At 41.8% G+C, this 288,358-nt stretch overlaps 4 long non-coding RNA genes across 4 annotated transcripts; 3 read left to right on the forward strand and 1 right to left on the reverse strand.

The window, feature by feature from the left end:
• Positions 1 to 24,086: 24,086 nt before the first annotated feature.
• Positions 24,087 to 86,636, forward strand: LOC130592755 (uncharacterized). The gene is made up of 3 exons (XR_008970646.1): positions 24,087 to 24,185; positions 81,309 to 81,469; positions 86,504 to 86,636. It is a non-coding gene; the product is annotated as an uncharacterized LOC130592755 (long non-coding RNA).
• A 9,384-nt stretch (positions 86,637 to 96,020) lies between these two features.
• Positions 96,021 to 160,045, forward strand: LOC130592756 (uncharacterized). The gene is made up of 4 exons (XR_008970647.1): positions 96,021 to 96,285; positions 158,415 to 158,516; positions 159,517 to 159,592; positions 159,997 to 160,045. It is a non-coding gene; the product is annotated as an uncharacterized LOC130592756 (long non-coding RNA).
• LOC130592754 (uncharacterized) lies at positions 155,573 to 163,341 on the reverse strand. Its single transcript, XR_008970645.1, has 3 exons — positions 163,157 to 163,341; positions 161,952 to 162,170; positions 155,573 to 157,572 (listed from the first exon to the last, which is right to left on the reverse strand). It is a non-coding gene; the product is annotated as an uncharacterized LOC130592754 (long non-coding RNA).
• A 321-nt stretch (positions 163,342 to 163,662) lies between these two features.
• LOC130592757 (uncharacterized) lies at positions 163,663 to 200,851 on the forward strand. Its single transcript, XR_008970648.1, has 3 exons — positions 163,663 to 163,853; positions 199,966 to 200,128; positions 200,685 to 200,851. It is a non-coding gene; the product is annotated as an uncharacterized LOC130592757 (long non-coding RNA).
• The last annotated feature ends 87,507 nt before the right edge of the window (positions 200,852 to 288,358 follow it).

Here is a 288,358-nt window from a genome sequence, read left to right on the forward strand (position 1 = left end):
GTATGATGTATTGAAAATAAAAAACAGTTACATAGATGATGTGTGCAATTTTCAGCGTTGACTGACAGTAAAGGTAGCCATGAAGCAAAACTCTGATTGCTCTGGACCCCTTGTTGTCAGAGGAAGGGAGAGAAAGTCTGAAGCTTCAGTACAGTATGGAATATCTCTGTCTGTGTTAAGGCAATGGTTTTAATTCTTACAATGCTTTAGATTTTTTCAGTACATAAGAGGAGAGAGGAGAAGAAATAAATACTTGGAAGCTTTTCTAAAGCATGGGTTCAGTTAGGCTGCAGCAAAGTAATAATAACTGTAGTGATATTGTATGCATCGTTAAAAATACAGTAATCAACACTTGCTGCACTGGACTTGTAAGACTCTTTTCTGTAAAATACAGTGGCAAATTTAACTACTGTAGGGGTGAACATTGATTTAGTGGTCAGGGTATTTTCAGTAAAGGTGCTTGGCTTTACAGGATTTTGCATATCTCGTATCAGTCTTACACAGTTAAAGTGCTATGTGTAATAAGAGCAAATACAGAATTCCCCCTCAAAGAACAGAAGAATATCCCTCTGAGTCAGACCAAAGCTCAGTCCAGCCCAGGATCCTGTCGCTGGCAGTGATCAACTGGATACCTAGGGAAAAAATCGAAGATTGAGGCAAATATGTTGTAGTGGCTCCCTGGTATCCATTCCCAGTTTGCAGCTATCTCTAGGTCAGACATGCTTGTGCACAGGTATTGATTTCTGTATTGGGCAGCACTTGTACAATTTTCATTCCAGGGATTTGTCCAACTGCTTTTTTGAAATCACGTGAACTTTTTAGGAAGCACGATATCCTGGGACAGTGGTGTGCATTCTCCATGGATAAACAGTGCTGTTCATGCACTGCTTGTGGTTTGCTTCTCTGAATGAAATAATGGTTAGCGACTCTGGATTTCACAGACACTTCCACTGAAAAAATCAGTCAGTATTTTTGATGTTATACCACAGCAATTATTTCTGTGCAAGTTCCAGTTAGCCTTCAGTTACCTCTCTAAGGTGGCTGAGAAGTTGGATGCAGGGTCTCCCAGAACAGATATACACAAGCATTACCAGTGCTTTAAGAGGCAGACAGAGCAAAGGGTAATGTGGATAATTGCATTCACTTGTTTAGAGTTCCTTTGCAATTTCACATGCTCCCTTCTTTAAATTTGTCTAAATCCAGAATAACTACTGTGCTGTTTCATAGGTGTAAGAGAGACCCAGTCTGACCCAGTGTAATTTTAGTTCCCTGACCTTGTCTGTAGCTGTCATTTGTTGAGCATTTGCCATGTTTAGTCACAATAATGGGTGATGGTACTCCTGCACAGCACGAAAGATACACTGAGAAGAGTACCTTAGTACGCTTCTCAGGAGCCGAGTGCTCAGGCAGCATTGGTTTCTCAACATGGATGCAGGTGTGCTGTGAAACAGGGATTGCAAACTTCTGTGGGGTTACCAGACCTTTCCTCTTGTATAACTCACATTTTGTTTCATGTGGAGATACTTAGTGGTGGCTTTACCAAATCACTAAAGGCCCTGAAGCATCCCTGGGTAGCAGCTAGTCCCCAGGTCCAGTCACAAGATAAGAGAAACTGTGTAGCAACCTTGTCATCTTCCTTCTCCTTTTGCCTTCATGTTGGGAAGGAAATGCATCTCCTTTTGCGGTTTTCCTCCAGTGTGGTGATGTTTTACTGAGAGGACACCAGAATATTTTGGGGGTGCCATGTTGGCATTCCCGGTGCATAACAGCAAGAATGAAGTGAAAACTTCGGATATTTCCAAGAGAAGCTGAAGGCTAGTTCAGTTAACTCATGGATGACTTTAATTTATGTGCCCAGCGTTAACTGTGAGTGACAGGTTAAAAAGCCCGTGCAGGTACTGATGTTTGGAACATTTCAGCAATAAAACTTTTCCATGAATTACTTGTTCCTGAGCAATTTCTCCAGGGTATTATTTTAGACAAAAAAACCACACCAAACAACGTGTTCTCACGGTTGTTGCCAGATACATCATCCACCTTAAGTTCCTTGGTTATGCCTATGTCTGCTGATCAATGTAGAAAACTAGTCCTATTGACAGGTGAGTCTCTTCTCATGGGCATTATTCTAGGCTGATAGAAACCCCACAGAAACTTCTCCCCTGCAGAGCCCCTCTTGTGTGCCGTCAGTCAGCTCCTGTTCTAAATCTGCTCCTTCTTCATGCATTTTTATTCTTTTCCGTTCTATAGTAACCAGCAAGTTCAGATGTTTTACGTTTCAGAACTGGTGCTAAAGTCTCTACGCTGCATAGCCATAGGTGTACATATCAGTGTACAACAACTGGAGTAGCCTCAGGGACATTGTTACTTTCTGCCAGCTGAAGGGGAAGCGTGGATAAGTATGGCTCTGATTCTTGGCTGGTCTGGATATGTTGCATTACTCCCCTTGACCGTTCTGTCTTTCCTTCATTTCTTTGCCTATCTGTCAGGCTTCATGGGCTGGGAGATTGCTGGAGCAGTATGCTGAGGACGGTCTCCCCAGAATGCAAACAATTACGCTCTTAAGTTTCCCTCCCTACTGGCTGAAATCCACCTGTGCTGTTGAAAAAGTCTGGAGAGCAACTTGATCTCCTGTGGTTACAGCTATTTGGTGCTGTCAGAGTAACGCAGCGTGCAGGAACACGTCCTCCGCTCTTCTGTCCCCTGTGGGGTTACAATTCAGCAGTACTAATTGTTCATTTAACAATGAGCTGAAGGCCTTTATTACTGTTATTACAACAGTAGTCAGAGTTCATATATTCTTTATGTGTTTTCATCTCTTAATTAACTAAGGATTTAATTTTATTCCAGTATGGAAGAATTGCTTGCTGACCATTTGCACTACTAATTACTACTTGCAGAAAAAAATCTTTGGTCCTCCTATAAATGTAAAAAGTATGTCTTTTCCCCACAGGTATTTGTCTAAGACAGCCTAAGATCACTGTACAGGAAAGGAGTAAGCTTTCATTGCTTTAGCACAGATGTGACCGCTGACCTTAAGTGAAAAATACTAGGAGAATAAGCAGGCAACACACAAGAAGAAGGGACACTCTGGCTTTTGTCACTCCCACAGAGTCAAATTCCTTTGTCCTTCAGAAGCTATCATACGTTGTTTGCCATGAGACTTGCAGTGAATCAAAGGAGGTCTCCTATGTATATGGTGACTCTTAGAAATGCTTTATCTATAAACAGATGGACTTCTGTGTGGGAAGTTACCTGCCACACATGCTTATTGGTTCACATTAAGAGCAAGAAAGAGGCAAATGTAAAGAAAGAAAGATGGGAATGTGTAAAGGATACACCTTGAGGACAGAAAGGAACTACCTGAATCCCTTGACCCTTGTCTGTCCGTTGCCTGCACAGAAGGGAGTGTGAGAGGGGGTGAAAAGCTATGTAGAAAATGTCTATAAGCAAATCCTCTGAGTCTGTTCTCCAAGGTTCTGTCATGTCAGCCACAGTGGGAATAATCTACACCATCAGAACAGCCTAGTTGTAGTACTGGGGTTTTCCGTTGTTTTTCTTATATCAGGAGTGATAACCATGATAGCATCAGTGTGGTCAGGCTATAATGAGGGAGGATGTCTCTTCCTCTGTGCTACAAATTATTAATGTCTTTGAACTCCATGTTAATAAATGCAGATTAGTAATACTATAGAAACCAACTGTCAGTCTGGCTTGTGTGCTGGTAGGATAATGGGACTTTAAATGCCGTTTCTGTCCCATCTGAGAATGGGTGAGCTCTTTACATGCAAATACTCAGGATACTCTGGGCTTTTTGAGTTCTGTAAAAACATATATTTTGAAAGTTTAAATTCCTGAGCAATGGATTTTAAAAGCCATGTTTGGACTTCTGAATGCAGTTCCTGGGAAGCAGTGGAAGTAATGAGAATGAAAAATTGCCTAGATTCTGATGGAAATGACAGTGCTTATGCTGCTTGGGACTTTGCATAATATTTGGCTAAAGTGGCCTTGCAAGGGTTAATCTTCTTTGAACAAAAGGAAGAAAAAAGTTGTCCTCAAGCCCTTTAACCTGATCTTTATCTTAAAGAGGGGTGGTTTTCTGCTGACTGCTTACATTTAATGAAAATGGTTTACAGTAGTGCTTCTGCAGTGCAAGCAGTGCATGCTGCCATTTATACTCTCGTGTTATGCCTGCCACCTTACCATCATCATCTGGCTAGAAGCCTGTGACCTTTCCTTTTGGATTTGGCCTTGATGCAGTTGTCCCTGCTTCTGTCATTGTGAGATTAAATGTTTGCACCACCCTTTACAAAAGGTCTGTAACTTTAAATCATTTGGAAATCACAGCTACTGAGGAATGAAGCTGTTTATTATAGGAAGTATTCTGATGGGCAAATGTGATTCCAACGCTCTAGAAACTGTGGACACTTTGAGCTGAAATTGAAGTTGCTGGCTCTGACATGGGCCTTGATACATGGGGAGATTTCTCCTCTGGGCCATGCTGTAGAAGCTGTAAGCCTTAAACTAGAGCTTTCTCATTATGGAAGAGGGGAGCAGCTCTGATGGCTCTGAGCAGACTGAAATTGCTGCCTCTCCTGGGGCCAAAAATTGCCTTTCTCAGGTGCCTTTTCAGGCTACTATAAAAGCCAGCTGTTTGAAGAGCATTTGGAGAAAGCAGAGAGCAAACTTCTGACGGAGACCGAGGGAAAGGAATTAATTTCTGTGCATTGTTGCATTCACACTGAACTGGTTAGATTAATGCTGCTGGATTTCACTGTGTCATATAAAATCATAGAATTGGTTAGGTTGGAGAACATCTTTAAGATCGGAGTCCAGCCATTAACCTAGCACTGCCACGTCCACCACTAAACCACGTCCCAGAGTGCCACATTTACACATCTTTTAAACATCTCCAGGGAAGGTGACTCAGCCACTTCCCTGGGCAGCCTGTTCCAATGCTTGACCATTGTTTGAGTGAAGAAATTTTTCCTAATCTCCAATCTAAACATCCCCCAGCACAACTTGAGGCTGTTTCCTCTTGTCCTACTGCTTTTACTTGGGAGAAAAGACTAACACCCACCTTACTACAACCTCCTTATGGGTAGTTGCAGAGCAATAAGGTTTCCCCTCATCTTCCTTTTCTTCAGGCTAAACAACCCCAGTTTCTCAGCTGTTCCTCGTTAGAATTGACTGTTCACTAGCTTTGCTGCCCTTATCCTGACCTCAGTGTCTATCTTGCAGTAAGAAGCCCAAAACTGAACACAGTATTCTAAAGTGCTATAAAAGCCTAGAATTGCAGATATGTGTTTTTAGTTATTTTAATTCTAAATAAATTATGTAGGAGCTGCAGTACTCTATATAAATGGCAGAGGAAGTGGTGAACCTTAACAAGGCTTCCTCCTAGCTACGAAATGATAGATAGGTACAGGTGAGTACAGCTTAGTACTCAGCTGAGTACAGGTACAGCTGAGTTAGCAACAGATTTCCAAGCACTGTTTTTCTATGATCTGAGCCTCAAGACAAATACTTCTTTGTCAGATACGCATTTTGATTTCTATAGAGTGATAAACTGATATCACCCCCACAAAAGGTCACATCAGCCATCACCGCAGAGATGGGTCTCCCATGTTATGAAGAAAGCCCTGTAATGCACAGTGTCTCCCAGCAGACTGTTTCCACTGGGAGGTGAGCTGAGAGGACCATGTTCAGAACAAGGTAGCCCTGTATGGATCTAAAAGAAAGTATAGCATGATACAGAGAGGGCAGCATGTTAAGACAGTTGATTTCTTGGGTAGTGTTTGTCTGAGCTGGGTTCCTTTCCTCTGCAAACAGGGAGCAGGTTCTCATAGGAGTAGCACAGGGAGATATTTTGGCAGAGCTTGTTGGATTTCCATTAATCAAAAGTTGTGGCTACAAGGCTGGATTTCTGTGACCCAACTGGTGGCTTTAACTCACCTCTGCAGCCCTACCCTGAGGGAAGCTTGTGAAAACCAAACCATATGAGAAGGAAGGCATACTTCCTGAAGCCAGATGCGGTGACATCCCTGTTGCAGTCATGCTATTTTATTTTGCATGGTAGATTATTTTCCCTTTAAATAAAAATGTTAGATTTTGTTTACTACAAACGTTACTTCAATTCTGTACTAGTCCAACTCCCTTGTGCTGCCCACTGTCTGTATTCACATAGATACATCAAGTCAAGCTGACAGAAGACAGTGTTGAATTGGTGATTAAGACAAGTGATAAAAACCAGAAGCTACTGACTTTGGTGCAGGTCACCACTCTGGAAACACTTGGTACTTCCCGCAGTTTATTGCGTTGTCAGATGGTCAGAAAGTTCTTGTTACCGCTTGTGTGACAAGTATGTACAGGGATCCTTGTAATTTCCAAAATATGCTAATGCATTATTAACAAACTGGGTTTAAGGTGGAAAAGAGTGCAGTCACTCTGTGATTTCAGCTATCCAGTCGAGCATATGTTAGATACAGTTAATAGTGATTAGTCTATAGTTCTTGTTGCTGATAATTTATAGTTTTATAGCAAACAAACAATTCTTTTTTACTCCAAGTGGAAAACAAAGAATAACCTAATCAAAATATTTCCACTGAGCACTGGAGCCAGTGCCCAGAGAGGTTGTGAGCATCCTTGGAGATGTTCAAAACCCAGCCCTGAGCAACCAGCTCTGGCTGACCTTGCTCGAGCAGGGGAAGCTGGATGGGATGATCTCCAAACACATCGTCCAACATCAACTATTCTGTGATTCTGTAATCAAGTAAACATAGCATCCCATAGTATAAAGGAATACAGGCTTTTGCATTGCATATTAATTGTTATTTGCAGGCTTAAATGCTAAGGGCTAGAATTTTTAATTCTATGTTAATTTAAATTTAGAATATTGAATTTGAGTAAAATGAATATACAAGTATAAAGAACTGTAGACTTCACTTGGGAGAAGGGCTTGCAGTCATTTGAATGAGGAGCTGAATCATTTCTCACTCATCAGTGAAAAACTGAAATGTAAAGGGTGGATTTTGCTCTTCTGTGTCTTACAATAAGCAAGTAAATTATTTGTCACTTTTGGGGGGAAGAAATATTCAATACCAAGAATATCAGTGGGGAAAAAAAAAAAAAGAAGAAGAAAGTGTTCTCAGCCTCCATGCAGGGATGTTAGCTCTTCTGACTTCCACGTTTCACTTCATGATTGCACGGACACGGAAGAGTTAAGAGGTTTGCCGTGCGTGCTACTCTGAGAAGAACAGATTGGCACAACATATCTATTTTCTCAGCAGATAAACATGATTTTTTTCCTGGCGGGTGGTTTTGCAGTTGTATTTGGGCAGTCAGCTTTGCATATGGATGCCAGAACACCTGCCACTCAGGAATATATTTATAGAAATTGTAAACTAATTAATTCCCTTAAACGTCCCAGTGGTTTTTAATGACATATTATGATAGTCTGCCCAGTGGGGATTACATCACTGCTTTTCTACTAATTTGCTTACCTTCTCTCTTTCCTTTTGCCTTTGCATTATTGCTACCTGTCTCTAAAGCAAAAGTAATAACGTGCTGAAAGCTGTGTGTCAAACCCAGCTCTTCTCCGAGACCGAGGGGCCTTGCTCTGCCTGCGGGCAGGTGCCTGCCTCCATCACGAGCTCCCAGCTCTGAGACCAAGATGCTCTTTGAGAGCATCAAAGACTTTCATGAAACATACAGTTTCAGAAGGCACAGTGCCAGCAGCTCGCTTCCCGCTAGCTCGGGGTCTCCTGGCCAGAAAATCTGATATTAACTAATAAGCAAGCTCCTTTGCTGCTTTTCTTACACTGGGGTCTTTGGTAGCCTCCCTCCCTTTGCATGGGCAATCTGGTGTACAAGAGCAAGCTGAAGCTGCTGTCCCTCGCTCAGTGAGAAGGGTAAATGTGCTGCTGCTGTTTATCTACATGAAACCTGTAGGAACTCAATGTCTCTGAGACCACTGCCGCAGTTTTGGCAGAAATTGGCCATGTTCAAACCTCATGTAAAGAGGTAAATGAGCAAGCAAGGACACCATGTGGCTGCACAAGATCATTTCCACAGGCATAACATATGCCAGGCTGAAATCTGAGGAGGACTTAGACTTTTTTCCCAAAGATGGGAAAGAATTGTGTTCTTCCTCTGCAATTGCTTCACTCATCCAATAGCTCTGTGGCTCCATGCCTGTATTGTTCCTTTGTTTCCTCACCCAGTGTTCAAGAGCATATTTCATTGCCAGTTGGAGACCACCCTAACTCATCTTACAAATGTGTTGTGAAGGGGCCCTCAAACTTTCTTTCTGGAGCTTGATATAGCTTGATCTAACTTGATATAACTGTGAGTTTGCTGGACTAACATGAGAATCTGCATCAACTCTCCTTGCCTAATGATTACGAAATTTCCCTGGGAATGAGAATATTTTGTATCTAATCCCATTTCTAGTTTATATTAATACAGAAGTGGACTTGTGAGAAGGAGAAGGAGAAAGTGGGGAAGGGAGCTCTTGAGCAGTACATGTGCTTTAGGTTATCGTACAAATGCAACTGTTTTGTCTAGCTATTTTAAAGTTTGCATCCAGTCTTCCAACACCTACATACAATGAGACATTAGCTGCATCTTTAAGTAGATGTTTGTCCTGGATGAGAGCTTAAACCTGGCATAAGTACAATGTCAGTTTAGGTCTTAAGGGCTTGGATTCAATGCCTGCCTCTGCTGCAGACTTTCTATGTATTTTTGCCATGCTACTGCTTGGGAGAAGTCTTCAGTTTTCTACATTGACTGTAAAGAGGGAAGGTAAGGAATCTAAATTAGCCAGCCAGCCAATACCAAGATACCTTGAAGCTAGTTGCTGTATGAGCTTTCTTCATGTTCTCTTTCCTCATGTTCTCTGTGGCTTTAGTTTCCTGTCTATAATATGGGGGTAATGATCCCCTGATGAATACATTACAGGCTGTGCGTTATTCATATAGTACAACTATGACAGGCTTCTGCCTTGCCTACACATCGTGCTTGGGCACTGTATGTGCAGCTTCTGTGAGTTTTCTAGAATAATCTCTGTTGTGAGCTGTTTGGATGGTCGTAAAATGCAATGAATAAATGAGGAAGATGTGCTGACTGTGCAGGTAGTAATAACATCAAGCCCTTGACTCACATAATAGTGCTAAAACGTCTTAGACTTTAATCAGACATTATCCTATTACGTATGGCTTTGGTTTAATTACATAATTATTTATTTCATGAATATGTTTACTTTTATTCAGGAGATACACTCTTCAAGCTATAGGATTTAACAAGCCTTAGTGAATGTGGTCCCATTAGATACATCATCTAATGGGAATGTGCCAGTTTCACCTCATCTTCATGAACTAGCAAAGGCAATTCATCGTCTTAATAACAAAACTGGCGTTAGTCAGTTTGGCACCAAAATGCATGCAGAGTATATCTGGGTGAAACAGAAACTATTTAGGTAGATGGCTAACACAGGGTGTAATATTTTCTGAAGTAAAGATGTATTAGTGAGTAAGCTAGGATCAATAGGCTTGCTTTTATTTCTCAGCTGTGCCTCAGATTTTCTGTGTGACTTTAAAGATTTTGTGCTGCTTGTATTGCTTACACATTTACTGGCACCCTAACACGATGTGTTATGCACGCTCCTTGACTGCAGGAAGCCCCTTCTTCACAACCAGAAATAAAAATCAGCAGAACGCTGATTTTTACCCTCACACCAAAAAGACTCAGTTCACGAGACTGTGAGAAACTCAGTTTGCCCAACCATGGTAACCCCATCAACCTAAACCCAGTGCACCTTTAAAGGAGAAAGAGAATATTTTTTGGTTTAGACATCCTTCTTTCCTCAGGAGCTTCTATGAGCGCTGCTACTGATTGAGAAGTAACACAGGTCTGCAGCATTCATCTTCACGCTGTGTCTGCATGTCTTGACTACCAAGAAAATGAAATTAAAGGCGTTTATTGATTGATTTACTTTCTGGTGTCACTCCTCACTGTTTGGAGGAGGGCACATGCTCGGCATGTATTTGGTCTGCAACATGGACAGCAAGGTGTTTTCTCCTAATTTTTCTGTACCCAGCCCTCAGTGTTTGACTGTTCTATATACACCCTGGCTCAGATGAGATGCAATTCCTTTTCTTGGCCACACATGCAAGAGGGTAAAATAAGAGGTTTTATGTAGGATACTTATTTGTGAGCTGCATTGTCATGTGTAAGCGTATTGAAAGGCATTGTCATGTGAAGTGATCATAAATCCTCCTCTGTCCTCCTAGATATGAAGATTTTAATTTTGATTTTTTTTGTGTGTGTGCCAGAGTAGTTAAGAGAATTCCTTGATATTGATATTTACACATACATATGCATAACTGTAATATAACTTAGTCCTTTCTTGCTTTATTACAAAAGCCTCTTTTGCTGCTGTCTGTATAGTAAAAGTCTTCTCGTGTAAGGCAATATATTGACTGAGTAGCTGCATCTGACTGGGTAGCTGGACCATTCCCCTGAATAACCCAGCTAAATCAGCAGAAGCTCACTTCTGTCAGCAAGCTGCGCCCAAACCATACAACATGGATAGGACAGAACCAGGAAGAGCAGGTTAAAATTTTCAGAGACTGAGCCAACATCCCTAAGTGGAGTTTTGAATGGCAGACGTTAGCCAAAGAACTGGATTTTGAGCGCTCATGAAAGGGCAAGTGTCACTTCTGCAGTTGCACAAAACAACCTTAGCATTTGTGGGTGCTTAGGCTAAGCATCAAGTTTGGAGAGTTTTCAAGCTTAGAAATTAATTTCCTTATCTGACGTCTTCCTTCCTGCTATACATTGTACATAGTAGCTCTTAATATTAATGTGGTTCTTCCAGATATCGTTTTATACTCGTGTTATTTGTTGTAAAGCATGGGAAGTAAAGATGCTGACTAAAATCTAAAATGCCACAGAGAAAATTAAAACCATCAAAGTATTCATTACAGTGCCCTTTCAACTTGATGCGTTGCCAAATGCAGCTAGCTGGCAAAATTACGACTAAACAACTTATGTCTAGGTTTTCTCACTCTCTGAAGCTAAAATCTATCACAGATAAGGTTTCCTTGCAGCAAAGAGTAGTTACTTGTCAGTTTCTCTGTCTTCCTCCTCAGCAGTCTGCTAAAAAAATTGCTGTTGCATAGGCAACCTCAGGGCTGTCGAAAAAACGATAGGTTATTTCACTTGCTGGTTCGGGGTCAGGGCCCCATCTCTTTTTGCAGATGGGGCTTGCTTCTGAGCGGAACCAGATTCCAACATATGAAAATTTTCTGAAGGAGAGGATTTCCTTTTCCCATTTATCTCTATTGCCAAGGCAACCCATCCACAAAGAGTACTTCAAAGAGATTGGATGGTGCTGTTTATTTGAAACCAAGGCACAATCAATAAGAATATCTAACAATGAAGTGGTGAGAATGTATTGCTTTGTGATAAAGCAATTTTTAGTTTGATACATTGAGTAATGAATGTGAAATGAAAACCTTCAGGCTTAACCTAATAAAATCTCTTAGAGCCTGTGAGATCATTAGGCTCAATCAACGGTTTGACTGGCAGTTACTCGTAACACTTAAGAGGTGAACAGATCGTGTTAACATACTGGACTACAAATAGGGGTGAAATGACCTCATATTGCTTCATGATGAACAGCTAAGCTACTGCAGAGCTATCAGACAACAGCAAGGGATTTAAATAAAGACTCCTTTTACTTTGAGGCTTCGGGGAGAACTTATAGCAGCCTTTCCAGTAACTAAATGACCCTACAAGAAAGCTGAAGAAGGACTTCTTACAAGTGCATGTAGTGACAGGACAAGGGGGAATGGCTTTAAACTGAAAGAGGGGAAACTTAGGTTAGGTTTTAGAAAGAAATTCTTTACTATGAGGGTGGTGAGGCATTGAAACAGGTTGCCCAGAGAGAAGCTGTGGGTCCCTGGAAGTGTTCAAGGATAGGTTAGGTGCGGCTTTGAGCAACTTGGTGTAGTGGAAGGTGTCCCTGCCCATGGCAGCGGTGTTGGAACTAAATGGTCTTAAGGTCCTTTCAAATCCAAACCATTCTATGATTCTACAATTCAAAATGTGTGTTTCAGCAACCAGCAGATAAACACGCTGGAAGAAAAACTGTGACTTGTGGAAAAGACATGGAATTAGGCAAAGTTTCCTACATGGAAAGGGGCCCAAGAGAATCAGTTTACTTGGGCAGCTTGTTCATTCTAGGCAGATCTGCATATGTATGGCCCATGATGCTCAGCATGAAAACTGCAACAATTCTTTTTAAAGGCAAAATTGTAAAACTTCAAAGAGTATTTTTCTGTGCGATGAGATGAAACATCCAGTTTCTCTTTCAAAATGTCATGTTTTGACCTGAAACTTTATGTAATTATGTTTGTTCAGGAAGACGGCTGTCCCACCAGCTAAGAAGTGTATGAAATGTTCCTCTCTATGCAATGGGTCATTCCCTGACTTGATGACATTTTACTGAGAAACTGTCTCAGCCTGTTCCCATTTGGACACTTAGGGTATCTCCTGACTGGTAGCAAATCAAACCTTGTCAGTGACAAGCAGCCTATTCCATTTCTTTAAAGTCTTTCTCAGAGAAAGCACTATGAAATCCAGAAAGAAAACAGCAGTACAGCTGTCAGCATCTTGAATGAAAACTGTGTGAATGAACCTTTCCTGTATTTCAAGGAACCAGCCACTGAAACTGCTAAATTCACTTTGAGACAAAATGTTTGTGCCAGAAGTCTAAGACTTACTTTTTGTAAGTGAACCTTTTGCTGTCTGTCTCAGAAACTGCATACCTGTGTTAAAAGCTTTTAAATAACTGTTGAATGCTTTTGTTCCACCAGCGAAGTCATGTTTAGCCTCTGATTGTCAAAAGCACTTAGATAATGAGCACCAATTGATTCCCCCATAAAGGAATAGAGAGGAAGAGAGATCCTCAGTCCTCGTTTTGAAATCCTTCCACTTAAATCACAGCAATAAGAAAAGCATTTGCAAGCTGCACATTGGAGATGGCTTAGTTTATACATTTTGTATTGCTTTTATTTTGACTTAATGGGCATGCTGTAAAGGCCAGAGTCTCAATGGGATACAAGCTATCTGAATGGATGCAGAGAATCTCTTAGGTGAGAGCTGGAGAGAAACCAAGTAGAAGATAGGCAGGTGAGCAGGCAGTATCCTGGCTGGTACCCTGCTCTCTCAAAAGAGCATGTATGCTTCGCTATAGATGAAACTCCTTGCATCCAAGTGGCAGTTTTCCATTAACCTCCAGGGGCACTGTAGCAGGCCTTGTGTTCAAAATCATGACCAAATTATGGAGCCAGTGCATTCCCTCTGTTAACAGCAATATGCTCTCATCAAAGGATAGCCACAAGAATGACCAAAGTGCTCAAAACCAAGAGTTATGGTCAAAGACTCCAGTGGGCACAATCTGTTTATCCTAACAAAGACAAGGCTAAGGGGGAGCTTAATCACAGTTTACAAGTAACTACATGGGGAATGGCAATGGCATAATAAACAGCTCATCATTCTAGCACATGAATGTATGAGAAGAGCTGATATCTGAAAATGGAAACAGGATAAATTTAGACTAGAAATCAGGTACAAATCTTTAGCAGTGGGGTTATTCAACCTTTGGAAGAACTTAAACTTGCCAAGATGTGGGTGGATTTTTCATCCCTGCAAGATTTTTTTTATTTAGTTCCAACGTAATTCAGGGAATTGCTATTGACTGTGCTATACAGGACGTCAGGCTAATGAATAGGAATGTCCCTTTTGGCTGTATTATGTACAAATCCGTTCTGGTGGAAGCACAGAGCATTCTGCCTCTGCAAAATCAGGAAACGTATTTGAATACTTGAGCATGGATTTTGGCTAGAGGTAGTTAGGAATTTTTCACTGAAATGCTGTTCCACTGTGAAGAGTAATTTCCAAGGGGGAAAAAAGCATGATGGCATTTTTTTAAGTGTCGTATCTTTTCTGATGAAGAATTAAAATCAAAAATTGCTATTTTAGTTCATGTTAGTTGACCTGAATAAGAGCATTGTGTTTGTTTTGACACTGATCTAAATTATTTTGCTTCAGATCAATATTAAATAAATATAATATTAAATAGCATTTCGCCATAGGTAAATGTTACCTTTATAGAGCTTACTTTCTTTCATAAGCTGGGTGTTTGGTCGAACATGTTTCTCTAATGTGTTTTCAGGAGTCATATGACACACCTGAGCTAATTAAGTCGTATGACTCACCTGAGCTTAATAAAGACAGCTTTATTTTGGTCCTGCCTGTCTGCCTGCTATGGAGATGGGAGGCACACTGGATTGAGAGAATAAGAAGATAAAGTTTAATGTTGAAGTACAGCTGAGTAACCAAACCACTTTTTTTCTGAGAAAGTCAGTTGTTTTAACTGAATATGCCAAAATGGGACATTTTGACATTTCTGACTGCACTTTGCTCTTTGGAATTTGTTCTGTTCTGCTTCCGGGTGAAGCCAAGAAGTGCAGAAGATTTGACTGTGAATTTTACTCAGTTCCTGTTTTCAGATTCAGATTTCAGGTTTTTAAACTTGTTCATAAAAGACTCAAGGTCTTCTATGCTTATGCAATACCAGGTCTACTATGCTTACGCTTTTGCTTTATTATAAAACAACTTTTATGGAAGGAAAGGATACAGATGCTATATCAAGACATGTAAAAGCTGAAGAAACAGGTGAAACATGGAAGGTCAAGTTATCACAAGCAGTTCACATAAAAATCAAAATTTGGGCACTCCTTGTCTCATCTGTCCTCCAATATTTGCCCTGGAAGGGAGCACCCAACTTTCAGTGTTAACTGTTTTCAAAATAAGATTTCAAACTATTCCCAACCCTCCTTTAAAATGCTGCCTTCTCTCTGCCCTCAAAAATATTGCTGTAGGCCCAGGCAAGTTTGGCAGTCTCTCCAGGAATTAATGTAGAGTTTATTGAGTTTTGAGTTGTTTGCCTTTCACAAGGCACTTGTGGAAGTAGAGACTGGTACTAAATATTTGGAGCGTAGAGACTGAGGTGGTGGATACTGGAAGGAAGCAGACAGGAATCAAAATGTAGGATAACCATGGTATCAGATGACACCAGAGTGTGACCATGGCAGTAGACATGGCATAAGAAAGAGTCGTACTGGAATTAGTTAAGAAAGAACTGTGAGTTTTGAACTTCCTCTTAAAATAAATGAACATCTTCACTGTTTGTTACCTGGAGGAAAACGTTCCATCTTCTCATTTTATTTATCCCTCCTTTTTCGGCTAAACATAAAGAGATAAATTTAGTGAAGTACGAATCTGGGTGGTTTTTATTGTCGAGAAAACACGGCAGGATAATTTATGATGCTAACCTTTTTTTTAATTGTTCAAATATTCATTAGAATGGGGATGCTGTAGGGGGTTTCTTTTCTGTTGTGAAACATTTTGTGAAAGCAATGCCTGGCTGTTTCTTTTCAGTTGACCATCTCAACGGAATTAAAAACGGAAAAAGAATTTCAAAATTCCAGTTTTATCTGTAAGACGAATTTTGTGACATTGTCATTGACTGATTTGTACTTAGAAGTGGATTTGCTAAGAACAGTTCTAATGTAAATGAAATTGTAAGCTTTCAGGTCTTTTTTTAAACCTGATCAAAGTGCCAGGGTGTTGGAATGTTTTATGAAGGAAAATGTTCTGACGATTTTTTGGACTTAAAATTATCTTCCTTATCATGAATAATTTAAATGTAAAATTAATGTAACCCCCGCAGGTTTTCAATTTTAGGAAAAATCAGTGGTATGTTACATTCTGAAACATTATTCAAAAGGAGTTCCTTTATCTTCCCAGTAATCTAGACAGTCTTACCTAATTTCTTTCCACATCTTCTTTAAGAAAGGATGTTTCTGAGGTTTCATCAGCAAACAGTGCACAGAAAGCAAATGTAGAACAATTTTGTATGGTGAAACAGCGTATCAATCAACTTACTCAGTAGACAGATTACTATTCACAGTATGTCTGGTCAAATAGTCTTATTTTTCCAGATACTGTGGCCTATTACGCAGTGTCCTGTGGTTACTTGGTAAGCAACTCAGGTCACTCCTTTTCATTCAAATAGGGTTATTTTTTGTGGTTGAACTACTGAAGTAAAGAAGATTAATTATGAATTCAGCTGTTTCTTCTGTTTGTGAATCATTCATGAATTAGTCCTGATCTCTATGAATGCCATTTTTATTTGTCAGTAGTCTCTGAATATTTCCAATGAATAACTTAAAGCTTAAGGGGGTTTTGAGCACTGTTTGCCTTGAGATTATTCATTATTTATGTTGAACTATTAGACACATGACATAATTTAAGCAACTTGTCTGGATGCCCAGCATATTTTAATTATGGGAAGTTAAAAAAAAACAAAACAAAACTACACCAAAAAAAGCAAACCATAAACAGCAAAACAAAATGAATCTGGTAAAATGCTGCAGTCCAATAGAATTGGAATTTATTTGCAGAATGGGTAGCAGAGCATGTATCTGACCTTAGAACATTTTCCTTGAGGATTTGGTAACTTTCTCACAAACAAAATCTCATCTTATTTGTCAAATAAATTGTTATAAATCAGGTATTAGAGTAGATTTTCTGTAATGGAAGCGTGTAAAATATGTAAATATACATTTATAATTGTATTTATGCACCCTCTTTTATATGATAATGTTGATTTAGTACTCCACTGAGGTCCCCTTTGGTGTTTACATTTGCTTTCTCCTGTTGTTTGGTACCTAATTACTCATTCAAGATGTGCATTATTCAAATGATAGCCTATTGCTTTCATTTGTGCTTTCTTCCTTTACAGTTAATAGCACTATGACAGTTTTGCCAATGAAGAAGTTAGGCATGTTTAATTCTCCTACATCAGAACTCCACTCCCCTGTCCTCATCCCACCCCTTCAAATGCAAAACAAAATCAGCAGCTGCTTAGACCCAAAGTTTTATTTCTAAAATGCAAGTAATGTGACTTTGAAATCCGTCTGCCCAGCAGAGAAAAGGTTGGGATTATTTCACGTTAGCTCATTTCCGATGCTGAAACTATTGAAAAAAAGCCTTATAACTTCATAAGTAGTCCTAGTGTCCAAACATCTTACACATGGTGCCTGCTTCAGAGTACTGCACAGCCTGCTGAGCTGTGACCCAGTGATTGTTATACATTCCAGGTGCTATAGCAGGTTCAGACTGCATGCTGTTATTTCCCAAGCTTCGCCAAGACACATACACAGAGAGATCTTGTGTCCAAGAACAAAATTTTGACTTGTTGGCACTAAAAACCAACTCTCCAAAATATTAAAAAGCCTCTGGCTCTTTCTAGACATGCAAAGCATTTGCTAGGTGTCAGATATTTTGAGGGATGTTCTTTGTGGGATTTATTATTTATTGGAGAATTGTATCAGAAATACCTACTGAGGGAAATAAACAAGTTTCAAGCAATATGAAAAAGGGTAGATCACAGTGGATATGGATTTTTCAGAGGTCCTGATCATTTACAGTTCCACCAGAAATGAATGGAAACAGCAGCTGCTCAGCACCTCTGTAACATCAGACCCTCTAGGAATTAGAATAGCCATGGCAATTGCAATTACACCATCAGGACTAAATTGCTGGACCTATACATTTTTTTTACTTCACTGCTATTTTCTGAAAAGTGCTTTACAAAAAACGGTGTCTTGGGGATTTCCATTTTAATGCACCTCAGTGACTTTGTGGCTCACTTGTTCCCTCTCAGGGCAAGAGCACATTGTGCTCTTATATCAGAGACATTGAAATTAATCCTTTCTTTTCACCTTTTTATTCCTCAGAGGTGCTATCAGTAAATGTTTTGGAGGGTCAAATTCTGTTTTGTAATGGCACCTGCTATTCCTGTCCTGTTATGAGGGAAAAGAAATACAGGGCTGTAGTTAATGGAAGGATGCATGCAATGACAACTATCACATGATTTTGGGAAGGAGGGTTGTGAAGAAATGAACGCTGTATTGGGGATATAAGAAAGAGCTGTATTTATAAGGCACCTGGTGCATTTCTCTCATTCTCGTCAGAAGTAGTGAAGCAATGGCTAAAATGTTCAGTCTAAGTCTGGGTACTGTGATTCAGCAGGAATTTGGATCAGGAGAAGAGCATCTGAAGGAAAGTTAAGGAAAACATTGACTGGGACGTACCGAAGGAAACAGGGTGTTTAGTTTCTGCGGGTCGGGAGCAGCTGGCAGCAGGACTGTGCAGGTAGAGTTAGCCTTTTTCGGTGCTTCCCAGCCCTGTGTTCACTGTTTGCATGGTGACTCTAGAAAAGCCTTCCACACATTTTGTTGGCCAGAGCCTGAATATTCACACAGCAAAGAAGAGCAAGAGCATTTTCTCTGCTTCATTTTCTCACGAGATATTTTGAAAGGCCCTGGCTCTATCCTTATTCTGCTTAAACTTGGCTTTCTACTGAAAAAAATACCAAAAAAAAAAAAAAAAGAGAGAACCTCTAAATCTGGATGAGAAAACAAATTTCTCTACTGCTCTGAAATGATAGCAGCATCTCTGTTCAGATGGTCCTGTTTCAAAACAAGTTCTGACAGAGCTGCCTCCTGTCGCTGTTCAGTATGAGCAAACTTCTCACTTGCAGACAGTGAAGGAAAACAACCGTGTGTAACAACAGACTCTCTGGCAACAGCGGAAGATCCTTTGTAAAACAAAAGTTGGGCTTCCTGTCTCGAACGGTTTCAGACTTGGTGCTATTCTAAATGGGGACGTAGTGCTGAAGCGCTCAAAAATGTTTCTAAATTAATAACCTAGGCTGGAAAGGGAAGGATTGGGTCAGCAGAATCTTGTCATTAATTTCCTAGCAACTCAGAGTGCGGCGTCCTTTTCTGACCGCATTTCCCAGTGTTTCAGTGTGTCAGAGCAGGCCTCTTGAACCAGAATACCTGAACGGTAAAAATAATAATAATGGACAAGAAAACCACAAGCTTTTTTAAGTGTGGATCCGTGCAGAAACTGAATCCTTTGCCTGCAGAGCGTTTCATTCCTGGTGAGCCAACGGAAGAGTTTCATTGTTGAACTCTCTGACTTTCTTCCTAGCCCTGCAATCTTGTTTGAGTAAAATAGTAGACTGTAACACTAGCTGATGCATTGGCGCCCTCTTGACAGGACGTGTATGTGTCACCTCATTCCCTTCAGTGGATGCCTTGCCAGCAGGCTTTTGATTTCCAGGGTTTTTTGTTGCAAATTACAGCTCCCCAGTGTCAGCTTTAACCCTGCCTCTGTCTTTTAGTGTTATCTGTACTCTTTTTAATTAGGTGGTGCAATTTATTCCCCTTAAATCAGTGTGACGTGGTAAAAGGACCATACTCGGTGCCAAAATTTTGTTAGTAAAACGGCATTTGATTCCCAATAAATTGTGCTGTCCCTTCTTTGTCGTGGTGTAGCCCATGATAGTTTAGACATCTTTGCTGACTTCATGCTTTGTTATGACAGCTTGCTTGTCCCTCCCAGAGACGGGTAGCAATCTTTTCCTCATCCATAGTTATTCTATGGCATTTCAGAATGTACTCTGCAGCTGTGTTAAATAGATGCAGAACCTCTCCATTCCATTACCAGTGAGACCTCTCCCTCTTTTTAATAGTACTTGTTAAATCAGGATCATTTAGCTGTCTCTGGGTTTGGCCTGCAGTTCTCTGCGTATTTAGTTAATTTCAGGGAGAGTGCAGATGTTAGAGGAAATCTCATTCCTGAGTAGCATTAGTACAGAACATAGTTTTACTGCCCTTTTTACAGGACTCTCATATTTCTTACTGAATGAACTGATAAGAAGGAAGGGAATGGAAGAAAGACAACTTAATGCATGCACATTCTTTCAGCAGAAAGAATGCGTTAAGCAAAAAATCCTAGCAACAGATGGCTCAGATATAGTATGTGGATATGACAGTGAGCTATCTATTTTGGGAAGGGCAATCCCAATGAAGCCAGACTTATATCTGTGTGCTGCCCAAATTTAACTTGGAATTAAAATCCAACTCAATAGCAGCAAGTACCCAACCTGAAAGAAAACAAGTTTATGAAAATGCTTTCCAGTATTTTCTCTCCCAGTGTATTAGACGATGACAGGTTATGTGGTGGTTCATTGAGTTAGGTAGTACCACGTTGAATATAAAGCCAATATTATTTAATGCAGAGTGACTTGGGAGGAGTAGAGGAAATGAAGAACCATGTTGCGAGTCCTAAACAAAACCTCTTTTGTTATTCAGAAGTGGGGAAGACTTCGTTTTGGTGCATGTTAAATAGATACCATGAATACATTTGAGCACTTGTTGGATCTGGGCTTCACAGGTTGCTAACTTGGGAATGAACTTAAAATGATTTACATGCAACCAGTATACTGGTTGCAAATCTGCCAGTTTGATTAGAAGACTGGATATGATACTCCTAATTATAAAGTGAGATTTTCTCTTAGTAGAGAAAATCCTGCTGAGATCCCATTATGATGGATATTGAGATAGTGAAACAATTACAGTGGTCGCCCATATGAATGTTAAAATGAATGAATAAACTCTTGCCAGTGCAAGTTATAATGCTGCTAAACAAACGGGATTAAATCCTGAGGGCAACCAACACATAAAAATGTGTCAATTCTTCAGTCCAAATCAAAGTAAGTAAACTGGACTGAAACTATTGGAACAGTCTGCAAATGCATTTAGTGGGTATCAGAGCCACAGCTTATTCTAGACCTGCATGTGAATTGTTCTAAAATGGACCATCTGGTACAATAATATGCCTCGTTTCATTGTTCTGCACCTTTTATTTCTGTAATTGTTAGAATAGAACCAATCTAGACTGATGAAGCATAAGACAATCTATTATCTCTGCTCCTAGCAGCCCGGCAGAGAACTTGGGTGGGGATATCTTTAATAACTTCAAATCATTAGCTTATCTATATCAATATAGACTTCCAGAAAAGTAAATAACTATGAGCTAGATCACCGATGCCTTCATTTAGCAGAAGAAAACCATCTGTATATATGCTATGATGAGAAGATTCCTGGTTAACATGGTGTGTTGAATAAGATTGTATCCATGTTTTTGAAACCTTGTTCCCTTAGGTTGTAGCCAAGTGTTTATGGAAGGCACATTGCTTTCTAAGATGTTTTCATTTTTTCTCAACCCATTAATCTGTTATCATGCAATGGGGTGTGTTTGAATCCAGTGTTAATAAATATTTGGGAAGAGGCCAAACGCACCATTCTTACATTGATGTAACTCTTATCTAGAAAAACATTTCCAGATTTACTTGGTAAGTGAGTGAGAATCAGGAAGCCAGAAAGGCTGAGTTTTGAACAAGCCACTAATTGGTGTAACTGGAATGTGGTCGTTAACTTTTAGAAATCCGAGGACAAATGAGCCACGAAACATCCTCTTCCATTCCACACTTGCTTTCTCTGTAATTTACTCAAATATAAGTAGTCTTAATGTGGTGGGGCGTATGCCAGGTTTTCATTAGAATTCTAGCATCTGTTCAAGACCAAATGCTGGCATTTTCAGGCGTGTTGGATTTGAAGCCACTCCTTGAAAAACCTGGCTGGGTAACCACAGTTACCTAGATTCCAACGAGGTGCTCAAGCACGTGCCTAACTGGGAAGATGCAAATGGTGACACTGGTGGTGTTGGGAGTTGGCCTGTGTTGTAGCAATGTTTTGCCACCCTTGCAGACTTCACCCAGCACCTAGGCTGCTTTGGCAGCGCAGCTTTGCAAACTCTGTTTAGACGATCCTCCAGAAATTATCAGTTCAAAGAAGATGCACATGGTTTTTGGCAAGGAGCCCTTTAGCACTGATGTATTCAGTAAAAGAAAACTGGATGTTTCTGAAGTTTTCGTGTAAAAAAAAATGTGGGCATCTGAGATTTTAGGAGGCAAACAGGTGCTTTGAGAATACCTTTCGTACTTGAGTTGCAGTGTAGGTACCTGAGTTATATTTCTGGCAATGGCTCATATTCAAATACTTAACTGAATCAGACCATAATTGAAAAAGTAAGAAGTATAAATGCATTAAGGCTTAATGTTACAGCAACTTCAATTAATGATCCAATTCTGCTTAGTTACAAACCGTAATCAAGAAGATGCAAAATAGCTGTTATATGCAGTCACATGTAATAGTGTTATTTAACATGTGACCCAGCAGCTTATACTATCTAGTGCAGATGTTTTCAATTGAAATAAGCACATAAAACTTGCCATCTCCTGGCACAACTGGTGAAATGTTATTTCTGCAAGAAAAATAAATTCAGTGCTGCACAGGCATTTCATCTGTTACAGCCATGATCCATAAAACCGGAAAACTTCTCTATACTGAAAACCTACCTGACTGAAAAGGAATGAGAACAAAGGGCATTATTCACCTTTATCTTTTATTTCTAAGTGTCTCTGACATCTTAACATATACAGGGGTTGGATTTCTTTATGTAGTAAGAGATCAAATACTGTGAATTTTGTTGTAATTGGTTTTAAATAAAATTTCCTCTGAAAAATTGCATTAATATTAATAGAGCTCTGTTCCCCACCTGTCTGAGCCAACTTGATGTGTGATTTGTGCAATGCTATAAAAAAGGCAAACGATTAATTACTTGGCTATTAGCAAAGTGAAACATTACAGGTATTCACTTGCTTTAGGGTTTTAAGTCCAGTGTCTTGGAGACTCCAGCTTAGAGAATGAGGTTTTGCCCCAGCAAAACTCCTCTTGTCGTTTCAAAGCAATACAGTTCTTCTGCTGTTTCTCTGGCTGCCTGTTCCATAGGCTGAGCCACTATGGAGTGAATCTGTTGTAGAAGTGGCTGCACTTCTGAGTGGGTGAAGTTAAATGGAAGTGTTCTACAATGAAGTAATTTTCATAGCACTTTGAGATCTTTCTGAAATGCTTAAATGTCGAGGAGTAATTTTTAATTATAGGTAGGAATAATTCTATTTATGTGAAATGACTGCTTATATTTTAGTAGACAATTGTCTTACTATAAAATAGCAATAGTGAGTTATTTAAATACAGCACTAGTTAAATATCAGATATCTTTGCTCTTAATTATTTTGTTTTATCCCACTGGAGCGGTAAGCAGCTGCGTTACAATACAGCCAGCTCCTCTGCAATTATGAAGATGCTTCAGTGTGCTAACTGTTAAATTCCTTGATTTGTGGGGACTTAAGTCAGGCTGTCTGAGGAAACAGGAGACAGTCATGTACGCGTGATATTGGAACCAATTAACTTCTTACAGAAGCACAAGCTAGTTGGACATCAAGCCAAATTTTTTTAGCCTTTGCTGCATCTTGCAAAGTCCACCTGCATAAGAAATGATGGCACGCCGTCTCCCAGTGGGATTTAGTGGTGAATCCTGCCTTAGGAGAGCAAAAGACAAGCTGTGATTTATGTGTATGGAGGGAGGTTACTACCCACTTCTGCCTACACTTAATTTGTGGAATCTCCCTTTCAGTACATTGAAGATGACATTTGCCAATGAGAGTACAGGGAAGGTTTTTCCTCTCCAACTTTTCCTTAAGTCACAAAATAAAAACAGAGCCAGATGCTAACTAGAGAGTATAATACTTTGAAGCAGAAGTAATTTTTCTCTTTCTGTTTCTGTGTAGTACCTAGTCAATCCGATCATGACAGACACATAGTAAAATCGCAGTAATAATAATCTAGAGTCCACATCGGCTTTATAAGACTGTAATATGATGACAGTATACAGGTGACCCAATGTAGATTGGGTTAGGCCGAAGGTCTGAATAGCCCAATATCCTGTGCCTGACAGAGGTCATTAAAAAATACTTGTAGTACAAGAAGACAGAGCTCATAAGAAGTTATATTGGTGCCTTTGACTACAGGTTGGTGCCCCCTTGCTTATCCTTGATTTTCTTGTTGTCTGCTCCATAACACAGCTGGAAGAAAGAAATAGAAACCGGTGAAAGGATTAAGTGGTTGATTTTAACCACCTGCTTGATATTGTCTCCTTACCCTCCTGTTGCCCTCTTCCTCCAGAGCTACAAATCAGGTGTGGAGTATTAGTACTCTAGCCATTTTCTTGTGACTTTAGCCTAACTGCTGCATGACCTGGTGTTCTACTGAAAGCTCTGGTTTCTGGACTCAAATGACTAGGTAAGGAAATCTATTTTTTGGTAAAAACTACTTTTTAGTAATTTTCTTTGTCCAGGGATTGTAGGGGAAAAAAAATCTCTGAATTCTAACCTAAGTGTGTTTTTAAGGTGCAAAGCCCCAAAGGCAAATAAAAAGGCAAGATTTGTCAGTTTTTTTACTCACCTTATAAACTTGGGAGCAGACTGATTATATTTATTTTTTATTATTATTATTTTATTTTTAGAGCAGTGTATTTTCCTTTTTGGAATCTGCCTCTCCTCTCCCACATGTATAAGTCAGAAGAGAATAACTAGGAAAAAAATGGCAAAAGGTAGTGGGAACAACTTTTAGAGCATCCAAAATGAAGAGTGAAAGGTAAAAAGCAAAAGTAAAATATTTAGAGCAGTGATTTTAATTGCTAAATAGATACTTGCACGTGTGCAAGGTAAGACAAGGGATGTCTGTATATCACAATGTAATCCAGTGCAGGAAGATGGGAAAGCACTTTAAAGAATTTAGTTCAGGTTACAGTAACACTCCGCAGCATGGAGTTCAGCATTGATAATTTACCCTCCCCAAAAGTTAAATGCGTCAGCTAAGGCTGAATGGTGCATTTCTGCACTGCTCTGCAGCACAGGCATCTGCACGCTATAATGTTGTGATTGGTTATGAGGCTTTTATTTGTACAAATTACAGCTCATTTCATGCATGTGTTCTCTTGCTGGCTGCGGTGGCCCCAGCCTGAATTGCCACAGTGCAAGGGTTGCATGGAAATGTCCCTGCTCAGCCCACTCCCTCCCACCTCTTTTGTCCGAGCAGTTGTTCAGCCTGCTGTCACTGCGGGGTACGCAGCGTCAGACCTTAATCAGAATTTACAGACCTCAAATTGCACTGTGGTTTGCCTGCCTTGGGAAGTTATCAGCTAGGTCTTGGTCCAGCCTGGCATGGAACTGAATGTTATTGTTTGGGTGGCTTTGGAAGAATTGAGACAACTTCTGTTGAAGTTCTTTGAGAGGTTTGCAAGTGTAAAACACTTGGGGGCTTGCAGGGGAAAGCTACTTGAATGGTTACTTGCATTTCAGGTACAGCCTGGCACATCTGTCTAAGCTTGTGATACAGCTCTGCGCTTCAGGTCAGGGATAGGTACTAAAGAAAGCAGTGTTAGAAGCCCTTATGCACATCAATTTTACATAAATATGTGTGAGCAAAGACTGCAGATCAGGTTGAAAATTCCCACGGATCTGTACCTGCCATTGTTTTCACCTCAACATCTGTGACCAGAATTTAGATTTGACACGTCCTTGGCTTACAGAAAAAAGTTATGAGTGAAGCAAGGCAAATCTAGAGGCAGCTACAGAAATAGAAATCTTATCTGGTTGTTTACTTGAGGCTGGGAGTTAAATCCAAAGATCCCTAGTTCTGGAGTTTTCCTATTTGGCATTTATTTTGTTGGGCAATGTGTTATCAATGAATATAGATCCGCATTCAAACTGTCCTAAATTATAAAGAAAGCATATATGAAGAAGACCCTTTTGGGATAAGCTCGAGGGTGATGAATGTTCACCATCCCTCCATTATGCTAAAAAGGGGAGGTTTGTGATGAAAGCACTGCAATATGTAAGCAAAACTCAAGCCTCTATTCCCAGCAGTATAAGTGACCTTTGTATATGTTGGGTTTGAAGGAGAAATCTGTAGTGTGCAATTCACTTTCTTTGCGGTGGGAATAATGCAGCTTTTCCTATCTAAGAGGTATGTTTGGATAATTGCACTGAATACTGAGATGACAATGATGTGGCACCCCGGAGAAATCATTACAAATAATTTGAAAAGCCTGAAGATACATTATTTCTACCTGAGAAGTAGCAATTATTTTAAAAATATTAGGCCTTATCAGTTCAATGCCATGTAAAAATTCTGTGCCTTTCCCTGCTGTAGGCACACACAGAAGATATTTTTCATAAGGTATTCACAATAATATCCATTAAAGAGCAAAGCTGCTCTTCCCTGGCAGGCATGAGTAGCCAAGATTGTCACACAAATTTCTTCCCTCTCCTCACCACCTTCTCTGGGATGCAACATTTTGCCAAGGGTACATCAAGAACATTTGATAATTTACAGTTTCCCGTGTCAAATGGGCTACCAGTGACACAGGAGCTGTTGACTTCTAGCATAAAGATTCAAAAATGATTTCCATTCCCACTGAGTTAATGTGAACAGATAAACCATTGTTTAATGAAATGTTGTTATATAGATGCAGTTTTCCATCTCAGCATAAGGGGAAAGTGTAAGTTAAGTTAAATCACTGGCTACCTTGATAGCTTCCATGTCCGTATCTAGATTGATGGGTAGATAGCTGACCTGGACCTGGATGTTCTGATAATATGTCCTGTCCCTCATGTATGTTTGCTGTTTGGGTTTTTTTTTTTTTTTTTTTTTTTTTTTTCTCAGTGTTTTTGGGTTTGTTTTGTTTATTTTGTTTTTTCTTTTGAGGAGTTTTTTTAATTTTACATCTGGGGCATTGCTACCAGCAGGAGCAGCATGTGCTGTCAATCTTGAGGGCTTATGCTGGAGATGAGGTCCAGCACTGTGGCTTTCTGCTGTAGCTGCCTGCCTGCTGCAGCACTGCCAGTGCACTGTGCCTGTCTAGTTGCATACAACCCCCTTTGATGCCCCCACTTCCATGTCTCATGCATCCTGTAGCTCTACTGCAGTCACAGATTTAGTGTGGACAAAGACGTAACTGCCACGGTATTCAGAGCTGAACATGACTTCATCTTCTGTGGATGTCAGGAGCAAGAACATGCTGCAAGAAATGTTTATATCTGTCTGGTAGGAGAGTTTCCACCCTGATGGAAAATTGCCTCTAATGGTGTTATTCTCCCAGGGGAGGGAATGCATCCTGATCCAGGCTAACAGCTGCTCAACAACACTCCTGTTATCATCAGGGGAGCATAAGCCCTGCTGCTGAAAGGTGACAGGGACTTCTGCTTCAGGGCAGCATCCCAGTAGATTACATTCAGCATTTCAGAGATTTCCCATTGAAATACCTTGTAGGCCCAGACCTCCTTTTTTGGCAAGAAGGAAGAAATAAGACAAACGCTAGGATGTGGCTTTTATTGGTTAGGAGCATCCTTCACTCTTTGCTCATTTTCAGGGCTCTTAGCACAGATCTTCTGGATTTCTCTCTGGATTTTTTCAGTCACTCAAAGGACAGCATGCAGGTTTCTCTTGGGGAAAAGGCACCATGGTGTCTGAAGGAGCATAATGAGAGGATCAAACCTACTCCCAGTGTGGACACAGGGATCCTGCAAGCCATTTGGCCATTTGTCTTTACTTCTGCTCCCTGTGGTGTGTTTTTTTTTGGAGGGAGGAATTGTTTGGGGGTTTGTGTAGGTTTGGTTTTTTGGATTTTGGTTTGTTGCTTTTCTTACTTATACCAGTTTATTTTCTTCTTGGTGTTTTCCACTAATCCACTCTCCCATTCCCAATCTCTTTTGTTGTTAAATGATTAAATGATTATCAAATGGGCAGAGGATTTTTCAGCACTTTTGTTGCCATGGCAACTGGATGCGAGGACCAGAGAAAGCATAGAATTTGAGCATCAGAAATAAAATTGAATAAACTGCTTTTGCTATTAGAGAACTTTGCCCACAATTCACTTTTCTCCAACGAGGATAGTGTTATGTAAAGGAAAACAAACTTTGGAGGGAGGGAAGGGGAGCAGAAGAAAACTTTTATCTTCTTTACTGCATCTTTTTACTGAAGATCTTTTAAAGTTTTCCTAAGGTACCACTTGGGACTATGTTTATACTCAGCCTCTATTTGATCAGACTCCTGTTTCCCTTTTAGTCTGGTATTTGAGGCAGCTTTATTTTGGCACGCTGACTTGTATATTGTACTGGGAAATTCAAAATTAGGGTCCTGGGCTGTAACTTTTTCTGCAAGCTAAACCCATGGCTACATAACCATCGCTGTTTGCACTCATAAAAGAAGGGGCCTGGGGGAGAAGTCAGAAGAGAATCACTGTGAAAGGTTGCTCACTGCCTTGTATTACTTTTTTTGAGTGCTACTTTTTCCCCTTCCTTGTTTCCAGTTATGTCTAGTTTGGTAACGGAGAAAGGAACCATGGAATGGTTTTCTTACTTCATCTTCTATTCAGCAATGATGGGCAGAATCTCCTCGGTGAGCTATTGTTCCACCTCTGCAGAAAAGGTAGTGACTCAGGCCACAGAAAGATTCAGAGCCATCTACAGAGGACTCATCTCTTGGCCTCACCAACCCTGAAATACCTTTATTCCATTGTAGAGGTGTACTTACTGTTGTAGTCCTCAAAGACAGTTCAGAACCAAATCTCTCGCCCATCTTTCTCCGCAGCCTCTCCCCAGGCAAGACTTCTGTAACTAGAGAAGAACCAAGCCTTCAGCATGGGTAGGTTGTAGGGCTCTGAGAAGGTCTTAAAGGTACAATGCCTTCATTGGTAGGCATACTACTCTCTGTCAGGTGGCTGGGAGGGAGATGACTGCATTGTAGAGCAACTTGCTTATTCTCCCTAATAATCCTTCCTTTTTTTTTTTTTTTAATGAGCTGAACTACTATAAAAGGTTAAACTGTTTAATGATGGTAGGTAATGTAAGCACCCATTAGCTTTTATATTCTCAAATCATGTTTCTAAGTAGTTCAGAAATTGTAAGCTTTAATTCCATAATAATAGTTTGGGGTTTTATTTTTGTAATCAAAAGTAAGGACTTCTTAGGTAATTTTAGCAGGGGAAAGCATCTGGAAGTTGTTTGCTTGATTTGCCTTTTTTTAATATTGGAAAGTGATTATCTGTACCATTCTTCCCCTTATTTTTCAATGCTAATTATTATTCTTACGCATTCTAAGTAGAAATGAATGCATGGACAAAGGTTTTGGTGGAAGGCATTAAAAGACTCTGTCTTGGAGATTAAATGGGAATACAAATGGGAAGTCAGGACTGAACAATTATTTCCCTATTCACTTAGTCCGGGTGATATCTTTGTCAGGCATGCAGTTTTGGAATAGTCATGAACAGAACTAAATTAGCTGCATACTCTTTCCAGTATGAGGAATTGACATGTTGAATATCACCCAAGGGAATGGGATGGTTTTTAAGACTTAGGACCTGGCAGTTATTGTGATTTTGGGAGTATTTAATTGACAGGAGTGAGGGATCATAATATTTCTCTTCCCATGGAAACCTTACTTTTCTTTCTGCAACCCTGATTCTATAACTGACTAAATACTGCAAGAAAATCTGCAGTTAAGGCAAGGGTAATTCAGACCCCTTATTGCTGCTTATCGTTAAGTCACTCAAGCTCGCTTGAAAATTACTGGACTCTGCCCTGCTGCAATGTTGACCTCCAGGCAATCTGCATTACTCACCTGCATCAGGAAAGCATTCTCAAATTGCTGTTCCTGGGCAGATATTTCATTCTGGGAGACATTGATGCTCCTTTTTGGATAACACTATGAGAGCAAATCCTGTCTGAGTAGGTCCGCTAACCTCAGCCTTTCTTGACCAATTTTTCATTTCCTGGGCTGAACTTATTAGTTCTTCAGTGCAACATCCAGGACAGAAGGATTACACCACAGCAGGAGACTTTATTTTAGCTCTTGCTTCTTTACTTTGTGTCTTCCAACAGCGAATTATTTTGCTTTTCTCTGTGTGTCATATTACTGGCTTGCTGGGACACTTATAACCATGGTCATCAGATATTTAGGTTTGGGGGTTTGGTTTGGTTTTGTTTCTTTTTTTTACTTTTAGGTGGTTTTGTTTGGTTTGGTTTTTTTTAATAGGTGAGGTCAAAGGCAAAAAGGTTTATACCTAAAAACCTTAATGGCCATTGTTTTGGTTAATGTGGTTTGCCTAAATGTGGGTGAGTTTATGTTAGGCTCTGTTATGTCTGTGCTTTTTCCACATCTCTGGTCCTCATTGCTTCAATATTAATAGCAACTGTCATGCAAAAGACCAGAAAGCATCTGTAATGTATTCTGGTGAGCTCTCTTCGTGGCTGAGTTGAGGTTTGAGATAGTTACGTTCTTATTTCTGACAGAAATGAGCAGTCTCGTAAAAGAGCGAAGTAATAAGGAAATAGGCCTAGGTACTAGAGCCATCTCTGTCACATACTCGAGAATCCACTTTATGCTGGGTATTGCTGTTTAAAGCACAATGGTATTTTCTTGCCTACAGTGTCTTTCTCCCGTTTTCTTTTCATGAGTATACACTGATCCATGCAAAGTCTGACTGACTTCATATAGGTGTAGAAAGAAAACATTGCTGCATGACACTGAACTGCTGTGGTGACTGTGTTGATGTTACAATGGTTTGGATCCCAGTGGCTGCTCTTGAAAATGTGGCTGCCTTGCAGTCTGTCAGACCCTGAGCATTCAGTCTTGTCTCGTTTCAGTTTTCATAGACAAATACGTGCCTCCATTAAACCAGACGCTGCTTGGTGGATGCACGTCACATGTCTCTGTTCTATGCAGGATTTCTTAAAATCCTTCAAAACTATGGACCCTCTGCATAGGAATTTCCTCCCATCTGTGCACCAGTCCCTAGCAGACTGGTGATTTTAATAGTTGGCAACTATTCTGCCTTTCATTGAAGGATTGTCTTGAGCTGGATGGAGTTTGCTGAAGAAATTCAGCACTGAAAGCATCTTGCCACAGGACTCGACACACTAGATTTCAGAGCCACACTGCTCTACATCTTTATTGCCTCTATTTTTACAGGTCAAGGCAGCTACAGAACACTGCCTGAAGTGACAGTGATGAACTCTGTAGTATTGATGATAGTGTGAAATAGACTGGCTATAATGTAATATGTGAGCATCTTGAAAACATGAACGAATTGACCAATGACAGATGTGGTGATGCACAGGTGGAGTTAAATAACATCATGTGTAAGCAATCAGTGATTTGTAACAATAAACCTTTGTGATGTGACTCTATTCTCTATTGATCCCCCTCCCCCCATAATTACCTCTCACTCAAAATCTTTGGGCCTGTTGATCTCTCTCCTGCTGCTGTAGGCCAAGCCCTGCGCTTACCAGGCTATTTATAGTTGGCACTTGGTCTTACTCAGCTGTCCTAAGCATCTCATACTTTGGAAAAGCAATAGTTCTATGTCTCACCTATACAGACCAAATGTCCTTCTTCCTCTCTAAGTACAAGTTAGCAGGAAGAGTTTCCATGTTTCCAAAAGAACAGTTTTCCAGATTTTCAGGAACTTGCTAAATATTGCATAGAGCAGCATCATTCTTGTATTTGAAAGGGCTGATGACAGGGTGGATGGTAAACTGCAAGAAATGCTGATGGCTGAGAACAGTCTCTGGCTTGAGAACAGTTTGGGAGCCTTGATCTTGATTTTTCCAGCCAGCAGTTCTCAGTCTGTGTCTTTAGAGTTGTTTATTGTTAAAACCCCAAACAGTACAAACCAAACAGTCTAAGGCCTGTGACTCACCTTATCTATTATCTTTCCTCTGACAGTGTCCAGCGTCTCATAGGGAGGATACAAATATCTCTGTTTAATTGTTTGTACATATTACTTATATTTGCTTTCATAGTCTTCCCCCCCTTCTCCAGATGTCAGTTAGTGTCTTCTTCCTTTATAAAGTTTCAGAAATCTTTGCATTAAGAATTAGAAACCTTATTACGTTGTTTTCTGATGTAACTGGTTTGGAAGCAAGGATCACTGGTAGTGGAGTTGAAGGAAGGGAGCTTTTAATAAATGAAGAGTGAAGATTGAAATATTTCTGCAAGAGCATTTTGAAGCAACACTCATTTCCTCCCCTCCTTTGAGTTTCCCAGCTGCCTCTCCTGCCATCCTCTTCTCTTCTGCTTCAGATGCCATCCTCTTTTCCTTTATTCTATTATTTCGTTGTCTTAACTTTCCTGATTTTTTTTGTCTCAGCTATTTATCAAATGATTTTGTAGTTACGTGCTTTACAACACCTGCACTGTGCAGACTGGAGCCCAGCAGTACTACATACAAGGCAGGTGCTCAGCAGAGTTGTAGTGATGGATAAAAAGTAGGAGGAGTAGGAGTATTTTCTGCAAGCCCAGAGGCAGAACATCATCTCTTACATGTCACTGTCGCCTAGCCCAGACCGCTGTATTTTGTGTTGTTATTGCTCAATTATTCTCTGTTTTAGGCAGAGCAGTCATAGGCATAACAAACTTCACAACAGCTGAGTATCGTGTCAGTTGAAAAATACTTTTATGTGTGAGCGAACACAGCGCTTTGAAGCAACTGCCTGAGCAGTAGTTGTTCACCAAGGGTTAGCTTGAGCCATATGGATGCTTGCCACAGGCTGAAACTGCAGTCTGTTACAGCCCTGCTGTATAAATTATGCATGACAGCTAAAGAGAAGGGTTTGGGAACCAAACTGGGGAGAGGCCTGGGACAAACCCAACCCGAACCAAACTGCTTCAGCCTCCTGACAGTGTTCCCCATTGGAATGGGGAGTGTACAGCTGAAAATGGATACCAGAGAAAAACTGGAAATGGAGGAGGCTTTACAGCAGAGGGTAGGGAAGGATGGTGGAAATGAAAGGTCACTCAGACTTATGCAGGGTAATGAAAGCTGGCACTTTCCAGTCACAGTCCATTCTCTCCTGGTCACTCAGTGACCTGAAAATAATACAGATTCATAGTCCTCTGTCTCCTGTCACTGTGGTCAGTGACCTTACAACAACATCCTATAGTCCATTAAAAGAAAGCTATAAAGAAATATATTACTGGCCCCACCCCCTTGAATCAAAGCACAGTGGGAAAGAGTCATAAATAAAGGCTCTTCTAAAGTGAATTAGCCATCTTGGTATTTGAGAAGACAGGAAACAATGAGTGACGTCTGTCTATTAGTTGTATAAGCTAAGTGAGGTGCTGAAAGTGACAAAATGAATGTAGCTGGTTACGTTTGGGATTAGCTTCCTTCCCCCCCCTCCCCGCCAAAATGTTTTATTATTTTATTTCATTCCAGGGCCCTCAGAATAAAACCCAAACAATTCTCTATTGTTCATTATAGTTCCTTTCTCTGCCAACATTTACAATCTCACGGACAGTCTGGAGTTATTTATAGCTGACTGATTAAACTCTTGATGCTAACACTAAGGTCATTAAGTAAACATTCCAGGGAGATGCTTAGGTTTGATACGAAAGCAGTATCCAAGTATGTGCCTGGAGGCGAATTCAGATATATATTGTTAAAGTTTGAATTAACTTCAGCTTATATCTTCTGAAATCCTAACTGTGTCAAATGTTGCTTTAGTACCAGAAAGCTGGACACAGCAGATGTGTGGGGGTAGGGTGTTCAGATATATTTCTGGGGCTTGACTAAAACTGTTTCTGTTCCAAAGCTTGTCTGAATCTATGGCTGAATGTGATCTTAGGTGTGTGCAGGGTAATTTCAGGTAAAAGGAAGAATTGATAAGCAACTAATTAATAGTGATGTATGACACGAGGTTTTAAGGATAGCTTTATTGCGCTTGACCAATGAACAGGATGGGATGTCCCGCTAAAATTCAGGCAAGCTGGTTTTGATTTCCGTTTTTCCTGTAAGGAGCTTTTTTTCTCCTGTGCCTGCTTACAGCATACATGGTTATTCATTATATCCTTTACTTCTCAGGCTATCCTTGCTCAGCAATATTGCCAAAATATCATGATGGCCTCGGGGAAAGAGGAGAATGCCTCTTATTGTGAAATTATGTTTTTAATTGTGACTGGATTGGGAAGAGGTAGTTGTACTAAATCAGGTGCTTCCATTTTCCTCACAGGATTGTTAGAATAGTTTGAAATTCTCAAAGACCTTGTGGTTTACCCAATTAGAAGTATTGCAGCTCCGGTACACAGTCACCTTTTTTACTGGAGTGTCTTCATGCATTAAGTTTCATTCTGGCTTTTGTATGTATTTGAGCTTGCTAAAGCTTTTCTCTATCTGCACTCTCACACGGCGTACTGAACTGTGTTGCTGTGCCTTAACAGTGGGAGAACATTTCTAGCATTGTTTCAGAAATGTAAAAGAGAAAGTTCATGGGTTTTGGGCAAAGCAGTCTCTCAGTTCAGACTGCACTTGCTCTGCTTCAGGATCAAACACCAAAGCGAACATATCTGTGTGCATGCCTGGTATGTGGTTTTGAGATTACTTCAGTTATGGGTCAAGAAGCACGGTTTGCTCCTATCGGAAGTGTGCACACAGCAGGCGTGAAATAGTAACGGTTGCTTTGCCCTCAGTGCAGGGAACATCAGAGAAGGCTGCAGTGGTAGAGATGACTTTTTGAACCTCTCAGTCTGAGCTTGCCCACCTCAGCGGTGAGGAGTTCTGTATCTCGCAGCACAGAAGGTACTGAAATAATTTGTGCTGCCAAATGGGCAGTGCAGGGATAATGATAACAAAAAAAGAGAAGCAGTTGATCTGGCTTCTCACTAACAGTTGCAAGTGCTAATAAATCTAATTATAATTCTGAAATATACACAGAAGGGGAAAAATATGCCTGCTTTGTTTATTTTGGGAGAAGAGTTAAACTCTGAAATCCTGTGCTGTAGTTGCAGAGAGGTGTTCTGTTCTAAAGGACCACAAAATCAAGGGCATTTTATAACCTCGCTGCACACCAGTATCAGTAAAGTACTCAAAAAAGAAGGGTTGAGGGGACAGGAGGGTTTGCTTTACAATGGAAAATGAAGGTAAGTTGCTGCAGCTTGCTTAATCAATGGCAGGTTTGCAGATGGGGATGTCTACAGACACTAGAAGAGTGTACCCATGGAGCAGAGGATTCATTTGGCATAGTAAGGGGAGGGATGGAGTGAACTCAAATGTTGAGTTTAGGTGGTATATATTGGAAAAACTTCCTGACATTGAGATTTATGAGTCTGATAATGTCCCGAGGGATGTGGTGTGAACTTCGTCGCTTGAAATATTTGAAGCAAGACTTGAAGATAAGTATTAAACATACAGCATGCTTCTGCAGTAAAAGAAAATGTACAAGGTCTTTCACAGACTCACACAGTCTATATGTGGATGTCTCGGGATGTATTCCTGTCAGGTACTGGAGGTGCATTTGGACCTTGCCAGAACTTGGACTCAGATGGGAGAGCTTTAACAGAATTTGGTGTCCTGTGGGAGGTGGAGCTTCTTCCTCAGAAGCAGTAGGTAGAAGCAGCTTCCAAAAGTACTGTTTAATAGTAGTGGACAGAAGCATCATCACAGTTCTAGCCACATGTAAGATAACAGTGTCATATTACTTGGCGTGTTGGGTTTGGATGTTTTTTCCCTCCCAGAGATCCCTTCCTGAATGTAGGGGTAAAAGTAAGCACTTTTTCTCTCTTCAACTTTCTTTCCCTTAATCTTTAAATTTCATTTGGAGCAGAAGGGAAACAAAAAAACTTTGTAAAAGCCTGTTGTTCCTTGCAATATACCTGGGTAAAATAGAGGTAGAGGTAAAATTCTAGTTTTATTTCTCTTTTCCTTGCAAAGGTTGTGTCTCACATTTGTAGGTCCAAGAAGGACAAATTTTATTTTTTTTTTTTTTTTTTTTTGAAAGGACACATTTTAACTTCAGGAATTTCTTTGAGAAACAAGAAACCACTTAAAACTCTCCCACTGCCGAGGATTCAGCTTTATCCTGAAAGCAAGAAGAGATTTACTGAGGCATTCATTGGCAGCAGCAGTGGAAGCCTAATTATTTTGGGCAGGCAAAATGTGCTCGGGGTATTTCAGCCAGGACAGAGCTGGATCAGGTCTCGTCACTTGCTGAGGCTGTGGCATTACTGTTTACCACGGGGCTCGCTATGCCTTCGCTTGACTTCAGCAAGGCCACCAGTGGGAGTGGTGCTGATCCTCACAGACACATTGGTTTGGCCACTGTGATGGATATGCTTGCTGAGCAGCGTGAGTCCAGTTTAGAGGAGTCAATGCAGAATGAGTAACCTGTACAAAAAAAATACCGGTGGGTATCCTGTAATACGCAGCCATATTTCCAAACTAAATGTTCTGGCTGCAAGTTTTCTGAGCAGAGGTAGGGATGAAGGCTACACTGGACATACCTCAGCCTGTGGTTTACTTATGCTGTTAACTACAGCTTTTACTGCAAGAGCTCAGCCCAGTGGAGACACTGAGAGCACAGCCTTAAATAATCCTGTTTTAATAATGTTCCCATTTCCAGGCTGTCTGGGCAAGGTGTAATCGGCAGTCACAATATGAAGTCGCTTGCCCCTTTAGGAACTCCTGCTACGCTTTGATCCTGGCAGCTGGTAAGGTACTGCTCAGTATGTGAGAGCAGCTAAAAGACCAGGAGTGTTTCTTCTTTTCACTGATTTGGAAGTAATTTTGTCCCTTTCTTTGAAATCATACTGAACATGGGTACCCCAAAACATTTGAAGAACTTCCTGTGAACCGCTACTACTGAGGTCTGGTTGTGATGAAGGAAAATTGCTGGGCAAAAATGTGTCTTTTCTTTCATAGCTTTTGATGATTGTGAGCAGTTTATTTGTTAGAGGGGAAATTCTGGCAAGGTTGGATGGAGTTTTGAAATCGCACCAGAGATACGGTGTCACTGCTTAATCAGTTTTTCCTAAAATGGAATTAGAAAGTTATACCTCTGTGTATGAATAGTTCTGTAAGGGAAGAGGTCAGCAACTAGCAATTTCCTAATCACCCTACTGCCCTGCTCTGCCTGCATATTTCTGTGACAGCTAGGTTGTAACAAAACTGTGCCCACTGAAACACGTCTTAGTTCTCAACTACTCCCTGGAAGTCAGTGAGATACCTTTTGGACTAAGGTACTCATTGTGAAAATAGGTTCCGCACGGAAAGCATTGTATTACAGGCATCTTTTCCTTAAATGTCTTTTTATTGCTTTTTATACCGGTGACCATTATCTACTGAAGAATGTAATTCCTCCCATGGCAGAAACAGCCTGGAGTTTTACCTTACCTTTAGAAACGCCTTAAGCCCCCAAAAGAAGTGTGCAAAACCTGTTGTGTGGCTGTGTAGTCACAGTGGCTTTTTTGTTGCTGTATAAAATCTGGTCATCGATCAGGATGTGCCCAAATTCTTTTTTGCTCCCTCAGCTTTCAAACATATTGCATTGACAGGTTTGTTTTTTGACTAAGTCACCCAGCTCGGACGTGTGTGCGTGGGTGCGGGTGTGAGAGAGAAAATGCAAACCACGCGGCAGACATTAGTCACTTTTTGTTGTAGTGCATTGGAAGGTACTCAAGTTCTAGGATGCAGAGATGTTGTGCTGAGCCCCATGGCTGGGGTCCTGTGTGGTTCAGTACTGCAACTGCTGTTTTGATAGCTGAGGCACTATTGCAGGTCTGTTTGTCTCTTCTCCTTTTTGCTCTGAGTATACTCGTGTGTGACAGGAGAGACCACCTTCATTGCAATAGGCAAGCTACAAGCCTTCAAGGCAGCAGATAGGAATCCTGGTCAATAGTTGCCATTTTAGCCATCGGGCTCTTTAATTCACTGGGCACAGGGAGCAAAGAAGAGAGGAATTCAGTAAAATTGAGTAGAATTAAGGTCAGACAGGCTGGTTACACACGTAAACACTGCCATGCAGGGAGTGCAAGGGGATAAAACATAAAGAGATCAGGATCCTAGTTCCTCTGTCATAAGCAGAATTGCTTCTGAATGTGAACACCAAAGAAAAGTAAACCTCTGCAGAGGATGTTTCCTCTCAGTGCTCTTACTGATTATGCAGGTTTTAAGTGTTGTTAATTCGGATGGAATACGTCATGCAGTTCTGCAGCTGGATGGCTGACCCACTTAAAGCCCTTCCATGCAACTCGACTGCCCTTGTAACTCTCTCTGTTAGCTGGCCCTTTAGGTATACTGTAGATGCCTCCCTGCCTTGAAAGTCGATATTACAAAACCCCTGTAGCTAGCATCTGCAGCAGATGGAATGCCTATCCTGAGATGAATGTACAGATGGATACAGATCAGTCAGTCATCCCTACAAATTACATTTTACCCCTCTGTGTGGTGTGTACATCTGTGAATTGTTGGTAAGATTCCTGTATGCCATGTAGGAATGTCAGTAAGCTGATAAAATTCTATTTCCTCTCTATATCTCTTCTACAAATATACAATTTAGCAGAGAAAAAGAGCAAGGCTACATACGAGAGGGAGGGATGGAACAAATTCTGTTGGATTGCATTTGGGATGTTCTTGTTAAATGAAATAATGAATGATGTCACCTGTGTCATCAACATCTTTGTCCTTCATGCTGAATTGGTATGAGTAGAATGCTACACTGACAATGTTTTACCAAATTTTGTATCGCTTATGTCTCTACATTTGCTTCCATACTCACCTTTCACTGAAGCATTATGATTATGTATTTCATTAATAATGTCTGACTGAGATTCTCAGCATTTAGGATAATTCCTCACATTGAAACAGCACACACTATGATACATACTGTTTGAACACAACAGAAAGATTGGCTCCTATGCAAATAATGTTATGTGTATGCACAGCACTTCACAAAAACATCATCCCTAAACTGGCGGTGGGTAGCAAAGGTTAGAAGTACATGGATTTAAATCACAATGTATTTATCTGTGGGTGACTCAGGGATCAGAAAAAATCGTGGGATATTGTTTGTGATGATAAAAAACTTCAGAGGACTTATTTCAGCCAGTGTTGTTCTACATGTTTCAGATTCTAGCCTGGTGATGTTAACTCAAGAGCATTGCCAGGGTGGAGTTGGGAGTCTGCCATTAAACATTGATTTTCCCAGTATCTCACAATTACAGCAACATCTGTGCTAAATAACTTTTACTGATTGTGTCTGAAGGGTTCCTGTGCAGTGCGTCTCACTCAAAGGTCTCTTTTCTTACCTGTGCAGGAGGGAGCTGTAAAGATTGAGCAGTAGGCTATTCTGTGAGAGTGATGGAGATTGAAGGGGTTTGAAGCTTTCTATTTTAATGCCATCTTTGTAGGTACACCTGAATTTCCTTAGCTGTACCAGTGTAGTTTGCCTGGGTCACTTAAAGTGCTTTCTTGACTGTAAGGTTTATAAATATTTGATAGTCAACTTTCTTTTTCCACCTTCATGAAGCCTCAGTATATTAAACAAAACCCAACCAACCAACAACAACAAAAGCATGAGTGTGCAATATACTAAGCATAAGCTGTACAATATACTTCTTGAGCAAAAAGAAGTCATGTCACATGAATTCTATAGAAAAGGCTGCTAAACTGACTCTCCACTATCTCAGTGCCTGTATTTTCGGTATGGCTCCATGTAATGGTGAAGGGAAATGAAATGGAAACTGAAATAGTCTGGAAAGCAAAATAAACCCTCCCAAGTCACCTTTACAGAGCAGGTTATATTCAAGCTTCCCAAAATGCTTTACAAGTGCTTGTTGATTATTTGGCCTTTGCAGCAGCTCTGTGAGATGATATGTATTACCATCTGCATCATTTTATACATGCAGAGAGCTGAGCTGCCTTGCCCCAGGTGATACAACAACCCAGCGGTACAGGTGAGATGAGAACACCTAAGTTTCCATTTCCATGCTGACCAGCTGTGTACCAGACTTCTTGATGCAGCCTGAGAGCTGTGCCATGCATGAGTAATGAAAAACAGGGGTGGAGAGAAAAACATTTTTTTCCATCTTAATGCAATGCTGGCTGCTCTGCACTGTCAAGGATCCCCTGGATGAGGGGAGGAGGAGGAGTAGGAAACTGCTGCTGTTTGTCTGCTCTGTGACTGTATGCCAGTCCCAGGATTCAGCCAAAGTATTTTCATACAAGTTACCTGAAGAGACCCAACAGGAATGGGAAGCTATCGGTGTGAATGCCTGAAGAAACAGTTCTGAAAACTGCACAAGATAAATGGACATGTCCACTAAGAAGAAACATCCTGGGCCTTCTTTCCCTTTAAATAATGGTTTCAGAGAAGGATATCAGGGCTGTGTTCTTGTAAGATGTCTGCGACGCTTATTTTGCTTACTACTCTTTTAAAACTTGCCTGCAAGTTGCGTTTCTAAATCCAAAAGAATAAGCTCCCCAAAGAGCATTCTGCCTTGTCTGCATGATCTGTAATTCCAGAATCATCCGGAACTTTCTGTACTACTTTGTTCTCTAGTTATTAAGCTATGCTGCGGAAACTTCCTTTCTGAAGTATTTCAGAAATAGCATGAGAGAAAAAACAGGGTTTTAGCATATCCCTTTCATGGGTGCCCTGACAATTTCCTGAATTTTCATAGAAGAGGGAGGCTGATAAAGCCCTGATATTTTTAAAGGCATCATCTCCCTTTTCTGTGTCTTCTGTTTTAGGTCCATTGTTACCTTAAACAGAGACGGGTTTGTACTTAATCTTGAAACACCTGGAATTTGGGAGTTTCAGTAAATTCCTTTAAAGTGTCTGTTTACAAGGTTCCCACCCTGTTAACTTCTGCTGTCAGGCAGGTTTATTTTGAAAGGGAACATCACATGAATTTCTGCCTCTTGTAAGCAATGAAGTTTGCTTGTGAGAAACTGGCGGTACAATGCTGTAAATCACGGACCAGCTGTTTTTCAAACCCCCAACCGAGAACCACGGGGTATTTATAGTGCTCAAAAAAGAGCTAGTAAATGGATTTTCAAGTATGTTACCATTCATTGGCTTATAATATATTTATACTCGGTATTTTAGTTAGTACGTGGGCTTCCAAACAACTTTCTTGATTGAAAATTTCCAGATGCTCTTATAACATTGAATATTATAAGCTAAATGGAATATTACAGGATGATTCAATCAGGCTGACTAGCATGCAGGAGTTCAATTCTCTTGAAATCCACTGTTCAATCACTGTACTTGAAATGGTGTCTCCCTTCAAAACAAATACGATTATTTCAGCTTTTCCTTCTCAGTTCAATACTTTGCATATGTATTGCATCTCGCCCTGCAAATCTCTCTTAAGCCCTTTATGATCATTAGGTGATTTACTGTCACAGTCTTTGTGGAGGGATGCCTAATAACAGTTTTGATTAGTAATAACTGGCTCTTAGAGGTCATTCTGCCTACCAATGAAAGCATATTAGCATAGAGCATAGCAACTACATGCAGGTGGCATGCAGCTGGAAATTTAGAGTTGCAGCATATACCTGCATCTGCAGGGCGAATTTATAGGGTTGAAAAGTACTTCACTTTTCAAAAGTGAAAGTGGGATTTATCCAACATGCTAGTTAACAACTGACAAAGTATTATGAGAACTTTCTTAGCCAAATTAAGTTAGTACGTTAATGAGGCAATTCCTTCAACTGTGACAGACATTTACATCTGGAGGATGCTGCTTACTCAAACCAAAGCTAAAGAGAAGCAGCAAGGTTGCACAGTCTTGTGGACCACCCGTGTCCCATATTACACAGTGAGGCCCCCTTTTCTTCCTCAGCGTGTAATTTACTAGGGTGGTACATCGCCTGGTGTAGCCTGAACAAAGGGACTGAGGGTGAATGGGATCAGCTCTCCCTGGTTACTGCTGGATGAGCACTGTCCTTCAGTGCTCATACTCCAGTCAAAACCTGTGACTCTAGGTTGTGGAGGCGCACCAAAGGTAGGTCAGTGTAGCTGATTCACATCCGCTTGTGGCTCTGTGCCTCAGCCTCCAACCTTCTGCCCCTAATCAGCAGGAGCTGATCTTGCCATCATCGTTTGGGTCTTAGCTCCATTGCACTTGACACAGCTGGAATTTGCTCAACCTCTTTAGTTGACTGCGCTAATAACACAGCTCTTTGTAACTTCTAGTAGATGTTTCTTTCCTAGGCTGCTTCTCTTATATTCAGCCAATCTCATCTGAGTCATGCTGCAGGTTAATTTCTTTCCTAAGTCATTCTCTGTACCTTGGCATATTTACAGGCAGTTGTCTCTTCCCATATTCCCTCCTGCTGGTGCGTTGTTGTTAGCCCTTTGTTTGAGCTATGCTGTTTGTACATTTATTCCACAGATCTCTGGTAATATGTATTTAGAAAATCTGCCTCGCTGTTAATCAGAAAATTTTATGAACAGTAACCATACCTCCCACTGTCATGGTTGGCTTTGTGTGTAGGATGTACCCATGGACTTTCTTTACCAGTAATAATTACAATGATTGTTATAGCCCTTTGTCTTTTTAGCTCATCTAAACAATCATAGCACAAGAAGGACAAAAACCAAACAAGTTTCAGTTAAAAAATTTTGTTTGAAAAGGCTCTTTTTATTTGACAAATCTTCCTTCTTTGAGCCTGCACTTCAAATTTTGCATATTATGTATGCTTGCTGGAAAGGCAAAACAAGCTGTACACTGCTGTTTCATGTACAGGCAACAAAACTGTGACATAAATTCTGAATGCAGTATTTATATTATTGATGACAGTCTAATTGAAAGAGCACAGCTGGATTTTCAGATCATTCTGCATGGATCTAAATTACTATATAGATTTTGAAACAGTGGAGAGTCAGCTGCTCTCTCTTTTTGCATTTCCTGTTGTATTTATGTGTTGATCTAGGTTTCTCATTCTTTTCCACCATTCTTTCAATTTTATTTTGGGGATTGGATATGGGAGGGTAAGGAATGAGAACGGGTATCAATGACAGCATCCATGTACACAGCCTTCAGGAGGAATCTGGAGGCATCGTCACTGTAAACAGCATTTACAAAGGTTTTTAGCAGTGTCGCAGACTACTCCAAGATTGGCTACAGAGGATATTGAAGGGAGGAAGAGAATAACTTGTAGAAGAGTAGTTCTGTATGTGACTTTTGCAGTTTCAACTTACTACAGACTTAGTTTTAGGTGCCTACCCAACTTTCATTAGATTGAACTTGATATTCTTTTCTCTGTAGAGGCTAATATGTAGGCTTTTGATTTCGAGTTTAATTCTTGTTGAGGGTTTTTAGAACACATGCCCTTTTCTCTCACACCCACATTCATGTGACTCAATGACGGCTAAGCACATTTTGAAGTATCTAAGAGTTTACTCATATATTATGGGTGTTTATGTGCTTTGAAAGTCTAGCCTGCAATGGAGAGAAGAACACTGTTTAACTAACACTTTTGTTTCTTGCTGAAATATAAGTAGGCCATAACGTGCATATGCATCTGCAGGGTAAAATCTGTCTTATCCCACCTGCAAACCTACTTCTGGAATGTTTTGTTGATCTGAGTTCGTAGAATGCTTTGCTAATTCGCCTGTTTCTTATGGTGTTTATGTGTCAATAGCAGTAGAGAAAACCCCACTGTTATGCTTTGGTTTGGGTTTTGGGTTTTGCTTTGGTGGTGTTTGTTATTTTTACTGAGGAGCTCCAAGCTCTTTTCTCCTCTGTGTTAGGCTGTTTGTCTCCTTAGCCTTGATGCCTACTTTTTTGTTGTTTTTTTTTAATTACTGTTTAGATTTAATTTCAGCATCAGATTGTTTCTAAATGGTTTCTTTAGAACTGTGTCCCTGGGGCCGTTTTTTAAGGCTGTTATTACAAAGAAGTGGCTTTTCTGGACTGTAGGTTTACTTTATTGTTTTGCTCTTTGACCACACACCAGTTTCTGGGATAAGGCTCTGGTCCAGCAGTGTAAAGTGGGGAGAAGAAAACCATGTAACTCCAGAGGCTGCAGCCGTGTTCACTGGCTCTTCCGAAATACTTTTGTTCCTACAAAGTGTTTAAAAAGAGAGGAATCTTCAGAATGATTTTTGTGGACAGACAGCATGTTATGAGTAGGACTAAGACTCTCCTTGAGTTTAGGCTTGCCTGCTCCTCATGGCTACTAGAGCTTTTACATCTTGGCTGCCCAGAGCCGCTGTGTGTGAGCTAAGTTGGAAAGCCTTCTGGTGGCAGGGACCCCTTCCAGCAGGTGACCGTGCAGTATCCATTATAAGACAAGACAAACAAATAGGAAGGAAATTATCTGGATGCTCCCCGTGAGGGAGGAGGTGATGCTTTAGGTTAACAATGCAGCAAAAACTGTTCTGGAAAAAGAAGTGCTGGCTTGGAAATCTCCATTGTTACATGGGCAATTGTATGCTACTTCAACTGTCACTATCAGTTATCAGTGCAGCAAACACCCACTGATTTTGTGTTGACTTCGTATGGCACACTGTAAGCTACTGCAATGCAGGAGCTATAACGTAACCAGTTCTGGCATCTGTGCAGGAAAGGTTGGGCTGTTATATGACATGCCAACCTGTGTACCTGTTCCTGCTTATTGACCAGAGCCCAGAATTTACCTTGAACTATCAGCCATGTCAATGTAAATTTTGGCTTTTTACAGACAAGGAAATAAAACCAGTGGGATGCAGAAAAAAGAGCAAATCATCTGGCTAAAATCTTATTTGCAGTACCTACTGTTGTGCTTTGTGGTCAGTCATTCCTTCCTGGTTTTCTACTGGAGTCAGTGGGATAGTACAGTGAAGAAATGTATCCCGTAGAATAGATACGATGCACTTGAGAGGCTGAAGACAGTAATGTCACCAACCTGTTAATAAATCGCAATGCTTCCTAGCAGGCCATACGCCAAGTACTGTTGGCCAAATGTATTCCCTGTGCCACCCTATTGACTTCAGTGGACTTGCTCCAGAGAGAGATTTGGCTCCTCTTCCTTGGAAAGCTGGTGGAAGGGAATGTTTTTATCTAACTTTTGGCAAAGCTTGTGACTTAGCTGTGGTGCAGTTTACACCTTTCCCTTCTGACATACACTTTAAATTATTCTTAATAAATTCAAATTGGAGCAAGTATCTTGGAGTGCAGATAAGTAAAATGTAAGTTATAGCTTTGCTCTATACCGACCTTGCATTGGAAGCAGGGGATGAAGACCTCCAAAATTAAATTAACAGATACTTAACAAAAGTAAATAAATTACGCCTAAGCATTTTGATATCTTTAGTGTGTGACATAAAGCATTCACCACAGTTTCCTGTACAATAGATATTTTTAAATGGCTTTTCCACAGAGATACCCTGTTATTTGTTTCCAGTGAATATAGGTATAGATGACAGTATATTACTCTGAAGTAACTCATTGAAACTCTCTTCTCAGCAACTAATTGTCACTAGTAGTAATATTAATAGTAGCACTATTTACTGCATACTGCAGAACAGTTAAATTCTGGATTTCTTTTAGTGCTTGTGTCACTAATGAATCAGTGAATATAATAATGGAAGTGTCTATTTCTTTTGGAATAATGACTTGCCAGGGTAACTCTCTTCTCAGATGGAAGGACCATCTCCAGATCCTCAGTTCCCAAGAGCAATTAGTAGGGTTTTTTGGTAGGGTCAATGGGAATAGCTTTTCATGAAACCTGTCTGTGAGAACATTTTCAGCATATCATGGTAAATTCTTGGTTGCTGCTAACTTGGAGTGCCTCTGAACTGCTCTAATTCTGATCAGAATCCCAGATTCATCAGGAACGATTCATAAATGCAAGGTCAATGCAGACAGCAGCCTGTGCGTTGAACACATCTCAGTGCTTCAGGGTGGGTTTTAAAACTCCACTAGGGCCATGGATGAAAGTCCTTTTACTCAAGGTCTGTAATCAACTTTGTGCCTCTCCTGTAGCCGGGAGAGCTCCTCACTGCTCAGCAGTAACCTGAAGTGTGCTAGAAAGGAGCAAAGTAGCTCCCTGAGTCTGGCAGTGAGCAGACTGTTCTTGGATAGAGCAACCCTGAGGTTTAGGGGTGGGAGGGAAGGGGGCAGTGGGAGCAGAACAGCACGGTGGGTGTTTGCACTCTCTTGTTATTCTCACCTGTCTTGGTTGGCTCAGCTCTGGCAGAACTGTAAAGGCATTCTCCATCTCTAAGTGCATTCTCCAAGCAGACGTGAATAATTTTGCCTGAACCAAGGCTGGCCACATTTCTTTCTGCAGCACCTAGCCCAGCTTGTCAGCAGTACAGCTGAAAGATTACTGCAATGTAATTAAGTCCTTTAAAACTTCTGATCTATAAGACTGTCGCTTCTTTTACCTTGTGCACCTTCGGTGTGAAAGTAAGATGTGCCTGCAAGTATAACATGACTTCAGAAATGCTGAAGCTAATAACGTCCACCCTCCAGCATCACTCCTGTTAAATTATGCTGTCATTCTAGTGTATTCACACAGATATCATTCTGCTCCATCGCTAGGAGATCCATTTATTATAAGCAAATCCGTCTCCTGTACACACCAATTATTTTACATAGGATGGATTGGAAGCAGGTCCCATAATTATACCCTAGTCAACCAGTCAAGTCTATAAACAAAATCTTTCACTCTCTTATTACCTATTTTCCTTCCATCTATTATTCTTCGAATGTTTATGGGAGGGAGTGTGTGTGTGTTTTAATCCATCAACAGCTGTACTTTCTTCAAGCCCAAATGCCCTAAAACTGTGGTTATTTTTCATAATGTTTCCGAATGCCCTTCCTGTTTTCTTCTCCTGACAGCCAGAGCAGAATAAGCCATCATTAGAGGCAGCACAAATTATATTGCTAATTAGCAACGTGGTTGGTGCTCTGGAAACATGCATTTATTTTTTTCTGCTGTTGTTATTGGGAAAGAAGTTCAGTGGTGAAATTCCCAGCTCAGCCACTCCTTTTTTATTCCCATTACAGTCTGTCTGTCTTTGTTAGTATTCAGTTTTCCTCTGTCCTAATAGTGGCTTAATTTTACAGAATCAATGCCATCACTGTCAATATAAAGTCTTATATTTTTTCCCCTGTTGCTGAATTTTTGGGGTTCTTTGTGTTTTTTTTTTTCAATAAAGTTCCTGGTATTAATGCCAATATTTACACAAAGTTATGCTGTCTTTCTCACCAGATTTCGACCTCCCTCACATGTTTCATGCAGACCTATGCATTTTGCCCCTTGCTATTGGGGAGCATTAGATCCTGAGGCTCTCAGCCAAATGACACATTACTTTATAGCTCTTGGTTTGGGGGAAAAAAATCAAAGTCCATCAGAGACCGTGGTAAAGAACTATATTGACCTGCACATCTGCGAAGGGCATTGCTAGTAGAAGTCTTCCAGTTTCTTATGTCCCCCTGCAAATAGATGTTCTAAGCCCATAAGCTGTGTCAGCTTTTAGCTAGTGTGGACAAGAAACTGCCTTCCTCTTCCTAAAACTTTCAGGTGCCTGAAAAGAAAATAATTCAAATTAGAGCTGGGATCTGCAGAGTGGGGAACTCTGTTTCAAAGGCTTGTTCTGTATTATTCTTCTATCCTTACTGCTTCCCTAGCGTAACGACTGCTTTGAGGTGAGTAGACATGTTTTCAGTCATGCTTGTACACAACAACTCAGTAGATTAAGGATTTGAAACTGAGTCTCCTACAGAGCCTTTTGAGTGCTATGAATGATGGTATTAACTATTTGTATTCCCTAAAAAGAGAAAAGGGAAGAAAAATGAGGTGAAATCTTAGTTTCATCACTACCTCCTTTTATAGCATGGTTTGTACTTACATCAGTTCTTGCCCTGAAATGAGTAAGAACATCAACAACGTTTAGAATCTGGAATACTCTTAGAAGGTTATTGCCAGAACTGTTCCTTGTTGGTGTTCAGGCCACTCTGCCCCTTACATTTCTGTCTTCCAGTCTCAGCTTCCTTGCCTTTATCTTAAGCCAAGATACACATTGGCACAAAAGCTGCACAAAGCAAGTGAAAGGTTTTTTTTTCTTCCAGCACCACCACTGTGGAGACCAATCCATGGGTGCAGTTGCAAGCAGTGGTGTAGGAAGCATCTGGATCAGTGGGGACCCAACTTAAGTAGGGTAAATTCAGGGCATGGCTTGATGCTAGTACTGAGACCTATAAACCTGGAAGGCTATAGATATGACTCTAAATAGATGTCCCCAAGGTAAGAGGTTTGAGCTCCTGGGCTGCCTGTGATAGAAGTGGAAAGATAAGTTTCTCCAAAAGGCAATGCACCACTTTGTACGGCCTGAAAACAGGAGTTACGCGAGTCCAGTATACAGAAATGAGCAAGTGTGGCTTCTCACAGCCCACCAGCTGTTCTCACCCACTCTTGCTTTTCTGCCTTTAAACACTGAGCTATGACACTAACCTGTCACTGGGGTGGGTGATATTGTAGCTTTTCATTTCATACATTTATTTCAATAAAGCTTTCATTTAATATATTTGCCACACTTGCATGGTTCTGTGAACACCTCCTCAGAATAATTCCCACTCTGCATTTATCAAGGTAACTTGTGCTAAAGCCATGCTAGGAGCAACCAGGCTTATAAATAGCAGAAACCAGAACATTTGCTCAGATAGTGAAGATAGAGTCCGTAACATGGTTGGAGCAAAACTCTCTATTTCCATGGCCTCAGGAAGCTTTCTAATGTGTGTCTTTCCCAAGAGAAAGAATCCCATTGTGCACCCAGAATTTCTGAATAGCAAGCTGTCACACACACTTTAGAAGATATCCAAGCATATAAAATAGCAACCAGAAACTGCCACATTCTGGTAATTAGTGCTGTGCCCTTTCTGGACTGGTTACGGAAAATTCCTCTTTTCTTTTGTCTTTCATTAACCTGAATATATTAATTGGAATGGCCGTGCTTTCCGGCAGAACATGCATCTGGTCAAGAGAGCCACCGGTGGGCATTGAGAACCAGAATGCCAATCTTCCTTGGCCTTTTGTGTTGCCCTTGTTTCTAACAAGATCTTTGCTTTGTCTCTTTTTTGGCATTTGTATAATAACGCTGAGATAGATAAAAATGAAAGCCGTGAGTGTGACTGTTGAAGTTTTGGCCTTAGGTCCTGTTTCTCACCCAGATCTCAACTTTGGTCTAAGTTGCCTGCACTTCTGATTACCTTTTTTTTCTTCCCAAAAGGGGGAAGTGTTCTTGTGAACAGTTTGCAAGACGATAACAGTTGGATCAAAGCTGTGGTCTTGGATCTCAAAAAGTAGTACTAAGGTCACTGTACATACACCACTGAGAGAATGCAGTGGCCATGATACTGTGAATTAAAATTAAAATGCTTTCCTAAAGGTGCCAAGTGCCTCCTGCTGACAAAAGTTCAGTTTTTCCTTCCCTGATATATAACAGGGTACATTATTTCAGGTTCTTAATGGCTGGGTGGATTTAGGAGACTGCCTTAAACAGCTCAGGTTGGACTGTATCACTTACTTTCTTTTCCAGGCCACCTGCATCATACATGACATTGAACTGATCCAACAACTGTGTAGTCTACAGGATCGATTCTCCCCTACTGTAACTGATTGCTGCTTATTGCCTGGGCCTTAAGCGTGTTTCTTTGAAGGCTAGTTCGGGTTAAAGCCTGAGCTAGTTGAAAACCTTTGTTGAAGTTCAGACAGGCAAGGATATGAAATTACATTTTGAAAAATCATCTTTCAGCTTGAATTCAATAAAAAGCAGTGTTTGGCACTTTTCATACTTACGGGTTAAATTAATGCTTTCAAAAAAAGCATTTTCCCACTAAGCCTTTCAGAATTAGGGGTCTGCCACTTTTTCAGGAGGGAAAAAAAAGAGCTGCGTTGCTTTGTGATTACGGAAAGGAGAACATTTTGTAAATGCAGGGTTCCATTTTATGCATTGATTTGTAAGTGTTGTCCCTTTTCGTTGTTCTTAAAGTCTTTCATAGATCTGATTGTCATTTAATTAGCTGTTCTCTCCCTCTCTTGTATTTATAATTAGGAAATATATAAGTATTACTTCATTAGTTCATGCTAGTTACTTGCCAGTTGGTTCAGCATATATGAGGCAGCTGGGCAAAGAGGTGAGCAAGTTTTAAATACCTGAAAGAACAATTAAAAGTGGATAAAGTGAGTTTGAAATTGTTTCTTTTTCACCAAGTAATCTGCAGAATGGTGATCCTCTGGGTTTGTGTTATTTGTTATTATTGTGATGTTTACTGTTCCTTAGAACAAGATTTATTGGGATGAATGGTGACCCACGGTGTATGCAGAATAGCATCTTCACAATTTAGTGGATTGCAACATTAAAGACAACTAAAATAAGACTATATTTTTTCAGCAACGGTAGCTGGTAAGCTTAAAACGAAGGAACAATATCTGGTCCAGTGCTACTTAGACTGCAGAGATTAATTATACAGAAAATAAGCATTAATGTAGGAAAGAATCAGTTTTCTTTTGGCTCTTAATAGTTTGTCTGTGTGATGTAATCTGTGTCAATGTCATGTCTGTTGCCACGGGGGGCATCTAGCAAGGCATCTAGCAAGAGACTCTGTAAGCAGGAAACAAAGATAACCTGGCATTCACCCTTTACCAAGGAGTACTGGGTCTCATTTTTACATAGCAACAGAAACCAAGCTGAAGAACGATCCAGCAAATCACAGGTTATGCAGTATAGAAAGTAAAGCTCTCTCCTTTTACCCCTCTAGATCTTTGGGATGGCCTGTTGCGCACACCCCACTCAGCCTCCCTGGTCAACAGCTCTAATGAGTGCATTCATCCATGCAGAGCACTTGACAGAAAGGAATTCCAGGATCATTTTCCCTGCCATTCCCCTTGTAAACAAAAAAAATCCTCTGTCAGTGTGATTCCCCAGGGCTGTGCAGAAAAGTACAGCAATTAATCCCAGGGGAATTTTGATAGACTGCATAGATTGATAGGCAGTCCCTGGAGAATACTGAGCCCACGTGGTCACATCAGTGACCTTCACGAGAGGATGGCAGTGCCAGCATTGCCCACATCCAAGTCCTCAGCCTTATTCTACAGTATGATGTTAGGATCTTTCTCTCAAAACCCATCAGCAGGTGAACCTTCATGCTTACTCCTGCTTGAGGGTGAACAGAATACACACTGCTACCACATCATTGAGTTCCTCTTTCTAAAGACACAGTCAGTGAGGGATTTTCAGGCCATCATATCCAACCTTATGAAAGTCAGAGGGCTAGGAGCCAAACGATAACAAATCCCTGGCACAGGCTGTTGTTCTGACAGTCAACATTTTCATTTTTGAGGAAGTTTTGATCTAGTTTTATAGAGTTGCTTCATTGCTGGAGTAATCCTTAATAAAAAAGTTTCATCCTCCTTCACAAATTCTGAGTTTTCAGGGATATTGTTCCAGCTGACTGCGAAGGTACATATAGCAAGGATGAGAGGGTTTATAAAAGGTGGCAAAGGCAGCCGTATATTCATACTCAACGTGCTACCTGGATTCTCTGAGCAATTTGTGGCTAATATCTGCAGTGCTATATCCTGCCAGTTTGTGTTAAATTTGGTTATCTCAAAAGCTTGCATCACATGGCAAAACCTTCATCTTTTTGTGTCTGTAGTCTTAGCATTAGAAAACATATCAGTCTCTTTGCTGCAGCTGGCTGCCTGTCCATGACTGCCCCGTGTGAGATCAGTTACACGCTGAGGGGGAGATACACAGATACGAAGAGAACTCAGAAGACCACACAGAGAACAGCCATGTAACATTTAACAGCTCATTTAAAAACCAAATAAAAATGCCATGGAAATGGTAAATGCAGGTTGACATTTCAATGAGTATTTTTCAAATCAATTCAATGAAAGAGTCGAGAAGGGAGGTTTGGAAGAGAGGCTGTCAAACCACAGCTTTTCCACTGGCTTTTTCATAGCACATTATGTAAGATGTATTTGTGTGTGTTTTCCAAAGAAATGGTTAGTGTTCATTTTTGGAACAGGGAGAGTATGAAGTAGTTTCAGGGGAAGGCAGCAGATACTGAGCCTTTAGCTCTCTTTCTCATTCTTTGTGTATTTGATCGTTGTTTTTCTGAATACTGGGTACCACGCATTTCATTGGTCAGCATCTGTTCACAGGCATAAACACATGCAATTCCTCCTCCATTTCTGGTTTGGTTCTGAGGCACAAGGGTCTGTGGTCAGCCAGACATCAGTGGTTGATTCGATCTTAGATAGTCACCCTCCTACTTTATTTTGCACTTCACAGAGAACAAGTGGCTGGCCCAGTAGTTTGCCTCAACCTAAGCAGAGACCTGAAGTAGGTGGAACTGTGGTAAGAGCACTGTTATAAAAGCAGCCATGGAGGTCAGACTCTGACAGATACCTATATTGTAGACATATAAAATCAGATTAAATTATTCCACCCTAGAGTTCATTAGTTCAACTTTTGAAGGACTTGAATTTAATTAAAAAAGCTAAGGTCTTTACTGAACCCTTCCTGTTGTACTGTCTGTCCATGAAGCAGCTCAAGTCTCTGTGCCTGTGAGTGGCTTGTGAAGCCTCAGGTGTTCTTTTCTTTTACTGACTTTACTTTGATTTACCCAAGTCAGATGTGCAGCATGTGTCCTTCCAAATCATCACAGGAGCACGAGAATTTGCTATAGAATAAGCTGTATTTTGCATACTTTAAAGTTGGAGGTCTCTCCGTTACTGGGTTCAGATATCTATTTTGCTGTTTCATAACCAGAGATAAGCAACAACTTTGAACTCTGGAAGGTTTATTCTGAATACCTATACCGAAGTTTGGGCTCTTGCTGAAAGGAATTCAAATTGCTGACTGAAAGATCAAGCTGCAAAGCTCAGACAACTTTTCTGTTTGCCATTATTTTTTTATACTTCCAGTATTTTCTGATTTCGTTTGAAATGAAAGAATCTGTGTCCTTTTAGTACATCAGCTTTATGGTACCAGACAAAGCCAGGAAATGCAGAGACAAGTAAAGCCGAAGTAAACCCACCAGTACCATTGTTACTAATTGGTATCCTTGTTAGCAAGCTCAGCAGAGACGCCAGAAAAGGGATGTATATGTACAAAGACACAGTAGCAGACTTGAGCCCATAATTTACAATGAATAATTTATTCAATTAATTTAGCCTGCTTTTCTTCTCAGCAAACCAGATTACAATTTCCTTAAATTTATACATTATTCAAAAGTGTTCAATAAAAAATACGTTTTGTTTTCACTGTATGGCCTGATTACAAACATTGTAGCGTTGAGCTGGGCTGTTAAGCTGCAATTCTTTGGAGAACTCAAGTAGCACACTTTCTTTCACTTTTATTTTCTTTTCTCCTCCCACTAATTGGATGGACAAGCAAGCAGTTATGGCTCACACAGTTGCCCGTGGGAATTTAATATATCCTGTCAGCAGGTATTCAACATTCACAACTTTAAAGTTGCTTTCTAAGAGCATTATTTTGGCCAGGAAAGGTCAGAAGCAGTAGAGACCTGGCCCACTGCTTTTGAGCGTAGCTCTGGCTGAGCGTTACAAGTGTAGCAGATGCTAATTCTTTAAATGACTACAAAATCAGTAGATTTTTTGTTTAGAGCTGTAAGAGTGTAAGTGACTGGCATGGAAGTGCAGTTGCCTATGTCGCCCTTACTTGTGGAGTATTTTCACCGTGGCATTTTTGTTCACTCTCCTTTCCCAGGCTGTCTTTTCCCCCTTCCCTTTAAGTTTACAAATGTTTTCTTTCTGAATGTCCATGAAGATTGCAGTTGTTTTAAGATTTGTTGAAAATATAAGGCTGACACTAACAAAATAGCATCTGCCACACCCTAGTTACAAGTTTCAGTTGCATTAAAAGCTAAATGCTTTGAATGGCATTTACCTTTTAATTCTCCTATTGAATGAGGAAAAAAAAAAGAAAGAGGAAAGGAGAAGATGAAGAAGTTAGTGTTGTTTATCCCGAAATCCTTAGGCACAGCTGTATTCATACTGCAGCACAGGCTGCACTAGAGTTGCAGTTGCAAACCTCTAAAACTCCCATGCAGGCTGCTGATACCCTTGAGGAATGAGACCTGTGAGCAGTGGCCCTGGGCCCTCTGCTTCCCCTTCCCACAGTTGCTCACACAGCGTGTTCAGCTGTGGATTTGCACTGAACGGGAAGGTCTCTATGGCAGGACCCTCACAATGTATGTGCCTTCATGAAGAAAGATGCCTCTCCTCCTTCTGCTGTGTTTGCAGCTCTGCCCTGGGACCAGTTAGCGCCCAGCTGGGTGAGGGAGCCACACTCTGCTGCACGCAGCACACTGCCAGCTATGCCAATTAGCAGCAGTATCAGGCTCTTGATGTCCAACTGGTACAGCATCCTTCTGCAGCCCAGCAGGCAAGCAGCATTTGCAGCCATGGCGATAATAACAGCTGGGCCATTACACACAAAACCGACAAGTCTGTTACTGTTTACTGTGATTTTTAAGCAAATTCTTTTTTGCTGTATTGAGGGCTGTTTTTTTTGGTGTGTGGTATGCATTCTATCTTCCAGAAGGGGTATATTCTTCACAATAGTGAATATCAAATCTGTATTGCAGAATGATAACTGGAAGGTGCGTCTTTTTGTTTACGCTCAGTCATTAGGGTTTGCTCAAAGTGATGCTTTCACAGGCTATTCTTGGCCAGCCAAGGCACTGAAATAGATGCTATGAGTTGTGCTTAGTAAAAGCAATTGGGAATTCAGATCTTAGCTCTGCACAGTGAACTGTGTGCAGGCAATGCAGCAGACAGGTGATAAATCTCAGTGAATACTTGTGAATAATGAATACTTTTTTAGGAGACTTGTGGCCTCTTCATGGACGTCCTACAAGAATCATCAGACATGTTTTTGAGAACATTTTGCGTGCATGTGCCTAGAACTAAAAGTAGATCTTGACTTAAATAATGAGATCTTCAAAGTAGATTAATGCCTCTTTGCCGGGAGCTCTGCAGAAAAGATCACCTCTGTGTCTTCCACCCTGTAGTTTTTCAAGTGAATGTCAGGCACAAATGTGTAAGATAATGAATAGTTGTCCTACTCAAACATTTGATTATCAAATGGAACAGCGTTTGATAAATGAAAAGACCAAATGTAGAAACAAAGGGAAGGGGCCATGAGCTGAAGGCCACCAGTAGTCATATCAAAGTCTTGATTGACCTCTGAATTTTATTCAAGAGAACAAAAATACATAAATAAGGCTGTACAAATGAACTTGTAAGACTTACCTGGAAGAGCTAAATAGAGTTCTTAAGTAGTCTCTGTTGGGCAGAGGACTATTTAAAGATACTCTGCCCAAGGATAGCTTGTGGGTTTTTGTTTGGGTTTTTTTTTTTTCTTCCTTCCTTTCTCCCCTTAGTTTTTAAGAATGTTGTGAGCACTTGAAAACATGCCTATAATGGAAGTATTTCCTAAACAATAATTGATGGGGCTTGTCTTGCGGTGCTGTAATATTTTGTCGCCTGAATTTCTGGTCGTACATTGCAGCTGCTACTGGGAGGCAGATGGCTATCAAATCAGGTAGCAGAGCTTGCTTCACACATGGAAGAATCGCTGGTCCTACCTTTTCTTCCTTTACCTTTCCGTCTTTGATTCAAGACTGAAAAGTATCAGACTGTGAAGGAATGGTGTCATTTTCAACTTCATATTTTTGTAATTTTCCTCTCAAGTGTGGTATGAGTTCTGTTCCTTATTTAACCAAAAAAAAAGAAAAAATCTGAATTTATTCTGGTTCCATATGCATTCATGACAGATAAAAGGACCAAAGAAAAATGTGACTGCAGGAGATGGTCGTATCATTTTACCTGTACGTGTCATGGATTTAGATGTGACATTTTTGGGCTGTTCATCCAGCAATGCAAGATATAGCAGGAGATGCGGGATAATTCCTGATCATTGCACTACTTTTGCAAATATCTAACTCATCTGGGCTGCGTGCTGCGGTTAAAACAGTCTTATACTTTGCCAAATGAGCGTAAGCATCCGCAGCATGTGGTGGGTAGTAAATGAAGGATTAAAGACGTAAGCAAGGAAGTAATTGCAGTTACACAAAGTAAAGCACCTAGCACAAGGATCTTCTAGCACTCTTGAAGTGTTATTTTCTCCTCGGGAATTAGTGCAAAAGAACTTACTTGTTGAAAATTCCTATTGTTCCTAACACCTTCCCCATGTTCACAGACCTGAGCCAAAGTCCATTGAAATCTTTCCAAGCGTAGAACGGGAATGCTAGGAACATTTCCAAGTTCACGTGGGACGTCTTTTTTCCTCTTTCTTCTCTGCAGTTCATGAGTTTTCTGTGACTCTCAGTTAAGTTGGTAAAATAGTGGACTCGGATAAAAGAACAAAAAAGATGCAACAAATTGGGGGTGAGCACCCTGTGAAGTCTTTGGGAGTTTTGGAGCATGGACATGGGATTCAGCCATCCATATTAAATCACGTTATTGTGGATTATTTTCCCAAAGCCTTGACTTTAATTAATAATATTTTGCACAAGTGACTCGGACAAAACTGTTTGTTTGTTTGTGTGTTCCCATTTCTGCTACAGGGAGTTCAGAGCATTCACTCTGGAGCTCGAAGTTCACAAGTAGTATTGTCAGTACTGGACGTTTGAGCAGTTTCAGAGTTGCTTCATTTCCTCTGCTCAAATGTATGTACAAGAAACATCTATTTTTGCTTCAGTCTTCTCATTACAGCTTGCTTGCCAGTCACATGTACATATGTAACAACAGTGCCTCCCTCGTCCCCTGAGCGGTACCATATGCTGACAAAACCGCATTAAATTCCCAAGCCAGATTTCATTGGCCATTTGCCCTCCACTTTAAAGGTGACTTGTTAATAAATAATCCTCAACACCACTGCTTTCAATCTGCTCCAGCTCTCCCAAGGTAGCCAGTAAGTGCAAAACTTAGCCCTCAACCCAGAGGGCAGCCTCAGGTTAACTGTTTGCAACAACTGCATGATTCCTAAGTTAATTACCAGGCCAAATCTCACAGATTGCTGCAAAAATGTCTTTTCCCAGGCACTTTTTTCTTCTTTTCATTTGCCCCTGCTCATTTTGCTCTGTAAACAGCCTGCACTCACTCTGTGCAAACCAGACCATGCTGCTCTTTTAGGAGCTTTCAGGCACAAGTGCCCAGGCCCAGGCAGACTCGGCATTTAAAAGGTCTTGACATCATTCAGGGGATTTTACCCAGTGTCTGACAAGTGCAAGCAAACGCAATAATGGAGCCATTGTGTCCTGCCGGTTCGATGTTAGCTCTGTTTCACATTACTGCAGCCCCCGTGCCTGACAGCATGGCTGAAAAGGTCACGGGTTCAGTGCTGGTATTACTTAGGCTGAGGCCTGCTATGACTTAATAGAGAAATCTTCATCAACAGAACACAAATGGGTGGGCTGAAGGAAGAATAGTAATTGAAATGAAGCTGGTCCCAGGTTCTAACCGTGCGCAGATTGACTCTGCAGCGGAGACTTCTCTCAGTCATTCCTCAGAAGTTTGCTCGGTAACACACTCCCATGGACTGGTCGGTAGAGCAGATTGCAGCTAGAGCTTGCTCTGTCCTCTCTTCCCCAGTTCTTCTGCGCTCCTCCCTTTCACCCCAGTCTGGCTTCACTTCCTATCTGGCTGCTTTCTTTGTCTCCTCATCCAGTCTTTCACACTGCCCCTCATGGCTGGAACAGCTTCTCCCTTCCTACATGCCAAATTCCTTTTCTCCTCACAAAATGTCTGAAGATGTGGCTACTCAGCACAGCATTCAGCTTGACTGCTGCTAGCACCATGCTTGTCTGTGTCTGGCAATGATACCTGGCGCTTTCCTTGTAAGTTTGTTAGACAGAGAACCTTTCATTTCTTCAACTTGCCCTACAAAAAAATCTTTACACCTTATTACACAGGACATTCACAAAATGTTTGCTCTTACTCAACATCTGATTTAAGAGGACTGCTTATTTAATTCATAACTAGGAAGCCTAGAGTCTGCCTCTAACACACGAAATAGCAGTGGCCGTGTCCTGTAGGATAACAACTTGGCAGTCCTGGGGCAAAGGTTGGACTTGATGATCTTACAGGTCCTTTCCAACCTTGCTGATTCTATGATTCAAAAGCCTCACGTTAAAAAAAGTCCAGACTTTTACCTCCTGAAGTGCTCCGAGGCCGATGAGTTAGTGTTAGTTAGCTCTAGCAGTCTGTCAGGCTTAGAAAGATCATCTTGTGTCTCTTCCAACCTTTTTATTTTAGGACTTCTTGATTTGTCATTTCCAAGACTAAAGACTCTTTAGTCTTGCATCCCCCACTGATGCTTGCTAAGAACAATCATAGTGATCTCTCGTGAGAAACGGAGTATAGAAAGGTAACTGATACTTGTGGTGTTGGATGCATGTTAGTTACCCCACCTGCCATCAAGTACTTCTTTATTCACAACGCTGGCACTACGAAGCATGCCACGACATCTAGAGAGGCATGAGCTCACAGCTCAAATCAGTAGGCTAAGAAAATTCAAAGAGGAGGCACGGTACATAAATCCAGGCTCAGAGAATTCAAAGCTTCTGCATTTTCAGTAGGAGCCTGACATTCAATTGCCTGTATTGCAACCTATGACAGAAACAGTGGAAATAGCCATATTACAAGACAAACAGAAGGGAAACATAAATAGTAAGCGCTGCAGTGGATTTGCATGTGTTGCTTTAGAAATAACTGAATAAAATAGCTGTGCGGTTTGTTTACACCTACCAGTTTTCTGAAGCCATTTCCCATCTTTTTTTTTGGTCACTGATGGTAACCACAGTAAAGGTACGGGTGGGTCTGACAGGTGTAAAAGATGCAATGGCAATGCCCTACAGATACTAAGATATCATGTCATGGTAGATTGGCTACAAAAAGCCTTGTAATTGATGGTGTTTTGGAGGTTGTGTCTAGGAGCTGCTGAAGGTTTTGAACAGAGACATAGCATCCTCAGGGTTCACCAACGTGACCTAAGCATTCTTATCACTTCTCAGGCTCAGATCCTTAACTTGGTGTTTCTGCAGTTTGTGCTTCTACTGTTTCTAGTAGTTTGTGTTGGGGGATAAGAGAGGAGGTGAGAAATGGCAACATTGGAAGGCTTGAAAAATGCCTTAGTTAATTTTGCTTTTTCTGGACAGCAAGACCTTCTTTTGTGATTTAGGCAACAAAAGTTTACATGGAAATGGCATGAAATCTTTTGTGGGGATTTGTTCTTCATCCTAGCATGTTCTCCAAAGGACAACGTGCTGTGTGCAGGCAAGCACCGCTGGATTACTTCCAGCTCTTCACCTCTCCTCACCACCCACAGCTGGAGCTAGTAGGCAGGCTGTGCAGCAGGTGCGCTAGGCTGGGTTTGAATCAGGCTGCTTTCCTTTTAATGAATCTTGTTAGTTGAAGCGTTTTATTTTATCTTTTCATGAGGAGGAGCACTCGACTTGTTACGAAGCAACATGTCATTAATCCATCTAATCACTGGAACCTGCTCGCTCAAAGAAAAATGCATGGGGATAGTTAGAATAACAGCAGCATATACAGCTTGCTGTTTGAGTGTGTACACACGCGTACGAAGGCCTTTAATAGCCCTGCTGCAGAAACTGAGTGGCATCTGAGCTCCGTCTCCATTTTCCTCAGGCTAATTTATCAGGTGTACTACCTGGGTAGTTTTTCTTTCTGTGGTTGTGCAGCACTCCAAGGTGTAACAGCCAGACCTCACTTAGGCTCTGTCACTTAAGGATCACTGAGCCTGTTAAAATGTTAACTACATTTTGCAGCACCATTTGCAAGGTTGGATTATTTTGGGTGTTGTAACTTTTCCTTTTTAAATGAGTACACAGGCTGAGATTAAGACATTTACTAGGGGGCAGGTAAGGAATCACTGAGGTGGAAAAAAACCCCGTTCTTGCCTTTGAACCCTTTCTGTAACTACTAAGCATATCCTATTAGCGATACAGGCAGACTGGGAGATTCAGGCATGGCAAGCTATGTAGTAATTTAAAAACACAGAAAAAGACAGTAGAAAATCTGAAGAGAAGACAAGTCCCACCTGTTGAAGATCCCCCTTCTTTTGGTTCTTCTAAGGTTTAAGCTAAATCCATTTAGTTTATTTAAGTAATTTGGCTTAATTAATTACTGACCTAAATATCGGTTACAGAACTGTAAAGTTATCTTGAGGGTAATTTTCACCTGATTCATGTCTAATTTGAGCTAATATTGGCTGCAGTACTACTATGGAAAACAAGTATAACCTGTTCCAGAACTCTTTCTAGATGATGCTATTACAACAGCAGGTTTTGAAGCAGTTTTGTAAAATTCTGTAGTTTTGAGGAAAGAGCCTCTTTGATTAGGCAAAATTCCTATGATCTTTAATAGGCATTTTGACTGAGGGAAGATTAGTGGGCATCACAGGATTCTGCGGGTTTTGTTTGTTGAAGCTAAAAGATTTTTCATCAGCAACAATGATGCTCATCACCTTTGGGTTCTTTATTTCTTTTTCTTTCTTTTTTTTTTTAGTTGAAATTGATAGAAGTACCTGAGTCTGACTCTCCTGTCGATTTTGTTACTGACAGAGATAAATTAATATCTAAGAGAAAAAAAGAAAAGAACAAGGAACCTAACTCATTTCTGCATTTCTCTAAATCTGAGGTATTATATTGTGTCATCATTGGTATTACTGTAAAACTAGTAAAAAAAAAAAAAAGAAACACCCCCCCCCAAAATCCAAACCCTTAAGGTACTCAAATATTAGAATAAATCAGGCCCCTGTAAAAAGAAAAATCATTAAACTGCTGATGTTCCATTCCACCAGAAACAGAAGTCTTTTCATCATTTCAGTATTACCTCTCGCAGCATTAAGATCATTGTCATGGAGAGGACAAATTATCCCCAAACTAGTTGAACTTAGCCATGATTGCTAGTGTTCTTGAAAATACAGTAGACCCCATCCTGGGTGGGTCTGGGGGTCCACGGTTTCATAAGCCAGGCAAGAAGTTGTGCTCACATGAGTTCCTAGTCAATTCATTCTCTTCTGCTCGTGGTGAAATAAAGCCTTCTTAGCCTGTGGCTCGAATGTGATGCTGGCCAGCCTGTGTACCGGTGCTTTTCTGTCTGGTAGTGAAAATCAGTCTTGACATTGCCGAGGTGTTCCCTGCAATCCCTTATCTCCAAAGAAATTAGGTGGTTTTCCCATCAGGAATTAAATGCTTGCAGTGCTGCTCAAGAGAATGAAAGCAAACTTACATGAATGTTATGACTCACAGACTGTATATTCATGAAATTAAGATCATGAGGTAGTTTATCACTAGTTCCAGCTAGAGCAACTGCTTGTCTTTTCTGTGACCTTTGATATGCAAATAAACATTGCAGGCATTAGAAATACACCTTAATATAAAAATTGACCTATACCTATCAGTCCTGAAGTTTATGCTCATTTTTAGTTATGAGAGTTTCTCTGTAGATAAACTCTACACCTGATTTGCAAGCTGAACTACTTCTGGTGTATGTGGTTATAGATGTTGAACTCAACAAAATGGTATGTGTGTTTTTGGAGGGAGCATATACTCTTGCAGACATACAACACATGGTGTTTTAGCTGCACATGCCATACTTTCACTGCTCAAAGAACCTTCCCAGCAACCATTATACAGCTATTTATCACAGATGCTTACCTCCAAAGGCACTGCACAATTCTTGGAGTGTGTATGTATTTCCTGAGCTTTTTCATGTTCAATGAGTGACAAGCAAACAGTGAAGCTTGGTTTTCTCAAAGGTGTCGGAATCACACAAAATATTGTGCTCAGTCCACTGGGTATCCATCCTCTGAGTTTAAGAAGTAAGAAATTACAGTAGTAAAGAAAAGGAGTGTTAGGTTGTGGCATGGCAGCCTTCCAAGTAGTTATGATAAACCAGCATTGTTCGCTGCTTGGGAAGTTAAACAGAATTATGCATTGTTCTGAAGCAGCTGGGGAGTGGATCCCCAGGCTGTTTCTTAGAACAGTATTTTAAGGAGGTATAATACAATCTAGTATCACTTTTAATTAAATTAAACTAAAAGGCAAAAGGCATGTACTCGCTAATTTTCAGAGCTGCAGCTGAAAAGTAAACATTGCCAAGGTGAGGGCTTTTTGGGAACAGTGTTTTTGTAAGGAAGAAATCTTTTCTTTCATTATTTTTTCATTATAAACGAGACACAAAATAGTTTTGAATTAAGTACTTTAAAGAACTGAGTTATTGTTACCGTGCATTCACTTCGAAGTTGTTCACTATCTTTGTTTCTCACTGTGGGCAATGAGTGGTGAAGACTTCAGTGCAATGCCGTCACATGGAAAAGGAATGATACTTTACCTCCGAGAAACCTTGGGCTAAAAGCTAGTGCATGTTTTCAGCATGCTTCTGAGTAAAGTGCAGTTTGAAGGATGAATGTCTGTATTCATTTGGATTATTTTGGGGTGAAATTTGTGGTTCAGCTTTCCAGAGGGTGAGAGCACAGCACTTGCCGAGCCAGGTCCTGTCAGGAATCTCATATAAGGCACTTAGTCATAGCATTTTGTGGGAGGTACAGGAATCTGGGTGAATTCTGGACATTTTAGTATATGCAAGTTATATATGTACATTTCACACATGCTGTTTAAGTTCAGTTTTGCAAAGGAAAGTATCCCTTGGAATAAACTGTATCTCTTTTGTCCCCATCCTTCAGTTGCATCAGGATGTAAACCAGTTGCTATAGAGACATTTTACTTGAAATGGAGGAATGGAAAATAAGAGCAACATAAGAACCGGAAGCTGGTGAGCTCTTTTTAGGTAGCAGGAACTCAGTGGCAGTCCACTGAATAGCCCAAAACATGTGAGGAGGCCACTAACCTTCATGCCTGTTGTGGAGCTTTCATCCTGCCTTTCTTTCTGCATTTAGAGGACATCCTGTGGCTCTGACTTGTAGTGGTGAGCGTTACCTATCTGATGAACAGCAGCAGGGGAAGAAAGAACAAGTACTTCTCCAGAGCCCCAGTCATACCTTTGGCTGGTAGGGATGCTGATCATTCTGTTGTGGTTAGAAAACAGAACATATTTTCAAACTCTTACGAGAATAAGGGGTAAAGGTGTTAAGTGCCTTTTGGAAAAGGATGGCTGCAGGATGGAATTTCCTGCACCTTTGGCATCTGAATCCCCTTCTTAGCTAACATTATTGGAAAGACACAGACGCTTGAACTCTTGATATTTTCTGTGAGTCTGCCTTCGTTTTTGTACAACCCAAAGTCTTCCCAAGTTGATACAGTGTCCCCGTAGCAGCTTCAGTGGGCTTTAGAGCAAGGTATATGTGTGTCTTAGATTGTTTGTGTGCATTAGGTATTATTTTGTTCCTTAACATGCAGTGTTCATTAGTGACTGTTAGTGTTCTGCTGGGCGGGGGGGGTGGTTTTATTTCTATTTTAAAGATATATTCGGGAGACATTTTCCAATTCTACATGAAAGGAAGCTGATCCCTTTTCCTATTTAAATGTATAACATTCTTACATATTAGGTTATGTCTTGGGGATCCTTTGATTCCTATTCCCTCTTTTTCCAAGCTCCTATGCAGTGTTCATCAGTTTCTAACTTGACGATTACACCTTGAATTATTCCCACTCCAACTGTTAGCTACAGAATGAATTAGTATGATCAACATTGCAAAGTTGTCTTCCATTCTCCTCTCCTTTGCATATTTCATTGTTGTAACTCTAAGGATTCATATTGGCTCCACTTAAAGCTCTCTGGTGTGGCAAGAATCAGGTATGAATGCAAAAACATAAAAGTTTTGTTAAGGAGGGAGGCAGAAAGTATTTGCAGAGTTGTTCTCTAATTATATCTGTGGAAGTGAATCACTTAGTTTTGATTGCTGTCTGCAGAACTACATATTTATGGACCGGCATACAAAACCATAAGGCTCATTTGTACAACACTTATATTTTCCCTCAATAATAGGAACAGTACTATTATTGACTTGGTTATTTTTGCTTTCAAGTGCTTTTATTTCTCTCATTGCTTAGCTGTCATTCATTGGTTTCCTGCTGGTCCCTGATGTGAAAAAAAATAGAAGAGAAAATGCTAATTGGAGAGCAATTTAATATCCAAAGCTGCCCAATAGCACTCCCTTTAATAACACATGGGTATTATGGGCTGAATATTTCATATCATAGGGCTGAATAATAGAGATTAATTTTCCCTATTTTTCACTGTGTCTGAGTATCATGGTCTGAGATAACATTTTGTGCAAGTAATATTATGGTTGTGTTTGGGTTGTACATACGCAGTAATTAATCCACAGACGAAGATGAGAACTAGCGCTTTCCAACCCTGAGGAAGGCAGGTTTGATGCAGAGATGTGCTGGGAGGGTGTTTGCAGTGGTGGCAGGGAATGTCTCAGAGCCATTGTTAAAGGTACACGTCACTGACTGAGCAGTGCCTCTTATGTAGTAAGCGTCTTATTCGAGCAGATGAACTGAAGTGGGACATATGAAACAGAGAAATAAAAGTATTGAGATCACTGACAGACTGAATAGTTGTCTTACAAGGAGGATGAAAAGGCTTGGTTGGCTTAGCCTAGCAACTAAAGGGTTTGGTTGCCCTTTATAATCTTGAAGGAAAGTGCAAGCCGTGAAACCAGAAAATCAGTATAGATAAAAGATTAAGTGGTATAATTTAGCTGTGAGCTATGGTTTATGCTTAGAATCAGGTTTCCATTCAGTGTTCGGAATAGCGTACTGGAAGTCCAGGATTGTGAAGGCACGTATGGGAGATCTCAGCAAGTGTCACAAATGGGATTATGTGACCCGGCTGATTGCAGTGGAGGGAAGGCTGGCCTCAGGAATAGTCAGTGGGTTCTCTAGGCCTGTTTATCAGGCACTTAGTCACTGTAATTGCCATGAAAAAAATATTGCATTCACTTCAGCTTTGGCTCCATTTCATATCATTGTGAAGAGCAGAAACAGGAGGGCATGTTGTGCACAATTCTCTCAAAAACTCCAATAATAACACCATAAGAACCCTGCACAGGTCCCTAAATCAGTGTGTTTATATACACTTGCATCCGGCCTGTTTGTGTATATGCTTATATGTGGACATATTTAAGTTATTAAGCTGCTAGGCTAGTCCACGTTAAGCTGCAGTGGCTTTTATCATGCTTGATGAGTTTTTTTTCCTACGAAAATATCCATATTTCCTCCTTCAATTGCTTTGTTTCCCATGTTTGCTTGTGGCTATAGTGAGAATAAAATAATATTTTCATTTTCTCTGTTAAATAATTCTTTCTCTGCTTCTTGAATTATGGCTACAAAAAGCCGAGAGGCAAATCCCTGACTCCCTTTTAGAATTTAATACAAGGCTGTAGAGGTTTTCAGTAATGAAAAGCCCCAGCACTGCAAAAAAAAATAGCTAGGTAGTCTGTTGTCTTGGGTGCCTGAAAAGTCAAAATAAACTAAAGTTGGGGAGGTTTTTAGCTCTTTGTTGGCCTTGTTTCTTTTGTGCATAAAGAGCTTAGCACATTCATTCATGTTTTTGTCACCTTCAGACTTGCTAATGCAACCTTGTGGTTGCATAAGACAGCTACTGTGACATTTCATCTCCTGTTGAATGCATGTAAATACTTCACATGTGGAGCATATTAAACTGATGTTTCAGGAGTTTGCCGGATTAGGATTTTTTTGCTCGTGTTAATAATTTGTTCCTTTTCATGGATATTTTTGGGTAGCAGTTTTCATCCTTAAAAGTGACTGAAGACACTTACTTGATTCACCTCTAACTTTTCAAGAAATCTCCAAACCTTTCCCCTCTCCCTGCACTCTGAAATCTTCAGTCAAAGACATTTCTTGAAAGGTTTTACTTCCTTCCCCTCCCTTCTGTTTCTCTCTGCTGCCTCTTGCCTCAACCATCAACAGACATAAAGGCCCTTAGAAGATTTTCAGCAACCTCAAAGCTCAAGACACACTCCCAGTGCATTCTGCAGCTATTAGTAAGTTGTGTTGGACTTCCTAGATGACAGTAAAGAGGCGTTGCTGAAGGACTTTAAATAGGAAGGTTGGGTCAGAATTAGAATAACCTGGCAAGCGAGTGACAGACCTACCAACAGAAGTCGCTGTTGCTTTTCTATAACCCAGTCATGCGAACCCTTGTATTTCGGTGCGTGCTGTCATGTAAGGCTCGTATGAAGTCACTGGACCGTGATTCCTGTCAGAGCAAGTCACTTAAATTCTCTCAATCTTAATTTTCCCACATATAAAATACAGCTAATAACACACCCTGGAGTTTTCTAGTGCCCATCAGGGTAGCTGCAGGTGTTGTTGTGTTAGCCTAACACTGACTTCATTGTGCAGAAGAGGAATCTGAGACATGGGAAGCTTAAATAAGTCCCTGGAAGGGGGAGGAGGAGGTGGATCAGGAGGTGATTTGAGAAGCATAAATTTTGGAGGGCTACAGAAGGAGAGAAAAGAAAGACCTCCCTCTCCATTGCCTTCTGTGTACCCTTCTGAAAGGTTGCGTCGGCAGCTATCTGATGGCTCCAGAGTAGCCTGCAGTGAAGGCAATGATCTCTTGCCACCCTTCTAGATTCCAGGCAGTAATGGCTATTTCTGTTGAATGAAATATATTCCCTATAGCGTAAACAACATGGTAAGACAGCACCTGAACCCAGGTATTTTTGAAGACTACTGGTTATGGATGTTGAGAAATTATCAAGTTTTCATGCAGAATCCCTGCCCCAGCCTCTTCAGGTCAGCTGCATGCTGCAAATTTGGGTCCCAGTTCATAGCCCTTGCTGTGATGCTTGCCCAACCTTCACTTACTTTTCTTCTGAGCTCATGACTCCTTGTTTCCAGAGCAGGAAGATGAATTTGCACTGTAGACCTAGGCTGCCCTCCAAAAGCTGTTTTTTTAATGGAAGTAAGGCTTCTGTTCTCGCATCATCTGTATTCACACTAGGATAGTCTGACCTACTGTCCAATTCCAATCAGGTTTGATGTGAGTAGAATTATAGGAATGGTGCTCCTAAAAAAAAGTGTATGAGAACAGTGTGTGAGCACAGCAAAAAAAGTGCCTTTGACAAATGTGGAAGAGGAAGCAGGAAGAGTTGAATCCTTACTAGACATCCAAGAATTCACTCGCTCACTGGGGAAGAAGCCCATAGAGAATCTATAGCTGCAAGGAAAACTTCAGGTGGCTTTTTCATCTTCTCAACAGCTAAATCCAATTAGCCACAAGCCATAAATTGCAGGAAATGAAGCTCATTAGTCTTCCTGTCCAGGGAACTGCTTGTTTTTCAGGGATTAGCACAACAAGGACTAACTGGTGACAGAAGTGGGTGTAGAATTTAGGCTTCCGCTCCCTTGGCTGTGCTTAGAGCCTGGTTAAGGCAGATACGCCTGGAAACCACAGACTCAGGAGGGCTGCACAATGAGATCAGAACCTCAGCCATCATACAGAATACAGTTTTTACATGGAACTACAGAGAGTTCTCTGAAATAGGTATCAACTCTTTCACTGAAATCTTCATCCCCTTCTAGAAGATTCAAAGGCCATAGCCATAACATCATAGTAATTTCATTTGGATAGCAGTTAAGGTATGTCCTTAATGCCTGGAAAAGATTATTTTGGTGATCTGTTTCCAGTACACCTTTAGTCTGACTGTTGCTTAAAACCCCACCTTTGGATGTCTTAAGCATTGTCATATGCCACTTGCATAATGCATAATGAGGCAGAGACCTCCTATTTCCAACTGACTAAAAAATACCATCCTGAATTTTAAGGACATGTCAGAATGCATTGCCTTAATGGAATATGTAGCTTATGCATGCAAACTTGCTGGAAAATACCCCTGTGTCCCTAATATTATCCTGTAACAGTGCAGTCTAATTACCCTTCGATGCAGTCTCACCTTACAACGTCTTCTTAATTGTTTTAAAATTGGTCTGCTTGCTTTTGAAATGCTCACCAGTGAAGAGGGTTAGCTTCTGCCCTAGACCCTGCTCCACTAAATTGCTTAAGCATGTGATGGAGTGCTTTTCTTCATTGGGCCTTCAATGCTCAAATATATAAACATGAATCTGTTTCCAGAGGCAAATAAAATGTAATGCCGTGGCAGGTGATGAGGTTTGTATCTACAGCTTTAAGATGAATATGATACTATTTAATTCGTACTTAAGTCTGAACGCATTTGGAAAGATCAGTACATTAATGAAATGATAATTTCATGCAGAATGGCTGACCATTATTTTTCCTGAAAGAGGCCACAGTATTGGCCACATATCTTTATAGGACTCTTTAAGAATGAATCATTGCCAACTCTCTTTATGTTTGAATTACATTCTTCTGATCCCAAGTGAAAAACAAGCCTAAAGAATTATTACAATAAGCCATCACTTTCCATAGCAGAAAGCAATGTAACTTGTACTGCAACAACTAATTGCAGAGCCCCTTCCTGCTGCACTTTACATACCCATTTCATTAGCAGGTGGAATAGGGCAACTATGCTAAATGAGGAAGGATTTATCCTTTCAATCTCTTCTCTAGCTGATATTTTGCAACCTCAGTGCAACACTTTAACCTCGTGAGTCAACTGTAATGATGTTGTGCATTCCTTGGAGATATGTTTAATCTTTTTACTTAGATAAATTCTTGGCTTAACGTTACAGTATCAGGCAAGTTGAACAGAAGGAGAATGTATTTAACCTAAATGGCAGATCAGAAGGAGTGTCTCTTTGCCCCGATATTAACCGGAACGGTTAGCACTATTAATTGCTTGTTTGAGAACGCTGCTAGCAGAGATTCAAAATCTGCCCATGCAGAGCAACACAAGCCTAATCCCACTGCCTAATGAAGCCTGCGATACCATTTCAGATAGAGGGGGATTAGGCCTATCAAGTACAGTTGTCTTTTTTTATAAAAAAAGACTTTGGGGCTTTAACTGCATCCCGGTAATGGCATTGCAAAAGATAATGGAGCAGTGCAGCACAGACAGGGTCTAACATGATCAGGCTTTAACTTCTTTGGTCTTTATCGCTATCTGAACGAGTGCTCTGGTTTTCAGAAGTACCAGAAATACTCCTAGTTCCCTGCACAAGGGGCACTATTTGAAGCTATTTGTAGTGATGCTATTTCTTGTGGTGGAATAGCTATTAAGCATCCACAAATGAGATTAAAAGTCCTGATAGCCTAGCTGGATCCTGCCCCTAAAAAATAGCCATGAATAGAAGAGTATATTAATAAAACATAAAATGATGCTTCATGCAGAACAGCCTTCTGTCTGTTACCTATTGTGATCCAACCAGCCTCTGCTTATACATCCAGGGAACAGGTGTCAGTGAAGGTGGAACAAGTGATGTCTAGGCTTCATACTCCTTGATTTCTAATCTGGATTGCTTCCATACAAAGAAACTTCTTGTTTCTTCTTTTTTCTTCCTTTTTATTTTTGATTTTTTTTCTTTTTTTTCTCTTTTTCTTTTTAATCTTTTTCTTTTTTTTTTCTTTTTTCTTCATTCCTTTTTTTTCCCCCTTTTTTCTCTTTTCTCTTTTTTCTTCATTTTTTTTTCCCCAGAAACTTTTTTATTTCAGAGTCTGCACCAAAGTGCAGTCATAAGAGCAGGCATTGAAACCGAAGGGCTGAGCACTTCAAATGCTTCTCATGGTAATCAGAATTGAGAGCATGTTGGAAAATTACCCCTCCTCCCCTTGTGAACTTCTTTTCTTATTATCGGCTAGGTCTTACTTTCCTTAAAAGCAGATTTTGGAAGGAGATGCTGCTGCGCTTCTCGTACAAGCTAAGGCTAAATGTAATGATAATGCAAAAATAAGAAGTCATTGACATAAAAACACTTTGGCAGTGAAGAAAATCAGTCTCCAAAGTAGCAATCTCATCAAGGGAAAGAATTTATGTGTTTAAGACTGTGTTTAATTACAGATTAAACAGATTTATTCATTTGGTGCAAAAGAAGGGGAGGAAGAAAATGCTTTCGGGTGGAAAAATACAGTTCTTTAATAAAATAACGAGTATCAGCAGTATTCTGCTGTGATTTAAAATCATTTTTCCAATGAAACCATTTATGGTTTTGCTATTGAGTGTACAGGGATGAAGTGCAAGTCCCTCTTGTTTAAAATTAAGGTGGAAAGAGTATGGGTGAAATGCAAGAGCAGCAAATAGGGCAAATGCCTGAATCTGTCAGCGTATTTTGCCTGTTCATGATTTCCATCGAGGGAAGGTTCTCTGATAACCCTTATTTGAAACAATAATTGCAAAATAGGTGGAGCACTGGGCAGAATTGTTGCAGGAATCAGCTGCTGCCTGGAAACCTGGGGTGAGAAGGGGCACCCAGCTCAGTTGGTGACTTGGATTTGGGCTTCTAGTTCCAGCTTCTATTCTTCTCCTCTTGCTTCCTGCATTCACCTATGCAGTACTGACCTTGCAGGAAGGTGCATTTAGCCTATTGACTGTAGGAATACTAGGTACTCATCAAGGAGTCAGGGGAGATTGAACCAAGGTTTTGGAGATTTAAAGCAAACAAACAAACCAAAACAAAATCCTGCACATTGCCTGTGTAGTAATTTGCTGAGACCTCAGTTCTTTCAAGCCTGTGAACTTTTAAGGAGAGATAGAACTGAAAAACTACCTTTCTGACATAAATCCTTCTGATGTCCATCCTTCTCCCCTTGCATCCTTTAAATTTTATCCATTTTTACCCCCGTCGTCCTCTCCTCCCTCTTTTTTCCTTCCTTTTTCTCTGCTGTAAACTCAGTTCCTAACTTTTCATTGTAGGACTAGAAAAAAGGAAGCTTTTCTTTTGTTTTCTTCTAAGAGAAAGCCTTCAATAGAAGTCAATATTATCCCTGCAGAGAGGAGCCCATAGCAGTGTGGTGTTCCAATGCTAACTGAATAGAGAGTGCAGCCAGGGAATCCAGATAACTCTGTGTGAACAAACCTGCTCACCTGCTTTCATGACTGATTCAAATTGAGTCACCTGCAGAGGTAAAACTATAGGAATTACTTCTCAAATTCTGCATTAATTCCCTGGCCATCTTGGGCTTGCATCAGAACAACAGACGTACCAAGATTTATATCAATGTATTTGTGTGTTCCTTAAAGCATTCTTGGTGCAAAGGTCAGAAGTGAGTGATGACACATATCTAGAGATGGTTTACTTAACCTATATGGTTGCTTTATAAGCAAGACTATAAAATTTAAAAATTTCAGCTTTCATAGTTGGCAGCTTTTATTCACATTACTTTTACTGACCATCTCAATGGAGTACTGCCCCTGGCTACGTTTTGTGCATATACCTCACTGGACTAAGTGCTCAGCCAAGTACAAATCAGGATGGCTCTATTGGTATCAGTAAAATACTGATGATTTATACCAGCCTGAGGGTCTGGCCTCTAATGTGTCAAGGAGGATGTGAAAGCTGGCTTGTATCTGAAAATGGAGAGCAAGTAATTTAAGAATTAAAATACTTTAACTAAATCCTGGAACTATGCCTAAAATAATAATTTCCATCCTGCGTTTGAACTTACACATCCATGAGTTACTTCATGTTACTCAAAGCTTTACTTGCATCCATTGCTTTGGGAATCCTTCCTGTAATACAGACTACAAGTGACAGAGATCACAATCGCATCAAAGTAAGTTAGACTTCAGAGAGGATAGACAAGAGGATAATTTGTGCTTACATAGTTTCTATCATCAAGGGAGTTCAAAAAGCCTGTATTCATTTGGTCTAAACAGCACTCCTTATGGACAGGTAAGTATAAGTACCAAACCCGCTCTACACACAGATAAATTGAGAGGTAAAACAAAACAGAGATGGCAAAATGCAATATTAGAATGACAAGAGGCACCTGAGTTGCCCAAACCATTAACTTTCATTAGGCATTATTGTCTGTCCTGCGTCCCAGCCCATATTATTTCCCTTGAGGTACAAAGCTTATTCCTGACACGTGACGGGCACTATTTAGGTCCTCCCCCAGGGAGTGCTGCAGGCAAATAATTTCATCCAAAAGTGGAGGGTTGGCTTTGGCGTAGGTAACTTGTCAAATTGTCCTTGCCCTGTTCTGCACATGGGGCAGTCAAATATCAAACGGATAAAAGCAGGCACCAAACAGTTAGAAGGTAAATAGCTATCTTTGGCAGAAAAATGAACACTACAATATTACACTAGATCGTTACCAGAGTGCTAACGGGCAACTCTGGGGCCAAAAGCTCTGTGTACCCCTGACCTCACCAGAGCATATGACTTTGGGGATGGTTTGTTGTGCATGGCTGGGCTAGAACAGCCTGCATTCCATGCATGCTTTTAGGGGAGAAAAACTAGAGGAACACCTCATGCCGTTGTTTCGATAGGTATAGGATCATGTCTTTGCTGAGCAACATGCACTCACAAACTAAAAATAAGTGCCTGAACATAAGAGCAGAAGGGAGATTTTATTCTAATTTATAGCGCTCAGAAAAGCAGGCTCCCTAACCCATCAGAGAAGGCTTAGAGTGGTAGAAGCAGTCAGAGGAAGCGTTGGGAGTTAAATCTTTCGAGCAGCTTCTGTATAGAAGCACAGCAAGATGCTCCTTACCTAAACTCTGTAACTGGAAGGGCTCAGAGCACTGGGAAGAAGGTTACTGAGCCTTTCACCTCAAGGTCAGTGATTGCATCTGGCTTCAAGGTAAACACTAAACATGCCATTACCTCTGACAGCTGCTGGTAGTTCTTTAGTAGGTGTCACCTTTCTGTTAAACAGACATCTAGGTAAACAGCTAGTTCGTGTTGCTATCCCATCTGGGCAGAACAGAATCGCAGAATCATTTAGGTTGGATCATCCAGTCCAGCTGTAAACCACTTCCAGTCCACTTCCAAGACCACCGCTAAACCATTTCCTTAAGTGCCGCATGTAGGCTTAAATACCCCCAAGGGATGGTGGCTCAGCCCCTTCCCTGGGAAGATTATTCCAGTGCTTGATAACCCTTTCAGGGAAGAATTTTTTTCCTAATTTCCAGTCTGAATCTCTTCTGGTGCAACTTGAAACCATTTCCTGTTTGCTTCTCACCTTCTTGATCTCAGCATTGAACAGTGTGATCGAATGGTCATCTAATATAGCATGGAGGGAGGTTATCCCATCACTGCAAATATCCAATCTCTTTGGGCTTCCAGGGAATACTTGGGTTTCCAGGGCACCGCACCTTCATTTGTAATTCTTTCCCAGTGCTGCAGAGGAAAACAGATTTGACTCCTGAGTGGGTGACGTTGTTTTTCCGGATCTTTTTAAATGAGGGTAGTAGTTAAAAACCAGAAAACAGGGAGACCTGCTTTAAATTTGCAGGGAAGAAGGATCTTTTCTATCTCAGGCTTTCCCAGATGACTTTCATAGCAAAAGGCTCAGGTTTGCTGGTAGCAATCTTCAGTATCCAAATTTTCCATATGGGAAGTTTGTTGCAAAATTAAGCTGTGCGTATTGAACACGGGTTATTTATTTGTTACTTAAACTGACAGCATCAAAGGAGAGCAGAGTTTTGAAAAATGTCATATCTGCCCTGGCAAGTTCTGAAAGATGGAAGAGAAGTAGAATAAAATGTGAAGTCATTTCTGTTTCTAGGCGTACTTATATAAATAGGGAGTGATCACGCTTCTATGTCAGTGCAGTTTCATCAGCACAGAATCAAGCAGAGGTAAAATTAGGTCCAAAGAACAAATTGTTTTTTCTCCTGCTGGCTTATAGTCAAGCCGACACGGAAGTCATTGCTTTATCTCTAAACTGACACTACCATGAATGAGAACAAAATCACAGCTACAGTCTGTGCCCACACTGGTATCCACGCAGTCAGGTTACCTGGGATTTGTTTTCAGAGCTGAACCTGGCCAGATTTTAAGATGCCATCAATCAGTGCACCTCTGTGCTGTCTCCAGCTGAGGGTCTGCTCCATCCAGTTGAAATTAGGCAAGCCAGGATTCCAAAGCTGTTTGCTAAAAGGGGCAGAAATCTGCTGAGAACTGGGAAAAAACACGTGTGCAAATGTCTGAACCCCCATGTAGTTTCAAGAGAGTTGATGGCTAGTTTACATGTCAAGACAAACGTATTCATAAAATGTCAGGAAAACTCTTCATCTTGTAATTCAGTTTCAAAGTACTGTCATGACTTTCACTCAGTGTAAATGCCTTTCTCCACTAAAGCCGCATGTGTTGTATTAAGCAGTATTCAAATTAGAGGCAAGAGTTGAAATAATATTGTAAGGTAATGGTTATTTTACCCCCATTTTATCTCCTAGCTATAAATTTTGTATGTTAGATTATACAACTCCTAATAGAACTTGGTATAAGAGACTTCAATAAATCTCAAACCATTCAATACAGAGGAAATTTATTTGTTATTTGTGTCATGTTTTATTAGTGCCCTGCAGTTCAATCCTGACGCTGGAGAGATGGCTCCCTTTGCCAACAAATAAGAAAAAAACACCTTTACAGCTTTAATTTATGGTAACAATATATTTACTATTTTTATACTATGCGTCTTAATTCACAGATTCAGGTATTCCAGCGTATTTGTCTGAACGTACCCCTCCAGATTCTGTGACATAGTTATATTTTATGCCACTGATATAGACTTCATAAATCAACAGTGTTTAAGTCGAGCAGGCATGATAAAAATAGCATGTAAAAGCAGATTTTACTTTCCCACATTGGAAGTAAAAGCCACACAGTTAGGAGATGGATGGATAAATAGACAGAAATTTCCTTTACTTTTCAGTCTCTGGATACTGCATCTGTGTGGTACATTGTGCCAAACACTACTGTTTCTGCTGCTATTGTGTCTCAAAATTGCTTTGTAATTCATGATCTATGCAGTCATCTCTAGCTCTTGGAATAAAAGGTAGATTCAGTCTCTTGATATATCTAATGGGCATAAGAGCGTTCATTCTCTTATTCTCACTATGTAATAGATGAATGGAAAAGAAATCTGGCTTCTAGCTTGTGAAAAAAAAAGAAAAAAGATATGTATTTCACCATTATCATATAAACAGAAGACCACAGAATAGTGCTGGGAGGACATAGTTGTGAAATACATTTCCAGGTTTGAAAAGGGGATTGGAGGGCAGAGCCGAACAGCACTTACAGCCTTTTTAACCAGTAGGATGGTGATATGTAAGTAAATCTGTGTCAACAATGAGAAAACAACTAAAGCCAGGTCAGCAATTATTCCCACCAACCCTTCTGTTCCCCCAGCTCCACGGTCCTAAGGCAAATTCCTCCATTTAGCGTGCCTGAATTGCTACCTGCAAAAGTCTGGGATATCATCCCCATTACGTGAGGGTGTTTTGGCAGTTTTCCGTGCAAAATTCGCCCAAGGAACTGCTGTCACCATAATGACTTTCAGGTTCCTTTTAAACTGAATGGACTTGCTGGTTCTTTCTCTTCTCCACTGCTTCCCATTGAAGGGAAATCCTAGTCTGAATGTGCACACAGTTAGCAGTCACCAACAGCAGAGGTCTAGCTCACCCTCAGCTCTAACTTCCTCCGTGTCCTGGGGCATGCCCCCTCATCTCACAGTGAGATATGGAGCTTGGCTTTTAGCAGGGCATCCTGATGAATACCCGGTGCTGTTAGCCCGGTCTAAGGAGGCTGCATAGCCAGGAGATCAGTGTGTTTCTTATTATGGCAGATACACAGTGAGTACTGCAGCCAACTGCAAAACTTTCTTCGGGAGCAGCTTTCCGTTTTGACTGCTCTAAATTTAGTGCTCTGTCAATTATGCTGAAATGTCATTATTTCTAAGAAGATGTTTTGAAGATGTTTTTACAGACCAGAAACTTGAAGTTTTACTTTGCAGTGGCTTTTCCTTTTCTGAAATGCGCTTTAAAAATGTATGTCAAAAATGACTCTATTGAGTCAACACTGGATTGAAAAATTTTCAAAATTGCCGTTGAAAGGAAAAAAAAAAAGAAAAATGCTGACATTTTGTCCTTGTTTTAAAGAGAAAAACTGGAATCTGATAGCAGGCCAGAAAATCCCGTTTTCAAACACTCCTTACACGTGTTGATTTTCTTCCGTATTGGTTCTCTCTGTTTCCCTTAGGTATTTGTACTTTAGGGATGTGGTGTTGGTCTCACTGTAAGGAAGTCTGGAAGTCCAGGATAACAGAACAAGTTACGAATGTAGTGTCACACAGTGAAACTCCATCTCTCCTTGCGAGAGAACCATCCAGCCAAATGTTATTTTCAAACCACCTTGCATAAGGCCAAATGCTGAGAGGTGCCGAGTGTGCTGCCAGCGCTAGCAGTGACAGCCACCACAGTCACTGTGCCCAGTGCCACCATAGCTCCAGGCCTGGATCTGGAGATAAAGTCTGTCCACATGCCTTTAGTGCAGTGTAGGTGAGAATTAATCTCTTCATCTCATTCCATCAACAGTGCAGAGTATAACCTAAGACATAACCTGAAATCTGACAGAGGGAAATAACCTTTCTAGTGAGATGGGGCTGGCTGGTCCTTTCAGTACTGGGCCTGAATCATAAAAGATGCTAAGTGACAAGCAATATATCTGCTCTGACCACTTCCCTCCTCCTAGCTCTAATAGCAGCTTTTTGGGGTTGGTGGGGTTTGTTTCTGTTCATATGTCATTATTTTCTCTGTTTCCTTCTTATGTTTGTGTTTGAAATAGAACTCTGAAAAACTTGTTTCAGATCATGTTTATAACTCTGTTTTTCTTTTATCCTGCAAGCTTCGTGTATTGTTTAAGGTCAAACACCAAAAACAACACAGCGAGTCTGCTAAACTTGTCGCTCCATTTCCAAGGGTGGTGTTTGACCTCCAAGAGCCTCCTCTGTACCTGTATCAACAAGCTTTGTTATCAAAACAGTACCACCAACCTCCATGCCCCAAAAATGCTGACAGTCCAGGGACAGGAGAGGATTCTGTCCTGATACTTGCTGTGAATTCTGCAGGTCCCAAAGGCATTTTGCATGACAGTTTTCTGCAGAGCTGTTGGGAATTGGGGCTGGTCCCTCAGTGCTGGGAGCACAGGGAATATGCTGTTTTGCAGAGTGCGAGGGCTCCTGTTTTCTGCCAGGCTGCTCTGTCTTGTCTGTGTTGTGGTTTCCAGCAGCTCCCCCCGTTTAGCTCAATGTTCTCCTTGCGTCTCTCCCCATGCTACCATGACCTTGCTTTTTTCTTCTGTAGCATCTCGAGCGCAGTTCACTTGTTCCCTGTTTCCTTTGTTTCTTTCTGGCATTTTTCTTCTTTGCCTGTGATTCCTTTTCAGATAGTTTAAAAGACTCCCATGTTCTCTTTGTTCTCTCTCCACTTTCCTCTTTCCCAAGACCCATTTCAAAGAGGCAGTCCTGTTCGTGACAGCACTTGTGCATCTGTGTAACTCCCATGAGCCCTGTGCCTGTGTCTTAATCTCTCGCTCTCCTTGGCTTTTCCTTTTTCCATGTTTCTTGCTGTTCAACATGCGAACAATCTTTTTAAGGGAAAAACTTTTTCTTTCCAGTGGCTACAATTGGGCTGACAGATTTTTCCATTGCCTTCTTGTTCTGTTACAGTAGAAAGCAAACTTAAACATCAGGTAGTGGGGACTTGAGTTCATCCTGTTCCTGGCTGTCATTTCTGGGAGCAGTATCTGATCAGAAATCAAAGCTATCTGCTGTGCTTTTAGCAAGACTCAGACAAATTCTGAACGCACACATAACTACATATGAAGCATTTTAATTCTTGGGTCAGGAGTTCAAGTCCATCCAGCTTGCCAATTGCAAAAACTCATTACTGCCTGATGGCCACTTAGGAGTTACTTGAAATTAGTGAGTGAGTGCGGGGATTTGGGGGGGAGGTGAAGGAGTAGGGGAGCATCTTCTACCACTTCACATACAGCACCTTCCCCTCCAACTGAGAGCTGCATCCGTGTCAGCAACCTCAGCCAAGGAAGCCAAATGCAGAGGCTGAGCTGTATACTTACACCCCTGCAAAGGCAGGCTGTCAAAGCAGTGCTCGAAAGCCCTGAGGAGGCCCCAAGGACCAGCCTTCCCTGGCACAGGCTGATTGAATTCTGGTGGGCTTCAGACTGCAGTGCTGTCAACGTGCGGTGTTTTTAAACACATTTTAAAACCTCCTTTGATGTTTTATCTGTCTCATCAGAACACTTAGCTCCTGGATGCTCTCTGTACAACAAAGGAAATTAATTAGGGACAGTCGGATCCTGTGATACAGAGCAGTGTTTGGGAGACTGCAGTGTCTCGTGTGAGTTTTGATGTTGCAGCAGCTGAGTTAGAGGCTGTTGTCACGTGTGGCAGGGTATAGCTGGACAGAAAGGTCCAACTGAAATGGAAAGTCACCTTACAACAGCTCTGCATTTCCACCCTGCTAAATGTTGTTTCTCTGTGAGCTGAGACATAAAAGGGGGGTGTGTGTGGGGAAGGAGCCACCCTGAGACTCTCTCATGAATACTACAGTGCATGAAGAATAAGGAAAAGATCATACCCATGTATTTTCAGTTCCAGATACACCCTGGCTGGAAATCAAAGTGCTGTAGCTCTGCTTTTGCTTCCCCCATCATATTTCTAAATGGATTTTCCCTGTAAGGCACTGAGATGCCAAACTTTGATCATAATCATCTGACTTTCAAACTGAAAGATATCAAGAGCCATTTCTTGTCTGTGATGTATGCAATCAACTGACATGAAAAGAATGCAGTTAATGTGATTGGGAGAAACAGAATTTTGATCCCAAGGATTTGAAGTCAGGGCTCTTGTTTGTAAAACTCGAAGTACAACAGTATTTTCCACATGCCTGACAGATGGTTGGAAAACATCCTTATGTTTTCCAATATTGGTTGGTTTGTTGGCTTGGGTTTAGGTTTGGGGTTTTTTTTTTTTAGTGAATCCCCCAGACTGATGCAGGCTTCCTTGACCTTGGAACCGCACTGTTGCGAAGGAGGTGGAAGCTTGCTGTGCATCAGCCTTCTCAGGAATACAAACCAGAGAGAGTATTGTAAGGTTTTTGCAAATCCCTGTCTGTACAGTTGTGAAAGGATGTGTAAATGTAGACAGTTGACAGAGACCCTCATGGGATGTGAACACTGTCCCGTGATGTGAGAAATAGGTTATCAGGCCTGAAAGAAAGCCTTGGGTAATGGATGTTCTTGGCTGTCTCTAACGTTGCCAGTTCCAGGCAGACTGAAAAGATGGATGGCATCCTGGCCCTCCAGGTAGCTTTGCAATTGCTCCACTAAGTTGAAGATCACACCTTCAGTGGCAGGACTGCAGCGCTCTGGCATCTCTGACTGCCGACTGCTGACCTCTAGATCATATTGGAGGAAGCAAGCCCGCAGCCTAAAGTCTGTGCCAGTCCCTCCTGGGGAGCTGATCGGACCTGAAATCTTAAGCCCAGAGCATGGGGGTCCAAACCTTGCTCTGGCAGGAACTGAGGGAGCAAAGCTGTTGGGAGAGGTGTGGATGACGGTGGCATTGCTTAGAGAGCCTGTTTTCTTGCATTGCACCCTGTCAGGCAGAAATGGGAGCCTGACTGACAGCATGCACAGCTGCAGCTTCAAAGGAAACAGTTTTTCCTGGGAAATGGAATGCTAGTGAAAAAGTACGATATCATTCCAAAAGTGTCATGAGAGGAGGAAGCCCTTGTAGCAGAGGTTGCTTCTCTAAGTAGTAGCAATAACTTCAAAGGAAAGGCCTAAAAAAATTTACCAAATACAGTAAAGACAGGCAGCGAATGTTAATAATATGATTTTTTAAAGTTTTCTCAATTATTTAAGGAGCCTTTCTAATGGATATGGGCTGCAAATTGATTTTCTCCTATGAGAGTCAGGATATTTTAAGAACAATATACTCCAGTGGCATTTGCATCTGGAGCATTTCTCTGTCCTCTTACTGAACAGGAAGGGAAAAAAAAAGCCAAACAGTGGAACTTTGGAAGTGAAGGTAAAAGAGGGAAATACACAAAGGGCTGAAAGATTTATCAACTTGTGGTGCATCATTCTCCTGAAGAAACATAAGCAAAAGTGAAATGAAGGGGAAAAAGAGCTGTGAACCACAATGAAGATAACTAAAGAGGGTACAGAGCAGCTGTCAAAGCAAATATCAAGCAACATTAATAACTTCATAGCACATCAGAAGACTGTCTCAAACCTTCACAAGAAAACAAGAGCTTTTGTTGCTGCAGAGGGTAAACAAAACTAAACCTCGAGTGCAGGCACTAGTCTGTCTTTGACAGAGATATGCCAGTGTCAATTTGGAGCAGAACAAGAGATTTTAATGGAGTTAATGTGACTACGAGCCACCAACTGAGAGAAAGATCTGGTTCTGAGCTTTCAAAAGCTTATAGCTATGTGGGAAGAACTGTCTTCAGTGGGGAACTCACACCTCTGGAGAAAATAAGATGCACTTTCTTAATGCCTTTTGTTCTGTGTAGAGGAGGTGAATTTTTCTGCGTACAGAAAAGGCAAACGATGAGTGTTTGCTGCAACGAGCTCATCTTTTTCCAAATGTTCAGTGTTTTTGTTTCCCTAAAATCACTTTCGTCTCATGCAAATTCAGGAAAAAAAATATGCTTTGGGCCATAGAGTGGAGTTTTGCTTACCTTTGCCTTCAGTCTAAGCGGCAGCTCTTCTCAGAGCCAGAGAGGGGAGCTTGTCAGAGGTCTGTCGGTGTGGCTGGAACTCCCTAGCCAGTATTTTAGGAACATTTTCTTTCCATCAGATTTGCTGTGTCCAAATGATTCCTGCGTACAGGTTAGGAAAACATTCAACGTCAGTGAGTAAAATCATCGCGTTAACAGGAATCAAGAAAATTGTTGTAAGCATTTTGGTGCCAGTTTGGCATCATCAGTTTATAGTCACAAAAGACACTCCGACAAGCTCTTATGTTCTACACCTACAACCAGACAGAAGCAAATACTACTCTGAGGTGTGTCAGATTCTTTATTGCACACAACTTCACTTTCTTACAGGTTGTAAAGTCTCCCAGGAGGCTATGGTTTGATATTGCATGTGGTATGAAACCATAATCCTTTATGTTTCTACAGCACCCACTAAAAAGGGGTCTGAATAGCTCCCCTGAATGTTAAAAGGTGAGCTACAAGGAACCTATTACTGACTGTAGCAATGCCTGGGTTTAATCTCATTTTCAGAGCAAAGAAATTTCCTCTGACTCAGATGTAGCTGGGATTATTCCAGGTTTGTCCACACTTGAGATGAACAAGTGCATCTGCTCACTTGTTTAAATGTCCCCTTACTTTGACCTGGTCTTATCTCCTTTGCCTCTTCTTAAAACAAAGTGAACAATGTAGGAATGCCTGAAGCCAACCTTAACAAGCATTTTTATATGGGCATTTTTATGAAGGTTCCACAAAGCTAGGAGAAGTAGAATTCTGCCATTTTCTCCTGGAAAAAAACAATCTACCTTCTTATCCTCAGTCCCAGTTATGTCTTTCAGATCCTAGCTCTACCATTCTGTTCTTGCATCTGCCTCTTGTGTCATACGTCTTTAAGGGCTAAGCATTCATTTCACACTGAAAGCTGTTTCTTTGGGTTTTAATGTAGCTATAAATACAGGAGGGAAATTCATGCGTGAGGAGAGCCGTGTGATATTATTACTCCACAATGGGATATACTCTGTGTTTCCAGAAGCGAGGTTCCTATTTTGTCCAGTATGCTTTTCCTTCACTTGACTTGACCAGACTCTATCAAAGTAATGATCAAATGTAAGTCTCTCTCTTTCTTTCTGTATTTTTTTCTTGAAATATGTCATTCTAAAAGAAAGAAGAACTTTTTTTTTGTTATACAGTGCTTCACTCTCCCCAGTATGTGAATTATGTTAAAATTGTGGAAGTGCCCACTAAACACAGACAGATTTGAATTATCTCTACTGGTACCAAATGAGCCTTTATACCTCATTCTGGCCTTGCAGAAAGGAAGTCTTACTGTTTCTTGGCATGCATCTACTTTGAGGAATTCACCCACTTCTGTATCCATGTATAATGATTACTTAGACATAATAAGGATTGTGAAAGAGGAGGATGTTCTTCATTAGAACAAAAAGCTGGTAATAGCAGAGAAAAAAGACTATCTGAGATAAAAGCCTGGCAACATGAAAGATCAGATGAGTTACTCATATGTAATTACTCTCTTGAGTCCATATGGTCATGGTGTATTATATTATTTCCACTCAGCATGCTAGTGGCATTTTGTTGGTGTCTTTCTTGTTATTAACCATATCTGCTTCATTTATCGAAAGACTCGATACTTTACTCGTAGAATTAACAGCTGTGGTGGGAATAGGGAGTAAAGGAGCCCGAAGGACTTTTTTGTAAGTGATACAGAATTTTCACTGGATGGAAGAGCATATGGGCCCCCCTGCAAATGAGATCTGGGAGCCTGTTGTAAAATCTCCAAAAGGCACTTGCACTGCTTTGTCCCCAGAGGACTTTCCAGAAACGTTATGCTAATGGTACTTATTTAGAAGTCTTTTAGCAGTTCAGACCTCTTAACTCCTATGGCCTTTATGCTCCCAAGAACTTAATCATGTTTGAAAATGGGACTTGGAATTCTGAGGCTTTTAGGCAAAAGCAGTTTCTGTCCGTAAGCCAGCTGGAATTTCTGTTCCTAACTGGAATCAGGCGAGTGAAAATTGCTTCCATGTTTCAGGTGTGTGTGCATGTGTGTGTGGGAGGGGATGTCAGCGCTTTCACGCAAAATTAACCTCTTTCTCAAAAGTATTTTTTACCTCCTTTTTAATAGTATAATAAAGTATTTGATTATGCTGGTTTTGAAGGGTGTTGGCATTCTTTCCTGCCAGTTTGGCTTTGCCAGATGGAAGTCTTCCCATAGTTTACATGTGAGGTATTGCAGTATAATCAACTCATGAGGCTTCCAGTATGATTTGAAAAGATTTTGAAGAAAACTGTAAAAGCTTCAGGACCACTTCAATCAATTGCAGGATCATACAAGAAGCCATCAGCCACTTAACTTACAAAATAGAACTTCTGCGCCAGTGTGTCTTCTTCTCAGAACAGCTGAGTATTGGCAATGTCAATAAACTGCAGGCAGTCTAGTCAAATTGCTTCCTTTTATTTATCCATCAAGAAAACGTGTTACATAGACACGAGAGCTCTGAAGGGACAATACATGTATGCATGTGCCCAGTGCACTTGTCGCTGAGAATATGTGCACGCATCTGCTGATTCCCTCACAGAACGATGCCAGATATTGGCTAAAAGCTTTTTGTTGGCATTTGTTTGACGTTTGCCTGCATGAATGTGGTCTTCATTTCATAGTGGAGGTAGTCTTGATATTTTCAGTGGTTTTAAGAATTCTGAAGGTGGTGATAGAGCTTTCTAAATGTTTATCATCACAGCCAGAAAATACTTCTCATTCTTTTTGCTAAGACCACCCCTCTGCGTGGAATCCCTGGTCCCCATCAGGCAAGTACAATAGCTAAGCATCTTCTTGAGATCATGCAAGAAAAACCCTGTCTAAGGAACTTAAGAGGAAAAAACCCAGCTGTGCTTGGCATTCTTTCCCCATCCTTAGGCTGCTGTACTTCTATGTGTGTTTTGTGCTTTATGCAAGTGCTCTAAAAGAAGACACAGCTAAAAACATTAAATGAAGCTTGGCCACAGGTTCCAGCAGGAGTCAGAGCAGGCACTTGCTCAAAACAGAAAACGCAGTTAAAGTATTCTGCAAGAAAAAGAAGCAGCAAATGCAAATTCCTTAATTGCTCTTCAGACTGGAGGAGGGGCAGAGTATTATTCACACTGACAGCTTTAGAATAATTAACACAAACAAAAATTTGGGGATCAGGAAAAATACTTATAGTTCTCTTGTTTTGGAAGGGATTACTCTTGAATGTGCTGTTAATCTGACTAATACATTTATGTTACACTTTGGGGGTAAAGGGGATTAGGTGGGAGGAATGAAAGAGATTTGAAATGGATACCATATTTGGTAGAACATCTAATGAGATTACTTAAAAAAAGAAAAAGGCTGCCTTATGCGTAGGCTTCACTAAGTCCAGAGACTCTAATGAGATCATGTATTCCGTCTCCAGTAGGGTAGATGGTGCCAGTTCCTAACTGTGGGAATGAAATTCATTGGACTCTGATTAACTCAAGGATTGTAGCAGTACCCAAATTGGCACTTAGAATTTCACATCTCTCAGGGGTCATAAGGAAATGCTGTAGAAAGAGAGTAGGGAGTCACTTCTGTACCAGTGATGACGCATATTTATGTTGCACCAAACTAAATTTCATGGCTGAAGTTTTATTTTCCTATTTCTTAAAAAAGGAGGTTTTATGGAGGCTTTTTTTCAAATGAACTTGGAGCTGAATCAATGGTCTATCTCTTCTGTTCATATGATTTCAGATGCCTAAAGCCACAGGATATGAGGTGGGTTATTAGATATGCCTTTCCAAAGAGGAAATGGTAAAACAAAAATGACCTGCCTGAAGTTACAGTTTATAGATTAGAAAAAGGCACAAACAATTAAAAGATGGAGACAGTTAGGGCAAATTACTTGCAATCAAGCTGCAGCTAAATGAGCTTCTTGATGAGGAAACTAAATTTATGTTGTTTAGAGCCACAAAGAAATGTTCCTAAAACAAACCAAAAAAAGTTGAAGGTGAGCCAATTGTTAGCGCAGTTGGATACAGATGTGTTGATAAGAGAAGTTATGGATGCAATTAAGGTTCTGGTCTTGGGTAAGAAAAAAAGTAATAGTGACTACAGGGAGCTTTCCTGTCAAATCCAGTGAGACAAAACCTTAACAGGTGTAGGATAATGTTTCCCCCATCCCATGTTTTCAGGTGTGGCTAGCAACCTCAATAATCAGTTTTGACTCCAACCGAGCAAAATGTGGCAGTTCAAATGAAAACAGAGATTCTCCAAAAGATGATGTATTTAAAGAAAAGGGTGAGCGCTAGGGGCAGGGTTGAATACATTTAACACTAGAATTAAACATTTTGTTCCGCTTTTCTTTTTCCAAATTACCTCTTTGGCAGCTGTTTGAAAAGATCTTTGAAAAGTTATGTATATTCAGTGATGAAGACTGAAAGTCACACAAAAGCCCCGAAGAAGTGTGATGGCTTCAGTGTGACACACCAGTCTTTGCTCTTTGTCGCTCTCTCTATATTTTGCATTCAATGTAGTATTCATCAGTTTCAGTGAATGCTAGTCATTGTCTACGTGTGTTTATCTGAAAGGAGTGACTTTAAAGACTCTGTAATTATGAAAAGGCGTCAAGCAAAGCTACCCTTCTCCATTCTTATTGCATTGGAATAGTAGGCATAACACAGTAGACAAAAGCAGTCAGAAAGGACAAGTATATGTAGAAGGAGATAATATTTTGCTGGCATTTTCCCTTACCTTGGTTCCTCCTGTCCTTTCACGCAGAATTGTTGTGTGAACAGGACCCTGCAGAAGCAGGCGGGTGGAGAGCAGGAGGGAAAAATGTTCAGTCTTGAGCTAGAGGAGCTGGAACTCACAAGTATGAACTTCTGACAACAGTCTGGAAGTGACTGCTCCTGTCACGTTTTGAACAGCAAATGAGAAGCCCAAACCCCTAAGCTTTGTAATCTTTTGGAGCATTAAAACACTAATGATAGCACGTATATATAATTTTCTGCTCAGTTGCAAACAGCATTTATCATCTGGCAAACTTTATAATATTGAAATAAAGAGGTTACAGTGTGCTGGGCCAGTTACCAGGAAATACAGCTGCTTGAGAACGAGAAGGGTCTCGGTCAGTAAAATTAAATTGAGAATACAATTTTCCATTGATAATGTATAAACTGTAATTTTTCTGTTTAGTTAAGCTTTGAATTTTGTAAATTCAATGTAGATTTTGTAGCTAAACAGCCTTAATTTTGTTGCTCAAGTAGGAATGGATTTGGTAGGGCTTTTCTCTATTACTAGTAGGCATTGACTCTCTTCAGTCTGGATATTCAAAGTTATTATGTGGCGACTCATATAAAGAGGGTTGAGGTTTGATTTGTAATCATGGGCTTTATACTTTGTCACTGAACTTATTATTGTTTTACAAATGTGGTTAGGATTCAGGTCAATATATGCAATATGCACTATTTATTTTTGCATTACATAATAACTCATACACTGAAAGCATGGAGAACATTTACAAGCTTCATTTGTATGGAGTTTTATCCCTCCTTAGCTGTGCTTTTGTACAGTCCTTCATTCTGTCTTTTCAGCTGGATGTGGGGATGACCAAGAGAAGGAAGATAAGGCTGAGAGAGCCTGCTTTTATCTCTCATCAGGATCCTAAGGGCAGCATCATCTGTTGTGAGGGATTGCTGGCAAGGCTTGAAATTAGGAAGAAACTAATTTTCATTAGTTGTGATTTGGGCATTATTTTAAACTCCCCAGAGGTGAAGGGCTGGATGATTAGACAGGTAAGTAATGTGGAGAGCCTAATGGCTGGGAACTGCTGAGGAGAAAATGAGAAAGTGAAGGCATCTGGTTAGCAGCTGCAGGGAAGTTATTAGGAGATGGGTGCTGACTTAGTGGCAGGGGCCTGGGAAGAGGAGTGAGGCTCTGATTTGGTCTAAATGAAGAGAACTACCAGTGTCCTTCTGAGAGTGCATTTACCTTAGACTAGTTTCTCCTTCACATTGCTCAGCAGGAAGCCAACCCACTCTGACCCTTGAGAAGCAGAGCAAGAGAGAAAATGGCTGGAAACATCGTAGTGTCTCCTCTAACTTTTCTCTTCTTTTTCCTTCTGTTAGGCCCTCCTCAGTTAGTGCTGTCCTATGCAGTGTACTTTATCCTCAAGGGACAGAGAGAAAGGCATGAAGTATGGGGTACATTCAGACAAATCTAAAAAGGGCTGTGCAGCAGGGTCCTAAGGGGGAGAGGGACAATATTCATTGGGACATTCATATGGGACAAAGTCTCCATACAAGTTAACAGAGTGTGCACTGGATCTCCCACTCATCTGCAACTTCCCAACCAGAGGATAGGTTAGGAGGAAAAAAAAAACCAGAATGGAAGGCAGAGTGAGGATTAGATTAGATTATATTAGATTAGAAGGTCATCAATGGTAGCAACATTGGTTTTCCAGCCATGACTCACAGTCATGCGACTCACAGCAGCTGTAGGGAGGGGGGTAAGAATGGTATAGAGGGCTGGTGGTACTTCACAGGAACGTTCCACCTTCTCCAGATAGACCCTGCACATGTTGGGGAATATTGTTAATAAACTTGTTCATTTGATTTCTAACTTACAAAGTTAAGAGGGTACCGTGTAAAGACATGATAGATGGAGGTATCTGTTTCAGAAGCTGTTCAGCACTGTTCAGTTACACTTGATCTTTGTCTTCACTGTAGCTAATACCGAAATAGCCCCACTGAGTCATGATAAATGTGGTCTTTAATAATAATAGTGAGCTTATTTCATGCTGAAAACGTCATTGCAGCAGAATGAACAGGTGGGCCAGCAAATTTATGACAGTTTTCTAGTTTCTGTGTTGCAAAGAGTAAGACTGAGCTTTAGTCAACCAGAATCTGTTGTAATATTGGCGTGATATGGAAAAATAGAGCCATTAGAAGTGTTTTTATTGCAAAGGATAAACAAACATACTATGTCAAACTGGATTTAGATCCCTTCCCTCTTCCCCACTGCCTCAAACACACTACACAAGTTTCTTTTCTTTCCAGTGAGAGCCACATTCCTGTGAACACTTTGGCTCTGGTTCTCGACCTCTTACAGTGTTGCCTTGAACCTGGATAAAGACTTTTATTTTTCCAGTCTACAGGCAAGCCCCATTCTGTTAGTAAAGCATAACTGTCCAAATGTCTGTTCAGCTGCACATAGTAGTTTGGAACTGTGCAGCAGGCTTGTCTCTTCCTGCAGCCATCCTTTCCTCCCACCTCATTCTACAGCTACAGCTAAGTATGATGGTTACTATTCTAGGAGCAGACAATCTCTCTCTCTCTCCAAGGGGACTGTTTGACCCAGAGAGAAATAAGCAAGCCAAGGGAAACAGACAAGTCTCCTGCTTAAGCTGTGCTCTTAAAATGCCATGATATACAATGCTTACAAAATGAGCTTAGAGCACCAGGTCAAATACTTATCTCCTGTGTCAATAAGTAGCATTGAAAATACCCCCTTTTTTTCTGCCATAAATCACCATTGTGCCTAAAAACTCACAAGTTAACAGTCCCATTGCGTATGTGGTGTTTGCACTCTGGTCATCTCTAACAAATATCTCCAGATGTAAAACAAAAGAAAGCCTTGTTGGGTAGGGCTCTTTATATTGACTTAATCTATCTCACAACATCGGTTACATAGGTGTCTGTAGATCCAGGCCTAGAAACACATTCCTAGCTTCATCTTCCAGTAGTTTCCCTCTGAAGGCACCAGAATAGCAGCACGTATAAAGAGTTTACTAATCTGAAGTCCGGATAGTACAGATATGGGCTGTGTGGTCAGACCTAAAGTCATGCTGTACACATTGCCTTAGGGAATTTTTATTCACACCCCTTAGGCCATTTCACTCAGCAGCTGTTCCGTAATTTTGGCTAAAGCTTCACCCTCCCTTCTTGTAAGGGCAGGGCCAAGGCAGGAAAAGAGAAGTCATAGACTGCAACCTGTAAGAGGATCCCCATTTGGAACCCTTTCTTTTTCCTCTTTCTTCTGCGGATGCTCACCCTCTTCCTTTCCACACCTTTTCCCCACGAGCTACAGCAGTGGTGACAATGTGCAACCTGTGCTGGGCTCTGAGCAAATGTCAGAAAATAACTACATGCCTTTTGCTGAAGTGTTTCCTGGGTGAACAGCTGTTTTGCCTCCAGTGGGAAAGTGTGGAAGGAGAAGGCACCAGCAGGCCAGATACAGTCCCTAGACCCTGGCAGGAGGTGGCAGAATATGCAACAAATACTATTCCCCAGCATCTGCATTGAGGAGTCATTTAGAATTATTCCTACTGAGCAGAGTATCAATGAAGTGGCTAAGTGAAGGCATGTAATCCCTTATTTACTGAGAAATAGTTCTTTGTTTACTCAGACATGAGTATATTATTTATATTCTGCTGAAAAAAGGCTACTTCTGTATTTTTGTGCCAACCTGGAGAAACAAGGCTCAAGTGCTCAAGTTTGTGTTGTAACTTCTCTCAAGTTTGTATTGTAAAGTGGAATTTGGAGGTAAAGGACTAAAAGAATTCTCAATAGAGATCTGGTGCTTGTGTGGTTTACTAGCTTTATGGCTCCTCTCTTTGCTGTTTTTCTTTTGTTTGCTAATGTTTCTCACCCCTCATGGCTGTTACCTTCCTTCCACGTCTCCCCTGCTCAATAAGATTTGTAGCCTGGTCTTCAAAGGGAATGAGCATCCTCAGTTTTTTGTCCCCTTCTTTTTGCCTCCAAGCAACCTGCAGACCCAGTGGCAAAACTCAGTTCAGTTTCACAAAACTGACCTCTGAGTTCTATGCAAATAGGTGACCAGAAAGAGCAGAGATCCTATTAGGTTCTCCCACTGGGGAGCTAACTAAACACATCATCCTTTCTTAGACGTTTGGGAGTCTACACAGGAGGCAGACCAGGCTTCATTAGTTCTGCTGGGTACAGAAGAGCCACCTGTTCCTTCAGCTTTGTGTAGGCTACCCACCTACTTGCTTTTGGGCTGTAGCATATTTCATGTGACGGAACAGTGATAGGAGGAAGGTGTTCGTATCTCAAAAAGGTCTCCTTTGGAGGTGTGTGTTTGCCATGTGCAAGATACTTAGGTTAACATTTGGTGCACCCTCTATCGTGACTATAGAGAAGAAACATCAAAACCACTCAGTGCACATTCCAGGAAAAAAGGAAAACACACAACAAGAAGGCTATGCATTATTAAAGGCAGTGCTCTGCAGTCCAGAGGCAGTCTTCAGGGAGCAGATGGATTTTGTGTGCACCAACCAACAGATTTATCAAGAAACCTTAAAAGAAAAAAAGATAATAAAAAAGTTGAGATCTGCAATATAATCCCATCTTAATTTACGGGAATTCTGATCACACCCAGGGCTATCACAAAACATGTTATGCTAGGATATCTTTACTCCTTTCACTCTCCCTGAACGTGTGTGTGTGGAGAGGAAGAGAAGTGGGCTTGTCTGGCAATCTGCCTTTCTGGTGTTTCCTTCACTGCGGCTCTGCAGAGTGCAAACCTTGGTGCACACACTAGTTACTGCTAGGATGCCAGAGAAATGTGTCACCTTCAGTACCTGTTCCTCCTTTTCTTTGGGTTACCGGTGAGAAGTCCAACTTGTCAAACGCTGGGTATTACCCAAAGGCAACCTCAAGTGTAGTTTGCTCACTTGCCTGGCCAAGGGGGACTCTGCTGCTCTGGTCCAACTTACAGCTTGGACCAGTTATGTATGAATTAATTAAGACTGAATTCTATCATTACCAGAGATTTTCATTGAACCATAGAATGGTTTGGGTTGGAAGGGACCTTAAGGATCATCTAGTTCCAACCCCCCTGTCACGAGCAGGGACACCTTCCACTAGATCACATCACTTCCACACACATAATTTTTGTGTTGTTTGTGTTTCTTGTGGGTTTTGATGGTTTTTTTTTTCCTCCCTCCTCTTCAAACATTTCCCAGAAACTGGGAGAGAAAAGTATTCTGTACCGCTAATATTGTGGTTGCTCTTTCAGCTTTATCACAGAGGTTTAGGATCAGCTTTGCAAGCCTTAAATTCTGTGTTCTTATCATACTTTACTTTATCATAAGATATGACCTTTTCAGAAAGTTCAGGATAGAAGAGGCTGGCTATTTTGAGCCGATAGAGTATAATGGTGGGTACAAAGAGATACAGATGTGAGACAAATTGTACCTCATGGGTGTCCAAGCCATTAAGTATGGTTTTCTGATTGAAGAATGAATCGATGAGACAATGCAAAATATTCATGTTGTGCTCTGTTTGAGTGATGAGGGTTTTATCTGTTATAAGATGCTCATGGAAAAAGAAAAAGTAATGGTTGAAGAATGTCAAGGAAGGCTTAGGCAAGAATAAGAACTGGAGAATGAACATGATTTAATAATGTTTTCAAATTAAAATGCAGGTTCATATCCATTACAGACCACTGCTCAAAAGGGAGTTAGGAAATGCCACTGTTTCAAACATCAAAATTAATCCTGAATTATATAGGAGAGTCTTAGGATCTAGAAAGAGCTGCTGGAGAGAGTCCAGCGCAGGGCAACAAAGATGATTAAGGGAGTGGAGCATCTCCCTTATGAGGAAAGACTGAGGGAGCTGGGTCTCTATAGTTTAGAGAAGAGGAGACTGAGGGGTGACCTTATTAGTGTATATAAATATATAAAGGGGGAGTGTCACGAGGATGGAGCCGGGCTCTACTCAGTGGCAAACAATGATAGGACAAGGGGTAATGGGTACAAACTGGAACACAAGAGGTTCCACTTAAACGTGAGAAGAAACTTCTTCTCGGTGAGGGTGACGGAACACTGGAACAGGCTGCCCAGGGAGGTTGTGGAGTCTCCTTCCCTGGAGACGTTCAAAACCCGCCTGGACGCATTCCTGTGTAACATTATCTAGGTGTTCCTGCTCCGGCAGGGGGATTGGACTAGATGATCTTTCGAGGTCCCTTCCAATCTCTAGCATACTGTGATGCTGTGATACTGTGAAGCAAGCAGGTCAATCCTATGGGACTAGGGAGGTGGGGTTTTCTCTTTTTTTAGGTAAGCTGTTGAGTTGAGACTGCCAGAAGCCCCACCTGAAATTTTCTTTAAGGATGAACAAAGCTTACGAAAGTCTGAGTCAAAAGAAGCACTTAACACCGTGTGCTTAAACATGTATCAGGAGTTAACTGTGACTGTTTCAGCCTTAATTCTAGCAGCTCCATTCAGGTACTCCAGGGAGTCTTTCTGTGTTTGTATAATCCTCCATCTCAGTCAGAGTGGAGCACAAGCTGTTGAACTGTAATGGTGAATTTGCACTTGCCTGTGTATTATGGTAGATTCATTATGCAGCTGCTCTGAACCTTAAAACAGGTTTATCACCATTTTATTAAAGGAAGACCAAAAGAGAGGGGGAGGTTAATTTTTTAAGTATCTCGCCTCCACCTTCATTTCAAAGATTCATTGCCTGTCCTCTGACTTCTCTGTGAGTATTCTTTCCTCAGTTATCCATTACTTCAACTGCTGCCTTTCATCTGAAGAGGGTTTACAACAGCTCCATTAGCACTTCCTCCTGAATAGGAGGTCTGGGTGGTCCCTGCTGTTAGAGCAAGGAAGTATCAAACTGGAGGGATTGTATTTACTGAACAAAGACTTGGTACCCTTGGGTCTGGATACTGCTCTGATTCACACTCTTCCCTCCCGCCACACTTTAGCAGTTCCAGGCACTTCAGTAGTTCTGCTGCTGGTGAACACTGTGAGAAGGATCAGTGTAGGTCCTGGTGTCTTTGAAAAGCTGGGCTTCAAATGTAGCTGCTGTGTGCATAGGAGACCTGCCTGGGGTCTGTAGCTGCGTTACCACATCCCTGCAAATTTCCATTGTTCTCCAGTAGAACCACCAAGGACGGAGTCTGTCCTCAGTTTCACTGTGGGTAGTGCAGATCTGCAGTCACATTGGCATGATGTGGAGCCATGGGACCCCTGCCTGGGCTGGAAGGGCAGAGTACCTCTGTGTCTTTACCAGTCTGGACAGCTGCCTCTGGCTACAGAGGGGGTGCAAAGCCACTGTTATTGTTTTGCATCCCTTAGGGTGTAGCAGTTGCCACACTGACATGTCCTGATCCTGGGGCGTGAAGATGCCGCCTTGCTCCATATCCACTTTGGATGAGATCCAAAGTCATCACCGAGAAGAATTCCCTTTTGACACTGGTCTGGGTGGAGAAGGGAAATTTTTGCATGGGTCCAGATTACAATGAGCTGGAATCACTGTGACAGGAGGAAGGATTGAGTCAGGAGTCCGATGCTTTTTTTACCTAATGGCTGTTAGCATGACCTGGAAATGACAGGGCTGCAAGTGCTGAGAGATCTGTTCCTCTGGAGACAGTTTGGAGAAAGCGAGAAAGAAAGTGCTTTTTCACCTCCAATTTGGAACAAGACAGCTCTGTAAAATTATTTGTGAGCCTTTAGACTGCTTTGAGCAGGGAAAGAGGACTTTGTTTCTGAGAGGAAACCATAGAGACATTTAATTACACTACAAAAAATATACACAATAAACAAGTCTATTTTATTTTATTTTATTTTTTTCAGCCAAATATACTAGAGAGCCCTAGAGGGAAAATATATTTTAGTACTTTACAGTTACAATTGCAATTTATGTTAGTCTAGTGTCTTTCATATGAGAAGTACCATATCATAAAACACTTTACAGTCTGTTTATCAATACAATAAACTGAGAATATTGCTCAATTTACTTTATTAGAACTTGCTGAGAGATACAAAAATAAAACCAGTTTGGATTGCTAGTGCTTGTTCTTTTTTTTGAAGCAAGTGAAACATTAGGAAGAGTAAGCATAGCGAGATATAGTCTTAGTTATGAAAGAAAGAGTGTAAAAAAGCTTTAGGTAATGAGAAAAGGTTGATGTGAGGACAGATTTCTCTTTAAAGAAGTCCAAGAAATGGCTGGATTGCAAAGTACATTCAGACACTTCAGTGAAGCTTAGAGCCAAATAAAGCCATTATAATACCACTGGTGTTGCTTGCTTGAATTGTGGGATACTTTTGAAGTTGTTTTTATGGCCAGCACTTGCTGGAGTTTGGTTCATTAAGTATTTTTGTGATACTGCAGAATCTTGCAGTAAAGCTTCAACGGAGGTGTTCACATGAAAATCTATGATGCAGGCGGAAAAACAAACCGGTTTTGTTAGGCAAGGGTTTACATATTTTGATATATATAGTTACCAAGTACTGACGACTGGTATTGGAGCCAGTCACAAATGTTATCTTGGGCAGTAACCAGCTTGGCCCCAGAACTTAAGAAGATACAGGCAGTGATTTCTTCTCTTTTATTAGACATTTTAACTACTCTGAACACAAATGCTTAACCTGCCTCAGAAACTGCTGCCAGTTATTTTACATCACACTCGTCCAGTGCAATTGTGCAATGAGCGACTACTGTGCCCACACAGATTTTGCTGTAGAGTGATGTTATGCATGTGCATACACTTCTAGTGGGTGTCTGAAAGACACACTTTCCTAGTTTGAGGTGATAAATACAAGCATGCATTAATTGTGTCAGAAGGGTATTGAGTACTGTTCTACAACAGTATCACTCGCAGTCAGTTAAAGCTGTTTGAGAGGTTTAAGTGGGCACTTAACAGTGGGTATGTTAACAGCTTTTGATTTTTTTTAAGCTTACCCTTATTTTATAAGGCTCTGTTTTGAGATGAAGTATTTCCTTGTTGTTTGCTATTAATATTGCAAGAAACACTCAGTATCTGAAGGGGGGCTATAGGGATGATGGGGATGGACTCTTCATTAGAGACTGTAGTGACAGGACAAGGGGTAACGGGTTCAAACTTAAACAGGGGAAGTTTAGATTGGATATAAAGAAGAAGATCTTTCCTGTGAGGGTGGTGAGGCGCTGGAATGACTTGCCAGGGAGGTTGTGAATGCTCCATCCCTGGCAGTGTTCAAAGCCAGGTTGGACAGAGCCTTGGGTGACACGGTTTAATGGGAGATGTCCCTGTCTATGGAAGTGGTTTGGAACTGGATGACCTTAAGGTCCTTTCCAGCCCTAACTATTCTATGATTCTATGATTCTATGAAATACTCTCACATTTTCCACCATGCTGGTGCAGATTGTAAGTTTTCAGTCTGCTGTATTATAAAATTAGTTACAGGTGTTCTTGCTTTGGAGTTTTTTTGCCACAAACTTAAAGCTAGCCCTAATTTCATGCTATGTCAGTTTGTTATGAATTATAATACTTGATCTTTCTACATGATTATTTGTATGTCTCTACAATGCTGTTTTGCCTTGCTTTGCAAACAATGGTTACCATTAAGAACACTGGCATTCAAACCTGTGCTTTATGTTTTATATATATCCTTGTAATACTCTACCATTTAGTCAGGAAAGACGAGTGGTAACTGAATGATATTCACTGACAAAATCAAATTCAGAAAGACAAATAACTGTGCAATAACAGGAGATTAGAACAAATAAACTAATTAGACACTGAAAAAAAATCCACTCCAGGTGATTCATTGCTGCTAATTTCAGCACAACAACAAGTGAATTCTATTTCAGTTACCATCAGAGACTCTTCAGGAATGCAAGCATAAGCCTGAAAGGGAGAAATGCAAAACCCATCAGGTGTTTGGAATGCAAAGATATACATTATCCAGTATGAGACTGCCAGGTACAACAGGGTCAGTCCTGTAGATTGGGAAACTCAAGTTTTGAAACACAGGGTTATTGTTTTCCTAATTGCTTTAGACACCTCTGTGTTATTTAGTAGTCATGTATTCAGTAACAGCCTTTTGCAGTAACTTCCATACAAGATGACATCAGCGCAATGCCGCAAGAACTAGAGGACTGTGTAAGCTCTATTTGTGTTTCTGTCAGCATTTAATTGAATTGTCTGTGAGGAATTGCTAGGCCTGGAGCAATTACTATCAAGAGCAGAACTATTAGCTTAAATCTTCCATACCCTCTTTCTTCTATAGAAACCAGTTTTTGTGGGTCGTGTAACTTCACTTGCTTGCGCAAGTTTATCATGTGCTTCAGCACATGTGAGATCAGCTCCCAGGTTGTGGTCAAATAAGCAAAACTGTAGTCTTACCCATCTCTGTATTTATCATCGTGTTATTTAAATTCCAGAGCTTCTGGTTTCCAATTTTGAGAGTTAAGTTGATAAAACCTCCCTGTTTAATGGTACTTCATGGGAAATTAAGTTTGGTGGCTGTTCATGCCAGAATGAAAGGTCACAAACAATATTTTTCACTGGATTGACTACAGACCTATAGACTGCTTTAGAAAGAGGACCTGTAGTTTTCTTCTTAGCTTCAATTATGGCCTGGCTGAGGGAAAAGGAAAGTAGAGCTTCTGACTTCACACTAAGTGGTTCTAACGTGCAATGTTTGACACCTGCTTTTCCCTTTGTTCGCATATTCAAGGTGCAAACTGGTGGCAGCCCAGATCCTAGGAGTACCTTGAGTCCAAAGCAAAAGAAAAAGCTTATGTAATCTGTCTTGCAGGTGTGCCCTGTTAGGAATTTCACTGTTTGCACATGTGAAGGACATCACCATGTTTGGCCCTCTGAGAAAAGTGACTTTCTTCAGCATTACCTTGAGGAGTATTCCTAAAAAATGGTAATGGAATAAAATAACAGCTTGAGAGGGAGAACGAATAAATAAGGTACTCAAAGAAAATGGTGACAAAAGAAGTCAAACATCAATCAAGCTTTAAATACTGATAAAGAAAAGAAGTTTAATGTACCATCAAAGAAAAACAATTGTGCTGTTAAATGAAAGAGCATCAAAGAAAGGAGGGAGAGATTAATCCAGAGGAAGAAAGAAACCATCACAGCAAGGAGGGGAAACCTAGAACAAAAGGTAAGGGATGAGAAGTTTTTCTGTCTTGCTCAAACGTGAGTGTGGCATCTGGGAATAACAAATATTTTGCTTTGAAATTTGCATTAAAATGAAATCTTAATCACAATAGCAGGAAAATTAAAGCATATGTGGGGAGGGGAAAAAAGGAGCCTAAACCACACAAGAAAAAGGAAAACATCAGGAAGAGAGACAGGGTGGGATGCTAATGAAGACCAAGCACAGTGGGAGTGGGTGGGCATAGAGAAGCTATGGAAATGTGTCATATGCTAGAAACATGGAAAATGAGGTGGCGGAGAGCAGGGGATTGGAGGGTAGTGGCTAACCTACAAGGGGGACAGAGGAAAATTGGTGTCACCAGAAAGCTAGCAGGGTAGGAAACTGACACATGATGACTATGGGAAGGGGTTTGCCATAGAAAATACAAAACAACTTCCACTGCACATCTGAGTGGCATAACCCCATGCCAAAATAGAGATGTAAAATCCAAACAGAGAAGTTAAATGGGGTAGTGTCTGTAAAGCAATATGTTTATTCTTATTGATAAAGATACTTCTCTGGTACTGTCAAACTCGCTTATATTGAAGTCCTTTTTGTCTCTCAACCATTTAATACCTCCCGCAAAGAAAACAAGTCTGAAAGCCTTCCTAAGCACCAGAACATTCTCATTCATCTGATACTAAACAGCTACTCTCTCAGCTCCTCTACTGCAGGCAGGGATTTGGATATTTGTTCCCGTATTCGTTAGAATGCAAGCAGTTAGTAACAAAAGAACTGATCAGCAAAGTTTGGGGCTTTGGTTTTCTTTTGTCATGTGTCATGTTTACAACATGTAGTGTGTGCTGCCAGACAGTATCAAGAGAGTTACTCAAGCAGCTTGTGTATAGATGAAAATATTCCCTTGCTTTTCTTAGGGGAAAAATGTACAAATGCACCTTCATTCTCTGAGCCATAATCCAGCCTTTAATTGCCTTGCTTAGGAAATAAACTCATTCAATCTGTAACTTGTTATCATACTATTTACTTGTACATTGTGCTGAAGTGTCAGAGATGGGCTAATGGGTTAAATAGTTGGAATGCCTGATTTTACCATGCCCTCATAAAAAGGGTACAAGAAAGCAGTTTTAGCCTCTCCTGTTTGCCTTTGTTTTCAATACTTGCAGTGTGTTTTAAGCCTTTGTAACAAAGGACCTACTTTGTTCTTTGCGTCTGAATGCACCCCTCTACCTCTACGCACTGTGTTGCCCCTATTTCCAGTAGGCACACTTTTATGTGGTTTGTATCCTTCCTCTGTTGATTCAGTAAGCAAAAATCAGTGTCCCTACTGAACAAAGAGCCCCCTCAGAGAGCAAACAGAATTTATGGGGGGCTGTAGGAAAGTGGTCACCTACATCACAGCTGTAATGCATTTTGCAGACTTGGCTCGCTGTGTAAAATAAAGGGGCTGACCAGCCTTTTTCTCCTACCTCCCTGGGACCGTCATCCTTCAGAGCTGAGAAGTCCTTTGCTGTGAAGGGTGGAACAGTGCACAGGGAAGCTGTATTTGTACAACACCCACTGCTTCATACGTGCATTCACGTGAAACTTCATTTGCTTCCTTCTTCCTCTCCAGTATCTGAAGGGGGCCTATAGGGATGCTGGAGAGGGACTCTTCATTAGGGACTGTAGTGACAGGACAAGGGGTAACAGGTTAAAACTTAAACAGGGGAAGTTTAAATTGGATATAAGGAAGAAGTTCTTTCCTGTGAGGGTGCTGAGGCACTGGAATGGGTTGCCCAGGGAGGTTGTGAATGCTCCATCCCCCGCAGTGTTCAAGGCCAGGTTGGAGGGAGTCTTGGGTGAGATGGTTTAGTGTGAGGTGTCCCTGCCCATGGCAGGGGGGTTGGAACTGGATGATCTTAAGGTCCTTTCCAACCCGAACTATTCTGTGATTCTATGATTCTCTCATCAGTTTTCTGTTTTAGTTTACACATTTGCATGGCTTCCCAGAATATCCTTGAATTTCTCAGCAAAAAAGAAGCCTAATAAAGCTCTGAAAGTAAATACTGGTTCTGCAAAATGCAATGTAGCCTTTGTAAGCTTGGGTCAAAAAGTTTGGGTCAAGAAAAAGAACATTTCTCTCATTATTTGTGTTGGCCACTGACTGAAGAGGCTTGGGCTGTTCAGACCTTCACTGTTTGCTCTGGCTCTGACTCCCTCCACTTCATCAGTTACCTCCAGTGGGGGTGGTTTAACTTACCTGACGAGTTTATGTGTTGCTTTTGGCTTCCCTTCCATGTATGCATCCCTTAGCGAAGGATGGTGTGGTGGGGTGTACCTTAAATTGCATTAATTGTAAAGCAGAACAAAGGTCTGGGGACTCCTGAGACCCAGCAGAGTGAGGATCACCAGGGGAGGTTGCCGTGTGCCTCAGAACATGGGCGGAAGGGGTAGTGGAAGAAGCAAGCTGGGAGTACTAGTCTGAGGCAGAGATTGAACTTCAGCTGAATTACAAGCCCTAGTGCATGCTTGCCTGCTTCCAGTCCAGCCTGGCTTCATGCCACAGATGACAGTGGGCTTCGTTGGGCAACTGACGTGCTTCCATTTTCTGTGCCCTCTCACCACCAGCAGTACTGCGGCTCCAGGCGTCCTGGCTCCAGCAGAGCTGCTTTACTCATGCTCCTGTTTTATCTGCATAAAAGAAAAGAGAAGGATTTTGTATCTGAGTTTCTCCAAACTATTGTGTGTCCCAAGTCAGTCTTACTCTATTTTTTCTCTCTTCTTTCGGTACCAAGTTCAAGAAGGGACAAACTTTCCTTGCAAGCTGAAAATGAGTGTGATCATAGAGGGAAACTTTGTGAATGTCAGAGCTTGCTTTGCTTTAGACTGTTCTAGAAGGAGGCTACTTTGTCCAGCAGAATGGTTGGAACAGAAAAACTGTGCCCTGGGTGAGGCTTTGATTTTCTGACTGTAAAGGGATGTGGTACAACTCAGGTCTGATGCTGTCATTATCTGCTTTTAACCTCCAGCTCTAAACCAAGGGGACTCTAAGTGAAGGAAAGATGCGTTCAGCCTTCCTGCCCTCCAAGTGTTGAGACATCTTACCAGGCTGAGGGCATCCATGTGGACAGATTTTTCCCCTCCTGACTAGACTAAGACCAGCAGCTCTCATAAACTACCAAAAAGCAGTGTTTTGGTTTGTTCTGTTCTGTTTGGTTTTGTTTTCCTCTTTTCTCTCTTTAATCACTGATGTTGTGGCTCACAGTTGGAGCTAGCAGGAGTCCCTCTTCCCCTCCTCCCGGATCATGCAAAACCTCTATTTGTTTTTAAACCTGTGTGACTGCTCCCAGCAGGAGAGTTTTAGGTAAGCAATAGGTGAGGTGGTGTCAGATGAGCAAGAAAGCTGAATCAGAGAGCATGGAGCTCATCCATAGCCTGACCACAGTGACAAGCTAATAAGAGGCCGCTGAGAAGTGTCTGTGTTTGCCACAGGTCTGCAGGCGCACTCTTCTGTCCCCCTGACTCATGAAAGAATAGCCTGGCACTGTGCTTGCTTTCTGGGAGATGGATATTCCCACTTAGGAGACCAGGAAAAAATATTTTGTGCTTTTATATACTACAGCTATTGGAACTAGGATATGAATAATCTGCCCAGCCTGGCAAGGAAGTGGTATTTATGTGTTTTCATCTCAGGTGCATGAGAGGTCACTGGCAAAAGGTATGCAGGAAGTGGAAGCTGTGCAAAGACCAGCCTGTTCCCAGATGCTTTAAGAATCAGTGTTACAGCTCTGCGCTCCTGCAGAGAGAAGTCAGGGTGGAAACCATAGAACAATAAAATCCCTGAAGGTTGTGAGGGGTTTCCAGTGACCGTCTCAGGCTAGTTTCAAGGATGATGCTTGAATTGGGCTCCTGTGACCTGAGGACTCATCTGGTGTAAAGCAGGGAAAAGGATTTAATTACAGAGAACAGATAATCTTTGTTCTAATGCCTTTAATGCTATCGCTTTCTCTGCAGCTGCTTTATACATAATAACAGCTTAGTTTTCATTACTGATATATATATATTTTTATTTTAACGGCAGCATCCTCTTGTCACCGCATAAGCAGCGCTAGTTTCATTCATTTAAAATCATCATTTCTCTATGGCTACAGGGTATTACATCATCTGTCATTCCATATAATAGTCTTCTAGGAATATATATTTTTCACCTTTATTATTGAGATTACTTCAGTCAGCAAGTGCCCATGGAACAGAATTGCAAATGATGCTTGCAGAAAGTTAGCAACAAGCCATGTTTCTTCTGTTGGTATGCTATACTGACCCTTAGGAACAAGACTTAATGCATACTATAATTTTGGGTGTCTTTGGGGGAATGTGTAACTTCTAAAGGAAAAAGCAGACAATAGTGTTTCCTCCAAAGAGTAAAAACCATGCAATTACTCATTCACATGCAGTGTTAATTGTGTCTTACGTCAGGAACTGGGTGCTTCAGCGTACTGGTGATGGACGGCAGAGCACTTTTCCATCATGGATACTGGGTTTGTTTAATTTCCACTGAGGTCAGGTGGTGATTGCATGAGTTTCAGCTTTACTTGAAGAGGGTTTCTGACTGAAGGCCAGAACTGTTCTTGAAAACGTGAGTCGTGTGGTAGTGTCAGATGGGAGTTATGATTTGTGACAGCATTTCTGTGCCTGAAAAAGCACAAGGAAGAGTCATAGTAAAAGCATGATTTTGGTGGTAAACCTAATTTTGGCTGGCACAGTTTAGAGGTTAGGCTGTATCAATGCTAACAATGCTACCAGACTCTCTCTTTCACGCTATAGGACATGCTGGCTTCAGTAACTTTTTACTTATGGGTGGACAAAAGGGCTGACTGTTGAAGACAGTTATCTTTGCTGCCTAGTAGGTGTGCCCTTGAGGCTGGGATGATGTACATAACTCTGTGTGTTATCCACAGTGCACCTCTGCATGGCTAAACAGAGGAATTTCATCTCCCCACCTGTCACCAGTCTGTCATGAAAGCTGAATTTGCTTTGAGAAAACTCAGATTCAACCTCTGCATGCCAGAAGTAAGGAATCAGCAGGTAGTGTCTGATACTGTCTTAACGCTCTCTGTTAGTAAGTGAAGTGCAGAGTGTCTAGTCTTGGCTCTGGTTTGTCTCATCATGTTCTCTTTTGGCATGAATTCATCAGGATTTCTTGTAAACAGTACCTGCTGCTACCAGGCGCAGAGATAATCAACAGCTGGAGCCTAAACAAGGAATATTTTATTAAATAATCAACTTTGAATTCTTAACACAATGGTAGAAACCATTGTTCTTTTGTAATTCAGAATGCCTCTTTACGTGCTGCAAATCTGCTGCTGGGACAGCACCGCTGAAGGGCTTGTGTAGAAGTCTCCCTGGCACTTGAGGGTTACTTCACAGGCAGCATAGAGCAAGCCCTTGAAGGATAACTCACATCATGAGTTCTCCCAGGCTGTAGAGGAGAAAGGTGATCCCCAATTGGTATACTGGAGAAGCAGGAGGTTAATTTTATATGAAATTCCCTCCATAAGTACTTGTTCTCAATAGATGAGTGAGCTGAACCACCAGAGCATATGGGATGGTGCTCTAAATCCCATGACACAAGGCTTACTTTTTCCAAAGAGAAAAAAGATGGAACAACAGCTCTTTCCTCTGGTTTCGAGTAACTTTTTGCCTCAATAGGTTGTAATGCAAAGCTTTGGAAGATGCTTACAGACCTTTGGCACCTTGGGTATTACAACTCATGGGCATCTGTGATAAATAAAAGATGAATTCAGGACAGACCAGCAGAGCTCAAACGTGCAGAGGCCCACATGTATCTGCTGAATTCCTAGCCTAAGCAGACCAATAACAAAAGGATTTAGGCTCTTTGCCCCTGGATACAGGGGATCACTCTGCTTTGTAAGATTTTCTTTCATTTTTTTTTCCCCTTGAGATCATATCTTTAAAAAAAAAATTAAAACATTCTGCGTTTTGACAGGGTTTTCTGCATTCCTCCTGTGACAGCTCCAGGCAAATGTACCTGTCACAGGAGGAAAAGCATTGTTGGGGGGGGTTTGCCTTACGTGAAATACGATGCCAAGTTGGTGACAAAGTGTTAAGCCCCCTGATACTCATTCTATAAAAACTGTTAGTTTGGAACAGGTGTCTTGAGTTTCAGCAGGTTATCAAGTGACAAATGGGCGGGTTGGCCAGCCTTTACTGCTGTGGGAATCCTATTGCTCAAGCAAGTCATTAAATCGTTCACACACAAAGCACGTCGCTGTACAAATACATTTGTGACAGGACATTCTTGTTCATCTTGATGAACCAGACCCCAGCTCCTGGGGGCTGTGTGAGAATATAGGTTCAGTGTGAGTAATCCCGTGGTTTAGAAATTACACTACTGTAGTGTCTGTGTGTGCAGGAACTATAGAGGAACACAAAAACACTTGATATCCAGTTTTATATTGCAGAGCAGTGAGGAAGTGAGTTTAGAGCTGTTTCTGAGGGGAATCAACACAGCTTCAAAAAACGTGCCTGGGGCTTAGGGATTCAAATGTTCAGAAAAGTTGCTATCCAGGTAACAGTGGTTACAACTAAATGGTAGGTTTTAATAGGAGCAGTGGGATTCAAAGCTGTGGCTTTTTAAACTACTGATATTTGTGCATTTTTCTACATGTTGACACAAAACATATCCTCAAGCAGTTACTTGGAACATTTAGCTCTTTATGAAAGCACAATTTGACAGGATCTCAACATAATAATGGCATTCCCTTTAGGTATTTCCAGTCACACCCCTCTCAAAATTACATTTTCCTCTGTGAGAAGGAGTCAGGGATGACCACCCTCCCATCATCCTGGAATTCCGGCAATCTTCAATTACCTAAAGTCTAAAACTGTCCAGAGCAGTTGTCTTCATCATTGACTCATTCTGGCTCTGCCCTCTGATAAAAATCTCAGGCTCTTCTCTCGTTTATTTGTCTCCCCGTGTATCTGCCCACCTCTGTAGATACAAAAATATTACACAATGCTGAAAGTTCCCCTGGAGGGACAAGTCACCTCGGGCAAAGTGTAACCATGGGAAGTTCCAGCTAGCACAGGATGTTTTCTTTTCCTTTGGAAAATACCAGTGTTTTAAAAGGGGTGTGATAAAGGATATGCAGACTCAAGCCACAGCAAGCACTTATTGCAAGCATTGTTTCGGACACTTGCCGAACGCAGCTGCAGCAGCAGCAGGTACCAGAATGAGGCAGATCGGTCCCAGTGTTCCGGAGAATGAAACCAGCACCCTTAATATAACGTGGTGATGCACCTGAGAGTCAACAGGGAGTTTTGTCCCGTGTCTGGCTGGAGCTGGGGAAGGGTTCCCCTGGGCTGCTCCCAGGGCTGAGGCTAGCAGGCAGGTGGTGAGACTTGGGTCCCGGTCACTCAGCATCCTGCCAGGGCTCCGGACAGTGACCCAGTGACTCCTTTGGCACCTGCTGCCTTGGGCCCGGGCTTGCTCGGGGTGCTTGGTCTGTCCCCATAAAACAAGGCGTAAGAGGGGAGTGTGCCATGAAAGGTATTTTCTCCTCATTCCAGTCTCTTCCAGGCATCTTTCATCTAGTATGTAATACATCCCACAGAAGGAGGGGGAAGCCGGGGACACCTACCTTTTGTTTAACAGCTTATAAATGCTGGCTGAATACTTCTGCAGAAATACAGCAGATCCTATTTTCCTGTCCATTTAGCCTGTGTGGCCTCAAAGTTCCTCTTTGTGCCAGGAGGGAATGACATGCCTCTGTTGAAATCCCTCTTCTTCCCTTTTGGGGCAGAGCTGGGGAGCAGCCCTCCACCCTAGGGTGACAGGCAGGAGGAGGTCTGGGGGGAGATCCCACTACATGGGAAGTGAGAAGGGGTGATGCTTCCCAAGCTCCTGGGCTGTCCTGGCCACCCAGTAATAAAATAGCAGTATACCTTAACTTCCTTTGCACACCAGTCTTCTCGTGGGTTACTCACAGCACTTTAGAAATATCTTCCCCATCTTTGTTTTCAGAACAAAGGTGGCAGCAGGCACTGGGTCTCAGATTGTTTCCGGTGATGCAGTGGTAGTGCAGATTTTTCTAAGGAGCCCAGATTTACCCTTGGGCATGTAAATTCTTTATGTTTTCGTTATGTCCCCTGGGAGCTCAGCACATTCAACATTTCGCGTGTCAAAGGTTAGACTGGATGTTTAATGCATCTGGTTATTTTGTTGAGATGCCAAAAAGGGACCTGATCTTCAGAAGGATGTGAAAATAGGGGGGAATCGAAAGGAAAATGTAGTGAATCAATATCGTGTTGTACACTGAGTGTTTTGCTCACTGAATTCATTTGGGGCACTCTGTCTCCAAAGAGAGGAACAAATTGCAGAGAGTTTAGCCGGAAGCAGCAAATATTGGGAGTGGAATGGAAGAACTCAGGCAAAATATTTGAATGATTCAGTAGTCCAGTGTGTCAGTGTTAATGACTAAGGAGAAATACTATTACAGCTATAAATGTTTGAAGTGTGCAAACATCCAGGAATGAAAGAAGTATAGTTTGATGCACCCAAGCATGATCAAAAGGCATGGGGATATAAAACTTCATACCGGAGACACAGTTAAGGCAAATAGCAGGTTAGAGGTTTCAGGTGGCAAGACACTGAAATATCTTGCAAAAGAGCTACTAAATAGCCCTATCACTTGTGACTGACAATGTCCTGTGGAAACCCATCCAGAGACTGGATGACTTGAGGAGTCTTCCTACATGGAGTGTGGTATGCTTGACCTTAATTAGCCTTTAACATAACAGATGAGCTCTTTAAAAGAAAGGTTGCCTCATGTGTTAATTCTTTAACTTTCTGGGTTGGGCTGGACTCTGAAACAAGGGCTCTTGTGTAGAAAATGATTCTATTATTACTGTTTGACACTGGCCTGCTGTGTGACTGTAGGTATATAGCTTTCATCTGTCTAACATGCCTCTCTCCAAAGACCCAGCCAGATACAGTTAGAGAAGGAGCCCTGGTGAGGTCAAGTTTGGATGGTGAGAGAACCAGAGCCACGTGGTGTGCACCTGAGCTGCTGGGCAGTCAAGCACCACAGCAGAGGGTTTATCTTGCAGGCTACACATAGGGGAGCGTAACTTCACCATGGTTAAAATAGCTAGCGAGAGGAGTAGTGGCTGTGCTTGTGCTGAGTGAGAGACAGGCTGCCAAAAACTGGGGAGTCCCCCAGGCTCCTCTATAATTGAGAGAGTTGTGAGTCATCTTGGGAGATTTCTGGGGCTTGTGAAGATTATTGCTGTTTGCTGCTTACTGCAAGAGACAGCCTTAAGACTGTTTTTGTTTGCCTCCTTCCTTGTATTTTCACTATTAACCTTAAGTTGAGACCAATACAAGTCGAAGAGTGAAGAGACTTGTTACGGGTGGGAGGGGTTGCAGCTCTTGTTCTGACAGTGGAGCTGGTATGTTAGCCCTTAATAGTTTCATGAACTGAAGAACCCAGTAGTGGCACTGAGTTGTCTTATCGATAAACCAGGGTTTATTCTCACTGTTATCATCAGGAGCATCAGTGTTCAAGAAGTAAGGTGCTTGAAATCTACCAGAGCTTTATTAAACACCTCATTTGGTCTAGCCTCTCAAATTTTTGTCTAGCCTCTCAAATTTCCCCTACTTTGGGACATCAGAAAAGACAGACTATGCCAAAGATCAGTAGATCTTCCCTGCTGCTTCTGATTCCCAGGTTCTTCAAGAGTTTATTCTGCAAGCCTCAGGCTTTGCAACAGCAGAAATGAAATGAAATCTTAGCACAGCTTCCTAAGGTTAAGTGTTGGTAGGTAGAGTTTTGCCTCCTCCTGATGTGTGCTGTGTGCTCTAGAGACAAGAAGCAGTCAGATGCTCTTTCTGTTAAAGTCACAATTTGAGAATTTAACACACATCGGTGTGACTAATTTGTGGCATCTGTAAATTCTCCAGATTATGGCAGTGAGTTAAGAGCATGCCAGGATTTCAGAACAAAAAAATCCACATGCCTTCAGTTGGCTTTATTGATTCCCTTTCCTTTTCTCTTTCCTCACATACTTTTACTGTGTGTTAGGTGTTACGAGGTAAGTTCTTTGTATTCTTTGTAACCCCGTAAGAGGGTAAACTATCTTTGTCCTTTTTCTAAAGGTCTTGTTAAAGGATTCACGACTTCTTTGATTAAATTAAACGGCAGGGTAACTTGAGTCACTCAGCTGTTACTTCACCTGCAGGCATAATTACCATTAGTAATAAAGAAAGTCCCCTGGAAAGTTCCTAGTGCCTGGATTTGTCCTGCAAACCATAAGTGTTTATTAATTTCCTAATAAGAATTTAAGAAAGCAGAGAATAATAGAAGAAAATAATCATTAATGCCCTCTGTCCGCGCTACATTTCTCCTTCTATTACAGCTCAGTTGAGACCGCAGCTGCAGTCCTGTTACTTATGGTTGAGTAGTACATGCTTCTTAGGTTTGAGGATGGCTCACACAATTTAGATACTCACTGGAAATTTCAGGGCCCTTTTGTCATCTCATTTCTCCTTATTCCTCCCCTTTGCTTTCCATGTATGCAAACTGACAAATTCCCCTTTCCTCGGGATACTCTGATTAGTTAATCAGTTAATTTAGGCTTTCCTGACTCAGGCTCAAATGTAAATTTGCAAAGCTTACTTTAATTTGAAGCAAGTCGTACACTGATTCCCTTTGCAAGGGGAAAGATGGGGGGGATTTATTGAATTCTCTCTTCTTTTTCTTTGGAGAACTTCCTTTGTGAATTTCCTCCCCAGTGTTTCCATTAAGATGTCCCTATTGGGATACCTAGTTCTTCAGGACAAAGTATGATGTAAAGCAAATGTCAGTGTGCAGCAGGAAGAGAATTTGTAAGGTATTATAAAATTTACCAAGTCTGTACTCAATGTAAGCACACCGAATATGTGAAGTGAACCCCAGGTATTTTCATACCTTCTACATTGCAAAGAAATAATCTCATATGACTTCTTAGCTGTCTCCCTGGTGAATAAGCACCAAGTCACTCTCCTGTCCTGGCTCTTCGCAATAAGCCTCCAAGCCTTGTTTAAGGTGCAATACAGTATCCTAAAAAAGGATCCAGGCTGTGCCCAGTTTTGAAGATAAAGTTTCATATTTCAGGACTATCAGGCTAACAATTTACACAAGCACTAAGCAAACACCCACACACCTAATGTCATCTCTCAAAAAATGCAGATAAGGGCTGCCATATGAGATCATATATCTTCAGCCTGTCAAGGCTCCTGGCTAATCATTCTTTGAGTCATAGCATAATATTGGGTGCTAATAAATCTGCCAACTCAGATTTATCTGGGTTTGCATTAGTCAAAAGTGTTTTAAATAGTGTGCTTCTATTTGTTGCCAATTAATAACCTCAGCAGCTCAGACACGGTGCTGGTCTAATATGGCCATTTGGAGAAATCAGATGGACTGCATGGCAGATACAGCTTGTAAGCATCAGGCTTTGTCCGTGTGTGGTGTACCAGTATGAATTGCAGTTCCTTGAGAGCACTTACAAACATCAGTATGTCTTCTCGTTTTTAAAAGTGATTTGCAGAGGTTTTATTTGTTTTGGTAATTTCAGTGTAATTGCAGCAATGCTATTAAAGATAAGTTGTTTCCATTGCTACCAATCAAAGATAAGTTATTTCCATTGCAGAACCTTCTTTACTCAGAAAAAAAGTTAAAATACAAGATTTTCAGTAACATTAGAAAGAAATTTCCCCGAACTTATGCAACCACCACCTGTCAGGTTGTGCAGTGCATGCGAATGATCTGTGTGGCCAGGCACAGCACCCAAGCTCTTTTGATAATCACTTTGTGCTTTAACCAGCAGGTTACTTACGCTCACTACTGTGACCCGTGCAGCCTGCCTAGGAGCGCAAAGCTTGCCTGTTTCTCAGAGGCTGCCTCTCAGATACTTGCAAACCACAGCAAATTGGCCAAGTATGGGGGAAGGGGGTAGTTACAGACGTCACCAGCCATCTGTCAGGGTCTTTCATGTTATCTGATTATGGACAGGTTTGTCTGCAATTATGAGTAAGGAGTAAGCGTTATTAAATAGATGTCTGCCTTAGAAGAATTCTTTGCTATTGCAAATTTAACACTTGATTGACATCCCTGGCGACTGAAGTCTTCTCCCTCCCCGTGGGAGAAGGGAACTGCAGGCAGTCGCACGCAGCACACACATCCTCTCTCCTTGGGTGTCTCAGCTTGGGAAACCATGCTGGGAGCTAAAAACAGGTTCAGTCATTGAGCCAACTAAGGAGCTCCAGTAGCAGCTGATGGTTAAATAGTATATGGTCAAATGTTCCCCAGGGAAACATTTCTTTGCGTGTCTATGCGGGCATTTCTGGCAAGCAGAAAGGATCAGAATAGTCTGTAGAGGATGAAACGCATCCAGTGCTCCTATATAACTTCACATTATGAAGAGAGGGGTTTTTCAGAAACAAGCTTGTGAGGCACACAGAGTAGGCTAGAGCGGTGTGTAGGAAAGCGTGTTTCTGTAACACCATGAGAAGCATTGACATTCAACAGAGAAGAACTAGCCAGCAGAGGAGTGGAAGGGTAGATTTGTGAATGACTATAAAATGTAGTTTATGGAGGAGAAATGTCTGCTTTAAGACTTAACATTTAGTGGGAAGCCTACTCTTAAATCTGTTTTCCTGGTCAGCCTATATTTCTTTAATCTTTATTTCTAATTAGTTACTTAAAAACCTTTTGCAGGGGCACAATGCACAGTGGCATCATTGCTGTTTTTCTTCTGGAAAAAAGTACTGGCATAACCTTGGGTGCAGCTTAAGAGAGAGCAGCAGTGCAGAGACAGCTGCTGAGGAGCTGTGTTTTCTGCTTCAGGGGTACAGAGAGAAGCCATGTATTTGCAGGGGGAAAAATATGGGGGAAATGGAGTTAACAAAATTTTCTGGGCAAGGAACAGGTATTTTCAAGCAGTTCAGGCTTGTGTAGTCAAAATCTCTGACCAGAAAGCAGGAGGTAGCACTGAAATAGTTTCACCTTTGCTTGAGCTTTAATCCTGAGCTGCCGTATTTCCCATTCAACTTTCTTCACTCTGTTAATGCCATTTCTGCAGTGCCACTTCCAGTTCGTGAAACCCTCCTGCTCTTTTGAAAGCCCCTGCTGTTACAGGAAGCGGCCCTAGTGCTTAAAGATTGTGATTTGTTTGTTTCTGTGGTGGTAAACGTTGCATTGTACCTACAATGAAATTTCTGTCAAAGACAATGTACAGTGTTCACTCACACACCATACAGACTGCATTTGAGCTAATGCTATTGCAGCAGGTCAGTTTGAATTAAAAGTGACAGGGTACTTAGTGTTACAAGGAAAGAAAAAAAATGCATCTGAGTGTGCTGTTAATTCAGCATTTAAGACCAATGTCAGGTACATGTTATGGATGAAATGAATGGAATAACAAGAAAAAGGCAATGGAGACTTTGAATGTCAGTCCCCCTCCAACTGAGGTTTTACTGTGCTGCTTTTCACTGCTTCTATTACAATATCATCCAGCTGATTATCAGGACTCCATCATGCTAGGGGCTGTCTTACTACATAGTCTTTGAGCTGAAGAACTGTTTGCATTGCTTGCAAAGGAATGCAGGCTTCTAACAGGACAGTGACTAAGTTTGGTGAAAACAGATTCTCTGTGATAAAATACCCTGGGCAAAAAAAACTCTTGCCACTGCCTTAAAAAAAGCAGTCTGACCAACTCCCAATGTAACTGTATTATTAGCTGCTTAAATATGTTGTCTGGGACTGATTCTTAGCTCACCTGCAGAGGTATAAAATGGAGTAATTCGCTTTGTATGACAATTGTAAACCGGTGGTTTAAAACCATAAACCCGGTGTTAAACACTGAGTTTCCTGTGGCATTGATATCATTTTCTCTTTTAAAGCAAAAGTTTCCAGGCTTCTTTCTCTCTGGCAAGTAGAAAACCAGTTCAACAGATGATTCCCCTGAATCAGCTGAATACTGTTTAATTTTTAACATAATCTTTAACATTTGCTAATCTGTGTGGCTGGGACAACACACCTGTAATTAAGAGCCACATTTTACTACCATGCATGGTTTCAGAAAAGCATGTTTCCCTGTTGTATGCACAGCATTGAAGTCTGTTCTGTTTTCTTTGCCTTTATTTATCTGTGTGTAAAATGGGACAGAAGCCCTTGTTTGTCACGGTCACGTCACTGTATCAGTTCAATCGCAGAACGTTCGAAAGAGGTTAGTCAGAGTATTGCACTTTACGTCCTTAGGATCGCTGGATGCTTCTGTAATAATGTTGAAGTACTATAACTGAAACGCTCATCCCCTGAAAACCCTTTTTCTTGTTGCTTTCAAATGGGAATATTGTATTCTTCCTAAAGAAATGGATGTAAATAGAGAAACATATAGAGCTGAAATTAGTCTCCTCTGCTGCTGTATTAATTCCTGACAGTAAAAGCCTGCATTATATGAGTGCAAAGAAAGTAGGTAGTATCTAAAAGCCCATAATAGATTCAACTTTAAGGCAAAAAGGCAAGCCGCATGGTATACACAGTAAGGTTTGTTACAGGGCTACGGATGTTGCTTAAGTGGCATCGTTCCAGTGACAGCCCTTGAAGGCATTTGTGCTTCAGAAAGTTGCAGGGACAAAAGGATAAATGAACCTTTGCCACAGGCTGTGGCAGGGTAGGAGATGCATGAAGGGAGATCCTACAGACTTGCTGACATGCTGTGTGTGGCTTACCTGGAGCAATTTATGTCTAAGTCTTCAAGCATGAATTGCTTTCCAATTTTCTTTTCTCCCAGGTTGACAGTCATTAGTTGCTGACTTAATTCCTCTGCTTGTTTAGCTACAGAGTACAGCCTACAGAGGAAAGGAGAGAATTGGTACTGAATATACGAGCCAACTTTTCTGCTTCACATCCTTTGCACAGGAGAAAAAAGGGTGAATACATCTGGGCAGCATAGCCAGGCATATTGGAGGTGTGTGGTTATTACCATCGCCCTGTGAGAATGTAGTGCAGCGGTGTTCCTGCAGAGTGGTGGGGTAGACACCTTGCACTCTGTATCCAAACAAAGCCTGGGCTCCTGTTTCAAACACGCATTTAAGAAGTCAATCCACATTCTTCCGCTGTTTGTACCTCTTTCCAAAACTGTTGTTTCAAAATGCACTACAGCACTGGACACAACCGTTCTTACATCAGTAAGATGTAAACTGACAGGTTTTAGCTAGCTGTTGAACATCAATGTAAACTGTCCAGTGTACTGACCTGCAGCCTGCATTGTGCTGTTCACATTGCTCAAGTACCTGGTGCTGCTGAAGTCAGTTCATGCATCAGCAGGTGCACGTTCACCAAAATTAAAGGGAGGCCATCCATCAGGAGTACAAGCAGTTAGAGAAGCAGCAGCTGCATGAACGAGGGGGGGCTCATTTTTCTTCAGATGTGTTCCACGAGAATGATGTCCTGTGTAGATTACATGGTATTTAATACTCGCTGAGCTCACACTATAACCTTTCCCTCAGCAGAGGCTCTAGTAAGGTCTTCTTCATTACCCAACTTGTTTTTTCACCATATTGTAAGGGATGAATATCTCAAAGAGATATTTCACTCCTTTGTGAAACACGTAAAAAATCAAGTCTCAAAGATTACAGGGAGGATGGAGAGATAAGGAGCAAAAGGGATAGGTGCACATAGCCATGTTGGGTGCACATGCATGCACACATACACATACTCACCCCTTTTAATCACATGGCTCCTGCTTCCCTGGGGCACCTGGCTAAACAAGTTAGATTCAGCTGCAAACTCTTTGGTCTTTGTGCAGTGGTTTCTGTTTGGAAAGGTCCTTTGCAGGATTATGTGCCAAGTTATTTTCTGATTTTCCAAACTGGAAATAAGGGACGTCAGCAGATCATCAGAAGGTTCCTGGATATGTTTTGTCAGAGAGGAAAAGGTTTCCAAGAACTTGGTCTGTAGTGTCTCAGTTATGGATATCGGGAAATGCCTCTAATTGTGTTCTGTGTAATTTTGAGTGAAGAACCAGTAAGCACAGTCTTTGCCGATGCCTCTGTAGAGATGCCTGACCTGAGCTGCTCCCGTGTGCACCATTCAGCATTGCCCCTTGTTGACCATAAGATTAAAGAAAAATTTCTTTTTGTTGCTGCAGTGCCAGAGCTTCCTCTATCAAACAGAGGAAGTAACTGAATGATTTCAGGAAAGGAAGCGATGAAAAAGACCATTACTGTTGTTTTTGTGTTCAACCACATTAAAATGCCCATGACAGAAAAAAAAAAACCACCCCAAAACCAGAAAAACCCCACACCAAACAAAAAACCCACAAAACCCACCCAACCAAAAAAAAAACCCCAAACAAAACCACCCCAAACCCCACAAACCCTCTGGCAATTAATGTACAGCATTTTATCAAAAGTAAGCATATGATTTTTCAGTGTGTCATCCCCATCCACTCCCTCTCTCCCCCCCACTCCAACTATTTTCCATTTAGAGCTCCGTACAAGAAAGAAACGGACATGTTGGAGTGGGTCCAGAGAAAGACCACAAAAATTATCAGTGGATGGATGGAAAAGTGATCCCAGGGCTGGAGCACATCTCCTATGAGGAAAGGCTGAGAGAGTTAGGGCTGTTCAGGCTGGAGAAGAGGCTTCCAGGAGACTTTATTGCAGTATTTATTCAGTACGTAAAGGGGCCTTATAAGAAAGATGGGGACAGACTTTTTTAGTAGGGCCTGTTGTGCTAAGACAAGGCATAATGGTTCTCAACAAAAAGAAGGCAGATTCAGACTACATGGTTTTTTGTGACGTGTGGTGAAACACTGGAGCCGGTTGCCCAGACAGGTGGTAGATGTCCCATCCCTGAAAATATTGAAGGTCAGCTTGCACCAGGCTCTGAGCAGCCTGATCTAGGTGAAGATGCAGGGAGGGGTTGGACTAGATGACCTTTAAAGGTTCTTTCCAATCCAGACTGTTCTACGATTCTGCCTTAAACATCACTTTTAGCAGCAGTAGCAAAAAAGAGAAATGAGAAAGGAAAGAAAAAAGGAAAAGAATTACTGTTTAGTGGCCATGTCTCCTCCAGTAATTGGTTTAAAAAATCTGGGACTAACTGGTTGGTGGGGGACAGCAGGAGGAAATGAGTTGTCTTAAACGACATTAAAAATTGCAGAATCAACTTCCAGCTTGCCAAGATTTTTGTTATTGTGGAAAAGACTTAAGGATCAAAGTAATTATCTTTGCTATTGCATTTTAGTTCCATGTAGAAAGCTTTCATGTTAGATACATCCATTCTCTTTGTATGTAATTACGGTCCACAACAGCTTTATCTCCAGCCAAACCACAGTTTATCTTGAATGATTTCAGTGTGTAATGAAAAGGAATAAGTTGTGTTTTTGTGCTTTGACGAAGACTATAGCGGTAAGATGCGCCTTGTTAGTAGGGTCTGCTGGGCTGAAGTCCTCTGTGTTCTTATTTGTTTATTTGCTGGATTTCAGTTTTATGCATTATCTCTCCTTAATTCTGATGGTCGTTTCTCACCATTGGAAAGGAGACTTGCAGCCCAAGCTGCTGAGCTGGCTGCAGCATGAACACCAAATGCTTCTGATTTGGAAAAGAATGCAAAGCATGTCCAGTCTTTATTGTTCTTTATTTTTTTTAACCGGTGTTTGATTTCTCTGTTTTGAGATCCCCAATGCACTAACGTAGTATCGATACCCTCGCCTAAGCATTTGTAACTTAGGATTTTATGAGAAGTCATTCATATTAAGAGATAATTTGTGCTGAGCTGGAATGGCCTCTGTATTGCTAGAAAGTCCTGAGTTCACTTTTCCGTGGACACACCACAGGAGCTGTGATTTCATATGGCTGCGGAGATAGCAGCATTAGCACCCTGCATTTAGTCAGTCAAACTTTGTGTGTGGGATTTGGCCTAGCTTTGCTCTCATCGAAGTAAAACTGGAGTGCTAGTGATTTTGATGGAAGTAAAGCTTAGCCCAGCAGAAAATGCTTTTGAAAATCTCTGTTTAGTAAAAAGTGGTCTGGGAGGGAAATTCTTGATATGAGTTGTATACATTTTTGTGTGATATAATCCCAAACATTAGAAGGGTTTCAGCCATATGGAGTAAATTGGTTGCCATGCTTCTGACTTATCTCATTCCTCTGTCATTCTGTTAATAAATCATTGTGCATTTTGTCTGACTCTCATCATGTTTTCCCACTTCGAAATGATGGCTTTACCCCCCAGCAGAGGACCAGTTACTTTAGTGTGAGTGAGGCTATGTTTACGCTAGAAGGCTTGCTGCTACAAATTTTATCAGCATGCAGCAGCTGACTTTGACATGTGCTCAGAGAAAAAAACAACGTTCTGCTGCTTGAGCTTATACTCGGTGCAGTCTCCTGGCTGGTTGGTACACAGTGGTTGTATAGCACAAGCGCTCCCCAACCTGCCCTCTGGCACTGAATCCCACAGGATGTGCTTTTTTGTGGTTTATAAAAAAGCACAGAGGAAAGCTGAGGAGATCATGGGTGCGTGGGGATGGCTTTTCACCTTTTCTTCACTGCTTAAAATCCCCAGCACCCAGCAGCTACCTCTCCCGTGTATGGTCATGGGTCCTGCTCATATCTGATGTCTGCATGTAGCTATGCTACACAATTCACCAGCGTCTGGTGTAACTCAAACAACTACTACTGCTGCAACAGAGCTGATGGAAGCTTTTGGAAAGAGAAAGCAGATGGTGCACATGGTGCTTACAGGTGGTAGGGGTGATGGAGCCTGGAACGCTTAGCAGCACGCAGGAGGGTGGGCAGTGGGGAGAGTTCTCGCTAGTCCTCTAGTGAAGGACACCAGCCTGTGACCCTGATGCACTTCGAGGGGTCATTTCTCTCTTTTCCTTCCTTTTGTTTTTCAACCACGAGGTGCCTGTTGTCTGGAGTGTGCTCTGTGTCAGCCTGCTGGCTGTTTTAGAGGGATGCCAGCAGTGACTGCTGCATGATCATATGGGGATGAGACAGTACTCAAGGCTTGCTGTGGCTCTTCCTGGATGTAGAACGCCAGGCTTGGTGTGGTCCATGTCTGCGCTTGTTGCCCAAGAAGATACAGGACCCAGCTACTGTGATGTGAACCTAGGGCTCTTCTTAGAGGGACTGGGTAGTCTTTCTGCACTCTGAAGGCAGGGAACAGTTTGGCATGTTATTAGTAGACTGACTTGCTTGCACCTCTCTGAGGCAAGCAGTTTTCTGAGGCAAGAAGTGTTATTGCTGTGTGTTGTGGAGTATTTGGCGTAACAAAGATGATGCGGTGACTGGAAGAAGGAAACAAAGAGTCATCTGTTAGTTTTCAACAGCAAAGCACCAAGCAGAGTCACTGAGGAGTGCTGAAGCTGAGGAAAATATCACTTTACTGCAGTGTCTGAACACGTACTTAATTGTTGCTTATTTTTAGTACTCGTGTAAATAGCTCCAATATTTATAATGTCATGTCAAAAGGAAGGGAAAAGGTGGTACAAAACATCTACTGGTTCTCATGCCTTTACACTGAACTTTATCAGACGGTTTTAGCGCATGCAAAAAATCTAAAGAGAAATAAACTTGTTCAGAGCAAAGAAGAGATTCTGTGGATGTGAGAGTTGCCTGTTTCTTGCTCACCACTAAGGAAGAGCAAGCTGCCTGTGGAGCCAATTTGTTTACATGTAGTCGTTATGTCTTCTACCAGCATGTAATGGAACAGCTAGGAACTGATGAGTATCTCCTGGCAAACACTGTTGAGACCAGCTTAAAAAAGCAATGATGTGGTCAAGGAATACTATGCAAGGAGAGGGGACTCTTGTTTCTTGCTAGCAACACACACAAGTAATTCTTCCTGAAATAAGTTTAACAGTATTCCTTTCTTTACCTTCTGCAACAGCTTGGCCTGCTCGGTGTGGGGAAATTGGTCTTGAACTTACAGTTTCAGTGCATGAGTACTGGGGACTTAAAAAACAAGACCTCAGGCTAAAGTCACTAGCAGGTTTTTCAGGGAACAGAGTTCTATGTCCTTTTGTCACTTATTTTTATAATGCTTGGGGATGTGGATCACAATTTTACTAACTTGGGAAATGTCTGATTCCTGGTGTATTTCTGTTTTGCAACAGTTGAAACCCTACCAGATGGCTCACTCTGTGTTTTGATGCATGGCTAGGACAGGGTTTTGAAATAAACTAGCTGCTCTCCATGTTCTTTCCTTTATTTTTTGTTATTCTGCAAAGGACTGCCATTTAAAAGAGGATGCAAGAGAGGACCTGATTATGTGCTATGTATGGGGAAAACGCATTGAAAGGGTAGAATTTTATCTAAGCATCTCACCTTGTCCTCATTTGGTGGCAGGTTTCAGCCTGGTGTGCTTCTAAAGGCCAGAGACCCACGGCAGTGTCACCTCCGAGCCCTTTCCTATTCCCCAGAAACTCTTCTGTCCCTTTCACACATTCATGATGCTACTGAATGTGAAGAGGGAGACACAACTGAAGAGGATGATTGGCTCCTGGATTAGGGCAGGTTTTGGCGATGTCCAGAGGTTGTATGGACTGCGATTCGGCTTTACCAGGGCAGGCTCCCCTGGCCAAGTCCTGGCTGCCTTTCTCTTCCTTATGGCTGCTGGTGTCTGTCCTCCCATTAACATCAGGACTGCTGTCTTTGTTCCTCTGGTTGACAGTGGAGAGGAACTGAAACAGTCTCCTGTCCCCACAGGCTGAGGTGATCTTGCATTTATCCGCAGCGTAGAGATGAAGTTCTGTGCTCACCTTCTGTGGACCATTCCCTGTCAGGCCATAGGAATGGATCACTGGGAGAGGCATTTCCAAAAGGCTGGGGGAATACGTGTAGGTGTCTGCAGTCTGAGTCACGGGACTTGCGGCGGTAAAGATCTTACTCGCTTCGTCACCGTCATGGATACAAATGCTGTATGTGACTCTTGAGGGCTGCTGGGACACGGAGCAGCATCTACGCAGGTAGTGATGATCAGGTGTTTCCTGAGACCTTGTGCTGTTCAAGGAAGGGCATGTAATCAGGCTTAAAAGAGAAGCAGATTTGCCAGTTTCCTGGATTGTTTCTGTCAGGACCTGTACACCAGTTGTTAAAACTTGGCAGTGTGAATCTGGGCTATGAAAGCAATTGTCACTGTGCTAAATGCGGCCAAGAAGCAGAAGCAACTGCAAGAGCAGGGTAGTAGTACATCATGGAAAAATGAGAGACACATTCAACAGAGCCATTTCCTCTTTTATAATGAGGAGATGCCATGGAGTACAGCACCATGCACTTACTCTGTTGCAAATATAGCTAGCTATGGTTGCTTTAGCAGAATTACCTCAAACTTCTAGGGCTGCCTGATGTGTCTGTTTGTAGAGAAAAGATAAAACCCTGGGTATACCTGCCCCCACAGGGCTAGGTGTAGCTGTGTGAAATAGGTGGTGTTTGCAATGCGACAGCTGATCTTTATTTTCCTTGACTTTTATGCACACCAAAAAGAAGGCTCCGCTGGTTTGTAAGTGCTAAATATAAATTCCTGATTTTGATATATCTTGAAATCTTTCTTGTGTCAGCTGTTTTTCATGGGAAAAACAAATGTGCAAACCAGGGGTAGTTCACAAAATAACAGGATTTATAGCCTGATACATCTTGTGCTGCCTTGTACAGATGTGTCCTTCCAGCTGCAGTAAAAATCTCTAAGCAACACTCTCATCAGCTCTTATTTTGAATCTCTGAAGTGAAAATAAGAATATAACCTGAAATGATGTAAGATTTAACTTTTCAAAGCGCCCAATTTAGAATCTGCATTATGTCCTTGAAAAAAAAGGACCCTTACCATTTACTTTGATAGTGTCTGGATGAGGACTAGCTAGTAGATGGCCCTTTGAGTGTCTTTTCCTGTATTGAAAGAAGAATAATAATAAATAAATTCAGCTTAAATATGTATTCAGGTGTTAGAGGCGGTCACCATAAATGTGGCTATTGTTTTTAAAAAGATTTAGACTTGGATGAATGCTGTGGACTTCAGTTTCAATACCAGGCATGCAGAAAGAAACCTTCTGCTTGAGGTTTCTATTCAGTAAATGAATGTCAATAAAAGAATTTTATATTTAGAAAATTATGTGTGCTTTACAAGTGTGAATGTTCCACCATGAGCCCACTGATGTTCTAATTAGCTACTGACTATAAAATGCCATGTTAAACAATCAAATACCACCTTCATAGGTCTGTAATTGTATGGCCAATCACAATCAATGTGCTAATCACTGTTAGAAAATCTAACACTTCCTCTTCAAAATGTTATGCTGTTTATTAACTTAATCAAATCACATGTAGCTGTAACAACCGATCATGAAAGGACATTTAACCCTTGTGGATCACTGTATGACTTCAGATTTGGTACAAACGTTTGCCTCTTGAGCAGAAGCACTAGCTCTTGTAAATTTGGGGTTTTTTTTGTAGATTGCCATATGTTCTAAAGGCTTAGCTATCCCCTTTTCTGCTTCCCCTCCTGCTAAGGGAAGGGGTAAAGTTAAACGTGGTATGTTCTTCTTTTAGCCCTTCTCGATTCAGCACAGCTTCTGACCAATTCATTATTTGTGCTTCTCCAAACTGAAACATCTAAGTTCTGGAGGGAATTTATCAACCCTTGGACTTATCCACAACAGCAGAATAAGTGTGACAGACACGTTTTAACTCAACTTGTGGAAAGAGGTCCTCACTGTCTGTGTAGGAGTAGCTGGTAGCACCCCATTCCAGCTCTAGTTCCAGCTGAGGAAGGTCCATGCGGACAGATGATGTGCCATATCCCCAGAGAAGCTCACAGACTTGTCTACAAAGCTCAGATTAAAGTCAATGGCAGCATTTTCTGCGTGGATCTAGCCTAAAATGTGTTAATGCCTGAGTTTTATTCCTCAACACACATTTAAGAATTAGCAAGGCAGACAACATTTTGTTTGCATGCAGATATGAAAATAGAAACATTATTTTCCAGACGCTGGACTTGCACACTGGAGTGACTGCTTCCTTCAGTGAGATGCTATCTGATATTGCCATGCGAACAGAAGCATAAAATCCCTTCATGAGATTAAATAGCACGTATCTGTAGGTAGCATTATGTTTATTAGATTTTGTTCAGTTAATACATTTTCCTCTCTCTTTCCTGTTGCTTACTGTGGAGTGGAAAATGCGCTGATTCAACACCCATTCACGTAATGGTTGTTATAATCTCTGATATTATAATTGGCCAAATAATTAAGTTATGCTTGCTACTGAATTACAACAGGGCAAAAATCGCCTTAAAATTTAGCGTTAAGGATGCAGGAAAATAGCTGCGATGTGAGGTTCCTTTCTCAGTGATACATGCCTACTTTCCGCGACACCGAGTCCTCCAAAACTGCACAGTACTTTGAGTGCTGACAGGCAAATTAGAGACTGCAGCATGTATTTGTTTCAGGACGGTTGAAAGCCTACAAGAGGTGACAGCCTCACGGTGCCAGGGAAGGGGGGTAGCACAGTGTCTTGTCACAGCAACACCTCCGGGCAGGGAATTTAACAACGGTGAGACTTTAGAGACACCTTGCTCAATAATAGATTCAGTACCTGGGTGAAGGGTGGTGGAGGAACAGCAGGAGAGAGGCACTCTCTGTCCTCCTCCTGCCCGTGATTTTCCAGCAGGTCTTAGCTCCTGACTTTTGCTCAGAGCCCCCTTTAGTTAGGGAGGTCTCCATGAATCACCAAGCACCAAGGACATGGTTAGAGCTCAGTAAATAATAAATGGTTATTGTAATATTGAGATCATTTGGGGAAGTCTGTGCACCTGAACATTTTGTTACACTAGGGATGGAAATGGATTAGCATGAGGATTTAGAGGACCCGGGATATCTTCGTCTTCTGCAGCCCATGTGAAATAAACGCAGTGGTCCCAGGAGATGTGTGAATTCCCAAAGTTTGATTTCAGTTTCAAGATCCAAAAGGTTGCTGTAAAAAGAGAGCTAGAAAACTGATGCCTTTGATACAGGCATTCTCGCAATATATCCTGTAGTTCTTTTTAGGACTTTTAGTGCTAATGGCTGAAGAACATAAAATGTCTATTTAACCATGTCACGCTTTTAATGCAGTTGTGGTTTAATACAGTTCTGTCATGCTTTTAATACAGTTCTGGCCATCAATCTGTTTGATTCTGCATGAAAGGAATTACATTGGAGGGTTCTCACGTTTCCTGAATTAGTTTCTTTGCCTTCATTAAATCAACATCCTGATTTTTCTCAGGAACACCAGAGCTAAAGCTGGATGCTGTTTGGCGGTATGGAGAAAGGTGGTCTAGGGTATTTACCTGGTGTAAATTTGCATAATTAACAGGATTTGTGGCTTCCTCTATGTCAGCTTTACTACCTGTTTTCCCCCAGTTTCAACAGAGGAGCGTGAGTTAGGAGAACACTTTGTTACTTAGAAAGGGAATGAAGAGAAGAAAAAGCTCCCAGCCAGCAGCACCAGACTTTGGATCAGGCTGATCCAAGCAATTATAATGAGCAAAGAAGGGGCAAATGAACTACCTATTTCCCTTCATTTCCACAGCACAATGGGTGAGGCACATTTTTTTTTCAGTACAGGCAGCAAATGTTTTGCTTATCTACACTGCTGACTATGTGGAAAAAAGACCCGAGTGGTGTGACATCCAGCTCTGTGACTGCATGTGCCAAATACTTTAGGTTAGACGTGCTACCTAATAATTCACAGTCTTGTATTGCTGTGTTCCTTGAAAATAATTCAAGCCTTATTGTATCTGGTGTAACAGCTGTAATAATAGTCACTTCAAACAGCTCAATTGAAGATGATGACCGTGATTAAGCACATGCAATAGGAGAGATGAAGCGACTTACCAAAGATAGTAACATCAGCTATAGACACCAGGTCTTCTGGCTCCCAGCCGCCAGCACTACTTACCAGACATCATGCAGTAAATGTCAGTCGTGCAGGCAGGGGTAATGGATGGTATAAATTAAATGGCTGTAAGAAACAAATTTTTATGTTGAATTTGCATGGTCTGGAGGACAAACAATTGACAGCAAAATGAGGCATCATAACCCCAGCCTAGGAGAATGTGAGGTTAGAAGATTTAGATCACTGCACCTGACTTGGTGAACACAGGCTTTCACCTTTTCGTGCAGGTAACCCAGTACTGAGTTTTAAGTTAGGCTGAAATCATGTTCAGTTTTAAACTCACCCAGTCACCTCAGCGTTGAGTTTTCCATTAGGACTAAAGCAGAATCTGTGTGATTTCCTAGAAGGACATCCAGATTTTACCATCTCCCTTGTAATATGCGCTTTTCTGTTAAGGAACGTGACTCATCTGCAAGGTGAGAGCTGCTTCAGTGATGGTGAAATGTTAGCTAGCTTTGCAGGCCCTGGAGAAGCTGCAAGTTAATACCTTGTTCTCTTTGTGCTGTGGAGCAAAATCCTGAGTGTACCTGTTATCAGCGTGCTTCTGCCCAGAGGCAGCAGATAAGGCTTGTCTGTTTTCTGGGATTGCTCACTGTCTGAGCAGCGAAGGTATTTGGAGCATTTTGCCTTTGCTGCTGATGGTCAGGCTGAGCTGCAGGAACCCAGTAAGGAAACAGAAGTCAGATTTGGAGGGAGATAACTCCACAGCCTTAAATCTTCAGGTAGCCTGATGAAATAGTTAAAGGCTTTGCATCGACAGCGTGTCTGATGATTTGAGAGGCAGCCATAGAGGGTTTTAGTTTATTCTGGTATCTGGTTTGTTTGGAATCTTCACGCTCTGTGGATGAAATCCTGACCTTGGTAAAGACGGAGACTTTTCTGCCTAACAGTGAAAAATGTCCAACCCTGCATACTGATCAGCACAGCAATGAGCCCCAAACGTCTGCATCTTCCTGCGAGACCCAGCTGAAAAATTATAACGTAATGGTAATACTATCGTTAGGCGCCCAGAGCCTCAGTGGTCAGCTTACTCTTAGAAGTGGTACAGGTTGTGCCAGGTTGATAGGAACTGGCAGGGGGCTGTGGAAAGCGCTCCCAGAGCACCTACTGCAGCTTCCCCCGATCCTCTGCTCAACAGAGACTCAGTCTCCAAAACTGTGCCCCTACCATGCTCCAGCAAAATCCCTCTTGCTTTCCCCCTTTGCATGAACAGCCCTGAGAAGTTTCTCTTAGGGACTCAACTTATTAATTACCTTTCAAGATGGTTTGTTTTTTGTTTGTTTTTTTTTGGGGGGGGGTGTATTCAGTTAAATACAAGTAATAAGTAATCTCTCTCCAGCAAAGAGAGTGAAAGAAAAAAAGACATTCCAGCTGCCTGAAAAATACTGAGAAAAGAATAAAAAGAACTGAAAGTGTTTTCTTAAATTGCATTCATGGCAATGGATCCTTCTGCATACTATCATGGGTAACATAATGCAAATTGCCAAGGCTGACAAAGCTGCTGTAGAGCCAGAAGCTTTGTGCTTTCAATCCTCAAGTGAAATGGAGATTGATCTGAACTCCCAGCTTAGTAGTTAAACAGATTTTGCCAATCTTCGTTTCTCGTAAAATCAAAATAAAAATGACACATTCCTTTATAATAATGTAGAAATGTAAATACATATAAATTTGAAATACAACCAAATTAATTACTGTAAATGGATACATAATACCAAGTAAATACATAAAGAAACAAAATCATTAATTCATTTGGCTTCTCATTATAATGAAACTGTTTGCAAGGATTAACAACTCCTTTCTGAAACACTGAACTCTGACACGATGTTTACATTTCCATATATTTTTAATGATCACATAGTTTACTGTTTGAATAAAACAGCACCATATGCTTTAGCTGTATTAAACACTAAATATGGAATAAATTATCATGTGAAGATAGTTAATATTGGCAAGTCCCTCTAATACACCTCATCCCTTTAGTTTTAATAAGCCAGGACTTTGCTAAAATGAAATGCCTTTTTTTATTAACTATAAAGTAAAAATGTTTAATAGAAACTCTGGGAAAAAAAAGCATAGGCCGGGCACAAATGTGCTCATTTTGTTTAAAAAGGGGGACGAACATTTATACTTTCTAATACAAATAAATGCATTTTCATGGCTTGGTTTTGTTGCAGGGTATTTTTATCTTCTTTTTCACGTGGGAGTGGAAAATTATTTTGTCGAGATCTCCTTTCAGGGCAAGGAAGGGAGCCATGCAATAAATGCAGCACAGACTAGCTGTGCTTTGACAGCTAGGGTGGGCTCTGTAGTTTCACTGAAGTGTCAGGAGTAAGCCACTGGAAAGGTACTGGAGAGTCGGTTTCTTTAACGGCAGCCTATATATGGAAATATTTTTCTGGCATAATAACGTAGTTGTAGGTAGTCTCTTTAATTCCAGAGCTACCCAGTGTGGCCTGGAAACAATTTTCAGTGTGTGACCAGGATGCTTGCATTTTTGCAGTACTCCAGGGACAGACCTTAGTGAATAAATCTGTCTAGCTAGCACTCCTCTGTTGACAAAAGATGTTCTTACTGCATCTCCTGGCTTTTGTTGTTCCACCCTGTGCTTGCTAGTTAGAGGGAATGCTTTGAGGGGTAGGTAAGGATGTCTGGGACTCTGTTCAGTCACTTCAGAAACTGCCAAGCAGACCTTGATACCAAATATGTCTTTCAAAGAAATGACATTTAACCAAAAGCTTGATCTGTAATGGGATATTACCTAAATCCTATAATGAAAGTAATTTACCAGATTGGTTCGGAGGCGTATTAAGGCAATATAGGAACCATGGTCTGCATCACTGATAATATTATCCATGCACTTGCTAGTCCATTATCAGAGTGATTCATCTGAGAGCTGCAAAAGGGCCAGACCACTCTCCCAAACATACAAACATCTAGACAATATAGATTGCAGAAGCAACTAAGCAGCTGTTCCCTTTCCTGCCATACCTGCTGCTGGTGTATGATGGAGCAAATGGCCATTAGGGTTCCTGCTTTTAACAAGATTGTATGTGCCTCTTTGAAAAATGTCTTTTGAGATGGATGTGTTTTTCTAGCAGATATTACTTGTTAGTGCGGTCCCTGAGCTTGCTGTTCAGTTAAGGACAAATCTCAAACAAAATATGCAGCTGCAAACTACTGAACTTAACCTGGCATTAGCCAGCATTAGAGAGGCATGCTCTGATAACTTCAGCAGGCAGAGGAGGTTATTTAAGGGAATGTATTCTCCATCTCACATAATCACTGGGATTATTTCTCGCTATCTCTTCCTTGTCCTCCCCACCCAGAACTAGACTGCAGCTGCAGAAACACCAGCTGCATTGGCAGGGGCAGGCACAGCTTCAGGGTTGGGGGTGCAGTGAGCCCCCTGCAGCCTAAAAGGAGTATATGGACATGGAGAAGCAGGGTCAAGGGCTGCATCACCACTTTCCCTGCCAGACCTATGAGCAGGTTATAAGGTCAGTGCGCATTTCAGCTGTGGTTCAGGGGTGAGGAACTCAGCAGAGACTGATTTCTTTCTGTGCGTGGTTTACAACCAGTTGTAAATGCAATATGAATTTGTGTGTAAAACAATAATCAGGTTCAGTTTGTTCAAAGTGAAGACTTTTTAAAGGTATAGCCAGAAATAACAATTCATCAGCCTGAGCATATCGTAAAACTCCAAATACATATAAATAGCAATGCTCAAATAATCCCTGAAGTGCCTGTAATTTATTGAGTCCTCCCGAGTATCACCATCACTATGGTCAGGTAGAGATAAGTGGATTAGTTCTGGATATGAGCATCCAAACTTATACTTCACTGCTCAAATTCATACCTACTGAATTTGAGCCTATCATCATCTTGTAGGGCTTAGCTATCTAAATTTGCCATGGTTTAACCTGTCCAAGATATTTTAGGGGAAAAAAACAACTTGGGGGTTGGGATGCAGATGTTCTCTATGTCTGAAAGAGAGGGGGAACCTCTGATCTCCTGGTAATATTATTGCTGTTCATATCTCTGAGTTTCCAGCTACCAAGAAACACTGCCTCATTTGGTGTGGCCAGAGTGCTGACTCTCACACTAATTGGTTTTGTTCTGCCTGTCTCTATTTATCTGCATGCCCCCAGTAACTCTGACATCAGTTCCAAGAGCGTAGGCAGTTTTGCTTTCTGCTTTTCATGGAACAGAGCAGGTGACAAGTTGCCTTCATCAGTGTTGTTCAGTGGCAGTATTAAATGCAGATATGAGTCTGACTTGGTATTCTGCAATGCTTGACATTTGTTTTCTGCCACTTGGGTGGCTGATAATGAGTTTTCTTGTTTAATCTTTCTTTTTACTGCTAAGAATTCATATCTACTGTGTTTAGGCCTATTGCCAGCTATTACTATGTTGTGGATATAAGATCTAGAGAAAATAGACATGCTCCATCTCCATTTTTGTGTCAGCTTTTTCTAATGCTTTCTTTTAACAGCAAGAGATGTCTCCACCAAAACAAGTAAATCTCCACCTACTTTGATCTAGAAGAGTTTTGCTTTGCCACCAGACAGACACTTTTAATTTGTCTCATGTATACCTTTAACTTATTTCTTCTCTCTGTGAATACTGGGCACAGATGTGACTGCTGCTGTTCACTATAGTGTCTTGCAAATTCATGTTCTGCTTGTTATGGAGTCTGCCTTTGATTTTGCATATTTTTGCCTGTTTGCTTCTCGCATGTAGTATGAAATCCTCTGTAACATCAGGGCACTGTTGACTGGCCTCAGGGGGGATTAGATTGCCTTTCCGAACAGGAAAATGCTGCAAGTTGGTTTCAGAGTCTAAAACAAGGCTTTGTGTACTTTGACTCATCTGGCCATTTAGGCTGCATCAGCTACAAAGATAGTCAGTGACCAGATTTGAAGGGAGTGAAATCCTTCTGCATGGAGGTATAAGGTCTGTGGCACAGTGAGGAGCATTCCTAGGACAGCAGCCCACAGCAGCGTCTGGAGTGGGTGCCATGAAGACCAGGAGTCCTCTTGATGTGGGCACTCCACGGAGGAAGGTGCCCACTGGTCACCAAGCCAGTATCAGTGCCCTCCAGGTGCGTGCTAGGAGGTACCTTGGGCAGGATCCTTCCCAAGCCAGCCCTCCTCCACCACCACCTCTGCCTGCTCAAAGCCTTGTGGTGTGATGCAGCAGGGTGGCTTGGGGTCCAGCACACAGCCCAACAAGGTTGCTAGTCGTGTTGGCAGCCCTGAGCTCAAAGGACAGCTCTGAGCTCTTAGGCCTCTACACTTTTTCCTAGCACCTGCTTGTTCCCAACCATACGTTTTTGACTTTCATGCAAAGTGCTTCAAATTCCTGCTTTCTGTTTCACTGTGAGCCTCTTCCAAGTTAATTGGAAACTGTTGTAAACACGAGCTGCTTCAGAAGCCGCTATTGTCAGAAATGGAGGACTTCCTGGCAGTCTTCCTTTTGGCTAGTCCTCTGAGCCAGCAGGTAACCTCTGTTTGCAGCTTTCCACACGGTTTCACCTCTGGATGGTCTTTTAAAGGCTACGTACTGTTTGAAATTGCTTGGAGGAGTAGCTACAGTGTATTGAATACATACCTGAGGAGCCTATAGTTTACACGGTTCAGATGGACAGCTAAACCTCAGCATAAGCTAGCCCACAAGGAGGAGGCTTCTTGAACCTGCAAGGTTGTTGAATGTGCCCATCTGGTGGACTCCAGCAGTTTGCTTCCATGGTGATGGCCAGGCCCCCAGTTTTAGCTTGACCTGGGAAGGGCGAGAAAGAGAAAGAGAAAGGGGTAGTCTCTTAAAGATATCTTGTCTCTTCTGCAGTGAGAAAGAAGGAGAGGGTGGAGGTAGGATGGTTTATATGGCTATTCTGGATTGTAGCATGTTTTATATGGCTATTCTGGAATTCCATGTCAGAGGTCACCTTGGAGAGAAAACCACACTAGAAGAGGATTATAAGAGCAAAGTATCCTTCAGCCATCCTGAAGGACAGTATGTCCTTCAAGGTGTTTCCACTGTGTCTCCATGAGATGAGCTTTGCACCTGCCGGGGATCTCATCTGTCTGAGTGAATGAGGGAAAATTTACTTGCTGCTGTCAGGATACCGGAGCACCAGGCTGGGCTGCGTGGTTCATTCTCCTCTTTGCAGATGGCCACTCTCTTTCAGCTTGTGTCAGCACCCACTTCTTTCCTCTTTGAAAGGCAGTGACAGTCTTGACAAGTTTCCTTTTCTGAGCCTTCTTCAATATCAGGATCTCTATAGAGAAGGTCAAAAATATTAATTGAAATTAATTCTATTGTGTGTGTCTTGCCATCAAAACAAATAGAGTTACTTCGGATTTCTGGGAAATAGATATTTTGATTTATTTTAGCTGTCTGGGCAATGACTTACTGGCTATTCACGAATGAATGAGTCTCAGCTTGAGGTACTGGGGGGAAATTTTTATTACAGTCAGAAGTCTGGGAGGGAATTTACATTCTTAAACATAGTGATATTAACCAACCCCAAACCCTGCTGTAGCGACATTGGAGAAATACAGCTGGAAGCTTCCTGCAGAGATCTTCATTTGCCAGCAGCCTCCTGCCCAGGGAGCCCAGTGCTGTTTGGAGCCCTGCAAGCACAACCTTGCAACACTGTGCTGTGAAGCTGCCTCGCATGACAAAGGGCTGGCTGCCTGGCATGAACTGCACAGGCAAGAACTTGTTAAACTTTTGCCATGAGACTACTTTCCCCTTTTACTTTCCCCCATCCCTCTTCCTTCCTCTAAGAAAAACAAGTTTTAGTCCTTCAGTAACTGACGAGTGACCTTACAGCAGTGGATCCAGGTCAGGAGGTGGAGTCTGCAAAGTCCGTTTTGATTTAATGCTTACCAGGACTGGCCAGATGCTATGCACAGAGGTACATTAAGTTCCTGACCTGAAAGAGGTAGAAATAGGCAAACCTATGAAGGCAGTCTATCATCCCCTTGAAACTAAAGTTGGGGGGGAGCTGACTTTTGTTTCTTAATATCCTCTATTGAAAAAACAAGGAAAATCACTCATAGTTCAATTCACAATGCTTCTAATGTAACTCTAAGGCTCAAATTGTGATTTCTTTGCACTGGAGAGCAGATATTCGCTACAGTCAGCTAGACACAATGAAATGATCAAAATGGGCAGAGTTTGGAATCTGTCCCTCCCCTTGCACAGTCCAGCAGACCAGGTTCAAGAAATGCAAAAGTTGAAACTAAATTCTTAACTTGCTGTTATTTCCAGCAACAACAGCGTTCAGAATAACCCCAAATGCCTTCAGAGGGTCAGTTCAGATAAGCATCCAAAAGTTCATTTGTATTAAACTGAGAAGTTTATCTAAACTTTTTTTATCTGCATAATTGAGTTTGAAATCTTAGAAGAAGAGGCTTGTTCCATATAACATACACCATATCATCCACGTGTCTGCAGTTTCCAAAATGTCAATCTTCAATGACCCAGAATAAGTCAACAACATTTGCAGTCGTACATAAAGCTTGCTTTGTGGCATTCCTGCTATCTTTATAAATGGCATCGCCACGGCATAGGCAGAATGATGATTGAGATGCAATAACCTTTTATGCTTCTTGGTTTAAACAGTATCTTCTGATACCCTGCACAGTGTATAATACCAGGTTTCAGGTGACTAGGTTTAATCAACTGATCGATGTGATAATCAAAGTTTGGGCTTGATTCAAATACCAAAGCATCAAATGTTATATTCAGCTTCTAACTCCCAATCCATATTAACCTCGCCTGTTGCTTTGTCAAGTTTATTTTCCCAAGTTCCCTTTGGAAACACATCATAGTGTTTTGTCTCAAAGCACTTAAAACCAATTCATTTCTTCTAACCCACACATCGATAAAATTAATCATACCCTCAACTTGCAACGATACAGCTCTTTTCCTGCTAACAGATCTCTATCAATGCACAAGTGATAAACTGAGGAGCTAACCAGCCTTAATTCTCTGTGCTTCCTATGGGCATTGTCCTGAATCTCCCAAAGCACTTTTACTGGACAGTTAGGGATGGAGATATTTCTCAAATGGGCAGAGGAACCTGCCAGTGCCTTGCTGCCTGGTGGAAGTCTCTGCCCTTGGTTAGGCAGCATAGTGTAGCCTGTGCTTCCAATACTCCTGGAGAGTGTTGTTCACCTACTGGTGTCTGCTGGAAAGGGATTTCCAGAGGCCAGCCAGCAGAGTGGAGGTTTGCTTATCTATGAGGAGAGGGAGAACCAAGGCTTCAGACTGGAGAGCTGCTGCCTTGCCTGCCTCAGTCAGGCAACCTTGCTAAATAGCCCATTTTGTAACATCCCGAACTGGCAGTTGTTCCAGTGCTTCTCCCCAGTCATGCCTGGTGTCACTCATGTACCATCGCTTCTTGCCTTTGTGTTCCCAGCCTCCTGGTGCCAAGCCCTGTGTTGTCTGGCAGCGGTGGTCTGGCCTCCCTTACCCATCTGCAAGGTGGGAGAGGCATTTTGAGTTCAACCTGTGTGTTTGACTCCTGTGAGACACTCTGGTTTTAAACCCCCTTTTGGCAGCTTCAGCAATACCCTCTTGTTTATCAGGTGCTGAGAGATGGTGGCATTTGTGGAGCTGCTTTTAAAACGCTGACACACAGCAGTATAGGCACCTCTGCTTGTTGCTGTCATCTGGCCCCCAACACAGAAAATGTCAGTAGCATCTGCTTGATGTACTTACTTCGTGTGCATTGGATTTAAATGGAATTTAAGTGGTGCATAAATAAAAGGGAGCAAGATCACTAATACATGAAGGTATCCTTTTTAGTCACCCTGGGAATTACAGTACTTCTGAGATGGGAGAAAGAACAATTTGCTGTGCACATCTCACCCACACCAAGTCGATGGGACAGAAGGAGGAGTGCGTAACAAAGCATTCAGGCAACTTTTGGAAGGGACGATATACTTGCTCCGTGCTGGGGTGCCCTTTGGCTAACAGTCCTGAGTAAGGAGTGCATAGTTGAGCTGTGGCTTGGGGAGACCCATTTCCATCTCAAGGCGTGATTGCCTGCCACTGTTACATGCAACATCTTCCCCTTTCTCAAAGCAGTCAGTCCGGACTGGCGGTGGCTGCAGCCCACTCTGCCACCTTCTTTCCATCAGCTGCAGCCCAGGACTCTGATCTTCCCACCTTGGTTCTGCAGCCAGGGTCAGCACCCATTCTTCAGCTGCCTGTTCAACCTTACTACCTTGGGCAGTCATGTGGGAGGAGGATGCTACAAATTTATCCCTCGCCCCCCCATAATAAAAGGTAGGAAGAGAGGAAAGGAATGGGAGATCGCCGAGTTCATTTCTACTGTTTGGTGCGGGAAGTAAACTCAAACAGAAAGTACATCAGCTGATACTGATTTGAAACACAACTGATACTGAGTTTCCTCTTAGACAAAACCAACTAAGAGGAACTGACAGCTATGCTAGAAATGTGAAATGATCTCAGAAAAGTGTGGGGTAGTAAAAAGTTAATTACATTGGCAAAAATCACAAAAATTCCCCCTCCCCTACTCTGTGCTTTACTCCCCCTCCATCTCCCATTCAGCACAGGGACCAGAAGCAAGGTACACCTGGGGTGGGGAGAAAGAGGAAAGATATGATCCTTTTCATTTCTCTAAACCCAAAGGGCAAGTGTGTTCTAGCTTCTGCATTTGCAGTGGTTTAACTGGAGATGGTGATGCGGACATAGAGCCTATTTAAAAAGGGGTTATACAGAAAGTTTTGTGCCCAGGGTGCATTGTTCTGGTTTATACTGATGGTCCCTGCCAGCAGAGATGCGTGCACTTTGCTGTTCCCCCATAACAGCAAGTGGTGGTGATTTTTAGTATTGTCGATCTGTGGCTTTAGACTGCAGAGACCCCGGGGAAGGAGGCTGGTGCAACTGGGGAGAATGGACAAAGCAGCCATTAGTTTTTTTAGTTCACTGAGAAAGCTGAAGTTTGCAGTGGCTTTTCAGTTTGCCCCAGGAACGAATAAATAAGATATTCCCTACACTGGCTCTTTGGGAGCTACCGACTAACCTAGAAGTTATTTAGTTGCATAAGGGGGTAAATTCCTTCACAAAAGGCTGTTTTGTACATCCCTTTAGTGTCCAGATAAGTTACTCTAGTTTGGTGAGAAGGATTAGATTGGGGCTTGTCATGTGAAACAAGTCAGGAAAGCTTGTATATATTTTAAAGGACATGTAAAGGAAGTAGAAGATGAGTTCATCTCTTAAAAGCTTAATTGATTTTACAAGCCCAAATATCTTTTTTCCTGTGTAAAGATAAGCGTAATGCGTGGAAAGTCACAAAGGAAATACAATGATAAGAAGCCATTTTTACAAGGTGGGCTCTTTTATTCCCTCTGTTGAAAAGAGAGCTGAGCAATACTATTTACAATATTATAATGGGTATTCCTGTGTTATTTTGAAGAGCTTTAAGGGATGAAAGCAGATCTAAAGAAAGGTATCAGAGTTGGGAAATAGGACACACATGCCTTGACTTTGCGGAGAAGCACTTGCCTTTCTATTTTTGTTAAAGGCATTAAATATTCTATGTGTATGCTAGCCATAGCATTAGATTTAAGACAGTAATTATCAGCTCTTGATCACACCATATAGTATAATAGTTCCCAGTTCATGTAAAGCAAAGGTGAGATTGTCAGAGAATCGGCACTAGTCCAAAGGCTTTAAAACTTTTCCAGGAGGCTGAATGCTTTATACAGCAGTTTTTAATCTGGGGCTGTCTTGGTGGCAGCTGCAAAACACAGGGAAGTAAAATCTCCAGCTAATTTTTCAGCAGGTAAAAGGACTGCACCATGGCCTCAAGTTTGTGATTTTCTACGCTGTGAGAGCCTTGTGAGAGCCCTGCAAGCCTCTCAAAGCCAACTGGTGCCCCAGGAAAGCAGCAGCAAGTGGGAGCCTTGCCTAGTTCAGAGTAAACCAGGGGGTTTGGCAGCTGCTTGGGCTGGGGGTGATGCTGAGCACAAGAGCTGTACTCAGCAGCAGCCCTGCTTTTCAGCCTGTCCCCAGCCAATCATTACCTGTACAATGCTGCCGATAGTGGTTATTGCCCTTTTCCCGTGCATGCTGAGGGGTCCAAGGATTCTGCTGCCTTCCTTGCAGGGCTCGCTGTGCTACTGAGCAGGTCTGGGTCAGGGGGGCTGCTGCTGCCAGATGATTTCTGCACCCTGTTCTCTCTCACATGGACCTAGGAATATATATTTTTCCCAGGGTTTACGTTTGGTTTGTTGGTTGTTTGGTTTTTTTTTTTTCCTCCCTCTCTTTAATCATAAATACAAGTTATTTAGAAACATCGCTCAGGCTCAGACCCACGGTAGATGCAAAATTACAGTAAAGATGAAAAGGAAAGGGAAAAGGAAAGGAAAGGGAAAAGGAAGGCAAAGTGAAAAGAGAAGGGGCAGAATACTAGGAAAGATGGACCTTAAAAATGCCTGGGAGGTCCTTTAGTTAACATGTTTGATGTTTTCTGTTACCTCATGGTTAAGAACTGGAAGTTTTGATGGAGTACCTTATAAATTAGGTAACAGCTTCAAGTGTGATAGAGAGAAATTTAGATCTAAAAATAAGTGACTGGCTGAGTAGCTAGGAACTGTTGAGATATAGGCTGAAAGGACCTCTGAAATGTAACATATAATTAAGTCTTCTCCCTCCTACATGTTCCAGTCCTTTTCCCATAGACATTTGCATGTTTAAATGAAAAATTGTAAATTATGCTTCATTCCCATAGTGCAGCCTTATTTTTTTTTTTCTCATTCAGCAGAAGCAGTAAAAATAATGATTAAAAAATGCTGGTTAGCCTGCTACTGCAGAAAGTATCTACAGGGTCCTTCCTGTTGGGAAGGGGACTGCTTTCTAATTTATATTTACAAGCAAAATGAAAACTTCTTTTATGCAATGTTTGAATTGCAGTTTTGAATGGTCTGCCATCATGTTTCCTTTTTCTTCTTTTGCCTTTGCCATCTGATCTCTTTATGAAATACCAAGTAAAAGGCTCTTGGTGTAGCTGCATTATATGAAGTACCCGTATCACCTTATGAAAAAGAATCAAACTACGACTGACTGAAGATGCTTTAACTTATAAGCTAAAAATGCGTGCAGAGAAAATGAATGTGGTATTTAGAGATGAAAAAAAAACATTAACTTCCACCATCGCTTCTTTCCATACAGTATTCTAGCTGTTGTTTCATCCGCTGATTACAGCAGTCAGAAATCTTAAAGTAAATACAGAAACTTTAAAGACAAGCCTGTCAAGCTCAAACAGTTGGAGGTCTGGAACCTGGTTCCAAGAATACTGATATTTACTTTAAAATCCAGCAATTTATAGCCAGGCTTTTTACACCAGCATCCCCACTGTGCCATAAGAAAAGTCTTTAGTGGAGGAACAATTTCTGGAGATTCGAAGTGGCATACGATGTCTGTGACATTTCAGATGGTAATTGCCCCTTGAGGTGAATTGGGTTGATCAAAGTGGTGAGGTAACCACAAGTTTCTAAATATCATATTTTTATGAAGGTCCAGTTATAGCTCTGATTAACTTTTTTTCCCAAGGAAAGTTTTGCTTAAGCCTGTTTTCATCATCTGACAACCAGTCAAAGTATATGACTGATATTTCCAGAACCTGAGTGGAACAGAGTGGTCTGAGGTAGTGGTGGAAGAGGCAGATTAACACCATAGACACATCATCAGTAATGCAAAGAAGCCTTACATTCCCAGCATATACCAACAGGTTTACCTCAGGGTGTTAGCATCCTGACCTGAAAAATGAAAAGAAAAAAGAAAAAGAAAAGTCTTTTCCTGGGATTTAGGATTGTGTAAGTAAGAAAATTATTGGGGCCTGGTGTAGCAGGAATAACAGAAGTGAAATTTGCTACCTGAATAGAAAATTGGTACAAGAACTGGGGTTTAGGTTCCTGAGGGTGTGTCTGCACTGCTAAATTAAAGTGTGTAGGGATGGAGAGCCTGGGCTCTCATTGTCCCTGCTGCTTTGTGAGCCAGCTCAGTTCCAGCTCCTCTTTGAACTATCCCAAATATTTGCTTCCAAGACAAACTTGCCATAGAAAGGGCAGCTCTCTGGCCCTGGGGCCAAAGACTAGTTCTTGGCTGGCTTTTATTTAGACATATCAACATAACCTGCTTGACCAGGGGCACTCAATTATGTGCTTCTATTTATCCCTCGCCAAAGAAGCACTTGAATTCCTACTTAGCTTTAGGCACAGGCTTCAGTCCTCCTGACACATTTTGCATGCAAGGTAAAAATATGTTCAAGTAAAGTGGAATTGATGTGTTAAATGTAAATTTTAGGTTCTACTGAAGTGGTGATTTTCTTTTAACAAAGTCTAAAGCCAGATTAAAAGCAAAGCAGATGTTATTTTGCTAGACCAACACCATTATTTACACTTTCCGCTGAAGTATTTAACATTAACTGGTATAAAAGAAAGATATTACAAGATACGGATCCTTGGCTTGTTTTAGTAGAAAATTCCTTGGCTGCTAAGGAAACTGTCCTGCTGCCTTGCAGACTTAAGAAGCATGGTGTTTAATGAAAGGTGACCAGTGGGACTGTGGGCTGCCTGAGCACAGAGGCTAGTTGTTAGAGGATATGTCTTTCCAGCTTCAGTAATGCCACACATGGCATTTCCTGAAGCTGCTTCCTTTTTACCTTTCTGGAGACCTGGGAGGGAATCCTAATGAAGGCCACGTATAAGACTGAGGATACTCAACACTGACAGCTTCTGTTATGTTAAGGATCAAGGCTGTGCCAAAGAAAGAAAACTCGACAGATTCAAAAAGAATATTCAGGTTCAGCCCATCTTGAATGATTAAAAATGTTCACAGTCTGGTTTCCAAGGAAAGTTGGGGTTAGAACCGCTTTGACAGATTTCTGTTAAAGAGTCCTATATATATGCAGTTATTTACAATATTCTATACATCCTTGTTACGTCATTAAAAGATTGCAAGCCTGCTATATAGTGATTGTATTTGAGACCTTAAAGAAGATGTCCATTTTTCAAAAATTCTGAAGCAAAGCCAAATAAGATGTGTGCGTAAATCACAAGTAACATGGTTTTGAGCAGTAATGTAACTCATGAAAGGTCAGGATAGATTATTCTCCCTTTTCCCTCTAACCAGGTTATTTCTATTTCTTTTTGAGGGTTGTGTTTATTTTTCTCTTTTTAGTCCAAACTCCAAATATATTATCAACTGGCAAATAATTTGGCAATGTTATAAATTATTATTTTGCTACCATCGTGTTCACACATGTGAAAAACTGAGATACTGGAAGAAGGTAGAAGCCCTCTACAATTTTGCAGAAAACTGTATTTGATACGTGTATTTTAGAAAGTATGTTGGTTTATGTTTCAGGAGGAACATTATTAAAAAACTACCCCCATTGCAGAAGTAATAGTGAAAGTAGGAATAGTTTGGATTCAGGGAAATTATGCTAAACTGATTGTTAGGTGAATTGTATGGATGAAAGATGAAAGACTGAGTTGTTCAGCTCTGGGCACACAACAGAAGGACATGGATCTGTAGGGGCAAGTCCAGAGTAGGGCCACAGGGATGATCTGGAGCACCTCTCCTTTGAATATAGGCTGAAAGTTGGAGTTGTTCATCATGGAGAAGAGAAGGCTCCAGGAGGACCTTATTGCAGCCTTTCAATACCTAGAGAGGGCCTACAAGAAAGCTGGAGATGGACTTTTTACAAGGGCATGTTGTGACAGGACAAGGGGGAATGGCTTTAAGCTGAAAGAGGGGACATTTAGATGAGATGTTAGGAAGAAATTACTTACTGTGAAAGTGGCAAGGTGCTGGCACAGGGTGCCCGGAGAAGCTGTGGATGCTCCATCCCTGAGAGTGTTCAAGGCTTGGAGCAACCTGGTTTATTGGAAGGTGTCCCTGCCTGTGGCAGGGGAGTTAGAACCAGATGATTTTTCAGGTCCCTTGATCCCTTACAATCCAAACCGTTCTATGATTCTATGACTTGCAACAATAGCTGTCAGTATAGCTGGGCTGCCATGCAACAGCAGACATTAAGCATTAATGAAGCTTATAAAATAAAAATTTGAGATGCCAAGATGTTGCAAGTATAAATTAAGATGTTATTTTAAGATACTTTCTGCATTCTGTTAATGTCCAAAGTAATGAATTAGCAGCATGTTTAATGACAAGGACATATAGTGGCTTGTAATAAAAACTCAGAACGTGCTCAGCTGGGCTGCAGATATTTAATAAGACTCCTGGTGCACAAGTGTTATTGCACCATTTCTGGAAGGTAGCAAACTAAACATATTCAGTACAGAACTGGCAGGGGCAGGGTCATTAGCACACCTAAATGATACTCTTATTTTGGGTGTTCCCTGTGTCCCTTCTGAGGGGCTCTTTCCCTGGGGATAGTTGGGCTGATACAGCTTCATCCCGAGGGCAGCATCCTGCCGCCCGGATGAAGGGTGCCTGGCCAGCACACATCCCAGCTGCAGCAGTGGGGTGGCAGCACGGGTTCCAGCAGCAGACAGCTGGCTGATCACACAAAATCCCAGGGGGAGAGGTTGGCAGAGCCTCCCTTGACACCCCAGCCCCTGATCCTGGTGCAGCACTGGCCACAAAGCAGTACATGACTGCAGTAGTAACAGCTCACAGTTGAAAAAGGAGTCTAGAAATTGCCTTTGTTACTTCTACAGCAGCCTTTGGGTAGGGCCTACAACCTAGGCTGTTGGTTTTGTTTGAGTTGGGAAAGATTGTGCTGCTTTAATTCCCTTCAATGAGTTTCACCCATGGTACAAGGATGCATTACAGAGGTGCTCCAGTAGGCAATTGTATTAACTCCTAACCTGTAGTTCTGTCCTTTGTATAGTAGGGTAAATCAGGAAATCCAGCAACATCTTTTCATTCCTTGAACACTTAGGATTCTTCCCTCACATGCAGTTAGACAGCTTTACTGTCACCAGTCAGACTGCAGCACTGTAAACTGCATGAGAAGAAAGCATATATGCGCATGTGGTCATATCTAGGGCATATGAACAATGTGTTAGTATGCAAAGCCAGCCAGACATCACCCTGATGCCAGTACAGCCTCGAAAAGATGGGTGAAGACCACCTCTCCATCCAATGTGCATGTGCCACGATGCATTACCCGTCATATTGTATGTTTCCAAGGAGGGGGCATTTTCTCTCTGATTCTGACCCCTGCTAGGGACCTGCTTCTCCCACTTAAATCCAACCTAGCATGGGGTGGGTGAGGTGCCCTGCTTAGGGACGCCCTGTGCTCCCCTCCTTGCACTGCTTCTCTACTGCAACTGCACCACCGCTCCTTGTGCTGGGGTCGTGGCTGTCAGAAGGCTGGTGCAGCCAAGCGGAGAAGCCTGATTGCAGGTTTTAAGTTCACTTCTGAGAAGTCTCTGCAAGAGTGAGCACCGAAATACCCGAGCTGGTGAGCTCACAATGAAACACCAGACAGGAAGACTCCTCTGCCAAATTTTTAAGGTGTCACAGAGAAAACTGGTATTAAAAGACCACTCTGGCACTCACTGTGTCCTGACACATTCCGTACGCCACTGGTTTATATCCGCCTTTAAAAAGTCATCATTTAAATCAATCTCCCCAAAAGTTACCTGCCGAATTTCTCTTCTTAAGGTATTTGAGAAACGTTCTTGAAGTCTTGAGCCTTTCTTTAGCCAGCTACCGAAACATAAACTGGAAGGAGTACAATTCCATCAATAAAAAGAGACAATTAAGGATTCAGTGAAACCCAGATCATCTTTCCACAACTGCTAGCTCTGCAGTAGCCTTGAAACTGAAACACTCAAGATCTGTTTTCCATGAAGCACATTGTAAAATGGGTGAAAAGGAGAAGAGAGGGAAAACCCAAGTGTGAGTGTGACTGCCTGCATGCAGCTGAGGGTTGGGAGAACCTGTCAGGTTCCTGACAGGCAGGCATTTACAGTTTTATAACCTCAGTGTTTGCAATATTTAAGGCATTTCCTGTCTTATGTATTGGGAAGTACAAGTAAATATTGCTTGTTCTGAGGTTAACTCTGCTTAGTTCTGAGGTAAAACTAGCAGGCTTTTCATGGTCAGGAGCGATTCACAGGGAAACCACAAAAATCCCAAAGCTGCTGTCACATTTTTAATTCATTAGGAGCAACTCATACCTATTCCCAGAGCTACCTTTAATAGTGGGCCTTTTCTGGACCACAGGGGCTTTTGCTCGGAAGTAGAAAATCTGAGCCTGGTAAGGTGGTTCTGGCTAAAAGCTGGAGCTGTCAGAACACAACTTCTTCAGCTACATCTTCGCTTTATCAAGAGTGAGGAGCTCAGTTTTTTCTGTCTCTGTTTCATTTTTTAGGTATCAAAACCCATACAGAATTTCCCCACCTTACCTCATATGCAGATTTCATAGATATCTGTGAACCTTTGCATTTTCCAGCTCCGGATGGCAGCCTAGACATCCTGCTGGAAAGCAGAGAGGGTGTGAAAATGGGTGGGCTTGGAGCAGCAGCTGGAGCATATCTCTGCAGTTGCTCCATTGAAGCCGGCAGAACTTTATTGATTTAAGGCTGGATTTGGCTCATAATTGAATTTTGTATGTCTTTAGAGCCAGCACTGTGCATGGCATATGAAGCAAACCAGAGTACAGTCCCTGCTTTTGCTCTCCATCTCTTTCCTGCTCTTTCACCATTTACAGGTGGTAAAAGAAAATTAAATAATTAAGAAAAGCATCTACACATGTGCCTGCACACACACACATGCTTGCACACACACACACATGCTTGCACATACATACCTGCCTGCACACACAAAGCCTTTTCTTACAAAGTTTTCATTCCAATTTTGCAGACCCAGGAGCTCTGGATAGTTCAGAGAAAGCTTCAGAGAAGTACCTTGAGGTTTAGATGCGTAGCTTAACCAGCACTCAGGTTTCCCACATGGCTTAGGGAAGGCTCTCCCCCCAGGAAGTCTGTTTAGAGGGCAGCATCCATGCATGGAACTAACTCCCAGTTTAGAGCTGTAGCTGTGCAGCATCCTTTACTTTGGGATCAAAAGCTTGCCATATGGCTGTTTTGTTTCCAGTAGCTATAATGTAATTGAATCAATTGCCCTCACATGATATGGGTGTACTAAATGAACATACATCATTTATTTCTGGGTCTTGAGGCTCATAAGGAGTGGAGGGCAAGGCCCCCGAGGATAAATCAGTCTAGTTTGTCTTCAAGAAAAATGGGTTGAAATCTGACCTGTGGTGCAGGCACAAATCAATTCAGTGCTTCTGACAGTCCCACGTGGATACTTTCCTCATTTGGAAATTATCCTCTGATGAAGGATGCTGTCAGTCTTTACACAGCTAGGCTACAAAAAGGAGGCATCTTCTGAAGCGAAGGTCATTGGTAAATAACATGCAAAATTAAAATACAGCTAACCCAAGACAGGGAAAGGGATAGCAATAATTCTCATGATACTGCCAGAAAGTAAATCATGAGGTGGGAGAAGGGTGAAGAGGAGAGGGGGCTGATAAAGGCTGGCTTTGCAAGATGCTGAGACCTCCGGCAACTGAGAACTGCCTGCCATAAGGCAGTGGGTTTGCCTGTCTCACACTTTCCCCCTTGCAGCAGAAGCCAGGTAAGGACAGTGCCTAAACCTTATCATGCCCTAGCTTTCCCAGTCCTGTGCTGCTTCATCTCTGCACCACTATTAGATAATTAGGGTTTGGTTGGGTTTTTTGTTTTCTTTGTTTTTTTTCTCTGCTTCACACCAGCTCTGTGCCAAGAGCAGGGGCTAAAATCACTGCTCTGATCTCTCCAGCCAGGCATTCATAATGCTAGCTGCTTTGTGTCTGCCTTAAGCTATACAAACCTTTCCCAGCAAAGCCAAAGTGGACTTAGCTTCACTGATTTTCTTTCATTATAAAGCCAAAATTTAGACCTACAGAAAGAGCAAGGCCAAATCCCAAGAAAAGATGGTACAGCTTTTGGAGGGTGAAGAAATGAACTGTCTAAAAGTTTCTCATCTAAGCTAACCACCTGGGCCTCCAGTATTAGGCAGTATGGGAAGAGTTTCTCGCTGCAGGTGTGTTTTTGTTGGAGGGGGACAGTGTGTCTTCTGGCAGTGACCATCTCTTTCTATTTACACGATCAGTCCTGGATAACTGGCTTTATAGAGTGCCAACTCACCTGTTGGGTTAGTTGCATGTATCTTGTGGTTGCTGATAAGGCAGTTATTCTTTGAAGTCAAAACCTGGCTTCATGGGATTTTTCTTCTAAAGCTGAAGAAAGAAATCTGAGCTTAGTCTCTGATATTCTCCTTCCCCTTCTTCAGTGTTTGGGGGCTCCAAATTTGGAGTGCAACGTTTTAGAGCTGGAGACTATCTATCAGCAATTCATCACCTTGTCAGAGTTTGGAAGGTGTTCTTCAGACCTTTCAACTACTTTTGTGCCTGTGCAAGATTGTTTTCTGCAGTCTGTCTCCCAAAGCAGAAATTGAAAATCTGGCCTTTTAGAGCTATTACTGAGTCCTTCCTTCAAGTTATTGACATGCTTACTTTCTCGTATGATAGCTTGTAAAAACCCATTTTTCTCAATTTTTTTATGCACCTCTGTGTTTAACTACACTTTCATTCCTTGTTTCTTTCTTGCCCTGGTTAATTCCTTTCAGACCTTTTGGCTTTATAGCTCCACAGAAGAGTGGGCAAGTACCAGGGCAGATATCAGTGCAGCACAGAAGTCCTTGTAGGACGAAAGTTGAAGGTGGCTGTGGGGAAAAGGCAACACTTCTGGGAAGTCGGGATTGAAATACAAGCGTGTTGACTTCCTGTGGCCTTGAACATGGGTGGTACAAAGTAGGAGGAAACGAGTGAGTGAAAGTAGAGCAAACTGGGGAGAGGCTAAGCCGAGAGATGATGCAGCACTCCAGGCCAAGCTCATCCTGGCAGACCAGCCTCTTCACTGTGCCTTCTTTCCATTGCTGCGCTCAGTGGCTTGAGAGAGGGCGCCTGCAACACCGGAGCGGAGCGGGGCGGGGGGAGATCAGCGTCAGGGAGCCTCAGCTCAGAGCGACGGGAGGGAGCGAGGAGGGAGCCTCGGGTCCCCGGCAGGGCCTGCCCCGGAGCCGGCAGCGCCGCTCACGGGAGGAGCGGACTCGCAGCGGGCGGGGCCGCGAGGAGCGGAGCCAGCCCTGAGCGGGTGAAAACCTGCCCCGGGAGCGCGAGCGGGGCGGCCGCCTGCTGAAGGGGGCTGGCCGGGAGGAGGGAGGACTGCTTGCTTGTGAGGAGAGACCTAGGCGGACCCATGGCCCGCACGGATCATGGTCACAGCACGGTCAGAAGCTGTAGTGGAGTAACGTGGATACCCGGGCCGAGCCTTCCTGCAGACCGGCGGCCGGGCAGGTCTCTGGCTGCAGGGAATGCCTCAGCCCGGCTCTTGCGCTGGGGAGAGGCGGTGCCCCCGCTTGTGCGCGGTGTGAGCGGGTAAATGAGCTGCTCGGGCAGGCGGCTGAACGGAGGGAGGAGGTAGAAGGGTTGAGAGCCATCAGAGAATGCCGAAGTGAAACAGATTGGTGGAGCCATGCCCTAAGGCAGGGGCAGGGGGAGGTGGTTGAACGAGTGATGGATCCCCTTCCCTCCTACCATCAGGTAGGAGTGAACTTAAGGGACAAGGAGGTACGGAGGGAGGTCCCTCCTCGGAGAGGTAAGCGAATACCCTCGCAATCCCTTTCTACCTCCCAGTTGCCCTTGAATAACAGGTACGAGGTCCTGGAACTACAGGGCCAGGTAAATGGAGATGGAGGGGTAGATCCATCTAGTGAGTCACCTAGGGCTTGTCACTCACCCCCAGGCCTTAGAACTTCCTCAATGAGGAAGAAAAGAAGAGTAATTGTGATGGGTGACTCCCTTCTGAGGGGAACAGAAGGGCCCATTTGTGACCAGATCCATGCCACAGGGAAGTCTGCTGCCTACCTGGGGCTCGGATTGGAGATGTTAAAAGGAAACTCTCTGACCTGGTGCAGCCCTCTGACTGGTTTTTCAGGTTGGCAGTGATGAAATCATTACAAGGAGGGCAAGGGCAATGAAGAGAGACTTCAGGGCCCTGGGACGGTTGGTTAGAGGGTCTGGAGCGCAAGTGGTGTTTGCCTCCATACCTGTTACAAGCAAGGGTGAAGAGATAAATAGGAAGAGACTGCAGATTAATGTATGGCTACAGGACTGGTGCCAAAGGGAGGGGTTTGGGTTTTTCAATCATAGGCTGCTATATGAGACACCTGGTTTGCTGGTGGCAGGTGGGATACACCAGTCCCAGAGGGAGAAAAGGTTTTTGGGGCAGGAGTTAGCAGGGCTCATTGACAGGGCTTTAAACTAGGGAAGGGGAGATAACTGGGCCTGTTGGGGACAAGCCCAAGAGAAACACGCTGGGGCTTGAAGGATGGCGGACTAGGGAGGACTCTCAATCTATTGTTTCATTTGAGGGAAAGGATAGTTGTTTAAACCCTGTCCTGCAGGGGAAAAAGGGTACCAGGGCAAGAATTAGCAGAGCTCACTCACAGAGCTCTAGGTTAGATTCGAAGTGCGAGGGGATTGTAGCTGGGTTTGAACTAGTGGGGCAATGTTCTAGTATGAATGAAGACCAGAAGGCCTCCCGCCTCCCAGGGGTGCCACTAGCGTGCTCTGCTCGCTCCCTGAAATGCCTGCACCCCAATGCATGCAGCATGGGGAATAGGCAGGAGGAGTTAGAAGTCTGTGTGCCGTCTAAAGGTTATGACCTGGTGGCAATTACAGAGACATGGTGGGACAGCTCACGTGACTGGAATGTGGTCATGGATGGCTGTGTCCTTTTTAGGAAAGATAGGTCAGCAACGCGAGGTGATGGAGCTGCTCTTTATGTGAGACAGAGACTAGAATGTATTGAGTTCTGTCCAGGGGCAGATGAGAACCAAGTCTGTGGGTACGAATTAAGGGACAGGCTGGTACAGGTGATACAGTTGTGGGGGTCTGTTATAGACCTCCTGATCAGGATGAAGGAGTTGATGAGGCTTTCTACAGGCAACTGAAGGCAGCCTCACGAGTACATGCTTTGGTCCTCATGCGGGATTTTAACTACCCCGATATTTGCTGGAAGACTTACACAGCCAGTCATTCACAGTCTAGGAGGTTCCTTCAGTGCATTGATGATAACTTCTTAATGCAGATGGTGGACAAACCAACTAGGAGGGGTGTGCTGCTGGATCTGGTACTCACCAACAAGGAGGGTCTGGTTGAAGCGGTGATGGTCAATGGCAGCCTTGGCTGCAGTGACCATGAGATGGTGGAGTTTAGGATCCTGTGTGGGAGGAATAGAATACAAGGCCACAATTCTGGATTTCCGAAGGGCCAACTTCGGCCTCTTCAATCAATTGCTAAGGGAAGTCTCATGGGAAAGGGTACTAGGTGGTAAAGGGGCTCAAGATAGTTGGTCAGCATTCAAGGACCACTTCTGCCCAGTGATAGCTCAGGATCAGAGTATCCCAATGGGTAGGTGTCGTTGTTTAAAACCAGGCAGAGGGCTCATTCATTCACTTCCCCCCTTCTTTCCCTCCCCCTACTCCCAGAGGGATGGAGAGGAGAATCTAAAAGAATGCAACTCCCACAGGTTGAGATAAGAACAGTTTAGTAACTAAGGTATAACACAAATCACTACTGCTACCACCAATAATAACAATGATAAAGGAAATAGCAAGGGAAGAGAATACAACACCTCACCACCAGCCGACCGATAACTTGGCCCCCCCAGCCCGACCAAGCTCTGACACCTCCTCCAACCCCGCAGTCCCAGCCCTTCCGGCTCACTCCCAGTTACATCCTGGGCATGACGTGCTGTGGTATGGAATACCTCTTTGGCTCAGCCCGGGTCAGGCGCTCCGGTCTCTGCTTCCTCACAGCTTCCCCTCCTCCCTGGCAGACCATGAGGCTCACAAAGTCCTTGACCAAACCAAAACATCGCTGTCAGCTCTGTTCCCAAGCCAAAAGTCAAAACACTGCACTGCACCAGCTACCAAGGAGAAATATGACTGCTACTGCTGAACCCAGGACAGTAGGAAGTCAAGTAGGGGAGCCAGGAGACCAGCATGGTTAAACAAGGAACTGCTGGGCAAACTCATACGGAAAAAGAGAATCTATGGATTATGGAAGGAGGGGCTGGCCACTTGGGAGAAATATAGGACAGTTGTTAGAGGATGTAGGGAGGCAATTAGGACAGCTAAGGCCTCCTTGGAACTTAATCTTGCAAGTCGGGTTAAGGACAATAGAAAGGGCTTCTTCAAATACATAGTGGATAAAACTAACACAAGAGGCAATATAGGCCCACTGCTGAACGAGGTGGGTGCCCTGGAGACAGAGGATATAAAGAAGGCAGAGGTGTTGAATGCCTTCTTTGCCTCTGTCTTTACTCCTGCAGACTCTCCCCGGGGGACCCAGATTCCTCTAGCCCCAGCAGGAGTCAGGATAAAAGAGGAGTTTGCTCTGGTGGATGAGGATTGGGTTAGGGATCGGTTAAGTAATCTGGACATCTATAAATCGATGGGTCCGGATGGAATACACCTGTGGGTGCTGAGGGAGCTGGCGGAGGTCATTGCTGAGCCACTCTCCATCATCTTTGGTAAGTCGTGGGAAACAGGAGAGGTGCCTGAGGATTGGAGGATGGCAAATGTCACGTCAGCCTATAAGAAGGGAAAGAAGGAGGACCCGGGTAGTTATAGACCGGTCAGCCTTACCTCCATCCCTGGAAAGGTGATGGAACAACTTATTCTTGACACCATCTCTAGCCATATCAAGGATGAGGGGGTCATTAAGAGCAGCCAACATGGCTTTACCAAGGGGAAGTCTTGTTTGACCAACCTTATAGCCTTCTATGAGCAAGTAACTAGGTGGCTGGATGATGGTAGAGTGGTAGATGTGTTTTTTCTTGATTTCAGTAAGGCATTTGATACTGTCTCCCACAGCATCCTCATAGATAAGCTAAGGAAGTGTGGGCTTGCTGATCAGGTAGTGAGGTGGATCAAGAACTGGTTGGAAGGAAGAAGGCGGAGAGTTGTGGTCAATGGGGCAGAATCTAGCTGGAGGTCTGTGACTAGTGGAGTCCCTCAGGGGTCGGTGCTGGGTCCAGTGCTGTTTAATATTTTCATCAACGACCTGGATGAGGGAACTGAATGTACCCTCAGCAAGTTTGCTGATGATACTAAACTGGGAGAAGTGGCTGACACCAGAGGGCTGTGTTGCCATTCAGCGAGACCTGGACAGGCTGGAGAGTTGGGAGGGGAGAAACTTGATGAAATACAACAAGGGCAAGTGTAGAGTCTTGCATGTGGGGAAGAATAACCCCATGTACCAGTACAGGTTGGGGGCTGACCTGCTGGACAGTAGTGAAGGGGAAAGGGACCTGGGGGGTCCTGGTGGACAGGAGGATGACCATGAGCCAGCAATGTGCCCTTGTGGCCAAGAAGGCCAGTGGCATCCTAGGGTGCGTTAGAAAGGGTGTGGTTAGTAGGTCAAGAGAGGTTCTCCTCCCCCTCTACTCTGCCTTGGTGAGGCCGCATCTGGAATATTGTGTCCAATTCTGGGCCCCTCAGTTCAAGAAGGACAGGGACCTGCTGGAGAGAGTCCAGCGCAGAGCCACAAAGATGATTAAGGGAATGGAACATCTCCCTTATGAGGAGAGGCTGAGGGAGCTGGGACTCTCTAGCTTGGAGAAGAGGAGGCTGAGGGGTGACCTCATCAATGTTTACAAATATGTAAAGGGTGAGTGTCAGGATGATGGAGCTAGGTTTTCTTCAGTGATGTCCAGTGACAGGACAAGGGGCAGTGGGTGTAAACTGGAGCACAGGAGGTTCCATGTGAACATCAGGAAAAATTTCTTTACTGTGAGGGTGACAGAGCACTGGAACAGGTTGCCAGGGGGGTTGTGGAGTCTCCTATGTTGGAGATATTCAAGGCCTGCCTGGACAAGTTCCTGTGTGATGTACTCTAGGTTACCCTGCTCTTGCAGGGCGGTTGGACTAGATGAGCTTTTGAGGTCCCTTCCAACCCTTGGGATTCTGTGATTCTTGGTAAATCTGTGCCTTCATAACTACTGCTTACTTTTGTTTCTCTATTGCAGTTTCCACTAAATTGATTTTTTTCTGTTTCTGCGCCTTGGAAACTGAATTCTCTGCCACGTAGCACCTTCTGAGTGCAATTGCTGTACAGAGACATCAGGTCAGAGTGGAATGGTACAGATGCAAGACATAAAACATGTATTGGAAATTTTCCGTCCTAGCTAGTTTTGGGGAGAAAATGTGGATTTAATGAAATACAAAAGAAGTACAGCACCAACTGGCAGTAAATGCATTATTGTTACTAAAAATGCACCCCACAAAATTTTCTGATGTTGTCTTTTTTTTCTTCTTCTTTTTTTTTTTTAACAAAAGGCAATATTTTCCATTGAAACACCTTCTTTCCTTCATTGCTGCTGCCCTGGTTTTAGACCAGAGTAGTTTGGGCTGTATCTCCTGTAACAGGCAGCAAACCCGTCCCTATTCTCACTTCAAGTGTCACTGCTCACAGTCGTTACTTGAAGCTGCACTCGAATTCATCTTCTCTCATTTGTTCCCTACTTATTGATAAGGAGTGGAACAAGAGATGGCTGCTTTCCCATGAGCAAGCAAATAGTATGTCTACAAAATCAGGGTTACATATTTTCAAATACTTTTTCTGGCTCGGGATCTATGGTATGTAACAAGGGTTTCATTGCGTACTAACAGTGTGGAGATTGCTCAGAGGGGTGAAATAAAAAGATGGATTAGTTGACTTTTTGGGGATCTGAGTGTTAATTGGCTCCCTAATAAAATCATCTAGTTAAACTGTCTGCTCAGTGGTATAGCGCGGCAGTGAGGGAATTTTTGAAGGCACCCTGCTAAGCTGATTGTGCTTCTAGATAATTAATTGAAATGAGGAAAAATAGCACATGCAAAACAAAAGTAAGAAAAGGAAATAACAGATTTTCAGCTGTTCTTCCTACATAAAGTTGCAGAGATTAACTCACCTGATAGGAAAGTAAGTATCCTACTGAACAAAGTGTTTCTTCTTCTCAAGCAACAGGTTTGGAGAGCCTCATATTTCTGAAGGCGCAAGGAGGAATTATAAAACCATTAAAATGCTTTGAACAAATATGTAAAGATTTTATGTACATTTTAGTGGGTTTATAATATTTTAAAATTTTGGGAAGGTAGTTTTAAAAATAAGTTTAAAAGTTCCTGTTCTTTCCGGTTCATTTCTTGTTGCTCATATTTGTTTTTTGCCTCCCTGTACAGTAGTCCTCTTGACATATATTATCCAAGGACGATTTATCTTTCTTTCTAATTGTTTTCTAAGTGTTTGTATTTATCCCATTGGTCATCCTCATTAGATTATCCATACTTGGCTATATTCTAATATTGATTTTGTTTCCTTTCATTCTGGTATTAGTTACAAATTATACCTTTATTTTTGCTTGGAATGTTTTCAGGTGATTGATTACTGAATGAATTGAGTGCACCCACAAGCTGTGGCTTGATTTAATCCACTTAGTGCCAAAGATTTTGGAGCATGCAAACTGAAGTTACCGCACCCTCTGCAAATAAAGGCAGTGGATGTTTTTTCTGGATGTCAGAGAGCTGTGCCTCTGGGTCCACCTCTTGGTCTTGAGTACCCATTCTCACCAAAGTAGTAAGTTAAACCCCAGTTTCTGTTGTGCCAGTGGATTTCTGTGGCTCTCAGAGGAGAGTGAGCTGTTTGCAAACCCTTGAAGACATGAGATGTATAAATTGCAGGCTCTTTAGGGAACATGATTCTCTATGTGTGGGGGATTTGTTCTCTTTATAAAGAAGAAGGGAGTAAGGTTTGATAAGAGGCACTCACATGTATGTAAAACAGTGACTTGGGGTCAGTAGGAAAAATGGTGTATCCTATTATAGCTGAACTGTCCTCTGAAGTCACTTCCCCAAAGATAACACAGCTTGCTTTTATGCAAATGAACTTGCTGTGAGTTTGACATTGAAGACAGTGAGCTTGGAATTATTTTGACTGTTTCCAACCTTTGCTATGAGCTGGGTAACAAATAGATTCAGCGTGTGCTGCAGCAGACTTGATCAGAGACGATGGTGACAAGCAAAGTTCTCTGAACCTGAGCTTACAGGCAGGGTCAGCTGCAATGGCAGGAATTATCTGAGGTGTCCATTACCCTGGCTTCTACACTGTCAGGTGTGGTGTGGAAATGAGAAGACCATTGCAAGCAGAGCTTGCAAGGGGTTGTTGATAACCCTTTCATTCCTGAGGTTTGACAAGCCCTTACAATCGTCATGTCATATGCATTCCTCCTCCTAGCTTTTTGGTTGTTGTAACCACACAGTGCAGAACCTTCAGTGACAAGAGCCATAATTACCTCCATCTCCTCCTGCTGCTGCAAATGAGCAGAAAGGAGAGTTCAGTAATCAATTATCTGAATTTTGGAGAGAACCAGAGCAATGATAGTCTCCTGTTTCCTGGAGATTTCAAATGTGCCTCCTTCCTTCACAGGCAGATGCAGCCCCAGCTGAAACAGGGAACACGGAGAAAAAGGAGGGAACATGGAGGGGGTGCACACTTGACCTGGCAGCCTACAAAATGCTGGTACAGTCCTGAAACTACCCCTACCTGAAATTATACTTGTCTCACAAAGAGTCTGGTGTGTGGATGAGAGAGAGTTTAAGAGATTAAACATCTCTGAAGAGCCGCCTTCTTGTTACACATGATGAGCAGGACTCACTTTATGCATTTTACCTGTCAAAACCTTTTGAAGTTTGTGACTCAGGAAGTTAAGCTTGTATTACTGGTTCTGTTAGTACTTTACACAACTGGTTCCCAGACTGTTTCCCTCCTCTTACCGACTCTCTCCGTCATTTGGCCTTAGTGTCATGTTCCTGCCTTTCCCTTGGTGACCACCATTGTATTCCACCCCTGTGAACACAACCACTGCCTTCTTGTAGGAATCTAGCAACTCTCGAGACCCTCATAGCATCCCAAAGATGCAGTTGCTCTAGAGGGTTGTGGGAAGAAGGTATGGTAAGCAGCTGGCAAAATTTTTCAGTTAAAAATGCAAATGACCAGTGTCACTGAATAAGCTGCCAAGAGCTAGGATATTTATTTAGCTCCATTTAGGAAGCACATACTAATGCACTTCAGTGGGGTGTCTGCTTGTGGAGCAATTTTTAAGGCCGCAGTGCAATACACAGTCTTACTAGAGGCAGTGACAAGTACATTTATCAATGATAGCAGCAACAAACCAAAGTAAAACACAGTCATTATTACTTAGTCCAAGTTTTAATGCAGCAAAACGTTAAACATGTATTTAAGCCCCACAGGGCTTCCCCCAGTGCTAAGATAAGCACAATTAAGAGATTTGTTGAATTGATGGCTATAACAGGTACCTGCAGATACAAAACTCTGGTACTTTGTCTCTTGCTACATTTCTGTACAGTCCATGTCTCTGTTACATTACATAAGAGATTAGGCTACAAAGAAAGTTAGAAAGAAACTGTAGAAAAAGTCTCTGTTTTCATCAGATCTCTTTTTTATTGTTATTAAAATAAGAAGAAATACAGGGCAGTATAACCTGACAAAATGTTGTATACCGTAGCTCTTTATACAGACTAGGGAAGAAGCTTCCTCTCTAAGTCTTATTTTCATAGCCTTGAATCCCCCTTCTCTCATAAGTTTCTCATATTCCATAGAACAATATGAAAGTATGAAAGTTAACTAATTTAAATGATATAAATATGCATAGCCATTATCTGTAAGATTTTATGGGAATAAGGATAAAATATCAGCCTTAAATTTCAAAGTGTACAGTAGTCAGTTCAGATAGGGCTTGGGTTATATTTTTTATTTAAAATTCTTCAAATCTTTTATTCTCTCTGTATTAAATCCTCTGTATCAAATAGATCACTACATCTTCAATACTTAATTATCTGCACTATAAAAAGAAATCCCCTTTAACAGTTAGGAAAATATTTAAACAGCTCTTTTTTCTTTAAAGAACTGAAACATGATGTACAATGTATGAGCTAATCTTCTACTGATGTATACATGGAGGTCCAAATAAGAGTAAGAGACTTGCTTTCTCTGATCTTGGCAACTTTTGCATTCAGTTTTTAGGCCATCATTTTATGGATGGTTTGGGACTCCAGACAGATTTAGCTGCATGAATTTACTTGCAGAGTCACAGCCTTACCAAGTAGTAGCCGCATTTCTTTACTTTCACAGAAAAATCTAGGTTTGTTAGACCTAAACATGACCACCATCTTCTTTCTCATGCTTGAAGTCACAAGCAGAAGCTTTTGAAGTTGGTGAGGGTGGGATCCTTACCTAAAGGATCCTTACCTAAAGCCTGTGGTGAAACAAGAGAACTCTTTGAGTTCAGATATTCCTGAGGAAGAAGAGCTATTTGCATCCCCTGGGAAGCAGAGGAGTCTGAACTGGACAGGAGTGGGACAGAAAAATGGAACTGAATTTTTTCACTGATGTCAGTAATGTGTTGCCTTAAGGAGATGTGGCAGAAATGTGGTTTTGGAGGTTAGTCCTATTTTTGAAGGTATTCAACATCTCTGTCTTAGACCTGCTAAGGGTCTGAGACGAATGAAACATGGAGCTTCTGGAAGTTTCCCAAGATATACTCAGATTGTGGAGCCAGCTTTACTTGTCTCCTTCAGAAGGGAATGACCTCTCCATGTTGTATGTATTCTCATCAGAGCGTTTTCCTGGTTTACCTGCTGTATAACCATTTCTAGCTTCTCTGACATCCCTTCTCCTTGGCATATACCCTTTCTACATAAAATGGTGTAGTCCTGGAGTGCGTCAGAGGGGACCACACACAGTAAGGTTGGCTCTTTACAGGTTCCAGTACTTTGATTTGATGGATGATCCCACATCAGCTTGGAGCGACCATGATCAGGTATTTAAAAGAAATGCTTGCTGTGCAAGCCACAGGACCTCAGCAAGGCAGGCTTCCAGGGAAAAAAAATGAGTTTGGAAATAAATTGAAACATTATAGAATTTAATCTAGGAAGGCAGACAGTGAGAGGGAGTGGGAGTTTTGACATAAACTAGAGGTTTCTAAGGAGCCAAGAGCATTCTTAGAGTAAAACCTGCCTATGCTTTTGCATTTTGATTTCTCTTCTTTCATAGTTCTGAATAAATCAGGTGTAGGCTTACCTTGGGGAGAGAAGAAGGGAAAGTGGTATAAAGGGGTGAATTGTGAGAGCTTCAGTCACCTAATTTGCCCACCTTCTCCTTCAACATCACCTGTACATGTGCAGGGAGAGGCTTCTCACTGCTGCTTGATCCTAGGTACAGGCAGCTATAGGCAGCTGCACAGCAGCCGAGCCAGGGGTCATTCTCCCTCTTCACAGCCCTGCATTCCACTCTGAGGTCGAGCCAGCAGAGCAGAGGCTGGTGGAGGAAAGGGATTTCCACATTCTCACTGAAGTTGCACCCTCTCCTGAAAGCAAACACAATCCAGATAGAATTAAAGTTCTGTACTATATTATGGAGCTGTACAAGAGTGTCTGCTGAAACATCCTCCTCTGAAGCACCACACAAACTATTGGTATACTTGACAAGCTTTGCTCTGATGTCTCCTGGCTCCCTGGTGTGGAATGCATGGGGCAGCCTTGCCCATGTACGTTAACCAAGTCCCCTTCTTTTGCCCTATAGATTAATTCCCAGGACCAGGGATTTATTAACAGCTTTATTAACAATGGCAGTCCTTGCCCTGGGTCGTCATTGTGGGTATTGAAGTGCTCTATGTAGATTAAAGGCACAGGAAGCCTAACACGTCTTTTGCTACCCAGAGGGTGAGGTACAGCCTGATGAGCCCTCTGGGATGATGTGCTTCCCTTCCCGGCCTCCATCAGCATGTGCTGAGTGGTGTCACCCCCTCCTAATGCCCTTCTGCAGGAGGTGGCAGCAGAGGCAGGGTGATACTGGGCAAAGCTGGTGCAGAGGGAAGCTACACCTGGAGAAGTGCTTTGGCAGGGCACCAGCAGTGATTGACTTGCTGGCCTGGAGAGACAGGAGAACGGAATATGCAGGGGATTGGTGGGGAGGGAACAGAGAGCTAGGTGTCATGCAGCAAGGAAGAGTCTTGACAGATCCGTGCTGGCATTTTGTATTTACAAGCCATATTGTGACTGATGAGCTCCACAATAAAATCCCTACTGACTGCAGAGACTGCAGAAATGACCCTTTTTTTTGTTAGGGGGAGAAAGTACAAACAAGAGAGGGAAGAGGAGAAATCATATTTCTCAACTCTTCATCTAAGCAGTGTCTTCATTGAAAGAAAAATCTCTCCATCGTTCAGCGCTGTGCTAGCTTCCTGTGATGCAAAGTGAAGGGGACCAGCGTGGGAAGAGCCACTCAGCACTTCAGAGGCTCGGGGAGTATCTCTGTGTGGCAGGTATAGCTGGTGAGGAGTGGGGAGGTGGGGGTAGAGGTGAGCTTACTTGTATTTCCAGCAAGCTACAAGGACCTCAGCTGGCCTCTACCACTTTTATTGTGATGGGCTTTAAATTAGGAAGTAGCTTTGGGATCCCACTTGTCACGCTCAGCAGTCACAGTTCCTTGCTCACAGGGGTGTTCGGGGGAGAAATTACATTTATGTGTGTGCAAGGAAGTGTCAGAGGGGGAGGTGTTACTGCCATACCGGAGAAGTCATTCTAACCTGTCATCCTGCAATGCCATCCTAACCAGCTGTGACGGACGCACAGACATGAGGATGGGTTTTAGGATGAGGTAGCTGGGATCTGGGGAGGCATCCTGAAGCGCTGGTGCAAGAGCAGCAGTCCCAGTTCCTCAGAGCAGTTTATCTGTTTCCAAGTCACTACTCTGGAGGTGACAACCCCCTTCCCCTGACTCCAGGGCAGAGCTGTTACACTAATGCCTTTGGTCTGCCATCAGAAGGGAAAGAGCTGTGTCAACACAGAAGGTGCTATTTGCTGACAGGTTGTTAGAGACAAAGGAGACACAGGCAGGAGCAAGAATAAAAACAGAAGTTCTCAGGTAAAATATGGGCAAAAAAGAGAAGATTGATTGTTTAAGTCACAAAAGATAGAAAAATGAAGGGAAAAGTAAAAAGACTATTAAATTGAATATGCCTGCCCTTTAGAATAGCATTGATAAAGGCTGGGGATGTGAAGTGTAAAGGTTGAGACATATCTAACGGAGGGTCACATCTGATGAAACGACAATTTATGGTTAGAGAATAAAATAGATGCTGTGGATGACGTGGGTATCATTTCTAGACTACCAGGTATTAGGAGGCTGGAGGGAACACACATCAGTAGGTACATGAAGCAGGTGTCTGAAGACCATCCAACTATGAAAAGAAAAAAATAAAAAAGCTCCTGCTTATTGCTTTACTTGCTTCCCCATCCAGTCCTGCTTGCTGTAGGGAAACCAAATGGAAAACTGAGTAATGCAATATACGGTCTGTGTTCCCCATTGCCATTGACAATATGAGAAACAATAACTTACTGATGTCTTAGGTTTTTAATGAAGATGCTTGTTAGGCTTCACAGTCTAAATGCAAAAGAAGTGTTTGTTCTCCAAACACAGCCAGGTCAGGATGGGGCAGGGAAGGGTGAGCACAATTAAAAGAAACAAAAATGGTGAGAAAAACCTGGATAGTGACTGAACTAATCAAGACAAGGATGATTACACTGAATGAGCAGCCTTCGCCATGTAGACATATTAATATTGCAAATCATGTCAGCCAGTGCGGTGGCCCAGCCTCTTGGTGGCTACATCTGTTTCTTTTCTATTAGCTGCAGCATCAAATACAGTCATCAGGAAACGGACACATGCACTCTCATCTCCGGAGTGCATCGTACTGTACTAACTGGAGCCCACAAAAAATAGCTAGATTATTCCCTCATTCTCCCCCATTTTTTTTTGCCTGTCACTGTTCAACTCTGCACATACCTGCGCTCTGAATCATATGGAACTTTTTCCTGCATTGTATTTTTTTTACTGAAATGTTTCCTTCAAGTCCCATTCAGTGCAATTGCCTCTTACCTCTCACCCCATCAAACTGAGAGTAAATGCAAACCCCAGAGTATAATTTACAAAGACATACTGTTGAATCCCGCATCGGACTCTTTTGCTTGAAGCCTGTAATTGTATCCTGTAGAAAGCCAAACCTAATTTGCTCATTCTGGAGAGCACTAGGTTGTAAAAAATCGAACCAAACTGCTGCACTTAATAACAGGAATAGCTTTCTGTACCTGATGGAGAAGTGATTTGTGTTACGTAATATATGTAATTACTATGAAATTATGGTTTTGTATTATAGGATATCGTAGCCTTCAATGAGGCAATTTCATTGCAGCTTTCCCAGGGTCTCTCAAGTGTTTGGTTTGGAGAAGGCGGTCAGCACAACAGTCTTTTGCCAGAGTCCCAGCATCACTGAAGAAAACAGACCGTAATTAAGTGCAAATGTGTACCCCCTTCTTGCAATCACTGAGAGTGTTGGGGTGGTGTTGAGTAGTCTGCAACTTGTTTTTACAGACTCACAAGGGAAAGCCTGATGTATACAAAAACCACATGACCTAGTGAATTAGACTTGCCTCTCACACCCAGATATATCAGTGATTGCCTGATCACTGCAATATTTGTGGGGATGTCTATCTCTGTAAAATGGTACTGATGGTTGCTCACCTACATACGTCTCTGAGAAGGTCAGAGAAACAATGTCCTCTCTGATCTGTATTACTGAGAAACGCAGTGGCTCTGCACTGCTGTGTGATGGGCTCCTCCCTAAGGTTCTCTGCTGTAGATGTTATTCGTAAAGTCTCACTGTCTGACTAGTGCTTCGCTGAAGGGTGCAGTAGCTCAAGATTACATGTGGACATCTTTCTGCGCTGAGGAATTAAGGGTTTGCTACCATTCTGTACCTGTTTTGATCCCAGGAATCAGAAGTGTTTATGTATACAAACCTGTATTAGTGTGCATGTCTGTGCATGTGTGTGTGTGTGAGACAAAGAGGTGGTGATGATGAGCACACCCTTCTTCCTTGGATTCCTCTAGGGATTTTCTGCATGATGTTCTGAAGTGACGGTGAAGTTTCACACTTCAGAGTCAGGGTTTACGTGGTTACCAGGGGGCTTTACTTGTAGTCATCTGGGCTTTCTTTTCTCTTTTCTTCCGATGGTAGGCTTTTTGGGGTTTTTCTTCTGCAGACTTCCAAATAACAGGGCTTATAGCCAGAAATCACTGAAAGCTGACTTGGGTCTTCCTGAGCTAGCTCAAAATGCTGTTGTATTGGCTGAGTTCAGCACTAAGTTATACTTTCTTTTTTGCTGTCCTTTGGGGCCTAGAAGTGAGTTGGCTGCCCAACAAGGGATATTTTTCCTAGCATTGTAACTTTTTACTTGGTCTTAGGTCTGACTGATTTGGTGTGACGGAGATTTGTTGCAAGAAAAGCCATAGCTTCCTGGGTTTTATGAAGTTGGGCCAATTTCACTGAAATACCTCCCAAAGGAAATTACTCTCTTCTTCCTGAATTCTTTCTGTCTGCTATGAATCGTTCACCTCCAGGAACCCATTGTTCCCAAGTTTGGAAGTTTCTGCATCTTTCAAGTGACTTCACACTATTGGAAGCAGCAACTTCTCTTACCTCATTGTGCTTCTAAGACTTAACCTGTGAAGTTCCTGGCAGCTTCCTGCTCTTGTGTCGTCACCATCCTGTCACAGGGGAGTTTTCAGCCACTGCCTCATCCTGCTTTGCATTTGTATGTGCTTCCCGGTGTGAATTGGTTTGGTGTCTTAGGGAAATAGTGCAAGACCTTCAGAGAAAAGAGGAACCCACTCAAGTCATGCCACCCAAGTCAGCAGACTTTTCTTCCAAATAAAGAAAAAAAGGGGAAAAACCCCAAAACCAAAACGACACTGAAGAAACCACAAGCCATTCAAAAGAGAATTATAATTTCAGAGAAAAATGGAGTAACACCCGTACTACTGTTTGCAGCTTCTTTCAGCATGGGAGGGAAGTGTTGCTTGTAGTTCAATCATAAGTGATAATTGGAAAATAGATGTTACAGTTTCAGCCCTTTTGTGACAGAAAGCGTGCGACTGAATTACGTCTCCTGATGACACAAGCCAGGCACAAAACACTTCATGCAAACGTGCTCTGAGGACAGCCTGTTTAGGTTATTTCATCCTTGAACTTTTTTATCACTCTTAGTACTGGCAGATACTTTTCCCTTCTCAAATCACTGTCCTTCAGCCTTTTCCCACCATATGCCTACCCTCTTTTCCACTCCTCCTCTTCTCCTGTGGCAGTCCTTACCTCTTGCTTTCCACTGGTATTGCAACAGCCCTTCTCTCACATCCACTTCGTGTTATCCCTGCATCAGTGCATCTCAGATCTCTATGGCAATGCATTTCAAATTACTTTCTCACCTCTGCCTGCCTCCCTAGTGTCTGCCTTTCCAGATACCATTGCCAGTCACTTAAAATCATTGTGGCAAAAAACGTGTTCCTTATTCATATTCCTCGTTCCATGTTCCCCAGATGCATTACCTTGATTTTCCCCTCTCTAACTCTGCACGTTCAGGACACTGCTAAATCCTAATCCTCAGTCCTTTAAAACTAAAATTTGTCTTCTTACTCCCCAGTTCCCAAACCTGCTGTATCAGTCTGGTGTTGCTTAGGGGGAAGGTTTTGTATAAGCAACATTTCTTGCTAGAAATATAGAACAGAAGTGTTTGGGTTTGACTTTTTGGGACCCAAGAATGAATCTTCAGACTACCAGTTAGGGGGAAATATTAATAAAACCCCTCATTTTCACTTGAACACAAAATAAATTTAATCCATCATTAGGTAGAGAACCCTACAATGTAATTTTAGAGTTATTTTTTATAAGGTTGTAATAGGTATGGCCCCATTCCTAATGCGCTGCAATTAGCTGTGCTGCACATAGATGCACTGTAAGAAAGAACGGGGAAGTTGCTTTTTCTCATTCAGCCTAGCTTGGTTTCAACTGTGCCCTAAGGCCTTGGTTCTTACCCCAGCAGATGCGTAGGTCACTGCCAAATAGCTCTGGGTTTGGTTGCTTGTTGCATTGTGCCATATGTCAGCTGCTGTGCCTGTGCAAAAGCTGATGCAAGCTTTTGCTCTCTCTTAATGCCTCTGAGGTAATTCTCCCCTTACGTGAACTATGTTTGGTTGCAGTTTCGCTGCTGAGCTTTGCAAAATTGAGCTGTAATAAAACAAAAAAGAGAAAAGAGAAAAAGGGGGTGGTAGCTGTCAAATGGGAAGTAGTGAACAGCAAGCAAAACGGCACTGTCTTTTATTCTGTCCTGATGCAGATGGGCATCTTTGGGACAGCTGTAGAAACAGGAGTGAAATGAAAGTCTAGGGACTGTGTCAAGGGCCAGCAGTGCAGCATACCTGTGGCTGCTGCACTACGCTCCCCAGGGGAGCACGTCTCTGAGCAAACGCCACTGCTCTGTACTTTTTAGGCCTGTTGTCTGATTTGGGGATGGAGTTTGAAGCAGAATACGAGGCAGAGTTTGCTGGCGAACAAGTGAAGAGTGGGAACTGCGATGTACTTGGCTCTGAAAGGGATTTGCCCATTCCTGGAGCTGGGAGATGTGAGAAAGAGGGAAAAGCAGCAGTGCTCTGAGTAGTTGTTGGGCTTACTTAGGAGAAGGCAAGCCTCACTCTGCTTGCTAATGCACTAGCTGTGCATTGTTGCAGGCTTTGGGAAACTCAAAACGGAAAACTCTTCTAAAGCTGAGCCTTTGCTTTCCACACACAATCTGCATTTCCTTTCAGAGGACCTTTTGGGTCTATTTTCCTGCACTGCCGAAAGAGGGTTTTGTTTCCCTCATGATGTTTTTTGAATTCCTCAGATCCTGACAAGAAACCCAGTAGGAGCCAGGGATCGCACTGGTCCTGCAACCCACTGATGCGAAAGCAGTGAGCTGCATGGCTGTGTGCCCCACAACGCCCACAACCCAAAGGAGTCACCTCCTGTTTCCACTTATGCAGCTCTGGCTCGATGTCCCACCTTCATAAGCTTTTTTTCTTTTCTTGCAGCCCGAAATATCCTCTACCTCCTGCAGATGTCCTCTTGAGGGGAACTACAAGTCCTCATCCATTAACGCAGATTCCTCATCTACAGGTTTCAAAAGCCTGAAGGTAAACTTACTTTTCCTCCCTCCTGCCCACACAGCTAGGTGCTCCTAGAGAGGGAAGAATTCAGATTGGCAACTGCTGACTGAGATGCTTCCTATTATTTTGCTTATCTTCCTGTAAGCGTGTTCAGAGCAAATGTTTAGTACGCTGCAGATGATGTAGTTACTGATAATGGATCCTTGCTGCTAGGGGACGTGCAGTGATTTACCTTCATCAAATTAAATCAGAACAGGTGTTGCCAGCTCACTTCTGAATCAGAAGGTGAGCAGGTGCCACTAAGTTGCATCTGGCAGTGGGAGCAAACAAACCTAGGCCAGAGAACTGTTGAGTCAGGTGATTTTTAATTTGGTGCACACCCTGAGCAATTAGAAGCAGCTTTCCAAGGGTTCTTCTGCACATCGCTCTCATACAGAAATCAGAATTTGCATTAGAGAGCATTGTGACTATTGCCTTCGACACATAAGGCACTTTCTTTGCTTTTTTAACAAGGAGCTGTGCATGTGGAGATTTTCCAAAGTGAGACTCCTCCTTTTGTAAAGGCTGAGGATGGGAGACCAAGGGGGAAATTTATGCTCCGCTGTAGCAACTCCACAGATCGGTGGCTGTGGGTCTGCTTCTGCGTCGCAAACTGTCTCCAGTGCAGAAGTGGAGGGTTTTCCTTAGCAATGCCCCGACTCTTCATCACTGCTTACAGGTGGAGGGGTCAGGGCTAGATGTGCAATGAGACCTGTGCTTCTTCCTTAGAAGAACACATCAGGCCACTACACTGGTAATGATCAGAGTGTCTGTATCTGACCCTCCGTATTTGGCTAAAATCAACGTCTTTGAAAGCACGGATTAATTCCTCTCCCTGCTGTATGTAAAAGCATTTTTGACTAAGTCATTTTCAACCAAACAGTGTTCAGCCAGGGCAGTAAATCACACAAACAATATTAATCACTTTTTGGTCATGTTTAATGGCCTTAAATTGCCTTAGAAATTGCTTCACCTAATTTTATTTCAGTGGGGCTCTACAAGGGGTCCAGCTGCAAATAACCTCTCAGAATCAAGGCTGAATTACTGCAGATACCTCTGTAAAGGTAAGAAGGCAGATCCTCAGATCATATAAATTGGTGCAGCCCTGCTGATGACTGTGATGTTATGGTGATTGATACCAGCAGGGCCATAATACAGCTAAAGTAAATGGTCTGCAGATTTAAATGCCTGCTGCTAATGGGTCCCATGGTAAATCAATGGCTCACTTGTTAGTTTCTCTTTAAAATGGACTCAGAAGGTGTATTAATAGAAAAAAAAACAACAGAACAATACCAGCTTAGCCAGTGGCCAACACGGGTAGCACTATAGCCAGTTTATTTCACATTTGCGTTTAGACATATGGCCTGATTTATTACCATAGAAGATGCTTGTGCCAGTATGCAATAGGTCTAAGATAAAGTCTGAGACCCAGAACAGCCCAGCAAGTAACTTCATGTCTATTTTTCAGCCATCTTAAAGTGAGGCAAGAAACAGTGAGTGCCCTTCCAGTGGACCTGGATGGGAATGAACCTCCTCGCCCTATCGGGGTATTCAAGAATTCCAGTATTTTTCCTATGTCCCACCAGGGATGAAAGGTCCTTTTAAAACTTGGATGAAAATCTCCAAAATAAAATCAAGATGGGGCCAAACTAAATATTTGACTTTAATAATGTTCAAAGAGTATATTTTGATTGTGACCTCTCTAAGCAGTTGCCTCTTTTTAGTACAAAAGGAACATGGGGTTTTTGCTTGTTTCCTTCAATTAGGAAACAAAACTTTTCACTTTAAAAAATGTCAAAACAGCAATTCTTGATCATTCAGAGGTTCTTCTGATTTGTTTTTAAAGCTGAGAGACTTGAAAACAAACCTCTGCCATCAATCAATTTCGGTTTTGACAGATGACTGCTTTCTTTCTGTTGTGGGGGAGGGAGAAGAAGAGTTTAGTCCCGATATTCCTGACCACTTCTAGTAATTTTTACTTCTGTTTTGAAAGCCTGCTGCCTTACATAGGCTTTAGCCCAGTTAAATGAAGCTGCACTGGGCAATGGGGATGCAGTTTTTTAGATGCCTTTATAAGCTCATTTTCAAATGCGTACTTTAATCTTCCTTTTTTTTTATCAGTGACCAACATGATTTATAAAGCCTCGGAGTGATTTATATTCTGTTCACATGATTTAGTGTCCTTAGTGAATGCAGTTTGGTTGAAAATGGCTTAATGAAAAATGGTTTCTTTACAGCATAGATGGAGCTTAATCCATGTTTTCAAAAATCAGTCTGATTAAAGCCTTATAAGGATGAGATGAAGGCACTGTCTGTTGCCAAGGTATCTGCTAGAAATGTGGTTCTCAGGGAAAGGCCTGAAGGCTTTACATCACAAAAGTTACTTTCCAAAAGACTGTGGTGACGAGACAGCTTTGGGTTCCCAGCTCAGACAGCAACGCAGCAAGGCTTTTAGGGGAAAGCAAGGAAATAAAACCAACCTGATTAAAAAATTAAGCCCCAGAGAAGACCAGCTCACCTGGTATCTCATACCAGGTAAGGTCACTGCCTTTCGCCTAGTTGTTCAAAGTCCGTGCATTTGGCCCTGGGGAGAGGATGTGAAGGTCCTGCCCAAAGATGGGTTTCCTGTCCACAGCTTCTGAGCGGCTGTCCTTCAATGGGAGCTACAGATTTGCAAGTAGTTTTTGGTGAGGTTTTAAAGAAATGAGCTGCACTTAGGCTGACGTTGTCAGTGGGTGGTGATTAGTGATGTGGTTTGTTTAAAAGTGCCTCATCTTCATTTTTGTAGTTGTTTACAACACATTGAATGGCTCCTGGAAGGCATTTGGGCTCCATGAAGTGAAATGGAGTCAGAGGATTTATAGGTTTCCTTCTATTGGAGGCTGTTCTGCAAGGCAGGCTTTTCAGGCCCACGATATACCCTGAAGCCTTACACTTTTTTGGTGGTACAGGCCAAAGTCTAAGGAAGACTGAGCCATTTCTTCAGCTGTGTCCGCTGACATCATGTTTGTTACAGGCACTTCAGCACAACGGAGCACTCGATCCTGGCATGTTTCTGTGGTCATCCCCCAGGAGCGGTTTTCCCTACCTGATGGTTTTATTTTTGCACACAAGCTTGATGATGCAGGTAGGTTTCTGGGTTTCCCCATTGTTTTCAGGTCAGGCACTCACACATGGATGTTATAAGCTTGTGCCTGATTTTGACACAGCCAGTATAAACTGTAACTCAGCTGATCTTAACTAAACCATAGATCTGCATACAGCATGATGTGAAAGTAGAAGAAATTGGCCCTTCTCATACCGCAATCCAAACTATTCTTTTTTTTCTGGACTTCCATGGAAAGAAATGCCTTTAATGAAGTTGCATGTTTGCTCACTTCTAAGCATATGCTTAAGTGCTCTCCACAGTAAGGATGAACTTACCTGCCTCAGTGCTGTCCTGAGGAGAAGCTTAGATGAAACAAATGGTGAGATTATTTTCCCTGAGGCAGCAGAACTTTGATTCACTTTTCACCTTCTTCTCCAGCAGCATGTTTGTTTTCATTGAGCTCTGGCTTGAAGTCCTGTGTTTTGGCAATAACAGGCTTGACCGCTCTCCCCCACCACTGCCACCTCTGAAGCAAAGTCTGTTTTTTGTACTTTCTGTGTTTGGAGATGGGGGAGTGGAGGAGTTGCTGATAGAGGTAGCCAGTGATGGTCACTAAATGTGTCTGCTCCGTTGAAAGTAAGGCAGCATACAACAAATGTTAAAGGGAACAAAATGGATTATTTGTTATCCCTGGGGGAATTCTACCCTTAAAGCGATGTCCCAGAAACCCAGATGGAATGTTAAATTAAAGCCAAAGGCCCCCCACAAGTGTGTTAGCAGAGAAAAAGCTCCTTATAGCGAAGACCTTTGAAAATTAGAACTGAAAAATAATATTCTAGAAAAATAAAAGTTCTCCTAAGAAAACAGAAAGCAAGGAAATTAAAAGCACAATAGGGACCAGCCACAGTACTTAGGATGCGAAGGCTCTGTCAAGCAAAATGCTGTTAACACAACCCCCTGACTTTTTCCACTGTACATGTACACATGCACACACTTAATTTGAAGTGGCCTTAAGTTTGCCTTGAGATCACCAACTGAGTTTTAAATTAACACAGGGGTGTCACACTGTCATGTACCATCCTGATGGCCTTCTGGAAGAAGTGTTCTCTGCGTTCAGGAAAGGAAGGGTGAGTGCTTTCTATCTCTCTTTCTTTTTCCCTGAAAAGTGTAAAGAAATTCAACAAAACATTAGGGAGAAGCACAGGTATCAGTCAAGAGTCTGAAAAATGATTTAATTTTTCTCTCTGCTTTTGGGGTTACCTTGTCTGTCTCCTCCCTCCTCCCAACTGATCCACATTGTCCTACATGGCACAGCACTGTGTTTAGTAAAGAGGCTTCTTGCTGTGTTGATTTAAACACCAGCAAGGTTCTGCCCCATTAAATTCAGCGAGGATTCATCAGTAAGGTACAAAGGACATGGCTCTTTCCTTTACAGGCCAGAGGATCCGCATGACCTAAACACGAAGCCGTGGAATGATAGACCTGGAAAGTTATTATAAAAGTAGACATAGCATTAAGGGGAGTTGTGCTGACTTACTACCTTGCTGATAGGCCCCAAACTCCCTCTGTGTGTGTGAAAATGAACTATCTTTGTATTTGCTCAGCCATAAGCCTCCTTGCTGAGTTTGCTGATAAGTTTACCAGATATTGCCAAGTCAGGTGTTGCATCAGTGACATCTGGATTGGCCGTGACAATCTCCAAGTAATGTGGCTTGTCCCAGTGTCCTGAAGTCCTTTGAACTCAGCCTCGTACCAGTTTTTTCTGCTGGGCACAGGTCTTTTCTTATTTTTTATTCTCGAGCTGCCATGAAACCCATGTATGCATTTTCAGAGGGTTCCACAGAGGGCACATAAAACCCCTGTTCCTGTGTCAGTGTCAGATCCCACAACTGGGAGGTAAAGGGAAGAAGGGCATTCTTCCCATTATAGTGATGCCTACCATCCATCCGTTACTGAAGGAAAAAATAAATTAAGAATCTTGTTAGACTGTTAGGTTCTGATTCATTAATAGTGGCTATACTATGTGTTTGGCTGTTAACTGAGAGAAAATGAAGGTCCATGAGAGAGCTGTGTATCGGCTGCCAATGACTGAGTACAAAATGGGTGTCATGTCTGCAGACAGGCAGATTCTTTTCAGGCAGAAGTGAAATTCACTCACCAGATGCACCATAAGGATAATGAAAGTGGATCTAGACACATGTCTACCAGGCAGTGAACTGACACCATCGATCCATTTGGTGAGAGTCATGAACAAGCCTTCAAATTGCAGGGCTGTTTTGTTACCGACCAAATCAAATCACTGATAGAGCACTTACAATGCCTATTCTCTGTTTGCAGTCGTACAATGACTCATCTGGGTCACCAGGATTAGTAACGTAACAAGTCCTTGTGTAGTTATGAGCTCAGGGTCCTCAATCTAAAATAAACGATGTGGGTTTTAAAGGTATTTTTTAATATCTGTAAAATAATGCTTTAGTAACTCAGACTGATTCCTCAGTATTGCAAATTAATGCTGACATCCTGGACAGAAAGACTGAATATCTGCCTTCCTTATCATAGTTATTTCTAAGAGTCTAAACCATGATATTAGGATTGTGCCATGTGGAAGACATGATATCCCAGAGCCATAATGACTCTTTTTATATGAAATGAAGTATGTTTCAAACTTTGTTTGTGTATCAGCTCAAATCTGTCCTAGAACTTGACATGGAATGCATACTGAACAGTAAGATTTCTTCAGTAGTATATAGTTATGGTATCTATTCAACAACCTCCCAGTAGGTCTAAACAGAAATTCTTAATTCATTCTTTAGAGTTTGGAACAGAGTTTTTTTATGGACTGTATTTGTTGATGAATTAAAGTTGTCGTGTTCATCTGCTGAACTCAGAAACTGATCAGTTTTTAAATAGGTATTTGGACAGTAGATGGCCTAGGAGATGTTGAAGTTGTTAGAGTGCTTAAAGAAAAGTTGTTGGTTATTCAGTGAAATGAATCAATACTCTGCCAAATCTGTAATGAATCAACACCTCAGCATGAGGTTAAGAGTATCCATATTCTACAAACCCCGTGGTGTGTTGTCTTTTGGAGTAGGCATAAAACCCGTGAATAAACTGACTATTAGTCATTGAAGAGCCCCAGGGAACTTTAAGCTTAGAGATCTTGTAACAGATGGTCTGGGCAGAATTCTAACTAACTCATGTCTGATATTCATCTGCTGGTGTAAATCAGCACTGCTGCCCTGGGTTTGGTAATGCAGTAGGGATTTGTATCAAAAAGCTCCCTGGCCCTGCTTGCCTAACCCATCCCCTGTTCTTTTAGCTGAATATGCTATTCCTTTTCCCCTCCTCTACTGCAAACAGAAAGCAGACTGATTCCCAGCTAATGGGAATCAGTCAGTGTATCTTCTGAAGGTCTCCTTATTACCTGTGCTTGAGTTATCTCCCAGGTATTATACACATTTCAAGAATTTTGGTTGTTGAGAAGCTCAACATGGCCCAGCCCATGTGCTCACAGCCCAGAAACCCAACCATATTCTGGGCTGCATCAAAAGGAGCAGGTCCAGCACGTCAAGGGAGGTGATTTTCCCCTTCTATTCCACGCTTATGACACCCCAGAGTACTGCGTTCAGCTCTGGAGCTCCGCATAGAAGAAGGATGTGAACGTACTTGAGCAAATCCAGAGGAGGGCCACAGAGATGATCAGAGGGCTTGAGCACCTCTCCTGTGAAGAAACAGGGAACTGGGGTTGTTCACCCCAGAGAAGAGAAGGCTCCAGGGAGACCTTAGAGCAGCTTCCAGTACCTAAAAGGGACCTACAAGAAATCTGGAAAGGGACTTTTTACAAGGGCATGTAGTGACAGGACAAGGCATAATGGCTTTAAACTGAAAGGGAGTAGGTGAGACATTAGGAAGAAACTCTGTACTGTGAGGGTGGTGAGGCCCTAGCACAGGTTGCCCAGAGAAGCTGCGGCTGCCCTGTCCCTGGCAGTGTTCAAAGTAAGGTTGGACAGGCTTGGAGCACCCTGGTCTAGTGGAAGGTGTCCCTGATTATGGCAGGGGGTTTGGAATTAGATGATCTTTAAGGTCTTTTCCAACCCAAATCCTTCTATGATTCTATGAACTTCCATGGGTAAAAAAGTGATACAAAAGCATAATCACCTGACCTTAAAGCAAGCTGTTTTTCTTTATACGCCAGTAGGGAAATGGAGGGCTGAAGTAAATGTCAAGTTCTACTAAATCACACTGTTAGCATTTTAACCTGGTGTATATAATTCAGCAAATTGCAGAGCAGTGCATAGTCAGGCTTCAAATCTCGCCCGCTGCTACTGAAAAATTGTCACTCATAAGAAACTACCTAACTGCTAGTTACTGTGCCAGAGTATCTAAAATGTACAATTAATTATGGGGTAATAATTATAGTATCTCAGATACCTTTGCTGATAACTGAGCTTGACTTTTCAATAGCTGGTACTTCTCCAGTGTCATGATATCCAACTAGACTACTGTGAACCCTCTGAAGATAAAGCAACCTGCATGCAATTTGGTTCTAAGCCACCACTTAGCATTAAATTGTAGCCTTCTGAGGCTTAGGCATAGTGTGGTGTCATCTGGCATCTCCTGCCATTGCAGAAGTCTCTCTAGAGTCTTCACAATACTTCCCAAGAGAATAAGTAGTTTAGAGGCATTACCTGCAACCTAGCTTAGACCTGCTTCACTGCACTAAGGGATCTGCCCCTTTCACAAATACATAAGAATTATAGGTATTATGTAGGCTTATTCTACAGCCGCTTCTTCTTTTCTCTCTGGTTTATGGTGCATTTTGTCCTTTTTTTCTTCTTGCTTCAGATAAATAATACTGAGCTTCTGTCTTAACATTTTCCAAATGAATCCCGACTGAAATGCAAGCATTCAGTGCAATCAGTTGATTGTTTTAATACATTATCATTCCTTATTTTTGAGTACCTTTGATAAAACTTACAGAATCGGTAGCCTGGAGAGAAGAGGAGTGAGGAGTCATGTCATCTCTAGATCAAGTTTGTTACATGGAATTGGCAAGGCAATGCCTTTTTCATGAGTGCTTCATGACATGGACCTTTCAATAGACTGGATGTGCCTAAAGCAGATAATTGGCAACCTTTCATTTACCCTTAGTTTTACTTCTTTTTGTTGTAAAAGGAAGAGGAGGAGGTTGAAGGTGATGAAAATTAATTATCCTTTGGGTTTAAGGAGGCCACTGAAGATTGTGAGAGAGGCTTCCTAGAACCAGGTTACTCATGAAACTCAGATGCAACAGTAATGTTCAGGGGCCAGAAGTCCCACTTTTTTTTGTGGGCCTTTCCTTATTTTTGGGTTTTTATTCCCACATGGGGTGCCAGAACCACCCTTTGGCAGCCGAGGGTGCTCAAATTTTCATCTGCCACACAGTTCACAGCAATGATTAGCCTCTCAAATGTGGAGCTCACACCTCCCACTTGGCCCCTACTAACTGCTTCCCATGCCACCCCTAACCAGCACAGCCCCTTGTCTTTTTCTTTTTGGTCTGGCACCACAGCACATGCAGTATCTTGTTCCTCCAGTGGAACCATGTGGAGCCTGCTTTGAGGAAGAATATTGGCAGCAGAAGGAAGGGAGGGTACTACCTATTGTTGCTTTATCACACTAGTTTTTATACTAATTATTGTAAAATGCTGTGCATCAGAGGAGCTGTATCAGTAGCATAAAAGTTGTTCATACCATTCTTCATGAGTGGCACTGTTCTGTGAGGGACAGTGGATCTTCCAGAGGCGAGATGGAGTTCACCCGAGAAGACTCAATGTTAAATAACTTTCACAGTGTTATTATTTTTGTTACTGTAGTGTGTGGAAGTTGTAGTAACAGAACAGCCCCCCGCTGTGTTAGGGACCTTGCAAACAGAGTACAAAAAGACACTGTTTTTCCCAGAGAGTTTAAAACTAATTAGCCTTCTCCATTCCGGACATGGGCTCTGTACCTACAGCAAAGAAAAATCTTGTTTGCTTATTTATTAAATTTAGAATAGACAGCTCAGTTTATTTTTCCATTAAAAAGATGATGCCAAACTGAGTGCTAACATACATGAACTACAACCCCTCTGGTTTAATAGGGGAGGAAGGAGGTAAATGCTTGTGATTAATTTGGCTCATCCTGGTTAAAAAACAATAGAGATTTGTCTTAGCTGGTCTTAAGTAGAGTGGATACTTTAAACACAAGCAAGCTACCTCTCAGGCTGTGGATGATATATTATGTAGAATATGGTATGAAAAATTAGCCAGCACATTTACCAGACCCTCTAGGAAGCCCTGTGATTAAATTTAACGTAGCTGACCCTGTTGTCCTACATCTAATGAGCCAGAATTGATAGAAATGTCCTTGATCCAGCTGGTGGTTTTTAGTGTCAGATTCTAGTGTTACATAGTTTATCCACCTTAACCCCACCACTGATGCAATTGCTTAATGCACTGACCTGTCACCTTTCAAATGGTATTTTTGTTCTGCTCGGTGTAAAGTGAAATTAGACTCAGCTGCTTGCATAGGCAACGATATGTGGCTTTAGCCTAAAAAAGCAAAGTCTGGGTTTTGCTCTGAGACCTGTACTCATGCGAAGGTGAGGGCTGCCCACTACCCAGTACAATAAATTTTGCTTCATAAGTGGTGGGAAGCATCTTGAGGACAGCTTCTGCAGGAGCTGCCTGTGGCAAGGTGGTCAGTTCAGTTGAGCCAGATTTTATATCTTTTCCTTTAGGTGATGGTCTTCATAGGGTGGACCCTGCAGGCAGAACAGTACAATACTGCAGAGCAGTATTTTAAAGATGTTTAGATGTCCAATTTAATTTTGAGATGTAGAAATGGCTCTGACCCTGCAGTTTTGAAGTCACTGCTACTTAATCATTGACAGTGTCTATACAATCAAACCTCTGCAGCAGAAGACTTTGAGTGTTACTACCAGTGTGCTACCTACTCTCCATTGAGTCAAAATAGCAACTTCTGGAGCTGGTTTGCTGGTCCTACAATTTTTGTGTGCTAGTTATTGCAGGAATTGTTCTGTATAAAGGCACAGGTGTTCATGGAGGAATTAAGTCTGTTTGGTTTTGGGAATGGCAAATATTTTGACCGATATCATGTTTTAAGAAGGTTTTAGTTTTCAGAGAGTCTCGGGGTCTGCTAGCTTCATTTTTCTAGTATTTATTTTTCAATTGGGATGGTGATTGAAATCCAGGAGTGGCTTTTTGTTCTTGCTGTTGTTTCCTCGGCTTGTTCATTTGCTGTTTGGCAGTCACAGTAGTGCACATCTCCCCAGCAGCTTTCTTGAACTCTGGGTTTAGAAAAAGCTGAAAGGCCTTGGTCCAGCATAACACCTGATTGATTGTGTTCTGTTAAGCAAGTGTGTTTTCTGTCTGAAGATAGAGAGGTTGTTCTTATACTCCAAGTTAGACTCTAGAACGTTTAAGTAGGAGCATAAGCCCCTCAAAACACTGCGGTAGGGTTTCTGTTCTCATCCATAAATGGTAAAGGACCTGAGAAAACCTCCCTAATTCGGCATAAGGACCCTCTTTGAGTTCATCCATGTCTGGAGCTGAGACAAATGAAAGGGTTATTTTTCTTGCTAGGCAGCATTTCAGTGGTGATACTGTAACTGTCAGACTGAAGGAGATGATGGAAGGAGGGGCACTGAAAGTAAATGTCAAAGGGATAAAATATGGATAGGAGTAATTTAATTTTCCTTCTTTGTTGGGTCTTTTCATTTCATCTCGAAAGTGAATGCAAGCTCAGCTCCCAGATCTTCGCAAAATCATGCAGACATAATATAATTTGAGAAAATAAGTGGTCCACATTTTCTTGATGTGACGACATATGGATATTAGCATTTTTTCATTTCTCTGATCGATATACATAAAACATGCAGCAGGAAAACAAGTCATGCAATAAGACTCAGATTATTTTTTAATATTGTCAAGATTTTATCAGTCATCAAATGAGATAAAGGAAGGAGAAGTCAGTTTGAAATTGCATTGGACAGCAGCAAAACAGACTCTCTTCTCTTCTCTATTTGTGTCATCTTTTGGATTTCTTTTGTGAAGAGCTAACATTTTAGTAAGCACGGGGAATGGAAAAAGAGCAAGACTCTGCCTTGCTTCTCTGCAGTCCCTTTGCAAGAGCTACTCCTTTAATTTCCCAAAGGTTACCAGCACACTAACATCTTTTTTATTTTAATTTGAATTATGAAGAGTAGGAGCCAAGGGATCTTGCCCAAAGATCCTTCTTCCCCGCTCCGAACAGGAAATTCTTCGCAATTAAGAATGTCTAATTGAAAAGCCTTTATGGTTTTTGTGCTGTCTTTTTTGTTGGTTTTTTTCCCTCTTCCTAACTCACTTCATACGTTAGTTTCTCTGACATGGCCACAAAGGATAAAATTTACTGTGTAATTGGATCATGACAGATGAAAAAAGATAATGGTCTGTATTAAGTTATTACTTTGCAAAGTTCCCAAGCATTTGTTCACCTGAAATGGGTCAAGTGTGGCAAAAGAATTAAGGGAATATAATTTGACTTTTCTGTAAGGAAAACATCAGAACACTCTCCTGCCTTCCAGCAAACAGCACAAATAACAAACAGAGGCAAAAAACGCTGATACAGTTAAGGAGATAGATACAATACATGTATCTCAAACTTGTAGTTAGGGCTGACTTAAACAGAATTTAATATACCAGACACATTGCATTGCAAGTGGATTCTCATTTCACCAAAACACTAACAGATGTTTAATCAATAAGATGGACCATAAAGGGCAACACAATTAGTAGGTCCAAGAAATGTTCTTGTGTGATGTTAGAAAGCTGTAATTATGGACCAGATCTCATAAGTGTTTTGCACAGATGACACATAATACCAATATTCTAGCTTGCAGGAAAGACTGCATGGCACTTTTAATATGATTACAGGCACAGAGAGATAACAACCCCGATCTTACAGAATGCATTTAAACAAATATCAAAATTGTCACTGAATTAAAAAGAAAGAACAAAAAAAAAAAAAAAAAGGCAAAAACCAGCTCCTTGGACCCAGTTCTTTTGCCATGTTTAGCTCAGACAGGCACACACAACTCCCCCATCTTCCCCATCATGCCTCCCCTTATACCTTAAAGCAGAAGACTCGGAACTGCACTATCCTTCTCACCATTATCATGGGTGGCCTTGTACAGCTGCTGTGAGCAGTGGCTCTGCCAGCATGAGATGGGACAGGAGGCCTCAGCGGGAAAGGGAGTATCCAAAGCAGATGAGAGCCTCCTGTGGGTGCTCTAAATTACCTTTGAGGAGACAAGACTTCTAGGTCACACTGTTTTTCCATCACGTAATAATTAGGCTTCCAGCTGATCAACAGCACATCATAGTCCCTATTATCATATTATCTTTTACTTAGCTCTTGTGGTAGAAGGGAGAGGTTTCCTGCACTTGGAGTAGCTAAATAAAATGAAAGTCCTAGTTGTGAATCCTGCTCTTGAGTCTCTCCAGCAGAGAGAAGCCATTACTTAGACAAGTGTTCTCCCATCTGCACCACATTTGGAAACTTAACACTCCTAAATTACTGGGATTTCAAAAAATGTTGCCTTTGTGCATGATTTTGAACTTCCATATTTAATGGTTTAAAGGGATCAATACAGCAGTGTTCAGCAATCTGGAATTGCTATACTTAACCTGTAATTACAGCTCTTTACTGAAACTTATAGCTAGGCTGAAACCCTTCAAATCTTAAATTAATCAGACTCAACATAACACCCCTGCCTATAAATTCCAGAAAGGTAGGTTTATTTCAATATAGTGAATCACAGAGGCTTTGGCAACAATCTGAAGAGTGTATTTTGTCCATGGGAAAGGGAAGGAAGAAATAAGGTTGGATGGATTACGCAGAGGGAAGAAAAATCCCCTTTAAAGGCATGTTCTACAGCATAATTAATAAATAGTCAACTGATTGCCTGGTGCAGTGATAGGCTTCATTGTAGCTAATGAAGCTTCATCAATGTATGCCAGCTGCGAATATGACCGATAATTCTTCATGTAAGATTTATAAATAGCACAGAGGAAATACATTGTCAGAAAATATGAACAGTAGCCCTATTAATGCATACTTTTAATTTAGTTATTCCCAAAAAGCATACATCTCATTGCCATGGGCCTGACATAGTGCAAGTCATTTTACCCTGTGATGGATCCTCTAGGTGCATCCCATAATGAGTGTCCTGTTAAGTGCAGTCACAGGCTAACCCATGCATACACATGAGCCATGCCAATGGCCAGCAGGGCCAAAGCCCCAGTGATAACAGCATCTGAACCTAATGAGCCCCTGCTCAGCCCCACTGACTTCACTCTGGATTGCACCCATCTGCCAGTCAGTAGAGACCCCCACTACTCCGTGGGGTGAGGACCTTCATCCTGACCACCTGCCAGCACGGCACCTAAAAGAAAGGAGATATTGGTCCTCAAGGGGGTGTCACAGCTTCTTACCATAAATCTACAGCTGGCACAGGAACAGGTGTGAGGAAGACTGTGAGGATAATGGGGGGGGGGAATAGAGTGCCTGTCTTAGCAGAGGAGACTGGGGAAAAGTTGGCTTGTTTAGCCTGTCAAAATGAAAGCTGAGATGGGGTCTGATTGCTATCTATAAATACATCGGGATGATAAACACCAAGGAAGGAGGGTGATTTAAGCCAAAGGACGATGTTGGCTCAGGAACAAATGAGTCTAAACAGGCAATGAATAAATTAGGAGAGGAAGGATTCTGAGCACCAGAAGAGGGAGGCTCTGGAGCGTCCAGAGGGGACTAGTGGGAGCTTAACTCCTTCTGACACAGCATGTTGACAAGGGCATGTGCCAGCTGTGAGCTGGACTTGGTAAGGCAAATACTCACTTCCCATTCTCTGTCTGTCCCTTCTTAGCTGTCAAACAGGTGGATGGATCTGTCCCTAGATTCGGCCACTCCCCCTACTCAGAGACCTGTTCTGTGCACTTCTCTAGGTAGCATATGTTTTCTTTCATCACAAATGTCAGCAGTCTTCAGGTGTGAGGCACTCTTGGCTTTGGTAGGAACTGTGCTGTCTTCCAGAAGTCAGAAATTTAACTTACTCTGTGTATGAATATACATATAATTTTAAATAGGATGCCATTTTAAACGGTATCAAGTTTCATTAAATAGAAGTAAAAAAGCAGTTAAAATGTCAGAAGCTTGAAAAAACGATGAAGAATTTAATTTAATTCTGATACTGATTTATTTTCATAAAAGCCTTTTTGGAAGCACTCAGACTGAATTTAAAAATATATTTTTATTATTTTTGATTGTTTGTTTAATGACCTTTTTTTTTTTCCTGGTCAGTATATAAAAACATAATTTATTGTAACTAACTCATGCGAACAGCTTTAAATGCAATTTCTGTGAATGGGAGCTCCTTCTAGTATTTCAGATGGCATGTGCTACTAAGCCACAATAGCTGGGATATTTTTTTACCTCCATTTTCCTGTCACTACAGTCCCTAATGAAGAGTCCCTCTCCAGCATCCTTATAGATACTGGAAGGCTGCTATGAGGTCTCCACGCAGCCTTCTCTTCTCCAGGCTGAACAGCCCCAACTTCCTCAGCCTGTCTTCATACAGGAGGTGCTCCAGTCCCCTGATCATCCTCGTGGCCTCCTCTGGACTTGTTCCAACAGTTCCATGTCCTTTTTATGTTGAGGACACCAGAACTGCACACAATACTCCAGGTGAGGTCTCACGAGAGCAGAGCAGAGGGGCAGGATCACCTCCATGACCTGCTGGTCACGCTCCTTTTGATGCAGCCCAGGATACGGTTGCTTTCTGGGCTGCGAGCGCACACTGAAGCCGGCTCATACTTAGACAGGGATGTTGTGTCTAGTCAGTTGCCTAAGATCAGCAACTCCATACCATTTTGTACATTGCGAGTCTTAGGACATGAAGGCGCTGCACAGTGTTGTACAGTAGAAAGACATTTGAGCTAGCTTTAGTTATCTTGGGTACTGAAGCAGAATAGCCACATTAGCATGATACAAAAGTAGAGTAAATTAGCCCTGGAAATGTTGCACCCATTACTGTCACTACCACTTACAATAATTAATGTTATTCATCTCTAGGCAGCAGATTAAAACTGAACTAACCCATTAGTAACTGAATGTCATTGCAACTGGAGGGTTGTTGGATTGCCTGTGTGAAGGTGGTGATTTCATTTCAGTTCCTATTGGCAAGTGGCCATGTTCTTCAAATGAATAATGAATGAATATACAACAAGCAAAATCTTGGCTCCCTGGAGCTCTCTATTAACTAAAATGGGGTAGGACGCAAACTCATCCGTATCAATTATTGAAAACTTTATCATGATACCAGATATTTCTGAGTTTGAATACAGAAAGGACTTGAGGGTTGAATGGATCATGGAGACTGAGGTGCCCCTTTGGAAAACAAAGGTCTTCACATACCCATTTATAAGTGTCTTAGCAGCTGAATGAATGTGTGCTCTGTTGCTGCTTGTTTGTACTGGTTTCTGTTTGTTTATTAAATAATCAGTTTCAATGAAACATACCCCATGAAGAACTAGTCTTGACAGAAATCACCCCTCAGTCGCAGCACGTGGAGTACTATAGTTAGATAGTTTTATGCATTTCAGTGTAAGCACACACTAATCCAGTCTTTAACACTGTCCCCAAAAATATACCAAAGCTTATGTTTTAGAGACTCACTAGTCGCAAATTGCTAAGCATGGCTAGCAAAGAAAACCTCAGCCATATTCAATACTATAAATAGCTACTGCAATTAGACAATAGTTAAGTCTTTTTAGCTGATTTACTTCATCTGTCTCTAGGGCAGTTTTCCAGACCTGACCGTTTTTGTCCTTATACTTAGTTCTTATTTAACATATCCATAGGCAAGCTGACATGCTTTGACCCCCCTGAACGTGGTTGCTTCTTGCTTGCACTTTAATGAATGAGAAACAAGCAAGAGCTGAACTCCTTCTTGAAGGAAGAAAGTAAGACTCATGCAGTGTAATAAAGAGAACTATGAAGAAGTTCTGTATGAAGTGTAACTCACTGCATTGATTCCTAGGTTATTTGCCACTGTTGAGTTGGGGTTTTAGTTTCTTGAGGACTTTTGTTGTTTTGTTTTCCTTTTTTTTCTCTTTTTGTTTAATGTGACTATTTCTGCACAGTGTACAAGACTAAAAATGGGCCACAATTTTAACACTAATGTGAGCTAACAACATGTAGCTGTCTGCAGAAAGGTGACTATTTGGGGGGGGGGGGGGGGTGTTGCTAGACAGAGTAGTTAAGATGATAAATCAACCTTGTGGGCCTGGCAGAGCGGTGCTGAAGATGAAAGAATGACCTCTATGAGCTACCTATAGTATAATTATCATCATTTGTATGAATGTGGAGCAGGAATCAGTTCCTTTGCATCGCACTTGCTGGGTGCCTGGCATGCCACTCCTCTGGGAGAAGATAAACACATGGAAGAAAGTCTACTTCTCATTTACTTTCCAGCCATGACACCTGATTGCTCCATGCTCTCTTTTTTGACCTCCTCAGCATACAGTCATGTCCTATTAGACTCTTAGGCTGTCATGTAAGCCGAGCAAGATACACTCAGATGTGGAATTTGAGGGAAAATCAATAACACACTGATTAGTGCACATGCTTCTCAAATGCTCAAATTTCCAAGCTGAAGTCCATGAGTTCTCAGAGACAGGATGAAAGTATAAATAATTATGAAACTCCTACTGCTTCTCAGAAGCTTATCTCTGCATTTTGCCTACAGTATTAATAGAGACACAGCCTTCTAATTGCATTATATACATGATGCTACATTTGAGTCTTGGTAAAGCACATTAATCAGCCATGTCTACAAATCATGACTGTGGCTTTTTTAGCTAACTGTGGATCTCAGTCATTTAAAATGTAACCCCTGTGTGGTTTGCAGTATTACCCATGCTCATATTCAAGCAAGTTGTTCATGCTGCATGCTGCAATATGTAGACTCAGTAATGCTTTCAATATGTGAGGTGCTAATCCACTAAGATGCTCCTGATAATAATTTTTTTCTATGCTTTATTTGTTCTTACTGAATGACTGAAACCCCTGGACTGGGACGTTGGAATATTTGCTTCTGCCTTTCACAATCCTCTTTAGCTCCAGGAGCTCACCCATGGAATGAAGCTTTAGATCAGAGTTTTAGACCCTGAGAAAGAAAGATTTAGCTGTATCAGTGAAGGCGAGCACCATAGGTTTGTCCAGAAGGCTGCTCAAGAGGCAAGAAGTCTTCAGGGACAAATGGCAGGGCACATTATGGTGACAAAGCTGCACGTGTCTATTTCCCACCAGAGGAAGATGGCGTTAAACTCTTTTTGGGATCTCTTTTGTGGAGACTGCCTGAACATAACGGGCTTGTCTCCCATGTGTCCTGCATTCATCATCTCTGCACAGGTCCTAAGAGCCTTCAACACAGCTCCAGCTGGTAGCCAGTGGCTTTGACTATGCCAGTAAGAATATATTAGATTGCTACAGGGGAGATTAGAGTAGAAAGGTATTACTTTTTCTCCCTGTGTTGCAAGGAAAGGATATGTTTCACAGCCTGTGCCAATTGGAGGCAAACTCTCCTGAGACTGCATTCTGTAAAGGAGTTCATTTACAGCAAAATAGTTACCCAGCAGTCAGACCCCCGACTCAGTCGCCATGCTCTTAGCAGTGCCTATTCAGTGCAGCAAGTTCAGTAAGCTGTAGAAAAAACCCACTGGAGAGACATGGGTACTGTATGACTAACTGAAGCTCTGTCAAAGAGAGAAAAGAAGTTTTCTGTCCTTAATGCGGCAGTAAATCCCATATTATACAAAGTGCAGGAGCAATAGAAGTGGAATGGCACCTCACACCTCAACACGAGGTGGTGGCATGACCTAGTGGGTAGGGAAGCTCTTGGTAATCCTTTCTGCTGTTTTCTTCCCTACAGACACCAAAATGCCTCTGAATTCACAAAGTCCTTGTTGGGATTTTCTTTTTCAGTTGTTCCTTTTGACAAGACACAGCTGGCACTTCTATTCAGCATCCATCAGTAAACTGGTTGCAATGCCTTACTGCAGTGTTTTTGTCTCCATTGTTGCACTGCTTTCTGTTGTGCTGGCTGTAAATGAATCGATTTGTGCAATTATCACTGGAGCTGTGAAGTGCCTAACAACAGGCAAAACAGGAGCCTGTGCGCTGTGGCAACTAGATGCACAAAATGATGCAACCACGTTGGGGGGTGTCATGTCATGCAGCATCTGACGTTTTCATGAGCAGAAGTAGAATACACTCATTGCAGGTATTTGGAGGTATTATAGCAGTAAAGCTCTCAGCCATCAAATTCAGTAAGTATACGAAAGGTACCACTCATAATAAGTTTAACAAAGATTTCTGTTGTGTGCCGTTTGGCTTCAGTGTGAAGTATGTGCATGAGAATCAGTAGAACTGGTGTTTGAAGTAGTCATTGGCTAATATAAAAACCTTACATAAAACTAAGACCGACCAAGCACTATTTTACCCAAATAACTGGAAGTTGTTCAGTCTGCCTTCAAAGGAAAAAATGGCAATCTGAGCACTTTGCTGGCACAAGGGAAACCATGTGAGAAGGCACACAGGGATAGTGCAATTTGACAACAAGTAGGCTTGCATTTGAAGCCTGTGATAGCTGGAAATTAAAAGGGGCCACAAGCTAGACTCAGGTTGTACACAAATGCAACTAAGAGCATGTTGCAGAGATCCAAGCCTCCAAAACACATGCAGAAAATGCAGGGCCACAGTTCAAAGTCATTGACCTCAACTGTTTGGTGTTGTCCAGCTTAATGAGGCTTTTTTTCCTAGCCCAGGTGGTTTTATTTCATGAATAGTAGGTATTGTGCTGGGAAAGAGTTCTTCAGTCTTGGAGCACTGATAAGGAACCCTGTGCTAAGATGCTGTCCTGCCCTTAAAGAGGATCTCAGACTGAGGTATTCATGCATGCCTGTCTGCATTTAGGATCCAGCACCAGTAGCCACTAAATAAGATTTCTCATGGTTTTCCACTGAATTCAGTGGAACTGCTCATGTGTGTAACTGTTACTCAGCTGTATGTATAGTGTCAGGACCTCAGACATGATGGACAAGTTAATTATAAATAGGTCAAACTGTGATGAAGCTCAAGTTGCAGTTGTAAAGTTTGCATTAGTTATTAAATATTCAAGTTGCTGTCATAGTTGAACTGATTGCTCTAAGGTTACAAAGCAAGTTTCTAATATTTATGACATCTCTTGTTCACTTCTTCTTGACACTGTCTTGAACTAATGGAGACGAGGTGATGGATTTTCTTGTTTTTTTTTTCAAGCATCTATCACCCTCATGGCTTAATATTAGCTTAGTGCTGTGGAAGGCAAGAATGTGGGGATATACACTTTAGGGTTGAAAAGTTTAGGAGCAAACAGTTCTTATTTTGTGGTAGGTACACAGTCAATACAGTGCAAATAAGTCATAACATATGCTACATTAGAGGACCTTTCAAATTTTTGCTTGTTCTGCTTTTCCTCTTTGTCCTACTCCCATCACACCAAATTCTTTCAACTATAGATAATAAGGGGTGCATGCAAGGTAGATTCCTAAATTGAGCTATCATTTATATGACAAACGTCTGTTCTCTTTTGGCTTTTAAGAAGAGAAACAACCTCAGGCCTTTAGATTTGTACTAACAAACAGCTGACACTGACTGCCCCTCCCATCACCACCAGGTTAAATGATGTTCTGATATGTATGAATGCACAAAGTCACAGGTCTCATTTATCTCCAGACCTGAGGCCCCATTATCATGTCAGCCCACGTGCTCAACCTGAAATCCTTAAGGAGAGAAATTAAAGAAAAAGGTGTAAGAGAACAAATACCCCTTAATCAATTGCCCTCTGACATCTCTCACTCAGAGTTTGTAGGTTGCAAAACGAATTAGTGTAATGAGCTCAACATGTACAGCAGATGGCAGGGACATTGTAATAAAAGTAGATGAAATAAAATCTCAAATAATTTGCTATGATTTATAACCATTGATCCCACTAAAGCATTTCTCTTTCTTCAGGGAGGGGAGTAAAAAAGGAAACATTAGCTAGGTGCTTTACTATATACTGTATACTTATTTTTTCCCCAGCGTACTAGGCTGACAAAAGCATTGCGCAGAGAAAATCCCCAAGCATTCAGGTAAAAAGCCTTTTATATAAAAGTTTAAATAAATTTTCTACCTATTCCAAGGAATTTAAATAAGATTTCAAAGTGATATTTTAAACAAAACTTCTTTATGAAGTGATTTTTGGGGAAAAACTACATATCTAAATCTCTCAGCTTTATGGAGCATATCCATCTGCATCAGTCACATTGCATTATGTTGTTTCACAAAATGTTGTAACATCTGAAAGGACATATTTTGCCTGAAAACCATTTTTACTTAAATGGTAGGGTATGTTGCTCACAAGGAAAGCGAGATTAGCTGACAAGGTATGACAATATAAAGCTGAAGGGAAAAGAGAAAAAACAAAGACAGAAACTTAATTCAACTGTCCCTCAGAAATAATATATTCTGAAGCAAGGGGCAAAAATTTCTAAAGAACAGTATGCTTGCACGTGTATTAGCAAGCACTAGAAGCTATCGAAGCCCTGATTCAAGCAAGCTCAATCTCGGATCCCAGCTCAGAAAACCCTTTTTTCTGATGAGGACTGCACGTATGTCATTGTGATCTCTACAGTGAAGAGTTTCATTTATAAAGCCCACTCCAAAGCCCAGAAGATAAAAGAAATAACATCTATAAAAGGTTTAAGCATACGTGAGTTATCTGCTGGTTACGTGCTTCCCAATTCAGGGGACTGTTTGCAGAGCTTAACTCTGTCTTTATGCTAGCATTTATTTAATACAGCTGACCTCGAAGCTGCTTCAGCACACAGTGAAAGCTACACACCAAATTAAAGCTGTCATGCAGTCTTAGGGCCATTTAAAATTCTTTAACCTATTAGTATAGCTGACAATTAATTTAAGTAAAGAGTACTTACACCGGTTAATTTTCAGAGCTGAACGATGTCTCGTATACAGCAAACAGGAGAGTTAGTCAAAGGTGGTTTAATTCCCCCAAACACAAACAGCCGATTCACACCAACAGCTGTACATCTTTCCCTTGCTGAGAGGAGGGGGGTTTCCAGACCCCCCTTGGACAGGCCCCACTGATATAAATATGGGGACAAAGGTTATAAGTCTACTTGATTGGGTGGTGACTGAATAGCGCCAAATTAATATTCCTGGGTTTATTAACAGTAACATCAGCCACATTAGTATTATGTACTTTCCACATGAAGTTTTCCACTAAAGTTCCCAACTGGAGAGTGGTATCTCATTCTGCTAGGTGCTGTACCAGCCCCTCAGAGCGTCATCTGTTGAAGGACAGCACTTGTCTGAAATGAATTTTACTCTCCCAGGAGCAACTACAACCTGTTCAAAGGAAGGGGACATCATTTCTTAGGGAATTTCGGTGCTGCTTCCCCTTTCCTTGATAAAATACTCCCGCATTTAAAAAAATAAACTGTTTTGTCACTGGTTTAGAAAGTTTTGTTTGAAGCTCTCACAGAATCATTCTGCTTCCTGTGAGTAAAGATTCAGTACTGAGAAATAATGGCATTTTTCTCACTCGAAACTTCAGTGAGAAACCTTTTCTGAAACCTCTCCCTACCAAAACCAAACAAAAACCAGAAGTGACAGGCTGTCATTACAACAATGCAGGAGAGGAAAATGAAGAAGCAAAAGAGGCTGCAGCACAGGAAGGCTGAGGTTTTGCTGTGTTCACCTCCTGGCATGCTATTTTTACCTAGCCTTGAGGTGAGGTACCGTTGTGCCAGGGGAAGTGAAGGTCCCTCAGACGTGTGAGCGAGAAAGGCAGCAGATCCTGCTGCCAGCATTGCCCCAGAGGAGGGAATGGCCAAGCTGGGCAGAGATGAGGGAAGGACAGTTTGAGTGGGTAGGGTGCCCTGGACAAAGCTCCTTACCTTGTGAACACAAAGAGCAGTAACCAGCACTAACTGGCACCCTGATGGGTACTTGCAGCTGAGCTTCCAAGTTTCTTAATAAATTGAAAGTCTGCCCTTCCTTTTGCTGTCAGTGGAGTGATACCTCCTATGACCGTCATGTTTTGTGCTCTGATATGAAAATCTTTCTTGCCCACCACCATTCCCAACCAAGAGGGAGGCACGAGCACCGGTTGTCAGGGAGAGCTCTGTCCTCTGCTCCTTAGCCAGAGTGGGCATCTGGCATGGAGCTAGCTTTATATGAGGTGCCTCAAAAAAAAGGAATTGGGTTCTGTCTGACCAAAGCTTCCTTTCCAGTAACATTTCAAACTGAAATATTATTGAGAAATGACTGCCTGTCAATTCAGAAGGTTCATTTGGAAGCAGATGGGTGGGAAGAAACTTGCTCAAACTGTTATCAAACAGGTCTGTCAGACCAGCGAGCATCACTTCAGAATACGGAGGTTATCTATAGATGTGAAGGGGCTATCTGAGTGTGACCTGCTACTGTATTTTAGGCTACCTCTGTCTTCTAACCCATGCCTTGAATCTGGATTCTGCAAGTGGCTTTTTTGCAAGGTCTTTGTATTCTGTTTTCTTGATGCATCCTCAGGCAAGCAACTGTATACCTGCTGTCTTGTTCCTCACAGCTATACCTATGCCACAGCACACTATGGAAGGTTTGCAGCACGAATGGGGAATGCTGCTGAAAAGCCTTTGTTTTCCAACACCCTTTGTCTCATTTAGAAGTCATAATGAAAACGTAAGAGAGGAGCAGAGCTCCATTCTTTCTTTTTTAATTAAAAAAAAAACCAAAAATCAAGGCAACAGAGGCCTCTGCCCCCAGGCCAATAAAACAAAAAGGGCTACAGATGAACCTTTAGGAATGAAGAATCGAGGGCAAATTCTGAACAAAACAGAGATGCTTTTAATTTTTCATGAACATTTTATCGCTTTATTCTTTTATCAAACATTTTTACTGCCTTTCCTTCCACATATTTAACCTTCTGTTAAAGTTTTTGTTACAGCAGCTTTTAAAAATTAATGTGTTACAGAGAGGCAAAAATACCCCCAAAACCCCACCCTCGCGTAACCACATTTATTCACACTTCAGTGCAGCCTAAGGATGGTGGTTTTATGACAGTCCTTGAAGAATGTCTCCTGGGACATTGCTCCCAAGAGAAGTGGTGGCTTCAAGGCTGGTATGAAATCAAGCTATGATAAAAGCAAGGTAGCATTGGTTGAGTGCTGGGAGTGCTCCAGCTTATTGTCCTGCGCTGTCTGAACCCTCAGCACACCCGCTTTCATGCAAGTAAGTTTTTACAGTAGCTGAAAAGGTTGTCACTCTGAGATAAGTCCTACTTTTCCAGGACTGGACCAACAAAAACCTCCTGTAGCTTGAGTAAATGAGAGAATTGTTTCTCTGCTTTGGGATTCTTAACAGGTCAGAGCAGCAGAAATCACCAGCAGTTAGGAACAACTGAAAATAAGCCATTGAGAAAAAGACAGAAAGAAATAAGGTAAAGGAAGGGAGCCATAGCTGGGTCTTTAGTATTGTTTAGCTTCCAACAAGCCCTCATGGCTCTTTCTGCAACCTTATTTTTCAGACCTCTCCCCTCCCACTGTGTTAATGAGGCAGAAAGTGACCTGCCTGCTTATTTTCTGGCTTCATACTTAGCAACAGGGCAACATGCTGAACAGCTGACTGTGTGCACTGTATTGTGGCTCAGATCCACGCGCTATGTGACTGACGATTGTAACATCTCTGAAATGGTATGCACCAAGTTAGAGATTTCTCTTTGCTTTGGGTAGATAATGGCATTTTCTCTCGAGCAAGCTTTTCTTTCCTTTCTCCAACAGCGTGATCGTCAGGCATCGCGCTGAAGTGGCACATATGTTATTCTAACTAACTCCCTTAAATTTAAGGAGGAACGCCTCTGTAACTGCATGGAGCTCAATAGAAAACCCCAGTGAACTCCACACATTCCACTTCCATCAATATCTGGAAGCTATGAGCAGCTTGCACACAGGCCAGCTCCATTTGCAGGGCAGCTCTGCACTGTTTCTTGGAGGGAGGCTTTTTACCCCCACCTTTCTTTCTCTTGCAGCCTGTGGCCTTTGTCTCCCATGCTTTTTCCCATTCATGAATGTTACTGGGGAGTCTTGAGTATAGACTGAGGATGGTATTGCCAGTGGTGGTGCCTCTAGGAGAAAGTGCCCGGGATGTCGGATCTGTGAGCACCAGTGGTTCTCTCTCTGCCCCTCTGCAGGAAGTTTTTCTTCTGTCCAGCATGTGTTCATCACCTGCTTTACAGAAGCTGACCGTGTTTGCCTTTGGCATATCTGTGTGGCCACAGTAAATGTGCAGGCTCCAGGCGGTGGGAGAAGCGTGTAACTGGGCAGTGGGAGTTGTGGGCAGCTGATGCAGACACAGGATGAGGTGTGCTCATGACCTAAGTGAGCACCCTGTGAGAAGGAACAGCTAAGAAACAGAACAGAATATAACCCATGGTTTGGAGTAATACTGCTTTTGCCCCAGCTCTGAACACAACTGCATCTTCCTTTTCCTCTTTAGCAAAATCCCAGAGAGATTCCCTTGGAGAGCACAGTGGGCTAGGAAGAAGTAAATCTGCAGCTGGAAACCAATTGCTTTCCATTTTATGAGCTTTCCAGCTCCTTCCAAGATCAACACGGTAAAACAATACAGCTGCATACCTGCAGACAGCATAATGGCAGAGCAAGTTGCTCTCACAGAAGAAATGCTGTGCTGCTGTACCCAGAAGACACTTTCAAAACTCCACGAGAGAGCTGTGTGGATTGCTTTGACACAGATAGGAAAAGCATTTCTTTGTGCATAAGGTGAAGTGAAAGCTTTTAAACCATGAAATAAGCTACAAGTTATATGTTTAAGTCTTCTGAGACATAGCAGGCTTCCAAATCAAGTAACAAGCCTTAAACTAGGGGACCCAATCAGACATAGTTGAGAAAGGAGCTGAACCTAATGCAGGATTCCTCTCCCTAGTGCATACTAAATTACATTTCACATCCATATAGCCTCAAGCTTCAGCATTTCTTAGGTCAAAATATATGAACAGGTTAAATTCTGAGATGACACCAACTTAATGCGATAATTATCTTTGAAAATATTAACTATTTCCTGACCAGCTTTTGTCAAAGAATGTGTACTCAGCAGTGTACTAATGTTCATAGCACTGTGGGCATTCACAGTGTATTCCTTTGGCTACATCAGAAAAGGTTCCCAAAAAGAATCAGTTTTTGTTCCCAGCTCTTTCCTGACATCGTATGTTGCCTTGCAGAGGGTACTGGACATTTTGCTTTCCTCAGAGAGATGTTTCTGCTGTGACTGAATTGGGGCACCCTGATCTCCCCTGTAGCATCTCAGTGATTCCAAAACCTAAGCAGCAACAGGAACGTCTCTTAAAAGGCCGTGCTGAGCTGTATGCAACTACTACACATCTAACTGCTACCGTGTGTCACTGCGTGTGCTGTGTAAATACGCATGTGCTGCTTCAGCTTCTCAACCTCCAGGTTCTGAAGTACAGCAAAGGTGACAGCTACGTTGAATCTCTGATAAAGGCCAGCAGAAAAGATCCCTGAGGAATGCTAGCTTCACGTGAAACCCAAAGCATCCATTGTGTTAACTCGGTTTAACTGCACATTGATGAAGAATCATTTGGATTTTTTTTCCCCAGTTAGAGGGTGCCATGTGCAGTGCACCCCACCAAGCAGGAATCAGGGAGAGCTACCCTGGGACTTCTCACTGACAGTAAAGGTGGCAAACTGTCCTCATTAGAATGCAGCCTGCTAAGAGAAGTCTAAGTAAGGCTTTGCATTAAGAAAGGAAAGAGTCTGTGCCCCAGAATACTGATTGCTGTGAACAGCAATGCTACAGTGGAAGGCATTAGGTGGGAGATTGCTTTTGAGAGCAGAGTATAAAGAGGTTTTGGCTGTTTCAGGTCAAACACTTGATTTTAAGGGTCTCCTAATTGATTTGTACTCTGAACCTGGAGTGAGCATCTTTCTACTTTTCACAATGATGGCCTCAGGAATTGTATTTCCTCTTCAGGACTACTGCTTTAAAAATCAGGCATAATCTTGAGCTACCAAGTTCATACCTCAAACTGAACTTGCCTTGCAAGACCACTTCAGAACTTTGGTTTGGCACTTACAGGAATTTAATGGTATGGGAGCAGACCCCAGAGAAACAACTGCCGACCAACAATGTTCACAGCTCAGCCTGATCTCCAGAAGGTCACAGCTTTGAGGGCTTAGGCTTAGCTTTCTCTCTGGTCTCCAAGGAGGTATGACTATGTTAGTCAATCCACAGCTTTTTCATGAAAAGAAGTCCATCAAAAAAGCATCTCTGCCTCTAGCCTGAGTACTGTAGTTGGTAAGTGCAACTGCATACAAATTGCTTCCCCCTCTGCAATATGCCCTTACATCTGTCAGCATTGATGCCTCTGCTCAGATAATGCCAGATCTGCCCAGTGCCACCTGCTCCCAAGGGAGCTGAAAGGAAGGGGAGAGCAGTGGAGGGAAACGTGCTACACATCTTCCCACCCTGCTAAGCTCTCAGACTGTCCAGAGCCTCCAGGAGCATCTGTTGCTTGTTTCAAGTCCTGATAGACATTTTGGATAACACAGTTCAGGTTTGAGACTCAAAATATATGTGTTAATGAGGTAATCTTTTGGGGGGATTTGTGACAAAAAATTACTTTCTGTATTGTACTTAGTCTTGAGATTACTCATGCAGCCAAGATATCAATATGCATATAACCAAGTACTGAATCAGTTACTGTTTTCCACAAAGCATTTGCATTCTGTACCTTGCTATGAATGTAAGTGATCTGCTGGCACCACCAATCAGTATTTGCCTCACATACATAGCCCTGTTGATAGAAATAAAGTCTTCTAATTATTACCTAAAAGCATTTGTACTGCTTTCCCATTGTGATGGTGGTTTCTAACTGGTTTTACTTCTTATGGATGCACTCCTGTAGCAGAGAGTTTTCAGGGTTTCCTTTGGATGTATTGTGCAGAGAAAGCTTTTATGTGATTTTTTTATTATTATTAAAGAAAGGAGACTCTGCAGGTCTTGCTCAGAATTCGTTCTCCATAATCTTTGTTAGCAATGAAGCTGAAATTGAAAGGCGAAGGCCTTGAAGAGGTTCTATCCTACTCATTTATAGGGAAAAAGTTACACATATTGTATGTGGTCCTTCATACACCTCCTACAATTGCCTTTCAAGCTTTTCTACATACTGGTTTCCCTCAGAGGCCACAAAAAAGGCCACAGATGTTGATGTTTGAAGATATCTAGCTGACTTTGTCTTCTGAGTGTCATGGTCTGGGATCCGGGTAAAACAGGCTTTATTTTTAAGTTTCATATGGGTTTGTCTTTCTTTGCAGTGAGGAAGTGCAATAAAACTGTAATAAAACTGTAATAAAAGAAAGTGCCTGTGTAATCTTAGATGCAGCATGCAGCTGCAGATGTAGCAGAATAGAAAGCGGTACCTTCAGCCGCGATTGGAGACGGGGTCTGTGTTTCATTCAGCCCTGCAAGAGGTGGCAGAATGAAACACCTGCCAGAAGTGGTGAGGACTGCCCACCCATGCTGGAGATCCTGGGCTTCTCCAATTTGTGCTGCAGGGGAAGCACAAGGCGTTGTAACGACACCTTGCAGTGCCTCGCAAATGCTCATCATTTCTTGCTGTTCTTTCCCGCAGAATCCAATGAGAAAAGACAGATTTATGGAAATTATCACTGAAGCCTGCTTCTTCTGCACATTTGGAAGTCTCTGCGGGTGTCTATTCTGAGCAAAACATGGTAAGGTAGAGAAACCTCGTCCCAGCTCATTTTCAGAACATGCCTTAATTTTATGCATATGAGCAGTCACACCGAGTTCAGTGAAACTGCAGAATTCTTTAAACGAACCGGAGATGAAGCCTCAGAAACCTGTGAAAATCTGACCAGTGAAATCTTGACCTCTGATTATAGAACTTTTTTTTCCCCCTGTTAACCAAATTATCTAAAATGTCCTGCTATTGAGATGTATTTTTAGAGATGAGTAATAATGTGCCATAGTCATAGATTGCTAACTGCATAGGTAGCTTCTCCACCCTCTACATCTCAGTGCACCAATGAGAAACAAAGTTGTAACCTAGTATAAACTGGCTTATTTGTCCAGTCTTTGCAACACAATGGCTTTTAATGAGCACAGTCTGAAGACTGTTTGTAGGCCATAAAGTAGTGCAGATACCTGATAAAGGATTTTGGAGGTCACAGGTTTTGCAGTCTTTGAGGGGACTGATTTTCAGAAAGCTGAACACTTTCCAAAACTGGGCTCCATCAGTGGGGATTTTAGGGAGTCTCCAACAGGACACTGAAACACCAGGACCTTCCCCACATGTGGCCAGAGCCATAAATTGAAACAGATGGCAGACAACTATCAACAGATCATTCTGCAGCTATATTTATCTTCAGAGACTTCCTAGATATTGCTGTCTTAAAAGTCTCCTGGTACTAGCACTTTTAAGACATTTTTTTTGTCTTGATTAAACCGCTTAAATAAAGGAATTATCATTTATAAATGTACCAGGAAAAGATCAGAAAGAGTCTGTGCTTTCATGCACCTCATTTTTTCTGTCTTAAGTTTAGTAGGGATTGGGTACTCAAGCTTTGGTCACAGCTGTGAAGTGCACTGTCAAAATGAAAAGCAGTGAATAACAAAGAGCAATGAAAAAATAGTAAGGGGCTGGCGAAGCTGTTTAGCAGGTAGAATAGGGAGATCTTGACTGACAGGAGAGGTGAGCCAGCAGAATTCTTCAGCACGTGGTTTCACCCCATACTTGTGGTTTCTGACACAAGAAACTGAATACCAACCCTAAGTGCTTTGCAGTTCATTCTTTGTGTTGAACACCCAAGATGGGTGTTAACAGGAGTGCTCTACTGGTCTTAGCTGTCAGCAAAGGGCTCTCAAGAGCACCCAATAGAGCTGATGTTTGAGACCTGTACAACTGATTACAGTTGATCATTACTGATGTTGTTTGCTGTGTATCTTTTTCATTAACCTCTTGCTAGCAGTAACAGAGGCAATTATTGCCCATTTAGTTTTGTACATTACCTCTGGCAGTCATTCATACTTGAGAAAGGGAAACAAAGCCATCAGGTATCTGCCTGACTGTTCAGTCTTGTGTATTTAAGACTTGGGAAGTACTTGCCTGCAGCGGAGTCTCCTGTTGTCTTTAAATGCTGAGAATGTGTAGTCCTGTGCATAAAGATTAGTATTTGTAGCTGATCAGTTTTCCTAGAGCCAGCCAAATTAGTAGTCTCCATTAGTTACCCAGGCAGGAAATTACCCGATTTCTGGTAATTTATATCTCATAATCCACTAGAATAATACGTATTTGAAAATAATTTATGCAAAGAAGTACCAATCCATGCAGTAGTGGTTTTGATTAGCCACCGCTTACTAATATTTTTGAGTCAGTACAGGCAGCTAAATCATATCCTGATATTTCTGCCTGCCTATTGGATAATTAAAAAATGCAAACAGAAGCCTAGTGAAGAACATCTAAAAATACTCTAAACCTTGTGGGTTTGGTCTGAATTTTCAGACTAATCAGCACAACTAAGGGCATTTCAAATACTTTATAAGCAGCCCCAGAAAACAAGAACAAGAAACCAACTCTAAATTACTGTTGTTAGAGCAGCTCAAAATTCTAAATTCCTGATGCTGTAGAAAGTTCTAAGATAGCAAAAGGTTTGTTCTTATTTTGAAATTCAAATTAAAATACTTACATATCTCAACTTGGAATTATTAAGTATGAAACTAAAGAATTAGCTGTTCTCTACTTGTGTTGTTACCTTGACCATCCTGAAAGATTAAAGAACAGTCTGGAAAGCCTCAGACACAAAGTAAAGAGAATAACTGACATGGAAACCCGAGATGTGACTGAAGTTTCAAGGCATCCAGAATTCCTTCTACAAAGCCAAGAAGCAGAGTTCCTAAAAGCTCTGGCTGAATCAGTATGATTGGGAAGAGCCCTAAGATAATTGGCTTTCAAACCACTCATCAGCTCAGTGAAACTGGGCTATTTCTGTAAGCATTTTGCTTTCAAGGAACAACATTTTTCCCCTTAAAGAAAATTTGTTGTATTGCAAAATATCTGACGAGCACAACTGATGAATGATGTTGATCTACAAATAACTGTGGAGTTATCACTTCACGTTGACTTGCATAAATATTGACTGTCTGTGTAATGAAAAGTTCTAGTTTTTAATATGTATTTCTAATGAAATTTGATTGATTTCTATGTGTTCTCTAGAATTTCGGCTGCGTATTTCAAACTGCATCCTTCAGAAGCATCGTATTTTCTCAAGTGAAAGAGGCTGCCCTTTGCAAAAGCTCTGTTTTGCTTCTTCGGATAAGGTGAATGAGTGTGCTGTTTAATTATTTAAAAAGTGAAAGCTAATGGACTTCCTATAATGTGGGTTCTTATAATTTCCTAGAGCATCTTTCTTGTATACCTGTGTTCCTCTCTGTGCTCATAAATTAAGTCTCATGACCAATTGCAGGAATACCTGGGGAGCAGAATCCAGTGTTGTAAAGAAATTTTGTCTGTATGAGGATATAAATCACTTCTCAAAAACATATAAATGAAAGAGAAGCACAGCTATATAAGAAGGTTCTTTTCCTATTAACAGTGAGCTTCACTAAGGGCCTCACATCTTTGATCTCTATTCTTGGGATTGTTTTGCTTAAGTGGAATAGACCGTGTTTAACTTTGTAATACAAAACACAGCTGAAATCATTGACACCTCAATCAGTCTTTATTGTGTTGAAATCACAGCAGGATCCCTTACTTAGACTGTAGTGACACCAGAACTGATCTCAGTGTAGAAGGAATGGTGACTGTATGCAAATATACAAATCTTGGTGCAAGGGGAAACATACAAACAAATTTGATGTTGGCAGATTTTGGTTTGACTTTCTAATATCATAAAATAGAGGACCTGAAAAGAAACAAAGACAAAAGTTAACTAATTGACTTGATTGACAAATCAAGTCGCCTCCTGGCTGAAGTCTTCGAAGTCCTGCTGTTCAGTGGCAGGGAGCATTGAGATCAGTTCCCTGAAAAGCGTGAATGCTGCAGCATAGCTTCTTTTGAGAAAAGCTTCCTCACAACATTTAGGAAACATATCTAATCCTACATGTTCCTGACCCAAACGCTAAACAATTGAGTGCAGATCTGTGATGTGAAAGCAGTAAGGTGGCTTCCATCCACAAACAAATTTAATGTCCAAACGAATCACAATGTTGTCTACAATGCATGTTACAAAAGTTGCAGATGATGTTAAAGCACTCCACAAATGTATAGGATCAAATAATTTCAGAGGAAACCTGCAAGCATTTGCACCTCAAAAAATGCTATATTAACAGCATAGCACAAAAATAAACAATGAAAGTAAGCAAAAGGAAAATGTGAATGTAGTCACAGTCCAAAAATGGCAAAATTCAAATAGTAGAAGCAAGTGGAGATGGCTCAACAGGGAGCTCAGTGGATTACTCTCGGATTACTTTTATATCTGTGTTCAAATCCTAGTTTTAACTGCAACTGAAATAAGCCTGATGACCTGAAATTTGTCTGCAAAGGAAAGTAATCCATATCCTAAAGACCTCAAGAGTCAGAAGAGGTTTTCTGTGTTCTTAGGTGACTTACAGCAGGCAGGATCTGCATCTATGTGCAGGCCCAGATGCTCCATCTGTTCTTTGACGTATAATCTTATCTCAGTAGATATACAAACCTGACCATTGAAGTTTACTTACAGCACATCTGTAGGGAAAAAAACATGTAGGGACTGAAAAAGTATTTTTGCATAGCCTGGACAGTAGTGCAGTGTGTGAAGGTGATAAAGTTCCCATTTAAACAGGTGATCTAAGGTGTAATATTAGTATGCAGTTACCCATGCCAAAATGGACTGTGTGTGTCAGTGAAGCTGTATGCAAATGCAGACCCACGTGCATCCACGTACACATATTCTCCTGACTCATCAGCAAGTTTTATCTTCAGCATTCAGTCTGAGCTCCTAAAGGCCTGGCCTCCCTTATCAGCTCTCACTTCAAACCAGGTGTAGATGCCTGTTAAAACCAGGGGACTCCCTGGTTTTGAAAATGATGCTGATTCTTAATACAGCTATTAGCTGCCATTCCTACTCCTCCCATTTCACAGAGGACTTGCTGTTGCCTTCTCTGAACGTTTCACACCTGCCTCCCCTGCTCTCTCCTTCCCCAGTCAGTACATCCCCTGTACCGCCCTGGTGGTCTTGGCACATTATCAGCTCATGTACAAGCAAAACCAAGCAAGCTGTGTGTCAAAAGACACTCATGGCTGTTATGTCAATTTTATTAGGTTGTTTGCTCTCCTATTCTTTGAGAGGAAAAGGGAGTCGGAATTACCCTAGCTAGGAATGTCAGGTTAAAAAAGCCCTTGCTTTTCAGAGGGTCATAGCGATTCCTGCACAAGTTCACAGCTTTTCCACCGCCCTAGAAGCACTCTGGTACCACAGCCTGCTTCTGATCATGCCCCTCATTCCATATCTGCAGGCATCATATGTGAATTACCAATCGAGCAGCAGAAGGTCACAGAAGGGACAGTGCTGTTAGCAAAACTTTGCTCTTTATTCCTTCTTGTGAGAAACACAGCTAGCTAAACTCTATCCCTATCGATATCCCTTTCAACATGGCATGCATACCTCATAAAGAAAGCTAGGCCATTCTTTGGGTGAAATTGTAGAGCTTGCTGAAGAGGACTTAAAGGAAGATAGAGCTACGAGGTTCTTTTAATCGGTAAGAAACACAAGATCAAAAAATTCAGTCACATTTAAGCTATCTATTGGGGGAAAACGAATGAGTCAACATTGACAGTGCATTCATCTTAATTAGGACAAATATTTATACCAAACAAAATTAACATATCAGAAAATGCACGAGAGGCATATAATTAACAAAAGGCAAGGGAATTGGTATAACACTGATAAATTCTTCATTAATAAAATAACTGTTTTTAAATGTCAGAATGAGTATATTTTATTCATAAATTGTGTAGGATTTAGCACGCTAATTAAAGACACAGGCTCCATAGCTATTTACATGGCAATTAAATCCACAGTGCCAGTGACCCAGCCAAATTAATGTTGGCCCCAACTTAAAAGTAGACACTATAAATAATTCACATCATCACTAGAGTCTTTGCTTAAGCAAACAGTTCAGTGTAGAAAATTCTGGGAATTATGAATGACTTTGATGTGCATTAAAAAACACAACAAAATAAAACGCAAAATAAAACACTCAAATGTTTTATAAGAGACTCAGGTTCCAAGCTAAGTTATATCAACAGTGATGGGAAGAATGTGAGCACAGCAGGTTGTAACGGTCCAGCCGTCTTTTTAAAACAGCTAAAGCTGCTTTAAAGATTCTTGGGAAGCAGAGAACCTGCTCTTTCAGTCCCATACAAGAGTCCTCCAGCTCCCCCAGGTAGTGTCTTTGGTTTTGACTGTGACACTTATCCACATAAGACTTAGCAGCTTTGTGGCTTACTCTAATTCTTGTTCCTAGGTATAAGGGGAAAACCACAGGCAGCATGCAAAGAACTAGGAACAACATAAAGAAGACAGAGCGGAATAGGCACATTCACAACTTGCCATTTGATGGTGTGCTTTCCTGTGGTGGTGTGGGGGTCTCCCCTCTTTCTAGGAATTCAAAATTTGACTGTCAGCAAGGAATAGCAACATGCAAAGTAGCTATATAAATGTAGCTTAATCACAGCTTCCTTGACAATAAAACTCTACAAGGAGATATCCACGCTGGCAATGTTCCTTAAGTATCAGCCACCTGCTTTTAGACTTGGGTGCAAAGTAGGGCAATGCTTCATCTTTGGTGATGGTTGAGAAAAATAAGAATGGTGTTAGATGAAGTTTTGGCATGGCTCATGCATCCATAGGCATGTTGCTGTATGCTGATGCTCTGTACCTACCTTTGCATAATAAGAAACTCAGGCAGAACCATCAACAGGTAAAACAGGTAGCAGCATAAGTGCTGGGGAGACTGACTAACCAAGGGAAGTGTACAGACAGAAGTGCCTTGCCAAGTACAGGTCCCAGTACCATGTCAGGAGGAGTTCAAGCTGCAATAGGAAAGGAAGGGACCAGAGCAGTTCTTGTGTGTACCCTTCCAATTACCAGCCCATCTTTCCTCTTTCCTGGTGCATGACACAAACCATAGCCCACAGGACCCTCAGCAAACCTGCTGTAAAAGAGGGGAGAAAAGGAGAAGCATAAACCTGAATTAACAATTTAGCTTTAATATATGTTGTGGTCAACTTAAACAGAAGTGACGAACTTTTGTATTTATTAGGGATAAACATATGGTCAGTGTAAAGCCTGCAATGCATTCTGAGAACATCTCAGACCTCAAAACAGGTTTCAAATGGAAACTTAAGCATCATGCAGACTATCTGCACCAAGACAAATTTCATCACTGTACCTGTTCTCTACCTGAATTAAACATTAGGCAGACCAGACTAGAAAACATCAGTGAAATGTCTATACTCTTCACAAGCCAAAACAGCTGCAGAGGACCGTGAAACAAGTCCAGCCTGCTTCAAGCCTGAATTTGTGCTTGTTTGGGGTTTTTTTCTAGTCATGTCTCACACGAGGTACAGAATGCTGTTATTCATGCCACAGAGACCAGACCACCAACATCTTATGGCTCAAGGTTACTGGAACATAGCTTTTTCAAGTTTTTGCAGTCACTTACGGGACTTCATAATACAAAATGCTCCTGAAGTAATGATTCACCTAAAGCACTGGATGTAATCCTAGGTCCTTCAATCCCAGAAAGGTATTGATAGGTTGGAAGACGTTCAGAGAAAAGGAACAGATGTGTTTAAGGCACTGGAGGGATTGATTTATGAAGTAAATTACCAGAAATAAATGCAAACATTATGTTGTAGCTTTGACCAACCCAGAATGAAATGGGAGGCTGATGTAACCCAATGTATGGGTTTTTTGAAAGGTGCAAGTTCCACTTATGGAAAGGAATTTGTATGCACGTCGTCCAAGGGCTAGTATAGTGTGATGTAAAATTGTGAGTAGAAGAATCAGCGAAAAAAGAAATCCAAATGATTAGTTAGCAGAGTTTCATCCATGAGAGGTGACTGAACTATCTTAAACAAGCTTTGGCAATACACAAGGGAAAAGTCCTACACAATTAGGGAGAGACAGTTAATAATGTTTCCTCTCTCTAATTTCGGTGACTCAGCACCCCAGCTTCATCCTTTCTACTGTCACAAATATCCTTCTTCTCTTCTGCTTTTCCAGGTCTTTGATGTTAAAAATTCAGCTTTTGGAGTCATCTGCAACAACAACAAAATAGTCTTTTTTATTATCACATACCCCTCAGCTCATAGTTACTACAGTTTTATATACCATTCAGCAAATGGTTTCACAGCTTCTACACTTAAATGGTCTAGCTGTGTGCCAGTCATCTGTCATAGCAGTCCCTTATCCATGAAGAGCTATACCAAGTTCTTAGGGGGAGTGCATGCAGCCAGATCTCTCTCTCCCCATCCAAGCTTTCCTCTTCATGTTTGCCTAGTTGAAGTTAGCTCAGCTTCTAGGCCCACACCAGTGAAATGCGAAGTGTGCTTGGTTTAGGTGCACAGCATCCTTCAGGACTGGCACTTGTAGCCATGCTTCAGCATAGAGAGACATGTCACTAAATCACAGTATATCAAGTCTGGTACTGAATTTATTCCATAAAAAGCTCTTCCTGATACAGCTTTGCTGAGTATTTGTCTGAGTATTTCTTAGGTTTTAATATTTTATCTCCATGATTTGAAAGCTCTCATTTCCAGAATAAGAAAGTTATCCTGATATTGGCTCTTTCTCTGCTTTCAAGCCAGTGCTGCATGCAATTTTTCCTGGAGTATACTTTTCCAGTAATGGATTCAAGCAAACATCATTTCAGCCAAGGTCATAATTTTGGACTGAGCGATGTAACAGATCTGTTTATGTCCAATTCCAACAAAAGCTCTTACAAAGATAGCAGTTTCTGGTGAGTATCAGCAAAGCCAGTTGACCTGATCTTGCAAGTTCACCCAGATTCTGTGGCTTTTTCTGGAGTTCTTGGTACATGAGGGAATCTTTCACTTCACACTCCCAGTTAAAACACGATCCAGGTCCTGAACGGACATTTTGAGAGCTCTTCCAGAAGTAAACAACAAGTAACAATTTCAAACTCAGCTCTTCACAGAAGCTTTATAAAAGCACTTTAGAGAAGAAATTAATATAATTACCTATACATCCCCTCAAGAAATCCACTCTTTGTCATAGAATCATAGAATCACAGAATCATAGAATGGTTGGGTTGGAAGAGACCTTAAAGAGTGTCTAGTTCCCCCCCCCCCCCCCCCAGTAGGCGTCCTGCTAGAACAGGTTGCTTAAAGCCCTGGAGGAGCTCTCCTGGAGGGAAGATCAGTGGTATTTATCTCAAGTATTGTCTGATCTGTCTGTAAAGAAAGACCTCCAACAGAAGTCATCATCATGAAATCTATTTTGTCACTTCAGTATTCTCAGTTTTACCAAGTTTTCTAATTAAAGGTAATTAGCTGAGTATTTCTAGTCATAATGTAGGCCTGTCACTGCTTCTCTGCCTTACTGTGGGCTTTGAAGAGCCAGCCGTACATTTGCTTTCTGCTACAGTCAGAACTCATTCAGTCTGCTGCCAATGATTGTGGTTTTCTATATTTGTGAACTCTGTGGACTCTTTTCTATTGATTCCTGCATTTCTTCAGGTGTTCTACCCAAAGTGCACAGATGTCAGTCCATTTCACTTATTCCTACTTAAACCTTCTTATGCAGCATTTCCTTTTCCAAATCAACATGAAATTACTGGCTTCTGTTAACCTTCTAATTCACTAATATCCAAGATCTCTTCTATAGAAATGTTACCTAAACAGTTATTTTTCAGCCTGAGTTTATTCATGTTGATGATTCCTGCCTGTGTACCTTCCACTTGTCCTTTTATTGCTCCCGTTCTAGCACCCCTCCATACCCTGTCTCTGACATGCTTGCTGTTCCACTTAGTCTGGATATCATCTCCAAATTTTCACAAGATCATTAATGAAAACGTGAAGTATCACTGGATCATAACAAACACAAGCAGAACTCCAGAATCACCACATACCTTGTCCACAAACACTCACATCACATAAAAATACAGCTTTCCAAACAGCTTTGTAACCCCCCAGTGTTTCATCCATTCTGTGATCGCCTAGCTTGCTCATGTGGTTTTTCTGTGATACACCACAAAGAAAAAAACAACCCAAAACCTTTGTTAAAATGAAGTTACATGATGTGTATACTTTTCCCTAACCAGAAAGGGAAACTGTGCTATCATCTTCCTGAAATGAATGAGTTGACACGGCTCATCTCTAACAAATGTTAACTGGCTGTTGGCTCATCTTTTTGTTTTCTTCCATGTATTTACAGCTCGTTTGTTGGCTGCTTTCTTCCAGTAATTTGTCTTCCTCCCCTTTTTATAATGATAGACACTTTGTTTGCCCTTCTCCTGTCATTTACATATGTTTTTTTCTGTGAATAATTCCTTCCCACAATATCTTTTGTGAGTTTCTTTTATGCAGTTTTTGTCAGATGTTGTAATTTGTCGCATCTAGTCAAGAAAAGACATTGTATGACTTGGAGCATGTTCTCTGTTGAATCAATTTCTGCATGATTTCGAATAAGTAACCTTAATGGAGAAGGCGTCACAAAGCTGCTTTGCCAGGATCATTCTGATTTTCCTGATATTTTTATACGCTGGCTGAAACAGAAGCATTTAAAAAGAATGATCTTTTAAGCCACAAGCATAATACTTCCAGATTACGCTCAAGCATAGCTCAAACTCTTCTATTATTCTGGTATACTTTGGTTCTTTCAGTGCCTGAAACAAAGAAGACAATTATTACTTTTTTTTTGTCAGGAAAATGCAGAACCTATGATATTTTTCTTCAAACATTTCATTAATTTCTAGGGAGGGAGAAAAAGAATCCAGTAAATTGTAATGAAGCACTGCTCCTTTGACAATGGAAGTTGTCATTGCACCCCCAGCGTTACTTTTATAGTTTCAAAACTTGTTCTTGGCCACTTTTCAAATATTTATAGCCCTCATATCGAGTCTCTTTATAAGTGCTCTCAAGGAAATAGCCAGTCTTGCAAACCCTTGCACATGTTCTGAACTCTGCTATGTGAGGTAGTTAAGCATGGGAGTGTTAGCAACAGCAGAGCCCCAGTATAGGAAGACTACAACTTAAATCACACTGACAGACCAAAGCAACTGCTGCAAGTTTCACAGACATACGTGAATATCTGTGCAGAACTGGAACCTTTACAAGGCAAGAAGAAAGGGAGATAATGCAGGGCAGTGTGGAAGAAGTCCAGCACAAAGCTGGGAGGCTGAACAGAGTGACTTGACAAATTAGTTCAAGCAGTGCCTAGTTACATTGCTGTTTCTTCTCCTCATGGTCTAAAGTAAGACTGTCATCTTTTGGCTTCATGAGGCACTCAGAATACAGCAAACTCCACTTCTCATAGGCCACTGAGGATTTTGAAAGTGCCATTCAAGGTAGTCACATCTGTGAAACTGAGTCAAAAAAGAAGTAAATTAAATGCATTTCTCTTTCTTATACAGCTGTGGCATTTCAAAATCTAAATGTTTTCAGCAGTGGTGGTGGCTGAAAAATAGAACAAATGGTGATAATTTGCATCCTGATGGCCTGTGGAGTGCTCAAGAAAGGGCAGCTAGCTGCCTCAGCTCCATGGGCTTGAGGAAAGTGGAGCTGGGTGCCTGGGCTCTCCCCCTCTCAGAGGTCTCGGTGAAGCTGCTGCTGCATTCAGCCCTGAAGCATCAGGTCCACATGGCTGACCATGACTCCACCATCTGAGGGAATCTGATCTTTCCTGGCATACACATCATGCAGCTTGCTACCCCATTAACCTTGCCATGGCTGCTGGCTGTGCTCACGTCCATTGATCCATGCGTTGCTGACTTTCCCCAGACAGCTGCTGTCCTTGTCTGGGAGGTAGTGCAGCTCGGCACAAGCATTGTGTGAAGGGTGGACACCCCGTCCTGTTTGTCCTGTGGGTTTCTAAGCCACTGGGCATATTCTATGGTTTAATTCAGGGGTCCCCAGCTCAGTGACAGGTGAGACTTCAGCACAAGAGCTTTGGACCTCACTTTTCTGCTCCTCTGTGCCCTCACACCTTCTCCTATCTGTGACCTACAAACCTCCTTCTCTGCTGCAACTCATCCCCATGCCCCCTTACCCTACACCTTTGCATCCCCTCCTGCTGCAGCCCTCTCTCCCTACCTCCTTGCAGCCTTCCTCCCAGCCTCTCCTTCATGGGTTGCCTTGTCTGAGAACATTGGTCATGCAATGCACCCCAGCTGCAGGCTGAGAAGCAGAGCAGGTATCCCCAGCTTGCTAAGCAGAGCAGGAGAGCCTCCGAGTCAGCCTGAGACATACCTCCTCTTGACTACCTGTCATCCTATGAGACATGCTGCCACTCAGCTGCTAGCAAACCATCTGAGGACCAGATGTTGTGCAGGTCTGGTTTCATTTGGTCTGGGTTGTGTTGCAAGCTTTACTTTTCTGTCTGTTTTTCAAGTGCTTCCTTGTCTTGCTCTGTGATATTTATACTTCAGTTTCTATTTTAACCCCTCATCTACTGGGCCTATTCTGCCTGTACACTATAGACTGGCGCAAACGCTCTTACCAAACCATTTTCCTGTCTACTAGAAAATGTGCATGCTGCTGGTTTCCTTTCTGCTAGTTTAATGCCAGAGTGTAATGAATTTAGGACCTTTACTTTCAAACTGATGTGTCAGAGCAAAAGCAATTCCTGCAGATTTTTAAAGTCACCTTAGTTACATAGAAGGCTAGGCCTCCCCAGACACTTGAGGGAATCTAAGTGAGAATAAGGAGTTAGCTGTTTATGTCCAAAAGTGTTCAAGATGTGTAAATAGCTTGAGACCAGAATGAAAAACTCTTTTAGGTATTAAAACGCCTTATCTAGCATCATTTACAAAAGTTCCAGTCAATTTTTTAATCTCACTAGGCATTCATTTTTAGGTATTAACCACTTCAGCCAGAAATGAACCCAGGATCCTTCCGGGAATGTTTTCCTTACCCATTTTTTTTGCCCAGTGTTTGAGGAATGACCATTCCCCCCCCCGCCCCAGTTTGTGGCCTCCACAGATGTTTAAAATTTCTTCTAGTGTTAGAAGACGGACAAGTCCGATAACAGCAGGTTCTAACCTAATTATTAAATGTTAACCTCTTGAGGTTAAATAATCCCATCTGATGTCATTAAAAATGCCCCCGGAGTCCTGATGTGCTTTCCTTACATTTGGAACACATGTTTCAGGCAAAAAACAGTGCAGCTGCTCCCACTCCAGCCACCCTGCACCAGAGCAGTCAGACAAGAAGTCTCTGTGCCATTAACTCATTTCTGACAATAGCCCCTGCCACACAAACTCTCCAGATCATCTGCAGTTGACCGGGTTCCGAAGGTATCAGTGCAGAAAGGCAAATTGTGAAACACAGTAAAGCCGCCCAATTTACCAACACTTAGCACAGAAAATCAGGGACGTTTTCAATCCTTCTGCCAACAATCCCATACCAAGTTGTGCTGCATCCCTGAACAGCTGACCTTCCTCTGGGATTTTGGAAGTCTGCAATGTCAAGAGTGCTTGGTCTTTATGACTATTGAGCCATTTATGACTGTTGAGCCATTTGTGACCGTTCAGCTCTTTGTGACTGTTGAGCCATTTATTCATGTGCCTTTGCTCTGATTTGAGTGTCTCACTCCGATGTGAACAATTTAGCCTATTACTTCCCCCCACCCCAGGAAATGATACATCCATAGACTGACCTTTAATGGTACATTCACCCAGAAGAACAGATGAGATGTCTGAAGCTGTTACAGATATTTTCATTTCTAATAGCATTTGGGATACTGGGAAGGGATGACACATACATCAGCTAAGTCAAACTGCTGGATTTTCCTGATGTGGAAAGGAACTTCTATTACAGCCTCATTGATAGTGTTCAGTAATCTCGCAATGAAGTGCACCGTACACAGTAACTGATGTGTGACCTTTCTTTAGGCTGAAAATGAAGTCCATGAACAAAAGCTGCCTGGGCTGGGCTGCACACCAAGGTTTGTGGTTTAGCTCCACCATCTCTGATTTCCCTCATGCATGCGAAGAGGAATGCCTGTGATTGAAGAAGGCAAGAAGGTCTTGTGGCTAAGGTGTCCTTTTCATGAAGGTGAGGATTTTTGACTGTTTTGTTCTCATTCACCTTGTTTCTGTACTAAGAGCATAAAGCATGCATCACCTACTTCTGAATTGTCAGGGCCTATATTAGCCTTGACAAGCTACAAAGCTGCGTTTGAATTCCTTCACTGGGGTTTTCTCCATGTTGCTATTTTTATCAGGGGTGGCTCTTGCCTGGTTTTCACTCAAAAAGAGTGTTGTAAACCTCAGACATTGTAGCTGAAATGAGGACTGTAACAGAAACATGCTTTTTTGAACAAATGTTCATGAGATTGGAAGTCAGCGCAAAAATTACTGCAGAAGTGTTGTTTGGCTGTCTGACAGATAAACTGATCATTTTTTACTGTTGCAGCAAAATTACCATATAAGGCTGCTTTAAAGTTGTGTACTACATCTAACTTTCTATTTAAGTAACAAGGAGATAGCGAGAGGTAAAGCTGGAGGGTGGGGAACAGCACCGAGACTGTCTGTACTAACGTGCTTTATGATGTTTATATTTTGCTTTAGAAAGAGGAATCAAGTGCCTTTTTTTTTTCTCTCTTTTTCAGAGAGAGGCAAGAAAACACATCCTTCTAAAGCACCTAAGGCCAGGATCAACTTCTGTTCACAGGCATAGACACACCGTTTTCTTTGTATCCAACAGGAGCTGCTTATATATCTAAAGATAGCCCCTAGGCTCTACAAGTTTGAAAACTTCCCAGCCAAGGAGTGAATGTTTCTCAGTTTTTATCATTCACTGACTATCCTCCAAATACATCCTTTGTTAATTTGAAAGCCTTGAGAGAAGGCCTGGGAGCAATCCACCTTTCTGGAATGCGTTGATGGTAACTTTCTTCTCCATGTGACAGAGGAGCCAACCAGAAGTGCAGTGCTGGACCTTGTTCTCACCAGCAAGAAAAGGCTGGAGGTGAATGTGAAGCTCAGGGGCAACCTTGGTGGAGTTCATTATCACAGCTTTGGAGGATAAGGGTAGAGCAGCTGACATCATGTAACTGGACTTGTGAAAAGCATTTGGCACTGTCCCACATGACATCCTTATCTCTAAACTGGAGAGACATGGTTTTGACCAGCAGCTGGATAAGAATTTGGCTGGATGGTTGCCCTCAAAGAGTTGCATCAGCAGCTCGATATCCAAGTCAGTATTGGGACTGGTGCTGTTTAACGTCTTTGTTGGTGACATGGATGGCAGGATGTCCCCAGTCTTCAACACGTCTCAGATCCTATTCTGAGGTATGGAATTTTTCCTATATACATACCATGTTCCTAGTTTGGATGTCATATAGCCCATAGGTGCTGGAGGTGACTGGAGGTGACTAAGGAATGAGTGTTGCTTGGATAAGTCTCTCAAAACAGGATGATCGTTGTCTCATTAATATTCTGCTGTGGCTAGTATGAGTCTGTATGAGTCTGCACTACTATGGGATTGAAGACATAGACTAGATTTTCAATCTTACTACAATAATGTGCGTTTCAGTGTGCTTTAGTACTTCCAAAAATTTGCCATCATTTCCTAGCTGGGCAATCTTTTCTTATTCTCTAGCTATCTATATGACAGTAAAATGAATAGTCCATTGGAAGTATACAAAGGAAATTCTGGACTTAAAATATGGAATAATTTTTTTTTTATTTAAGGGAATATTTGAATTTTGTCTTAGGAGATGTGATGCTTTGCAAATCTCTTGGTCATAAGGTATAAAGTCTGAGTAATACATGAAAAGTGTTCAGTATCTAGAAACTGCAGGCAGGGAGTCGCATATCAGAATATGAATAAGAAACCTAGTAGAGTGTTTCCATTTTGTTCAAAATCTGGCATTAAGTTCCTTCTAGCGGAAGATGCTGTGAACTGGAGTTTTCCATTTTTGTGAAGAAACAGACACAACTCAGTCAGTGACAAAGTAAACCTCCCACAGATTTTTCTTTCAGGCTGTCTTCGCTAGCTTCAAAAAACCTAAATAGACATGGAGCTGAGAATCTTGGTGGCCCATCAAGGCCCCCTCCTACCTTTTCTACAGTAATATCAATTGTGATTCGGGATTCAAAGAGCCTATTAACACCTGCCAATGGCCCTTCTACTGCAGAAATGAGACCCTAGTCATGCCTAAGTGTGTTCAGTAAATATGCATCAATTCAGGCACTTTTTTACAGTGAAAATTTTGTCAAGGATGATTACAGATCTGCCTCAGACATATAAGTCTATAGAGTAAGCACTGAAAAGACTCTATGCCAAATGTTTTCATATCTGTTTTAAAGCAACAGGCATTCTTTTGTTGCGTCCAATAGCAGCCAGCATTAGAGTCTTTGCTTGAAGTTACAATACTTATAAAAGTAAATAAGTGCACAATCCATTGCCTTTGAGGGAAGCTTCTTTCTAACCCAGGCAAGCAGAAAGTTGCTTAGGGCCTATCACAGGAATAAGGATTTTCTTTAGATAGCTATCCCATGAATTATGTGACAGTGGATAATTTTATTATTCTCAGATATGAATAATTTCTTTATTCTTCTTTTGTCAATTCTGCTGAGTTCAGCAAATATACAAATTTTGCCTTTCATCAGTCTGTTATTACCATTTGTATTTTTTTTCAGTATCTCCTTGTTCTTCTATTAAAAGATAGATGGAGCTAAATAAAAGGAGCTCCTGACCTTTGTGGAATCATTCAGTGTCTTGCAGGCTCCTATCTGCATGTCTGCAAGGACTAACAAATGACTGCTTTAAAAATGTCTTTTTTGTTGTTGTAAAGGCAAATATCAGCCGTGCTTAATGTGGATATTACATCAAACATTGATCCCCATGGAAGGTGGGTGTCAACTGGAAGTAGCTCAATGAGTTTCTTACTCGATATTAATTTATTTGAATACTGCCTAGAAGAGCATTATCAGTGTCATTTATCTGAACAAGGTCTATTTAGCTTGCACTTCATTTCTAGAGGTGTAGGAAAGAGTTGTCCCTTTAATTGGTTAAGGTCCAGACATGCATTTCACACGCTGTCACCGTTTCTTAGAAAGAATATCAAACTACTTCAGAAATATTAGGGATCCCGGGCTGGAATAGATAATAAAGAAAGATTCTGCAAAGATTAATATATACCTTCATGCTGGCATGGATTGATCCTTGTAAAAGCTAACTATTTTCCTTCCAAGTTTGGGTTTTAAATTTCTCACAGCTTTCTTGAGAGCCATTTACTCATTGAGCCATACTCATACACTCAATGCCTACCAATGCCAATGACTTTTAGAATCAGTCATCTTGTGGGTGCCATGAAATGTATACTCGTGGCAAGAATTTTCAGGTGGCACAGGAAGGTACATACCTAACTACGGCTTCTCTTCTGGCTGGACTTCTTTTTAAGGTCATCTTTAGCCTCAGCCAAAAGGCCACTTCATCTGGTTGACGGGGCTCTAGGTAGATACCTGTTCATTTTAGGTGGTGACTCAAAAGTGACTGGGTTTGATGACGTTGTTATGTTCTAGCTAGTTAGAGAAGGCGGTTTAACCCAACCTAGAGGTTAAACACAGTTCAAGTCAACCTTAAAGAACTAAGAACGCAACTTCCACTGAGAAATCCCTAGAAGATGAAGATCTGCTTACTTTCCTTCTGGTCTTTACACTGATTACAGTGGTCTTTGATTAAGGCCCTGAGTGAATTTTATGTTAACACCAAGTGCATGCTGAGTAAACACTTGTATGGCAGAAGGTCAAGGAGCTCATAACTTGAAAAGCTGAAACTTATGTTTTTGTCTGAATCAAAAGGAGTACCAGCTTCCCCAGGCAGCACTGCTGGATTTGAACTGTGGCTCTGGAAAGTCTGCCTACAGACCGCACAAACCCTCCCCAGGCTGAGCTGTACATCACCTATCCACCCACAAGAAGCTGGTGGGGTTTCACCTGCAGTTTTTCTTAAGCTGGCTGTGCCTCTGCCTGCCTACAGGAGCTCACTGTGGTGGCACCTGTCAGATAACATTCAAACTATCTGGTTTTGGTGTCAGCAGTAGTAACCTTGCTGAGGGCTACCTCAGATAGCATGAGCATCCTTAGCATCCTTCCTTAGCTACTGCAGTCCATGTTAAGCCTATGGTGCAAACCCTTCAGCTGGCTCCAGTTAAATCTGCATAAAAGTCAGTATTACTGCCAGTTGTAGTGTAGGTATATCCCAAGGTTTCCAAACATATGCTACCCTCTATCCTTTGTGCTTGTTTCTTGGCAGGATTTCATTGTAAATGATTCCCCCCTTCCTTTTTATAATCTTTTCTTCAGTCGCGTTAATCTCCAAAGACTCTGTCTCTAAAGAGCAGCCTAATTTAGATCAAGATAGAGGGGGAAAAAAGAGGCTGGAAACAAGTGTATATTAGATTCATAGAATCACAGAATAGTTAGGGTTGAAACGGACCTTAAGCTCATCCAGTTCCAACCCCCCTGCCATGGGCAGGGACACCTCACACTAAACCATCTCACCCAAGGCTCTGTCCAACCTGGCCTTGAACACTGCCAGGGGTGGAGCATTCACAACCTTGGGCAACCCATTCCAGTGCCTCACCACCCTTACAGTAAAGAACTTCTTCCTTATATCCCATCTAAACTTCCCCTGTTTTAGTCTGAACATATCACCCCATGTCCTACTGCTACAGTCCCTTAGGAAGAGTCTCTCCCCAACATACTTAGAGGCCCCCTTCAGATACTGGAAGGCTGCTCTGAGGTCTCCACGAAGCCTTCTCTTCTCCAGGCTGAACAGCCCCAACTTCCTCAGCCTGTCTTCACACAGGAGGTGCTCCAGTCCCCTGATCATCCTTGTGGCCTCCTCTGGACTTCTTCCAGCATTTCCATGCCCTTCCTTTTGTCTTTCACATCCCTTGCCATATTTAATTGTAACTGGGCCTTAGCTTTCCTGACCTGGTCCCTAGCTTCCTGGACAATGTCCCTGTATTCTTCCCAGGCCACCTGTCCTCGCTCCAATCTTTTCTAAGCTGCTTTTTTCCCCTCCAAGTAGCTACTCACCTCTCCATCTGCCTGGCCTGTCTTTCCTAAAGAGCCTATAAACTTCCATTCCCACACTCCAGTTACAGGAGCCATCCCACCATGTTTCTGTGATGCCAATGATATATCCCTGTAGATGTGCACACATCTCTAATTTCTTGTTTATTCCCCATACTACGGGCATTTGTATAGAAGCATCCGAGCCTGGAGAGACAGGGAGAAAGCAGGAGGGATTTGCCTGCATGCAGCATTCCTAACGTGTTTTCCACCATCTCAGTGTTTAGGTGATACGGTATTTATCGACAGTGCTTCAACCAAAGGGAATGATAAAAGGAAAATAAATCCATAATTCACAAATCAGAGCTAGCCTACAGCCAGCCTGCACAAACGTATGTCAAGAGCTGTGGCTAGGGGAGTGCAGACCAGCTCCTCAAGCAAAATGGCTCCTGCGCCTACCAGTCATGATTAGAAAGCAAAGGACAGACCAGAGTTGCCCTAAATGGAAATGATAGATGGCATATTATGCCTCAATATAAGGACTGTTCAGGTCCATTCTCACCTCACCATCAGTCTTTTCCAGAAGGAAAAAAAAAGCCTATTCTTGGGTTTGAAAGGGATAATTGCACCAGATTTCATTACAGCCCTTCTGTGGCGGCTTCCTTTGAAGCTGAGCAAATAAACACCGTCTACAGGGGCTCTGCCTAAACTCTTTACACACATTTGTTCAAAATGAAAATGTGAGCTGGCAGCAAGCCAGGCTTCCCCCATCTTTGTTCTTCTTGCTCTCTGATCCCCGAGAGATGCCACGGGTGCGTACGTACTGCACGTGGGCTTTTCCTCCCGGAACTGTGATCCTCTCGGGAGCTGAGCTACTGCTGGAGAGAGCGCCCAGGCCTTCAGCTAGCATCAGGATGGCTTTACATCTTACAGCTACTATTATTCCAAATTTACCTTTCCTTTTCTAATTGCATGTCAGCATAAGCCTGTACATTCCAGTGTGTGTGTATGTCGCCTTCAGAGGCAATTTGCACAGCTTCTCTTTCCTGTCATCTGCTTTACCCATCGAGCTAGGTATAAATTCCTGATGCAGGTCCGCTTGATTAATGTGGAAGAGTCAGTGAACAGGCAGAGGGAGGAAAAGCAGGCCATCAATAAAAATAATAACAATTCAGAAGAACTTTTTATGCCCTCTGCAAATCAGTGACACTGTTCTTCGGGATGTCAGACAAAAACGTGTGTTACCTTTTACAAGATAAGCTTGGAGAACAGCTAAAAATCAAACAGGAATTTCTTAACTACCTTCTTGTCAGCTAAGAGCATCACTGAGACCATTGTCAGCAGCATATCTAGTAAGCTTGCTGCATGCAAATAGCACTTGATTTATTTCACAAGGCTCCTGATAAACCCAGTGATCATTTGAATTGCTGTTAGCCTGAAACAGGAGTACTCAGGAAACAAAAACTCAGGGAAATATGTGTGAAATGTAATCCTGTTACCGTTTGCCACATAGTGCACACGTGTCATCAGTACAGGAAATGAATAAGCTGTAGATCAGGAATATGCCCTGGACCTAGGAGAATGTATATGAGTTTGCATTGAGCTATAACCTCACAATCTAGGCAAGCTTTCACAATGTGTAGACACTGCTCTCCTTATCCTGGCAATACTGCCCACATTTTTTTACCTTCCTTCATGTTTATTATTGTGCTTAATTGGCCAAAATGATTGACATGTTTCCTCTTCAGTACAAATTCTCCTGGGTCGAGGGTTGGGGCTTAAGAAGGGGATTAGAAATAGACCTTACCTGATGTTAATGGGTTCCTGTCTAGTACAAACCAAGCAAGGATGAAAGCAGTAATACTGCCTTTTTTCACTGTAATCATCCATGTTTCTTCAATCCCCCAAATTAGGTTTGCTCTTTATATTTCCATTTTCTGCGTGGCATTAAATCATCGGCATTAATGTTTGCCATGATGCAGTTGATTCATTATTTAATGGAGGACTTACTTCTTTTTCCTCCACTCATATCTAGGAAACCATTTTTACATTAAATTGTTAGTTTCTGAAGATGCAACTGACACAAGCACATGGAGCACAAAGCACAAAGCAGATGGGGTTGTCACCTGCGAAGAGGCTGAGAGCAAGTTTTATTTCCCTCAAGTAATCTTCTGTCTGTATGCTGCTATCATGAAAATGTCCATTTCCTGGCTCAAAGCTTAAGCCAAAGGAGCCTGCTGCCAAGTGATTACCAGCCTGTTCTGGCATTCACTGCTTGCTTTCTGTCTCAGAGCCATACATTCCTGGAGATGGGACAGAAGGTTCACAGGTTGGGATTATCCAGGTGTGGCTGACAAAACCAACAGTGCGGTGATTCTTCATCCCATCGTTATTTCTCCTTAGCAATTAGAGGTGCACCACTCCGAATTCTTAAAGGAAAAACTCCAACGGCACTACATGCTATAGCTGCAGCGCTAAATGTGCACAGGGTAAAAGTCATCCTCCAGCTAAGGGTGGATGAACTACTTGACTCCATAGGGCTTGAAACATAGAACTTAAAGCAACCAAAGGTATCTGTATCTGCTACAGTCATCTGTAAAAACACTGTCCTGGTACTGCTAATGTTTCCTGCACACACTGCAGGTGTATACAGGTGTATGTGCATGGAGGTGAAGGTCTGCTCTTTAAAAAGCTGCCATAAATCTTCTGAAATCGCTCAATGGCTGCAAGCTAGATGCTTTTCCATGATTTTGTGACTCTTTCTCTTGTGTTTGAAACTCAAGTGGAATTCTCTTTGGCTGTCTTGAGTCTGCACACATCATGTGCCAAGCAGCAAGGTGCTCAGGGAGGTTTGCATTTGTTTTTGTTTAATGACATGCAGCACTTTCCTGGCACGGAAACACCAAAACACTCAGAAAGGAGCTTGAAGTCTTTAGTCTTTATTTTCTTTCTGAGGTCCAGAGTGGCAAAATCATCTACAAGGCAGGGCTCTGCGCCCCAGTCTCTCCTCTTGGTCTTTCCTCTGGCTGTCACAGAGCTCGCAGACAATAATCAGAGCCCCCCCTTACCTCACCCTTCAGTCCAGACACCCAGCTATAGATAAGAGCTTTGACCTTTGTGTTCAGAGCCTGGGGTGGCTATATAGTAATAATAGCTCCTTAGAGAAGGTAAACTGTGGGCAGGGTGAGCCCTGGCCCTCCTCATTGCTGAGTTGCAGCCTGAGAGCTCTGTGACGTGAGCATCATCCCTCCCAAACGAAGACGATTTGGCTGAAGAAACCCAGATTGCCCCCTTCCCTTGTTGCAGTTTTCTTTGCTGTTTTTTTCCCAGTGTTATCATGAAAATTGGTCACGGATCCTACATTACTAAGCCAGAACTGTTAGGGCAGCCAGACATTTAATCTGACTCAGGATGGCATATATTTGCACTGTCTTCTGCTTAAACTGTGCCGTGTCATTTGTGATGAATAGCTCTAATGGCCCATTTTCAAATCTGCAGATCAAGGATACTGTTGGGTTTTGGTGTTCCAAAAAGGTAGGGTAAGGATTATTGAGGCTTTAGAGAGTTAAAGAGGAGATTAAGTGTAACCCACATTGAAAGTAGAGTAAAGAAAGCAGAAACAAAACAAAATACGAAACGAGAAAACCTTGAAGTCTTAAAGCAAACTTACTGGGGGGGAAAAAAGTTGGAATTTTTTTTCCATTTTGTGATACATGAGGGCTTAAAAGGAATACATTTTAAGGTTATAAATTTTAGTCCTCATTGGCAGCAAAACTAGAACCTCTCCAGGAAACTTCTGTGGCCCAGACTGTGCAAAATACACCAGTGAATGTTCCTAAGAGGCCTCACAGCGCTGGGTCAATTTAAAACTTGTTTCTGGTGACTGAGCTTTTGTGTCACTTGATACGTCACACCTGATACCCATTTCTTTTTGCTGTGGTCTGTATATTAACGTTCAGGTTGCAAGCAGAGGGAGTAGAGGTAGAGATGAACGCGAACAGCCAGGAGTCCCAACCTTTGAAATGACCCTCCCAAGAGCTTTAAGTGAAAACATATGTAGATTCTAAAAGAAAATGTAAACAAATCATTCGCTTTTGTTGTAGAATTCTTACCCTTTCTATTCCGCTTTGCTTCTAGCCAAGAGACTGTCTGCATTCTCAGTCTAAACACAGCCCCCTTGTCTTTAATTTTTCATAATTAAACACACTTTCCATAGTGTGTAATCCCAGTGGGGCAGGTCCAGATGATTGCCTTTCCATGTTGTTATAAATCGAGGCTCTCGCTGCAGAGAGAGGGAAGGAATCTCTGAGTATGCCCAAGTAAAACACGAAACAAAACAAGACCCAAACCAGATTTCAATGTCTCCGTGGTCTGTCTGTGCCTTCTCTGACTCCACAGCACTTGGCTGAAACAATAAAGAAGTGCAGGCACATCTGGTTTACTCACTGCAGCCCTGCACGTGCCCGCAGGAGGTGCGTTATGTGAAGGCTGTGAGTAGCCCCTCTGTCTTTCTGCATTTTGAGACCAGTGGAAGTGCTCCCAGAGCTTCCCAAAACAGGAGCTGTGGTTTGCACATTTACCTTCAGTTCTTCCCCGGTGGTGCCAACACTAATGCAGCTTTCTTCTAAGTTTTACTGGCAACCCGCACATATCAGTTTCACTATAGTCTGTGACAGAGATGTCCAAATTAACAAGGCATTTCCTATAACTCAGGAACAGCTGAAAAATGACCCTTGCAGGCTGAGGTTAAGGGAGAAAAGAATGAGAAACATTCATTTGTCTGCTGTAAAGAATTGACTTTGCTCATTGACCATGATTTGAATCTGAATGGAGTTCTCATTAAGCTTTGGAAAAGTTGTGCAGCAGAGACTCTGGAAAGCTTGCCACTTGCCAATGATAGCTGCTATTTGCAGTTAGATAACTAGAGTGTCTGTAATATTCAAGGAATTATCTGTAGTAAGTACAGAAAAGTACAAACGATACTGACAACTCTGTATCTGCTTATTTTAGGTAAAACTGAGCAGCTTTCAAAGACCACTGTTCTTTCTTTGTACCTCTTTACTTCTGGTCACCTAAACACAGAAGTACCAAAATCGAGATCGGCACTGTAAATAAAAAGGGAGGTTTGTGGCATTTCAGGCTTGACCGAAAGCAGGATCAGTTCTGTCACAATTTTTTCACAGAAATCTCAGAAGAATTGAGTATCTATAACAACTTCAAGTCTATCTAGTTCTGAAAGGACCCTTATCTTGGATCTGCTTATCTTCAGTTGAACAGATTCTCTCTATTGCTTTTAGAACCACTTACTAGTTAGTTCACTCTCTTTATAAACACAATTTCTTTGCTGACACAGAAGATGGTCTTGTGAAACAATGGGAGTGAAGAGGTCTGGGACCCATTCCCAAATAGGTGCTCACTTCAGATGCTCCTTTTCCACAATCGTTAAATGTACACATTGTAGGCTCACAAATCCCCTGAGGAAAACAATGCCTGCTAGGGAAATAAGCCGTGTGCTTCAAGGAGCATGACACAAGGAACCAGAGGCTCTTCTCAGGAGAGACATAGGAGGGACAGATTCAAACTTAGCCAAAGCCTGCTTCTTCAACTCTTTCACTTACTCAGGACAGCCACAACAGCATGTCTTCATGTATACTTGCTGTGTGCTTTGAAAGCACTTGCTAACCCCTGTACCTGACTGAAGAATCCTGTGACCAGGGTCACAATCACTGAATCATCTAAGTGTCGATTGTGTAAAATTGGACCACCATCCTTTTGAGATTATTCTATTATTCATTTCTTAATTTAAGCTTTCTCTGTCTCATTATGTTTTCTTGCTTGATTCCCGGGTTTACACCTGCAGCTTTACAGAGATTAATTTTCCCACTGCCATTTCTCAGCTCTTTGTCCTGTCCCACCCTAACTTCACTATGATTTAGCCTTTCTGTTGCTCTGCTTCTATGCAATTTACACAGCATATAGTTACACAGCATATTTCTAATACTTAGCAGGCACACCTTCAGAGGGAAGGAATTTACCTTCTACATTTTTGATTGCTTTTATTCTTGCTTGCTTCTCATGTGTCTTTATGGTTTTCTTAGGAAAAAGACAAAGCATCCACAATGTACAGTTTGGCACACGGTGTAAAAACGTGTGGTATAATCAGAGATTAAATGATGCAGTGTTTTAAACTGGATCCTTTTTTAACCAGAAAGTTCACCATCCATCATGATGCCTATGAACAACTGCAGACGTTGTGTTAGTTCTGTTAGCAACACCTACATTCAGCAAGGTAGAGGTCAGCTCTCTCTCACACTTTTCAGACTTAAAACTATATTTGAGATACAGTTTATATTTGATGTCCCTGTTTGCATTGTGCTCTTGAAATTTTCAGTGCAAACACAAGTTACAGTAAGTGCCTTTCTCTATATGCAGCTCCCCTTTTTACCCGAACATGCTGCTAAGAAACCAAACAGCCGCTCCTTGCCCCATGAAAGGGGAAGAGGCTGTTCAAGTAGCCCGTGGTGTGTGAGAGCAAACATGAATGACTCGCCAGCTGGTGTGGGTGTGCGGTGGCAGAGGGGAGGTAATCCCTCTTTGACACCAGGTGATGGATTTGAGAGAGCAGACCTTTGTAGATCCCCAGGTCATTTTACAAACAAGCAGGGCAGTTTCCACCCCCACCTGTGTAAGCTAAGCGTGCTTACACTGTAAGTGTGTTGAAACCCAGGAGGCTTTTGCTTATATCCCAGCACTGATCTGGCTTCCTTTCACCAGTGTCTATTAAACTAAGCGCAGCCTCCACTGCGGGAAGTCCCTAAACGGCTGAATGGCAGCAAAAGAAAGTGAATGCCAGAGGAAGGAATGCTCTGTTGTGCTCTCCTTCTCGTGGGTTTTCATTAAGCTGGGCTAACATCAATGGCGTGATGCAGGGCAGGACCCAGTATGCCATGCTTACAACCCACTAAGCAAAACTACATGAATCAGGTGATGTGCTAAGCTAGAATAGTCCCCTTGGCCACTGTAACTCCAGTTCTACCAGTGTAAGATGAAAGAGAGTGAAAAATCAGACCCACTGATCAATATTTAAACCAGTTTGCTTATCCAAAAAGACAATAAGGAAAACCATGGGTAATGAAAGGGTGGAGAACAAACAGAAACTTAGAACACGTGGACATGAATAGAATATTTTCCAGTCCTTCTTTTTCTCTGTTGGTGATGGGTGTTCCCAGTTTTCATTTTGATGTGCAAACAGAAAACTTACCACCTCCAGCTCCGCAGTTGCCTCGTGCTCTTTTCAGTGTCCTGGTCCCATGAATGCTGAGCTGCTTCAGAACAAAACCTCCTGGTTCTTTCAGTGCACCACTGGAAGGGACTAAAGGTGGCTCCTCAGAGGAAGGCAATGTCATGGGACCGTTCTTACAGGCACAGTGTTCAGGCCAGGATTAAAGAGCCCTTAAAGACAGAGTCTGAGCTCAACATCTGAGAAATTGGCTGATGACATTGATGTTCAGTACTTGCTTTCCAGCCCAGGAGGAACTGTGGAAAGATGAGTGAAAATTCAGAGAAATACAGCAGAATGATATACAGAGGGGAAAAAAAAAACAAAGAAACAAACCAAAGAACCCATCCAATAAACAAGATACAAAACAGACAAGCAAAAAAAAAACCCCAACAACATAAACCAGAAGAATGTCTCTGAAATCTGAATGGCCACAAATGTGATCCTGTTAGACCTTTAAAGGTTATGATTCTGCCTCGGTTAGAAGGGAAACTAAAGAAAATCTTAAAGGCTTTCCAAAGTTTCTTTCATTTCAAAAATGACCAGTAAATTCCAAAAGAACAAAACTGAGTTTTCTCTCCATTTCATTCCCTTTGCTAACCACAGCTTTCTTTGCCCTTTCGTTTACCTGAACCTTGCCTTTACAAGCCCAATTTACTGGATTAACCTTGCCCCTCAGATAGCAAAGTTTAACTCCGAGATAAACCCCACAAGGGGATTTGTGTGAAAAACGACTTTCCTACCTCCAGAGCCTCCCCCAGCTCTGACTTAGCCATGGAGAGTCCATACTAGCTGACCCGAAGGCCATACTGGCTTGGTGCCTGGCTGTAACTCACGTGCGTCTGAGCAGTGGCCAAAGCAGTCTGTCAGAAAGCAAAATGTATAGAAGGCTTTTCCCTCTGAACTGTGGGGCCTGAACACTGAAGCAAGAGGTCCAGCAAACACCAGTATGGCACACCTTCAAAGCGGTAAAGAGAAGAAAATGGTCTCTTGCTATGCCTGAGAACTGCTGGGGTAGCAATAATCTAGAGAATGAAGATCAGGAACTCTGCACCTATGCAGAAATTCGCTGCTGTCAGGCTGTTCTGTTCACACAAAAGGCCAAGCTGCTGAAATGAAGGTGCCATGAGTGACTGCAAGCTGATTTGTGTCTTGATTATGCTAGAAACAGGGTTTCGTGTTTCACACAGTGAACTGCAATGGTTTTGCCTAGATCTGTTGTGAGTTCTGGGTGAGTGGCAAACCAAAGCTGTAGCACAAGCCACAGTAAAATAGGATAGACATTGAAGAAATGGCTCTCACAAAGACCAGCAGCTGGAATGCACCAATATGATGGTATATGAATTGCATTTTTCAGCGAGTGAAATATCCCTGAACATCCTTGGGTACCAGTGTTCTTTTATGTCATGATGCAGCAGCTTACAGATGGTGGTCTCAAAAATGAGTATTTAGTGGCCTTCCTTACTCTGACTGCAGATGGTCTGATTAAGATGGTGTCTGTTTAAAATCATGGCATTTTGGAATGGGGAGAAGGAACACCGACCTGTAGCTCTGCCCAACTCCAGCATACAGAAACCCTCAATAACACCTTCTCTTCCTCTCACCTTCTCTTTTCCTCAATCAATCACAGGAGTGACTTAACACCATGAAAGCAGACAATTTCATTTTACAGTCTTTTTATATGTGTTCTGGTGCTGGAGCATTTAGGACTTTCATTTCCAGGCACTGCGGGCGAGAAACACACTTCTTTAAAAATAAAGTGAGATTTTCAGGCAGTAATCTCTATGCGGCAGCTATGGTTTTCAGAAAAAAACCCTGTTCAGACTAAAACTGCAAAGGCTGTGACTGCTCATAGACTCCCTGTCTGCACTGGGCCTTATGCAATAGAGCCTCAGTCTGGCTAACACCCCAGGACATTCCTGAATTCTAAGTGATAATATGATAAAGATATGATAGAACGTTTATCTCTTCGAGATAATCCTGCACGAGCACAGTTCCCTAGCTAAAGAAATCTGTCTTTTTAAGAACAAGAATAGCCAGTGAATCTCCTGTTTGTTAGCTGCAAACTGGCATCTTTCCAGGCTCTCCACCTGTTAACAATAGAGCAATAAATGGTAGATATTTAAGGTTTTAATTTCGGCTAAAATCTGACCATGTGGGAGATGGTCCTGTTTTTTCTGTGATATATTCCTTTTATGTGAGGAAGTAAGATCCAGGAATCTTTGCAAGACGAGTGTTCACTGGTGAGCAATTCATATTTGCAATATCTGCATGATATAAAAATGCCATTAAAAATATACCTCCTTAAAAAGAGCAATTGCCAAATGCCGGTTTCCACATTGCCTTTGGGCCCAGCCACTTTATTTAGTTTTTGTAAATGTTATTTAGCATTTGGCCTGTGCTGCTGCCACAATTCCATTTGGCTGTCACGGTTACTTTAGGTGATGCTAGCCTGAGTCGTCCCATTGCAGCTATTCTGTTGAAGGTGTACCACATCCCATTTTGCAAGGGAGAGCAGAGCAGATGATAGCTTGATGCAAACTAAGGATTATCCTCAGCACAGGAAGCCAAGCGAGAACTCCTAAAAGAAACATTTCCTGATGCCATCTGCAAAGCAATTGTAGCACAAAGGTTCCCTTGCCCTGTACGGAGAAAAAACAAACAGTAGGAACACTAGAAAACATAAAGAGGAAGATATAGAACACCCTAATGGTCTAAACAGCCCTTTTTTTCACTCTGAGCAGGTAAAACAGTATTTAAAGCTAAAGAGGGATACAAGAGGCTACTTCTGGTCAGGGTGTTAAAGCAGCATCATCTGGCTGTATAAAAGAGAAAGGCAGTGGGTAGATAAATAGTGACTGATTGTTCTGATTTTAGGCTATCCTTCCTAAAGTGTTTAGGTTTGGTCAAACTTTTCCATCATCCAAATCTTTGCTAATGGGGGCTGGAAACTAGTGGTCAGCTGGCTTGCTTTCATGCACATGCATTTCTCAGTGCCTCCCAGTGACAATCAGGGCAAGGGGGGGGGGAAGAAAAAGTATTACAGAGTCATACATTAATTTTTCTATTTCAGATTAAGTTAGAATTGATGTGCAGTGCACATCAGTGCTGTTTCTCTGGAATACTTGCCTGGACTGCGGGAGGAGAGTGTGTGTATTCTTGCATGGGGCAGAGAGAACAACAGTGTCATTTGGTGATGGATGTTTCGTTTGAGTCAGATTATTGGATTAGTGCGTTATGTTCAGCATCTTTTCCTTGATCCTGTCACTGGGCACTGCTGGGAAGAGCCTGGCTCTGTCCTCTTTGCACCTTCCCCTTAGGTATTTGTACACATTGATGACATCTCCCTGAGCCTTCTCTTCTCTTGTCTGAGCAGCCCCAGATCTCTCAGCCTTTCCTCCTATGAGATGCTTTTAATTATCTTTGTGGCCTTTTGCTGGACTCCCTCCAGTTTGTCCATGTCTCTCTTGTACTGGGGAGCCCAGAACTGAGCACAGGATTCCAGATACTGCCTCACCAGTGCTGACTAGAGGGAAAGAATCACATCACTCAGTCTGATGCAATATGCCTGATGCAGCTCTAGATACCATTAGACTTCTTTGCTGCAAGGGCACTCTGCTGGCTGGTATTCAACTTGGTGTCCATCAGGACCCCCTCTCTGCAAAGCAGGAAATAGTTTGCCATTCCAGAAACGTCAGCTACTGCTCAAAAGAGGGAGTTGTGTGGTCATGACTCTGTAAAATAAAGGTTGAACCACCATTCTTTGCAGAGGCCTTTAACCATTTTTCTTTCAGTCTTGACCCTACTTTACTGTCATCTCATACAAGGTTTTTCTCCCTAGTATTATCGCCGGTATGCAGTTGCAAATGGCCTCAAGTTCCATTGGGCAGGGATACTAAAATATAGCCCCCAGCACGAGGAAGTGGGCAGGGGTCTCAGGGGGCTGAAACCTGTCCCACTGGGCTCAGCTTCCTCTGGAAAAACCCCAGCCTCACAGAACCACTCTAGGCAGCACTCTGGGATGAGAAAAGCTTCGGCATGCCTCATGTCACATTTGGGGTAATGGTGGGTTTCAGCCCTGCAGCTTGGCATGTCCCCATTTCCCCCTCTAAGGCTGACAATAGCCCCTCCACTCCACTTACCTCTTGGGGGTTAGGAGAAGGACCATGCCCTGGGCTTCTCAGCAAGAAGGAGCTATGCTCACAGCTGCATCCAAGCTGTGCTCAGTGCTGTGCCACAACTGGGCAGCCATGGCACAGTGCTGCTCAAATCTCAGCAGACTGAAGCCCACCTTAATAGAAAAGGCAGGAGCTCACAGCTTGATTAAAATCTTAACTGTTGAGAATTAGGAGAGGAATTTGTCTGGCATTGTGACTGATTGGATAGCCAGGAAGTGCCTCCAGGAAAGGCCAGGCTTAGGTATCTGATTGATGTGCAGATATTTGGGAAATGGGAGCATTCCAGCTGCAAGTAGTTTCAGCTAGTGCCTGTGCTGCCCTTATCAGCCACATGACTGTTTAAGTCAAGGGAGAAGGCAGGAATGAAAAAGTTGTGCAGATACACAGAAGCTTGCACACATACACACATTCATACAGAATCATAGAATCATAGTATCACAGAACAGTTAGGGTTGGAAAGGACCTTAAGATCATCCAGTTCCAACCCCCTGCTATGGGCAGGGACACCTCACACTAAACCATGTCACCCAAGACTCCCTCCAACCTGGCCCTGAACACTGCCAGGGATGGAGCATTCACAACCTCCCTGGGCAACCCATTCCAGTGCCTCAGCACTCTAACAGGAAAGAACTTCTTCCTTATATCCAATCTAAACTTCCCCTGTTTCAGTTTTAACCCGTTACCCCTTGTCCTGTCACTCCAGTCCCTAATGAAGAGTCCCTCCCCAACATCCTTACATATGCGCATTGCTGTTCCGTCTTGGTTTTGTTTCCCCTGTATATCCACCTGTGTAAAGTACACAGTGCTATTGCTATACAAGCTCTCAGAGTTCAGTGTTCAGCTACTGATGCTGAGGCTTTTGCCTGTTTTTCTTTAGAACTACTGAACTGATAAAGACAGACTGAAAAGTCTAGCTGCCTCTTCCCAGATTGTGTTTGTGTGTGTGCGTATTTTATGGTCAGCAACTTTCTGCAGTGTCTCCTGTTTACTGTAGTGGTGGGCACCAGCCCAGGAAGACTGTCTGCCTCCAACCTAAAGAGCTTAGAACTTTATGAAACATCTTTCACTGATATTCCGGGGCTGAGGGAAGCAGACAGGCTGGCTGTGCAGCTCCAGAGACCTCCACAGAAGAGAGGACTTGGGCAGCTCTGAGTGCCTGCATATGCTATCCTGTGTGCCATACATGGAGGATTGATTATATTGGGGTTTTACTGCATTAAAGCAGTGTGACAATTTCACCAGGACAATGTTAAGAACATCGATGTTTTCCTTTGAAAGGCGGAAAGATTGAGTATGCCTTGGTTTCTCAGTTTTCATTCTGTTGCCTGAGGAGCTTGAAGCAGCCCTGTGGCCTGTTGCACCAATTCCCTGAATGCAGGTTTTAATTTACGATGCTGTCTGCAGGTCCTGACAGCTGGGCTAGTAGAATGCATCACTAAATTAAACAATGGCCTGCTCCCTACCAGGCAAATTGATAAATATGGAAAAGGGCATAGCAGAGTAAAAGTACATAGGAATCTTGCTGCTGTTTCTTCCATCACACGTAGGTCCCCTGTTCAGCAATTTCATTTTAACCAAGCATCCACTTAAGCTTGACTTCACACCTATCTCATTCACAATTATTGAATTCCTTTATCTTCACATATAATAAATATAGAAAAAGACATTTAAAAGGATGCTAAAGGTCTGATTGGAGTAAAAAAAAACTAGGGAAATTTGAAGGTAATGAATGCAGCTTGTCCTTATTTCACCCAGAGCTCCAGAAGATTGTATAGATCACTTACGGTATCAACTATTGCTGGGTAATGTGCTGCAGTAAAAGAGAACACAAGATGCATTGAGTAGTGGCAATGGATTGATTTAATCAAAAAGTCTGAGCATTTACTCTGAATTTCATTCCCTTTGGCAATTTATAGAGAGAACACAGGGCCTCCAGCCAGCTTGTCTCTGTGTACTATGTGTATATAGTTGTGGCTGCCTCTTGTGTCTCATGTCTTTTAAACATCAGCTGTCTGCCTACCTGTCTGCTCAGGACTGCTAAACCCAAGCACTCCAAAATTTGTGGATTCTGTGGCTCGTCCACTTCCCAAAAGGCAACCAAGACATCAGGTTAAAAGTCACAAGGGTTTCAAATGATGTTTGTACCCTCCCTTCTGTCTCTAGCCAAGAAGAGTGCATTTGTGTCATGGTTTTAGGCTGTTCTCTGAGACCCCATTCTTTGCTTTGAGAAGAAAGGAAAGTGAGCTGAATTTCCCACTCAAATTGCCTGCTTCCCTCAGCTGGAGCCTAAGGAGGACTCCAAAAATCATGGGAAGTCTGTTAAGTTGTGCTGCAGGCTTCCAGATCTGCAGTGCTGAAAGAAGCCCTGAGATGGCCAATTTCATGGAATAAGCAAGAGGGATATGTCTGTTACACACAACTTTTCCCTCCTTGCCCCTGTGGAGCTTTCAGTTTTGTTCTTTCGTCTAAATTTAAATATATATATTATGTATATATATATAATAGGCATATAAAGAGCATGTCCTGCTTTTGTATACTGAAAGGTTAACAGCAGGCAGAATTATTAGTGCCTGCAAAAAACAATTTGACCACACCAAAAGCTCTCCCGCTTGACATGAAAAAGGCCTTTGTGGGTTTGAATGGGGTGTGGGGAAGGAAGTGAGAGGAGAGGGAAGCTTCAGGTGCAAATGATTGTCATGCTGTTATATTTCCAGCCTATTAAAAACAAGACATTTTTCTTTCACTTTGGAAACTGAGAGAGCACTAATATAATAGCACTTTTGAACTTAGAGAGTGAAAAATAGGATCATAGTTGATGAAAAGTCACATTTTCAAATCCTTAGCATATTTCTACTAAATTGGAAGCAAAAAAGGAAGCTAACATCTGATTTGGGTTGACAGGTTTGCAGCCAATACTGTTCCCTTCCTGCTACTATTTTCTAATGTATTTTTGTCCCCGGTTGTCTTTCTACAGCAGTCTGCTGGCAACGGCAGAGCCCAGAAGGAGGAACTCGGCTGTTGTCAGAAAAGGATCATCCTCATTAGAAGATGTCAGCTGCTGGCTGGCTGCTGAGATTTACAAGAGCAGCTTCCCAACTCAAATGGTAAGTGACTTCTCCTCTCTCCTCTGCGCTACTTCGAACTGGAGCAAGGAAAGGTAAGAATTAAAATGGAAGAAGAATATTCCTCCAGTATTGATGTGTTGGGATAGAGTTGAAAACATGAGCATAAACTGACAAGTACACCTTGCCCTGCCTGGTAGCATCACAGAAAACATTCACTAAACAATACCTTCTTTCATAATGGAAGCCACTGCAGTCATTACAGATAAGTGCTGCTCCTGGGACCATATCCTACAAAAGAATTACAAATGCTTGTGATCCTGTGGACTGTACAAGCCTGGTGTTTTATCTAGGCCTACGCATCCTATGAGCTTAATGGCTCTTAAAGTAATGGCAAGTACAGGGTTCAGTTCATTACAGTGAATGATAAGAAGAAATTATTCCAATGGGATATGGAACCAAAGCCCTGATACTTAGGATTTATCCCCACAATGTCTACCGTTTTTGCCCTCCTGAACCCAAATTATTCTTGAGAATCAGATCTGAATAGCTAAGTGCCACTGGTGCTGCTTTTTAGGTGTATGCGTTGCAGTGTGTCTGTCAGCCTTGCAGTGAGACTGCAGCTGTCTGCTTGGGAATGAGCTAGCTGCTATATTCCAGACTTAAGCCCATCGGGGTTTTCCTGGCTCAGAGGTACACACAGTACATCCTGGGGTTGTATCTAAAATTATTACCTATCATTTCCCTTCCCTCTGGGTCCTGCAATTGAACTGATGCTAGCCTAGCTTTTCAGGAAGATACTTTACAAGAAGTAGTCTAACAACACTTTTAGAATGTGTTTGAATTTGGTTCTGTTCTATTACTCTACCACCATGACCTCAGTGAAGCAGGGGTTGACTCTATGGCAAAAGGATTTGGTCCTGACTTGCGAATGGATTTATTACCTGTCTAGTAAAATACGAAGGCTGATTTTTTAATACAGATCTTTCCAAATGCCAGATCCCCCAACATACACACACATGGATACATAGACAAGTTCATTTTCTGTTCTGCACATACCATAAGCACGTGTGTCTGCATCAGTCAGACTTTTTGCTTAGCTGTCCGGCCTCTATTTCTGCTTACAAAGCCCGATGCCTCAAATCTAGCTCAGTGGACAACCCCAGAGGCACACAGATTCCCTTTCCGTTCCCCTCACAAATGATTCCTGGTAACATACAGAAATACAGAAAAAAACCCTGTACCTAGTTATATAGATATATATTTATAGTGCTGATCCTTTTGAAGGGCATGTCACCATGGGGGTGAGGATCCTGCTGTTGGAGGTCCTCACTGATAAAACCTTCCCTTCTTCCATCTCTTCCTGTCTGCCTTCAATGCAGCGTACAATGTGTGTAAATGACTGAGAATTTGGGCTCTAGTTGCCCAACCTGTGATAGGGGAACAGTCCTTTATCTCACAAAATGGCTCCGAGGACCCAAAAGATTGTGGGGCATTCAGATAAGATCATAATGGTGTGATAAGTAACTGGGAATAAACACAAGGGCTGCCAAACCCTCACAATATGGTAGAAGCACGCAAGTCCCGAGATGCCCATTTCTGTGTGTGCTGGCTTGATAATTCTAAAACGCTAATTCTGCCACTAATCCAGTACTTAACATTGTGTTGAAATTATGGGGGGAGGTTGGAATGTCTGTTTTGGGACATAAAGGAAACTCCTCTTTGCTGGGTTGTTTGCAAAGTGACAGCTGTATGACACTACGAAGATGTGTGGGATGTTTGAATTGAGAAGGGAAGATGGATGAATGGTCAGGGTTTAATGAGCCAGTCAAGAGCGTGTGACAGATTCCTGAACTATATGATGAAAAACGTAGACTTCACACATTTTTGCAATGTATATTACTGCTTTTTGTACAAACACAGCTATATGTGTGTATCTGGGGGGTTGGGATTTTGAAAATACTGTGAAACTACATCTGTGGTGACTAGCTATCAGTCCAGTCAAGGACAATGTGATGTGACATTTCTACCATACAACACTGCTTGTAACTGGGTTGAACTTAATTAGAGGTGTGCAGCAAAATCTTTCATGCTGCTTTTCCACCGTCGGGGAAATTAAGATCTCTGTAACACAGATGTTAATAATAACAATGTTATAAATAAGTTTACAGTTGAGTCTTTCCAAATTTGCAGCAGGGTTTGTCCTTTGAAGAGTGTCACAATGGGTATGGCTCCAAAACCTGATCTATTATAGCACAGGGAATCTGTAGTCTTTAGTTTAGCTCTTTTTATAACTGCGGTTTTTAAAGTTATCACCAGATGTGTGTAATTACTTAGAGTTGCTGTAAAATCAGTCTCTGGGAAAGGAATCTGTTATTATGAGTGTGACGTTTTTTACAAGATACAGAAGGAAAATGACACTTAAAAGGTTCTACTCTTTGATTAATCTCAATGCTGACCTCTTAAAGAAATCTAACTGGTTTTGTTTACATTAGTAGTTTGATTCTGTTTGCTTGAGGCAGGGCCTCAAACCCAAGATCTGTTCATTTCATTCACTTGGATGCTGCTGGTATGATTGAGCTCACACCCAGCTTACCAGCCCTACTCAGCAAGTAAGCAGTTGTAGTTTGTCTCAAAAAGCTAACAGAATTAATTCCTTTATAGTGAGTCTGGTGAGGACGTTGCATATTGTCAGTCCTTCATAAAAGTTTTGTGATGAAACCAGTGGGTCTTAGCTGTAGAAGACTGGGAAGTCTGAGGTTTGAACTTCTTTTATTATCTGAAGTTTTTCTTGATAATACCTGGAGTTGTTACACATACAGCTCTGCTCCAAAGCATTTTCCTGGAGCACTTGGGAGGTTTTCAAAGATACTTAGAGTGGAAGGGGATAAGATGCTACCAAGAGCTATTAAAAATATCCAGACATGATTATCTAAAGAGCTTCACTCGCGCTAAAACGAGATTCTCAGTATGCCTGTACTTCAAGAAGAGTCATTCACACACAAGATAAATACAGCTGTACACATGTTTTCCCACTTTCCCTGGAAAAGCTCAACATGAAGGCATGCAAACCCTAAAATACTCCACAGGATTATTGCTGAGGCTGTATGAAACAATAGACATAATAATCAACACAATGCCAACAGAACACAAGTGCCAGAACTGTATTTTGCTTCTACTTCACAACACTGGTCTAACATCACAAAGGCCCAACAAATTATCACACCTTACGAGCACAAATGCTGTTTCCAGTTTCTGTTTGACTTTCTTTGCCGTAAAATTCTCAGGAGTCTGCATTTCATTACAGCATCCTTATGAGCTTGGCATTAAAATACACAACATTTTGAATAGTTAAGCTACACATAAACCAGACAGTAACTCTACTATAGATCTGAGGAACGTAATCAGCACGTTTCACATCTTAAAGATCATTTATCGACTCGTATACATTTCCTCCTACTATTTAACACTCTAGAATTTAATATATGGCATAAAGGCCAAATGCGTTTCTTTCCATTTCAGATCAGAAAAGAGAACACAAAACTTATAAAGAATGCATGAAGCTCTAAATATAGAACTGGATTTCAGCTGGTCTTAATGCTCCTTCCTGTACAGTAGAAGCGCATTTTACCCCCGGTATGCAAAAGCAGTGTTGTAGCCAGTGTTGAAATACAGCATTCAAGAGCCAACGACTAAATGCCAGGCACTGGGAAAGCATGGCAGCACTTCACAAAGGCGTTAGCTTGGCTGCTAATGGCAGTTTTGCTGTTGGCTTTGACCAATATAAAAATGAAGTAGATCTCTGTGGAATATTGCAGTCAAGCGTTCAGAATCTGGTGCACTTAGGGACTATTTTAATAAAACGATGACAATAATGAACTGTAGTTTCACACAGTGTAGGCAATAAACTCAATGAAGTCTGAAGCAAGCTTCCAGAAATGAGGCAGCCAGAGCAAAATAGGTTGAGCGCTACATGGCCAAAGGAAACAACCCAGGCAGTAGACTCCAGTACTCTCAGAAATGGGAATAATTGTAGATAGAAGGGTTTTTTAATTCAAATGTCAGTGAACAGACCCAGGTGTCTGTTGCCAATCAGAGAAAAACAGAAGCAAATATAAACCCATAAATGACAACTACTCAGAAACAAAACAGAATAGAAAGCTAAATGGAAACAGCTGGGCAGTCTGAAGGAAGAACCCACGTCTAGATTTTCAAGGGCTGTTTCCCTGGGTTCCTTGGGCTGACCCATGGTCAATGGGTGCAGTGTAAAGGAAAATCTGAGAAGGGAAGTAGCAGCAGAAAGTGATGGTGGCAAAACACAAGACCCATCAGGGTGCCACAACCAACACCAGTTTTCATATTGGAAATAGGAAAATACACCTCCTACACCTGGAGGAAAGTATGGCTTTCTGAAACATGCTAACTTTCTAGATAGCAAATCCACAGCACATAAAACAGTGAGGATTGTCGAGATGGCCACTTAGAGAGCAAAAAGGGAACTGTGTGGTGCAGCACTACCCCTCAGCATCATCACCCTGACAGACCCTGTCACTTTAATGCAATAACTGGAGACAGAGACAGAAACTGGGGGGGGACTGGACTCTGCACATGGTACTCTGGCAGCTAAATGGATCCATTGTGCTCTGACACCTCAAAGCTAGATTCCTTTCTCTATAATTTCGTGGGGACAGAGCAGGGGCTGAATCTTTGCAAACAGGAAAAGGCAAAATTGTACTTTTCATTTTAGTCTCACTCTTCGCAGGGAATGCTGGCATGCAGCAAAAGCTGAAGAGGCACTAAAATTAATCTATCAGTCTGTGTTCTTAACAGGGTTTTGGTTTAGTTCTCTTTTCCTCGACAAGGTAACAAGGTCCAGCTCTGCTCTTTGAGTTACTGCAATATTTCTTTCTCGCTTTTTTCTACCCTTTTAAGGAATTGTCTGTCATGTAAGAACTCCCCTCCCTGTAAATTGTCATAGCCATTTGATGGCAACAGCGTCTTTCTCTGAAAATAGAATATTTTTATATATCTATCTTGATGCTCAATGGCAGTATAACAAAAAACAGCTTAGCCAGGCCTGAGAACGGGTTAGCAAATCAAAGCACAATAGCAAGCACATTAAAAAATGACCAAAAGACCAAAATAACTGTAGGACAAAGAAGGCAACTGAAAGGTGCTTCCACATTTCAGACAGCAAATATCTCATGCAGGTTGTCTGGGAGGGTTGGGTATCTACATAGGTATTTATCTATATAGAAATCAGTCTTTGTCATTTACAAAGATCACCTCTGAGACCTACTGAGCATAATGAAAGAATTACTTCATGGACATGAGAATATTCACATCTTACTTCTCCTTCGCATGAGGCCTTCTCCTCCTGATGACAGAGTTATCTGGGAGGCCCAGTGAGCGAAAGCTGCTTGAAAGCATTATTCCACTGTGACTCAACATCAGGTAGAATGAAGTTTTCTCACCTAATCACATTCTCTTTTGTCAGTAAAGGGGGAAATACAGTCTTGAGGTATGATGTTGAACCTTTCTATTCAGAAAGGGAAGTTTGAAAGCAGAAGAGATGTCAGCAGTGGAGTTCAAAGGAGCCAAACTCGAACACTCAAGTGCCTCCACTCAGCCATATATAATGCAGTGTCTTTCTATAGCATCCTGCTGCTTCCACCCCATCAGTAAACCTCATTCTATGACAGAGGCATGAACTGGGCAGTGTAACAGCTATCTAGTACAGCAGCAGCAGTTAAACTACTACTTTGTCTGTAACCAAGAAACAAAATAGCGATCAGATTTTTTCATTTCAGGACTGGACCATTTATCCTCACATTTCTAGATACTGTTTGGGAAACTAAAGGTGTCATTTAAGTGAAAAAAACAAAACAAAACCGAAACAAATTGACAGATCTTATGGCAACAGACATAACATAAAGCACGCGGATCAAGGAAGAAGCATCTTCTGCTGACCCATTTACTGACCCATCAGTTTCCTGCCCCTTCACACTCCTAGAGGCATGTGTGCTCTGCTAGCACACGCCATGAGCTGGCAGAGATGAGGTTAAACATCAGCTTGGGGTAGCTGCACACACACAGAGCAACAAAAGTCTCTCAGATTAGTAAGACTCCATGGATGAGTGATGATGATGAACGTAATTGGCAGCAGGAACCTGATTTCCTGCAAGCAAGGGATATAAGTGAGCAACAGGGAAGGTATTCAAGTCCTGGAGTCATAAGCTGTTCTTTTGGATGGCTATTCCTGGGATAGGCTTCAGGATAAGACAGACACTGTATCCCACTTTCATCCATGTCTCCAGTCTTTAGATTAGATTTGACTATTAGCAACTATTGAAGGAGATTTCTAGGCTGAAATATTGTGCTGCTTATTTAAGGAGAAATAATGGAAGCAGATATTTATTGCCTGCATTCTTTTCCAAACCTCAAAACAAATGGTTTGGTTCTCGTCTCTATGCAGGGACACTAACTAAGGGGCAGGATATGATTTCAATTTCATGCTTCATTTTTTTTAGCATAAAGCATTTTCGAAAGGTCACTCAGGTATTTTGACATGTATTTTCCCTGAGCTGGGCCATAACAGTGAGATCTTTCCTATTTTTGCATATTTTGTCACTGTTATTTATTGTTTTAACGATAAAGATGTATTTTGGCAATGCTGACTACAAGGCTTTGTTTAAAATAGATTTCATTGGCTTGTGGTTCATTTCTGTACTCAATCATGGAGGTGATAGAGAACATTTTGGCAGCTCTTTGCACTGAGACAACATTAACAGCAATCAAGAAGCCTTTGCAGTCTTTTCAGCTGCATGAAAAAATTCATCTTCTTCTAATCCCCTTCCTAAAATGTGAAGCTTTTTGACAGAAATCAGCTCTTTTCATGAATATATAAACTAAGCGGAGCCTCTGTTTTCTGTCATTAAACAAAACTGCCAGAAAACTTTCAGGCAGACGTAAGCTTTACCCTCTTCTAAAGCGTGCCCGAGAGTTTGTTCTTACCCTTCATACTCACCTATCAGCTTCCCCTGTTTTCAAGAAACAACGGGTGTTTGAGCAGCAGTTTCTCTTTCTACAGCAGTGTGAGTTCTCCTCTCACGGGTTGTGGTTGCAGACAGGATTTGCCCCCTGTGCCAGCACACAAGGTGCCATGCAGGAGTACAGCTGCGGGGCTGCCACCCTGGGACCGCATGATCTCAGCAAATGGTGGGACGAGGTGCAGCAGAAAGCGCATTGCCACTGTCATCTGGTTTGGACAACCTGCTTTTGATTTCTTCAGTCCTCCTTCGCCGAGTCCTCTTTCCTTAGGTTATATGCAAAACAGATGAGCCTCTTCACCTCCCTCCGTACTGTTTTCCAGGAATAGATGCTCAACCCCTTTTGCTCCTGTCACGCCATTGCATTCCTGTCAAGCTGCTCCTTTGAATTCCTACTCACTAGTCTTTCATCAGCAGTGACCTCTGCACTGCGTAAGTCAGCTAACACCTCATTTGCTTTCATGTGAAGTACCTCCTGGGTGGAGGATATTGCAAGTGGCAGGTTAAGTGAACTACTGCTAGTCAACCAGTACACTCAAGCTGTCAGTCTGCCATGCATGTCCCCTCCTCACACACCCCCATCTAACTCAGTTTGCCAGGGTCTGGTCTATGCATGTGAGAAAATTCATCATAGATTCATGGGCAATATCATCTTGAGTGGAAAGAAAGTGGTTTTCTCACATTGACTTTGAAGAGCTCCTTCAGCTCTGTGTAGCTGGATCTCATCACTGTCTCCTGAGATCCTCAGACTAAGCTATCTTTTTTTCAGCCCTCATGTCTTTTTTCTCTCTCTTCTTTCCTTGTGTTCCCTCTCTTTTTAGATGCCTGCTTTAGTATATAATGCACAGTGTACAAAATGCAGTCATTCCAGCCTCAATGAACATACCAACATTTGAAAGGTCTGAGTTTTTCCTCTTTCTTTTGTCTTCAGCGAGTTCTGGGTTTAATGGCTCTTTCATAATTTTTTGCCAGATGAAGTAGCCTGGTGGTGTGCAGCCTTAGGACAGACATATTCACGTGGTCTTTAATACCTGCATTTTTAAGTAACCTCCAAGACCTCACTGGGAGCCTAAGAATACCTTGAGACAAAGGTTTCAATGAGGCTGTGTCTCAAGCAAGTTGGAAGAGTGCTCTTAAAATGATCTGGGGTGTTTTATGAATATGTCATTTGTCTGGGATTGCGACTTGCTTTCTGGAGGTGATGAACTTTCTGCCAGAGGAGACTGGGAAAGTGCATGTAGTCAGCTCTGCTGAGGGAAAACTGAATTTCCAACTGATAAGGGGCAATATAACTTGATTGGCAGCAGCCGGCTCTGAATATGTTGACTTTCTGTGCTACTGCTTCTGTCTTTGTATTTTCTTTCATTTTAATCAGCACTGTCCCTGGAGTTTGAGAGTGGCGTCCTATGGGGGTGTGTGTGTGTGTGTGTGTGTTTCCTGTGGAATTCAGAATATGTAGCATTTATTTGACCTCTGCCTCCCATTGTACACAGTCCTGCACATCCAGTCGAGCTTTCTTTATGACTAGTAAGTTCAAATAGTAGAGAAAATGATTTTTGCTTTCTGCCAGCTGGTCTTGCTTTATGCAGAGATGTTTGTGATGCCCCAAGGACTGCGCTCATATGGGTAATTCCGCAGGCTTCTTGTTGATGTTAGGCTAAGCATTATAAACAACCAGCCTGCACCTTAACACCAGTCTGGCACTTCTTGGGCTTATTACACACACGCACACATGTGCGCATGTGTGGACATGCGTGCACGCACACCCACCCAGCTCCATTTGCTGGGCAGTACTGCTATCTCAAATAGTTCCAGTTTGTACTGGGTCTAGGTCCTGTTTGAGACCTGTCTTTGGCTAATATCTCGCCTTGACTGTTTATGTGTCCATACTCATGTGGCTGTCTGACATAACAAAACGTTTCCCCTTTTTCCTCAGTATGTATTTCTTCCTACTATCCATCCATGTGCATATACATGGATGTATAAGGGTTTGTCTCCCTGTGGCTTATCCGTTAGGCTGTTCTGAGATACCTGGCCTGATCTTTTTGGTCAAAACTGCATAGAATCAGTTTTTTTGATGGCTCATCTCCAACACAACAAGCTCACCTGTCATGTACCTCCTGTATAATATCATTGACAGCAGCCTGACATAGTACTGCAAAGAAAATACTGGGGTTGAATTCAGTAGAAAACGGATCAGGCCATTTCTTACTTGGCTGCCTGGATGCCTGCAGGAGTCTGTACCATAGCAGGTTTTCAAATATTTTAAATAGGAAATAATAATAATAAAAAGGGTTTAGCTTGGTTAATGTATGTCTTCTTGTAAATGTGACAGTCCTTTTTCATCTACTAGCTATTTAATTGAGAAGATTGTAGAAAAATAAAACCACTGCATGAGCAACACAAAGAATAAAACCTGCCATTCTCTGGCTTTGTTTCTCAGCAAAAACTACACCAGTACGTATCCACTGACACCTGATACCGTTTGTGCTCATACTGCAGCGAGATGACATTAGTAGGGGGTTCTGTTCTCTATGAAATTGCCTACATGCAGTAATTGTGTAGGAAGTGAGTGTATCTGAGATCCCCGTCCTTTTGTCAAGAATCACCAGTTGATTTAAAACTTAAGGCAAGCGACAGAAAGACAGGTGGGCGATGTTAGTGCTTAAATAACAACAAGCAAGGGAGAACAGCACTGCCAGCTGAAACATTTTATCTGCGATCAAAAATACACTTGAAAGTCGTGTCTTTTGCTAAAGCTAGGGATTTTCACACGGCTAGGCTAACCTGTTCATTGAACTCCCCTGTACCGCTAACTTCTGTTTCGCTTGTTACCCAGCCCGTATTTGACAAATCGTGCAGTCTTTTAGGTAATTGACAATCTGTCTGTTTTGTGTCCTGCGAGCATCAAAATGATCAGTTTCCATCTGGTATGTTTTTTAAGAAACGTTTCCCACTTCCAAGTCCACTGGCAGCGTTTTCCCCATATTGCCAGCAAATTGCTCTCGTTTCACTTCTGACCCTTCCTGTTGCCCTCCGGTGATGTTACAAAATAACTTTTCCTCCCCCAAAAAAACACTCTGCAGAAGGAGCTTTTTCTCTGCCTGCCAGCCTAGAAGTACCCCTATGCCTGCTCTTCCACGTGGCTGCCTCACGCTAGTTCTGGCAGCTCTGTTGAAAATGCCCTGATACATTCAGCATGCTGCAGGTAGGCTGCATTGACCTGAGTGCCATAACAGCTGACAGGACAGAAGGGAACGTAGCATTGCCATTGTATTCCCAGCTTGGCTGAGTGTTGGTCATAAGAAAAACTGCAGAAACACAAAGGAAGTTAAAATTTTACTTTCCGTTTCACCATATACCTTATCAAAATATCACTATCGGTACTCATGCTAGGATTATCAGTAAAGCATAGCCACTTCAACTACTTTTTTAACCCTTTTAAATGGGGAAATTAATTTTTTTTTAATGTATTAGTTCAATGAATTTAAATCGGGGGTTGTCAGGAAATTGAAATAAAACCCCTTGATCTTCTCTGTTGTAGTTTATATTCTGACTATAGCAAAAAATATTTAAGAGCCTAGACAGGAAAAAATATAGACTGCAAACCTGAACCCTTCTGGCACTTACATTTATAAACTCAGTGGAAAGTAATGTTGTTGAGGGTTTTTTTTAAGCGCCTAAATCCTGTCACCTTTCAGTAGGGTTTGGGTATCTCTGAAAATTCCTCCCTGTCTACATAGCCTGACACTCCTGTCTTAGAGCAAATGCTCTGCTGCACACTGCTAGCAAAGTCTGGTCCACCGAAGGCTTTGCAGTAAGAAGCTTGTACAGTTAAAGCATGACTGCCTGCTGTCAGAGGGCAGTTTGCACTCTATACTTCTGGGGACCACATGCTGAAAGAAGTTGGCTGGCCAAGGAGTGTGTAAGTGAAGGGCTATGGCCCCTTTCTTCTGGGCACCCCAGCTAAAAGCAACTACTTCAAGCAGGGTCTGGAGGTGAAGGGAAGAGAAGCAAGCTTTGAGAAACACTGACAGAAGCGGGGATGTCCTCATATTGGAAAGGATGTGATGCTGTTGGTTGAGCATCAAACGTATTTCCTTTCTTCTTGATCTAAAACTGGTAGCTTTGCCCACCAATTTAGTTCGCTAGAACACCTAGGAATAACTCTTAGTTTTGAACTAGAAAAGGAGAAAACCATCTCTTGCTCGAGAATGCAGCTCGAGAATACAAATTCCTTCCCACTTGCCGCTGGAGGACACATGACTCATTCTTGCAGCTCTCTTGAGCCCACTGCTGCTACATAGCTGTCAAGATCCAGAGCACTTTTAACCTTACCTGAAACCAGAATGGATAGTCAAAAATCTCTGTACTGTCTGTAAATGAGAGAACTGAGGGCGTACATCAAAGGCTTTTGACTCTTGTTTTGGTCATGCGGAAAATAGAATTGTCCAGCTTGAAACCAGAGAAGTGAAAAGAACAGAGCATTGAGTATAAGTGAGGTGGAGAATAGATTACCTTAAGGATTTAGAGAATCTCCATAGGAGCTCACACATAAGGCTTTTTAGTGCACCTGTGTGTGCTTGAATGTATATCCCACTACCTGAGTATCCCCTGCCCCCAGATTTCAACAGAGCAAGGATGAAAATAACAAAGGGTTCAGATTTGAAGACAAAAAGATCACGCTGAGAGAAGCAAATAATGTTCTTTCCCAGTACTAATTTCTCCTTCTGCCTTTCTATCAGTCAAGAAGCAGACACCTTGTGCAGCCTCTAACCTCGTTAAAATCCAGTATTGTATGAAGAATATCAAACATGCACTTCACATTTTACAAAGTGTAAGCACAAAATCTTTCTTTTCTATTATATCAACATCGATATTAGCTTTTAAAACTCACTGAAAAAGCTGAGAAGTTTTGCAAGAGCTACTTTAATACAGTTATACTGTAATACACCCATTCTTACACACATAGAAGGAGCTATGATCTCTTGAAACACCATCAAGATTATAGTAAAAAGGTGTTTATCTTTGGTCCAGCAATAGCTTGTGGTAGGTTATAATTAATGCATAATAAATCCTGTCTCCACCTACATGCATTCAGGATGAGAGCTTTTTTGAATCATATTTCTGAATCTCCCAAAGAAGAAAAGACAATGAAGCATGAAGTCTGTCTATACCTCCTTTGGCTTCTGAGCTCATGTCTTCATAGCAGGTATTTGGTATGTTGTAAACATGCCTGCCACCAATTGTCTTTATAAACCCTCCAAGATAAGTGAGAGTATATATTATTAATTGGTGGTATCAGGGTGATTCATGTAATCAGATCATGCATATCAATAGAAATAGCCTCTGTTCTGAAGTAAACAAGTAAAAGCACAAAGGGTGTGGAATCAAACTCCAGTGTATATGGACGTGCATGTGTTAGGCTTAGAAATTACGTTCAGCTGTCCCCAGAGCCTATGCGTTGGTTCATTATAGATGTTGCGGTAAAGGTATTGCAGAAAAAAAGGTAAAAATGTGTCTGAAAAAAAAACAGACACATTTCTCTTTCTCAAGCATCACTTATCACTAGTGAAATATTACTTATGACTGTTAAATCTGCAGAGTCCTTTGAATCTCCATTGTCAGCGTGAGTCATGTTTCATCAGGAAAATAGCTCCATTTGTAATAACTGCTCAGTTTGTTCCCTCACTTCTCCTTCCATTTAGAAGCTGTAGCAATACTTCTCATGAAGTCCACGTGCTGAGGAAACAGAAGGCGGAATGCCTCCAGTACCATGACTTGCAAACTAATTGCAAAGCTCACGACACCTGTTGAGGCACTCTATACCTCACTCACTTGATTCAAGGTGTTCCTTAAAGACTCATGGCTCTTAGACTTGTGAAGAAACTTTGAAGAAATTACTTATGTTTACCCTCAATTCTCACAACCAAAAACAAATAAAAAGAGAAAACGAGGACACAAAATTTCCTGCTTTAGGAACCTTCATTATATTTTGTAAAGAATGAGCATGAGGTTAGAAGGAGCAAGGTTTTAACCCCATCTGGTACAAGACAAATGACTGAAAGTATCAGGCAGCCCCTTCTTGGTCTGAAGCAGCTTTGGAGCTGGCCCATGATGACACCTTAGGACATGGCAAAGGATTTTCAACTGGACATGCAAGAAGATAACAAAAACATTGCTTACAGACATCAGATTTCCCATTGTTGATCATCAATGAATCTGACAGAGGACTTCCTCTTTCGTTAAATGAATATTTAAGGTGCTTATTATGGGGGATTTTAATTGTTTTTCTGAAATTAGAATGGATCCTCAAGACAGATAAGCAAGCATACCAGACACTTCAAAACAAAGGTTTTTAAGCCTAGACCATGTTTAGGCTTGACTATGACTCGGAAGAAAATAACGCTTCCAGAACACAACATAATTTTCATATTGCCTAAGATCAATGTATTTCTAGGTTGGCTTTTTTCATGCAGTCTCTAAGGAACTGAGCTAGAAGGGTTATTCTGGCTCACTTGTCAGTATAATGGTGCTCAACCATGCTATACTGCATCTAGGGATTAATTTCTTGCTATTAGCAGATTCACCAGGGAAACACAGGTGGCAAGGAAATATTTACCTATCAGAAAAGCAGGAGTACCAAAACCTTTTCAAATAATGAAAGAAGAAAATAGATTCTGACTGAAAATGACAATATTTCTAGAGAAGGCTGTCTGTTATGGGTGACTGCTGACAAGCGGGAGCATGATCCAGCCAGTGATGAAGCAAAACAAGACATATATCTCTGATTTAAGGGATGAAATCATATCACTATAAGACAATAAACCTCTAGGGAGAGTAAATATGTGTATACTGGATTGACTTCAACTTGTGTAACCATACGTGAGCTAAATTTAAGCTAACAAGGGCAGGTATTTCTAGTAATGTAACCATGGTAGCATAAAATTCAGCTCAGATTTAAAAAAGCCCCACCTGCTCAAGGAGTTGCATAAATACTTAGCACATAACCCTGTACTACCATTGTTACAACTCTAATAATATCTAAGTTAGATATGCTGCACATAATAACCACATTATAGATGCATCTTCTGACTAAAACTCTCTTGAAAGGGTACAAACCCCTTTGGTGTCCCTACCAGACTTTCCACTGATTCAGTGAACTTTGGCTCAGGCCTTTTAATGAATGTAACAGATTACTGAACAGAGTTCTTGGTCTTAATAACAGCAGATTATTTCTTCAGGGTAATAAAACTGATCAAGTTGTAGTGATATAACTGAGCAAACAGACTCAGGGAAAGCTAATGAAAGCATCTTGAGTACCAGAGCAAAGTTTCACTCTCCCTGCCATAAGAAATCATTTTCAAAACTTTTATAAAACATTTATTCTCATATGAAGTAGGTAATAAAAGTGATACACTGTCGTCTTCTCTCTAAGCAAGATCAAACTAACTATCTTATATGAAAGGGAGTAAGTTGCTGAGGATGTGCCTCTTGAACACAGCAAAAAATTGTTTGCCATTGGAATGTGAAAGTGTGTTAAGTGCTGAGCTGTGATTGCTTTCCAATTAGTTTTTACAATGTCCTAAGGAAAAAAAAGAAAAGGTGGTTCCCCAGCCTACCAGACAGCTATTAGATTTCTACTCAACCAAGGGTCACCAAAAGATTGTGCTTTGTTTCATCATGTAGACGTTTTTCTATTAAGGAGAAAATGATTTCTGTGAGAAATCAAAGGGCAAAGCTAGAGAAGGTGAGTTGTTCTTTAATTAGTAAAAGCCATCCTGGTTTTACTGAGGGTCAACTCTTCCTAGCGATGGGCAGAAGCTTTTGCAGTAAATCTGTGTGTGTACCAAGAAGATGTTTGATTGGGTTGACTGGGGCTGTTCAGATGTAAAATTTAGAGGAAAAAGTTTGGGCCAGAGAAGCTTTAGAGCCTGAACCTAAGCATTGTACAGCAAACCAAATGCCAGGGTATTTCTTGAAAGGGAGAAGTAACTTGTTAATGTGATCACCAGAAACATAAAACATATGGTGCTGTTTAAATAATAATAATAATAGTAAGTCCTTTACAGTGACTACTGTGCGTATTTCAAGCCTTAATGCAGAGGGGTTAGATCTAAATAATCATTTATGCTGGTATTTAACTGCAGATACATGAGAAGCCCTGTTGATATCACCAAGACAATTTCAAAGCGAAGAACAGATTTAAGTGCTTTGCTGGATGAGGGCCAGAGGCAGCTGAAGTTATCTCTAAGACCACTTTAGAGACTTCTTTTTATCTCTGAATCCTCAGAGCACCCAGATCTCTTCCTGGGTAGTCTTGGGAAGGATTACCAAGGTAATGCAGCTCTAGAATAGTCAGTTTTAAAACTAAGTGGAACAGAATTAGAGACAGTAGTTGAACCCCTTTCCACAGACAACAGGGGAATTTCCTTTAGCCATTAAACAGAAGTTTTGCATTAGGCTTTCAAAGAGCTTTAGGAGCCATTTGTTGATTTAAAGGCTATTTGTTGACTGACACTTACAAAAACCCAACAAAACAGAACAAAAAATACCCCGAACACATCTGTGCCAATTTTTATTTCCCTCATTGGAATTTCTTTATAATCTTCCTGATCTTATTTTTGTCAGAAAAAGGACTGTGTCCAAAAGCATTTGCTCAGAAACAGGAATGTAATAGCTAATGTCAGCCAGGTATACCAGATCCCCCCTTGTTTTGGATGCTGTCCCACAGTGTTTTCAGGAGGTATTTGAAATCAGTTATCACACTGAGAAGGACTGTAAAGTATGTCAGAAGGTGGGCTAGAATTCAACGGAATTGGCTCCAGCGCTTTCTAATCCCTGCAAGAGAAATTTTCTCCCCAGTTTTATAAAACTTCCCATCAGGTTGATTCCATTTGCTTCTGGTTGGTTCAGACAATCAGGGAAATCCCACTTCAGCCATGCTTGACTGAAAAAGTTCTACTGAATTCACAGGAGTCAAGATATTTTTCCAAAAGTGTCATTTCCTAAGCCTGGGTCAAACCGATAGAAAAGAGCATTCCCACATTCTAAAGTTGTCTGAACTGTCATGGATAAACTACCAAGAACCAAGGCCCTATTATCTGTACAGATCTGGAACGATGAACATTTGCAGTCTATTAATTTTTGCAACTTGAGAATATGATGCAGTGCTAGAACATCTTTGTTCCTATTCGTATATAGTTGAAAGTGTGTCAGGTCTTACTTGGTTGGAAGTAAGAATTATATGACTTTTGCCCTTTTTTTCTTTCATTTCTTTAAATATAGGTTTCGACTTTTTCCTACTGAAAATGAAGCATTCGCTACAGACTTCACAAATCAATTTTTCTTCATGGCTTAAAGACAAGCACAGGTTTCTAGATTTTTGCAGTGCTGTAATGCTGCACCCTCTGTTTACTCCTACAGTTTATGGAGAGTTCAGGCCATGGATGGTTCATTTGATCAAAACAAACTCTTGCACAGAAAAAACACAATACTCCTGTACAGTTTAAGACTATACTGAAGTTTATCCTCTGTCATTGCTTAGCTGGGACTTCAGGAATCCTTAGCTAATTGCTAATTGACAGTGAAGATTAGACAGAATAGCATTATTTCATGTTTAGTGGAGCTACAAAAATCAGGGCAATATGCCTCAGCGTTCTTGTGACATCTATGTGAGTAAATAGGGACAACAGATGAAATGTGGCTCTGGGAACCTGCTCTGAATATCTGTATTCGGAGGAAAGGCTTTGACTTGGGTTTATCTTCTTTTAAGGATGAACACCTAAATGATAAGGGAGATATTCTTATCGGGCACTATTTCTCGTTGCTTCTTACTGCAGTAAGTGTTCAGTGCCCCGGCAGTGGCACAAGGAAAACATCTTCATAGAATGCATTTGATCAGATGTTGACTTCAAGACGAGACAAACTGTAGTGGTAAAGCTGACTGTTTCTCCCCATTGACTATGAAAAGGGCACAGAAGTTATTTCTTTTGGTCGGCTGGATTCCCCAGTTTGCCCATAGATGGAATAAGATAAATCTGCTTGCCACATCCGTATTAATGCGGTTTTACAATAACAATTAAGCTATAAAAGAAAGACTTTGCTCTAAGGAGATGCCCCTCTGGCACATAAAACGTTGCACCTTGCCAAAGATCTTAGCTGCAGATACACTGAAATCCATGTTTCTTCCTGACCTAACATCTGAAGTTTGGCCATGATGTATCACTAACAGGCTTGGCACCTGCCAATGTTTCTTATTGCCTTGCAATTTACAAACGTTTCTGACAAACGTTCTGTGCTCCCTCTGAAATATGTAAGCATTATCCTAGATAGGCACTTAATTATCTTTTGAATGCATTATTTTAAATTGATGTGTTGTGTTGCTTGCTTAGTATTTTCAGTGAATTTCCTTTGAAACTATTCATTTGGAATATTTTGCTTCCCCGGAGTGGAAATAAAAGGGGATTCTTCCCTTCACTCCACGGGCTCCCAGCTCATGTCTATGGCAGCTTTGATGGGAATGTTGGGTCAGCCGCTGGCCTCCACCTGCAGTTAGGAGGCTTTTTATCAGAGTGAGTTTTGGTCTGTACATTGAAGCAGTGCGATCAAATCTCATTCTTTTTTAGACCAGGTAAGGATTTCAGTTCCTCAGATTAATGCACTTGGGTCTTTGCAACTGTGAGAAAAGGAATTGTTCAGGAGAAAGTTGTACTTTATGCTGAAGTTGAACTTGAAGTGATCTCCTGAGATGTCTTTTGTTTGTCTGTTAAGCAGAATGCATATTTATGGTGCTGTATAAATAATAATAATAATGCTATCACCTCTCTCTATTCTGTTTATTGTAATCTGTTTATTCTGCAAAACTCAGCAATGAAAGTAAAAAAGTAAAAATAGCCTCGATAGGTGTTTTCGGTGAAGATCCATAGCCATTTTTATTTCATACAGACTTGTTCTCTCTTTCCCAGTTATAATGCACGTTGTATTTCATAGAAATTTAAAGCTGTCAAAGGAAAAGAAAACAAAACAAAAGAGCAGGTCTCAAAAATATATGTTCCGACATCATTAAGTAACCCTACTCCATAAAAGTGTGAGGCCATATCATCCAATAATGTTGTTAAGTACTCCCCAATCAACTCAGTGAAGAGTTCTACCTAAAAAATCACTGGTGGTTGATGGCCCAAGGTATTAAAAAACTGAAGTGGAACCATAGAGCTGGAGGAATTAGTCATAAGACAGGGAATCTTCTACCTATAAATCTCAGTGTGAAACCATCTCAGTTTCAGTAAGTAGCAACACTAGTTAGGGATTGATGGCCTGTAGGGATCAACATTAAAAGGCAATAGCTACCACATTGTGGTATCCAAGATCTTAAAGCTATTTCCCGTACCTAAAAGAGGAAATCAAGAAAGTATTCAGATATTAATGTTGGCCGGCATTTGTGAAATGAATAGGCTTGACCTCAGTCCCCCCTCTTTTCTAGCAAGAAGGAAATACTGCAAAAAGTCTCTCATTTGTGACCTTGAAATCACCAGCTTCGTGGATGATTAATTTAGTGTGGAGGGAGAAAGAAGACAAGTACATTGGTAAGGGAAAGAAACACAGAGGAGTTTTGCAAAACCTGCTTCTTGTAACTACACCCTGTTCTTGGATAGATTTTCAAGCTTTTAGGCTGCCAATCCTACTCTTTTATCACTTCTAAATCTACTTACGGCATATAAAAAAAAAAATCCGAAATAATTAAGGGAGAAAATATGAACTGACAGTCTGGGCATTAATCATGGTATTTTATATTAATCTAGTATGAAAGTCACCATCTTTAGAAACTTTCATTTATCATACTCCCCTGTCTAAGCACTTCACAAAGGATTTGCAATAGTTTCCTCATTTTAAGGCAAGGGAATTACTGCAAATGCAATAATCAACACTGGAAACCCCCAACAGCACAGTTTTAAAAGCAATAACTCTACACTGCTGCACAAGATTTCAGTGTGTTTTAATGCTCACAGAGACCAGTGGTCAGCCCTTTGCTGCACAATGTGCGCAATAGGCAGGGGGTGGATACTCTGGGAGGAGAGGGGGATCAGACCATCAGTGTTTGTAAACCTGGCCACATTAATAATTGGTTTCTTCTAAAGCAAAATACAAAAAGACACTGCTACACTGCTTTAACACCCCATTTGCAAAGGACTCCATTAGACTGAATGCAAAGAGGGTTAGCTGAATGCATGGCTTTTCCAGCTGCAAACAAAGAGTTGGCCAGTGCAGCAAGAACCAACCCTAACATCTCTGGGAAAACTAACATGATGCTCGTTCTTGAGAGAATGCTTGAAGAGGCGGGGTGTCCTGTCCATTTGGATGGATCCTATCCTTGAGCTCCTCCAGGGTCAGTCTCACAAGCTACTGGTCCTTCTTAGGTGCCACAGATGTTGGGGAGGTGATGAGTTATCTGCATCAAAGCTTGCACCTTGCAAGCCCTACTTGCTCACCTGCACTGCCTTTTTTGCTTCCTTATTTTTCCTCCGTAAGTTAAACATAGCAAGAGCACATCCTCCAACGTGACCAGGGCTGGTTAGTGCATCTTGTAGCATCTATCCAAATCCAACACCTGCATCACTTCTGAGAGCTTTTGCTACAAAGGCCTTTGAAGCGTTTTTGTCCCATTTAAGACCTGTCAGTCCTTTGCTTCTGCATAGCCCTTCCTGGCCCTGGGTTGAAGCAGCTTATTAAAAATTCCTTACAGACCTACATTAGTATAAATTAAGAGGTAGAGGACATTATCCTGCATAAAGTGTGAATTTTTATTCAAATAATTCTATTAGCATAATTATCTTTTTGAGAAATTAAATGTACATTATTACACTTGATGTGCTACAAATTATAAAAGCAAAATTTCACTTGTAAGGTTGCACAGTTCTCAAGCAATTAGCCATATTGCACCCAGCAAACCAAAATTAAACACATAAATTAAATCAGCAGGGGGGATAATGCTGTTAGAAAGGGGGTGTAGGCTTTATGCGGCTTGCTCCTTACGAAGCTCCGACTAAAGATAGCTCTGACAGGAACAGGTCAGATGAGTAGGGTTAGCAGGTTTCCCCACATTTTTCTAACTTGTGATGTAAAAAATCTTACTTGACAGAACAATTATGTGAGCTACTTTCACCAGGGATAATAACAGAATCTAAGCAAGTCATTTACTTGTGTGCTCTGTATATAATCTTGCAATATGCCCCAGATTTTTTGTAATACATAGCTGTTATTGGCATTTCAATCAATAGGCACATTGGGGCTGAATTCAGCATTCATACCTCTTTTATGATTATTGAATGCCCGTGGTTGCATCTGTATGCAGCTACCTACACGGAAACATGTAACACTTCATAGCAGTTTATAGACACACCTTTTATCCAGCAGGCATTAATTATTATAACCACCGAAATTTATCAACACACAGAACTATTTCCAGTATGGCTAAAACACTTAGATAACAGCAGTAAATTAAATAGTATGGGGAATATGTATGAATGCTACTGACTGGGCTCCAAACGTTCCTTGAACTCTCTGAGCTTGCTGAAATTCTTCAAGACAAGCCTTAATGTAAGAAATGCTTTGTGTTTGAGAACAAAGCCTTTCCTTTGCCATACAAAGCTGAATTAAGACTGAGGAAATGGTGGAAACCAAGAATGAAATGGAAACAGAGTCCCAGACGCCCCAGCTGGGAGCCTTAGCCTGTACTTTCCTGTGCAAGTGCACACCGTAATGATATGGAGGAGCGATAGCCCTTTGCTGTGAGGAGGTCACGGTCAGTGGGGACTGAGAGCACTTACAGCATGCTCTTCTCTCTCTGTCAGAGGAAAATCTTCTTTCAGGTCAAGCCTGTGAGTTGATTGTCTTCTGCATTTTATATAGCTGGTTCCTGAAAAATAGCAAAAAATGCCTGGTTTTTCTGCCTGTTTCATAGTGTTGCTAAGAGGAAACTTGCCATGAAATGTTTGGGGTTTGGGTTGTTTCCTAGCATCATTCAGGTTATTTGCTTGGGCCTGAAATGTACTAAGTTGTTTGGATGCTGACTGCTTTAGACAACATCTGTTTCCTCATGGTGCTGCAGTGCCATGGTGATATAGAAGAGATCTGACAATTAGGGGCATTTCAAGAGAGAGGTCTTTCACTTGCTTTTGCCTCACTCCTCCATCTTTTAGCATGCCAGAGGTCTTGTTTGGTCAGTTCCTTTCATCACTCACTTTGTTATTTTCTTGTATCTTTATTGGAGGGCTTGTTGTAATGTCCAAGAAGGATCGGATTTATAGGGTATCTTTACACAGAAACGTTATGTTGTATTTGTCTAGTCCACACTAACTGCGTGTATTTTGTACCTAAGCGTATATGCATCCAGAGAGAAGATGAGCTTCTGATAAGACACAAAAAATGCATTTAAAATAACGTAGTATTTTTTTGCTATAGTTAGGAGAAAGGGTCAGAATTAGTGAATTCCAGTGTCTGTTATGACAAAACTGAGCACAGGCAGAAAGGAACAGTAACTCAGAGCATATCTCTGAATTCTTATCAATGAGATTAAATCCAAGATTACAGAAGGTAATCGAATCAGATCAACCCAATCCCATTTGCGTTGCTTCTATTGCATTCCAGAGAAATGTATGCCTCTCCAGAAAAGTAAATTAATTGTTCATTCAGTCCTACAGGTGTAAGGTTTTCAAGAACTGGGCAAAGAACAGTGAGATTAGTGAGCAGGACCTCTCAGTCCCTGCCCCAAGAAGTCTGAGCATTTCCTCACTGAAACGCCCTGTTTATTCCCCTCCTCACCCTTTGGCATTCTATCGGTACCAGCAATTCCCACTTCCAGTGTTATTTCCCTTGGAATCCCCTTTATGCCAAGGTTAGACATGTTCTTTCAGCACAGACTTGAACTGTAAGATTCAGCATCTTAGATTTTTCTAAGCGTAGATAGGTGACAACTGACTACCCTTTCCAGGCCTGGAGAAACTGGATGTGTTGATGCTCAAATGAGAGGTTTCAAGGTTTAAAAGTTTATTGGGTTGCTTTCTTAAAATACCTGCAGTGTCCTGTTGTCCTGCAGAGCATCCATAGCTCCCTGCCAGGAAAGCTAAAAAAAGCTGTCAGGTTAGCAAGTCAAGTTGCATCAGGGAGAGTGGGACCTTTACTCAGTACTAGATACAAGCAGGGGCTCTGCAGCTGTCTTGCACAGAAACAACAGCAGTAACAAGAAATCAGAGGTGATGGGATTTGGTTAAACTGTCACATATGTCCAGACAAAACAATCAGAAAGGCTCAGGTTAATCACTCCTACAGTCTTCACCTTTCTGCAGTCTTACGTGCAGGTGAAATCTGCAGACCTTATCATATGTTTGCAAAGAAACAAGTGCAGTGCCATGGCTTCATCTGTGCAATGAAGAGCATTAGTCTGAATGGTCGAGGGCTTTTACTCCTCTCAGTATTTGCAGAAGAGCTCTTTAAAATCAGTCTGAAAACTATATATAAACTATGGTTTTGATTATCAAAGCATTAACGGTACTAGGCACCGTAAATTCAATACAACAGGATTTCTGCGTTCCTCTAACCTTTTTTATTTAACCAGCACAACAAAGAAAGACAAACAGATAATGAAGTTGGGGCTGTGTTTGGAAAGCATGCAAGGGAGCTCACCAGAACCGTGAACCCAATATTTAGGAGCTGTAATAAGGAAATAGAGAGCTGCAAAATAATGCATACCATGTATAAATGTCTCACGATGCCCTGTCAGGTATAAATACCACATCACATACAGTGAAGCAGAGCTGACATGGTTTTCTGAGGGAATTTTTGTCAGACGCAGGTTTTCCTGGCTTCTGTTCTATTGCTTTGACCACAAGACTGACAAGTGAAAGATGACTGTAGTCTGCTGGGGTCTAACTGGGCTTTAAATATCTTTCTTTATTAATATTATTTTAAAGAAATAAATGGAGTATATTAGGGATGTGTTAATGCAATTATTGCCCAGAGCAGCTAGAACTGGAGCAGGAATGAAGAGAGACTTTCAGAGTAAAGCTAGAGGTGAAATGAAAATGGAAAAGATTAAATCCAAGCCCTTAGACAATCATATGGGTTTAAAAATACCAGGAGAGCTGGCGAGAAGGGAGAGTCTTCCGAAAGCTTGTCTCTAGAGTGTGATAACATTTAGGGCATTCACCAGGTAGGGCAGCTGGGAAAAGTCTGCAGATGGCTGAAAAGACAACCCACCAAGGTCCCTTTTAATTACAAGCTAGGGGTAGGTAGTAGTAAGAGTATATCAGTGGCTGATGAGTTTCCAGGTACTCTAGAGAGGTGAAAAAAGCCTGCACTAATACTTCAGATGGACAATATGGGCAAGCAGAAGTAGCAGCTCACAGCAGATGGAAGAAATGATCTCGTTGCCCCACACCCTATGTCCTTGGAAGGCTGTGCTCCCCTCACCCTGCATGGCTTTCTGGGATTAGGCTTTTGGTGGTTTAGCTGCTTGTGCCAGCTAGCCACAGTCAGGCCAGTATGGCCTGTGGAAATGGGAAAATGTGGAAGTGCTCTTTCAAACCACAAGCAGGGACCTGTACTCTTAGCCTTACAGTCACCCTTTTAGCTGCTGGAAAACTCTTAGCTTCTTTCAGACATGTTTTACCCACCCTGGTCATACAAAGCTTATCTAGTGTATACAGCATCAAATGCTGAATTACTGTCCTTAGTTTGACCCTGTGGGGTAAGCCAGACATACTGGGCATTTTCTCTTCATTTCTCTTCACTTCTCTTCATTTTTTGAACTTGGGAACATAACAGATCCGCAAGGGTTTACAAGCTGCATCTGAAGGTCTTGAGAAGAAAGTACAAATATAAGGACCAAAGAGGCAGAATCTTGTTTAAACAAAATGCCTGCAGGATGCATTCTCCTTCAGGTGCTAATTTTAGGGAGCAGAAGTATGAAATCCTATGGTCTTGCATCTGTAGTTTCTCATTTTCTGTGTCTTTATAGGAATGAGATGTAACGTCTTTGACATACCCATCGTTCTTTGCCAGCATTTGGCACCAGTTTAGACTTGTCTAGGGATGAAGTGATTAAAAGCAGAAGATTATCCATGTGTCATTCAACCTTCTCAAGGCAATTCACTACTAAGGCTACACGTGCAGATACAGCCATTAATTTTCAACAGAACCCAGTGCTGAAAAGGTGGCAGAAGTATAAGTTTAGCCAAACCAGCTAGAAGTGAATAAAGCACTTCCCACAACTCGATGAAGCTTTAAAAGTAATCTCGCGTGTTTTCTCAATATATAGATTCAAGGGACATTTTTTTTAATCAGTGTCTCTTAAACAATGGAAATCAGTATTATATGAATGATGGTACTCCCTGATTAGCTAATTATTGTTCCTATAATTAACTGAGAGCAACTAATCACACTGATACATCTTTTGAATAATTGACTGATTGAGGTAATGACTAGCTTTCAAACGTATTTGTCACTAATTTGTAACTCACATAGGTGAAAATACGCAATAAAGTCGATGGCTGCTTGGAATTTAAAGTAAGAGAACAATCTCTATTCATGTCCATGTCACACTGCCATGACGAAGCAGCTTTTTAAGTGCTCCTTGAGGGAGTCTGTACATTTGCCATTGTGTCATTAGTATACTCAACTCTCTTCCCCCAGAGGAGATCGGCAGAAGGAGATTGAGGAAGGTAGAAGCAGCATCCTAAAAGGGGGGAGGTACTCCTCTGTTTATTTGAAATGTTATTCATATGCTGTCTGAATTACACACTGGTGAAAGATGCCAAGTTAACAGCCTGGGACACTGGAATTTGTTTTTATCCAAAGACTATGGGAAAAAGAGAAGCTATCTGCTTTAGTCTATAGCTGGCTTTAACCTTGAATGTTTTTCTAGCAGAAAGGTTACTTTGCTAGAAAACACTCTTCCCAGGCGCCAAAAAGCCCTGTACAAATTCCATCAAAACTAAGAAATAATTTCACCCAGAAGAATAAAGGGAAGAGGAAAATCCATAAAAATTGAAATATTGCACATCAGTATTTCTGACCTAGCATAGTTTGCTTTTCCTTTTGACCACAATGTTAGAAAAGGATGAAAAAAAGGTCAAATAACTGAAGTAAAAGTCTCAGAAGTATGATTTTGGTCAGGTGAATTTGGAGTACTCCAGTGCTGACCAGTGTGACACTACTCTTGGACGAGATGGTTTAGTGTGAGGTGTCCCTGCCCATGGCGGGGGGGTTGGAACTAGATGATCTTAAGGTCCTTTCCAACCCTAACTATTCTATGATTCTATGATTCTATGATTCTACTCTTCTTTGTGGACAGGGAAAGGAAAAAGTGGCATGAATATGAGATTGTTGCTAATCTGGAGAGAAAAGCAAGCATTAACCAGGAATAATTGAAGAGGTGGTTTCCTCATTTTGGTGTGTCACTCCAAAAGTGAACCCAAATCAAGAGCAAAAACACCACTTAAAGAGATGACTTTCAAAGCTGGGTGAAGAAGACAATGAGGTTAGATCTGAGATACAGCTAACACCACTATGCTGACTTAAATGTCATGATCATGAGCAATGCCAACAACTAAGATTTGGCCAGATTTGCACAGAATGCTCTCATTTAGGTCTGCAGATACACAACTTGGACACACATCACGCTTGACTGTGCTAGTGTTGATTTCCCCCTTTCCTTCCTGTGCGTAGCCTCAGGGTTGCTGTCAGCACATAACACTGCAGGGCTGCAGAACCAGAGGCTCCTGATGATGATGAAGGCAAAAGCAAGTAGCCCGAAAGCTGGCATAGTCCTGATCAACAGTGGCTGGTAGGTCCTGCAGCCTAGAAACAGACACTGTTAACCACTCAGTCACCCAGACAGGACGTTTTTAGCCTGTATCTGGTCTAGACTTTGTATGCTATGTATGCTTTGTATGCCCTCACCACGGTTCTTCATTCTTCCTGCCTTTGTGACACTGAAGTCGTGCAACATCTCTCAAGCCTCCAGTTGGAGCAGTCCTATTGGATGTCAAATCAGTTTTCCAAATATAAGTTCCAACTTAGAAGGATCAGAGAAAAATAACAAAACCCCATCTGTCCAGTCAGGCACCAATCACTGTGTTATCTGAGCACCTCACAAATAAAGCATGTCACACAGAACATTTGTCACCATTTATCTCAGGGATGTTATTTGCATATCGGTCCTTATTTTAGGATTATGCAAAATACCCAAAGGCATTTGAGCCAAGGCACAGGGAACAAGGTGAGCAGTAACTGCAGTTATCCAGACTTCATGGCGCTTTCCACAAATGTAAAATGGCAAAGTTAACTATAATGAGATAGTCCATACCTGTGAAAGGATTCTAAAAGAAAAAGGACTCTGTCATCTTCCCTTCCTAGACTAACCTGTCAGTTAACTGCTGAAAGGCTCCAGCTGATCATCACAGGGAGTCAATCCTGTGCATGTGCACGTACCTAAAACAAAAAAGCCCAACCTGCCATGCCCTGGGTTCAGCAGTAGCAGTCAGTTTTTCTCCTTCTTAGTAGCTGGTGCAGTGCTGTGGTTTTGACTTTCGGCCTGGGAACAGCGCTGATGACAGCGATGTTTTTAGTTGCTGCTCAGTAATGTTTACTCTGACCAAGGACTTTGTGAGGCTCATGATCTGCCAGGGAGGAGGGGAGGCTGGGAGGAAGCAGAGACAGGACACCTGATCCAAGCTAGCCAAAGCGGTATTCCATACCACAGCACGTCATGCCCATGGAGGTAACTGGGAGTTAGCCGGAAGGGCAGGGGCTCTCTTTTGGTGGGGGGGTCAGGCTCATTTTGGCGAGTGGAATTGTATTCTCTTCTCTTGTTATTTTTCTGTTATTATTATTATTGGTGGTGGTAGCAGTAGTGATTTGTGTTATACCTTAGTTACTGGAGGGAGGAAAGGGGGTGTGTGGGGGGGGGTGGAGTGAGTGACCGAGCTTTGTGGCTCTAAACCACGACACTGCCATTAAGACAATGTAAAGCTTGCAAGAGAGGTTAAGTGCCTGTCTGTCTGTCTAACACACCACGGTAGGACTCAAGAACACCAGACCATCCTCAGCCCTGTTACAGCCCTGCGCCTAGAGGAGCCTAACTCCATTTTTCCCTCCCTATGTTCAACATGGAGGTAACTGCGCTTGTTCTCCTCACTTGGGTACTGTGAAGGTCTTTCAGAAATCACTTTCAGAACCATTTCTGAGTTTTAATGGCTCAGACGCAGGACAACGGCGATGCCAAAGCCATAGGTGGCAGAAAATGTCTCAAGTTGGGATTAAAAGCAGGCAGGATGCAGAGCACTGGGATGACCCCTCCTGCGGGAGGTGTTGCAGAAATACTTCCACTTCCAGGGAACACGCTGTACCAGAGAAAAAAACTCCATCCCTCACTCAAACACTGACCCTTGTTTGCCTCTCTCTGACTAAGTCACACCCCAAGGGGCCAGGAGGCTAAGTGTTTTTTCAAGCAATTATACATAATTACATGGGGATACAAAGTGCCATAAAATGAATGAGAGAGTACATTTGCAAAATAGTGCTTTTATAATCCTTGTCCGGGTTGCACATGAAATGTTTCACCCACACTCAATCTTCATATTTCCTAAATTTACATTATACATCATAGTCATATTATAGGTAAGATAAATCTGTTGAAGTGTGCATTAATTAGCTTGGCTTTACTTCTAAACAGGGGTCATACAGTTAATTATTAACCAGTTGAAGGAGTCAGAGAAGTCCTTTCTTATCGTGTTCTGCTCCATGATCTTCATACTGTAATATCTTCCAGGGAGGGTGCAAGGATAGTCTTAAAGGAAATAGACAAACACATCATTTTGCTTCAGAAGCTCCCACGTAGGTAACTCTTGCAGCTGTGAGACAAAGAAATCTACATTAAACAAACCCTGAACCTGCAGGGTCCTAAACTGTCCCATCTATTCAAATGGGGCAAGCTTCTGTGATATTGATGATACTTTATATGGCAACACTGTTGAGCTCTGCAAAGCAAGGGCAAAGAAATAGAAATACCATCATGCAAAGGAGCTACATTACTTATCCTGTAGGCTTGGCTACTCACTGAAGTAGGAAGGATAAGGAAGGACATTAATTTGTATAGCCTGACCTACCTCATAATTAGCTGCACGGCCACTTTTCCTTATTCATGGTAAATGTAAGGTAATCTTTCCCTGCTTATACATTTGTAAATTCACACTCCATCATAAGTGATGGAGTCTTGTTTGTAATGGTTCCCTAAATGCCTGTTCCTTGGAGAAATCCTCTTACCCTACATGGGAAACTACCAGGGGTTGTGACTCTTTCCAGGGATTCTTCTGTTTCCCAAAGACACGCACATTTCAATACTTTAGGAGAAAACACCACACCGCAGGCAGAAAATTTATGTTTTGTGCAGAAAATAAAAGAAACAAAAAAGGACAAATCAACAACTTATTCACAATTTATGACTTGCTAAGCATTTTGCTTCATAACCACAATCTGTTTACATGAATTGCTTTAGTGTAAGAGTCAGAAAGTTAATTGCTCACTTGCAGGAACCTTAGATAAAAGCTTGTTCAGTAACTATAATTCACTGCAGCCTACCAGAAATCTGGAAGTAAATAACTTTACACCAAAGTAGTTCTACTGCCCTCTGATGATTCACAAGTAACAGAAGGGGTTCAAAGCAAAAGGAGATTGTCTTATGAGAGGGTAGGATACTGATTGTAATTTATTCCAGTCAAAGCTCCCAAGCAGTGTAATTTCTGCACTCTTTCATATGGCTGAGTATCCATCTCAAGAACAACCTAAAGCTTGGGTCAAGGTCTTCAAAAATCAGTGCCTGTGCTGATCTGCTTCCCCAGCCATATTCAGTAGTGATATACCTTAAATGCCACAGCCATACTTTTAACAGTGTGTGTGTTTCTGTGTTCAGTCAGATTTTAGTTGCCTTTAAGATAACATCCAGAAGTGACTACATCATGTCCTTCCTTATGCATCCCATAAAATGAAATGTCATCTCTATAAACTTCCACTCCCTTTAGGCCCTCTGGGCAGCATCTCACTCACTTCCCTTCAAACCAAGGGTCTGCAGAAGCAGTAACTCCCCAACAGCTCTTGCACTTCATCAGCTGCTGTTGCCAAGCTGAACAAGAGCTCTGGGGAAGCTGCGGGGTGCACCCCATGAGGGCTATATTGACACATTAGGCAGCATGGAAATAGAGCCCAAGCCCAAGCACGAGGTCTCAACACTCAGCTCCTGTCCCTCCCTGTTGCATGGTCTGGCACCTTTTCCTTTCTGCCCAAGAACAGCCTTTCCTTCGGGGGCCTCTGGGATTGCTGACTGCACAGGGTGGGGTCCCAGCCTCCTTAGCAGCACCCCGCTTGAAGCACCCACTTCTCACAAAGCCAAGGCAAAGAGGCTTCCCTGTGCACTTGCAAGAGCTGGTGGAAGGGCCTTGGATTACCAGGTTACAAAGATGTCACTCTTTGCCTTTGTAACATGTGTGGGCTTTGAATGGATCTAGACAACTGATTTGTCACCTTGAGCTGGTGAGCTTTTGTCCCTCTACAAATCCCAGTCACCTCTGCCCTCGCATCGATGTGAAATGCAACAACTGTATTGCACACCTCAAAAATAACAGTCTAGGCTTGTCCATGAATGCCTGTTGTGGAGATTGAACTCAGAAAATAGGTAACTGTCACTTGCATTTGCCCTTTCTCCCTGGCTCCTTTGCTTTGAGAGATACATTCCCAATACCCTATTATCTTGCATGTTTGTACTACAGTAAGCAGGCATAACTGATTTACCTTTTCTCTAGCATTCATTGCTTTCTATACTTTTATCCTGTCCCTTCTTATTCATCTTTTCTTCTGAACTGAACAAAGGAGTTTGTTAGAAAAAGGAGAACAAGATTATCACTGAAAACCACTGTGAATCTTTCTTCACTGCACAGCTCTGCCTAAAACCTTTCCTCAGCTTTCTATCTCCCATTTAAAGAAACAGATGCTTCCTAAACAGGGCTTTTCCTTTTTTCTTCCCCAACATGGGATCTACCAGAGCACACAGCCAACTTCCCATCACCTTCATCTTCACAGTGACATCATCCCACACTAGTCCTGTCCCTGGTGTAACAGCCTTGGGCCAAATGAAGCAACAGACGGAACAGCAGAGTTACACCCTATGATTATTCGCTAAACGCTTTTATCTTTTTAGTGAACTTTAGCACATGAAAATCAGGAAAGAAGTCTGTACCAAGTCACCAGCAAAGTTTGCCAAACTGTAAGTGCGTCCCACCCAAAATCACAAGCTTGCTATGAGGCCACATCTTTAGGAAGCCACATGTTAGTGAGGGACTCTCACTACGCATGTGATGCTTCCCTGTTATAAAAAGAGATACTTTCATTTGGCTTCTCTAAAGTATCAGAATTATCAAACAGGAAGCAGAGAGGGTTAAGAGATAGAGTGGGTTATAATTGTAGAATTAGTACCAGCACAGAAGTCTCCAAGAGAAAATGAACTTAGGAGAAAATTACTCAATAAACATACGAATCTCCGCTAACCCAAGAATATGATTCATGATATTGTTGGGTTAGCAACTGACTGTCAATAACCACTGTTTGTTTGTTCTCAAATTGTATTTAGTTCCTCTAACTCAGATAAATGCATCTTGTTTCAACCCAAATGCATGACTCACAGTTCAGTGAAAAAAGCAGGTTAGTAGAAGCAGCTGCCTGGGATGGGAAGTATCAGGCACCTCCGTTTATCTCTCACCTCTTTTGTAGCAGTAACTGCTTGGTGTGGCGATGATAAGAGAAGCACTATTCAAGGGTTCAAATGCTCCCAGTGAAACTAAAAATTAGTGCTGAAAACAGCCCAAATGGAAGAGCAGATGTCAAAAAGTCCCCCTCAAACTGTATGAAGGGATAGGAAAGAAGCAGAGGAAATGAGAGTTAGGAGGATGACCTGCTTTTTCTGTGCTTTTTCACTGAATGATTCCAATAAACCTAAAGCTTTCTTTTTCCCATGGCAAATAGAAAATTCCTTCAATAAAGCCCATCCCCTATAGCCATAGGATTCATTCCCTTAAAAAATATATAAATAAAATCAAAAATCCAAACCCCAAAATCTCTTCTTTTTGCCAGTCTATAAAGGTGAAGGAAATTAAAGTTACAGGGATTAAGCCTGCTGTGCCATCTATGCATTCATTCGCTTCCTGATTGAACCTCAGTCGTGCTACAGGGAATGGCTCTGCATGAAATTGGGAACCAGGCTGAGGAGGCAGCAGTGGTTTCCCAGTTTATTACCTGTGGGCAGCATAGAAAGGTTACCAGCACTGCTCATGGTGACCAGAGATGAGGAGTGTGGTCCAAATGTCAAAAAGATCATAGCCATATCTTAGATAAGTTGTTGTTTGGGAAAAACATGAGTGTAAAACAAAGGAGAGATGAGATGAAACTGCAAGACCAGAGATAATTCAGTGGGAAAGAGACCTAGGGAGTTCCTTAGTCCAACCTCAGGGTCAGTCAATAAGTCAGAACAAGCTTCGTGGGGTTTTATCCAGTTAATCTCTTTAAAAACCTCCAAGGACAGCACCAGCTCAGTCTCTCTCAGCAACCAGCTCCATGACCTGAGTGTTCTCACTTTTCCTTCTATCCAGGATGATTCCTGTCTGGTTTCTAACTCACTTGCCCCATTCAGCAATGGTCCCCATTTTTCTTGTTCAGCCTTTTACTGCTAACGTAGCACAGAAGCACCTCTTGTGTTCCTTGGCATCATTCAGAAGTATCAACTCCAGCTGAGCTTTGGCTTTCCTAACACCATGCCTACCTGACCAGGCAAAGTTTCTAAAGCCCTCCTTTGAACCCCTTCCTGCTGCCCACCCTCTGCATACTGCCTTTTTTAACTGCCCAGCCATCCCCTGCCTGTGCCTGACCCTGGTTCCCCTCACCCAGCTGGACAGGAAGAGACAGCATCAGAGATGTGAGACAGGGTTAGGAAGAAGGAATGGGTCAGAGAAGTCAGAAACAGGAAAAACCCAAACTTCCTCTACACAGAAAGTGATTCTGCATATTTTATTTTAAGGGTATCTGACTTCATACCCTGGGGCTGGATTTGCTGAAATGCTGAGTATTCCAGCTGCAACTGAGCACAATAGGACCTGAACTCAGCTGGAAACAGATAAAGCTGAGCACGCTGGAAAAATCTGTCTGTAGGTGCCTCAGACTGGGAAACCAACATTTTGTCTGTGAATCTGTAAAATAGTGCTAATAATATCCCTTATCCTCACAATGGGGCTTGTATAAATAAATGCATTCATTGCAAGTGCTCAGATACCACAGGGATGAGCTCAATAGAAAAGCCTAGGAGGCAACTGAAAATTCTGTCTTTAGAGCAAGATTTGAATGGTATGCAGTAAATAAAGCTTAGGGGCTCTCATCTTACAATAAGGAGTAAACAAGAGACTGAATAACTGCTGATTAAGTGAGCAGCATCCATCCTGTGCGATGAATGAGGTATGGTCCTTTGGGAAAGATTCTATACGTGACTGTGTCACTAACAACTCTGTCATAATGCATAGACACAGTGGAGGGGACAGATTTATCTCCTATATTATTTTAATTCTGACATTTCCTGTTTTTTTTATAAAGTGACTCTGCGGTCACAAAACTCTCATTTTAGCATCACTTCTGCACACACTTATATGTATGCTTGTTTAAAAGAGTGTGGAATTAATACAGCTCTAAAACAGGCTTATTTTTTGTCATACAGCCTTATTCCCACAATATTGATAAAGCAAGAAATACTGTCACAGTTTACATTTTCTGTTTGTTGTGCTAGTTCTTCTTAGTTCATATGGATCCTGCTAGCCTTATCAGTGACTGGGAATTAATTTTGTGTGTGGTTGTGTAGTTCCCATATTTAATACATTGCAACAATAACTTTATTACAACTGCATGTGTTAAATGTGTATCTAGCATAAAACAGGCAATCCCGTTATTTAAGGTAGCTGTATTCATGTCTCCATACACAGAAAAATGCTGGGTGATGTGTTTGTCATAAACACTTGTAATGAGAAGGGAAAATAGGGTTGTGGGTTGCTAGAAGGAGTTTAAATAAATTGTTTTATTGCTGCTGAAAATTTCAAAAGCAAGATGCTTTCAAAAGCAAGGTGGTTTAGAGCAATTTATCTTTTTTCTCCTCTAAGCCAGAAGATTTTATTTATTTTTTATTCTTTTCTGGTTCAGTCAGGCAGCTGCATTCAAAATGTGTCCTACTACAGAAACAGAGGAAGTTATGGGTTGCTTGCAGTCTGGTTAGGATTAATATTAGATTTTGTTCAAAATGTCATTGTACTATCCTTATCCAACTTCTTCCCATTAAAAGGCAACCCACTGCTGGGGATTTACCCATCAGTTCTTGGGACAGCTTCCCTAAGCACGTTAGCCAGCTATCAGCCAGACTTTCTCTCTCCTTCCTATTCATAGCTGCCAAAATTAAGCTTTGCTTGCTTGGTCTGCCACTTGGGAACAAGGCAAACAGGCTGCCAGGAGCAGCAGGAGAGCATAGTGCTGCACCTGAGAACTAGGCATCAGGGTCCATCAAAACCCTTCCAGAAAGAATGCAGAAACGCAGCGTCTGCTGCCATGTGTTAATTACAACATCACTGAAACAAACGGGCTTCTGCGAGGGAAAGAAAAAGCATATTTACATGAAGGTAAAATGTATGAAGACACAAGCAAGTGTCACCTACAAGAAGAGCTTTAAAGTTCAGATCCGGTCATGTCTAGCGTGAAGAAGAGCAGATGGTGTGTCAGCACCAGAAACAGCATCAATATTTTGGGATTAACCTGGCTTTTCTGTAGCCAACAAAGTGCAGGGATTATCAGCTTTCAAGATTTTGTTTTCCTTCCTGTGCTTTAATGTCACACAATTTCACAGCAGCTAAATATGACAGACGATGCTGCTATCCCTCCTTCATATTTCGTACTGGAATGTTATTGGAAAATTCAAGAAAGCACGGAAGAAGGCTTAAGCTTTCAACACTGTCGTGGTTTAACCCCAGCCAGCAACCGTGCAGCTGCTCCCTGGTTGGAGTGGAGTATTGGAAAATGGTTTTGAATGGAGAATGGGAAAATGTGGGTTGAAATTAGAACAATTTAATAACTGAAATACAGAAAAATATAATAACTAATAATAGTGACAATTAACAAAAGAGAGAGAGGAACAAAGCAGTACAGTGGCTCATCACTCACTGATCCATGCCCAGCTTGTCCCTAGGCAGCGATCAGAGGCTCCCAGCCAACACCCTCCAGGTTATATGACATTCTGTGGTATGGAATACCCCTGCAGGTCAGCTGTTCTGGCTGCACTCCCTCCCAACTTCTTGCATCCCTCCTCGCTGGCAGAGCATGGAAAACTGAAAAGTCCTTGATCAGGGTAAGCACTACTTAGTCACAACTGAAACACTGGCATGTTATCAGCATTATTCTCATACTAAATCCAAAACACAGCACTGTATCAGCTATTAGGAAGAAAATTAACTCTAATCCAGCTGAAACTAGGACAAACATCATCCTTTTATGGGACCAGGAACTTGTGCAGGCACGAAGGGGGAAAGAACTTGATGATCTTAAGGTCCTTTCCAACCCTAACTATTCTATGGTTCTATGATTACAATTATGGGGGAGCAAGCATACAAATATTTTGCTGCCCTCTAACTTTTGTTCCTTGGGAGGCTTTAAGGATCTTGCCATATATTTACTGTCAGATTTAATTCTGCTGCTGAAGTAATGTCTACTCTCTCATTGTCCACTGTCATCTGAAAGCTGCTGCCCCTGTAGCTGAGGTGGCTGGGTGGCTTTTGGGTAACCTCTTGCCCATCACATTTGGCAGGATAGTACGATGCCATGAATCAAGATGGATTAAGATGTACTTTAATAATCCTGGCTGTTAACTGCATGGGTTTAGGGGAGGCCCCACAGCCCATACTGTGCAAGAGAGAAGCTAGTAATGAAAACTGCTTTGCCTATCATCTGCTGCTGAATGTACATCAAAGTCTTCAGTGGTATATGATGAAAACATTAAAAAAAGATGAGGAACCTACCCAGAATAAAAAGATTCATGTGGTAACTCAAGATTCATATAGCCTAACCTACAAGATCCTATCACTCCCAAGAATTATGTCACTTTTCCCAGTGACACAGACCACATAAGAAATCATTGCTTTTGTGAACAGGGAAATGTCACTTAAATCCTCAGTGTTCAGCCTGTCGAGGGGAGCTTCCTAGGGACTGGTTGAAACTGAAAGGAGGAGAAAAGGGTTGAATGATTTTCATTAAAACTACACATAATCTTGGATAGTCTAAATATTAATTTCCAGTTTAAAGACTAAAAAACAATATACAAACCAGGAAGTGAAAGAACCCCAGATAACATCTTCCCTGCTCCCTCCTTTGTCTGAAGGCTAGATCACACGCAGAAAAGAGGGAGAAATGTTTAAGCTAATAGGAGACAATTACAGCAGTCAAGCTTTTCACACCCACCTTTCATTCCCTCCCCAAAGTGTATTTGCCACCCAGACACTAGCAGGCAAGTTATGCCATCCATTGTTCTGGTAATGATACAGGTGGGTGGAACAGGGCTGCTCACACTATCCCATGACAGCAAAAAATTCCCTGTCACTACTGTGCGCTTGAAATACTGTGTCTGACAACCCTGTCTTGTGCCATCCCTTCCTGCTTCAGCCTCTCCCTCTCAGTGCTACAGCATAGATAAAGCCACTTCCACTGCTTGGGCTCCAAGTCTCCCAGCTGGAGGGAAGCAGGCTCTCCCAGCATGGCAGCACTGCAATCTGGACAGGGGAAAAGGGGTCACCTGCAGCGTGTGGATTTGTTTCTAATGGCAAACTTACCCCACTGCCAGGCCCAAACCCATCTCATCCTGTCCATGCTGGACAGAAGCTTTCAGGCATGCGGTACTGTCCTCTTCCAGACCCCAATGCGCAGCGTATCCCACAGCATGAGGGTACCTGGCATTTGGGGAAGCCTTGTATTGACCAGGCTGTGAGCAGCAAATCTCCCAGCACTGGGCAGGATCAAGCCCTGTGTGCCTTGTCAGAGACTCTTGAGATGTATGCCATAGGAAACCTGTTTGTGTTGCAAGGAAAGGCAGTAAAAATCAGTAGAATAATGAGTAGATGGTTTCGGCTTTGTTTTCTCAAGCTGTGCATTCTGCCCCTCCATGAACTACAGGCAATGGAAAGTAAAGGTGACTCCTGGATAGTGGGCTTTTTTAAAAGTAGTCTAAGCACTTCAATTGACATCTTACTCTAAAACCCAGCATCCTTTTCTCCTTGCATTGTAGGGGATCCTAACAAGCAGTCCTCTTACCAGATACATTAATTCTAAAATAAGGAACATGTAGAGACATAGAATTACATAGAGTTATTAGGAAATGGCACTTCTAGAAAATACATATCTTTGTTGCTGCTGGTCTGTAATAGGAACCCCTATGGTTGTCTAAAGATGGCAAAGTCTAAACGGAAGCTTTATTTCTTCAGTAATGAGAGGCAAAGCTGTGTGGTTTTCAAGCTGCTGCAAATTTCATGTGCCCTGTGCAGAGGCTCTTTTCAAGGCACTTCACCCACACCAAATGCTACCATGGGGCAACCACACAATGAATATTTCAAGCCCTCCACCCCTTGCAGGACCTTTCTGGGTGCCCAGCACAAGGCTCAAGCAAAGCAAGGTTCGTAAGCAAAGACACAAGCCAGTAACAGACGAGAAAATACTTCTGGTTTTCACTGACCTCTAGGGTTTTGGTGCCACTCAGAACATGCTCCCCAGATGAACAGGTTCAGTCTTTATGGCTCATTCAATTCTGGTTTGCACACTGCATTTTATCCAGCTCAGGCTATGTCAGCACGAGACAGTCATTCACAATACTGGGTTACTATTCTCCATATAAGTAATGCTGGCCACTGTTCAAGCCCACAGACATAACAGAGGCTTTTGTGCAGATATTTTTGCCTGAGACTGGGGGCTGCTGTGATAAAGAGGGATGGAAGTCATCTGCAGGAAACACACACACACACAAGCACAGTGTTACTGGTCAGCGAATCCGGGATCAATGCTACCCTCGAGCTCTGGATATTATCAGAGTTAGGCAGGAGCCAGAATTTCTGTCTCGGAGACAGCCCAGGATTTTGAATCTTTCCAGATTAGATCAGGACAGGCTGTTTGTTTCCAGAATTTGCCCTGCAAATGTTTTTCATTAAAATGTTTCTGTTTTGACATTTGCCACTTACAATTTTTCATTTAAAAGAAAAATTTGCAGTGAAAGCCACTCCAAAATGCAGCCAAGGGATTCCAGTCTGATCAGCTTCAGCCTTTCCAAAACTGCGCTACAGCAAGTGAGGCGGTCTCTTCATTACTTTCTGTTTTGTTCAAAATGAAGTACCGTCATAATCAATATTTCCTGCAAAATATCCCGGTTATAACACGCTGATACTATCTAACACAAAGCTGCTTCCACCAAACATTTTTACCATGTCTACAACGGGAGAGTTCAGGCACCTGATATCCCTCTGTGCAATCATTCTTGCTTCAGCTGCTCCCAGCCTCATTTCCTGTTAAAGCCACAAGAGGAACCAAGCTAGAAAAGTTTTAGGAGAGGAGCAAAAGTCCTAGTGGGAGAAGCAACAGCCAATACAATAGAAGGAAATGCCTTCAGGGACACCACTAAAGCTAGCAAGCACTCCCTTGCATGCGTAGCCTCCATTTGCCAAATGGGCTGGGGTAGTAAGTGATGGCTTACGTGGGAGGGATGAGCTGAGCCGAGTCTGTCACCTCACTCATGCAGGCTGTGTTGAGGGGCTCTGGAGCCAGTCTGGCTGAGCCCTGAATTTGGTTCAGATGAAATACTCAGTAGGAGAGCCAAGAGGATGATCTCTGCACCAGGCACAGGCTCCCACATTCTTCTGCTGCCTGCCCTCCCTGTGTGCTGCCAGAAGTGGAAGCAGAGGCACTGCTCTGATAGCACATGCTGCAGGACACATCCAGCCAGGCTCCACGAGACATGGGACACCCTTCCCTGGCAAGAGGCACCAGCTCAGCTTTCCATGTAACAGAGGCTCAGCTCCTCCACAGTAGTTCTGTGTAGGATCAGTCCCTGCTTCTCCCTACCCAGCATCACCAGCAGTGATGCTGACAGGTCAGATGTCTAGAAGGTGCTGCTTAGAATTAAGATTCAGGCTTATGTCCTCACAAGAAGCATGAGAAAACTAGTCACTACCACATGCCCTACAAAAAAGGCAACATGCTGAAGAGATCAGCCCACATATTTAGAACTGGAAAATTACTATATGGAAAAAAAAAAGATTAGTTTTAGAAATAATGATAAACAGAATTTTTCATGTACTAGTGAAGCAAAAGACTTAGTGCAAACGCTCCAGGAGGATTTAAGCACAACTTTCCTTCGGCTAATGACTCCTGTACATTCCAGTCCCTCCCTCCTGCCCCAGTCCCCTCCCCTGGCTAGGCTGCCCTGAGAGGATGGTGAGCTCTGGGGGCTGCAGAGAGAAGCCCAGCAGTTCTTTCCCTGACCATGGTCTCTGCCTAGCCATGCACACCTGGATGGAGGCTTAATGCAATGGCTGAATGGCAGTCAGTTTGTGGATGCTTCCAAGTTTCTTCCTTCTTTCCCCTTTCCCCTCCCCTGTTTCTCAGTCCTGCATGAGGAGTACATAGGTGGCATCATAGTGTGGTTCATATATACAGTGGTAGATCGCTGCAGTGATGTGGGTGCCAAGTCAGTGGTGCCTTTCGCTGAACCAGTGCTTCTGTCTTCAACAGGGTGGCAGTGACAGTTTGATGCAGACACGTATGGTGTAATTTCCGTCTATATCTTACACCCCTGTGAGCTCATTCTGCTCTATAGCAGTCTTTGAGAAATTCAGGGCAGACTTGCAATTTTTACAACTAAAGATACCACAGTCGGGGTTCCAGCTTTGGCATTGCACCTTCACAAGGGCGGTCTGGCCTTAACTCCCAATTCATGCCGCAGGTACCTCATCCTTTCGAGGCAGGTCCTCTACAGGGTTTACTGAGGAAATGTTTAGTGCTTCTTGGTAGGACAAGAGTCAGGTATCAGCATGATGGAGGAGCTGGTGCAATATTGTCCTTGGCTTTACTTCTAAGTGCAATATTTCTGTTTTCTTTTAAAACAAAACATGAAGAATGTTTGCTCCCTGTCTGAGGCTTGTTTTGCAGTGTTTCAGCACAGACTGAGACTTATATGGTGCATTATTAATACAAGTTATTAATAGGAGTTAATAATGGAAGCACAGACACTTTAGGGAATGAGATCATTACAATTAAGAATAAGAGGAGCCTACACAAGAAAATGAAACCTTACATTGCTTAAACAGCTTTAATAATAACCAGTGGGTTTCCACTCATTAAGATTACTTTCAGTATCTGCATCAGAGATATGGTCAAAGAAAATGTATTCAGAGATAAGCTGAAGAATAAACCAGGGCAATGAATGGAGAATGAGATCACTCCTCTTTCTAAATATGCAAATAGATAAACATCAGAACAATAGATTTTCTTCTGTTGCGTTCACAAAGGTGCAGCTTGCTTATCTGAGATCAGTGTGTGGCTGGTAAGAACACAAGGCTTAATACAAAATCTCCCAGAGGCAGACAAACAGTTTGGCCAGGCTGGCTTTATTGTAGTAGTACTTTATATATATACACACACATAGGTATGCATGTATTTGTATATGTAAAAACAACCACACTTAATTTTCCCCTTACCTACTGTTCCCTATATACAGAAATATATAATCACATAGCTAGAAGAGTGGGAGAAGGATAATAATTGTCCCTTTAGCATAATGGGATGTAGACAGCCACACAAAAATGTCATCTGTGTGACATGCATCAGATGCAACACAGGGAAGTACAGACCTTAACAGACCTTCACAGTCTTCAAGTAGCTTTCATGTGTCACCTTACTGGTGGTGACCATAAGCAAGTCCGTATTTCTGGGTGTCCAGTTTCTCACATGCCTTTGAAAATCCAAGTCTTGGCTGTTTCTTCCCATTGTACTCTCAGAGGCAGAGTGCCCAGGCAGAAGCAGGGCCTGCTTTACATGACATGCACCTGGGGTTAGCATCATTTCACTGCCTCTGAGGGTGAGGGGAAAATGCACACAGGGTATGGCCAGCCAGTCTGACATCCTATCTATCTTCTATTTATGGCTGGGTAAAGATTCTCCCAAATGTGTAATCACCTACAGGATCCATGCAGTGAAGAAAAGGTGACATGAGATTGGCTATGAGATAGACAAAGTTTCCAGGACCTATTGGTGCCGAGGTTTAGACTGCCATAACTCCACTGCCATTGGCTCCTGTGCTGGCTAGACTGACATTTGTTCGAGTGGCCGTGTCCATGCTGGGGTCATCCCTTCAGTTAAACATATAAAAGTCACACAGTTATGATCCCAAGTTTACCATTTGGTTTAATGAGACGGGTCAAATGGTGCCTTCATTATAACCCTTCCATGCAACATTTACTTTGGAAGGTTTCCATAGTGCATACCAAATTCACTCAGAGCCTGAAGAAGCATAACAGCTAGCCATACAGCAAGCCTGTGGCTCCCTTCAAAACTATGCTCAAATCCATGCCACCTTTCAGATGCTGAAGGCAGGCCTATTATCCACCTTTCTGCCTCCTTCGTTACATTAGCTACCCTAACAGGAACATGGAATTGCAGGAAGTTACAATACAAAACACCCTGTCAAGCTTTTCAAAAGAGCAAAAAATAAGTTATCAGGGCTTTCAGATTTTCATTATATTTTACTACCTTTAACTAAACCTGTTTCTGAGACAGATGTATTTTATAATCCAGTTTCTTTAGCATTGTGTTCAAACCCACAGATTGTGCTAGTGTCAGGCACTGGAATGGGAAGTGATGACTCTGTGTCTGTCTGACAAAAGCTAATTCATAGGAGTCATCTGCGTGAAAAATAGGCTGCAACAGTATTCATAAGACATATTGTCCATGAACAAACTCATGGCAAATGTAGACTGAGTAAGTTTTCACCACCGCTGTTTCCTTAGAAAGAGATGTCACTCCTTGAGAGGTGTGCATGGTAAGTGGTGCCGAGAGCTGCAGAGCAAATGCACAGCGACTGGGTGCCAACAGCTCTACAGAAAAAATCCCCCAGATAAAAGAGGAGTTGTCATTCAGAAACCCTCAGTCAGTACAGATGAAAAGATTGTTTCACCAGGGGAATCAGGGTCAGTGGAAAACAATGATAAAAAATGAGCAAAGATATAAACATTAAAGTGGAAAATGTGCATTACATCATCCTGCGCTACCAGAGCAATGATATACACAGTCACAGCGGGGGGGATGGCCACAACGACCAAGAGGGGAGAATCGTGTTCAACTTTAAAATGTCAGTAGTGAAAGAGGCATAAAAACCTGAGCCTGAAGGGACCTACATAAATGAGTGCCTCTGATATTTCCTCCATATTCTTTTTTTTTCCTTTTTTTGTGTAGACATCTCTATCCTTTGCACTAATTAAAAGCTTCATTTACATGTACTTTGTCTCCCTCTTTCTCTTTGCTACTTCAGTCTGTTCTGTTCTTTTTCTCTCTGACATCTTTCATCTTTCCAGATACCTTTTAAATTAATTTTTCCTTAATGTGCTTTTCTCCATCCAGTGCAGCAGTGGTTGCCATTTGTTCTTTTTGCTTTTCTTATCTTACCTTTTCCTTTTTTTTCTTCCCTATGTTTTTCAGCACTTCTTCTCCCTCCTTCTAGAGAGCTCATTTCTTGCTCATGCTTCCCATTTTACGGCTCTTTGTGTTTGCTCCATCTGTGCCCTACTCCATCTTCTCTCTTACCCTATCTCTTCTATCACCAAAATTACCACATAATCCCTTTCCACAGACATAAACCCACTGATTCCCACCTCTCATCAGACAGTCTCCTCTCTTGGCAACCTTTTCTTCTCTAAACCTCTCCTACATGCATTACTGCCTTGTCCCAGAATCTACTTGCATTTGCAACCTCCCTTTCCACCACATTTATTCATGCACGTACATGACCTGTACATACTCAGATTCATATCCTTTTCCCCTCTGTCTACACGTAGAAATAGGGATGAATTATCCTGCCCTCTGCCATTGCAATTCCAGATCCAGGTTGGATCTTCAGAGATTTCTATTCTGACCATCTGAGCCTCTGCTGCCTGGGCTCCAAATCTGTTAGCCAAGACATGAGGCACACAGGCCTCTCTGTCCAGCTCCCTTCCAGAGACACACACTGACCAGATGCTACAGGACCGTGCAGATAGAAGGGTCTCACCTATGTGAGACTTATCTTACCATCAAAGACCTTTGACAACCTCATAATATTGGATGAATATTTCTTGGCCCAACAACTCCACAAAATAGGGACATCAGAAGTGGTAAAGTAATGAGAAGATGAATCAATGTGTCTTGGGCCATGCCAAGAGCCTATAAAAGAGCCAGGAATTCAGCTTATCTCTGCTACTTTGCCCAGCTGTCCTTCCTCAGCCTCCAATCCTAGGCCATGCAACCTTCCTTAGTTCTCTCCATTCAGTCCTGATCTCTGGACACATATAAGCAGTCTCTTGCTTTTCTTGGGAAGATACGTTATGTAGCTCTGCATTCTTCAAGCACAGACTTCTTTGCTCATTCCTATAAATTCTTCCCTACTGCTTGTCCTTTCCTGTATTTATGATTCTCCATATTTCTGAGTCCTTTCCGAAACTCACTCCCAATTTCTAAACCCTTTTTCTCACCTTGAGCTTTCTTATACGACTGCTAACATCTGGTAAGAGATGTCAGCAGCCTAGGAAAGGGAGCTCAGTGTTGAGCCAAAAAGAAAAGCATAGCTTTTCCTGGCCCAGTTAGCATTGGCACCTCAGTAAAGTTGGACAGCTTGCTGGCAACAGCCACCAAAAACAAGGAAAGGTGACCCAAGCTGAATTCAAAGGAAGAAAGGGGATAAGATCCTGAATGTTTTTTCTTACTACTGACTTGAGTAGAGCCAAAGGCAGCAGTGTCACCAGGTTTAGGCGAAGCACCACTATGTCATTATTAGTGTATGCTACACAGGCAGAGACCATGTGCTGAGGTCAGGTCAGCACTCCCTGGCATCAGCATGATCTCAGACACATGTATATGTGCTCATTTAGCATGGCTTTCCAGGCCATTTGAACACATATTCGTACGTAACATAACACAACGTAGTCGGTTTTCAGCCAGCTGTTCTTTAATCCAGAAGCAGCCTGCTCAATAGTCAGTGTGAAAGATATCTGCATCTTTTCATGACACACCACTGCTCACTCACTTTACCCAGAGACTGGCACGCACTCAGCCAGTGAAAATGCGTGTGAATGCCAAAGAACTGGAAATCCAAGGGAGTGAGTAAGAAAATCTATCACAGTTTCTAACACACCTTTATTGCCTCTGTAATGCATTTTGATTTATTTGATGCATCAGGTCATTATGGGCATTTTTAAATCAATTTACAGCTCAGAAATATGGCATTGGCATGACAACAGAGCACGGGTTCACCACGTGAGCCGGTGCTCTCTGGCAGCACCACGCTGTCATGCTGTGGTCTCGCAGAGGGCATGCTTCTCAGGCAGCGGTTGCTCCCCAGCAGCTGGCTGCAGAGACAGTTGCATACAATCAGAAAGACCTACATCTATTTCTAATGCAAAACTAATCCTACTCCCACCTTTGTAATGCTGCTAGTTCCAAACCTCGGGTAGACATTCAGATAATGCAGGCTTGTTAACTGGCTTAATAATATGAACATTTCTTTTCCTTGCTGCTTTTGTCCTTTGGCGCTGTGATCTGTAGAGGACTAGTTTTTTCTATTTCAAATACCAGCAGCTAAGTGATCGTTGTTGTTTCTGCATAATAGAGACCATGGCCTATCAACTGACTCAGCATGTTTTTTCACATGTCTCTCTTTCACTCTATCTTTTTTCCCTTTTCAGTGAAACGCTTGCTTAATTCATGGGCACAAGGTTAATTCCAGCTGCTCACTTCCTCTATAGAACTCTTCTTCATCTGCAGCAATAGATCTGGAAAGATGAGGGGAAGCAAAAGGAGAACCTTGATGCAGTGTATATATGTATAAAAAAATAGGACATTAGCAAGACAGCCAGGGTTTGCTTGTTCTTCCTTCTTAGCATTCTTCCCCCAGTAGTTCAACAGTGAATTTTAGCCGACTGTTCCTTTTGAGATGAGGCCCCCAAAGCCTTCTCTCCTGCCAGTGTCACATTACTTCCCTAGTGTTTTTTACCTCCACTTATCTAAGCTACTTATAATGTTTTTGAAGGAATCAGCAACCCCTGAAGTCAGACCTCTCACACACACTGCCTTCATGTTCATTCACACCTAAAATCCATCCTTAAGGAGAAGAAGATATATTTGTTAGCTTAGGAAAAACATATATATGTATAAAAGCAGTCTGAGTGCTAAACGGAACCTGACCACAGGGAAATTGAAAGTTTGGAGGCATGCTGCTCCCTGCACAAAAGCTAACTCATACTTCTCCTGTTTCTTTTTTCCACTTACGATTATTATTTGTTATAATTCTCTACACTGTGGCAGCATCTAAAACCCAAATCAGGATAGCGGCCATTGCTGTGTGAGACTCTTGCAGTCAGAAAACAAGAACTACTAGACAATGTCCCAAGGGAACGTGCTGATTCCTTAAGCTTGACAGGTTCTGGAAAAGTGCTTCGATTTTGGGGAAAAAAAAAATCTTTCTTTTTAGCACAGTAAAAGTAGAGGGTATCAGGTTTCCCCAAAATAATTCTTTTGATGCTCAGCTTCAAAATAAGTTCCTATCTCAATACATATTACATATTACCATGTATTATAAAATTGTATAACACAAGATAAAATAATAAGACACAAATTCCTGCACAAGTGCTTCGGTTTTAAGCAGAGAATTGTGCCTAACTTAATATTCAACTTTGTACAAGTGCCCCTTTTCATTGGGAGTTTATGAATTTTCAGCATTTTACTACAGTTTGGAATAGAATTATAAAAATTCAAGCTTTTGGATGTAGGGATGTAAAGTTTCTATGGTTTAGGAAGTGAAAAATACCTTGTGTTCTTGAGTGACATTTATGGGTCAGGAAAAGAATACTGCGGAGTTATAGAGGAGACAGTTACAAACTGACTTATGGGCTACCTAACGTCATGTTTGCTGAATTAATATTTTGCTCCAGTGCATATGTTTGATTTGAAGAGTTGCCTGCTCTGGAGATTTCATAATTACTCAGATATAAAGATCCAGATTGAAAAGGAAAAGACATTTCTAAGAGTCAGCCACATTCAGTCAGAGCTTGTCACCAACCTCTAGAAGAGATCCTGTTATTCATTAGATAAAGACAGCAACTCACAATTATTCTATTTCCTTTCAGTGTTTTAATTTCCATGCTGTGTTTCAGTGACATTGACAGTAACGGTCAGGGCAAACCAAATCTCAGCAACGGCTCCTTGCCATTGCTCCCTAGGAAAAGGAAATGTATCACACTCTATTGCTTTGACCTTTTGCAATGAGATGTAATGAAGTGACATAAAGAGAAGGGGATATGCAGCTACCAAGTTTACACTTGAAAGACTTTATCGTAATGCTCAATTGACATCTGAAACTTCCTCCTAAACAACATGTTTGTTGAGGTCAGTGAAGGATGTTCTCTTGACTTCAATGGTTTCTGTGAGGCTCTTCAAAATTATTGCACTGGCTACCCAAGTACCCACCGTATCAACACTGAATAAATACAGAGAATGGATGAATGCAGTAGCTATGTGTAAAAGAGAAGTGTGACACCCGCAAATAGTTTGATGTAAAAAAGACAGAAAGTTAAGACAAAACCCCCTCTGTTGTGTATTTTCTTAACTAAAGATTCCTGTTTAATCATGCAAAGTACTATTGCGTTTCAGCTGAATTAAACAAGCAATCAATAATTGCTTGTTCAATTGATCAAAATAGTTCTTAATCCCATACCGTTTATTTTCTCTACTGTTAACACGACCCAGAGTCGAGGTATATTTAACAGCAGACAGAATTATTGATTGATTCTGTTTTGCATTTAAGAACAGCAAGAACACCCACTTGGAGTTCTTTAGCAAAATATCCAACTACTAACTAGTGTATAAAAGGCAAAAAAAAAAAAGGGAGAGAAAGTGAAAAGTTAGTCTAGACATCTTAGAAATATAGACACTTTTCTGTCTTTAAACATTTTTCAGCAGCAAAATTTGGGAGGTAACTTTTCTAGCTGCTTGTTCTTGCCATTTTGATGACAATTTGTAGAGAATCAACAAGTTCAGAAGTAAAAACTTTCATTTAACAAAATGTTTCCTTTTACCTAAACCAGGATTTTAAAATTCCAGTCTGAGTACTTTAAAAAGATTGTTATTCCTTCTATGTAAATCAGAAGAATATTTCTAAATGAAAATTTAATGGAAATTAACATTTTCTAAATCTAAAAAGGGAACCGTTGATTTTAAAATATCACAAATAAATTATTGAAATGAAAAAAAACCACCCAAACATAACCTTGTGGAACTCAATGCCTCTCTACGCTGAAGATAGAGAGACCCTACATGTTCCAAATGACTAAATGTAGCTGGGATGAACCTGGAGCTCAAGGTCATTACTTCCATGGACTAATGCAAATAAACCAAGGTCATTATTATAATCCAATTAATTTCATAAGATTATCATGAAATAATTTAAGACAGGGCAGACTAACAGAAAAACTGGTACAGAGGTGCTCATTTATAAAAGCATCCCTATTTCTGAACAGCTGATACCTGCACATCATCCACTGTAATCAGCCACTGGGAGCTCTTTACTGGGCACTTAATATTCAAATACTAGAAAGTTATCTGTAGTGACTATATGGCTGAGAAAAATATGTAAATTGGTACCATATAAAAGCATTTTTCACTAGGATTGTTTTTGAACCTCAGCAATTGCGAACAGGTTCCAGGGAGAGTTTAAAATGATCTCCAAGTTGTATATGTAGTGTTTTAGTGCATTGTTTTCCAGCAATCCAAATAGGTGGTACTTTTAAACTAGTTCCTCTCTTCCGTAGTGTCTTGGGAAGACTGCAGGAGGGGAATGTCTGGGAAGAGAGGGGCTTCTACTCTGGGAAAACTGGAACTAAAAAGGCAGGAAGCAATGTATACAGACAACAGATTATTTGCCAGCACTTTGTGCTTTTTCCCTATTGTGGTTGCGGTTTTTAGACAGAAATGCCATTATTTTCCCAGCTTATGCTTGGAGTAGATTTCTCACTGAAGTCACACTCCAGGGTTTTCAGCTACAGAGACCAATAACTCATGGATGGATGCCATAAGCTAAGTCTCTTTCTGCAGAAGAAAACTTGGGAGATAAAGAAGATGTAAAATAATAAATAGAAGATGAAAGAAAGCAGTAGGAAAAATAAATGGTCAAGGGAGAATTCCTTACAACAATGCAGAAGTTGCCACAGCCTCCACAATGCTGAATACAGGCAAACAAAGCTTCTTGGGGAAAAAAGTGCCTGCTTTTTTCCAACACCTTCAGTGAAAGGCAGTGTGTATTTGTTCACACTTGAGGATGTACCATAGGCTGCAACCAGCACCACTAGAACAATACCAAGGATTTCTCTTTGAAGAATAGGTTTAAAGCATTGTATGCCTACCTCATAAAAAACTTCTATTGTGGATCATTTCATACACATCATGCATACAATACTAATCCCCCTTCTGCCGTTGTGTCCCTGGAAAAGGACAGCTCAGCAGATCCCTCTCTATAACAGACATTCTGTTCCCCATTCCTTGTCAGCCAGAACTGAGCTACAGCTTTCTGGTGGCTATGGCACACACGTCGAAGCAGTGGAAGCTACTTAGGAAAGGAAAAGCTGAAGTGTTTGCCTGACCTGGCCCAGGAGTTTATGCAGAACCCATGGGAGGTGGGGAGGGTTTAGACCTAGACACAAGGCTGCTCCTTCTGGAAAAAAATAGTGTTCAGCTTAGATGAGACCACTTTTCCCTTTTGTAGAATTCTCTTCCATTTTTATTCTTCTTCCCACATCTCCCATGTGCTGCTGGTAGCTGAAGTCCCCTAAGCCTTTTGGAGATGGATAGCTCCTCACCTCAACCACTCCCGTCAGGAAACGTTGCTCCGGGAAGTGCCTCAGCTCGCCTCAGTGTAAGCTGAATCAACATCAGATATATAAGCTTCACTGCGTCTTACCTAAGGGTTGCCTTTGGAGGCTGGTGCACTGGGAGAAAAAGATTAAAATGAGACTTTTAATAGTCTCCGAAAAGTCACTAGATCATTGTTTCTACCTTAGTGCATTATTAAGGGATGGCTGCTCCTGTCCATCAGCAGCAACAGGCAGTGCACCACTTAGACACTAATGCTCACAGATCTCAGGGAAGCGGACAAAAATAGAGGGGGGAAAATGACAAGAAAGTGGTCAATTCATAACACCGGCTTTCAGTATCAGTTGCTTTAATTAATTGAATGGTCAGTTACCCAAACTCTTTGCCTTCTGTTCTAACGATGGTTCAAATAACAGGTGAAAAAAAATCCAGCTAAGGCTAGGAAGCAGAGAAGAAAAACACCTTTTGGGGTAGGAGGTAGGGAAAACCTGACATTTGTTAAGGAAATATTTCCCCAGGTAACATTCAGTTTCACATGTGATTATTCACAGAAGACGTAGGGTGGCAGTTCAAATGTACACATTGCTTTTCATCACCGGTTTAGATAAACAGCGCACTGTCATTAAACCACAATGGAGTCTATCTGAGGGCTGTCTCTAAGTTAAATATTAGCAGATAATTTCCGAGTTTGTCTGCGCCAGTGTTAAGAGCAGATTGTTCACTTTGAACCTTAACGTGAGGCATTCATTTTGATCGTTTAAAATATCACTTTGTTATTATTTTTTCTTAATATTTAAGCAGGTTGAATAATTTCGCAGAGAGAATAACAGCCTCATTTCACTTTAACTAGGGGTTTGTAAAGTCAAACCTTGCAGAGGTTTCAAAACTGTGTCGTGAAATACATAGGCATTAAAACCAGGGCATGGGCATTCAATACAGCAGTGAGGTGGCTGCCAAGACACTTCAGTTTTGGTTAACTAAACCACAGACAGGTCACAACAAAAGCTTTCGTGAAACATGATTCCAAAGTCAACGGGATCTGTGCAAGATTAGGCCTAAAGAGGGAAACTGCCCAGATCCTAAAGCACTCTTGCCAAAGCCAAGAGGAGATTCAGCACTTGCTACATGACAGTTGGGTGGAAGTGTTTGGTCCAAGGGCAGTTCACTGAAGCCAGCTTGAGTCTGTTCAACAAGAGCTCTACCGAGGCTTCTGGTCCTGGTACAAGCCATGTTTCACCATACCCATCGTGGTAAACGTGTGAATTGAGGTCAGCAGACTTCAGCATTAGCATTAAACACACACCAAAACTATGTACTGAATGAGTACCACTAAGCTCCTATTCTGTCAGGTAGTAAAAATAAACGAATATACTGTAAATGTGGGGCCTGGTCATACCTAACTTTCCTAAGCACAACCCAAACCAAAAAGGATCCCCAAAGCCAACCCAGCCCCCCAGCCTACTTTCCCAGACGGAATAATGATGTGCATTCCAGCATAGTTCTGCAAATCTGTTATGTAAGAACCAAGTTCCCAAAAACAGCCTCTGGCTATAGCGGTGCAGAAAATATGTTGTTGTCCTTTTAATAACAAAAACAAGGGGAAAAAAAAAACCCTTATTTGTAAAAATAAATGTCCAGGTTTTCATTTATACAGGAATGACTTTGTTGTGTGGTATGCCCTTCAATAAAATAATAGCTTAGGTCCACAGGTATGTGCATGTTTTGAGGTCTTATATTCAGTCGTATTCTTTCTTCATTTTAAAGGCATTCAATATCTTTAAAAACCAGGAATGTAAATTACACACATACGTACTCAGGTACATTGCCTACCTAATTTTACAACTCCTATTAAACGCTTTAATTACACACAATGGGCTACAAATAATAAGCCAGAAATGCATCTAAATATTTTTTACAGCAACACCAGAAGCTATGAAGCTCCTTAGAATGTGAAAGGTCCTCACTGAAAAATAGCTTCCAAAATTCACAAATGAAAAGTCTTTGAGAAGTCAGAGCCTTAGGTGGGATTAGTTGGTTTTTTTCCAGTTTTTAATCCACTTTACACTACACTAACAGAATTTTAAAAGCCCTATGTTTTAAAGCCCTTGCTGTTATGTTGTGCACTCACATATTAAAACTGACAGTAGGCAGCCATTCTTTCTTACCTAATTATAAAGACAATGAAATTATTACACTCCCTTGTAATCTCAGCATTTTCCCAAATGCATATATTTTTATTATCTGATTGCGCATTACTTATTTCTATCTCTTTGACCTTCCTTCTTATAAATATGTTCTAAACTTCTTCAAGAGTATGGAAAGAATATTTAATACAAAGCAGAGTAATTATAGTGTGAAGGTTCTGAAATATAACTGAAGTGTATCCCTGGAGCTACTTCCTGATAATTAGGTATGACATAAATAATCATGATTAATTATGTTTCTGGATAGTCATCTGCCTCCAATGAAATACTGTTATCCCTGATAATGCTTAACATAAAAAAAAACCACAACTGTGTTTAAGCAGAATAGTAAACGTCATGTGCAGCTCAGCCGCCCAGGCTATAAATGGCTTTGAAGTTGCTGTGATATATTGTGCCACTGGAATACCAATTCTTCATTTTCTGAGCACATTAAATAATACTGTCTGGCAAAAAATCAAAATCCAGGAGACCACAATTACAGCAAGTAATTTTACTTGATGAGTTTTTGTTAAATGGGGTTTGAACATGATCTTGATTTTTCTTTTTTGTCCGGTTTTCTAAAGATGTGATAAACTGTTTACCTATTTGATGCATCCTCTGATTACAAATATTCTCAGGAACAGTACAGGCAGGTATGTGGTTCAGAGCTTGGACAACTGAAGGTGATTTTGAAGAAACCTTTGTTGATTTTTTCAGTGATTATTCTATGAGTAGCAATTGTGTTTCTGGATCAAGGACTGAACTTTTGTTCTTTGAAAGAATGCCAAGGCCTTTCCTGTTTATGTCCAGTACCTTCATGTAGTATCATTAACACACCAAGGGTGCCTTGAGGCTCATCTTAAACTGTACAAGAGTGCCCTGCCAAAGGAGTTTAGAAATAAATATTAAAAGCAAAGAGCACAATTAGCAGCACTTTACACATGAAAAAACAAGGTGCAGGGATGCCTCAGAGCGTGACCTTCGGGACTGGACTTCCAAATGAGTACTGACCCTAACAGAAGCATCATGGCCAGACTCAAGGATGCCCACAAGCCCACCTGGGCTGACCCCTGGCAGAGCACCAGCAAAGCCAGCCCCCATGGGTCCACTCACAGGCATCCCTAGCTGCCCTCAAAACAGGAGTTTGGGCATCAGGCCGACCATGCTGTGCTGCTCAGGGCAGACCCAAAGACCTCTCTTTTGGAGAAGAATGTCCCCCTGAGAAGATGGTGAATCTGTTTGCTGGGGATAGGTGGTCACTGCCTGAGCTGGGCTTTCCCTGGGTTTTCCAGGTGGGTTGTGCACACAGGAGCACAGACAGCCCTCAACAAACCCAGAAATGGAAGCAAGTGTCAATTCTAGATGATGTTGGCCAGGTCTTCTTTACTTCTTGATGCTGCCTGTTTGAGCTGCCACTAATTACTGCCCTCTTTGGGAGGGACAACAGAGGCAGAGTCACCTTCAAGCTGTAAGCAGCACACTTGCAATAAGCAAACGTGAAGATGACTGCTAATGCAGCAAGGTGATCCCAGGAGATCCACGGCCTCAACAGGCCTGCCGCTGGACGCACGGATCCCTAATGTTAATGCAGTGGAAGTGGGGGAGAAATGAGGAGTGCTCAGGTTTAAAGCAGCAGTTTTAAAAAGCCACAAGGTGGAAGCAGGAAAACCAGAGGGGACAGAAGCTGTCAAGATGAGAAATAAAATGACTGAACAAGATGCAAGAAAACGGCAGGAAAGAAGGGGGCATAATTCTTAAAATACTGCCATGGATCTAAAGAAGGGAGACAAGGACCAGAAGTAGGTAAAACAATAAAAAATCTAATAAAACCCTAACCTGCCAAGAGTGCCAATAAAATGATAGGAGCAAAGGCAAAAGACTTTTTCTTGGCAGCAAGCAGCACAGATGGTCAGATATAAAACCCATGAGCTTATATGGGGTTTTCATCTGTGTTACATTTCCCGTGAACGAGTGCACAGGAAAAATGTGTACCCGGATTATGTTAAGTGTGAGCAAACTATGGATTTGTATTCATGAATATTCTCACCACAAAGCCAGGTCAAAGATTTCTAAATCCTGTTCATTTAGATCTGCTATAAGTGTCATAGGGTAGCAATGTATCTGGTGAGGTGTACTGATGCAAAGTGACAACGGAAGCATGAAGAATGCTGAAGAGACTTATTTTAAACATACCTGTGCTTGCCACATCATCGTGTCATGAGTTGGGTAACATAATATCTAAGCTAAGTCTGAATCAAATCACAGAACTGGAAGGCATTACCAGTCACTGTTATTTTTCTAGCTGGCATTCCTGTATTTAACATACAAATTTGTACTATTGTCACTGTTGTAATCCCCACTTGTGCAAATATTCAATGAATATGGTGCAGAATTTCTGCCAACATTCAGTTGCCAAGCTGCAGCTGAATTCTGTCCACATTCTCAATGACTGAGAGCATCCTATTTTTAATTCTGCTTCAAAAGTAGTTTACATGGCAGGTATAACCAAGCCATATAATTGTACTTGACTTCTGCAACTTATCTTAAAGCCTGGTTACATCATCTGAAGAAGCATCTTTCAAGGAGACAATATTCTGGGGATAACGAAATCCCAGCAGACCAAAGACTAGGAAGGGACCACCTCTGCAGCCCCTAAAAGTGAGGAAGAATTGGGAAGTCCTTTCTGTCTTTGGGAACTGCAGAAAGGAGCAAACCCCTGCTCTTAGGTCAGCTGCTGAGTCTGGACTTGGGTCCTTGCTGACTCTCTAGAAGTATCCTGGCCAAAAGCCCATTGCATACAGTGATGCTGAAGCAAACTATTTGCTCATTTTTACTCAGAATCCTTCTTGAGAGGAATGAGCTGTTCTGTGGCTGGGAAGACAACCAGAAAAACCACAGACTGAGCACAGAATGAATAGAAGTGACACTGTAAATATGCAAATATGAACCCAAACCTAGCAAAAAAAGAAAAGCAAGTACCAAAACCTGTCTCCATTCCAGCCGTGATGGGGTCATTAGAAGGAAGTTAAATGCTTTTTTCGGCTATGGGCCATATTCCACCCTACCATATGTTTAAGCATCGTACACTAATTTACAAAAACAATCGTACAAGTGCACCTATATCTGAAGCTGTCCCTTGAAGGCAGCTTGAGCAGAAATTTCCTTGGTAATCTTTTCCTTTGTTGTGGCTCTGTACTAGCTGGCTTGGTCGGCATGTACTTGCTTCCTTCTTTGTCATGTTGTTCTGTAATGAACTTCTATTTCAGCATGGGGCCGCTTCTCATTCTGCCTTATAACACAGGCATGTGGTAATTGGCTGCAGGAAGGAGCCAAAACATATGTTTCCTTATGGCACTAATTAATTAGTCATAGGCACACTCGATACTTAATTGCTATTGTACACTCTGGCCTGTGCGACTTCTATCTGACTTTACACCTATCTCAATTAGAAACACATGCGAAAGGGAAAAGCGCCTGTATTTTCTACAAGCCAGAGAAGCAAAATTTCACTCATTTCTCTCATCACACCATTAATTCCGAGCACATCACTTATTTAAAACAAAAAATCCTCTACGCTCTGCTCAATACATCTTCTAATGTAACCAAGCCTGAACACATAAAGCATCTGCACTCTACTTGAAATTGCTGATATGACAAAGAAAAACCTCTTCCTCAGGACTACTACTCCTCTCCTGTAGCATAACAAGTGCTAGTCAACCACAAGTGCTCCTAAGAATGGCTACTTTTAGTGCTTCTTACCAATAACAGACAGAGGTTTTGCCCATTAAGGGTTTTATTTTCCATCTTACAATAGTGACAACCATTTGGAGTTTTGCCCATGCCTCTCTGTGCTGAATTTTTAGGTATTTATAACATTTCTATGGTACTTACTGCCATATTACCAAAGCCCCTCTCACTCATTAATCTGCCATATAAATTGTTCCTTTGTTCATTTCTTAGATAACTTAGATCAAGACCACAGCCTCTTAAGCAGATCTAGCAGGAAAAAAGAAATTGAGAGTAAATTAGATATTCTTATTTTCTCATTACTTTTCCACTTTAAGTGTTCCTGAAATAGCCAGAGTGATTAAAACAAACAAAAAAACAAAAAAGCCACAGGGCTAAATTTTACCCTTAAAAACGTATGTGAATTTGGAGCTACTGGAAAGAGTCCAGCAAAGGGCCGTGAAGATCATTAAGGGACTGAAGCACCTCTCCTATGAGGAAAGGCTAAGAGAACTGCGACTGTTCAGGCCCGTATCAAACAAACACATTGAGATGCACTGGATTTGTGAAAGGAAGCCTGGATAAGTGGGCAGAATAGCTAATAAATTCAAAATAACTAACAGACTCAAAGTATACCAACACTGATACGCAAGCGGGAGGGTTTACAAGGGAACAGTTGTGGTGCTTGCCATCCTCAGCTCTCCGTCCTCTTGTCTGAAGTCCCACTCCTCCATGGCCACACAAATATCAGCTACTCCTAAATCACTTGTTGGGTGACCTCAGTTTCTAAGCCAGAATAGTGAACAGGCTCCCACTTTTCATAATGCATCAAGGTGTTATATCTACAGCTCATAAGATGATAGGTGAGCAAATGAATGCCCTTGCAAGGAGGGAAGAATGGACAGCTGTAGTAAAAACTTCTTCCTATCAGCAGTACTAACCTACATCTGGATGAGGCCTTGGGTGATATGGTTTAGTGTGAGGTGTCCCTGCCCATGGCAGGGGGGTTGGAACTAGATGATCTTAAGGTCCTTTCCAACCCTAACTATTCTATGATTCTATGATATGGGAACCTACAGAAGACTGAATTGTTTAGCATCAAAAGAATATGTACAGAGTAATGTGAATTGTTTTCAGCAAAACCTCGTATCTCAGAGTCAATATTCCCCAATTCAGGGGTTACAAACAGGATTCTAAATTCAGGTTTGTCCATATTTTCCTACAGCACACAAATATGTAGTGACTGTGGATCAAAGTAAGATTTTGTGCTATTCCGTACCACTGCATCACTGCACAACATGAAAACTGATGGTTCACAGTAGTTTTTGAACCTCAAACAGCAAGCATAATGCATTGCCTGAGTACCTTGAGCCAGACCTAATTCCTGACAATCTCATATCTTGTCATTTACACCTATGCAATGAGAGGAGCAAATGGAGCACTGAGGGGTGCTATTTTTCTCCCACTCCTTACAGAGATGTAAATGAGTTCAACAAAGTGAAGGGCAGTGAAGACAGTGGTGCAAACTAAAGAAGAATGAGTCAGGAATATAGACACCTATTGTCCCACAGAAGGAAAATTATCCAAGAGAAGCAAATCAATAGGCAAGCGTACAGAAATAACAGTGGGGAAAGAAGGGAAAAAGGACAACTGCAATTTGAAAACAACCATAGCAGAAGTTCCTTATGAGTCAGAGGACCAAAGAAAGACCACCAACCAGTGAGTGGAACAATCCACTCTCTCATTGACAACACACATGACAGCTGTAGCTGCTGGGGTACAACATCTGAAATTAATGTAGACCATAGCATTTTTCCATAGAAAGCTGATTGTAACATTTCTGCTGCTTAGGAAGAAGAAATTGGAAACATATTTTGTGAAAGACCATTGAGAGTGTTAATGTCTAAAAAAGATACGTCCCAGAGAAATATGTGTAGAAAACCTCAGCATCTAAAATGCTGGGAGAGAGGGACTTACTGATAACCTCAAATGATACTAACTCCATATAAAAATCTTTCATCATCGCATTGGCCACTCTGCCCCTTTATTGAGCCAAGCAGTAAAATCAAAGTTGGATTTTAGAAGGTGATGTGTTCTAAAAAAGCGAGCTGATAAGAGTTGAAAAGGCTCTGGTTTCACTACATTGAAAAAGTGCACTGTCTGGAATTTCATTTTACATCTCTGGCACCAGTGGCCCAATGCATGAGATAATCAGGTTCGTGACTGATGCAAGTCTGGCAACATCAGTGGTGGTATGTCAGTTTACATCATATCGTATAGCATGAGGATTTGAACTGGCAGAGACTTTTTTTTTTTATATATATATTTAATTATAGATCAAGTTTGAAGACCCCTCTGTGCATGCTTTTGTTTTGATTTTTCAGCAGATCTTGAAGTCAATGGATCTGCAGTGCCTGAGTAGCTGGGCCTCTGTGTACACTTTTATTGTTCTTATATTGAATGAACCATAATAAGGACACTGGGAGAGATCTGCTGTTACACAAAGGAGAAATTCAGTACATAGTTTCAGCTGAAACGGGGGGGAACTTCCTAAGTGCCTTGGCAAACCAACCTCCCAAAAACCCAGACCACTCCCATGTGCCCACTGACTTCTGTGGAACAGCCAGTTCTCGTACTTCTTTCTGAACTCAGCCACGTAGGTTATTGCACATTCAGGGCTTAAGCACCATCCACACTGTAACATGACAGCAGAACTCCTATTGGCTTCAAAGGGGCCAAATTTTCATGAATGAAAAATACACTGCTCTTAATTAAAGAACTTGCTTCATGTCAATGACCCTCAGTAGGATTATGCCTAGGGTCTGACTCTCCTGTGGGCGCAGTCTACATGGACTGCTCTCAGAGGATGCCAACAAAGTGAACTGCCTATTAGGGGACCACCACCATACTCCCAAATCTAGGAGTGTTGCTAAATTAGTATGTCCTCAAAGTACTTGCATTGTAACACTTTCCAAGGGTCTAAGGACACGCTCAGTTTTGTGAATGTCTACTCAAAATGCTCATTATTCCAATGCAAAATAATCGTGTCTTGAGGGCATCTCAACACTAAAATATACACACATTCACAGAGCAAAAGATTATAGCTACTTATGACTTAAAACGATGATGACTCATTGCAGAATGAAAAGAGCCAGTTGCCTTTCTGGGGTCCATTTGCTTTGGTGCTAAACAAGAGTTCTCAGAAGAGTTAATACATAAGGAGGAACTGATACTGAGTGTAGGGTTAGGAAGACATAAGCCTGTCTTACACCATTGCTACATTTCCTTACTCAGGTATCCATAATAGCACATAGTGCTTGGAGGCTACAGGTGATGGCTGCTTAATATAGTATTTCTCACTCTGTGGAAGAGACCACAAAGGCCAAAAGTCTGCTCTCGTTTACACTCACTTCACATAAATTTAGCTCCAAATACTGTGAGGGTAACAGGACCAGAAAACAATCGCCTGAAGTCCTGGTTTGGGCATTTTGCAATGTTTACTATTTCAGTTCCTCAAACTTTCTGATTTCATTAAAATAATGCAATACTGCCTGCTGTTTAGGCAGAACTCTCTCTGTATCTGTCTTTATTGTTGCCCTGTTGAATCAGTCTCACAATAATTATGTGCAGAGATACAGAGTGAAATTACTGCAGTAAGGTAAGGTGCAAATTCGGCCCAGAATGAAAAAAGGCATCAATTTCAAACTCTGTAACTAGGTAGGCTTCAATATCAAATGCTCAGCAGGAGGCCAAGAACTTCAATATTTATTGAGCACATTATCCTTTCTCATTATATAAATACAAGCCTGTGCTACAATACAAACATATTGGTTTTACAAAAGACTTCGGATGATAGTATTTGAAATGTTACATTAACATTCAGTTTGCCTTTAGTAGTCAGATCAAACTCATGAACCCTGAGGTCACAAGTTCTCCTAGAAAACACTTACATTTACTATAGCTGTATATATATATATAAAGTTTGTAACAAAAATAATTTAATATTGACATTTCAAGAATGGATAAATTGCCACAATAAATGTTCCCAGATGACCTGCTAATCTCTGCTGATTGTGCAGTTACTCTCTGCAGAAGTAATTAATGTAATTTGAATATGAAATTCATCTCCATTGACTGGTCATTGATCAGACATAAAGTAGTTGCTCTTGAAAAGGATATTCTGAAAATAGCAAAAATGAGAGTTTTCATTGTATGGAGCAATTCTGCTTTTCTGCTGTGTTAAATTGATCAATTAATGCTACATTTAGCATTTTAACACTTGCCCACACTTGACAAGGAGTTTATGGTAGGCTGACACATCATGTGCTTTTGGTAGATGTCAGTTGCTCTCATCAATATTTTAAAACAGAAAAGAGATTATAATTACAGGAAACAAAAAGGCAGATTACATAATTCTCAATCCAAATCAAAACACATTCTTGGTTAGATTTATGATACTGTTGACTGCTTTTCTCATGTATTGTTTATATTATTTACTCATATTTGGGGTTTTTTTTTGCTGTTGTGGCACCTTTCTGGAGGTAAAAACACAGCAGATAAAGTATCTTCCTTCATGTTTCTGACTAAAGGATGCAATGTTTTAGTGTACATTTCCCTGCCTCCCTGACATCTGGTGCAAATGCTAATAACACATTCACACTGATTCTATTAAGTCAGGCCACTATAGTCATTGCACCAAGTTATGCCACCTCAGTAAAGAACTTCAGTGGTAACTGTTTGGATTTGTCACACCACTTTGGGCAGAGAAATTTCACTCTTCCCATGAATAGGGACAGGAGCCAAGATATCAGCCAGCTCTGAATTAGAAGCCATTTAATTAAAGTTAGCACAGTGCTGAACCCAAATTAGCAAGGTTTACCAAGAGCCAGCATATATTAACTTGAGCTCAGCATGGTAATAGTGCTATGTGCTTCCAGCCACGTTTGCATAGACAATAATCTCCTAAGGCACAACGCCTATGTGGCCAAAGAGCAGGCAAGGCTGAACAAGTTAAAAGGAAAGTTCTACTACTTTCCCTCATATATCACCCTTGTACAAAAAAAAAAAAACAAACAACAAAAGTACATCCCAATTGTTATATACAGTATTTAGTATTCCAGCCCTGTTATACTTAGAATCATGGCCTTCTATGGCAGGGTTACAACACTGGTGGATAAGGGAAGAGCAACTGCCGTCAGCTACCTGTACTTGTGTAAAGCATTTGACACTGTCCTGCATGACCTCCATGTCTCTTACCTAGAGAGGCATGGATTTGATCAATTGGGTAGATAAGGAACTGGCTGGATGGTCACACTCAGAGACATTTGGCTTGATGTCCAAGTGGAGACCAGTGGTGTTCGTCAGGGATCGGTATTGGGACTAGCGCCGTTTAACATCTTTGTTGGTGACATGGACAGTGGGATTGAGTGCACCCTCCGCAAGCCTGCTGACAACACCAAGCTGTGTGGTGTGGTCAACATGCTGTAGGGAAGGGATGCCGTCCACAGGGACCTTGACAGGCTTGAGAGGTAGGCCCATGAAAATCTCACGAGGTTCTAGAAAGCCAAGTGCAAAGTCCTGCACCTGGGTTGGGGCAATTCCAAGCACAAATGTAGGCTGGATGGAGAATGGACTGAGAGCAGCCCATCAATGGTTGATAACAACATGACCCAGTAATGTGTGCTTGTAGCCCAGAAAGCCAACCATATGCTGGACTACATTGAAAGAAGCATGTCCCACAGGTCAAGGGAGGTGATTCTCTCCACCTGGAGTACTGCTTTCTGCTCTAGAGCCTGCAACATAAGAAAGACATAGACCTGCTTGAGTGAGTTCAGAGGAGGGCCATAGATGATCAGAGGGCTGGAGCACCTCTCCTGTGAAGACAGGCTGAGGGAGTTGGGTTGTACAGCCTGAAGGAGTCTCAGGGGAGACCTGGTAGCAGGCTTTCAGTACCTAATGGGGTCCTACAGGAAAGGTGGAGAGGGAGTTTTTACAAGGGCATGTGGTGACAGGACAGGGGGGAATGGCTTTAAACTGACAGAGGATTGATTTAGGTTAGATATTAGGAAGAAATTCTTCACTGTGAGAGTGGTGAGGCACCGGAACAGGTTGACCAGGGAAGGTGTGGATGCTCCATCCCCAGAAGCGTTGCAGGCCAGGTTGGATGGGGCTTGGAGCAATTTGGTCCAGTGGAAGGTGTCCTGCCCATAGCAGGGACATTGGAACTAGATGATCTCTAAGGTCCCTGCCAACCCAAACCAGCCTGATTCTATGGTTTTAGTTTTATCGAACAACCTATGCAAATGGAGATCAAAGGAGCAGCAGACTCAACAACTTTCTTGTCCAGAGCAGTCGTTACTGGGGATACTGACAATCCTTCTAATGGACTGAATGTACTGACCATAGGGATCTATATCCAGTTGTTACAGAAAGAAAGTGATCTCATGCAAGAGTATCTTTACACCCCAAACCTCCACTACCTTATGGCTCCAGGTACCAGCTTTTCTAAATTCATATATGCCAAGCAGAAGAAAGGAAATGGGTTATGGGAAGTTGAAGAAAACATCCTTTCTTATCTCAGATGAAGTAAGCAAAACTCACACTACTTTGATATGCAAGTCTGGGTATCATCATTAAAATACCCTGTATGGCTGAAATACTTAGCATGTAGACAATCCTAATTATCTGTTAAGTGCTGTGTTAACATCAGAAACAGCCATGATATTCCCAATTTACAAAACAGTAAATCAAGGCAACAAAAGGTTATTGCAACTCTGATACAGCAGGGAACTATTTAGCTTTTAATTGCTCTTCTTGATCATTCTCTCTTGGTTTATTTCTTTTCATCTGCATTGTAACAATGTTAGGGAAGGACTATATCGAGATGCCACCTATAAAGTCCTCTAAATTTCACTCAAATCTGCAATCCAAATTTGAAACTTGATCCGAAATTTATAATTGGTGCTTTTCGATCGGTCCAAACGGTTTCTCAAATCTAGGTAGCTTCAACCATCAGGACCTCTTTAGCCTATGCTATAGATTCTTTATGTAATTAAATAGAAGACAGTATGAAAATACAATCTGAATGGAAAGATAAGCCCAGAGAAGAGAGTGGTGTATGGAAAAGTGTTCATTTATAACTCCTACTAAGGACCAATATGAAGCAGTCCGAGAAAAAATATTTTTATTTGGAACCATTTGTTGTTGTGTTTTTCTAAAATTTAAATCAAAATTGTCCTCAGGAAGTTTATGTTAAAAAACAATCAAACCCCTGAACTTCCTCTAAAAATTGAGTAGCAATTGTTTTTATTACAGACCCCTTATCATGTGTAAAGCCGAGTACATACAGAAGACTTCATGGCATCAGAAAGGATTTGATCAATCGCCCCACAAAATGTTTTTCATAAATCATTTTTTTTTGCTGAAAAAAGAATAAATGGTTCCAGTATCTGAAGGGGGGCTATAGGGATGCTGGGGAGGGACTCTTCATTAGGGACTGTAGTGACAGGACAAGGGGTAATGGGTAAAAACTTAAACAGGGGAAGTTTAGGTTAGATATAAGGAGGAAATTCTTTCCTGTTAGGGTGGTGAGGCACTGGAATGGGTTGCCCAGGGAGGTTGTGAATGCTCCATCCCTGGCAGTGTTCAAGGCCAGGTTGGACAGAGCCTTGGGTGAGATGGTTTAGTGTGAGGTGTCCCTGCCCATGGCAGGGGGATTGGAACTGGATGATCTTAAGGTTCTTTCCAACCCGAACTATTCCATGATTCTATGAAAATAAAACTCATACAAATGCTACTATACCTGTGAAGCAATGAGGGGGAAGTTTGACAATTCAGGATTTGAAGCACTATATTCGAACTACATTTGCACAGAGGATAGACTAACTTCTGGATTCTGCACATCCTGCAGCACAGAACTAAGAATGCTTTCACTGACTTTGAGCTATGTAAGATTAAGCTCCTGGGGCAGGTATTGGAGAAATACCTGGTTTTGTAATATGGCAACTTCTAAGCGTACAGATAAAGCTGCCCATGGATGCATTATTTGAGAAGTAATGCACGAACACCCAGTTAAAGACTGCAAAAAGCATAGGACCAGAGTTATGGTGACGTGACATACCTCAGCTTCTGAAATGTTCAATTTCTGAGTGAATAATAGTGAAGCCTTAATGCTGGATAACATATGGTTCTGTATTTAATGTTCTATTTAAGAATGTGTGTGTGCATAAATTGTATATATAGGGAGCATATATAGATGGATACCTACCTATATATATGGGGACACGCACATAAAAATTTATATGCAACATGGTCATGCACAGTAATAAAAAGAATAGGTCAGGCTACAGAAGTACTTCCAAAGCATTTAGCAGGAATGAACATCTTATCTTTAAGATTCCCATAGTATTTTGTCATTCAGATTTCTAAACTGAAATGGAAAATGTGCATCAGACTTGAACCTTTAAGAATAAACTTCCTCAAAGAGAATTTCAGCTGTGGAATCAAATGCTTGCTATTTGAATTTACCAAGCAAAAAACCACCCCATCAAGGACCGCATACAGAATTAGTTTTGTCAAAGGAGACTTAGAGGTTTTCAGAACAATGGCATAAAAGATGCACTTTACCTGTTGTAAAGAAAACAGGCACTGAATTAGCTGGAAATTCAAAATAGGGGGTTCTTAGAAATGTGGAGTACAAATGAGTATCCAAGACTACAATGCATTGGGACTTCTACCCAAGGAAGGTCAAGTCTTCAATCTTAACTGGGGTTGTATGAGTTCTACTGAATTCCACCCTTGAGTATTGCAAGCATCTTTTTTTTTGTACAGGATCAGTGATGCACATAAAAAAAGAGTTGCTAATTATCAGTGGTAACAATTATACATTGAACAAGTTACCATTAAACTTCAAAAAGTTCACACTAATGCGTGAACAATTATTGGCCTAATTAAGCAACCAGTATTGCATCTGCACACAAAAATGAAACATTAGTTAAGAGTGTGACAGTGTTGGTAATGTTAGATAAAAGGAAGAGGTAATTTGGATAGCTAATACCCAGACCGAATTTACTGCACACAGCTCACAAAAAGCAGGTAGTTTCTATTCCGCCCTTCTCTCTTTCCCACTTTTCCATGTAGGTTTTTTTCCAGGTGTGAAATCAAAGGGACATCAGGAACCCCCAAAACCTGAAAGGGTTAAAGGGCTTGGGTTTTTTGGGGAGAGAATGGAAGGGGTCTTGTGTAATCGACACACACTGAGAATCCATCAGCTTTTGCGCATAAGAGCACGGGATGCCTTGTGGTGTTTCAGGCTGTAGGAGCTGATGAAATCATTCAGTAAACAAGAATGTCTCTCCCTTAGACACAGGGATACATGATGGCAAACATCTAGTGAAAATCAGTTTAGGATACAGCACGTCGCGATGTTACAATGGCTGTCATCAGGTTGTTGCTTCTGCATTAATTTTCCTCCTACCATTGCACAAGGCGTATAAAGCCAGGTCCTGTGATAATAGCCATTTATCCATGTTGTCATCTGGGCCTCAGCAATAAAGGAGGGCAAGTTGCAGGAAGGGAGACAAAGCCTCCCAGCTGTGCAGCAAATGCCGTGATTTCACACTTTTCCATTTTTATTAACATCTGAATTAATTTTCTGGGCCCAGATTACATGTGATCAAATGCAGCACTATGTCATCTTTGCTTGAATGTCACTGGCCAATGACAGAAAATTACACAAGCCTACAGAGCACCATATTTCTATGACATTTTCACAACTCAGCTTTCTCCCTTACTCCCTATTTATGACTATTTTACTCCCTCCACACTAGATGGGTTACATACTCAGTTCTTTCACAGAGCCATGGAGTCTAAGGAAAATACACTGTCCATTGAACTGAAACGCCTAAAGCTTCAGGAGAACTTACCTGAATGGAAATGCAGAACAGTGTACAAACCCAGTCCTAGGGCTGCCAAACCCAGTCCAGACTGCACAGCTTTTTATCAGTCTGTGCATCTCCTGTCTGTCTCTGTGTGCAGACCTCGAGAGAGAACCATCAGGATTTGCAGCATTCCAGTGTGAAACTACTTTAAATGTATCACTGCTGTTTAACCCCTTGTACTCTGGTCCAAAGTATGTCCATAGCCCTGCATCCCTGAATGTCTTCTTGTTCCCACTGTACCCCCCAACAAGACCTCAGCATGTGCATATTCAAAAGCCTGGTTTAAAGCCTGTTTGAAAAGCAGACTGGAAGCTTCATAATGTTTTCATCTTAGAGCCTGCAGGACCAATATTGAGCCGTAATGCAACCTCAGGTATATTTAATGTACAAATCCCTAAATACTCACATTTCCCTCATACCTTGGGACCAGTGTCTAGCAGGAATTCTTTCTCACTTGTTTCTAAAACTAAAGGGCATTGGCAAGACTGAGTGCCATGCTTTTCCTTGCACTCATGGCAACTCTGTTAATGTGATGGAAAACTGAAATAGCATCCTCAACAGCTGAAACTGAATATTTTCATACTTGTACGTACAGATTCTATCAACTAAAAAAAACCCAAAACCCTGAAATCAAACTAACTTGCTCTTCATGCACCTTCATTCCATCTGCTGATTATTTAGCACCTCACATCAGTCCCAAGGATGCTCTTTACATTTCTCCCTTAACTCCACATGTGGAGCTTGTTGGTGGCAGTGGTTAGGAGGACTGGAAACAGTCTCCTGAAACAGAGAACCTTGAGACAAACAAAACTCTCTATGCTGCAGGGCCAAGAAAGAGGGGAAAAGGGCAGATGATAGTTCTCCAACTGGAATGCACTTCAAAAACATTTTCCAATCCCTGTGCAAAACATAAAGCCACGTAAAGTGGATGCTGCATCCCCTGTATTTTTCACCTGAACACTGCCCTATCCCTATTAGGGGTATTTTAGAGCACTGTGGAATGACCCCATTTTAGCAGATGCTCTAAAAAAAAGGCCTGATACACCTCCTTGAGGTATCACGGGCGTTGCAGCTGCCCATAACTTCTTCATGCTGGTTGATTTGGATGCACCTTTTTCTGTTAACATCAGTACAACTTGACCACAGCTTTCAAGCTGAGCATAAGCTTAAATGCTTTGTGTAGGGACAGACTTTATTAAATACAGAGTTCAAATTTAAGCCCAGGTTCTTAAACACTAGTTGGAATCATGGAGTAAGCAATGCAGGAGGCATGTTACCCAGCTCTCTCTGTTTTCTTGTGCCTACATTTATATCCTGTATTCCTCTGCCTTTTGAACACATCATGTCATGTTTCCATATTGTGTGCTGGGCTAGGCATGACAATGGAAATGTTGGCTAATTGCGATTGCACTTTTCATGGCGTTCAAACTACAATAGCAGAATGCACTGCTTTTTTCAAGTAAAACCTTCAGATGGGCATGCCACAAATTATCCATCTGTGGAAGCCACCCATGGTGAAGGAACTTTTCACCAGCCTTTTAAAGTTAAACAGATTTCTGCAAGAAGTATCCTCCTGAATTGCAGAACGAGTCAGCAATACCTACAGTTTTCTGGGACTGAGCCTCACAGAGATTACTTTTGCTTCAGCCATTAGCAACCATTAAACTAATTTCACATTATATAAAGCTGATGGAATATGTGGGAAAGGCAATCTTCAAGGCATTAACCCTTCACTTCTCAGCATGTTTTTTATGCTTGAAAGGAATTTGATGATTTCAGCTTTTTTCTCCTTCTTAACTTTGCCTCCATTAGGATTGCTTGAGTGAATAAGGGGTTGCAGAAACTGGCCCTTATATTGTAATGTAATCACAGATTGATTCAGCTCTGCAATCAGTCACTCATCTGTGATGATCATTTCAGGGTCCTGCCAAGAGTTTCTGGAAGGCTCTGCGCTAGCTCTCTTCTGATCACACAGACCACTAAAAACGTTCCTTGTATGCTACTTTGCACTAATTCATATATCTTGTTCTGAGGGGAGGGAGAAAGAATCATAAGGAATCATAGAACACTAATGAAACATCAATGCATACCATCCCCAGCAAGATCAAACACTGAAAAACTGCAGATACAAATAAAATCTGTTTAGGCTGGGCTTAAAAATAATAACAGAAAAAGGCAGAAGTAAAATTTAAAGAAGGGAAAAAAGGTTTGGAATGTGCATTTGGAGAGAAAAGGGATATCCAAAGATCAGCGTCTCTGAGAAGAGCCCATTTACCAATGTCTAAACAGCTAATAACTGAATGTAAAAATGTCTGTTCAATCTAATAAAAATGTACTGTAGGATTATTTACTACATCGTAAACTTTAAAACATTAACATGAAGAGCATAAACAGAAAACTGAATATTTACTGTGTCAAAGACTAGCTATGCTTTCCAAAGTATGAGTCAGATATTGCTACTAATAACACTGACAATAATATTTCCCCTGGCGTGAGTGAAATTGCTCTGAGTTAGAGTACACAGAAGCACTGAATCTGGCTGTTTGTCTCTTGCTTTGTGATATCCATCTCCCTGATGGCTGACTCCCACGAGCTGACTCCCTCAAGCTTCGGACACCTGGGAAGAGCCACAGACTCTGGCATTAGCTAATTGCTAGGACTGTCAGTTTTATGTATGGGGTGTCACAGAATCTCTTTATTTTCGGGATACCTGGAAGTGCCGCCGCTATTTCCTTGTTCAACAGCTTGTATCTGGTACTGTCAACAAATGTTGCCTTCACTCTCTGTACCTCAGGATGATAAATGCATCACCTGAAGGCTGCAAAGACCAGTTCCTTCCTAGAACTTCTCTCTTTAAAGGGTAACATAATGCTTCAAAGGTGGGAAATAAAAACCCATAAGGAGTTCTGAAGAGGGAAGGACGTGTGCAAGTGCAACCATGCAATCAACTGGAATGTGTGGATTTTTCCTGCCTGCAAGATCTAAAACTTAGACAATGACCTACCATTGCTTTATTGTTGCAGGAAAACAAAACAGGGGTGTCTGTATTTCCTCTTGCACAGAAAAATGTATTGATAGGTTTGCAGACACAAGACAACCATGAATACTTTTGGGTTCTTTGTTAAAGCATCAGGTCCCTGCATACTCGTTAGGTCCTGCATGAAAGGGTTTGACTAAAATTCTGCTTGACAAATGTACTCTCAGAAGTGTTCTCAGGGGTTTGTCTCATCTTCATTATCAATTCAACCATTTTTAATACCAATGTTGGGGACAGGTGAAGAGGGATGGAATCTCTTCCTGGCAGTCACTGTTGGCAATGGATTTTTTGCCCACATAAAAAGTCAGTGGTGTGCATGGCACTTGGTTAGAATTTATTACGTGTTGTGGCTCACAGTGTCCAGACAGAACACAACATACATTTTTTTTTCTTTTAAAAAAGCAGATTTTCTTAAAATAATGAAATATTCAATAACAGCGATTTATTGGTGTGTGCTTTATTTGTGGGGATATGGAATCGCTCTTTTCAATCTTTCTCTTGCAAGCTCAGCAGTGTTGAATAATCATGGGAAGGATAAGGGAATTTACTTCACTAACCTTAGTAATAATTTGAATTGTCTTTGAATATATTTTAATCTTGATTTAAACATGTACTGCAGTGTATTCACTCGCATAAGAAAATACAACTCCAGAATATGCTTATTAAAGACCATAATGCCTTTGAGGGGTTTTTAAAAGCAAAGTGACGTTATAATCTTCTTTCACTGTAGTAGTTGCATACTTCAAATGCAGACAATGTTTGCTTTATAATTATTAATTATTATGGCTGCCAGATACAATTAAAGAACAGCTCGTGCTCTTCCTACGGCTTCCTTCAAGCATTCACCACGTAAGACATTATTGAAATTGCTAAATTAAGAAATACTAACAGCTAGCACTTGTATGATCTTTACTCCTCAAACCCTTAAAATATTTTGCAAAGAGGGGCATTATTGACCTATATTGTCACGAGCAGAAGTGAAGGACAGAGCATTTGAGGTGGTTCCGCTTGTAGGCATTGTACATGGAGGGTGCAAGCCTTTTCAAAGGCTTTTCACATCACAGTGAAAGAACTTTCAAAAAGGTTGCCCAGGGAGGTTATGAATGTTCCATTCCTGGCAGTGTTCAAGGCCAGGTTGGACAGAGCCTTGGGTGAGATGGTTTAGTGTGAGGTGTCCCTGCCCATGGCAGGGGGGTTGGAACTGGATGATCTTAAGGTCCTTTCCAACCCTAACTATTCTATGATTCTATGAAAGAACCAAGCTGCAAAGATAATTACGCCTTTATACAAACCTGTAGCGTGCCTATAGCTCAACACTGTCCTGGATTTCTGGTCAGAAAGGCTGTACTAGGGTGAGAAAGGCAATACACAGTATAGAATATATACAGTAATGAATAGTGTCCAAAGTAGAAATAACTGGATTAAGAAGGTACTTTTTCAAGCAGAATAGTTAAACTGAGAATTTCCTTGCCCAAGATTATTATAAATACTGTTCATTCTTAGCAGTTCAAAAAGTAACAGGCCAATTAACCAAAGTAAGTGC

The sequence above is a fragment of the Pezoporus wallicus genome, unplaced genomic scaffold, assembly GCF_028554395.1.
Source record: "Pezoporus wallicus isolate ANWC-B61680 ecotype Strahan unplaced genomic scaffold, APGP_CSIRO_Pwel_v1 contig_8721, whole genome shotgun sequence".
In the NCBI taxonomy this organism is placed as follows: domain Eukaryota; kingdom Metazoa; phylum Chordata; class Aves; order Psittaciformes; family Psittacidae; genus Pezoporus; species Pezoporus wallicus.